General features: G+C 39.3%; 2 protein-coding genes across 2 annotated transcripts; one reads left to right on the top strand and one right to left on the bottom strand.

Annotated features, from left to right (window-relative positions):
- Positions 1 to 12,064: 12,064 nt before the first annotated feature.
- LOC139736158 (uncharacterized) lies at positions 12,065 to 152,469 on the top strand. The gene is made up of 41 exons (XM_071646889.1): positions 12,065 to 12,226; positions 57,220 to 57,247; positions 62,999 to 63,110; positions 81,070 to 81,099; positions 83,097 to 83,189; positions 83,965 to 84,028; positions 94,956 to 95,054; positions 96,177 to 96,320; positions 98,176 to 98,271; positions 98,931 to 99,049; positions 100,241 to 100,393; positions 101,135 to 101,221; positions 102,229 to 102,312; positions 104,444 to 104,608; positions 105,771 to 105,885; positions 106,526 to 106,716; positions 107,845 to 107,966; positions 108,474 to 108,543; positions 109,498 to 109,658; positions 110,473 to 110,599; positions 111,693 to 111,878; positions 112,619 to 112,767; positions 113,974 to 114,088; positions 126,125 to 126,280; positions 128,136 to 128,284; positions 128,970 to 129,114; positions 129,727 to 129,939; positions 130,178 to 130,384; positions 131,629 to 131,886; positions 132,615 to 132,782; positions 133,645 to 133,812; positions 135,045 to 135,170; positions 135,638 to 135,850; positions 136,539 to 136,700; positions 137,846 to 137,974; positions 139,038 to 139,250; positions 140,539 to 140,622; positions 141,408 to 141,532; positions 143,067 to 143,175; positions 144,379 to 144,551; positions 151,779 to 152,469. The coding sequence occupies exons 1-41, from the start codon at positions 12,217 to 12,219 to the stop codon at positions 151,900 to 151,902; spliced, it is 5,442 nt and encodes a 1,813-aa protein (XP_071502990.1). The 5' UTR covers positions 12,065 to 12,216; the 3' UTR covers positions 151,903 to 152,469.
- Positions 152,470 to 166,473: 14,004 nt separating this feature from the next.
- LOC139736159 (E3 ubiquitin-protein ligase CHIP-like) lies at positions 166,474 to 200,611 on the bottom strand. Its single transcript, XM_071646890.1, has 7 exons — positions 200,438 to 200,611; positions 184,666 to 184,864; positions 183,891 to 184,056; positions 176,821 to 176,917; positions 176,214 to 176,270; positions 169,395 to 169,511; positions 166,474 to 166,599 (listed from the first exon to the last, which is right to left on the bottom strand). Exons 1-7 carry the CDS (start codon positions 200,534 to 200,536, stop codon positions 166,474 to 166,476), a joined length of 861 nt encoding a protein of 286 aa, XP_071502991.1. The 5' UTR covers positions 200,537 to 200,611.
- Between the last annotated feature and the right edge of the window lie 48,875 nt (positions 200,612 to 249,486).

The following is a 249,486-nucleotide window of genomic DNA, read 5'->3' as shown; positions in this document are numbered from 1 at the left end:
GTATGCCGAGACAAATTCACTACGAGAATGTTATGCAGCCGCATGCTTATTGAGAGCTACGTCATGTACCCGATTAGACAGCAAAATCATGACAATTTCATGCCCCTCAAAACTGCGTATCCCTATTCAAAGTTCGAAGGAACTTCACCTGTGAAAAAAAAAATATATATATATATATATATATATATTATTATATATATATATATATATATTATTATATATATACTGTAAATTTCCACTAAATTTTACTTAGATATTTTGGCTAGCAACTTTCGTTCGGGGTTTTTCTTTTCTTCATTCTCATTTTTATTTCTTTGCTCGTAAAAGACTTCTTGATTTCTTCAACTAAGTCATCAGGGGCATTCGATCCATCGAACTTGCAATAACCTCATTCCTTTGAATTGAGTGAAACCATGTGTTTCGTACTTATTCCGAAGGTTCGTTATTCCGAAGGTTCGTTAATCCGAAACACGCAAATTCCCTATACTTAGAGGCTCGTTAATCCGAAAATGAAAAAGGGTTCGTTAATCCAAACATTTGTGGCGTTATTCCGAAGATTCGTCAATCCAAAAATGAAATTCGGAGCAACGAACCTTCGGAATAACGAATCTTCGGACTAAAGAGCCTTCGGAATAACGAACCTTCGGAATAACGAGCTGTAATCGTTTCGTACTTCGGCACATCCACGCAAAGCGTGGCGTTTAGCGATCATGCATGTGGCAGACTTTCAGATTATAGTTAGGGGAAAAGAAACTGGAATAATATACTTCGGAAATGGTGATGTTTAAAGTTAAAGCTTGAAAACAATGCATGTCTATGTTTTATAGTAAACGATAATTAAAAATACCCAACAAAGTTTTGCATTCGCTCTCACAAAAGCTCGCTTGAGAAGATCAAAGTATCCCCCTCTCCTGAAAGGCAGTTGGAGTTTCCGCACCCCCCCCCCTTCCGAAGTATTTGGAGATCAGATATTGCGTCCTTGGTATAACATCAGATATTGCGTCCTTGATATAACATAAAGCAATCAATGAACGCTGAACATAGGAATCTTTATTCTTAGGGCAAAATACGAATTTTGGAGCTGCTGAGTATGTCACTACTAATTTCTGCTTACGAGCACATAATTCTGTGAGGAATTCAAAGTTGTATTTGATGAAAATTTGTTTTGAATTACGAACCTTCGGAACAACGAACATCATCCCATTTTGACTGGAAGGGACTGGCATTTGTTTTTACCGTTTGGAATTGCAGATCGGTGTGTAAAGAAAGAGTAAAATATGGCCACCACGTAGTATTTTGCGGAATTCTATCCGGACTCTTTGTGGAGTTTTCCGACAGTTCATTATTCCACAGGGAAAGGTTCGATAAAGGGATGGTACAGTTTTGTTTGAGAATGGGACTAGATGGTTTTTTTTTTTCTTTTAGATGAGATCTCTAATGAAATAATAGAGAACACATAATTCTATGAAGAATTCAAAGTTTAGTGATGAAAATTGGTTTTTAAATGGCTGAGATATCAGGGAGGTGGAATAAAGCAGTTCAAGAAAAGTTATAGACCCACTTTGACGATCGTTTGTTTTACACTGTTTTTATATCAGCCATTTCAAAACAGATTTTGCTCAAATGAATGTTCAATTCCTCTTAGAATTGTATGTTCTTCAACATTTCATAAAGGTTGCTTGTGAGTATCTTGCTATGAAAAAAAAAAATCACCCAATATATTATACCACTCCTTTAATCGAATTAAGACAAACTTATACAGCAGTGAATAACCTGCGGCGAAGACGGGGGGGGGGGGGGGGGGGGGGGGTCATCGTTATAAAATGATGATGAGAAGGGGCTGATAAATGACAAGGGGAACACGCAGCCCATTATTTCAAAGAGGATGATCAGGATCAGCAGGCCCGTAGCGGGGGTGGTGTTAGGGTGCGTATACATTATACGCCACCCCCAAAAAATAAATACTGTAAATAAATAAATAAATATAAAATAAAAGTCTGGAAGGTCCACTTTTTCAAAAAATACCGTAAGACATATTCATAAGCCTCATCTGTATGCACTACTCCAATGTCCACTGTCTCGTTGGATGACCCCGACACCTGACCACTCGGTACCCCTCACCTTACCTTCGCACACAAGTGTGGAATAATGAAGTAACCTATATACAAGAAGCATAATTTTTTTCTTCATCATCACAGTTTCGTAAGAAGGGAGAGGAAGAGGAAAAAATGAAAATAACAATGATAAAAGCAATTCCACATATTCAGATTACGATTATATTCCAGTTCGTCTCTTGGTGTATATCGTGTATTCGTGTGTGAATTTACGCCTACCGATTGTAGTTCGTTATTCCGAAGGTCCGTTATTCCGAAGGTTCTTTAGTCCGAAGGTTCGTTATTCCGAAGGTTCGATAATCCGAAAAAGTGATAAGGTTTGTTATTCCGAAGGTTCATTAATCCGAAAATGAAGTAAGGTTCGTTAATCAGAAAAGGAAACAAAGCTCGTTATCCCAAATGTTCGCTACGGACCCAATTTCATTTTCGGATAAACGAACATTCAGAACAACGAACCCTATTTCATTTTCGGATTAACGAACCTTCGGAATAACGAACCTTCGTAATACCGCCACAAATGTTCGGATTATAACGAACCCTTTTTCATTTTCGGATTCTGTAGGTATTATAGGGAATTTGTGTGTTTCGGATTAACGAACCTTCTGTCAGCTTTAAACGGGTATGTGCGTGATTCTGTATACGTGTGTGTTTTCATTTAATTTTCATTCCTTGATATCTCCATTTTTAAAACTTTTTTTGTAATGGAGTATACGCTGATGAAAACATCAAGTCGCGACTCGACCACTCACCTATCATCTTAACCCATCTCCGCACACACGTACTCTCTAAAAAAATCGAGTGAAAATATTCACTCTTAAAGGAGTGAATACAAAAAGAGTGAATTTAGTGTGAAATTGGAGTGAATTTTGAATGCAAAGTTCATTTTCACTCATTTTGGAGTGACCTCAGGGATCACTCGAAGAATTTGGAGTGATCCCTGAGGTCACTCTAAAACGAGTGAAAATGAACATTTTCACTCAAAATTCACTCGAAATTCACTCGAAATTCACTCTTTTTTGTATTCACTCCTTTAAGGGTGAATATTTTCACTCGATTTTTTTTTAGAGAGATTCAAAGAAGCAGATATTTTTTCTTTCATCACAATAATGTCAGGAGTAGATATAAAATTCATCAATTCCACAAATAGAGATTACGATTGTATTCCAGTTTGTGAATCGTGTGTTCTTGTGTTTGTAATTATGTGTTTACATGCACCTCAACATAACACCATTTTTTCAACATATACATATGGTTACAATTCGTTATTCCGAAGGTTCGTTCTTCCGAAGGTTCATTAATCCGAAAATGAAATAAGGTTCGTTATTCCGAAGGTTCGTTAATCCGAAAATGAAATAAAAGCTCGTTATTCCGAAGGTTCGTTACGGACCCTATTTCATTTTCGGATCAACGGACCTTCTGAATAACGAACCCTATTTCATTTTTGGATTACCGAACCTTCGAAATAACGCCACAAAATGTTCGGATTAACGAATCTTCGGAATAACGAACAGTACCCTTTTATATATGAACTAACGAACCATCACAAAATCGAACCTTCATTTCGGATTGGCAAACCTTCGGAGAATTTAATAGGCCATATCATTCATCATTTTCGGATTCACGAACCTTTGGAATAAAGCACTTTCAGAGCAACACGCTCTAAAACCACCCTTTTTATTCGGGCATTGGGAGAAAGTTCAGAAAAGAATAATCTTTGAGGTATAAGAAATCAGTTTCATTCTTATTCGACACTATCGATGATTTCTAGGCGTGGTGTTCAATTTCCGACAAAAAAAAAAAAAAGAAGAAGAAGGAGGTTCGTTATGCCGATGGTTCGTTATTGCAAATCCGATACACGCAGATTCCCTCCACCGACTATATAGAAGTTTGTCAATCCGAAAATAATCAACAAGGTTCGTTTATCCCATTGCACTTGTGGCATTATTCCGAAGGTTCGTTTCTCTGGAAATGAAATAAGATTCGTTGATCAGAGAATGAATCACGTCGTACGAAACTTTTTCTGATAAACGAACTTGCAGTATACCGAATCAATTTTCGTTATCAAATGAACGAACCTTCGATCCTTTCTTCCTCTCATTTTTTTTATATATTTATTTCTTTTTTATTATCGAACCTTCTGGTTATTAGGGATAATCAAGAAAAGACAAAATCCTTGAGGCAAGATAAGTTAACATACATGGTTCGACATAGTTTACTTTTTATCGAGGAGTATTCATATGGCAGTGAGTGATATCTTACAAGGAGGTATGGAAAACGTGGAGATATAATCGTAACAAATAAGTATAATATCTTTTGGTTTAGAATGGTTGATTTTTTTCAGGCACGGTATACATTATTCCGTTGAAAGGAAATTCTGATGTTTCGTTATTTCGGGTGCATGTACGTCACGATACCGACACCCACGAGTCATATTTACATAATATACAGTCCAGGAGTCATACACCTCACGAGTCATACAGCCCTGAGTTCGACATAGATGATGTCCACTGGCGGGGAGGGAAAATACCGAATGTTCCATCCGAAGGGTTTGGAATGCTATTGAGGGAGGTTATAAGTCCCGAGACGAAGTCGAGGAACTTACAGCCTCCCGAAATAGTGTTTCAAACCCTGATGGTGGAATGTTTGGTACATGTTCCCGACAACGAAAGTCATTATCTGTTAGATTAGGCCTATATGGGTTAGTCAAATTATCACACTTTCGTACGCATTACAATTATCGGTCATCTGCTTTAATTTTCACATTGTACGGAATAGGCAAATTTATATCCTATCGATTGCGTGAAAAATATGATCGTACAATCGTTTGGTATCGTTTGTCATTTCTTACGTGAAAATGTTTTCCCATGGGAGAGCATTACAAAAATGTTCTGCCCATGGGCGAACATAACCAATGTGCCTCCATCACGTGACTGTGTTTAGCCAATCAATCAAAACCGGTATTTGAATAACCCATTTAACGTGAGCAAAAAAGGCCTAACGAGACCGACACATTAAATCCCGTGTTATATATCCATCGAACTCGTGGACTGTTTTTATTTATGTCGAACTCGTGAGCCGTTTTTACCGAGTGTCGAATTCATGAACTTCATTTGCCCAGCGTCGAACTCGTGGGCTCTATGACTCGTGACCTGTATGACTCATGGACCTGTTTTCAATGTCGAACTCGTGGGCTGTATGAGTCGTGGGTGTCGGTCTCGTAGGATGACCCCGTTATTTCGAATCTGAAACACGCAAAATCTCCAGATGTTTGTTAAAGAAAATATAAGGATTCGTTAATACGAATATTACTGTGGCATTATCCCCAGGGTTTGTAAATCTGAGAAAAAGTTTGTTAATCTTAGAACGAACTCTCATGTATAGGTCTGCGTGGTACGAAACTTATGGCCTATTAGTTTCGGGATTGCGGAATCTTCAGAATTACACATTGTGTTTCGCTTTCGAATCAACAAACCTTCAAAATTACTTAACTTTTCTTCTTCTTTTTCCATATTTTGTTAAGCGAACCTTCGGAAAACCGAAACTTTTTTTCTCTCTTTCATTTTTTTTCTTTATTAAAAAAACAAACAAAAACAAAAACAAAAAACTTCGGATTGTGAACTGTGAGAAACGAACAGTTACTGTTGTTTTTTCCCTGATCAGTGGTGATAATTGAGGTAAGATATAATTCAGTAGAAAAGAAAATAAGGCACACAAAAAAACAAGTTACTAGTGTTTGAATCCTGACATCAATTAATGTTTTTTTTTTCTTTTACCGATAAATGAAAGATCAGACAGATAAGAAATGAGAGGAAAAAGAAAAAATAGCCTGTGATAACGAATCGTATTAAATGTTTGACATCCTTGGTCTTCGCCCTCGGTCTTCGATTTGCTTTCCTTACCTGTCCATCCCGGGTCCCCCAGGCCCCAGACTGCTTATAACCTCCAGGAATGCACCAGTGCGCGCGGTTTCTTTTGTTGAATGCTCTCTATTCTACCGCCCCACCCTTCCCCCAAGTCTGGCACCTTGCCATCGTGGGATTTTTCATGTTTTCCTTCTTGGTCAAGTTGGTGTTCACAACTTTGTCTACGTGACTGCGTTCTGTTTTGTTTCTCCGAATTCGCTGCGTGCTCTACAGACACGTGGTGCACAAACAGTTACTGTATGGCTGTTTACGAGGGGGGTCACCTATACTCACCTGCAAACAGCTTACGGCGAGCAGAAAACGCCAGTTCTCTGGTGGTGGTTACTTTTACTACCAAAATATTGGGCTTTGTCACTACGGAATACTATTCACACACAAATTGCATTGGAATATTCAAGTACATTGTATAACTACTCGTACTTCCGATCATAGCGATCTCTCGAGTGTTCGTGTTTCATCGAAAAGTAAGTGTTAGAAAGTTGTTGAAACTGCGTAGCAGCGCTAGACAGTCGTTAGTTTAGGGCTTCCGTATGCTCGATTTTTATGGGTTTATTGATATTGGAGCTCAGGGAAAATGTGGGGGAAAAGGATGACTTCAAAATAATTTGCTTGCCCGATTCGGTCAAGCATTTTTTTTTCCTTGTTCCAAAACGCTTGCCCAACTTTACTACTAGCTTGTTAGTATGAGAAAGTGTGTGATAGATTGCTTCACATGTCATGATCGTACTGTACAAACTCAAAGAAAAAAAAATTACTCGCAATTTTCCTGAAAGTGAGATCGAACAAAAACTTTAAAAAGATAAAATCAGATTTAAAAAAATGTCATGATCGTGCTGGAGAGAGCCCAAAGAATTTGCTAGATTGTATATTTGTAGTCAGACAAATCACACGCAGTTTTGCTGAGCATGATTTCGAAAGAATTTGACAAAACTTTGTCATGATCGTGCTGTGACAGAGCTCAAAGAATTCGTAAAGTGCAAACAAGTCAAACGCAGTTTTGCTTATGTTGAGATCGAAAGAAAGTGTATAATGTTTATTAATACGATCGTGAGAACTCAAAAATTGAAACGCACCGTTACTAACCCCGCGTGAAACACACGAGCCGTTCAAATACACTACAACATGCATGATACATGTAACGAGTGTATCGTGCATGCATCAAACGTTTAATAGAAAGGTTGTGCCACAGAGATGATCCGATCGACGGGGAAAGGGTGTGCGTGCACCACTTCAGTATCTGCCCGTAGTTGCGTGCACACGAAGAATGAATCATGCCCGTCCTACCGCGGCAGGACGATCAGCGTCCTACCGCGTTCCTCCGTACGATTTTTTTTCCCCTGCCGCTGCGCATAGAAAAAAACGTTCAGCGCGTATACGCGTTCGGCAAATCGTCCTACCGCAAATTTGCGGGATCCCGCGGTAGAACGCTAGTGAGAATAAATATCCCTTCCCTTATCTATAAAGACCTACTCTAAGACCAGAAATTTGTGTGGCATGAAATTTTCGCAAAATGGAGCCAAAAGCCTTTTTTTGCGGCATGAAATTTTTGCGAATTGCCACTGGCATTCAATGCATAGGATAGATAATAACTTTGAGTGCATTTGAATTTCATGGTCTTGGCTCATGAAATTTTTGAAAATTCTTTCAAGCGAAAATTTCTGGTTTTACAGTATTCAGTTTTGAAACACTGTAACTTGCGTTGGCCCTAATGGGGTGGGGAAGGGGGGGGGATGGGGCTTACAAATTCAAAAGAAAAGATGATTCAATGGGTAAGCCTATATGCAATAAGTTGGGTGCAATACTAAGTCAGTGCAGAAATTAACTATTAGAATTAACTATGGCTGGCATAGACATTAACATAGTAAAGTCACTCTTGAACCGAACGTGTGTATAGCTCCCGAGAAATGTCCAACTACGCATTACTTTGTGTCATGGTATGTGACATACAAATGTGCACACGCTTGTACAAGCATTCAGTGTAGAAATGAATGTTCTACTGTCTTCCCAGTATTTAAAAGAGAGAGAAAATACACTTTGTGATGTAATAATACTTTCTCGTGTATACTTCATTTTGTATTGTAACGGTGTGGTGGAATAGCTACTACCGTTTTTTATAAAGTGTCCGTTGTAGTACAAGCAACTAACTGTATTAACTGATGTTTATTTAAACCCATTGAGGATTCGAGCTGATTTTGCTATAACATACATTTCCCATAGATAACTGCCCAAGAATTCTTAGGAATAGTCTTCCACAGGGTCAGAATTTGGAATGTTTCTGTATCAGAAAAGAGACATTTTTTGATCATTAGCCAGATTGAAATAGAACTAACTAATGTTGGTACTTCGATACAACGTAAATTTGTATGACAGCGTAATGCAAGCTGGCACATTAACTGACACACAAGAATATTAGACAGCATCATTGGTTTATGCACAATGTAAAGAGAAAGTGACAATGGACTTTAGCATTGGAATCTTATCCACAGATCATGAACTAATCAACTTTTATTGTTTTGAGGATTCTGTCCAACCCTTCCCTGTTTTCTGTCAGTGATGAGACAGAAGTGCTGATCATCATCACAAGGACTAGTTTACATTTTTACTAGTAACAACACATCAACTATTCCACAAATTTCGGCCGGTTGTTGTTGATGAAACGCGCAGGCATTCTGGCTAATCTCACGACCAGACTGCAGGAATGATGACGTTTCTGCGAGTATTGGACAAGCCAATAACCGACCTTTCCCGTGAAGTGCGTCGAGACATAGGCGATGATTCTGTATGCCTTTCCAGCAGGCAGTCAATGTTTGGTACAGTCATAAAGGTCTGGAAAGACTATCTTGGCAGTTAATTTACAGTATAAATAGTTGGTCCTTATCTACAGCTGAAGGAAGCAAAAGGGGGAGACGACAGCTGAGACCTCCTTTCTTCAAGGATTCTGTAGTCGCCGTGGAAACTTCGAAGGAGAATGGGCTAGCAGCTATCGGGAGGTTATTCGCAGCAGATCTTAATGGACCTGTAGGGTGGTGTATGTACAGTTGTCATGTCGGCGCTGCATGTCGGAAGCTCATTCTTCTTAGATGGTTTCATAATCAGTGAGGTTTGATGACGAGTCTGCCCTTTGGGCTGCGTATTGCACCCAGCTATTATGATTTCGTGAAGCCCCATCATCAGTGAGAGAGCACATCTTGCTGTGAGAATTAGGTTGATGAACAGATAGCTGGGATGATAACATACAGAATGGAATGATTGAATGACAGTGCTTTAAGTTATGCTGCAATTTAGGGATTCTTAATATTGCAGCAGATTGATAAAAAAATATTGCAGAAGATTATTGTTGTGATAGGAACACAAAAGAAAGACTTACAATCAAATGTCTTAGTGCTTATCATGCTTCAACAAACCATGTCTGTGACAGATAGGATAAATCACAATGAAAACAAAAACAAAAAACAAAAAACAACTACTCATACATTGTTGTCAGCATATTAAAGACATTAAGTGGTCAGATAGTTTAGAAAGAGAAAAGTGTGTAAAACTTTGGCCATCTTCTCCATCTAATAATAAAAGTGAGCTAAGGGTAAGAGAACTGATCGACTTGAAGAATTACATAAAGTGGACCTATGCCTTCATGTACTACTCTTAGCCTGAAAAACAAAAGGTACCCTGCCTTTGAAAGCAATACCGGTATGTGGGTGAAATATGGACAATATGAAATAGCATACAGTGTATAATTCATATCTAATGAAGATATTGATATATGCTTTGTTTCTGAAACCTGTGAAGCTTCAAGTGGACAAAATTATATATGATCATATTTCAACTCTAATGGCTTTCAATATACATGTATATGTTTAGGCCTTTAAGCTCGAAATCAATTCAACCACAGCACTAGCATAGAATATGCTATCAAATCAAAAAGAAAGTGAATTCCAATCCACAGGGCTACTATAAAGGGTTCCCCCTCTGGCGTGTTCTTTCGACTGGTATGATATTTATACAAATATATTTCAAATGTGTGTCATGTTGGTTTGCAGAGCAGTGAATCAACTCATTATAATAATCACTGTGACTCCTCAAGATGACTAAAGGGAACCATTTAATAGCTCACTGCGAGCCGAGTGGGAATGCGAGGAGCTGTGTGTGTTTTGTGCGACGGGCCAGAAGTAGGGATTCTTCCGGGGTTTTCGTTTGGCAAACTTGCAACTCCGTGACAGATTCCATACACTCCTTGATGCTTCATGGCTGTATCAGATAAATCGCCAGGCTGTTCTTAGAGTAAGGATGTATTTAATTTCTGCCAGGCAAAGTTTCGGCCGGGATCTTATTTTGAGTTCTTGGCAAATGATGAACTACATGTGTAAGTTGTATTCGTGAATGTTCACATGATAAGGTTAGTATGTTAGTATGTGAATGAGCATTTAAAAAACAAAACACTATAAAAACAAAATAGAAACCTGAAGAACAGTTGTATGTGTGTGTGTGTGTGTGTGCATTTCAGCTACAGATGGAAAGATCAAATGCCACCTCATGTTAGTATTCTTTCCTTGGAAGATCAAACTACTAAGTGGTTATGATTGATATTGTTGCAAAGTCCTAATGCTACTCATGTTCAAAGTATGACAACAAATTTCGTCGTTACTCAGCATGCAGGCTCATATGTAACAAGTACAGCTGTGCTTGGAAAGATATCCATACTCGCCAAATAACAGTTTCGGATTCTAATTACAGTAGTGATTCCCTTGCTATAAAATTATTTCTGTTACTGTATAATTTTAGTTTAAAAAAACCCAACTTACTGAGTGTTTGCTAGATTGAGTAGGAAGCTAAGAATTCATTCATAGAGCACTGTTTTTTTTTCTCAACTTCTGTGTTATAACCATGACCACCTGTTGCCCTTGAGAAGTTGATTAATACCCCCATTTCATAGAATTTAGTGTGACACATTCAATGCATGTAAAGAGTGGGTTAATGTGTTTACTTATTTTGGTTTCAAATATAAAGGATGTCTATAGACTCACTTTGTACTTGTGGCAATATTCCTTTTGTGTGTATGGGGGAGGGGGAGTGTTCAGCTTGCATCCATTTCCAACAATATCTCACATTTTTCCTGTTCCGTAAGATCTAAATGATAACAATCTAATATTCCAGTCTCAGAGCTACATAGCAGCAGAGAATGTTTGAGTCTCTCATGAATGAAAATGAAGCAATTAAGCATTACATCTTTCTGGTACTTGTGAGTATGCCGAAATGTCACTACGCCTTTCTTGAAATCCAGATAAACTCTGCAGTCAATCAGCATGCTAGCAATAATTGCAAGCTTCCTTATGTTTGGATTAAGCATCAAATCCGTAGACCACAACATGGTTAGGTCATCCATTCACCATGAAATGATGACTCTCTCACGATGATTAAAGAGCAGCTCCGACTGATATGTATTTAAGATGTACATAATATGTTGACCTTCTAGATGGATTGTTTAGAGTGTGTAGTCATTAACTGCAGTAGTTAACTGATCGTGTTACTGGAGCGACTATACATTTGCAGTTGGTACTGTAAAACATGATATATTCGTGGCATGAAATTTTCGCGAATTAGAGCTGACGGCCTCTTTTGTGGCATGAAATTTTCGCAAATTGCCACTGGCGTGCAATGCATACAGTGTAGACAAGAACTTTCGCCTGCATTTTATTTTCGCGAATCTTGGCACTTGCAAAATTCACGAAATTAAAATGCACGCGAACATTCCTCGTTTTACAGTACATTTAAGGCCTGTTCTCACACACACTTGAAAAATTAGCAGTTCTCAATTATTTTTGCATCGAGATGCATAGACCATCAATTATTTTGTATGCAGAGAAAAATACATCACTAGACTATCATGATCTTCATTGCCATGCAAAAGATTAGTCCATCTTAATTTCTAAAAACCCTTAAGTGATGATTTCAGTTTAGAGTTCAGTCTTGGATACATTCTTTAATCTCTGAGCTTAACTAGCCTCTCTTCCTCTACCCTTCCCTGTCTGACACAGACCTACTCCGGCCTGTTCTGCGTGGTCGTCAACCCGTACAAGAGACTGCCCATCTACCATGAAAAGGTCATCGAACTCTACAAGGGGAAGAAGCGCCACGAAGTGCCCCCTCACGTCTATGCCATCACCGACACTGCGTATAGGAGCATGCTTCAAGGTTTGTTCACCAGTCCTGCTTGACCCTATACCCCACGCAGAGATTTCTGACCAGACTGGGCGGGACCCATGATACATGTATTTGCCTAAATCGACTCCTCCTCAGGATCTATTTTAATAATCTCAGTACCCAGCTTTCCTTTCCTGTCCATAAGTTTGAGGCAAAAGAAATATTGGTATCCTGAGCATTTTTTAAAATTTCCTTTTTACAACATATCTGTACAATGGAATGTATGGAAGTAGCTGTACTCATAATTACATATTTTAGAATCCAGTATTATATCAAAGTTCTTTCAAAGGAGTTTCACACACACACACACAAAAAGACACAACAAACAAACTTTCACTTGTATGAGGATCAGTTAAAGTGTATTGATTAGCAGTCATGTGACCAGAAGTAGACATCTCGTCCAAGTTGATAACAGCTCTTCAATAAATTATATTGAGTTCAGTGCACTTGACATCTTTACAATCAAGTGGAGAGTGGTCCTTAAAGTTCATGTCCAGATTTAAAAGGCAGATGGAATCCATGATTCTTTGATAATAAAGAATATGATTTCGTGACCAGTTTGACATTTGTGCACAAAATTACCCACAACCACAGACAATGCTCAATCTCCTACACTGCTGGAAGGAGAGTCCTAAGTTTGACAAACAGAACTTTTAGCAGAATGTCACAAAGATGACACAGATCACAAAAGACATGAATGTTTGCTTCCAGTTTTATGAAATCGACAATATTGTATGGCATTTAACTACTGTATACGCTATATATTTCGCGGGGGTTTTATTTTCGCGAATTTCGCGAGTCGGGAGCTATTCGCGAAATTAACAACACGCGAAAATATTACCTTCCAAAATGAATCCCTTGCCTTGATGATATGAACATTTCAGTACTAGTATACCATGTCACGGCTTACCGAACAGACATACTGGTTAAGCTTGTCCACGTCTACTTACAGAGAGCCAATCCATTATCGCAAGGGGACCACTCATCAGAAATCTAGCGCGATGGACTTAACCACTTCAAAAATGTTGAATTCTAACTTACTATTTCGCAGAGTTTGGTAAGTTTTTTTCATGCAGTGTATAACTAGTATCATTCTTATTTGCTCGTAAGTTGAAAATTCACCCTTTCTTTGCCACTTCATATTTTTTCTGGTCCCCCGATCGCGAATTTAACCACCCGCGAAAATGTGTGACAGCGGCAATTCGCGAAAATTTATGTATGCGAAAATTATAGCGTATACAGTAACTCTGAGGCAAAAGGACTGAATGCGGTGAAGATTGTACCAGCCATATGCCATGTAGCACAGCATAGATACAGGACAATGTTACCATCAACATCCTTAACCCTCCTCCGCTCGAGAGATATTGGAGTTGTAGCCTTTTTGCCCTAAACCTTCCTCTCCAATTCTCGTCAGATTTCTATGTTCACTTCCACAAGGATTGCAGTGTTTGCATCATTCAGTATTCGTGATGCCTTCATTTCGATAGAAAATTTTTTGTTGAATGTTTTAGATTCTCCATTCAGTGATACGATGGAGCAAATTTCCCCTTTCACTATGTTTAGATGGTCCTCGTTGCGCACGACATTTGTTCCTATTTTGGGCTCTGAAAGGGGCGACCCACGTCAAGGGTTTGCCCTCCCCCTCTCCGCAGAGGGGTAGGATGGTTGAATATCGTGAGGTTTGATCAAGTGACTAATCCTTTGTCATCGTAATCTGCTAAACAGTTCCTCAATCCTCCGTGCCACTGACATTGCCCCGTTCCCGAGCCCAGTCACCGACTGAGGGAGGGGTAAAGTTCACGGCCACGCGCTGCTCCGAGCTTGATCCACATCCCACACAGCGCGTGCCTGCCATACCCTGAACTGCTCCCAAGTTTTTCTCGTTAGAAGGGAAGTCGGGGGAGAAGGAGGGAGAGGAACTGGGTAGTGCGTGTGTGCATTGCGCTATTTTTTATTTTCCTCTTTTTCACTTCCACCTCGATTGCGAGTTTCGATCCTTTATGAACAGGCGGCCCGGAGAGGCCTGCCTTCTCAATCGACGGTGTCAGGTGGTGAGATATATTCATGTGTACAGTAGCGTGCCATTCAGATGTTGGTGCAGACACAGTCAGTGCCTGAATAAACTTATGACCATGTTGTAGCCTACATAGCAGTATGTTTGTTGCTCCACAAACCTGCTTTCCCTCTTCTTTTTGAGGAGGTTAGCTGATACATAACTATACCTATATATCACAAACTATTTCTTTTAATATTTGTATGATATATCAATTGCCATTCTTGCCATCCTTGTCATATACATTTTTATGAATATGTTAATAGTAATATAGATAGGAATGATAATAATGATAATAATTGTGATTTTGATAATATTTTTACTACCATTATGATTTGATTATGAATCAGGCGTATGCATAACATATATGCTATATAAACCTTGATATCATATTCCTGTATTACCAAGCAAAGCATCTTTTTGATAAACTTCAAGAGAGGAACGACAAACTTGAAACCCTGATAAAAGCTTTCCATAGTAGAACGTGTTACGGTCCGGATCCTTTGAGGCATCTGGCAAGTCTCGGGAATTCTTAAAGCCAATCCAGTTAACATCAATGCGGCTGCAGCCAACTCGATTAGCCACCAAGAAACAAGCCATTTGTCTGTCAAGATTTGTAGTAGACATCCCTATTCATACCCTGGATTTATTATCATATTTTTTTTTTTCGGGGGGGGGGGGGGTGGGGATTGGGTTATTGGGCTCAGCAAGATAAGGTTTCGTCAGTCTTTTATCAATATGTGCACACAGCACTCACAGTTTTGGGCCTGTGTCCTTTATAAATCTGGCTTTTAATACCAAACTCACAACTCACAGTTTTGCCTTGAGACTTCCCAGGGTAATGCTCGGCCTTGCTTAGTGGAGGAGTGTGAATTAATAGTAGGAGGAAAAAGGAATCACTTCCAGATAGCGGTGATGATGGCTAGTCGCAGAATGTGTGTGCCAAATGTTTTCAGAAACGGATGTGCTGTGCAGATTGGACAAGTTTTCCTGCATACTGAATCTGCTGCCATTTTACATACTGTTAGAACGAGGAATGTTCGCATGCATTTTAATTTCGCAAGAGCCAAGATTCGCAAAATTTAAATACACATGAAAGTTCTTGTCTACACTATATTCATTGAATTTTAGAGGCAACTCCTGATAATTTCATGCTGCAAATTTTTTTTTTTTAAATGTCGGCTCCAATTCGCCAAAATTTCATGCCGCAAAAATATCTTGTTTTACAGTACCAGGTATTACCTCTGAAGATAATTTTTTGTGAAGATCTACTTGAACAGATTTTCCTTGAGAAATAAAGTGACACATAATTGCCTACTCTCCTTGTTTCAGCAGTAATACATGGAATCAGCAGACAATTTAAGATTCCTTTTACATCTTATAGACATATTAGACTTTCACAGAATTAGACAATAAGATGTGCAATTTGATTGCTTCATACTAGAGATAATCTTCTGCTTCAATATTGCAAAGAAGCTGGGAAAGAATGATGTAGTGTGCTACACAAGAACACTTTGCTCCTTTTTTTTTCCCCCGTGCTACCTGAATCTGATGTTTAACGAATAAGCACGATATGAACATGAAGCGTTTTGTCATATTTCGTCTGACAAAATGTTAAAAGCTACTGAAATCCTTGCATCTGATTGGCTGAGAGCAAATTTGTCTGACAAGTTGTCGGACAAAAATGCTTCATGAAATGCCCCCCAAGGAACTTGTCAGATAAAATATCTGACAAGTCTCTTCTATCCGACAAGTTTTGAGAAATTCTTTAGTCTGATTGGCTGATTTCTCTGAACTTGTCGGATATAATTGACTTGTCAGACATTTTATCTGACAAGTTCCTTCATGAAATGCCCCCCTGAATTGTGCCCATGAGAACAGAATTCTTTGGGACTTACCATCTCTGCCCTTCTTCCATTTGCTTAAAGACGGATCTTCTATCTCTTTCTTTGCGAGCTTTAGACTTGAAAGAAAGAGCACCCCTACTGCGTGAGGTCTGTATCATGCCCTCATTTTTGCCACTTGAACTTGTATCTATTGTGGAATCTTGTTATCAACAGTTCTGCGTCCTTGGACTGCACTAACTGTGGCCGCTTGTTGGGCACTGCACACAAGGATTTCATTCCATAGAATATTATTCTGATCTGCCTACGCCTCCATTTTCCCATGGACCTAGTTGCATTATGTGCTGATAATGCTATTATATATAGATGCGGTAATGAATTGAGGTTGATAGCGAATGTTGAAGCTGAGGGCTAGGTGATAGTGGCAAGGCTGTTTCTGGATGCAGCGAGCGCAGAAGGCTACACTGCCTTTAAAGGTGATCCGGTCTTGGGATATTTGTATTTCCTTGGGTACGATCACACTTAACTTGAGGCTCCTCAGATTTTTCCAGGTTAGCCATTCATGTTTGTCTGGTATACTGCAAGAGTTCTATTGAGAACTTTGTAATTGTCGTTGAATTTTATAGATCCTTATTCATTGTTTTATCCTTGTGTCAGAAATGATAATAATGATAATAATTTTTCACATTTATTAAGCACATAGTAATGATGATTTATTCTACAGCCTACATTTCTTTCATTGACATATGTGATATTTATAGATAGATGAATGAATAGATGGGAGAATGAATGATAAGGTGTATTGTGGGACCTTTTATGTGGATGTCTCAGAAGTGAATCATATGGCCATAGCCTTTATTGAAACTTTTTTAAAAGGTAGCATTCCTTTCATACAAACATATACTGTATACGCCATATATTTCGCGAGTCTGAATTTTCGCGAATCAGGAATTCCCGACAATTTCGCGAGTGGTTAAATTCACGATTGTGGAGTCCTGTACTGAACGGAGAAATGTACATGCGTACGTCACATCCACATCGGGATCAGAGTCAATATTTTCACGTGTCCTTAATTTCGCGAATAGCACCCGACTCGCGAAATTCGCGAAAATAAAAACCTCGCGAAATATTCGGCGTATACAGTATGCCTACACAAACATACACACACACACACACACACATACACACACACACACATATTGTGTGTATTGATATGCATTTCTTATCTTGCAAAGGTATTGTATGTTTATAAAGTCAAGATGAAAGAACAAAAAGGAGAGAGCTAAACAGCACAGGAGCTGAGCTGCGAGATTGGGCTAGACACATTCCCGTGTCTGTGGAAGGGAGAGCTTATTACCAATGCAGTTCTGTAACAAGAAGCGTGCAGACTTTGTGGCAAGACAGGTTGTGAAGGGAACCCACTCACCATGGGGCAAAGTCCATCGTGGATAAACAAGATGAAATATGTGTATGGCTGTGGGATAATACTGTTCAAGAGAAATGTTAGATTTTGGGCAGCCCTGCAAGCTTCGTCAAAAGTATGCACAAGTATGAGTGAGAGATTGAGCCTGTGCAGAACCATGCAGAAATTATGAAGCTTGCATAGTTTGCTCAGTTTACGTTCCATTTCCTAGAGTCTCCGGTGGTTGAGATTTAGTGCCTTCTCATGATGGTTGTAGTTTTTTCAAACCAGATAAATGGGGTGGAACAACTTTGAAACATATCATTTCTTTCATAAACTTACCACTGATACCAACAAAAGCTGTTCAGACTGCCCATTTGTTTTTTATTGTCATAATTATCTTTGTGCAAAAATACCATACTTTTTTGAATAACAAACTAAAACACAGAAATGAAAAATAGGTGAAATCAATAATGAATATTAACTCAGTAGTCCCACTATTTCAAAGTGTATGTAATTTTGATGGCTTGTGAGCTTGACTGTTGTGCAAAGTATGTTGCCTAGATTGTGGTTGAACAGTCCCACATATTCACAGTTTCTGTATGGTGAACAGTCGATGAGCATGATCGTCGGGCAAAGTGCATTGCCTAGTTTCTGGTGTAACAAAGTCTCGGGTTTTCAGCCCCTAACTGTGCATGTAGGTCGTACATAATCCTGTCAGAGCTTCATATGGTTCATCTGTAATCGCGGCGGACCTGATTGGTTTAACACTCTGCGGCTAATTCCTGACACTGACTAGGGATATTAAGCGCTGAAGGGCTTCGCCTAATTCGCTTCACTATCGGCCGAGATGGGCATCCCTCACAACTGATGAGGCTTGCATGCGGACCGGAGTGCAGCCGCCCAACAAAGGGGAAATGGCTTGTTGGGGGATGGTGGGGAAATGGCTTGTTGGGGGATGGTGGGGAAACTTGCTAGGGGAGAAAAACGCAGTCACTGTGACGAAAAGCGGCCGGAATTTACCTCAAGTGGCCATAGAACAAAGAAGAGGGTTCCCAAGTTGGCATGGCTGGTGCATGCAGAAAGGGACCAGTCAATATTTTCTTTAATTTCTAGACAAAGGGTCTTGCTGTTGTTTGGGAAATTTCTGATTTTCCCATGTGAAGCTTTGGACAAAAATTAATAAAAATATATTATGTTTTGAAGATATTTTATCACTTTTATGGGGGCGGGGTGGGGGCGGGGAGGGGGATGGGGAAGACCAAAAAGTATTGTGGAATGTTGGAAACAGAGACAATAGATTAATGTGCTTGGGGTACCAAGGGCTAAGGTGGCATGCAGGGGTTAAATGTGTTACAATCTATAGTATGTTACAAACTATAATATGTTATACTGCAAATACAAATTGTACAGCACACTCATTGATATCCAAATACACATGTGCAGACAGTACATATCCCTAGCCAATGAAGGGAAGTAGGCCCTACCTATGCTAATAATGCTAGGTAATATTTTATCTCACTAATCATGCACCACGAGAGCTATTGTAGCAAGAATGAAATTAGCCGCATTTTGTATGAGCAAAAAACAGATTTAAAGAGAAGAATGTGAACCTATTTATCACAGTCTAATGGTATGTATGATTTTGATAACTGTGCATGTTGTGATGTTGCAGGGGTCCTATGTGTACTAAAACACCTAGACTAGTAAAGGCATGCCTCTCATATCAAAGACTACTGATACTCCATTGATCAGTTGATGAACCATGCTGTCTGCAAATCACTTGTAAATTTGAGCTTATCTTCATTTTGACTCAGTATGCAAGACTAGTGCATGTGAGGGGAATGTTATATTTTCAAACGCACTTCATTTGATAAAAAGTGAAAGGACGTGCCGCAGTGTTGATATTAATAGACATGATGTAATGTCTATCTCTGTAGTCACAGAATATATAATAGCATATAGGCCCTAGAGGTACATGTAGTCAAGAGGGAGTTTCTTGTGGACTTGTGTACAACAATGTTAGTTAGTCCCTTCTGCAAGTCATGAAGAAAGTTCAGTGTGACCCCTATACTGTACAAGTCAGCACGATACCATGCAGCCATCTCCAGCTGGTGGCTGGCTGCAAGCTTGATGCTTGGCTTTCTCTGAATGCACTCTGAAAGCAAAGGATTTGAAAGAAGAGCAGTGGTCAGCCATGTAAGACAGTAGCCTATCTGTCCAGACTTTTCATCTGAATGGCAAGAGAAACATTGAAAAAAATAGTTAAAAGCTAATGCCATGCATGGGGAATCTAACTCTCAGCATACCTTAAAATCTTAGGTGATACCAGTGCCAGAAGTAAGAAAGAGAAGCCCATGACACACTTTCCACCAGTTGAGAAATCGAGACAGATATTCCAGAGGAGTGGAAGTGGCTTCTACTGACCACACCCCTCATCAGCTGGCAGACTGCCCAGACAGACCAGTGGTGCAGAGAGCTCAGACAGCCAACTCACAACCACTGGGAGGTTTTCCCTTTCTTTCTTTCACTACCCTGGCCAGACTAAAGCGCTGATTTTGGATTTTGGATTGAGGGGGGGGGGGGGGGGGGGGGGCACTATGTAGACTTCCTCTCTGAAGGTCAAGCAGTCTTGACCTCAGGTTGAGGTGACATACCAGTGGCTTGACCATACTGAAAACTGACTTTTCCCCCCTCATTGACACTTCTATCTACCGAGGAGGTACATGTACTACTACTGGGTGAGCTTGTTACCTTCTTGGATGTACTAGCAGTGATGCTACCTTATCTTGGCAGTGGTCATTGTTTTTATGGACCAGGAAATGTATAAACCCCCTCCATTCTGCTCTCCCTCTCCTCCTCCCCCCCCCCAAAACAAAACAAAACAAAACAAAACAAAACAAAACAAAAAACTCAGGAAAATCAAGCCATCCAAGCATTGTCACACTTCCATGTCTAAACTGGTCGATTTCTAAAGCCTGTGGTGTCTAGTTCTATCAATCATGACCGCAAACCACAGACCCAGCCACTACATACTTGTACCAAACCCTGTGTGGATAGGCTGTTTATCCCCCCCCCCCCCCCCCCCCCCCCCCCCTCCCTTGGTTTTCCAATGAGTGGTCATAGAGGACTAGCTGGTAAACAATGTTTTGTCCAGTTGCAGTGATTGACCGCATAATCTTTCTGCAAGTCCTCTCTACAGACTACAGTTTTCAGCTGCTGACCATTAGGAATGTCTTTGTCCGTTTTTAGTGCAACTAAATACCAGATTTGCAAAGCACTTCTGATTTTTCACTATAATGTGCAATAATTATTGGAGACAAATAAACAAGACACTGAGTATCGATATGATCATTATGTTCATACTACTTTTATAGTAGTACTGCTTGCAGTTGTGTAGATTGAAACACTGTGGTGAGCTGATAAACTGGACAGTGAACGCTCTCCCATAATCTTGAGGGACAGTTTGTTTGTCCAGTGCATGGGAAGCACATTTTGCAAAAAAGTATATATCATGATATTATAGATATATATTTTGATATTATCATAGTATGAGTACTTGCATGCAAGATAAAGAAGTCTCTGCCCAAGAAAGATTCTCTGCACCAGATTTAAACTCGTCAGCCACAAGACATCAATCACCTTTCCATTACTCTGTGACAATGTTTGCCGTGCTAATCCCAAACCATCCATTACATGCGCAGTGAATTTGATCAGCCCTTCATCACAGTGGGCGGGGTAGGTGATATCTTCATCACGGACTGCTTGGTATGAGCCAGTGTTGGTGAAAATATGACATTAGCTGGATTGTGGAAAAATGACAGAACACCACAATATATGGTCAAACATTGTTATCCTGATGGTATTGCATATAGGCCTAGATGGCAAATTTCAGTTCGCCAGAAATTGAATTGAATGTTCATGATTTTCTTTCCAGCACATATTATGCTAGATGATCGTTGCACGCCCATGAATGTATAATGTCAACTTTTCTACCAAACGCCTCCACTCAGAGTGACAGTTGGTGATACCCATATTGAACATCTATCCTGTGTTTAAGATATGAGGCAACATGGTGAAACATACCACAGAAAAAAAGTGCGAATGAGAAATTGGGTGTGAATGAGTATCTTTTTAGTCCCCTTTTCCCCTTTTTCTTTGTGTGTGTTGTGATGGAATGTTACTTTGGTAGAGTGAGAGATGATATTTTGTGATGGGATGCAAGGAATGTGACCCAGGTTGAACCAGCTTTCCCTCTTCATCTAGCCAGACCTGCTGGCTTGGTACCTAGCCACCAGCGGGACCAGCATCCCGCTGGTGGAGGGGCGTGACCCCCAAACTGCAGAAACTATTGAATGTCTTCTCTGAAGGTTTTCTTTCTATTCTGCTGTATTCGCACAAAAAAAGAGAGAAAAATCCAAAACAATACTTGTAAGACAAAACAAAAATCAATGCTGTGGAAAATAGCAGTGCATGTGAAATGCATTCGGCAGAAGCCTGTTTACAAATTTTTGCAGCTGGAACAGGATGGATGAAAATAGCCACACTTGGACATTCCTCTGTGGATGATGTTTCTAGAAATATGTGTATTAACCTCAGGATGTGACCTCCTTGATTGTGAATGTTTATATCTTTTCAGAGTCAGAAAGTATTTACATATATTTCCTTCGTTTGTGTGATTCTTTCTTACTCTCTCTGGTGACAACCTGTTAGAAGTAGTTCTGCGTATTTGTTTGTTTCATTGTGCTTGCGTGTTTATGCTTTGGGGGTAGGGGGGGGGGGGGGGATAGGGCAGTCTATTAAGTCATGATATGAAGTATTAAGGTTTGTATTAAATTTGAAAAGTCAGTTTGTTCACAGTTTTCTCAAGTGGAAATCTATGTGTAAATTGACAAATATCTGGTAAATTGGCGAGATAGAGATACATGGTGTTTTCACAATGTTAAAGTCATAATATCTTTAACACTTCAATGTCACGCCGAATGTGAAATGGACTCGCATCTTCTCTCAGCTTTGTCAGTGAGCTGTCAGTCTTCTTCCCTGTTCTGCATCTTTCCACAAGTCCTGCTAAGCCTTTACAGGTCTTGTTCACACGTGAAACTAAATCGGGTCATCACTCATTGTCACTTTCGTACAATCCAGCACATAAATCAACTCCCTGTCGCTTGGGAGCTCTGTAATGATCGGACTTCAATGGATTCAGTAAACACAAGCCAGGCATAGCCTCCTCATCGCACACGGCAGTCCCCAAGTCAGCATGCCAGGAAGCTAAAACATGCATTTGTAGCAGATGCATATCATTTACTTGACATGGAACAAAACGAATCTTGTCACTTTAGACGTATTGCCACTTGCATTTTTTAAATATACATTGTATGCATCTCTGTTTGCTGGGATTTTTTTCCTGCCTGTGGCACATAGTCTCGTAGGTAAGAATGATACATGTACTTTACAGCCTACAACTTATGATGGAGAAACGTGGAACCTGTAATATTCTAACACTCTCAGGCTATGCCTGTGCCTGGCGTACAGCTGGGACTTGCCAAGTTAATACAGTAATAGCATTCACCCCTTGTCCTCCCTACTTGACCATGATGTATAGTTAGACAACCCACATGGGCATTACAGTGCACAGTCGGAAATAAAGGCCAAGGTAATACAATGGGGATTACAGGAGTTATGTAATCCACATTCATCTGGTGGTAAGTTTCAGGAAATCTGTGCCCATCTGATGTAGAAAGCAGGCCGGTGGATGTGCCAGTGAGCAAATCAAAGCACTGTAAGAATGGAGGAAGGTGTTCTTGTCAGGAAAGAAGTAGGCGCTAGTCACTTTATGAAATCTGACCAATGTTCAAAAAAAAATGTGGAAAAAATAGTCAAAATTACCATTTTTCAAATCAAAGCGAAACTGGTTTATAAATGTATGTAGGAAAACCTCCAATATGACCCTATAGTCTTCTACGCTCTATCTGGCTTTCAAATGATTGTAGATCCGACCTCTGTACCTGTCAGGCGGTACTATACTCAGGATGTATGTGAATTTTGTCATGATGAGTGCGAAGATTGTCATCGTTGTGTTTTAAGGCCCCAAAATTATCCCGTCCTCCGCCGTGGGGTTGAAATTGCATGCGATGGTACCACGGGTCCCTGCTGGGATACTGACCCCGCCCTGCTGAGCAGTGGTGGTTGTTTTTCCGCCCATCTCACACTCTCTCTTCCCTAGAAGTCTTTTACCGTTCTTCTTGAGTACTTTTGTGTTTGACGTGAATAATTGGGCTTCCTGCTTATATTTTTAAGTAACGTGAAGCTTGGCAGCTTCAGAAGATGAAGGTTACTACATTGTATAAATGCATAATATGGTCCTCTTCGACAGCATATCTCTGTGAGTGTGTGTGGTATTATTCCAACCTGTCTACATGATAATGCACTGTACTGAAGAGAAATCAGATATTCTAATTATCTGCAAGTCAGTGTTTCAAAATGTTAACTTATTACCACTTCTTGATATGTATGACCTTAATAGCAGTTCATTTGTGTTTCAAGTATAGCTCTGTCATTGAAATTCAAAACTCATTTGATCTCCAAACCAGTTTTTTAAGTTGTTGCATTTGCAATTTATATACCACATGAATGTTCACCTACAGTACAGCATTCGTCAGCTGTATGAGAATCAGTGTTATCATGTGTTAATATTTGTCTTATTTTTGTCTACATACTACTACTTGCTGCCTTCATTTTTCCTCTGCTGACAAGATTCCTTTGATCGATTGAGTCTTGTGCACTGCCTGAATGGTATAGTGGCATTTACTGTAGCTGGTTTGTCTGGTTTGGTGGGTGTGTCCGTACTGTGGCTTTTGTATGTGCTTTTTCTGTTGTCACACAAATCTGTTCAGGTAGACAAAAAAGAAAAATCAACTACAAAAAAAATGTACTAAAAAGGAATGAATTTTATTCTGCATGTAGGATTTTGTATGACTTTCTTGAGATGCATACAGTTGTATTGTTTTGCATGTAATGTCGTGATACATTTTGGTGCTAAGCATAATATGTCATTATGTTTGAATGTGGAGTAGAATTCAATGAACCTGCTTACTCAAGACATTTGTACATGTGTCAATGAAGATCATGCTCTTTTTGAAATCAAGGAATGTAGCAGGGGGGGGGGGGGGAGGGCTTGATATCTAAGATTCTGATCAATTCTGTTAGTGAGGAGTAAACATCACAACTGTCCTATAATGGTTGTAGATGAGTGTTTAACTCTACCCTGTGGTGTCAGCCGAATACAAAAATACTTCCTGCTCACAACAGCAGCCGGCTGCCACCCTTGGCAGATCGAGTTAGTACCCGTACAATCTTTGCTTCTTCGAACGCTACGAAGATTCAGTTACATTTAATCAAAGGCCACCAGTCCAACGGAAGGGGGTGTAGATAACCCTCCTTATTGAGGACAGCCAATACCGGTCCAATACCAACTACGATTGAAGAGAAGACCGTTGGTCCTTATATATATTTTTTTTTTTCAACCAGGAACTGGGTATCGGATTATGGCATCTGTCCTTCCCAGGGTACGCTTGCAAAAAATAACAAACTGATCCACAAAGCCAAGCCCGTCACTTCCTGATTCTCCTTGTAAAAACCAAGCACTATTTGATCAACATTGACACAACAAATTGAATCCTCCTAGTCCATTGCCTTAAAAAAACAAAACACATTATTATTATTATTTTTTTGCGCTTTCTCAAAAATCACTTTACAAGCAATAGTACTTCTTCAAAATTTGAATTTTAAAGGACAAGTTCACCTTCATAAACACAAGGATTGAGAGAATGTAGCAATATTAGTAGAACACATCATTGAAAGTTTGAGGAAAATCGGACAATCCGTTCAAAAGTTATGAATTTTTGAAGTTTTTGTGCAGTAACCGCTGGATGAGAAGACTACTGCAGTGTGTAATGTCACATGCGTACAACAATATAAGGACAATATAAAGAGAATTTCACAAAATATCATCTTTTGAAAAAAGTACACATTCCCTTGACTCGTTACCGACATATGTTATGGGTAATATTATTCCCCCTGCCTTTAGAAAGCGGCAAGTCAAGTGCTCTTTTATTATGCGAAAAAAGTGAAAATATGTTGAATTTTCTTTACATTTTCTTTATACGGTTGTACGCATATGACATTACAAGCTGTAGTAGTCTCCTCACCCAGCGGCTCCAACACAAAAATTTTAAAAATTCATAACTTTTGCATCGATTGTCCAATTTTCCTCAAACTTTCACTGATGTGTTCTATTAATATTGCTGCATTCTCTCAATCCTTATGTTTATGAAGGTGAACTTGTCCTTTAATTGATAGGTAAATGATGAATCATGTTTCATTCTCCTACTTCTACCACTTCTGATGGATGCTTGTGATGCAGATCAAAAAGATGGTTTATGTGAAGGAAAAGATTATATCTTGTTTATCAAAAAGTAACAATTTTCAGAGTTTGAAAACAATTCAGAGCTTGATTGCCCTGGGCTAGCGTGGTGTTGTGAAAATTTTTAAGATTATTGAGTGATGATACTTGATAAGTGTAACACATTCAGTCCCGTGAATTTGTTTGGTGAATGCAGCTGGTTTGTACAGAAGGCAAATTACTGTTAGGGTAAAAAACCAAAACAAAACAAAATGGACTCATTTTTGCATCGCTAGGGTTGATATATATTTTTTTAAACAGTATTTTTGTATACACACAAGAATTACAAGGTTTTCTCGTCATATTGCAGAAACTGAAAAGTGATGTATTTTGTGATGACTTTGAATGGGTTGTTGAGAAAACCCCCAAAATAATTTGCAGGCAGCCATTTTGGATGCTTAGACTGTATACAAGGCATTGCAAAGCTTTGCCGAGTTCACTCTCTTGAATGCATGACAATACTATGCGTTATGCGTGCTGGCATTAGAAAGTAGTATAATGTCATTAAAATGTTTTTAAAAAAGGCAAAACCTCAAACTCCCCCAAACAACCAAAACACACATTTTTTCCTTCTGCCTCCACATCCTCTTCCCGTACTACCTGCCCACACACCATCCTGTCATTGGTGGACCTGTCAAAAGTCAGCCTAGGAAATGGTACAGACGATGCTGGATCTTCTATCTCCTAGCCTCCTCAAAGTGCATCGCGTGCACACGACAGATTATCGTGAACTTGTTCACAAACACCATGTGTGCATGCAACAAACGAATCCAGTCGTTTTCTGTATACGCTGTTATTTTTCGCGTACAGTATTTTTGCGAATGAGGAGGTCAGGGACATTTTCGTGAGATGTTGTTTTCGTGAATTGATACAGAGGTCTTCATAAGTGCACTATTACCTTAGCGCATGGTAACTTTTTCAAATTTGCGGTCCAAGTGTGATTTGCAAAATTCACGAAAATTAAACCCTCGCAAAAATACCACGTATTTCACTTTTTTTTTCAGGGGAGGGGGAGAAACATAGTGGCTTTGAAATGACCGACTCCTATCTGTGTGCTAGAGCTCTTTCCCTTGCCACATTGCAAGGAATTAAATAATCATAATATCTCATACTTTATGGTTGACGGATAAATGGAAATACTGAAAGACGAGGAATGTTGGCATGCATTTTAATTTCTCGAATTTCGCGAGCGCCAAGATTCGCGAAATTAAAATGCACATGAAAGTTCTTGTCTACACTACATGCATTGAATGCCAGTGGCAGTTCGCGAAAATTTCATGCTGCAAAAAAGGCCGTCGGCTCCAATTCGCGAAAATTTCATGCTGCGAATATATCATGTTTTACAGTATAGGTGCACCATGTTGATGTTGTCAGTGCCAACTTTGGACTGTAGGCCTATATCTCTCACACTGCAAATCTCTTATGGTATGGGGTTTATCATATATTATGATAACCTTACAGGAAGTTGTTATGTGAGGTATCTAAGTTGGTTTGTTGCTAGATAAGAGTAAATCTCTCATGACCTAGAGCCGCAAATGTCCCTTGTACAAGGCCATCATCTAAAACCGGTAACTTTTGTGTCCTGTATGATTTTCTTTTCCTTGTTTAGAGGAAGAAGAGATAGTTTTGAGGTTTATGTCTTTGCCTTTTACAAGGTTAATTATCTGTTGTGCAGCACGTCCAATAGTGTGTTCCAATCTCTGTGTGAACTATGTAATATTCATTATAGTTAGATCCATGTATGACATTGGCAGAGAACTCGTCCAAATCTGGTTCATGCTGCCATTAGTTTTGAGGTACTGCTCAGTAGCTGGACTGTGCGTCATTGTCTCAGTGCAATCGATGCTGTGTGAATTTTTTGAGATCTTCTGTCTTTATATTTAGTGACTGCGAGGTAGAAACAGAGAAATAGAAATACAGAGGAAAAGATAAGAATATAATACCCTATATGGGGCCTATATACACGTATGCTATTAATGGGGACCGTTTCATGAAACTGTTTGTCAGTGATTTACACTGACAACTGTTAAAAGCTACTGAAATCCTTGCGTCTGATTGGCTGATAGCAAATTTGTTGGTGAAAACCTCCGACGAACTCATTGATGAAACGCCCCCCTGGTACATGTATAGGCCTTTACTATAATGTATACATTGTACATACTGTACATTACACACACATACATGTACAATGTACATTTGTACTATGTGCATTACATATTGAAGAGATAAGTGCAGAGACATATAGGTACACATATATAACAGAATTAGAAAACAGGGTCATAGGATAAGAGAGAGAATTTTATCATTTGCTCATGATTTGCCCGAGTGTATCTGTATAAATGTACCTCAGTGTGTCTGCATTGGTGTTTATGTGTATGTGTTTGTGTGGGTGTGTGAGTTTGTGTGTATTAGTGTTACATTGTATGCTTGTGTGAGAGGGAATTGACAGATGAGACCTAGATTAGATGCCTCCCCGTCATGGGGTACTACATAGGCAAGCCTACACCTATCGCCTTCTGTCAGTCTTCCACCGAGGCAACCACCAACACCTCTGACTCCCAGAGTATATGATAACATCTAGAATTCCAGGTATGATGCGGCCATGTCAGCGCCATATACATGTACCTTTGATGGTTGATTACGACTCACATCGGCACTCACCTTGTCATACCTGTGCCGAGTATCGTTTCACGTGACTTGAAAGGGAATTATTTTGTGGGCCGATGTAACAGAGATACGGCCAGTTAATGGAGTTTTGATAAGATCACATGGCTTAGATGCTAATCTTTTTAATGGACAATTTGAACGCAACAGAGGGATTTAATTTTTTTTTTTGGAAAAAAAAAATGACCTCAATGTTTGAAGCATAGAAACCGATTTTGACCAAAATTTACACGAGTTTGCTAGGTTGTCGCCATCTAGAGGTCCCTCCTCCACATTTGACCCGCCTTCGCAGAGGATTTCGTCCTGGAGAAAATTTGACGAGCCGATCTCGATTGTGAATTATGAAGGTAGTTGGGACCCTAAGTCAGGCAGATGAGATAAGTGAAATCCTTGTCACAGATTATGGGATAAGCTTAATACCATCACTGATCTCACAGCTTCAAGTATTATCTGCAGATGTGATGCTTATCCCTATTGAAGGGCAGATATGAAGAATGTCTCGTTTGCTGTAGAGTATGCCATCTTAAGGGCCTGTGCATATTTAAAGAGACTAAATGTAATGATAGAATTACCTGTGTAATAGTAACCCTCATAGTAACAGCCAGTGAGCTTTCTGCATTTCTGCCTGTTGCCATGGTGATTTTTATCATTTTTCTTATTTCATGAAGATTTATTTATCTATTCATTGTAGTCATTATTTTTTTTTTTTTGTACTGTGAGGCTTCATGAGTTTTTCATAGTGTAGGGTCTCTGAATACTGTTAAACCAGAAATACACTGTATGGTGTACGTAAAACTTATGCAAATTTTGCGAGGAACCAAGATTTGCGAAAGGTTGTGTGCACACAATGTATTGAATACAAGTGGCAATTCGTGAAAATTTCATGCCGCTAAGAAGGCCATGGGCTCCAATCCGTAAAAGTTTCATGCCGCGAATGTTTCTGGTTTTAAAGTACCTGTGTACCTTTTCTCCCCTGTAACCTTTTACTGAATGCAGAGTGATGCACCCATCTCTGATTGTGGGTGGATTGTAATTTTCTGTACTTATTACAGATGATGAATCCACTGAGTTATGAATGTGAATGACATGGAGTGGCAATACCTATTACACACAGGTAATGGAAGAGCAAAGGTCATGTTAGGTCAAGGCTCCTGCATAGTCTGTCCATTCAGACTCTGCCTTTATTTTGTACCATCTGGCATGCACTGGTAATGTGCCAGTGGTTCTGCCAGTTGACTTGGATTGGATTAATTCCACACACATTGTAGAAGAGATGGGAAGATATTTAGCACAGTCAAGAAGAAGTAGCATTCAGACATTACTATCTAATTAGCTCTGATGAGAGGAAATATTGTGGGCTGGAAAACACAGGCTAAAGTGGGATGAGAGCATCGAGTTCAAGGAGTAACAGATGGGAGTGTTGGGAAAGCAAGGAGTTCTCCAGAAATAGGTCAGAACTCTCACAGGAGGGCCCCATTTTGTTTTCCCACTGTCTACGTTTATTCTGTCAGCATCACAGGATTCCATCTTGTTCAATTAGGCCTATTCCACCAACTTTTATGACTTCTTCCTCTTATCCTTTTCCTTGATGTTCTGCCATTTTGCCTAGGACCCCATTTACAGTGCGGGGCTGGGCTGAGCCGCGGCCGAGCCCGGCCTCAATTGCGGGGCCGAGCCCCGCAATTTTGGCCGTTTACACTACCGGGCTCGGCCGCGCTTTTAATTCAAACCTTTCAATATTGTTGTAGTGGCGCTCTGCTTGTAAACAAATGCAATTTGGTATAGTCTGGTTTCCAGACCCTTTGCCAACTGGATTCCGTGGCGACGCAGTCGCCGTTCGGGCAAAGGCCTTTGCCGAAGGAAAAATCCTTTGCAGGACAAAACCACCTTAAACTATACTAGTTTTCGACGTTGAGGTGCTTAATATCCTGAATAACGAAATAGTACGGGCAGAGGGTTTGGAAGCCAGACTAAAATTGGCCGCGCATTTGGCCCAGTTTACGTTTATACTGAGAAAAGGCTGGGCTCGGCCGCGGCCGAGCCGTGGCCGAGACCACCTCCAGAGTGTGGCCAAATGCGCGGCCAATTTTGGCCCCGCATTTGGCCTTTTGTGCATTTACACTGAAATGAAGGCGGGCTTGGCTGCGGCCGAGCCGCGGCCGAGCCTCGCACTGTAAACGGGGTCTAGGACAGCTATTGTCAACAATACTGCTATATTACATTTTCTTATTGTGTGTACTCCTTCATTGCTGTCTTCATTGTGATATTTCTTATCCTCGTCTTGTCTTGTTCCTTTGTCTTCTCCCGTATCCTTGCTTATTTCTGTCTTCTTTTCCTGTTCGGTCTTGATTGGAGTTACTGTCCTAAGTACGGTGGCATGAACGAGAATTGTGAGGATCGCGAGACAACTGTGTGAGGTTCCGAACACGTTTTTGTCCAGACACCTGTTAAGTGATACTCTTGTTATTAGATTGGAAATGGAAATTTTGGTTTGTGGTTACAGAGTGTGGTTATCTGGCCATTTATAGGCCCTATGCCCATTGCCCTCACCTGATATAGTGCCTACATAGTTATAAATGTGTTTCCTGCACTGCCCCTCCCTAAGCTACATGTATGTGTATTCAAGTGTTGTCCCCCTCTCAAATACAATTCCATTGATGAAATTATATCAGAACTCAATGATACAGAAGAAAATTTGCATAGTGGTTTGGTTGGACAATGAGTAGGTTGTTGGTATAAGTTCATAATGCGCAAAGAATGTAGGCCTACTAAGAAATTTGCAAGAAATGTTTGTTTTTTCCCCTTCAAGTTTTTCTGGTGCCCATTCCCATTTTCATACTTCGTAGGGCAATAAGAACTGTTAGGTCGTGAGTGTGAGCTCATGATGCTAAATAATATGCAAAGAATTTTGCAAGAAATGTTCCTTCCCCCCCCCCTCTAGTTTTTTCAGTGCCCACTCCCATTTTCATGCTTTTCAAGCTTAGTGTGTGGTGAATGCAGCATGTACATTCTTGTCTCCTGAGTCATAGCCCTATGAGAGAGAGAAGGGAAAAGAGCAGCTTGGTTATGACAGGGATCAGCCTTTAGTAAAATCCATGGAGTTTGACAGGCTCTCCATTATTATCATCATTATTATCAGCAACCAGACAGCCTCTGATCCGTGACTGCCGAGACATAGGAGCTAGTCTTCTCTCAAGGCTTTCTGTTTGCAGACAATTGGGCATGTTGTGATATTAAGAAGGGGTGTGGTACCGACTTCAGATTGTGCTTGTGCCTTTGGCAATAGGTCGGTGTTGAAGCCTGCCATTTCTGAATGGTACATGAGCTCACCCAGACGGTATTGAAACCTAATTGAAAGCCTATTATAAAGTTGTTTTTTTTATTTTGTCAAGGCAGTCCTATATGGGTCACAATTCCTTTGTTATCCCCCCCCCCCCCGAAAAAAAAAAAAAACCCACACCCCAATAGGTCTATGGTTTTAGTCTTTCATCTGCTCCATTATTTTCATGCTTAATGCCATCGTCTGTGTGCCCTTGACTGTACCTTCATTTACTTTAAACGTTATGGTGTACAATCATACTGGTGGCCGTTAATTTCAAACAGCTATTTTGCAGGTCATTGAATCTGTAGTTTATTTTGACTTCATGTATGTCTCGGGGCTGTATCTCCAAATATGTTGCGAGAAAATAGAGAAGGTAAAGAAGAAAAGGAAAGGAAACTTTGGATCTAATATTTGAATGAATATACCATATACTATAATAAATGATATCAGTAATGATGATGATGGTTTAGATAGCCATGTTAATGACAAAATGAAATCAAGGTTTGTCATTGGTTCGTTTGAATCATTGTTTGCTTCAAACCAGGAAATCCCCAGATTTACTGAGGCCCATGTGTTAGGTTAATTGCTCCCATGTGCTCTACTTAATACTTGAAAGCATTCAAGGCCCATTCACAAACAAGAGTTAATAGTATTTGGATTGCAATACAGAAATTTCTTATATGCCGAGTTGCTGTCCACACCTAGCAAAAAACAAAAATCATAAAACAAAACAAAAACACCCTCACTCGGCTGCTAGTAAAGTACTATAACTCTCCCGACTTCTTGTGCTTAGACCATTATTTTTGGATGTGTGTGAACGGGCCTTCGGATATCAAGTAGTTTGCCGAGAACAGGTTGGTCAAAGGTTGTGTGAATGTCTTATCAGGACATAGGCATTCCATTACCTGGCTTTGATGATAAAATCAAAGATAATGCTCAACATCCACTGGAGATCGACAAGACAATTGATGATAGCAAATCACCTTGTCACATTTAGTTTGCCAGTACTAGGAAGGGGAAGAAAAGTATTCAGTGTATGTGTCTGTATCTATCAAGGGTCATGTGGTTGCAGAGCACTTGTCAAAAGTACTTAATTTCTTTAATAAGTGGCTAAGTACACAAGTTTATTATGCTCGGTGAGGGATGATGTAGAGAAATGTGACTTGCATAACAAGGTTTCATATCAATGTGTGATACTGTATACGCTATAATTTCCGCGTACATAAATTTTCGCGAATTGCCGCTGTCACACATTTTCGCGAGTGGTTAAATTCGCGATTGGGGGACCAGAGAAAATATGAAGTGGCAAAGAAAGTGTGAATTTTCAACTTACTAGCAAATAAGAATGATACTAGTTATACACTGCATGAACAAAACTTACCAAACTCTGCGAACTAGTAAGTTAGAATTCAACATTTTTGAAGTGGTTAAGTCCATTGCGCTAGATTTCTGACGAGTGGTCCCCTTGCGATAATGCCAATGGATTGGCTCTCTACAGTATTCGTAAGTAGACGTGGACGTGCGTAAACAAGCTTAGCCAGTATGGTCTGTTCGGTAAGCCGTGACATGGTATACTAGTACTGAAATGTTCGTATCATCAAGGCAAGGGATTCATTTTGGAAGGTAATATTTTCGCGTGTTGTTCATTTCGCGAATAGCTCCCGACTCGCGAAATTCGCGAAAATAAAACCCCCGCGAAATATATAGCGTATACAGTAACATATTCTCATCTGACTTTGTGTGACTTCCATTCCATTCTGTTGTCGATGCGGAGTGATTACAGGTAGAGCTCGTGACATTCCTCCCTCCATTGAACTCTCCTCCCATCTTTCTACTGCAAGCATGATCTGTGTGTTCCTGGAGAAGGTCACCATGGCGACCCACTAGAACACTGCATGGATTATGCTCTCACCATGGCATTTTTTCATGCACACATGAGTTTTGATATGGCACGTTCTGGCAGGGGCTGCTTTGGTAGCAAAGGTCAAATATCCTGCTTGGGATTCTGTATGAATCCAGATTTCTTTACCACATCCGGATCAGCTTCAGGCTGAAATCTTGGTTGCTAGAACCCACCAGGCTTATGCTTGTGGAGGGATACTGGGTAGATCATTTGTTTTGTCCCCCAAATTAGTTTATGCTGTGATCACTCAAGCTGTATACCTAGGTATATGCCTATATGAGGCTTCGAGGTCAGAGCTTATTTTAGTCATGAAAGTTTGCAATGACTGAGACACCTTTCCTTTTGGGCATATTCCAATCTAAAACGTCTCGCAAAGTAACTCCCCAGGAATCGCTGGTGGACCACTGTGAAACTTGATCAAACACTTTTTTTTAAATATTGGGCACACCTGGACCTGAAAAACTCACAGAGTAACTCCTAATGAAACACTGACAAAGTACCATGAAATTTGTACAAAAATCATCTACTAAGCTCCTCATTGCTATACTGTGAATACAGCAGTGGATTGTCTCTATAAGGTTCCCCCATTGAATTACAGTTCAAACATGGATGAATATGATGCACATACTGCTGGATAGCATGTTGTATTTCCCATTCTCTTGAGGTAACCAATAGGACCTATTTCAACTTGTCTGCTGTAGGGATGGCTACATTTTCTCATTTATGACTTTCATTGGCTTTTATTGCCAGTTGCTGTGAGCAGTAGATGTAAAAATTCAATGCTGATAACAATTTGAATATTCCATATTGCCTCATCAATTTTGTTTTGTTTGTTTTTCAGTGGGAGTTCAATAGTAATTCAATATAGAAAGTCTATGTGAAAAGGGTATGAGTGTGCCTTCCTTCTCACGAATGGGATGCAATTGTTGAGCCACATGTTTGCCATTTTGAGGTTTTATAGGTGGTGTCCAGTCTCTGGTAGTGGACGGGACCACTTTTGAGTGGCATGTGACCATGTCAGGGCCTGGAGTGACAGGCCGTAGGATGCAGCAGTCTGGCCAACTACTCGTGCAGAGTAGATCATCATGCTTCCATATTGTTTTATCTTCCCTACCCCCAGTCCTCCCTGATACTATAGGGAAAGGGGAGGGTACAAAGTTTGCCAGTTCAACATTTCTCATTTTTCCCATTCTGCCTGATTTATTTGTTACCCCTGGCATCTCCCACTTTCTGTTGCCATAGTGATTGCCTTCTGAAGTGTGCAGTCCACCATGCATGCAAACATACAGATATTTCAACTTCCTGCAAGCCAAAACAGCATGGTTCAAGAGCATTCAAAATTTTGAGTGTAGCAGGTTGGTAGATGCACCTCCCCTACCAACCCCCATCCTCCTCTGCCCCCTTTTAGGAGCTAATGAGGAGGCTCTCCCTTACCCCCTGGGTGTCAGGCTGTGGGCCTCCAATCTCTGCCTGTCAGTGGCTGTTTGTGTTGTGTGACCTCAAGTGACCCCAGCTTCATCGCTGGCATACTTCACTAGTGGATTAATGATGTGGCAATGAGTGGCATGCATGTGGTTTACTGGGTTGCCCTGTGAGCCTGTATTTTCCTCCAGTCCCTCTATCCAGCTGTGTGTGAAGGTCAAAGGTCAATTAACCACTTGCTCCAGACAGTAGTGTCTGTATGATGGCATGCATAGTGAAATGAGCTAGTCTTTCTCTCAGCATGCAGGACTAAGAAATCATTTTTATTCCAAATCAGGTGTATTTTTATTTGTTCCCTTTCTGTCTGTGTGCACTTTTGATGCCCTCATGCAGGATCTTTAACTTCTTTAATTTACAATGTACTTGTGTAGGCGTAATCTGTTAGATACTGTACTTTAAAACCATTTTTTTTTTTTTTTACTTTGCCAGGAGCCAAGATTTGCGAAATTTGAATGCATGTAAATATTTTTGTCTATACTATTTGCATATATTGAATGCCAGTGGTAATTTGCTAAAATTTCATGCAGCGAATATTTCTGGTTTTACACTATGTAGGCCTAGGTCCCTAAGCAGTCACTTTCATTAAAGGACAAGTTCACCTTCATAAACATAAGGATTGAGAAAATGCAACAATATTAGTAGAACACATCAGTGAAAGTTTGAGGAAAATTGGACAATCAATGCAAAAGTTATGAATTTTTTAAATTTTTGTGTTGGAACCGCTGGATGATGAGACTACTACAGCTTGTGAGTCATATGCGTACAACAGTATAAAGAATATATAAAAGAAAATTCAACATATTTTCACTTTTTTTCGCATAATAAAAGAGCAATTGACTTGCCTCTTTCTAAAGGCAGGGGGAATAATATTACCCATAACATTTATCGGTAACGAGTCAGGGGAATGTGTACTTTTTTCAAAAGATGGAATTTTGTGAAATTCTCTTTATATTTTCCTTATATTGTTGTACGCATGTGACATCTAAGTTATTCATACACTGCAGTAGTCTTCTCATCCAGCGGGTAGGGCAAAAAAACTTCAAAAATTCATAACTTTTGAACGGATTGTCTGATTTTCCTCAAACTTTCAATGATGTGTTCTACTTATATTGCTACACTCTCTCAATCCTTATGTTTATGAAGGTGAACTTGTCCTTTAAATTATACTGCATTTTTCTTTTCCAGAGCTTTGAGATGCAGTGAGATCTACAGTAGCTTTTCATCCTGTCTACTGTCCAATTTTGCGCTGCTGTGGTTGCATCATCAAAGGTTATGGGTTTCTAAGTTTAGCTGAGGCAGATCCAACAACTCGCTTCCAAATCCGCCTGCACTATCACTGCCGGCCATTTCATTTTCCGTTTCCCTGAAATGCAATGAGTATTGACACATGCTCCCGCCCCAACATGCACGGCAATGTTATTTTCGTTTTTCAATCATGCGTGAATAGAAGGTTTTGCAAGATTCTGACTGTGACCACAGCCTACGACACTTTGTTACATTTCTGAGTTATCCAGAGGGTCGCAGTTGGGATGGAGAGGTGGGGGGGGGGGGGGGGGGGGGGCTTAGGGAGGAGGGTATTGAGTCTTTCTCTTAGGTCTTCAGAAATTGGTATTTGGGTTCATATTATAGAGTGAATGTGATCCAGAAACGTCCAAGACAGCTCTCTAAACTAATACTGGCAGTCGACCGTGCCTTGACTACTTACTTCTTCTCTGTTGCACAAGCGTAGCAGCCTCGATCTTGCCAGTAGACTGAAATAGTAGAATCAGTTTGGTGCAATCGCAACATTAGAAACAATATATATGATACAGGAGTATTCTCAATTTGAGTTTTCAATGAGATTTAGGAGGGGAGTCGGATTTAGGTAAGTGGTTGTTTGAGCATTGTAGGTTTTATTGCTGGTTTGCTTCTTGTTTGAAAGAGTAGAAGTGTCAATAGGCAATGCTTGGAATACCAGAAGTTGTGGCCAGAAATGATCGTTGTCATGGATATCAACAGTCGCAGCGGACGACTATAATTAACTCCCCCGAAACCCACGAAACGTTTTGAATTTTCAACCGTCACCGAGGCAGTGCGAATCGGGCGTTCTCAATTTCACCAAAATTTCACCTTCTCATATCTCCGCTATACATTGACCAAAATCGCTCAAACTTTCAGTATCAATGTAAAATCATGATTTCTATCTACATACGAAAAATCACGAGAAACGATCAAGGATTTTTAAAGTTATTCAATATTTCATGTTTCTCTGTCTCGGAAAACTACCGTCCGATTATTTCCAGACACATCTGGACGCACCACTTAATATTCATGAAACTTGACATACATATTCATAAGACATGTGCGGACGTAAATGTAGCCCTGTTCGCTTTGCCGAAGACCTATTTTTGAAGTTACAAGTGAAAATAAATGAGGTATCTTGTCAGAAATCTTGGAGCAGCAAACCAGAATAATGACGTCATATTCTAAGAAAAACTGATTTGCGCTTGTGCAATGAATGAACTTTCTCATGCTGCTTCGATCCAGCGAGCTGATTGGTCGATGCATTGCAGCGTACTGTTACTGTGCGATGCGAGGTGGCTACTGCGGATGCCTAGTAAACTGCACATGGCCTTTTTTACGATCAGTGGTGTAACTTTTGTACTCGGAGGGTCAAAATTTCAAACAAAATATTTTTTCATTATTCTGTTTGATTCCTGTTGGAAAGTATTCAAATTTTTGAAAAAATAACATTTCAGACCTTAAAGCTGAAGGGTTATTGGTGTAATTTAAGGAAAACCCTGGCACCTGAAGTAAATTTAAGCAAAATTTTGCTTTCATGAATTGCACCATATTGACAAAACTCTGTAGTCAAACTTCACCATGCAAAATTTATATGGTTAACAACAATATATAGTTTGAGAATCAAAACTATTTGGGGGTTGAATATAAAGTGAATTAAAAAAAAATACATGAGATTTATAAATTTTTGTTAAAAATACCAATTGACATGTAATTTTAAAGATTTTAACTATTTATTGGAGGGCAGGCCAAATCAAACTCTTACTATAACAAGTCTTTAAGAAGGGCTACCTTCCTATGTAGGTTAAATGAAATTCCAATCATTTCTTTAAAACTTGGATTTTTCACACATGGATGTTTCGGAGGTGACAGTTAACATATTAGAATGTTTCGGAGGTGACATTAATATTAACACTCACTTTTTTTGAGAATAAGTGACAATAACACAAAAACTTCTTCTTTTTATCAATGTTTCTAATAATTACAACTCGAGAACAAGAAATTAACTCCTGTTTCAAGCAGATAAACCACACAGAACAAGTGTTTTTTTACACTTCATTAATTAGCATGGGTACCGGTAGTTTGCCCTTCCATTTGGACGAAGGATGCAAGCTAAATATTGTAATCTGAAGAAACATGGCATTCCATTTTCTACCTTAACTTGAGATGAAGGTGTGAGATCATTTTAGTAATGTTTCTTTGCTCTCAGAACATTTTATTCCACAACACCAGGGAAGAATCACTTCGTTTCGGAGGTGACATTTAATGTTAACATTGTGTTAAAATATTAATTTACCGTAAGAATATGACATACATAAGCTAGATATTGTAACCTGAAGAAACATGGCATTCCATTTTCTACCTTAAATTGAAATGAGGGTGTAAGATCATTTCAGTAATGTTTCTTTACTCTCAGAATATTTTATTCCACAACACCAGGGAAGAATAACTCTGTTTCGGAGGTGACATTCAATGTTAACATTGTGTTCATGTATTCATATAGTATGTCCCCTCAAAAAAAAATTACAATTAGACTTTTGCATTGATAGCACCCAATATGATTAAATCAGCTAAATCTACTTTTGGGTCTTGAATCATAACATCTTAGCTCTATTTTGCAGAAAGCCCCATTCAATTTGGTTAAGTGATCTCAAAGAAATGTGGATTGTTATAAAGGATGTCAGGAGTCTGATTCTTCCAAGGTCAGCACTTGGATGCTCTTGGAACTGCATATTAATGTGTAAACACATTCAGAACTTGGAGGGAAGGGATTCCTCACGTGCTCTACAAAAATCCTCAATTCTCTTTGACCTCTGAAGCAAATTGAATGGGGTTTTCTGTAAGGTGTGGGCAATGAGTTATAGTTTCAATCCCTCACATTGTATTTTAGATTGATTCACTATCTTTATAAAGTTATCGTTGCGGAGGGTACCACTGTAATTTTTTGGCGGGGACATACGGTATGAATACCAAAAGCAAAAATTCTTATTTGACTTGTGTACGTTTTTGTTTGCACATAGTTTTATAAATAGATTAATTCAAGGATGTTCATGAATTCTTCATCATCCTTGATAGCCACCATACAAATGTTATAATACTGGTGAAAGGTGTTTGGTTCATCTGGGATAAATTTTCTATACACCAGATTCATTTAAACTGTTGACATTACTAAAATATATTTTACATATCATTTTGAATTGATTGAAAATTACCTGCAAATCATGCATATTTAACAGTCACTTTTGAGAGTAAAAAGTATAAGATAAGAAAAACCATTTTATTGTTTTTGAGGTGACACAACACAGAGACAACCCAACTTCTCAAGTGTTAACTATTTAGTCAACATTCATGTCTTTCCTCATGGCTTTAATTTTCAAATATAAGCTCTTTCTTTCAGTTCTTACTTGTTATTTTGTTTGGTTATTCTCTTTCATGATAATAGATACCAGCTCATATTTTGTTTGAGATTGTAATTCATACTAATCTTTAACAGGTTTTTACAGTTTGGTTAAGACAACAGTTTGTGTTTCCCAGCTGAAGAGAGCAGCATAATGCTTTTCTGTGAACTTGAGGGGAAATTTTGTTTTTGTTCAGTAATTTTCCCCATCAACTTCACAGAAGGTCCCGGACACAAACTGGTCTCAAATAAACCTGTAAGTGACCGAAACTGGAAAAGGACAAGTTCACCTCAATAGACATGAGGGTTGAGTAAATATAGCAATATTAGTAAAACACATCAGTGAGAGTTTGAGGAAAGTACGGCAATCCGTTCCACAGTTATGGATTTTTAAAGTTTCTGCTCAGTCAAAGCTGAATGAGAAGACTTCTATAGCTTGTGATGTCACATGTGTACAAGGATATGTATAGAGAAAGTATCAAGAAAATTCAACATACTGTATTTTCACTTTTCTTGCATAACAAAAGAACACATGACTTCTCTCTTTTGGAAGGCAGGGTGAATAATATTGCCCTAAAATACATCAGTAGCAAGTTGAAGAAATGTGCACTTTTTTCAAAAAGTAAAGTTTTGTGAAATTCACTTATATTTTCCTTATATCGTTGTATGCATGTGACATCATACACTGTCGTAGTCGTCTCATCCAGCAGTGATTGCGCAGATACTTAAAAAACCCATAACTTTTGAATGGATTGTCCAATTCCCCCCAAACTTTCAATGATATGTTTTACTAATGTTGCATTCACTCAATCGACATGTATATGAAAGTGGACTTGTCTTTTGAGAAACCATTTTCTTTTCCTTGAAATTCCAGTACTTAAAGACAAATTCCAAGATAAAACATAACAAAACAAGGTAAACACCTCATCAAAATTATACTGAAATAAAACTACAAATTTTGTGGGGTTTTTTTATTTCCCTTTCCAGTCCTGGGGACTTGTTCCGCTGTTCACTTTAGTTGTCACAAAACTTCAATAATCTTAAAAAATACAATGTCATAAACACTTGGTTCAACTTGGAAAATGTAATAATTATTGTCATATTTAAAAAAAGAATCACATAATTTTGTTTATGATTACCACATTGTACATGGAAAAACAACAACTAAGAATTCAAGAACAAGTTGTGCACCAGCTATAGGCATGTGGCCTTTTTGTGGAGTTTGATTATTTGATGATTTTTTTTTTTACATTTTTTTTTTTTTTTGAGATTGTGGACTAGGGCATGCATGAACTGCCACATGTATCACTTTGGTATCAAGGGAATTCTGGAGAGCTATGTATAGAAAAGTCACTTTTGTTGTGATGATTTTGTAGATATTAAATGTATTAGAAAATGTTAATAGATAGTGAAAACGAACTGAAGTCTTGCCTTTCACTATCACATAACAATATGGTGTTAACAAACAATGTCACCTCCGAAACACGAGAAAAAGCAACCTACAATGCTTTGTACATGGAAAGCTGTGATTGGTAAATCTTCAAAACTAAATTGCTTGTTGGAAATCAAGCTTCTAAGGTGAAAGCATCTACATGTTTACTTAACTAAAGCAGGAGAAATGATCTTGATTACAATATTATATATACAACAGATGGGTGTATTTTGTGCATTCTCATTGTTAAAAAAAGTGAAAAAATGAAAATTTGCCCTAAAACGTACAGTCTAGTAATAAAAAAAAGAGTGAGAGTGTGGTAGTTGATTTCTCCACTTTGAGACTTATGTTACTAAAATAAATGAAACCATTGGTGTACATGATATGGTTTCTCTTCAACAGAAATGAACAAAAAATCTTGTTAACAGTGTTTTGTCATCTCCGAAACAGTAATTTTTAGTTTTTATTGGATCTTTTATTAATCCCTAGAAAATTCTCACTTCCTGTTGCCATACTACTATTGTCATCCAAAAGAGATTCCTGTCAATTGGACAGAATCAAACAAAATTGCTTTGTCTTCGAGAAATTATCAAATATAATATACTTGTTGTTTCGGAGGTGACAATTGTTTCGGAGGTGACAAGTGTTAACGGAAAATTGTAAATTGCTCCGAAATGAAAACAACAGGCTATATTTCTACTACCTTCCTTCAGAGATAATGTGAGGGGATATGTTACATTTTTGCAAATGTAATGTATAACTGATGTCAAGAATAAAAAAATTAAATACATAAATCTGTTGTCTCGGAGGTGACAGAAATGTTAACGGAAAAGTTACATAAATTTATAAATGCTCACCAAAAAATGATAAGTTATTTGAATTAAATAATCTTTGGATCAAAGTTAAGTCAGATTGATTACTATTCTGTTTTGATGGAAATTAGCAAAGTTGAATTTTATAATTGTGAACAACAGCTAACTCAAAAGAGGGGTTAATTGTTAACGGAAAATGTCACCTCCGAAACATAAAGTTTGGACAATTTCAGTATTTAAAGAAGACAAAGCAGAACCTGGTAAACATAATAGTTCTTAATGTTGGATACCTGTCTATCACAACAGCAACAAAAATAATGAAAAGGAATAAACAATTTAATATGCTAGCTCTGACAAAAATACTATGTCAGAGTGAGTACAGCAAAAGTGTTGGATTTCAAGCATGTAAGTGCCTGCCACATCTGAAAGAAAAAGAGAGGAAAGTTCATTAAGGTACCCAAGGTAGACACTGTGGGTGGTAAGTTTATGAGAAAAAATAATGCATATCTGTCGGTGTATAAGAAAGTTATACACCAATTAGTGCCAACACTGTGTTTTACACCACTGATTGTAAAAATGGCCACATGCATGCTATGAGAGTGGGACGCGGTGTGTCGATAAGTACATTGTACAATGTACAGCAGTGTGCTGGGGACCTCGCTATACCTCAAAGACAAGCACTTACGTTATCAGAACTGTCCTATTAAAAAGAATATAGCAAAAATTTGAATATATATTCGGCTATGATACCATTTAAATGCAGTTGCAAATTCTTGACATTGGATTATTCGGACTTAACGCAGATTTTACTGCACTATAGTAAGTAACATTACAACTACGAATTCCCGGTACGAGTTACGATCAGAGTACAGCAGTGCCGTACGGCACTGAAGTACAGGTGACGTTAGAGCGACAAAGATGTGGGTACGTGGGACTGTACCCTGTCTTCCCGTGTGCGAATGACTATGAAATTTCGTGCTCGGAACGAAGGTAGAAAGTGCACCACTTTCGATTATTTCCAGACATATCCGGACGCATGACTTCTCGAATGTGATATTTTAGAATTCCGGAAAGAAATACATACTTAGTAACATATTGGAAAGTTTTTTGTTGTTCACGAAGTCAAAATGTGAAATTTTAGCAACGATTTCTGACAATTATTTTCCGTTTTGAAAGTGAAGTTATGCCCCATTTTGGATTATTTTCTCGTCGTTATTTAAAAAAAGTTAACATAATGATAGGTTAAAATGAGGTTTTTACTTTTCATAACCGTTTGAATTATCAAAAAATATGAATAAATAGTAAAGTTACGGCAGTTTTGCTGCGACACTTTCCTAGCGGTTTTCGTGCGAAACGTGTTCATTCAAGAGGAAAGCGAGGTCAGGTCAAAATGAAAACAGTGAGTTAATTGCACCCGTCCGCTGTGACTGTCAAGAATAGGAGGCATGGCTCTTTGCCCAGCCTCCCACACAGGCAAATACACCATTTGTATTGCAAGGTAGAATGTCTTTCTCCCCCCCCCCCCCCCCCCCCCCCCCCCCCCCCCTTCACAATTTGTTACCAAGCTCTGCAACCTTGTGTCTTCAGCTTGCCTTTATTTTTTTATTGGTGATATTTTCAGACTACTTTCCAGGGGAATAGCTTCTGTAAGAAATGCAATTGCCTTTAGGATGCTGTCTTTATATGCATATTATTATGTACGATACGCCCACCACTGACATACCTTGGCGCATTTGTATGCATTATGTGGAGTGCAGCAAATGAAAACATGGCCATCCACTGCTTGAATGAGCAGTGAATGGAGCATAAAGAGGGGGGGGGGGGTTGCCTAGAGGTCATTCCCATAAAGTGACCATTGTGGAGGATGGAGTCTTGATGACCAGGGCAGTGTTGACATTCCAGGGTATTAAATCCAAGAGGGTTGATCATCACACAAATTCTCAAGTAGTTGATGTGTTTGCTTTTGGATTCATCACACCCACCATTTTAGGATGATTCCTGTCTCCTCCCACTAGCCCATCCCTGATAGTAAAATTCTCTGTGTAGGCCTATTTTATATATTTTATATAATCCAACAAATGGTAGATATGCTCCAGAAGGAGTCTATTCTACCACAGTTTTGAAATCTCTTTATGATGATAATCTAACCTCTGTGGAATAGGCCTTATATGCTAGGGTGCAACAGGATGTTATGAATTCCACTGTCATTCTTACAATGCTACTAGAATGACAGAATTGAAGGTCTCTTTTAGGAAAATATCTTTATGTTGTGTATGATCTTATGCCACAATGTGTTGTAGGCTTGAATTTTATGAGATGTGAGTAGTTAATACAACCATTTGAAAAAGTTCTTACATTCTTTTTGATTTTGTCACTGGGACAAGTTTGAATGTAAAGCGCATTGATCAGTGTATTGGGAATGCACCATAAAAAGACTTTGTTATTATTATCATTATTAGTTTGTCACACAGAATAGTGGCTGCTTAGTGTCACTGTCTACTTCATGTGTCCAGTCAGTAGGCCTATACCACCAAGTAACAAAAAATATTAATGTTGTGTACTTTATAATACCAGGATGATATCGTAGGGAGTGGAGCATTAACCCCATACCACCAGGCTCTGATCCCCCCCCCCCTACAATTACCCTTCCTTCCAACACCATGCACATGGCAGGGGGTGGAACCCTGCGAAGATTTGCTGTGAGGAATCTCGGGCCGGGGCGCGAGAGATAGATGACTCATGATAATGGCAAATGATAGCTGGTGATGAATGCAAAAATCCGAGCCATATCTCAGTTGCATACGCAAGGATGAGATCATATTCAATTCCGTCTTATCCGCAGGGGCAGACTGAGTGGCTACAGTTCAGTAAGAGGATCCCCCCTCGTCACCAGTGTTTGTTTTAGAGGGATCAACCCCTGTCAGCACTATAGAGACTGCCTCGAAGAGAAAAGTATGATATTGTGTAATTATCTCGCTCCGGGCGGAAATTATCCACTAACATAGGCTGACCGTGTAGGTAGAGGCAATGTTTATTTATATCATTGGGTGAATCTGGTAACGGACATAGTATGCTTTAACCCACTGAAGACTAGTCCTGTGTGTACTCGGGCAGGTGTCTATAGTAATTGGGTGTTGTAGCAAAATCAGCCCGTCATCAACGGGTTAAATGAAAAGAACATGAAGATTTTTTTTTGTCGTTCTTATTTTTATTATCAGCGATGTCAGTGCAATGACACCTCAGTGTAAAGTTATCGTACGAGGAGACTGAAGGTCTGTGACTTGCACAGATAGATTGTGAATGGTACTTTTAGAGGGCATTCGGGTTGAATGCAATTATTGCATAGAATATCAGCATTGTTGGATATTTTGATGACGATTGAATTCTTGTGCACTTAAATGAAGCCAATTTTGCTTCGGGCCTAACATTGAAACAAGTTAATTGGCAAGTGTTTAGTCATCCATTGGCTCTTCTTCCTGCTTTCTTACGTATTCTTTGCATGGTGGAGATTGAGTCTGAGTCTGCGAGTGGATCAAACAATGCTGCCATGTTGGAATATATTCTGTTGCAGATCAAAGGCTTGCATACTTGTACTCAATGATTGTAGGCACTGGTAGGAAGCCTTCAAAGTGGGCTTTTAGAAGTAGCCTTCCGTAATGTCCTCCATCTTTTTAAAATGAATGTTACTTATGTAAGGAGAGGGGCTAATCTGGTTTGACAGTATGCTCCAGTTAAAATGCATATCTCTGTTCTGGTCTATTCTTCACAAGGGAATGTTGTGCTCCGGTCCATTTACATGCATGAGTGTCTTCGTTCTGTCCTTTCTTTCTTTTTTTTCCCCAGAGGGAGGAAGCTAGGAGAATTCAATAGTTTGATTAATGACCTTTCTTCTCTGATATATAGGGGCACCATGGACAGTTTGGAGATTGGTGTGGATTTTGTTCTATGGATCCCCCTCCCCCACTTTCCCCTACATATTTCATGGAGCTAGGTGTTTTGTGAGCTGTGACCAACATACCAGTCTACATGTGGGCTGTAAATCAAAAGATGAATGAGGCAGCATGGAATCGCTGTGTCGGTCGCATTGACATTTAGAATGTGAAAAATCAGTGGCCCTAGAAACAAAATGTGCGTTGTTTTTCATTCCAGATATGGCATTCTCAGTACACTCTGCCAAGTTTGTGCAGTTATGCATTTGATTCCAAAATTTCTGATCTGAATGTTTGCCTTTTCTAGAGTTCAGTGGATTGAGCCATTAATCACTTTAGTTGCCTTCTCAAAGTCCATTTGATGTATTTTTCCGTGAAGTTCATCAAACTTCCAAGATATGGTAGGCAAAGGAGTGAATCATGTAAGTGTGTCAACTTGTGATTTAAATTATTAGTCACAGCCTAAACTTTATCAGATGTGATTTTAAAATGTCTGGACAGTTAGACAACAATAATGGTATAAAGAATCGCATTTCAAAATCTTTTTGATAACAAGAAGGAAAGTTGGGTAAGTTACCCTGTAAGAATGTAAATCATGCAACTTGAAAAAGTCATCTTTGTTAAGGTGTCTTTGACATGACTTTTGGATAGAATAGGCAATTTTTTGATATTTCATAATAATAATGCTATCGATTCATAGAGTTTAGCTATCCTTGAGACTTATGGGAGTTGATTCCATCACAAATGATGTGTTTCAATGTGAGATAAGCAAATGAGATTTTGTATGTGCAAGTGGTATCACAGACTTGTGAACGATTAATCAATTGTATTGACGACCATGCAGTGTTCAATGTTTGATGTGTGACCAACATGTACTAAGTAAACTAAGAGTACCTTTGATTTTTGTGGGACTTTGACTTATTTGTGGCTTGGCTTTCACAGAAATCACTCCCAAAGTATTCATTCCTTTTTGTTGAGGTAAATTCTCTTGTCAATAGTGATGTTATCTGTGGAATGTTGAATGGGAGCATTTTTGTGGTGTGACTGTGCCCGTTGATTTACCCGGCCAACTGTGGCCGCATATGACAGCCGTTGCCTCATTTCTTACCTTGGTTGCCGTGGTAGTGGTGGTGGGTTCTTATTTACTCCACCCAGGAAACTTGAATGTTTTTTTCCCCAAGACCGAGGTCTGGTCCTATGAAACATGGGAGGGCATTGTGCAAAGTGAAACCGAACGACTCTGGAATGTTTGGAGTCAAGTTTGAGCACCCAGACTGTTGGATGTCTGGCGTAGTCTTGGCCCACCAGCACCCTGTCTTTAATGTTTAATAAACAGTTCTATCTAAATTTACAAATGTTTTTTAATAGTGAAAAACACATTACAAAAACTTGGCTCTGAATATGACATTGTTTGTGAGAGGAAGGAAATGTAATGATTATAACTGTCATTCTCCTACTATTGCTTGTGTAGTAACTTCAATCATGTGTCGCTTTCAAAAGGGTTTCATTACTGTACTGAAAATAAGAGTGGGGAAAAAGAGAGACTGCATTCAAATTTCACCCAAGTTTGGAGATTAGTTTAGAAGAAAAGTTTCTTAACTTGTTATAGTGTAATATTTGTGAGCATGTCATCTTGTAGGTGAGGATATTCATAGAATGTAGTGTGCATCACTCCTTTGTATATCAATGGACAAGTAGGAATAAGTTATTCAGAACTTATATCACATTGTTCACACAGGAGATGAACATACACCACATGTAGCTGTTCTCAGGCTTTTGCCAAGGTCATTATCAGAATTTTGAATTTCCATTCAAATTATCTCTCTCGAGTTCCTTCTGGAGAAATTCTGTAATGAACACAAATGACCGACATCGCCCTGAAAAAGATTCCTCGCGTGAGATGTGGATTCTTCCAAGCAGTGCCTGTCTTGGCATGACTCACCCCATACCCTCACAGTGAATAATGGGAGGACAGCCGCGTGGTCGCAGACGGATCCACGCTAGCCCCATACTGGGCCTGCACCGGTATTATAGACCTGCCTTGTAGCATTAGGAGAAACAGACCTCTCGGAACCTACAACCATTGTCTGCTTTCATGCGTGCAACCATTGTACACTCCCCAAATCACAATTACAGTAATCAATACACTGGCTGCATGCTCACCTTTTTTTCCCCCTACTTTTTTTTCCCTCTTCTCTCTTCCAGTCAAACTAAGGCAGGGTATACATGTAGCAACAAGGTCTGTCTGCTCCATACAATACTAAATTCTGCCCTTAACCCAATTTTTATGTGTGATTTTGTGCTGGTTTTATAAGTGTATTGTTATGAATATTCTTCCATAAAACTGGCCTTGAAGGTTAAATGGGCCAGCGGATATGATTTTATGTGTGTGTGTGTGTGTGTGTGTGTGTGTGTGTGTGTGTGTGTGTGTGTTTGTGTGTGTTTTGTGTTTTGATGCATGTATTTAGTGATAGTCTGATGTTGTCCTTGTGGATTCTGCACCAATCTGCTTGGACCAGTGGTATATAATAGTACGCAGTGTTGGGCTGGTACAAGGTGTTTCCCCCCAACGAAACTAAATGGGTGGGGCAGTGAGTAGCCAGACACAGGAGGGCAAGGTTTCATGGGGAGCGGTTGAAACACAGTGATGTCTTGGAGATTGGGCAAGGCTTCTACCTCCCCCCCCCCCTATAAGAATCCAAGCATATGTATGTATTTCTGAATTTATGTGTCACTGACATTATCTCCCCACTCATGTTGTGTGTATGTGGATGACATTTCTGAATATAGTAAAAGTTTTACATTGAGAGAACTATTGTAATGACAGTGTTGCTCTTCATGTTTTTACGTAATCTGAATAGATAATAACATTTTCAACCACAGATGCGAGCCTTTTCAAATATGCCTCATTTGTGCCAGATATCTTTGTTTTGCATACATGGGTATATGGAAACATAATATTAATAGGGGTGCAGGTATGATCAGATACAGCAGAATGAAATATAGTAGATGAATGAGTTATACTTTCTTTCTTCAGGAGTGATTTAATATAATAAGCATAAACATGTATATTTGCGATTGAGAATCTTGAAAACAATTGCGATCTACCTAGTCACAGTACTGAAGATAGGATTTGAGAGAAAAATGACAGATGAAAAACTCAGAGAGGTCAATTCATATGAGTGTGTACCGATGCAGGTGTTTTGGGTAGGTGTAATGTGTGCAATTTGTACACGGACAGTTACAGTACTAACTTAGCAGGCAGGCACTGTCAGTGTCAAGTGTGTGTGAGGATCTATCCAAAAGAGAGAATTGAAGGGGGGAAAAAAAACAGCAGCATCAGGAGAAGTGGTCCATGAAGGCGGAAAGACGGGGTCTCGATCCGTGAAAATCCTCTTAGGATTCAAATGAGATTACAAGCCCACCGTTTCCGTGCCCCCCTCCGGAGGCACTCATTAGGATGTGGAGAGGAGTAGGGGTCTGGCAGGGATGAACCCCTGTGGAACCAGCAGCTTGGAGTCTTTAATTTGTATCAAAATTTTTAGTGTTGGTACTCTATGCACCCAGACAGGGATGATCATGATTAAATTATCAGGTTTTCATATATATAAAAAAAGAAGAAAGCATAGAGGACAACTGTATTAGTCATTTGCATATAATAAAAAATTGTAATTGAAATTATAGAAATGATTTCTTGCACATTGTTATCAGAATATATATATTTTTCAAATAACCAACGCAGGGGAATTATTCACAGATAATGGAAGTTCCCCCTCCCCATTTTGTTCTTACCATAAGTTACTAGAGAGTTCTCAGAGAAATATATCTAATATGCATATAGGCCTATAGATATGTTTTATGACCAAGAAGTGAAAAGTGATATGTAAATGAAAGCCACAAGTTCAATACAGATGCTTTGTGCACATATTTCGAGACTTATCAAAATATTTTGATACTGATGGCTGGGAGGTAATACTCATCACTGTGTTAGATTGGATCTGACAATTATGATGTCGGTGGAAAGGGGCTACATCTTAGCTATTTTTGTCCAGGCAGGAATTCGGCTCAGGAATACGCAGTTTACATATGGGTACCTGTCAACAAACTGTCCACACACATTCCAAACTGTCCCTTTGTAGCAGGGCCATCAAAACTCTCGGCCGCGATGATAATTGTTCTCTATGATTAGAATCAGTCCGCAATACCTTGAATTTTTTTCAGATTCCAGAAGTTCAGACGACTACCATGTCTTCACGCAAACAGTCCAGGGGAGTAAGAGGCATGACAAGTGGACACGCAGTAAAATGCGGTCTGTGGGTGACCTCTCTGTGACCTTTTTTTTTTTTTTTCCATGCATGTTTCGGATCATGAATTCCTGTTGCAGTCTAAGTGACATAAACAATATTGTTTGTAAACAAATGCTGGAAACCTCATGTTTGTTTAGTTTCTTTTGGCTCCATCTGGAGATGTGCATCAGACCAGTGCAATTAAGGGAAGTCGGAATACAAGAAAATCGGAAGACTTCCAAAACAAATAACATCATAGAGGAAGAGAAGGGCAACGACCAGGAGTTGGGTTTATGCTTTGCTCTGATATCTAAAGGAAATGACATTCACATTGCAAACAAGAGTCCATTCAATGGAATGAGATCAATGGAAAGAAGATTTTTACATTTGCTCCAAGCATCATTACCAATACAGGCTGTAGTATCTGCATCTAAGTCAGTGATATCTGAGGGCGTATTTACTCCTTTGGGTGCCAATTGGCACAGGAAACCAGTAACATTGTACATACTGTCCAAAGTCCCTGGCGCAGAAAGGGTTAAGATTGCTGCAATCAACTTGACAACTCAAACTTCCTCAAACTTGAAATGGAGAGCTTTAAGAAAATCTAAAGATATAGATTTAATTCAGCACCTTACCTTGAGATAACATACTTCAAAAAGATATTTTTTGAACCCCTTGACAGGGACTAGACTAGCTTGCTGAGCTATTTAGATTAAAATCACCCCATTCAGTGAGCCTGTGCGTACTATTTGCACTGCTGGGTGGCTTACTTTAGGGAAAGATCCATTGTGTATTTCCTGGTAACTTTATGCGGTAATGGTGTTTTAGCACGCACTTGCTGTTTGGTCCTATTGCTTTAGCGTTTGCCCTCAAATGTCGGTGCCACTATTAACGTTGCCTTGCCTTTATACAACTTCACAATAGCATTGTTGAGAATGTGTTGTGATTGGGAATATTAGATCCAGAACTGGTCATACCTCATTGCTCAACTGTATGAGTATTTGATACTCGGTGCCTGGGACAATTAAAAGACAAGTCCTAAACTAACCAGAGCTAAACTCTGCAAGTTTGAGTGGTATTTTAATGCCAGAAAAGCTTTGAAAATTGCTGCAAATGCGATTATTCCAGTGTGATAAATCATACGGTCCATGTGCAGCTGTGTCATCGGTAAGCAGCCGGCAAAATAGGTACCAAAAGAGGTACTGCAATTTTCTTTTGTGTGTTTGCACGGCAGCTTATGTCTCTCGCAGATATACAATTTTGTGTGTGTGTGTGTCGATCAGCTAGCACTTTTTACTTCTTTACTCTTCAAAAGACATTAACAAGCGGAAGTTCCTCCTTTTTTTCCTCTGTAGTGTAAAAGAAGATGAGACTACTGTAGGTGTGCACCATAGTAATTGGGCTATATGTGTACCAGATGCAGTTGTAACCGCAATAAATCATTTGTTTATCAGCAAGTATTTATGAGTTGTCCGAACATCATTTAATGACAAATAGAAATCTCATTCAAAATGTCTGTGGCGTAGGAATTCTGCAATGCAGTGATCACGAAGTATGTGTGGTGAGAATGTGTGATGGCAGAGGGCCAGATACTGAAAGGCACAGATTTTATTAGCGTAAGCTCAAATAATCCGTGCGTAATGACCATTTAGTCGCATTTCGCTGAGTACCACGATTGTTCGACTCGAGACTTCACTGGTTACCAGCCAGGCGAAACATTCCTGTACTCCAAAAATATTTGAATGCTCCAAGATTTTCGTAAACAAAGGTGGATCATGGAAGGTTCTGAGATGGTGAGATGTTTCTTCTGTGTTATCATGAAATCTTCTGAAAAGGATTATTGCTGATCTGTGTATTTCTTCGTGAGACATAGAGTATGATTAATGTTTTGTTCCAACGGTTGTTGATAGTTATGTGGTTGAAGTTTTGTCATAATGATATGCAAAAAATGTGCTTTTGAATGAATTCCCGAAGAGTATAAAGCATTTTTTCATGGGCATATTATGGATGGGCAAAAGAAAGGGCAGCGAACTTTGTCTATCCACAGTCATGGAAGAGATGAGTTTCCTTTTGTTTATGATTTTATTTTGTTCCTGAAAGCAGTGAACAGGTGGAAAAGTCGAGAAGGGGCAAGAGAGAGAAAGAGAGAGAGAGAGGGGGGGGGGGGGAGAGACAGACTGTACATATCTGTATAGCAGTCTAATACCAGAAGACAGCATGACTAAGGCACTTCCTGTCTAAAGAACTCCTTACTGCAAAAGGCTGCTGCTATATAGTTGACTACCTACGTAGAAACAATCCTGGTTCCCCATGTTGTACATCTGATAAGGGCGATGGTGAGGCATTGTGCCTCCAGAGAACAATAGGAGGATCGCATTCCACGCATTCCTGGGGGCATTCTGCTATTTACTCACTGTTCTAGTCTAGCAGGCGCATCCATTGATCTGCCTTTTGTGTGAAGTCATTCAACGATATTGTTGGGGGTATTGAGAGTGATGGTGGGGGGGGGAGGTGGGGGAGGGAGAGGGGGGTCATAGTATCGAGAAAGAGATTCAGAAATAAGGTGGGTGGGGCTGCATTGTAACAAAAAAAAGTATGTTTCAATATTTCTAGCCCTTTCTACAGTCTAATATTTGCTGTGAAAGTGGAAAATAATAATTGTTGTTTGTGTTTTTTTTTCATAATGGGGGGGGGGGGGGACAGGGAAGGAGATGAGCATGATGGGTGGGTGGTTGTGATTTCTAATAGTGAATTATATATAGAACAACTTCTTTGTTGTGGAGATTAGTATGAAGGCCAGTGGCGTCTTTCTTTTAGTGGAGTCTAAAGTAGTCATGTATGAATAGGGGTGAGCGCTGGGTCACATGATCAGGTGCACTGGTCGTAATGTGTCCTCATCAATCACAAACAGCACGACCCAGGAGATATGTTCCATCATCTAGGCAAAGTGCTCCGCAGATCATAGATATACACCCACACACATACAGACAATCTTCGACTCAGTTATGGTCAGTCTAAAAACAGAGCTTCATATGATATTAGAGGATGGGGGAGGGGATGGATAGAGTATAAAAGAAAAATGTTTGCCTACCCTTGTATATAATTATACATGTTTGATGTTTTTATGATTGTTTTCTTAGGGAATGGTTGTCACATTTTTTGAAACAGTTTTTTAACCTCAGAATAGTGCTTTCATTATTTCTGTGTATATGAAAAGGATTTACGTTTAATTGCTATAATGCAGTTTGTTTGTTCAAGATAGTTTATCTTTTGTTATTTTGTTTTGGGGAGGGATTAGAGGATATAATTTTCTTTATGATATTGTAGCATGTGGAGGAATTCTAATAGGTTAGGGAGTGTTGTTTATGGGCTCTTAGGGGAGCATAATGTAAGGGAGCCGTTGAAGTAGTAAAGTTTCGTCAGTGAGCATGCCTGCCGTATCGGTGCTGCAGAAATCAACATGTTGTGGAAGAGGTACTGCTGGTATCTTCTGAGGTAGAGAGCTGCTGAATATGTGGAGGAGTCATAGGACAAAAAGTAAACAGGAGAATGCAAACAATCTCGAAGGATTCTGGGTATGATAGCTACCCTCCGATGTTTGTTGAGCCAATAAAAAATGCACACATTATGTAACTGATTGTATCAGTGACTGTAAGTGACCGCTGCAGGTAAACAAGAGGGCAGCCCTGTTGTATTTCGTCTTGCTGGTCAGAGGCGAAAACAAAGTCCAGCTAGAGATAGGAGAACGGACTCAAGTTGAAGATTGTTTGTCAACTGCGATGGCAAATATTACATGGAAGCCACCTGCAAAATACCAAACGTGTGATCTAGATTCGTACACCAAAATGGTTTCGCAATTTTTGGTTGTAGTGTAATCCGTGCTGGACCTGTAAACCTATGATTTAAGAGAATGAAACCCAAATATTATGTGAATTGACTGGATGCAGCAATATTAGTTTCCTTACACCTCGGTGAAGTTTGAGGAAAATCAGACCATTCATTGAAAAGTTACAAATTTTTTGAGTTTTGGTGCAGCCACTACTGGATGAGAAGACTACAACACTTTGTGATATCATGTATGGACAACAATGTAAAGAAAACATTTTAACCCGTTGAGGACGAGTCCCGAGTATACTCGGGCAGGTGTCTATGGGAAATGCGTGTTGTAGCAAAATCAAACCGTCCTCAACGGGTTAAAGTAAATTCAGCATATTTCCACTTTTCTAGCATAGTGAAAGAGCACTATACTTAACTGTTTTGGAAAGCAGGAAGAATAGTATTACCCATTCATATAGGATTATGTCAGTAACAAGTTGAGGAGGAGAAGGTGTATATTCATATAAACAAAGCAATTTTGTGGAATTCTCTCATGGTGTGTTCTGGTTGTGTGCATTTTACCTTTTGAATAATACAGTATGGCACAGAACTATTTCATGCTTGGAAGATTTGCGTAAACAAACAATCATATATCTACTATACACTGTTACCAGTTCACTGAAAGTTTGTTGGAAGTTATGTTGCAAGAAAGTATCTAAGGTACCCCTCCCCCCCCCAAAAAAAAAAAAATGGCCTGAATGCATAAAGGTGCAGAAATGTGCTGAACAAACATATGACCTTTATACGTCCTGTCAGTAGCATTCTAAAACAGAAATCACTTCCGTCATATCTTCCATCCCCCCCCCCCCCTCAGTTCCTGTTTTGTGATTTTGAGTTTACTGAACATTCACCATGATGGAAACATTATCAAACCACAGGAGCTTTTCTACTGCCCTAGCCTTCCTCTCTGGTTTTGCTGCAAAGGGGTTTGCGGCTTTTGATGTCATATTGAAGTACATGATGAGTATCCTTTTAAAATAATTTGGTGACTGGCAGGAAAAAACATAGACACATGAGCACAACCTGAAATGGCCCTGTTGGTACCATGTTCTAGGTCGTCATTATGTCAACCTCAGGAACTTGAGCCTATCATGTTGAAGATGTCATGTCAAAGTGCAGATAGATATTGCCAAAGCCAAATTTTTGTCATGGTAACAGTATGTGACAGCTCATCATTCAGTCCCCATGGAAACCAAAGTGTGCAGGCGATGATTAGTCGTGATGGCAACTTCAAAACAGCAGTCAAGTTCTCTTTTAAAGGCTCTTACATTTGAAACTGTGACAGTTGTAAAGAGGCTGGAAAGATTGACTAATTCTTAAACATATACATCCTTTGAAAAAAGAACTGTACAATCATGTATGTGCATTTTCATGGACTTTAGTGGGAGATTATGCGGCAATCAGAATTTTCTGTGAGTCGTGTCGCTTTTGTTATCGTTTTTTGCTGAAAAGTCATGATTTTAGCCTGGGAGAGATTAAGTGCAGATATAGGCCTACAGGTCTCTATCACAAAAGAATAAATTGTCTAGTTTGTACATGTGTGTGTGTGTGTGTGTGTGTGTGTATGTGAATATATTTGTTTGTGTTTAGTAATGCTTGTTTATGTGGATATGTTGGTATGTGTACAATTTCCCTATGATACATGTATGCATATTAGGAAAAGCTGCATTCATGCATGAAAGATTGGTCAAAATCATATCTTTATTTAATTTTTCAGTTTATGGGGTGAAAAATCTGTGAAAAAGAATTTGTGTGTATGTTAGATATTTGTACTTATATTATTTGAATCGAAAGGAAATAAATATCATGGGAAAGAAAGTGTACGTAAGTGTGTGTGTGTGCACGCATAGGAATATTATCCTGTCCAGCTTATATTACATTTGTATCATGAATGATAAATGAATAAAAGATTATTGAAATAAAAAAGAATATCACAGTCTATGGCCATGCAAAGAGAGAGAGAGAGGGATGTAGATCCTGGAGAACAGGTCACTGAGTGATAGAGGGCAGAACCATTACGTGGCTAGGAAGCCGTACGGAAGCATTCAACTCGGGCAAGGAAGTCCCCGGTATTGGGCTAGATTACACATTCGTAAACAATTTACCTCATGCTGGGCCGGTAATACGCCGGTGGGACAGAGGAGAGCTTTTCCTTTGCTCCATCTGAAGCAAGGCGCACGTCGGTAGTCGGGGCGCGACGACTTAAGGCCGAAATTATGCCGCTGCCCACTCTTTCCGATGACAAATCCATTGCATTCATGTTCTCACGGAGCCTGCTATACCCCCATGTGAATGCACAGATTCAAGCACACACATGCACATATTCAGACACAGACACAGACACAAACAGACAAACAGAGAGACATAGGCACACAACATTCATGTAACTCCTTTGATTCTAACTTTTTTTGTGTGTAATTGTTGAACAGGTCGACAGTTGTTATAAGAAAGCCAGGTATCAAGAAACTGTAACAGTGAAAGAATTTCCTCTAGCTGTGCAATAATTACAAGCCTCTTGTGTTAAGAAAATGAAATTATGCAAGAAACCATATTTCTCTTTCACTTCTACTAACTTACAGAAAGTGTCATTGTAAGATTGAGTTTACCCAACCCATGCTCTCAAGGCACTCATGGTCAATTGACCAGTACTGCAATAAATTTCTTTGAGAGACCTATACAGTGTAGCTTTCACCGTTCAGAAGATTTTTCATACCTTTCCATAAAACTTATGAAAGAGAAAGTCATAATTAATGCATTTTATGTGTGTGTGCGTGTGTGAAGACAATACTTATGATTGTGATATATTTTTCTTTCTATCTTTTCTCTTCTGTTCTACACAGATCGTGAGGACCAAGCCATCCTCTGCACGTAAGTATAGGCAGAGCCCTGGGTTCCTTCACGCCGTGTTGTAGGTCGACCAGGAAGTGATATGGGTGTGTCCGCTCCAGTTGGTGGTACAGTACAGTGGTGGAAGTCACACGCACACACAGGAGGTCCCATGGTTGTCTTGCCTGGCCTGTAGCTTATTGGACTGGGTGGACAGTGGTTGTCTTAGGGGCAGATTTCACATAGGGGACTTTGCTTCACACCTTTTAAACATTCGAGATACTGTCACCATATTTTACTCGGCCATCACTTACATCATCCCTTCTTTGAAGCTCTAATCAAAGCGACGTGAAGCAGAATATAAAGAATATAGATTTCTGTCAGATGTTTTGACCATTCATTTGAGCGATTCTCTATATATGAATGTCTTATACTGTACATCTAAATAGAAGTAAACCTCCAAATACATGATGCAAAAGAATGGTTTGTGCTGTTCATCAGATCCTTAGAGACACATGGCTGTTTATATTAGAGCATCCCTGTTTTAAGTCTGGTGGTGGGGGGAGGGGAACAGCTTGCTCTGAGCAACAACAAAAAAAAAGAAGAAAAAAGAAAAAAGTTGTTTTCTCATCGCACGATAATGATCCATATGAAACCAATATGATGAGGTCTGCAATAGCTGACACATGTTCCCCAATTTGAGATGATACGGGGGAAGGACAAGGTGGGGTCTTGTGCGTGTGGCTTGGAGGTGCAAACGCTCCGCGTGAGGTGACCCATCGGACAGCCTTTTTTCCTGCCTCAAGAAATTGAGGGATCAGTTGTCGGTCTTCTCTGACTTAGTCCCTACCCCCATCAGTGAAGACCTAAATTTGCCTTCCGAATAATCAACAGAAGTAACAGAGTAGCATGAGGAATTTCATTCCATTTCATTTTTGTTGATATTGCAATAAAAAAGATAATGTTGACGATAATGATGATGATAATATTGATGATAACAGTAATGACAGTAATAATGTTAATACTAGTAATGATAATGATGATGATGATGATAATGATAATAATGGTTATACTTACAATAATAACAACAAAATGTACAAATACATATGTTTTTTTTTTTTTTTTTGATTGGACAAATAACCTGGTACAAAGAAAGGGTTATAGATATAAAACAAAAAAACATCAGGTGTGATCACTGTAGTGTAACAAATTGGCACTATGTGCTGTCCAATTTTTTCCTGCTGTTCCGTTCTGTTGTAACATTTACCATACAAATGTATGATGGATTGTCTGAAGCTAAGTGAGCCTATATATCATTCCTTCATGAAGCTTGCAACAACGGCAGGTGGTTTGTACCTTTAAGAAGGGAGTAGGCCTCATTCACATGGAGAAAATAGAACCAGTTTCACATCTCTCTGCTGTACCATGTGGAAGTTTCATCTGACATTGACGCATTGCTCTTCCTAGGCTAAATGCATCTCAACTGCATAGAGGAAAGGTATTGATATCATGCGAAAATGATAAGTTTCTCTTTCTATTCTAGCAATTTAATTTCTTTCTTGACAAGGCCCTGATGTAACTCCCAGAGAACTCAAATCTAGACGGGCTTCAATTAAGCCAGAGATCGATACCAAGTCCTCTGATTATTTCCATCAGTGACGGCATATTATAGAGAAGCATGTCACAGCTAATTGTAAGCTTGTTAGTTGTAGCAAGACTGGTACGTAGGGTTTCCTCATTTGTCTCCTTTGTAGAGATGTTCACCCCTCCCCCCCCCCCCAACATTGCTTGGTATGTGCTTCGTACGTGCAAAGTAGAATAACTTGCAAGAAAAAGAAAAGGTTGATTGTAATAGTAGTGATGCAAGATATAGTAATGATAATAACAAACAACAATAATGTCAGTAATACAATAATGATGATGATTCTAAAAGTTATATCGATGAGTGTAATGATAATGATGACAACAATAAGAATAACAAGTGTTAGATGATCTCATTGTTAGAGAGTACTGTAAAAGTGGAAATTTTTGCGCATTTTGCGCAACCAGAAACCAGCGCGAAAATAAAAGCATGCGAATATTTTTGCTTGCCATATGTTCTTGTGCGTGATGTCTTGATTCCGTGGAATTAAAAAGACGCGAACCTCTTCTTACCCGGCCAATCGCGAAAAATTAGTTGCACGAAAATATCCACTTATACAGTACTGACAAATAGTGATAATAATACCCTGCAGATGATAATATACCTGAAGTTGGCAAACCCCAAAGTACGAAATGTTATTTTCAAAATTATATCAATGATGTCAGTGCCACACCTTCATTTTGATACTACGTGTATCTTTGGAGTAGTCTGACCTCATGCTAGATCTCGATTTGGCCGCAAAGTAAATTTCTAGCATTGTTTCCCCCGAGTACAAGCAAGTTGTTCGCATGAATGAAGTCACCAGTGCTCTGTCAGATAGTCCTTTGATAACATTCATTGTTCCACCCCCAAGTGACCAAACCTTGACATGTTCCTACCATTGTAATATTGGATATATTAACATTGCTGTGTCCTTTTTCTTTTATAAAGAATTAAAATAAAAGCAGCATCATGGAGATCATAATGACTGTGGCAGACTATAAATATACATTCCCCCCCCCCCCCCACAATTTTGTATCAAAAGTTTCAGCCAGTACTCTGATAATGGATGGGTTAAATTATGTTTTATGTTTCCAGTCAGACCTAAATTGTGAACAGAGTGATGATATTTGTCACTTCTAGCTGGAAAGAGATAAATAGGAAGAGATGATATGATAGTGGTAGAGTAACTAAAAACACATGTTTGCAAGACTTGTGTGGCCCGACGTTCCTATGAGTACTAGTGCCATGTAAGCAATGCCTGGGCCCTTGGTAAAATCTTTGTTATTGAATCACAAGTGTAAAGATATTACTAACAACACACGTCAGAGTGTGAAACTCACACTTCAAATGTTTATTATGATAAATAAGGAGTTTGCTGCCCTTAAGATGGGGTGAAAAGTAAGTGTGAAGAAAAACAAAAAAGATTACAGGCAGATAGGGAATGGAAGCTCGATTCATTGAGAGAAAAAGCATGGAGTGCAAAGATGATTTTTCCCGATTTTTATTTTCCATTGTTTTTTCTAGTTCTTGTTTTTGTTTCTATTTTTTCATGTAGTTTTACATTTTGTAAGTATGATAGTTACAGGTTGAAATGTATCCGCAGGCAAACCTAGACCCCTTACTGTGTTGAGATATACCAGACTGTCAGACATCTTGGGGTAAAGGATGTGGCAAGGATCTCAGCTGGGAAGGGAGTGGTTTTACTTTCAGGGTTTTTAGCTCACCTGAGCCAAAGGCTCAAGTGAGCTATTGCGATCGCCCTTCGTCCGGCGTCCGTCGTGCGTCGTGCGTCGTGCGTCGTGCGTCGTCCGTCGTCCGTCGTCCGTCGTGCGTCGTCCGTCGTGCGTCGTGCGTAAACTTTTTACATTTTCATCTTCTTCTTGAAAATCCCAAGACCGATTTTCATCAAACTTGGCAGGTAGCATCCCTAGGGGGTTAGGAACTCAATTTGTTAAAATGGGCACCATGCCCCACCCAGGGGGCCCCCAGGGGGGCCCAAACCCCCCAAAATTAAGGAATCTGTAAAAATCTTCTTCTCTAGAACCAGAAGTGATAGAGCTAAGTTAATAATGTGAGTTAGTACATTGATGACTGTAGTTTCAAGTTTGTTCATGGCAGAATCAGGGGTGCCCCCCTTGGGACCCAGGGGAGGGGGTGGGGAAGGATTCTAATGGGGCCTAAATTGTACATTTTCATCTTCTTCTTGAGAACTCCATGACCCATTTTCACCAAACTTGGCAGGTAGCATCCCTAGGGGGCTAGGAACTCCATTTGTTAAAATGGGCACCATGACCCACCCAGGGGGCCCCCAGGGGGCCCAAACCCCCCAAAATTAAGGAATCCGCAAAAATCTTCTTCTCTAGAACCAGAAGTGATAGAGCTAGGTTAATACTATGAGTTAGCACATTGATGACTGTAGTTTCAAGTTTGTTCATGGCAGAATCAGGGGTGCCCCCCTTTGGACCCGGGGTAGGGGGGGGGGGGGGTGGGGGTGAGGAGGGGTCCTAATGGGGCCTAAATTGTACATTTTTATCTTCTTCTTGAGAACCCCATGACCCATTTTCACCAAACTTGGCAGGTAGCATCCCTAGGGGGTTAGGATCTCAAGTTGTTAAAATGGGCACCATGCCCCGCCCAGGGGGCCCCCAGGGGGCCCAAACCCCCCAAATGAAGGAATCTTTAAAAATCTTCTCTAGAATCAGAAGTTATAGAGCTGAGATAATACTATGAGTGAGTACAGTAATGACTGTAGTTTCAAGTTTGTTCATAGGAGATCCAGGGGTGCCCCTCTTGGGGGTGGGGGGGGGGGGGGTGGTTGGAAGGGTCCAAATGGAGGCCTGAATTGTACATTTTCATCTTCTTCCTGAAAACCTCATGATGGATTTTTGTCAAACTTGGCAGGTAGCATCCCTAGGTGGTCAGGATCTCAATTTATCAAACTGGGCACCATGCCCCACCCAGAGGGCCCCAGGGGGCCCCAATTCCCCCAAATTAAGGAATCTTGAAAAAATTGGGCCCTTATTGTACATTTTCATCTTCCACTTGAGAATGCCTCGTCAAATTTTGGTAGAGCTGTGAATAATTTAGATTAGTGACTGCGTGAAAGGTGAACTTGCGATACTCAGGTGAGCGCTAGACCCGCGGGTCTCTTGTTTTTTCTTCCTTTCTTTTTCAAAGAGTGTATTTCTGTAAGAGCCATGGTTTCACTGTGCCAAGTATTCTTGTTATGTCATTTGATTTATATTTAGCACACACATTATATGCATATAAACACACATACTAATTTTGTGGGAAGTAATACGAATCTGAATTATTTTAGATGTTTCCTTTTTTATCTTGTTTGGAGACACTGATACAGATCAGTTAGGATAGGGGGATGGGGTGACAGAGAGTTGAAAGACTTAAGTTTTATATATTTATTTATTTATTTATTTATTTATTTACTTACTTACTTATTTATGTATTTATTCATGTATTTATTTGTTTGTTAACTATTATTGTTATTGTCATTATTGTTATTATTACTGGTATTATTATTATTATTATTATTATTATTATTATTATTATTATTATTACTATGATTATTATTATTATTATCATTATTATCATCATCAGAACTATTTTCTTGTGTGCTGAACTGGGTTTGTAATAATCACAAAATTAGTTGTAATTCTATACTTTGAAAGAGTAAGGTTTGCAAGCCACCAAACCTATCAAGAAAACAAAAATGAAAGTCATTTGTGAAGGGAGATCTCTTTGGACTTCTGCAACTGTCCCCAACCACAGTAAAAACTTTTTTTGGGGCAGAAGGTGAATGAAACTTGGCACTGCATTAAAATATCATTAAGATTTTTCAGATGAGTTGATTCAAACTGGCCTCTGCATGCCATATAGTGCCTGAGTAATTTGTGTCCAAAGTTATCTGTTGCACAAAACAATCCCACATGAAATGAAGAGGTAGCTTTGAAAGACCACTTTAACAATGCATTATTCTTAGCATGAGTGGGCCAAAATGAATAGTAAAAGTTCCCCAACTATGAACATTTCATATTGCCGTACATCAGCTGTCCAAGCATTACAATTCAAACATATCCTGCTCTGGAGTTTGATATTGATGATGGATAAGTCAACGAAAAATATGTTCTACTTTCCCGCATCTTGACCCTCAGCGGTGAGTCCGGGGCTGGCAAGACCGAGAACACCAAGAAAGTCATCCAGTACCTCGCTCATGTCGCCGCCAGCAAGGGGAACAAGGGTGGGGCCACCATCCACAGTATACAAGTAAGTATGGGGGGTAAAACCACACCCCCACTTTGTCCCTCTCAACTCCCGTCACTAATCCAGAATCAAAAGCTTTTGATAGAGATACAAGTGGTATTCAAGAGAATGCATATGATATTTGTATATATATCAATATCTTTTCAAATCTTAGTTTTGGATATGACTGAAGGAGTTTCAGCTCCTTATATTTATTCTCAGTTTGCTCCATTCAAATGATGCATAAATGTATGTCTATCTTCATGACAGCCAATAAATGCTATAGCTCCTCTATAAAAGAAGGGGAAAAAAAACCATGTAAAAATCATATTTGAGGGATTATGAATATTGCGCTGATTATATTTCATGCCAAAAGCTTTTCCTCCTGTACTGATTGTATTCAATTTTTGTATCTTTTTAAAACATTTTTATGCAGACTAGTTATATTTATAAACAAATGACATTTGTGTATGATTCATATTTAAATGCAGACTTAGAGGATGTTCTTTCGTCAGTAGTCATTTTCAAGCAATACCAAAAGATGAAAATATTCATTCATTCAACCTCTGTATCTCCATCGAATGCTTTTGAATTCCATGCTGCCTTATGTGAACAGGGCCTCGTAATACGGAACAGCAATTGGTCACAAGTTTTGGTCAATGCATTGTCAGCCATGACTTACAGCTGGTACCAAACTTGCAATCAAGTGTAACTCTGTATCAAAGAAGTGCCCATGTTACACTTGATAACTGGTACATAGCATACATTGTAGGTCAGCTCTATTGGGTCAATCAAAAGGCAAAAACCAAGATTAAGCACCAAGTATGAATCAGGTCTTGAGCAAACCTGCCAAGCACATGAACAATCTTTGGTACCTTTTCTAGCTTTAAATCCTCAATTTTCTTTTCTTGTTAGCTGGGAGTGAAAGTGGAGAAGGCTTCCTCTGTAAACTTTAAATCTTAATGCGTTATTGCAACACTCGTTTGTGATTTCAAGGTGATAAACAACAAACGTCAGTGCTGGAAAATGAATTCATGCCACGAGAATATGATCATGATTGAATATGGATTTGGGCACTTTTTTGAATTCATACAAGATGACCCAAAATGAGCTAACTTGTGCTGAAATAACTGTAGTCTTGATGAGATCATTGTAATTAGCACACACTACACAAGGTACAATAATATATACACATAAAAAAGTACTCTTTTGTACAAGTACCTTGGTGAGCTAAAGATCACTTGTGATTAGAATGTAGTATTAACACTGGTAGAATCTGAAATATTGTCCTTTGTGTAGTAGATTTTAGTCTGTGTAACATTATTAACATTAAAAAAAAAGTCTCATTCAGTCTCCGTGTCGGAGACGTGTATTCTTTAACCCACCCCATTTAATTTTGTAGCTTATCATTCGTGCTTAATATATATGTTGAGTCCACCCTAAAACATGAAACAAACGTGATAACTGTACTGCTACAAATGCCAGGATTTTCCGTCAGTAATAGTGAGGTGGCACGTGTAGAAGCAAACTTTCGGCAGGAATTTATCGGTGCATTACACAGCAGTGGAGAAAATGTCCCGTGATGAATTGTGCCTCTCTAACTTGGAATCCATAATCCGTTACATCTTTATCACGAAGCCATTTTGTGATGTATGAAAAATATACTGCTACTGTGCCGGTGTACATGAGAGTGCAGTTGGCTGGCAAATTTGCAAGCAGATAAGAGCCCACCGCCAACATTCTGTTTCTTGCAAGCACAGAGCTCATATATCTTCATATACGGGTCTACATGTATGTTCCATGCCATTTGTTATTGTTTCTAGTTTCAGACTTCATAAAGAATATTCGCTTGACCCATGAGGTTCAAAGGTCACAGTGGCAGCAATGTACACCTGTGCGGTGCCAGGCCATTTTATTATTTGTAATCAATTGCAATTAAAACATATTACCAGCATTCCATTACTTGTTTTACATTCAACATGGAATACTCATTTTGCAAAATTACGTGCGATAAATCATTTCTTTAAATTGTTCAATGCATTTTTGTATTTACAATGTGAAATATATTTTTAAAGTATAAGAATGTTATTCAGGAAATTATATAGATTAATTCATTGTATGCATTATTTCATTGAATACATTATATATTACAATGAATGTCATTATCTGTGCTTGAAATGCTGGAATCATTCTTGTCCTGTTCAATCATCCGATGTTATATGGCTGTGTGCATACTTAAAATGTGCTGTATGCATGCTTGGTACTTTTTTGCATCATCAAAGAAAGACTTCAGGTGTGTTGGCATGAACATGTCATCAGCACACACTTGCTCCCTGGCCCTCATTTGCATCATTCCGTTTCTGGACCCAGTCCAATACCACTTTTCCTTGGATTGTGGAGTATATCGTCAGCCTATGTTTGGCACAAAACGCAATCACAATCTTGCAACAACCGTATGCAAGAGAACAAAACGTAGAAGATATTCCATTCCTTGGCCTTTTAATGATGCCATCGGGCAATCAGAAAGACGAAAAGATCAGGACTTTCGATGGACGTGTCATAATGTAATATAATTACCCGATGGGTGCTCTTTTGATACCAAATGACGTCTTTAGAGGGCTGTGGAGACCAGACCGGTCAGTTTTTGCAGAGGAGGGCCACAGCTGTTTGGTCTTAGAATGCATGTCCTGGTGAATTGACCTCTTGGACAGTCTTCCATTGAGCATGCAACAAGTTGTTTCCTCTTCCTATGCCTGAAAGAATTTAAATTTTGTTTATAAACCTAAATAATGAAAGTAAAATGGTCATAGACTGCATGCTACAGTCTTTTTGTCATATATTTCACCCACATTTTAGAGAGTAGACTCTGTTAAGTCTGTTGGTTGCTGTCGTCGGTGCATGGAATTGTAGTCCCGTTTTCAAAATGCATGGATATTTATGGTCCCCTTTGACGAGCGTAGAAAATGGAAGACGGAATTCACCCCGCTCTCTGCTTTTCCTCTGTGAGACTCTGAGATATCTGTAATATGCAATTTTCTCTACATTATGTGAATGCTATTTTTTTTTTTTGCCCATAGATTTATATATGATGCAATGCTAGAAGATGGTATGTGAACATTTGTATATCATTTAAATCGGTCTGATGCCAACAAGGAATCAATGACGATGAAGTATGTTATAATGAAGTCAGTTTTATGTGTGAAATCAATTTGATGGGGCTATCAAATGAACGATCTCGCCTTCTGTTTATCGCAGTGTTGGGTAGACAACAAAATGCTTGTCTTAGACCCTTGAGATTGTGTTACATACGCATTCTATCTGCTGGTATGACTCGATAGTGTTTTCTCTGAAACCTTAAGCCCCTTGTTCTTTTTAGAGGGATCGGATCTCCTCATCTTAAACCAGATCACGCATTGGCTGTGGACAAATTTCTGTCTCATATCTTTTTGCCCAAAGAATGTTCGGTCAAATTTCCAAAACGTTTTGCCTCTACAATTCCTGGTTTTTTACTATTCCAGCTACTACTTCTACTTTTAGTTTTTCTTCTTCTTTTTTTTTTCTTTTCCTTTTCTTCCTTTTCCTCTTCCTCTTCCTACTCTTCATAAAACAAGACCCATATTGCTGATAGTGAACATTTCTTACTATCTACACTTTCTTGCATGATGGGTTTTCGTGAGATGTAAATTATTGCAGTACGTGATTGTGGGACATCATAGGTATAAATGGCATATCTCGTTATTTACTGCTGATGTGAAAGATGTGGATCAAACCGGAATGTCCATAATGTTATGGAATGTGACGGATCAAAATAAAAAGAAAACTGGGGGAAAAGAATAAAGTGTGCTGCAGTAAAGGTGTTGATAGCTCTGTGGATCTGTTCTAGATTGGTTTTAGGCAGAACCAATTCTCTGAGCAGTATTTTTGGCAAGATATCTCCTAGTCAAAAGTTAACGCCCAATTGCTTTTCCATATCGGTGTGGAGGTCTTGTTACCCCCAAAGTCTCTCCCTGCGACTGTCGCCCCAATTCCTGCCTGTTGGCAATCTGATAGCGATATTATGAGGGTAGTCGTACGTCCCCTGGTAGTTCACCATATCCATAAACAAGTCATAAAGTCATTCCTCGGTGGAAGTATTTCTGCCAAAACATGGAAGGAAGAAACCTTGAGCTTGTATAAGATGTCAAGTCGCTAGATTGAAATGTTCATAGATTGACGCATAAGTTGTTATCCCAGATGTCTGGATTTACTCCCAGTTGCGTCGTCTTGTATTCGCTTCAGAATAACACAGAGTCTTCCATATTCCATGACCTAGAAATCGCATCAAGTGGGGTCAGATGTTGACTGAAATTGGTTTCCCCCTCAAAAAAAAGGATACAACTTTTTCCCCAACATTGAGAGTAACGCTGGTCTTTCACACCTTGGAAATTTCAAATGCCTAGAAGGACAACATGATTAGAAGGGAAATGAAAAACACAATCCAGAAGCTGTTTAGACTACAACTGGATTGCAGTCTCCACAAATGACTCCACAAATTCAAGTCAGCCCAATCAAATGAGAGAAAAAGAACATGAATAGATTAAAAGTACCTTGAGTATGCACATAAACATGACAGCTTGCCAAAAAATCAGCTGTCAATCAAGCTGAAGAAATCGGTCGAGTGTAAAAGAAAATGGGGGGGGGGGGGGTGGGGAGGGGCATTTCTTTTAGTATTTAAAACTTAAACGAGGAGAAAGCACACTCAGGTGTTTATTTCTCCAGGTATTGAGACTTTCCAATCTGGGATGGAGAATTCCAACCTATCCAAATCCTAGCTTTGACATAGTTTCAGGCCCATATTTTTCACCTAGTGTCAGGAGATACTTTGGGTTGTTGCCATTACAGACGTCGGTCCAAATGAGTGACGGGTGCTCATTAACTGTAAAATGAAGCATAGAAACCAGGGAGAAAATATTTGGTATTCTCGAGGCGCACTTTGGCACTTGTGAACTTGTATCTGAAGGGGGGGGGGGGGCTGGGGGGGGGGAGTGGGGGAATGTTGCAACCCTACAAGAATTGTATATGTCGGAGACATGTTGAAGGACACTATTTTTCATGTCTGCAGAGCTTTAGACCAAATGGGATTTTACATCACTGTCCCATTTGAATCAAATTGAGTATTATTTTTGTTCAGTTATTCAGTCATTGATAATTGGCAGTACATGCTGTATAGCGGTCAGTCCTGAGCAGAATTCAAGGGACATTCCTGGGTGGCTGCTCTGGAACATTATTTGAAGCCCACAATTTGCCACAATGCTCAGCATCTTCGTGTGTGAAATCATTGCTGTCGACAGTGTGTCAGAATTTGCATACCCATTTCTAATACGCCCCCAAGGAAAACCTATGATGTGTTGCGATCCCTTTCAAATGGGGGTAGCATACACTTTACTGGGAATATTCAGTCTAGTGGCAGATTATTTCTGCATTGTATTTAGTGATACTCTAATTGTTACCGTTTGATTGGTTTTCACATATATTCAATAATTCTGCATGAATCTGCACCTGCATGTGCTCTGCTGGTTCTTATACTCTTCTTTGTCCAGATTGAATGATGGTGTTATTGAGTTTTGATATTCAATACTCTCAGAAGAATGTCTTTTTGTATACTGTGTGCTTGCAGAAACCCTACAGTCCTGGCAGAGTTTTATGAAGTAATCCAAAAATGAAAGAAGAAAGAAAAAAATGTCCATCATTGTTGCTTGATGATTTGTCAGTATCTAAACAAAGTGGACACATGTCAACTATAAAGTAGATGTCGTATGCATGGTGATTTGTTGTGATTTTAAGTGTGGAATATGATGATAGCATCAACACAATTTTTTTTTTTCTTCTTCGTGCATGAATTGCAGTTGTTCTTATATGATCATTTGTTGGCGGTTGCCGTAAGTTTCGCTTTCTTGCCGTGTGCCCTTTTGTTGCAAGGCTCTCATCCTGGCTGGCATGCCTTGGAGCTTGGAGTAGGATCCAGGGGTAAGGAGCCAGGGGTGTGTGTGTTTTGGGCTCCTCCTCCTCCTCCTCCTCCTCTCCTCTTGTGGGGTGTAGATTGATGCGAAATTCCAGGTATTTTGGGCATCCTGAAATCACAGAGTGAAGATGGGGACTGCGTATTCTCAAACCAAGCAACGAAATCAGGTTCTCTGGTCACGTGTCTGGAGAGATTTTGGGCAGTTGTACTGCAGGATGGAATCTGTGTCCAGAATAGGATGTGTCTGTAGGAGAATTTTTGATTTGTAATGATTATAATTTTTGTGATTTTGTTTCAATTTTATGGATGACTGGATGGTTTAATGAATGAATGAATGTATGAATGAATGAATGAATGAAGGAATGAATGAATGAATGAATGAATGAATGAATGAATGAATGAATGAATGAATGAATGAAAGAATGCCTGAATGAAAGAATGAATGAATGAGTGAATGAATGAGTGAATGAATGAATGAATGAATGAATGAATGAATGAATGAATGAATGAAAGACTGAATGAATGAATGAATGAGTAAATAATTATACTTGGCAATTCTGTCTTCATCCTCTCATATGTATATGAGTATCATCAGTCAGTGAAAATATCAATTAAGTTTGGGACAAGGTGAAAGACCTTTTAAAGAAACACAAACTTTCTGATGTCCTTGATGATCCTAGGTCACTTGTGGGCAGCTGTACTGGAGTGATGGAAGGTCTTTTCAAAGAAATCATTTGATTATAGCCAATCTTCCCCACCTAATCAAAAGGGCAGACGTCGTCATGTCTCCTGTACCCAGCAACTTCTTCTTTGGTAAACCTGTTGAACTATGAGGGCATTTGGTAATTTGAAGAAGGTGATGGAATGATGATTGCTCTTGTGAAGATTTAGAAGTGCAGTTTAGGTACAGACTTTATAAGATAAAGGAAGGGGTTATCTGAATTTGATGTGTTATTCTTAAATTCATTCAATAGTAGGCCCTGCAAAATTTAGACGGTTTGTTTCTATATATCTGCACCCTGCAAATCAACATCTTTGTCGTTATCATCTTCAACAACAGCAAACAGCAACAGATAACAATAACGAGACATGAAAACTCGTCACATTGAGGACGAGTTAGGTGATACGCTTGTGGTCATGAGATGACAGTCATCTGTGATCGACAAAGAAAAGAATGTGATATAGGCACCTTGAAGTTATATTGAGCGTGCATGCGAAACCGTATCTGTAACCACTCGACCACGGGTCATCCACGGAAATGGTAAGACAAAAAAACAACAACAATGTATAGATATAACGGGGGGAAAGTCAATGCCCACTCAACTAACGTGGCCGTGTGAACATCTATTGCATTGCTAGACGGAAAAGCGGCCTTGTAACGACTGAGGTCGCTATGCCATTTCTGGCAACTTGGGAAAAATACGTCCCGCAGACATAAAACCTATAATCGGCTGGTTTTGATACCTTGCCTTTAATCACAATTTTCAGTGTAATGACGTCATCAAATTACAAAACAATGACATGGTCTTGAAAGAAAATTGTTCAAAGTACAACACCTCAGTCGTCGTCATTACATACTATGATCGGTTTGACAAAGTCAACCTGCAAAATGTTGCTGCAGTCGAAGCAATGTGGTCTCCAACACACAAAAAAGAGGGATATGGCGTGTGTGTGTGTCTGTGTGTGTGTATAGGTGCGTTTATATACGAACGTGATTTCTACATGGACGAATATGTAATACAAAATTGAAGAAAAAAAAACAGTAAAGTAGCTAATTATTTTGTTTCGTGATCTTGTGGGGTTCGAACCCGCAACCTCACGTCTCTGAGACGTCGCCTTTAACCACTCGGCGACACGTCTCGACGGGAAAATATGGGGAACGTTATGGACTTGAAAGACAGTTGTTCAATATATAACACATTCATCGTACGTTGTCAGTTTGCTATTGACATGACGATCTATCATTTGAATATGAGGCAGGCATTAGTACCTGTATGAAATTATTATAGGCATGGTTATCAAATTGCCCTAAAATATCCTTATAATTGCCTTATTTTTACACACAGTTACGCTATCCCTTTAAACTCGTCACAGTTTAATCAGAATCATTAACATCATACATTAGTACCATATTCAGTTCCATAGCTGATCACGTTTGCTAATCAATTAAGAGTAATTGTCTAGCATGTGTCATATGGCCAACCTGTATACACACGTATATACACACACACAATGCTAAATGTATGTATCAAACATCTGTAACACAGCTTTGAACTAACTATAGGAATTATCGCTGCACTTATCATCCATACTTTTTATCACTATCTGAAACTCCACAAAAACCACTAATTGACAAATAATCATCAATACAGAAGACTGAATACCTTTTTTACAATGTATAGCTTGTTACATGTATAAATCAGCACAAAGTAACCACGACTACATTGTGTTACTGAATTAATATGAACAAATTTCATGTTGTGACAGTATACTATATCAGTTTGAAAAGCCCAACCTGCAAAACTATAATTTTGCAGCAGTCGAAGTAATGCAGTCTCCAACGCAAAACAAAGGTATACTGTGTGAGTGTGTGCGTATAGGTGTGTTTACATGCAAACGTGATTTCTACATGGACGAAGGTGTAGTACTCTATTGAAGAAAAAAAGTAAAAAAAATATATTATTTTCTTTCGTGCTCTTGTGAGGATCGAACCCGTACGTGTGCAACCTCACGTTTCTAAGACGACGCCTCTAACCACTCGACCATACGTCTCGACGAGAAAATTAGAGGAACGTAAGCTTATGTACGTGAAAGATGAATCAGGAATCGTTTGGTCCGCATTCCATTCTCATTTTCAGTTTTAAATTGCAAAATTGTCAACCTCATGAGGAGATTTCAAAGAATAAAATGCATGATTACTGCAGCTTATTGTCACAGCTACAACATAAATAAGTTTCAGAGGAAATGAAGCAAAATCAGCTGAGATAAAGGTGCTTAAACGTTGTCAAGTCAATGCATGGTTTCTAAAAAAATCACCTCCCATAGACATAACACGTAAACTTGTCCGATTTTGCGTCTTTACCTTTAAACACAATTTAAAGCATGATGACGTCATCGAATTTCAAAACCATGACATGGACTTGAAAGGCAAATGTTCAAAGTACAACATATCTGAATTTGGGATAATATTGAGCTTAAACAACAGAGATACGAGCAAATGAATGTCAGAAACAGTACCTCAAAAAAATTAATTCCACTTTTTTGATTTCAGATGACGATATGATGACGTCATAATGTAATTATGGAAATAATGATACTTGAAACGTCATGTCCAATTTATATGCTTTTGTAATATGCAATAAAAACATAGGGTCACCTGACGTTTTAAAGAGCTATGGCGAAATAAACAAAGACATGTTTTTTCACTATATTTGCACATAGACGCGCACGCGAAATTTGAACTTTGACGCAAGTGCATTGCTTTGTTATTTGTAGGAATCGATTAGAAATCAATGGATATTGTTGCTCAAAGTATCAGGAATCCAAATCTGTCAAAAAAAGTGTATTTTCATGTTGCTGACGCGCTGTGCGCGCGAAAATGCGCGGACGGACGCGCACGCGCAAAATTGTTTGAAACGCATAAAATTGTCTGAAACTTCGAGATTTCCCATTGGAAAGTTGTTTTGAGCCTTTTAAAATTTTGACGCGCGCTTACGCGCACTTAATGATGTCCTAGGTAATTAGCATCAAAAGAAGTAAGATAGAACGTGACCTGAACTTTATGTCCACAAAAAATGATACAGAAATGACCTTTAGTTATGAAGTTATGATCGATCATGTAACATGGTCCAAAAATCACAAAATGGCGCCTAGACGACGTCATAGATATGTTACTGTCATGAAAACCTTATTGTGGCTAGATATTGTCATGAGACATGTTCCCTGAAAATGTCATGTTATTCCGTAATGTCATTCTTGAGATATTGATGACACAAAATTGTCCAGAAAGAAAGAAGAATAAAAAGAAATAAAGAGAGATTTTGACAATCACAATAGGTGATACGCTGATAGCGTATCACCTAATTAGAAGATATCTAATGGTGTGAAATGCACCAATATGGCAAAAGTTCTGCTTTGTGAAAGATTATCCTTAAAAATCTCTTTCACATTATTCACCTTTCTGGAATGCATGGAGGCATACACACCAGGGTACGGATGTCGTGATGATTATCTGTGCATATCTTTTATTAGCCCGTCCCGTGTTTACATGGCTTGTTACTTCATGGTTGCTGCTCGACGTGGTTGCAGACCGGCTCTGCCAACATTAATGAGCCTGCTATGGGGAGGCCCCCTACGCAGTGAATGATGATTGATTCAACGACCTGGTCTGACTTACACAACCTCGACACAATTATGACAGATATTTCAAAGCGTCAAATCTTGGTCAGAAAGTGTTTGACAGCTCTGGTTGACGAATCATTTTGATTTAATGAGATTAGGTTTGTGCACATGCTGAGGGATGCAAAAAATATAGAAGCATGGTCTTCGATCTCACATGCATTAAGTACATGGATACACAGACGCAAATATGCGCTTATAAACATACACAGACAGACAAAAATACAGACATACATAAGCACAGACGAATATATCAGACACACATGACGATTGATTGACTGATTAAGAAATCTCAGAGTTTGATATCAGATATACTAATGTCATTACTCCATTTTTAAATTGAGTTCTGTCCTGGCATATTGAAATTCTCTGGAGAACTGACATTTTACATACAAAGATTCCAGTATGTGGGACCACATACCATGTCAAAGTCCCCCCTCTGATAAAAATGGGACAGGGAACAAGGAGAAGTTAAATCTTGTAATCAGTCTTTGGCTTAAGAGACCTTTTAATTTTGTCCCCTGGGTCAGGTATCCTCTTTTCATGCATGGTTTCAGGGTTCAAGGTGCTGAAATGCATCTGTGTGGGATGGTTGAGGGGGGGGGGGGGTGGGGATATACAGAAGACGAAAATTGAAATCAAGGATTGTGTAATTGGATGATGTAGAAGAGGTAGACAGAAGGGTCAGTGTGTGTCCCAGATGTTTGCTAGCTGTTTAACAAGATGAAATTGATTTATCGCAGTCGAGGATTGTTGATGAGACTGCGCTGTCGACTGAAATAAAGATTAGAATGTTTGTGGCTGGGGTTATGGTGATTGCATTTAGAGGTGAGAGGGAGTGTGTGATATAAATGCTTAAATAGAGAAAAAGAAAGTCTTACTCTGATTCTGCTGTTTTAAGCTTTAGTTTGTTTTATGACAGAGAAGAGTGATCTGAATAGATAAAAGGAAATTTTAGTACTGGACTACCCCTGCTGTATTTCTAGAAATTGTGTAATTATGTTATTTGTTCAGCGAGTGTAATTTTTCGCGCATCGAGACTTTCCGACAATTTCGTGAGTGGTAAAATCTGCGATTGTGGAATACAGTCCTAAACTGAGAAGAATATGCATTCACGTCTCATTCATATGTTGAGATTAGAGTCAATATTTTCTCATGTTTTTAAATTCACAAATAGCATCTGACTCGCGTAATTCGCAAAAATAAAAACTTCAGAAAATATTTGGCGTGTTCAGTATTCATCCCTAATGACTAAAGGTCTGTTGTTTCGATGTGGTGTAGCACTTGGAATCTGTGCTCAATCTGTTTGCAAATGACATACAGAAATGTTTGCCTTTCATGATAACAGGATATAAGGTTCTGATAAGAAGAATATTACGATAATGTTTGCAAGCATTTTGTGTGTGTGGTACACCCATGTGTATGTTTGCCTCTGTGTGTGTGTGTGTGTGTGTGTGTGTGTGTGTTTGTGTGTGTGTTTGTGTGTGTGTTTGTGTTTGTGTGTGTGTGTGTGTGTGTGTGTTTGTGTGTGTGTGTGTATACAGGTGTATGTATATATTTGAAGTTTTCAGATTGCCATTTTTCATTTCATTCCATGTATGATTGCCTGGATTGTGAGTTTTGGTAATTGATGAACAGTATTGCTCTTTAGGTCGATATAATGACCACAGAGTGTGTGTTGTTACTTTTTATTTTCCTGTCTAGTGATATTGATTTCATTCATTACCGAGTTTTTTTGGCACAACTGATTCCCATTGCATTTTTTTTCCTGTTTTATTTACGGTCGTTCTCGTTTTTAATCCCACCGAATCCGGCCTTCCGTCTTGCCGTGGGCTTCATATCGTTCCCTCAAGAGTGCAGTTTGATGCGACGAAGCATGATGCGAGTGGTTGCTTTCATTTACGTTGTTGTTTTTGTTTGCTGTTGTCCCTTCTGTGTTCGGTCCTCTCTCTCTCATTGATATCCGTACGACACCAGTGATGCTGTGGCCACGCCCCACAACCGTGTCCTCTCGTTTCTGTCGAGCGAGATATAAACCAATATATGAATATAATGTAACCTTTGCAATCTTCTCCTCTTTTCTCTCCTCTCAATTTTTTTCTCCTCTTTCTCTTCTTTCTTACGGAGTATAGCAGGTAAGCCAAACACAAAAGAAGGAAAGGCAATCACACCGTCCTACTTTTGATCTTCTTTTCTTACTATCATTATCATTATTTCTACATTTAGTATTAGCATTTTATCCGACACACATCTCTTTTATTTTCAGTTGGAGATACGCCATTTCTATGATTTTTGGTACAGGGTCTGTAATGCCCAGCTCATAGTATTACAGAACAAGTTGTTACTATTTATTTCATCTTTGTAACACAGTATACAGATTATACAGTTCTTTGTAGTGGTGAAAGGGGTTAGACGGAAAAGGTTCCACAGGTTTCCAAGAAACATGGTTTGAAGACTGTCTGCAGTCCTCTATCCAGTTGGAACACTAGATGATCATGCATTACAATCGGGTGGCTTCCTTTAATAACCTACATCTGAGCTAACCACATGCCCTCTCATTAGCCAGTTATCATTTACTGACTCCGATTATCACAGCCTACCGAACATTTTACTCTCTCCATGAAACCGTTAATGTCAGAAAATAACAACTTATAAATCCGAAATGTAAGAAAAAAAAACACTCGTGAAGTAAAGGGACAATAGCAGTGTGTGCTTTACAACTATTGTAAATTGAAAACATTGTCAGCTTGTAGTACAGCAAGTCATAGAGAGATTTATAAGATGATAAAATAAATCTGTAGCAGTCTTAAAACATAGTTGCTATGCAGTTTGCTTTTTTTTGGGGGGGGGGGGGCATGCTGTGGCAGTTGAACCCTGTGATAGATGAATTATTGCAGACCCAAATATACTTATCAGCTGCTTTCAAATAAAAAAAAAAATTGCACAATTATGTTAGTTGTTTATTTTCAGTTTTAATGAAAAAGTTAAGAATGCATCTAAAGATGGCACAGATGAAGCAAAATTTGATACCAGAAGAATATATTCCTGTATCAAATTTAAAGAGATGGTATAGTTTTGCTTTTGGTTGAGATGGGGCTTCAAATTTTCAGAGTTTTGTTTTCATTTTTGGTGAGACAATGAGAAACTACTAATGAAATTTGAAAAAGCATACAATTCTTCAAAAAAAAATCAAAGTTTATTAGATGTAAATCGGTTTTGAAATGACTGAGATATGCAAAGACAAAGTGGTCCTAATAAAAGCTGGGACCCACCACCTATTAGAACAACTTCAGAGACTCCAACCCCAAGTACCTTCTGATCTGGAGATTCCCCCGCCCGAAACCCCTAGCAAACGGGAGACTCCAAGTTGGTGTGTGCGAAGCGCGAAGTTCCTAGGGTTCTAGATGTTCTCTGGTGCTATCTAAGGCTTATTTTTTTCAACATACGATAACAATAAGTACGAAATCCTTTCCACCGGGAGACACAGAGCCAGGGCGGGAGAAATCAAATCTCAAACGGGAGAAAGGGAGATTTTTGCAAAAATGGGCTTTCGGCGGGAGATCTCCCGTCGAAAACGGGAGAGTTGGAGTCTCTGCAACTTTGTTTTTGGATCTGATCTCGGCCATTTCAAAACCAATTTTCATCACATAATCTTAGAATCGTATGCTCCTATCATATTTCATAAGTGATATCTCATTATCTTACAAAAGAGTAAAAAAATCCCAAAACTTAAAGCCCAATCTCAACCAAAACTATACCACCCCTTAAGCTCTTATTTTCCAACATTCCAAGTTGGACGCCTCACAGTTCCTCAGACATGACATCCGTGTAAGATAGGCCTGTATGAGGCTGATGCATAGAAGTATGCACTGTCCACTTTAGACTGGACCGTTGTGATCAGGAATGCACAAAAGCAGCCATGCACTCTCAGTTATTGTTTTGTTTCGTTTTTATGGTTTTATTTTCAAATTAAAAGAAAAAAGAAAATCTGCACCGCAACTACAGACCATGCTCCCTTGAACAAACAGTTTTTAATGACCCACTGATCACGTCCGTATACCATCCATGTACATGTACAGTAGCCAGGTTTTCTGGTATACTCAATGTCTTCTTGATCGCATCGATTTTACTACTCCTCTTTCCTAGACTGAAGTATGATATTTGAAAGAGGAAATTCTGTACCTCATTGGACTTCTCGACACATCAGTGCAAAGTCATGCTTTTAACATAATATATGCAGCAGTACTAGAATCCCCAGACTAACACATAATATGCACTTTATATCTTCACGTTTCATTTGCAGATAGTATTCGTTGCCATCAGCTGAAGTTCTGAACATTAGTTATCTAGATAGTTTTTACAGTGTTCGGCAATTATAGTATGATTATCGTTATTAAGTTTAGGGATGTACTACGTATGTTCGGTGGTTATGTAATGTTGCAGTAGTATTTGTATTGTCATTTTTCCCCAGGTTGTTGAGGTGCCGATTAATACACGTGTACTTCAAAAGTACTGCAGTATTTTGCTATACAGCATATACTATTGCTGAAGCAAACCCATAAATTTACCTTCCTCACAAAAAGATACCATGACCTTTACTGCCATAATTTTGAAGGAAAGAGAAAGCTGCATCTAAATGAGATAATTTGACATGGTATTACTTAATTCAAACAAAAATTTTCCAGTCATTATTATGAACTGTTTTACCTTTATAGTGCAGTGGGGACAAAAATAACAACAACAACCAACAGTTGTAAAACTGCAGGATACTATCCACTCCTACATGTATGATTACAAGGCAAGGGCATGGGGGGGGGGGGGGGGGGGGGAGGAAGTGTATAGGGTATCCATGTTGTGTTACATAGTCTAAAGTACTGTCGCCATTCATTGTAATGACATGCCTGTATAAAGTAGTCAATGTAAACAAACATTGTTTGAATGTTCAATTGTATGTCAGTAACTATAGGTTTCAGTATATATTAAAAGATATTTGTCTCATCATTTCGTATTTTTTTTTCTCGTTTATATACAGTGGTGTATGTATCATATTGTAGGACGCAAGTGATAGTAATCAAGGGGTAGAACTCATTCTGTCTATTTCAGATTATTGTCTATCTTGCCATAACTTTCGGCATGACAGTCAAAATCTACATATGTTCAGACATCATACAAATTGTATTTATTCATCGTTTCTCATAACCAAATGTATCGTATATATGGAACTCTTCTGTCGTACTCCTGTTTGTTCTTGAGTACAGGTTCTGTGATTTCCCCAAATCTGAGCAAATCAATGCAATTTTTTGCGTCTCCCACCCTCAAAATCACCCTTCCTCCCCATCCTAATGTCAATACCTCTACCTTTCTCCGTTCTGTTGGCGCCTGTATAATGTGTCCTCGTGGTGTATACCCCCTCTCTCTGCCAATCCCGACCCCCTTCCCCCTCCCGGTCCCACCCATTCCTTGCCCGTCAGATGATGTAATTGGTTCGTATACCATGTTTTTTGTTTTTTGTCCATGTTCAACTCTTTCAGGACATAGCAGCTGATAGGATTAAGAAAAAAAGAGTAACATATCAATTACCAAATGCGGTATGTCGAAACTTCTTACTCTTGATTTTTTTTGTATTCTTCTGGATTTGTATCTATTGCCTCGTGTTCCAAAGCTGCTACAGTGTGATTTGAACCACTTTGTACACACGAGTTTTTGAGTATTCACTAATATCTGGATATTATCAAGTTTGTTTTCACAAGCCAATCCTTATGTAAACAGATACTGGAACTCATCCAAAACTAAATGCCCAGTTTGCTTGCTTCACAGACTTGGAAAGTTTGTTTTTTGGAGTGTTCTGTTATGTGGCGTTTTGTTCTGTTTTTTTAAACCCCCCTCCCATTTTATTACACACACATTTTTTTTTTTTTTTTAATCCTTGTGAAATTTGCCTCCCCTTTGCTATTTCCCTGCACTTTGATGGTTTTTTTTAATTGTTTATTATTGTGACTGTTTTGTGTCACGACACTTAATAACATGATTTTTTTTTAATGATATATTTCACAGGTTTTTTTTATTAGTATTGTGTGATTTGTGCAGCTTATTTTAGTCACCAAAAATGTGCTGACAAATTTTTGGTTGTCAGAGCTATCAAGGATGATGCTGTTATCAAAAGGACAAAAATGCCAAGAGACCCTGAGAAGAAATGGTGGATTAGATAAAATGATTTTGGATAAATGCTGTACATTTTGACGATTTGTATCTTTCTTGTACCTATGAATAGCAACTCTCAGAATACCCTTTGAAGAGCTTCTTTTTTTTTTAATAGAAAAAAGTTGCATGTCATATCACTGTTTACAAATATTTATCCATTTTCCTGTCATATTTTTGTAGGAGATGACAGTTCTGCACATATCGCCCACTAGGAATAAGCCATAAATTAAATTTTTAAGTAACATGTCAGTGTAGAAACCATGAAGAATTGAATCGCTTCCCTAAATCATGGATGTACATGTTGGTATGCATGCGTGTGTTGTGTATCAATGTGATCATTAAATTAAAATGGGGGAATGTCTGGGAAATGATTGTGTGGTAGCAAATATTATTTAGTGTTCATCCCACCTTGAAGAAATCCCCTTGCTATGGGATGTGCGCAGAAATTTAACAGCAGAAGGAACATCACATTTTGTGTATTGTAGAATAAGAGGTACAGTGTTGTATACTCATGGTTATTATATGGTTATCATGGATTATAAGTCTAGAATTGAAATTCTGTATATTAGCCCGCAACAAAATGTGAAGGAGTTGTCCACAAATCTTCGAGCCAAGGCATTTGCTTTCTTTTTCTTTTGTGTGTGTGTGGGACAATCTTTGAAAAGGAATCAGCTATTGTACTGAATATTGCTCACAAAAGTAATCATATTTGTATTCTGTATTACATAGAGATGTTGGCACGCATAACGGCTAAAATTTGTAACTTGAGGTACACCAGCATACAAGTGTACAAGCTTTATGCACAGTACAAGCGTACACTCTTTAATGTACATGCAACGTAATGACACCGGTCACTATTAAGTGTCACATAGCCATTTTGATATGTTCATTGTGTATAAGGTTTGTTTAGTTGGCATTTATTTTGTCTTGCATGTGCATGCTTTGTGTTGAATGTCTTATATTATATAATTTCACCCTCTCACCTTATTGCTTCTGCCACCTTGGTGCATCGTCCTCCTGTGTTCCCCTTAACCCTTACGCTACTGAATTTTCACCTGTGTCCCTGGCATCCTAGTCTTCTCCTCCTCCTCCTCCTCCTCCTCTTCCTCCGTACTGGACTGTAGTGGTCGGAGATTGTTCTGTTTCTGGTTAATGGTTTGATTATCATTCTTGTTTTTGTATCTCCCCCCATCTCCCCCTCCCATTCTTGTTATCGCCTCCCGTCTTTTCCCCCGACTCCCCCCTCAACCTCCCCACACCGGGTCATCTTCTAAAACACACACACGATCCAACTTTCACCCGTCCAACATTTTGAACCTCCTCCACACCCCCCTGCCCACGGGGGGCCCGCAAAATTATGCTGGCTGCTCCGAAATTCGGTAGAGTATGGGTAGCCTGTCGAGGAACATCGTAGTAAGTATTCATGACTCATTTTTCATCTTTTAACCCCTCACACAATCTCCCAAACATCGTTATTCGAACTTTTCTTGCTCTCTTACTCTCCTTCCTCTTAATATGCTGAGACCACACCATTTTAGTTGTGGAAAAGTTTGGACACTAATGAAATATTTGTGCAGCCATGATGCTTTTATCAGTCACGGCACCAGTGTATCATAATATACTCACATATATTTCTGTCATCACGTGCCACAGATAACTAATGCAAAAACCCGCTCCATAATGAAATACCTTAAAGCTTTTCTTATCATAACTTCCACAATTAATCTCTTATATATGTGGATTAATATCCGCAGTGCTGGAGCATATATTAATCCTACTCATGCTATAAAACAATATTATCTGTTCATTTATGTCTTCAGTCTTTTGTAGTGAATTATTGTCAATTTATGAACAAATATGTTTAAAAATACTTTCCTTGTCTACAAATTCGGTAAGTGCTTGATATTGAAACAGGTAATTCTGTAATCACAGCATGTCACCTTATCGATATTTCAAATGCATTCCAAATTCTGTTTTGTTGAGTTTTTGAGAGAAATTTCTAAGTTTATCAAATATGATTTTCAAAAAGCAAGCCAATAATGCTTCATTCTTCAACATAAATTTGACTTTCATTTGATGCCATTAAATGTGACTTGGAAATTGAGTGGGCGCAACCACTCCATCACGCAATTTATGCATGGTCACGCAGTTTTGTCAAGAATTATCTGTGGCAACCATTTATGCAAATTGAGAATTATTTAAGCATTTTGCATATATACCACTCTCGTATTATGAGCCAAATTTTGTGAGTTTGAAGCACAGTATATGTACCCACACTGCCCTTCTCTACCATCGTTCACTGTCCCCTTTTGTATCAAGCATTCTCCAGATTCTCGTTTGCCAGTGTTCTATCCCAATCTCTGTGAGCATTGTTTGTTAATTCGTGTTTTATTGGATCGAGGCATTTCTCGTTAATCGTTTGCCGTGTTTGTTCATAAAAAACTTCACCATCAAAACAACAAAGCGGATTAATGTACAAGCAAGCATGAGTGTCTGATATCGGGTTGATTCTTTAACCGTTGAGAGTTTAAAAGTTTTCTGTTGCTGTGATTTCTGATCAGGAACATGCTTAAAACAATTGTGCTATTGCAAAGAAGTACAGTAGATTGTTTTTGTAGATCATTTTCATGAATGATGATGATTAGTTTGGAGTTAGTCACTGTAGTACAAAAGAAAACAACTTTAAGAAACATGAGAAGTCAACATCGTGATTATTAGGTAATTTGAAGTTGTCAGTCAAAGTCTATAGAATAAAACTTGTTGAAAAGTCGTTGAGGTAAAGCAGTATTTTGAAATCTCAAGACACAAAATGGACCTTGATTGCAGGTCATTCTCACTTTGCTTATAAAATACAAGATCATGTAACAAAAGGGTGGGAAAGAGACAGAGCAGTTGTATTGAAATGTATCACTTAATCACAGATGTCACAAAATCAGTCAAATATAGTGCTGTCGTGTCGAACAGCAGAAAAAAAAAAGTATGGTCGGGAAGAAAAATCATCTGTGACACATGCTAATGTACCTGCAGACATCTTGAATGATTTTATCGCCAAAATTGTACTCTTTTCGTGTACTTTTCTAAAAGAAATGTTTATTTCATGGGGAGTATGATTCCTTCCATCTCGATTTCACCTCTGCCAAACTTTTAACTCCACCGAAAATATTGATGTCGGGGGAGGGGGGGAGGGGAAGCAGAAGGAAAAACTGAAGAAAAAGCAAAAGAACAACCTCCAGGGAGGACAGACATAGATGTTTGAGACACAAGTTGAAATTGGTGGGGGCTTCTTTGGATGGGTGTGACATCTGTGCAAGTGACAAATGTTGGAATATTCATATGTGGCTGGCATCTCAACATCGCCGGGGTAACACTGACACTCTCATCCTCCTCCTGCTCCTCCCCCATCCATGTAGGGAGAGCTGGAAGCTCAGCTTCTCCAGGCCAACCCCATCCTGGAGTCCTTCGGCAACGCCAAGACCGTCAAGAATGACAACTCCTCGCGTTTCGTAAGTACTACCACCTTTTCCCCCCACCGCCTCTCCGCGTCACCGCCTGCCACGTGTCACGTGATGGTGACGGAAAAGAGAACGGTGGAGCGCTACCGGTGTAGGAGAGACGAGTATCAAAAGTTTTATAGTCTTTTCCTCCTTAGTTTGGTTTTGGTTTCTGTAAGCAAATCTCTAACTTCAGTTGACAGCGTCATCTGTCTTTCTTGCAGAATGTCCAGCTGGAGCAAGGAAAAGATTGAATGAAACTGAAATTCAACATTTCATATTCAGAATGTCTGCTGTTTGCAGTAAACTTCTCAACAGTTTAAAGTCACATATCTGATATCAGATCCTTTACTTTGTCTCTTTTATTATATATCCTGGATAGATATAGAATGCAGTGTCTCTATGAAATATAGCAAATGGGGGTGCTAATTGATGAAGGGTTGAAAAAACTTGTAACTGCTGAGAGTCAATGGATTTCCATTTCAGTTTGCAGAGAAAATGTCTTAGTGCAAATGGTATCTTTGAAGAATATTAGGAATTGGGCCTCATGTAGATTTACCTTTGCTTTGTCTGCTGCCTGAACTGGAAATGTAGAAAAGGTAGAAGTTTGCCATGTCTGTAAATTACCATGTAATACACCAAAACTTTTATTTAGTTAATTTGAATCAAGCAGCCAGTGCTATTATTGTGATGGAATAATGTTACTGTGTTTATGGAATGAGAGTTTCCCCTGATGTTTCCTTTGCTGACTATAGAAATATATATATCTTTCTGCTCATCACTACAGGGAAAGTTCATCCGCATCAACTTTGACACATCTGGCTACATCTCCGGAGCCAGCATTGAGACTTGTATCCTTTCTCAAGTTTTCAACCCTGCTTAGTAAAGGAAGGAGGATAGATGGCCTTGTTCTTGTTAAAGCATCATCACCATCTTTCCACTGATCCTCATTAGAACCCCCCTTAACCCTTTCAGACTCATCTCTTCAAGTGCTACTTGGCCTCCTTACAAACAGGTGGCGTGATGGTAGTTGAAGGATTCCCAAATGAAAGCACATTGGGGGGGGGGGGGAAATGTTTTTGTCCATCAATCCAGCATGTATGAGATGGACATGACTATCAGAAGGCAGTAAAAGAAAGAAAAAGAGAAAACAAAACAAAACAGACGAACAACAAAGCTGAGAAGATTTCACTGAGGTCGCCTTGCACCAGTCGTGTGAGGAATGTATCGCAGGCTTGTGTTCAGTCCTGCGTGCTCAGTCATAACCATCTTGCCCATTGATGTGGGTTTGCTGCTGGAGCGTTCCACTCCCTACAGTCTCGGGGAGGTAGACTTCATTCTTCACATCGACACAGTAGCACAATCCTCGTGTTGACTCTGCTTTACATTGGGTGGGAGAGCAAACATGGCCCTTTGCTGGCGTTATTGACATATTTTCTTCTTCTTCAACTCATGAATGTTGGGGTATACTTTGAAACATTTTCTTGTCACGTCCCTGGTAGAATTGAGAACCTTTTGAAGAAAAGGAATGGAGAGTCTATTGTGTTATTAGAGAAAAATGGATTAAATCCATAATGTTGCTGCATTGTGAGGTCACAAAGGACGTAGTCCCACCTGTGCGTATCTGTGTGTGTACCTTTGTTACTGAAAGTGGGATGGGGTGGTGTAGAAGAGAACAAGATATTACATGGAGTGATTGGGGTGGGGGGGACTGGTATAGTGGTCCATGCTTCTTCATACACTAAGTGCCACACCCCTTCTGATTGAAGTCTCTCCCCCCTCAGCCAGTAGACTGAAGTCTGTCTTACACAACAGGCATGGAGGTCATTAAGCAGCTGAGCCCTTCTGTAAACTCTCACCCATCCTCTCACTCCCTTGCGAGAAATGGCCTCAATTTTCAGACTCCATTTCATGAGTGCCGCTCTACACAATACCCCAATTAGCCAAAGGTGTTTTCAAATGCTAGAAAAAACAAAAATATGATAACGGACACAACTAGTGGCATATGAAATGTTATTTGAATGAAGCGTCTATTGAAGAGCAGTTCATGTTCATTTCTTCATTATATTTTTGGGCAAGCTGTGGTCACAAATACCACTTGTCATTACTCTCCTGTTTTTGTTTTTGCTTTTTATTTCCATCTTGTTCTAATTGAAGAAGGAAGAAACTTTCTATTTTGCTTTCTTTAATGAAAAGTGATTTCAGTGGAAGTGACATTTAAAAGACTGTCTTTATTAAGTCTTTAAACCCTGCCAGTTTAAAGGGAAACAAAATAAGATGCATTGTACAATGGTTTTCGTGCAGACCCAGTGCCAATAACATGTAGTGCTGGGGAGGATTGCAGAAGTTGTGATGATGATGGTAATAGTGATTGATTAATATCAAATATAATCATTATACTCATGTAATCATTGTTTATAATATCCTTTTCATTTCTCGCCCCTGTCATATGATGCTTTGGAGAAATTTGTAGTGATTTGTATTGATGGCGTAATGATGTGTTGGGGGTGTAAGATAAAGTGTTAGTGAACTATGTACATTTTACAAGCTCAGAATTAATTACATACTGCAGTAGGTAAAGTTTGATACTGGGGAGATGTTTTGTTTCTCTTACAAATTGATCTTTCCCTACGAGGGGGAAAAAGCAGTTTGAATTAAAAGCATTATGTTTGTTTGTTTTTGTGAAGAAATTCACTAGAAATAGGTACAAAGATAGAAAGAAAGCAGTGGTATTTTCACGATATGCCACTTTTTGTGTATCTGGCTTGCGCTTGGCATAATTAGGGAGTAAAAGGTTTTGTGGTTAATGAATAAAAATCTGGGGTTAATAAATAAAGAGTGTCGGAATAACCAGGAGACGATTCTCAGCCGTAGCTGATGGTATCTGTTCGATTTATGAGCCAATGTGGGCTGAAATGTCTGTAGATCTTCCTGACAAACATCTCTCTCTCTCTTCCCCTTGCCTCATTTCCCACCAGGAGGAAGAAGGAAAAATATCCTTCGATCTGGCCAGCACCTCTAGCATAAATCAACAGCAGAAAAAAAAGTAAAATATTATGTTGACAGTGTCAATACCCCAGTGTTGGACTTGTTCCCAATTGGAGGATTACGAGGTTTAGCTGTAAAAATACAAACCAGGTAGCTAATTGCTACCTCCTAGCTAATTGCTGCATAGATTTATTATTAGCATCGTGCGAAACTTAGCCAAACTGGTCTCGGTTTTCCTCCATGGCATTATGTTTAGACCATGCATGGGCGTTTTTCTTTCCGAGATTGGTTTCATACCAGTTAGTATCCAGCGTTAGTCAGAGTTGGCATACCTGTAATCACCACCTGCAGTAGACCATTTTTTGAGGCTGCAGCTCAATTTATGGTTGGTGTACCGTACACCTCAACCCTTACAGAATCACTTTAACAGAATGCCATTGATATTGCATGCAAATTGGTTGTTTGCGGTATTGAAAGAGTTTCACGGACATTGAGTCAGTGAAGAAAGTGATGCACTCACTAATGTGTGAGGAGAGGGCCATGATGTGGATCCTATGCCAGGATCTATAGAGTGGGACCTACTCTGATGCAGATGTTTAATTATCTAATGATATTAGGATGACCCTAATTAATACAATTACTGATGAGCAGTGCATCTTTTGTCTTGTTTCTTTAGACAAGACACTTGAGTAGTCACTATAGCAATTTCCTTATTTGTGGATTGTCACTTGTATGGTTGTCCTGCATAATGAGAAGTGAAGTGTGCCACATCTCGTGTTCAGTTCATTTTGACATTGAGAGTGTGTCGTTATTTCCTCACAGTGAAATGAGCAACAGTCAATGGAAAGCCCCTCCCACTTTCCTCGCGAAGCAAGACGTACAGCTGTACAGTGAATGAGGAGTTGGTATGGATGTCTGTCTGTTACAGGAGACGGTGTCAGATGTAATGTAACTGGCAGGAGGAAATTTTCCTGTTTCAACCATGCTTTAATGGTTGGTGAAAATGTACAGTTCTTGTGTGATCATATCTTTCACAGTTTTATTTCGATATGTTTCTACTGCACATAGCAACACTGGTAGTGTAAAGACTGAGTGTGCTCTTTAGGAACCATTATTGTGAGAATCACATAGTCTAAAATTGCTGACATTAATGGAATCAGTTTCTCTCTCACTTTCTCTTTAACCCCACCCATGGCTTCCCTCGAGTGGTGCCTGGAACAACGATGAACTCTGGTAATAACTCCAAACACAGACAGATGAACAGACAACACACACTCACACATACACAACTCGTACAAACACACTGACCACACATACACTAATACATTAAAGTCTGTCATGGACAATAAAGAATGTTGCAGTAAAAAATTAAAAGTCCATGCAGAGTAGGTGAGTGAGTTTAAATGTGATAAAATGAATTTTAAAGTATTGGCATATTTTGAGCCTCCTGGAATCCTCCCTCCTGACTGTACCAGCTGGTGTGACACTTTTAGCCACCAGTCAAAACTCAGAGCCTAGTGAGCTGACGTCGACAAGAAGACCTTCAGTGGTCTGTCCCGGCCCTGAGGGGAAGGAAGGAACTCTAGGAAGCCCAGAGGATGCAGGATGATTACATAATGCAGTAATGGATTCCTTCTTACCGCCAGAACCTCTCATCTCCAGCAATTAGCGCTCTTTTGACAAGACGGCAAAGTCCACACAACGGAGGCCATTGCAGCCACTAGATCATAGATTGCTTCGGATGTCATTTTTAGAGAGGCCAGAATAATGAGAAACTTGCGTTTTATTTCGTGGGAAAGTTTGGATGATTAGCGTCAACAGTTGGCACATATATTGTACCTCACCTATCAGATCAATGACACCTGAATCATATGCTACCAAGAGTGGTCACAGTTTTAGGGAAAGAAAGGGTTTAGTTGTCACAGAAATAGCTTCACTCAGTGTGGGCAGACTTGTGACATATCCCAGTGTCTTCTTGGTCCAAAGGTGTCAAAAAGAATTGACACATATTGTTTTTGTGAAAAATTGAAAAATTTAGAATTTATTCAAAATATGTGTCAAGCTACTGATTTCATTTGTTTTTTTGGAATTTTTGTACAAATCTGATAAATGTTGTTAATGTAACTGCTCAGTGGACAGTATTTCTAATGTGGGAAACAAATGCAAAATAGACTTACTCTGTGTAGCAGTAATGAGGCACAGATGACTTTACAGTAAATTCACATTTCTTGCTTGTGATAGGTAGCCTTGGTCTGACACTTAACCCTCAAATAGGAAAACATTTCAAAATATATGCATAAATGAGAATAATACATAGTTTTGATTTAAGGACAAAGAAGGTATGCAATTTATTGACATGTGTCATTGGGGAATATCTTGGTATTTAGGGTGATGGTGTAGATGTTAGAGTTGAAGTAAGCAGGTGTAGCAGTTAGAATTCAAGAGAAAAAAAAGAAGAGAAAAAAAAAAGGATCAAAGAGGAAACATCTCATTAAGGTATTACAGGAGGCTTACGTAACCTTTCACCATAATGTTTTCCAGGCTTCTCTTTTGCAAATGGATACTCGTCCACATAGAGTAAAACATGATCCTACAAATTGACAGTGTTTGGGCTTTCTTCCCCGGTGGTGGGTTTCCTCGGCGTCCGCTTCTTGTTCCTGCCCTCTCAAATTTTGTAACCGAATCTGTTGCTGTTTTGCACCAAAAAGACTTTAAATAGTTGATAACTGTGTCAGAAGCATGCCTAGGTTTCATTCCTGTCTATAATCTGTTTACATTTGGAGCGTATAGCTCTATGTGTGTCCAGGCAAGGTTTTGAAATTGATGCCCCTAAACAGTAGATGGAGAATGTGCAACATAATCCATTTCTGTTTTGGCGAAAGAAAAACATGAAGAAAAAGATAATTATAGATTTACCAGAAATATGTCTAGGTTTCATTCATGTTTATGATATGTCTATGTACCAACTAAATTTGTTGGACATAACTTTAAGTGCACCCAGATAAGTATTTCACAATTAGGTGATAGACACCATAGAAAAAGGGTATATTTTTCCCAGATGTTGTATGAACAGTAGTTTCCGCAAGCAGACATTTCCTCAATTTGGGGTTTCCTTTCACCCCCCATGTTACCATTGGCTCACCTGGTTGCTGTTGTATAAATTTGCCCCATGTTCTCCCAATGGACTGCAACTTGACAAGCAAATAACTTGCGGGTCTGATGATTTAATTCTCTGCATGCCAAGTTCATCCCCTGTCCATAGGTTTATGTGTGGAATTTGTGCACATGAAACTCACTGGCATGGAAGGGGTTAAGAGCCACCAACCCGTCAAGTCCTAGAGATTTTTGTTGCAGGTATTATCGTCTTGTCCTCAAATTGGCAACTCTGACTGTCACTGCATATGTTATAGTGACTAATTATCTATTAGATGGAAGTGGTTCAATTGAGTAAATCTGCACAAAACTCTGAAGGGATTACAACCATTTGCTAATCTGAGAGAGAAAAAGTAATTCTCATCTTCCAAAATGTATTGCCAATTTGAAGATCATTTATAGAATTAGCTCAGAAGAGGCTTTTGAAATTGCTGGAACTGAAACAATTAATGTATATACAATAAAGAGCTCATATGAAAGCAAAATTTGTTCCCCTTTTGAAACGACCACGATGAATAAGAAGGAATTTTGTTTTAAAAAATATACAGAATCAAACCACAGCAGGTTTGGTTTTCTCGAAGGGTGAATTATTACAGCAGGTGTATTCCCACTTCTGATGCTTTAGTAGCACTCCTCATCCGCTGTCAACTGAGGTCAGGATGTCTGTGCAGCCAGTAGGGGTGGCTAGTTGCATGCAGTGATGTGTGAGAATCACTCACTCTGTTGGCCAGGCTACCTCATCCCTGAGGAAATCTGCACACCCTATACAGCAGCTGTTGGCTTGACTGTAAAAGACACCTGTAATTATTCACTTCATGGTATCTAGCCTTCAAATACCCCCCCTCCCCCTCATTCTAGGCCAGCAGTATCAATAGAAGGCACATCAAGGGGCATCTTACTTGCAAAAGACTTCCTACGCGATCGCTTTTTCTGACACGAGTTTCTCGCAACATGGGAAGAGTTTTATAGCGTTCGGAAACAGAGATGAGTTGCCTTGCCAACCGCTGACAGCAGACGACATTACATGCACCACCTGTTTCACAAACTCGGTGTCTTGTCAATTGAAACATGCAACCCTGAAAGTTCTGTCTCGCCAGAGTGTTCATGCAACTCTTGAAGTTCTTTCTTCCCGGAGTGTGCGTGCATATGATATGCAGCCACCATGGTGGTAGTGAATGCAGCATCAAAACAGGGACCATCCTCTCAATCTCGTTTTGAAGATCAGACTATTAAAATTGTTACATATGAGCACCAAAAATGTAGCAAAGCCCACCTGGGAAAGCATCTGATCATTTGAGTGACCGTGACCAAATGCGATCAGGGAAACATGTCTTTCAGAAATGTGATTCAAGTTCGCTCTCAGACTTGCTTAAAGGTTATGACATTACAGTAAAATGTGTTTAGAAAACATTGTCCCCAAATGAGTGCTTTTTGTGAGTATGAAAACTGCCTTACGTCATAACCAGACGTACATGTACATGTGGCAAATTATGACTCAAACTGTCACAGATTGAGCCCTACAATGTATGTGATGAAGGTGTTCCTTGAAATTTGTCCCAGTGGTTCCAAATGCGTAAACTGTTTCCTCCTGAAGTAGCCAGTAGAATTGTTACATTCTCAAATGCATAGTCACATCCTGACCACATTTGGAATGTCACATTTTTGCATCATGAGTCACCAATTCATGCCATAAGCCAAACTTTTTGGGGGTGAGCCCCCCCCCCCCCCCCCAACCCCAGCCATTATTTGTGTCTGTGTGTGTAAGTGTGTGTGTGTGACTTTTTTAGGGAGGGGGTAGATGGAAATTGTGCTATAGTTCTGACAGTAAGTACATAATATGTAGACTTGGGCAACCTGGCAGATAGAATGGATATTAATTAAACAGTGAGTAGATTTTGGAGGACCCCCAGGACGTCCTCTAGCATGCTGGGAAGACCAGAGCAAGAGACTTTGGCATCCCCCTATTAAAAAGAGGCCGAACATCAAGCCCAGGGAAGACCAAACTTGAGAAGGATCACTCATAGGAGAGCAAAGGGACACACTGTACGTCCTATGCAGTTAAGACAAGTCAAGATTCTCAAGCTGTACTTTTTATCTGCATGTCAAACACTTGCTCTCAACGTTTTGGGTATGATTTTTCACCATTGAATGGTGAATCACTCATAATACAATATTTTTCTAAGAAAGGATGATTTACGAAAGTGATCTTTTTCCTTTTCATTCCAAACTATTCCATTACTTCAAGCGAAGCATGACAAAGCACAAAAACGTGCTCGCTGAAACAAAGCGGGGCATACGCACATACACCGCACGTCACACCCACAGAATGTCCAATTGAGCAATATAGGTTTGTCATTGACATGCACCTTTTATAGGCAGTTCCATTTTTTTATCCCCTCAACAGACAGCAGCTCTTTCTTTCACTCCGATGTTTGCCGAACAACCACATTCCTGTGTGCAGCAATAGCAGCAATAGCAAAAAAGCAAAGGCCAAATACCAAAGTGTTGAAATTGTGTTGGTGTGGCCATGTATTTCTCTGTGGATTAAAAAAAAAAAAAAAGAGAGAGAGAGAGAGGAAAAAGTCATTGTATAATCTGCTTCTGTTTGGCGTGGCTGTGTACATGTATTGTTCTGTGCATTTAAAGAGGGAGAGAGAAAGAGGAATAAAAAAAAAAAACGTCACTCAATAGTCTGCTTTTATTTGTGGCCTGAAAGTAAATATTGGTTCATTGCTGTCTATTGGTTATTCTTGATTTTTCTTCCCCTATTCAATGAGCTAGATGGAGTAAGTAATATTGCAGACAGAAAGGAAACATTCCAGGCACCAAAATTAGTCTCTGAATGACTGCAATATACATTTACCTATTTTTTTTTTTTCATCTCGCTCTCTTTTTGTGAAAAGAATCAGTTGCACAGGAAACACACCACATGTGATAGGATCTCCCTTTTTCGTTAAGCGATAATTTTGATCGGAGATGCCCTATCCAGGCATTCAATCGTAAGTGATGTACGAGTGAGTAGAATGCGCAAGGATATCTCATGTCTTTTTTGGTCATATGATTACAGAAAACTGTTACAGCAGCTTCGGTGACCACTTACATGAGGGCTACGCAAATGTGTGTACAGCTGTAGTTATTCCGTGGCTCTGTAGTACATTGTACGTCTGCAGGATTTTCTTTTGCATGTACCGACATAGTTGACAATGTACATCTGTTGCATCATGCCCCCATCAAGGTGCTACATAACTTTTTTTTTTTTTTAAACCACTTGCCTGGTCGGGCAAGCAGATTTTTCAGAATTTTTTCAGAAACCTCAATCGGGCAAAAACTTATGAAGCACCTTGCCCACTGTTTTCTTGCATCCTTTATGTTCTACAATGTAGCTCTAGCGCTATTTCTTTTTATGGACCCTTGCAGAATTAATATGGGACGGGCCGTACTTGATGTGATGCTGATTCCAAATAATTCGGTCGGAATTGAGTAGAGGTGGTCTATAGGTTAAGGTAACTATTTTATGCCAGTGATGTGACTGTTCATGTGAATACTGCGTCGGCAGGGTACACATGTATCTAGGCTCCAAGTCCCAAAGTTGTTCATGCGCACACAAGAGTGAGACGAGTGATATGAACATATCACGCACTACGCCCTGCCCATTACCCGGCTGGTAGCAAGCAAACGCACCTTGCACCAGCGGCTTCATTTTGTTAAGGATTCTGGGATTTTTCTGGAATTGAGGCAGGAAGTAAGCAGGTGATAAATGGATAGGGCAAACTTTGTGAGTCAGCCAGTTGAAGAGGAGAGTGAAAAAGAAGTGATTATATTTGGGTGCCAAAGGTCCTATAATACTCCAAGGGTGAAAGTCCAGCTCTAGTCTGTGCCTCTTGAACTTTGTAGCCTGTGAGATGTATTGCTTCGCATTGTACCCATGTGCTCAAAACTTGCTGTTTTGGGGTTCTGTGAGGTTTCCCAAGCATTTCAGGGTAGTATTCTGAATTACAGAAGGATGGATCACTTACTTACCATATTATTTCTGGTAGGGTTGTGATAACTGGGTGATTTAACCTTTCACAGTTAAGTATGCACATGTAATTGGGAAAAAAAAAATATTTCTGTTCATATATCACATGGCATTAGCCCATTGAGGACGAGTCCCGAGTATACTCGGGCAAGCATCTATGGGAAGTGCGTGATGAAGCAAAATCAAACCGTCCTCAACGGGTTAAGATTAAACGATTTGAAAGTGATATTGAACTTTTCTGTGGTCAACTTTTTGTAGTCTTCTTGTTTAATACCCTGGGTTCAGTACCTCACACTGTGGTACCCTGATAAAGAAATCAGTCATTAAATTCAATCAAATTGATAAGATTAAGTTCAATAAATTAATAAGTTAAACATGACTTCCTGCCTTCCTCAATGTTGTTGGCAAACAGAAAGATATGACATGGATGAATGTGATCTTGAAGCAAAGTCACACAGTGCCTTCAAATTGTCTACATGTAGCTGTTCCATAGATCTGTCAAAGTCCATGTTGTTTACTCTTACGATAGATTTCACTAACAATTGAGCAAATATTTCATAGGGATTCTTCCCTCCAATGTTTTTTCCACTGCTACTTCCCATAATGTGTGTTCCCTTTGATTATCACATGTAGTGTGTGCAAAGGAACATAGTGTGTGTGTGTGTGTGTGTGTGTGTGTGTGTGTGTGTGTGTGTGTGTGTGTGTGTGTGTGTGTGTGTGTGTGTGTGTGTGTATGTGTGTGTATGTGTGTGTGTGTGTGAAGGGGTGTGGCGGTGTGGGAGGAAGTGGTGTATAATGTACCCCTGGCACAGATATTGGTTACGTCTGCATTTTGGTTATGTTCAAACTCATTTTTTGCCAAAGCCCCTTGTCAAACTGAGCATCTGAATTGTTTGAATCAAACAGTTTAAGAATATGAATTTGTAATCCATCAAAATTGAATTCTGTTTGTAGTGTACTGTATGTGTCTGTGCGTGTTTGTATGTCTGTTCCTATATATATATTCATAGGTGTAATAGTATCCTCAGCTGTGGTATAGAGAGCTGTCTTCTTGGCCCACTGTTGTGCCAAGATCCTAGAACCCCAGTGTGAAGCCCAGCGCTGATCTCAACACACAGCAGGCCAGACTGTGTGTGTCGACCAGTTGCTTGTCACACAACATTTTCCTCCTGTTGATTTCACTTCCACATTCCCGCATGACCTTGGCAGATGAATTTAGATATTTGGCATTAACTCTTTGCATCCATTCAGTGACCTATTTGTGCACCAAGTTAGTGGCAGTATTTGAGTTTGGGGCCTGCAAGGGTTAAATACGCACAGCCTAGATCTTTGTACAAGTTCATAATCCAGGGCTGCACACGAATTACATTGTACAATTAGTTCTTTGTACTGGTCCGACAGAGAGGTTGGACCAGTAGGTACCCAGTTTTTTATTTATAATCGGTCCGTACCTTAAGAAGTTACTGGTCCAACACTGATTTTTAGTGGTCCTAGACCATTGGACCAGTGCTAGTGTGCAGCGTTGCATAATCTATAATGATTCATTAGTATTAGTAATGAGTTTGTGTTTGTGTATACATGTGTGTGTTTGTGAGATTCCTTAACCCCCCAAACCTCAGACCTGCTGGAGAAGGCGCGTGTCATCCGCCAAGCTGACACCGAGAGGACCTTCCACATCTTCTACCAACTCCTCCTGGGAGCTAGCGAGAAGATGAAGAGTGAGAAGACCTTCTTTTCCTCCTACTTCCCCCGTTCCCATCCCTCCTTGCTTTATTCTACCCCCGCCTTCCCATCCCTCCTTGCTTTATTCTACCCCCACCTTCCCATCCCTCCTTGCTTTATTCTACCCCCACCTTCCCATCCCTCCTTGCTTTATTCTACCCCCACCTTCCCATCCCTCCTTGCTTTATTCTACCCCCACCTTCCCATCCCTCCTTGGTTTTGACTTCACTCATTAGCCCTTGTATTTGTGGATTGAGAAGTGCATGATAATGATAAATGAATTAGTTAAAAAAACATTATATGGAATTCCTTTAAATCGGGTGTTTCATTTTTGTTGTAGTTAGGTTGAAGTGAATCTTATCCCAGAATCTTTTTAAGGGTCTTAAATGGGATTGAACGAACATCTTAGTGTAGGAATGATTATGTGTGTTGAATTTGACCCAATATATGTAAAGATAAGCTGGATATGCTTTGATGTTTTATTCCGGCGATTCTGTTTTATTCTTGGTTTTTGAAATGCAAATTCAACTCACAAAATTACTCTACAAGACTAAATAGATTATGCTACAAAAGTTTGGATACAGGTTTGATTGGATTACAAATGTCCCCATCCACTCCCTTTTTAAAGGGATCATATAGTTTTGGTTGAGAGCTAACTTCAGGTTTCTAACATTTTTGGTTGAGATAATGGGAAACCTCATATGAAATATGAAAGAGGAAGTATTTCTAAGAGGGATTCAACATTTGCATTTTATTTGATGAAAATCATTTTTTGAAATAGCTGAGATATCCAAAGCAGAGCAATCCAAATAAAAGGTGGAGCTCACCTTTTATACTGATTGCTTTGTTTTACTTTGTTTTTGGATGTTTCAGACATTCCAAAACCAATTTTCATCAGATAAAGGGTGAATTCCTCCTAGAATGGCATGCCGTATATTATTTCAGAAGTGGTTTCTCAGTATCTGGCAAAAAGTGAAAAGTTCAATCTTCATTTCCCCCAGTACTATACCATCCCTGTATTTAAAGTTACATGTCCATAATGAAGAGATATGATACAATGTATTTGTATTTCTCTTCCCCCTCCCCCCTTTCAATATTCTTCACCCTGGATTTGACAGAGGATTTCCTTCTGGAACGGACTGACTTCTACACCTACCTTAGCAACGGCAACGTGCCGGTGCAGGGCGTGGATGACGCCAAGGAGTTTGAGGCCACCATGGAGGCTATGCAGATCATGAACATGAACGAGGATGACGTCAACTGTAAGCAGACATTTCATTTCATTTCATTTCATTTCATTTATTTCCACATCCTGATAAAAAGCATTTATAGAGAATACAAGAACTATACGTAGAACATTGGAACAATACAGGAAAAATTTACAACTTGTATAACAATTTGACAAGAGACAAAACACAACAAGAAAACAGTTATTTCAGTTTGTGGGGGATTAACATAGACCATTGGTCTCTCTGTGGCAGATCCCAAGAATTACAGCTAAAATAGTTACATTAATTCAATACAAAACACTAGAAAACTGTACTACAGAAAGAACAAAACACATATTAGAAGGCAAGAGTCATCAAAGTGAGGTGCTTATACACTGAATAAAACTGAAAATTTGTAGCATATCTTTATGAACAAGAAAGAATTCATAAATTCTTTTAAATATTGAAAGTCTATTAGACAACTTTATAATATTTGGCAAATCATTCCAAAATGCAGGTCCTGTATATTTGGAAGTGTATCTTGAAATTCACTATATTGGTGATATGCAATTCATTCATCTCTCTAGTATTATAATTGTTCTTACTTTGGATGAAAGAAATATCAAGATACACATGTAAGATATCATTTGGGAGGTTCCCAGGGCAACAGGCCAGGGGGAGGGTTGATCACCAAAGTAGAACTCACCCGGGAGGTGTGGGGCTATTTGAATGAGTGAGGCAACTTGTAATAGTGGAAAGTCCCTGTCATTTGTAGAAATTGAAACTAAACATTTTTTGGACTCCACACAGAGAGGCCTCCAAGAAACACTGAATGATGTGTTGAAATGGCTATGCAGGGCTAGGCAAGATGGCGCTGAATGGTGATGGTGTTTGTCCGTGCACTCCTATACATCAAAATTTGATGTGCTCAGGAGGGTGTTATAAAGGAGTCAAAGGTCATGTTAGAGGTCAAGTGTCACAATGTGTACAAAACAAAAAGGAGGCATTGTGACATCATCAAGCAGTGAGTGCTGCAACTGAAGAGATGATGCTGGTGGATATGTTGTTTGATGAATGAGAGTGACGATTGTCAAGCAGAATGGCGCAAGGTTTAGCAAAGTGTTTGTCTGTATGTGTGTGAGGGTGTGTGTGCGTGTGTCCATGTGTGTTAGTTGGAGGCATACATGTAGGGTGTGGAATGACTGGCAGAATGAGGAATTTAGAATTAGAGTGATCAAGTGCATTTTCATAATCGGGGAAAATGATGGCCTCTCTATAGGGGACCGACATAGAGTGTATAGTCACTAGCTGGGCAGCCTATCAGTAAGATGTACATACGTCAGGATGCAATCCAAGTTTCATACCAGAATACAGCCTGTGCAAACATATAATTCATAAGCCTGTGATAATGTCATATCTAGATTTAGCCGATAGCCTGCATGGATCAATGCAGGAAAGATGAATGTGAATTATTCCTCTATTGACTTTCTTTTCATTGATCTGGAGGAGCATGTACATAACTTCGTACAGTAGCAAAGTTGCTGAATATGTGCTTGAGAGAAAATCCTCAGTGTGGTTTTATATAAAACGTTTACTGTATATAGCCAAATATTTCTTGAGGTTTTTATTTTCGAAAAATTGGCGAGTCAGGTGCTACTCGTGAATTTAAAGACGTGCCAAAATATTGACTCTGATCGTGATGTGAATGTGACGTGTACATGTACATTTCTCTGTTCAGTACTGTACTCCACAATCGCAAATTTAACCACTCCAGAAATCGTCAGGAAGTCCGGATTCGCGAAAATTTAGACTCGCTGTAAAATATATAGTGTATACGGTATGTCCTAGTCTCATTTTAGACCAGTGTCTCTAATGCCATATACTCTTTTCCTCTCGCTCTGTGCTGCAGCTGTCTTCAAAGTTGTCTCGGCCGTGCTGATGTTTGGCAACCTGGACTTCAAGCAGGAGAGAAACTCAGACCAAGCCACTCTACCCGACTCCACAGGTAGGTGGTGGTGTCTGACTAGCTGGAGGAAACCTGCCATCCAGTTTTGGGTATCACACATCAAAGATAGAAACAAAAAGAGCTAAGCTTTGGTGTCACTATATTCACATGATCAAAGAAGTAACAACAACAAAGTAAAAAGGGTTGATAATACTTTGCCACGCTTTTCCTGTCTAATTTCTTATGTTTTTTGTTGTTGTTGTTGTTTTTTTGAAATAGAATTGTGAAACAAATTTGTCTGTATTTCAAATGATACCAACCATTTTTTTCTTTCGGGATTTGTAACAAGGTTGACAAGATAGCCTATTTTGGATGTTCAATGTATGCAATATATGCAGGAGGTACATATGCATGACAGTGCCTTCAGACAGGAATACTCTTGAAACAGTATGACAAAATGGATAGTTGAATGGAAGCTGCTATGAAAAATATTTTTTGAATTGAGAAGAAGAAAAATGATTTTTCATATGGGTTAAGAATGCTTGGTGGATATGGCTGCCTTACAGCTGTATAATGAGATTCCCATTCTTTTTATTCCAAAAAGAAAGAAAGAAAAGATATAATGTTACTGTTAAGAAAAGGCAGGGAGCCAAAAAGAAAGGATTATTTAACCGCGGGTTGACAGTAGCCATCCCCCGTGCTGTTGTTTTCTCCATCAGTTGCCCAGAAGATCTGCCATCTGCTGGGAGTCAACGTGACAGAGTTCACCAAGGCCCTCCTCAAGCCTCGCCTCAAGGTCGGCAGGGACTTCGTCAACAAGGCCCAGAACAAGGAGCAGGTAATGGACCGATCTCATCGTCGGCGCAAGATGAGGAATAGATGGGAACCTGGGAAATTGTTTTCATCGGTTCTTGAATAATTATCTTCAGAGACTAGCGTACGGTTTGGGAAAGTCGATTTAGAATTAGAGACAATTGTCAATTTGATTTTGTTTTTGTTTTAATCAGTCTGCTGAAAGAATTTGGTTGCTGAGCAAATCTCTTGCTGATGCAAGGAATTGACTATTGATGTACATCGTTGACCCTGAGGTCTTCACCTCAGCCATTGCTGCACACATATCTTGTAGTCCTTCAGACCTCCAACACCTGGAGCTTTTTTTCTTTCATTGTCAAGGTCTGGTCGCTGATGGAAGCCAGTAGTTTGCACACCATGAATTTGAAGTTAGGCTGAAGAGTAGGATGATGTAAAAGTTTGACTAATGATGCAAAGCAATGCATCCGTATCTTCTAACACACCTACTGCACACCTCATGTACTTAAAGATCACACATGTGTAAAGGTGGGCACAGGAGGTGGGGGGATGGGATGGTACACAATTCAGATACTATTTAATTCATTTAATTGACATCAGCTCAAACAGGAGCATGCAGAGACTCCAACCCCAAGCACCTTCTGATCTGGAGATTCTCCCGCCCGAAACCCATAGCAAACGGGAGACTCCAAGTTGATGTGTGCGAAGCGCAAAGTTCCTAGGGTTCTAGATGTTCTCTGGTGCTATCTAAGGCTTAATTTTCAACATACGATAGCAATAAGTAAGAAATCCTTTCCACTGGGAGACACAGAGCCAGGGCGGGAGAAATCAAATCTCAAGCGGGAGAACGGGAGATTGTGCAAAAATGGGCTTTCGGCGGGAGATCTCCCGTCGAAAACGGGAGAGTTGAAGTCTCTGAGCGAGCATGATTATCACTGGCATACATTGAATTACCAGAGCTGCCAACTCATATGCTTTTGTGATACATTGTATTTAGATTGCATTTTCCTCACAAAAAAATAAGATTTTTTTTTTTGATCCTTAAAATGGAAAACCCTGAAAAAAAACATTTAGTAAAACAAGATATTATCTTAGTTTTAGAATATTTTTTTTTTACATTTTCTACTCTGCATTATTATGTGTTTTGGTGTGCAGAGGTTTAACAGCCTGTGCTGAAACTATTTCTCTTTCCCCCCATTCCAACTCTCCTCACCCAAAGGTGGAGTTTGCCTGCGAGGCCCTCTCCAAGGCCATCTATGAGAAGCTCTTCAAGTGGGTGGTGGCCAGGATCAACAAGTCTCTGGACAGGAGCAAGCGCACCGGAGCCTCCTTCATCGGTATCCTTGACATTGCTGGCTTCGAGATCTTCAAGGTATTAAAGTCATGGCCAATATATATAGCCCCTTACGATGCCATTTCTCTTTCAGTTTTTTTTAATTTTTTTATGTGTGTTTGAAATCTCGATTTGTACCCATGAGATCATTATAACAAATCAACAACGATGTTTTCAAAATGTATACGAGTTCATGGAGAGTTCATAAAGGAGTAAGTGTTATTATGTTTATATACAAAAACGTACATTATATCTTTCTGTACATGTCATATCTAGAGCTAGGTTGGTAGCCAGTGTCGTTTGTTCTTCTTATAATCTACATTGTATCCAAAGTCTAAGGCTCATTAAAGGTGGTACTTTCTTCTCTGAGAGTCTTGAAAAGGTTCCCCATCTTTCCTGAGAGGGGGATGGCCTTACATAGGTTTTTATCTATCACTTGCTCCATTTGGACTGACTAAAAAAGAAGTTCTAGTTTGTTCAACTTAGCCAGCATCTTAGAACTGAACTCCTGACTTCTCATCTTTTTCTATGTACATCTGTATGTCACGATGTGCCTGGTTGTGCTACGCTTCCTATGTCACCACAAAGTACTGATGGTAATAGCGAAAATGTACAACATGCTAGCTTGTGCTAATTTAAATGCTCCAGTTAGAGATAGAATTGCTAGAGACAAGTGATCTAGCCATATGGCTTTAGAACGATTAGCATCAAACTGGGCCTTTGAGTTGTCTGGATTATAGAGATGTGGATCTGACACTTTCATTTTTGTTGCTCCTACAGATGAACTCCTTTGAGCAGCTGTGTATCAACTACACCAATGAGAAGCTGCAGCAGCTCTTCAACCACACCATGTTCATCCTGGAACAGGTGAGCAGCCCCGCCCTGCCCCGCCCCTCCCGCTCCAAGTCCCCCTCTAGTAACTGCCCATTCCTGATGGTTCATGCCCTTGTGCCCTGTCTACGTCTTTTGTCTCCTCGATCGTTGTGTGTGTGTGTGTGTGTTTCTGTGTGCTTCCATTATCATACCTTTTTCCTGTGTGCCTTACAGTTAATTTGAGTGGCCCACATTTCTATAAGTGCATCTTTTTTGTGGGCTCTCTTTTCACTTTCGCAATGATTTTATTCAAACAGTTTAATATAGGTTGTGCACTCGTTTCTTTTTGTACAATGTTTTCACTTTAAATGTATGTTCATACACACCTATATTTTGTATTACATTGACTTCTTGTACTTATTGTATTTGAAAGAATTTATCTAATGTTGGAGGCAAAATCTGAATTGACTCTGGATCTGAATCTATTGTTGCTGTCATGAAAATAGATGTCTGAAACTTGAGACCTCAGCAAAAATGAAAAGATTCCTGCAGCATGCTTGCTTGTAGGACTGTCTAGAGAGGACTCTTTCTTGTTGTGTTTGTTGCAGGGTATTGATAATGATCTTTGATAGCGATCTTTTGCAATTTGACAGATATACATTCTGTGGTGTATTGCGGTTTCATTGTGTGAAATACAGTAGAGCGTTGAACTTGGGAAGGCGTGCACTGCGATGTAAAAAAAAGCCAAACAATCAGTAGTGACGCTGAGCCTTGAAAGTAGCCACTCCATTGGTGGAGATGGATACATGAGGAGCAGTTAATTTATGGTGTGTTAACCACTACTGCGCTGTATCTTGTCTTTTATGTGTCCTGCGGGAGGAAGCAGGAGGCATGGTTCACATTTATGAAATATAAATATAACTCGATCCAAGGGATGTGGCGGGTAAAATGTGATCATGCGGTCTTGTAACTCATTGAATTTTGCCCAACTTCCCTTTCCACATTGTGGCAGCTATTTTTATGTGTTTTCTCGTCTTTTCTGGCACTCGTTGTGATAACAGGAAGAGTACCGCATGGAGGGCATCGACTGGAAGTTCATCGACTTCGGGCTCGACCTGCAGCCTTGCATTGACCTCATTGAGAAGGTAAGATTCTCACCTTGAAAGAGACAGAATTTCAAGTAAGAACAGTGTGAGGGTTATTTCTTGTAGTAATGACAGAGTAATAAAGATTGTTAGTACATTGCAGTAGCGGTAGTAGTTGTAGTAGTGGTAGCAGTAGTAGCAACCATAAAAGTATTAAGTAGTAATAGTAGTAGCAGCAGCAACAAAAGTACCAGTAAGTGGTATCAAGTAGTTGTAGGGGAATTAGTTGTAGGATCAGGAGAAGTAGTAGTAGTGGCAGCAGCAAGTGGTAGTAGTAAGAAGTATCAGTTATTTGTAGTAGTAAGTAGTAGTACGGGTAGTGAGAGGTAGTATAGTTCATAGAAGTTATGTAGATCATTTAAGCTCAACTATGAAAATCCTGCCCAATTCATGCATCCTCGCAAACGATGTCTGACCACACGGTGTCCGTTCCTCTCGATTCAGGATTGTACCATGTGATGAATGGTAGTAGATAGCCGACACTAAATAAGGGTAGTATTCATTACAGGGACCTCTAGCAGGAGTACAGTGCTTACACCACAGAGGCTACACTGGGTGGATAAAGCCCCCGTTCCACTATGCCGTTCTCGCTACGATTTGACAATTTTCTCAGGTCGGGAAGGATCGGGTAAAACCTGAGCCGATCTGGACACAGTACGATGTTAGAACGCTCTAAGTACGCTGCAGTTACGACTAACACGTGCTTGCTACGCTCTTACTTCGATGATCGGGAATGAGGCATTACGATCTTTGCCGCTGCAGCTACGCTTTAGAACGATGTAGCTACGCTGTCAGTGCGATGTTGCCGATGTTATCCGATCGATGCATGCTGTATCTACGCTCTAAACGATCTATACGATCTTATCACGCTGTCACCCCGTTCAGAGAGCTGAAAAGTGCCCGATGTGCCCCGACGTACCCCGATTCGACTGTCGATCTGCAGTCCGTCAACTTATTAGCATGCAGAACCAAAGAAATATACTGTGTACCTCGAAGAGTCTCCTCAACTCCCGGTTCTTTTGCAGCAATACATCGTTATAAACAAAGACGCGCTGATTTTTCCAAGGCTTTTTCTTGATGTCCTTGCTTTTATAGTCCGTCTTCCTCCAGTTGTAGATGATTTCACATTCTTCAAAATTCTGCTATGTCCTCTTCCTCTTCTTTAAGCATCACGTGCAGTCTCTCTTTCTTCGCCTTTTGGGTAGCTGCTTTGCTGCTTTCTTCTCTTCTTTTTCTTCATCTCTTCTCCTTCTTCGAAAATTTGAGTTCCTTCTTCTTCATGTTCTGCCCTGACAGGTGCAGCGACAATGCCCTCCTCCTCCTCAACAGTTCTGCCTCTCGATCTCCTTGATCTTCTTCTGGCAGACATTTTTGTGTATAGTTTTCTTCCCGTTTTTGTGCCGATGTTACTACGCTCAGAAAGACCTTGTTACGCTCATCCCGCTGCATTTACGCTGTCACTACGCTCTCCCCGCTGCGTTTACGCTGTCACTACGCTCTCCCCGCTTGCCATACGATTGAATTTAGGTCAATTTTGATCGGGGAGATCGGGAAGAAATTTTGAACAGGTTCAAAATTTCTTCCCGATCTGAAAAAATGCCAGCTCCAACCCCGACCTCCACACGCTGCTGCTACGATGCTTCCGATCCCCGTACGCTTTTGCCGCTCTCTCCCGATCTGCTAGATCGGGAGGGATCGGGGTCCAGATCGTGATAGTGGAACGGGGGCTTAAAGATGTACGCTAAGTGATCGCTACTCTGGGTGGATAAAGATTGTTCGCTAAGTGATTGCTACTCTGGATGTATAAAGATTGTCCGCTATTAAGTGATCGCTACTCTGGGTGGATAAAGATTGTTCGCGAAGTGATCGCTACTCTGGGTGGATGAAGATTGTACGCTAAGTGACCGCTACTCTGGGTGGATAAAGATTGTACGCTAAGTGACCGCCAAGCGGGATGGATAAAGATTGTACGCTAAGTGACCGCTACTCTGGGTGGGTAAAGATTGTTCGCTAAGTGAATGCTACCCTTGGGGGATAGAGATTGTTCGCTAAGTGATTGCTACCCTGGGTGGATAAAGATTTTCCACCAAATACTGAAAATGTTTTTGCATGATGTGTCCCTTCAATGCAGCCAATGGGTATCTTGGCCCTGCTGGACGAGGAGTGCTGGTTCCCCAAGGCCACAGACAAGTCCTTCGTGGAGAAGCTGCACAAGGAGATGAGCAAGAACGACAAGTACCGCAAGCCGGACTTCCGCGATAACTCAGACTTCTCCGTCGTCCACTACGCCGGCAAGGTGAGCGACACGTGCAGTGATTCTGGAAATTAACATCATGCTTATGCATAGTAAACATTCCTTCTTTTTTTTTTACTTTAAGGTGGTTATTGATCCCACAAATAGAAAACTGCAGCCCCCTGTCCCACCTCATTTCAACATGTCTATTAAAAAAAAATAATAATAATTGAGATTAATGAATACAGGGACACGTATGGCTATATTTTGTTTTGCACATTTGTCTCATTCACATCAGGAGAAAAAACTTTTCCCAAATGTAAATCTGCGCTGTGAGCTGTTATGTTAGGATTACATGTCTGTTTAGATCTCACATCAAAGTTGTTGTTGTTGTTAGGGGTTTTTTGTCCCTTTTCATCTGGCCTATTATTTGAAGAAGTGCTGTAAAAGTGGAAATTTTCGCGGTGTTGAAATTTTCGCGCATTTCGCGCACTCAGAAACTAGCGCGAAAGTAAAAGCACGCGAATATTTCTGCTTGCCATATGTTCCTGTGCGTGATGTCTTGATTCCGCGGAATTAAAAACGCGCGAAAAAATAGTCGCGCGAAAATATCCACTTTTACAGTATATATTTTTGTAGCTACAAGAGCTACAGGATGTATGTCCCTTTAACACAGTGACACAGTATACAGTATAAAATGAGACCATCTTATTCTTTTCTGGGGTTCTCCCTAGCTGCCCCTCCCTCAATGACATTCCCTCCCATCCTCACTCCTTTTAATGCTCTCTGTGCCACATTATTCTCTGCTGACAACGCATGAGTATGTTTGAAAAATATTCTGATTTTAAAAGCCATAACATTTTTTATGAGAGTGTGTAATACCAGAACTGTTCAGTGTAGTTGTATAAAAATTACCAGTTTTTTGCTGTGGTGTTAATTTTTTGACACAGCTATTGCTATGACGCTTTGAACGTACTTGTACTTGTTGCATATTGCAATTCATCAATTGGTTTGAGCACTATTGTGCATTATTGAGCAAAATTTATGAAGTTGGCGTGCCATCAACTGAGTTAGGTTTGCAAACGTGCCACACGAAGAGTTTAAAAAAAAAACCTGTTATCAGGGATAAATCATGTTTGAATCACTAAAGAATATATACTGGAGGGCGAGAAATGTTTGAAATATTCCTGTCATCTGAGATCATCTTGATTTCGTAATAATCCAGGTGGACTACTCCGCCAAGCAATGGCTGACCAAGAACATGGACCCGCTGAACGACAACGTCATCTCCATCCTCAGGGCTTCGTCTGAGCCTTTCATCTGCCAGCTTTGGAAGGATGGTATGTCGTGGCACTGGGCGACTCATCCCTTTACCTACTCTTAATAGTATTCAATGCACTTTAACCCTTGTGTGTCCCAGGCATTTAAGCTCATAATTGGCCATGGTGCTTTCATTAGCATTCAGTAAGTCCCCAAATACTTGACCTTAATGGTGGAGGTTGGACAGGCCATGGTGACTGAAAGGCAAGGGGATATGGAGATCTCTCTTTTTTGATGGTTAGTTTCCAGACGTCGGTGCCAATTGACATTCCAGCTAATCAGCAAATACAGCATAGTAATGGTTAAGCATATACTGCCAGATTGATCATAGGAAGCACACCCTGGATGAAAGGTGGGGGACATCTTCTAGATGCTGCCTTAAGTTTATTTTTGCAACAGTTTATGCAGGATTAAAATTCAAGGTATATTGCTGGAAATAGTGATTCGATTTCAGTAATGATAACATGACTGGCCTCATTAAGTTAAAAAAAAAAATGAAAAAATGAAACAATATCCACAGGAGAGCATTCCTGAAGTATGGGTGGCAACGAGGTATTATTTTATGTAAGCACTCAAATCTGATGTTGCCATCTCAAAGGGTTGTTTCTATCATCGTGTAACCTACATGTAAACCAATGTCTCGACTCTTTCTACTTGCAGTGGCCAACATCGTGGGCATGAGCACCCTGAACCAGGACAGCGGCAGCCGCTTCGGTGCCTCCCAGACCCGGCGCGGGATGTTCCGCACCGTGGGCCAGCTGTACAAGGAGCAGCTGGGCAGGCTGATGACCACCCTCAACTGTACCAACCCCAACTTTGTCCGCTGCATCATCCCCAACCACGAGAAGAAGGTCAGGGAGGAGACAGAGCATACTGTATACGCCAAATATTTCGCGAGGTTTTTATTTTCGCGAATTTCACAAGTCAGATGCTATTTGTGCAATTAAAAGAAATTAAAAGAAATTTATTGACTCTGATCCTGATGTGAATATTATGTACACATGTACATTTCTCCGTTCAGTACAGGACTTCACAATCGCGAATTTAACCACGTGCGAAGTCGTCCAGAATTCGCGAAAATTTAGACTCGTGTAATATATGGCGTATACAGTAGTTGGTGTCTATGGTAGCAATGATGACGATCGTGGTTTTGTAGATGAAAATTGTAGTGGTGGTGGTGGTGGCAGTGGTAGTTAAAGCTGACGATGCAAACGCTTCGGATGATGATGATGGTAGGGACGGTGGTGGTGACGATGTTTGTGATTTTACAAGTGAGATTAAGAAGTGATGGTGTAAAGGAACTTGTAGAGCCAGTGGTCTTGATTGTGGCAGTTGTGATTATATACTTGAAGATGGTGGTGATGATGATGATGAGCAGGATTGAGAAATGATGATAATGATGTGGATAAAGATGATGGCGTTGATGATGATGATGATGATGATGATCAGGCTTTAGTAATGGTGATAATGACAGGGATATAGATGATGATGGTGGTCATGATAAGATGATGATAATCAGGATTTATTAATGGTGATAATGATTTGGATAATGATGATGGTGTTGGTGGTGATTGTAAACGATAATGATGGTGTTGGTGATTGTAAACGATAATGATGGTGTTGGTTGTTACAGTATAATGATTTGAAGGAAGTGATGACAGTAATAATGGTATTGTAAACAGTAGGTTGTAACAATAATAAAACAATAACAATGACAAGGACAAAGTTTCTGCTAGTGTGGGTGACGCAATGGGATGACAATGAATTGTGATCAGCTTGAATTATTATTTCTCTGTAGTTAATGGGAGGTCTGTCAGAGTCTACATTGGGTACATAATGGGACTGTAAAATGCAAAATATTATATTACTAATTTGTATACAATTAAAAAAAAAAAGGAATGTCACAGTATAATTTTAACTTTGAATTTGTGATGTGTTCGTCTATTTATCTCTATTTTTGCAACTCGCTCCATCTACAGGCGGGTAAGATTGACTCACCTCTGGTGCTGGAACAGCTTCGGTGTAACGGCGTGCTGGAGGGTATCCGTATCTGTCGTCAGGGCTTCCCCAATCGCATCATCTTCCAAGAGTTCAGGCAGAGGTAAAGAGACGTTCCACGCCTCGGAATTGAGGAATCAATTTTTTTTTTTTCAGATAGTAATCGCAACAGTGGGCCTTGGTTTTCTGCGGCCATTGCTTCGTAATTGTTATACATACAAGAAGTTCGCTGCGAAGGTATTCCAGTGTAGGATGCAGCTTTGGGGGATGTGCCCTGACAGGAATTCAGAGATGCAATTAGGATGATGTAAATTGTGTCAGTGATGCATAACTGTATCCACAGCATGGATGCATAATGCTACGAGACAGAAATTATATTTGCCAGCTGTTGTAATTTTTCATTCCTTTAAAGTACATATTTTAGTTCTCTTTTTATTATGATACATGCATATATATACTTTAATGGAAGCTGCCCATGTTTTAAAAAGGGAGAGGAGGAACTACGAACTGTATGAAAGAAGTGGAATTCTGTCATATTTTGTCCCAATTCGTTGTTTGGAGGTCAGATAGTGTTTTTATAACACTGAATGGAAATTTGTTTCACACCCAGATATGAGCTGCTGACTCCCAATGTCATCCCAAAGGGATTCATGGATGGAAAGAAGGCTGTGATGGAGATGGTGAGCATCCAGACTATCTCATAGAGAGATTGTTGTATAAGATCAGAATATCATGTTAGTGGTAGTGATGAGGAAGATGATGATGGTGATAGTAATGATGGTGAGATAGCCGGAAGAAGATCCATCATGATTTCAGTAAGGTGATGATGGTTAGATAGCCCGAAGAAGATCTATCATGATTTCATTAAGATGGTGATGGTGATGGTGATGATGATGATGGGTAGATAGCCTGAAGAATATTTATCATGATTTCATTAAGACGATGATGGTGATGGTGATGATGGTTAGAAAGCCTGAAGAAGATCTGTCATTATTTAATTGAGATGATGATGGTGATGATGACTAGATAGGAGGAAGAAGATCTATCATGATTTCATTAAGATGATGATGATGATGATGATGATGATGATGATGGGTAGATAGCCCGAAGAGAATCTATCATGGTTTCAGTAAGTGTTCAGCAGATTTATAACTGACAGAATAGTTCCTTGGTAGAGCTGCGGTGAAGTTCAGTTCTTGGTGTATAACATGGTAAATCAGTTAGGATGGTGACAATGATGATGGTGATAATGCTGCTGCTGCTGCTGATGATGATTGTGATGGTGATGAAGACAGTGAATTCAGTACCTTGAGCAGATTTATGCTGAAGCTGCTCACCATTTTCTGTACATATGGTTTTACTAGAAGTCTCTGCAAGCAGTCTAAGGTGAAGGTCATTCTTCATCCTACACAATGAGGGATGACTGTGACGATGATGATGATGATGATGATGATGATGATGATGATGATTATGATGATGATGATGAGGGCAGCATCAATAAATATCAGGAGAACAAGGATCACAGTGATAGATGATAATAATAAAGTATAATAAGGAGGATAAGCATGTGTGCATAGTCACACTCTCTGCCATCAGGCATGTTGCTGAGGAACCAAACAATTTTCTTCTCACAGATCAAAGCCCTGGACCTGGATCCGAGCCTCTTCCGCCTTGGGCAGAGCAAGATATTTTTCCGTGCCGGAGTCCTGGCCCATCTGGAGGAGGAGAGGGACCTGAAGCTCACTGACATCATCATCCGCTTCCAGGCCCACTGCCGTGGAGTTATTGCCAGGAGGTTCGTCTGTCTTTCTGTCAGGCTGTTCTCTAAAATCTTTAATGCCTTATTGTACTACCATTATATACATTGTGTCATGTGTGTATATGTGTGTGTATGTGTGTTTATATTGTCTGCTTTTATTTTCCCTTGTATATTTACATTATAGAGTTTTATCTTGGCATATCACTAGGCATATTACAAGTATAAAATTCTGGAAATGGAAGTCTTGCTGCTTGTTTGGAAATATAGCTCCAAGACAGTGATGTCAAGCCCTCTTCATAGCACATGCATTAATAAAGTATACTGAAGTATGACTAATCCATATGGTCTCCATACACATGGAACTTGACTGATATCCCAGTGAAGTTTGCCAGTCTAAATGCAAGTAAACTCTCATGTTCGGTTGACTAAAATTCACAGTGCTATGATCGAGTGAATCACTGTAGTTTTGTGTAGAATTCTTTCACCCCCTTCTCTGCCAGTAAGTCAAATGTGCACCATTTCCACACATATAACTATTGACAAGAAATTAATGTGGCAAGCAGAGAGTTAGAGGGCATATAGTTTGCGAGTGGTTGAATGGGTGATCTTGAACCACAGGCAAAATGTATAAAATAGATTTCTCACTGTGGAAGCAAACAGCAAATTTGTACTAAGAGAGACAATATTTTCACGAATTATTAATATTGCAAGTATCAGCTGGCCTACAGAATTCACCAAAAAACAAAACAAAACAGTAATACAATGAAATATATCCCTTATACTGCTTACTAGAGAGGTGTGGATATAAGAACAAGATGACATATATCACAATTCTCCATCCCTGAAACAGGAACTACCAGAAGCGCATCCAGCAGCTCAGCGCCATCCGCATCATCCAGCGCAACTGCCTGGCGTACCTCAAGCTACGCAACTGGCAGTGGTGGCGTCTCTTCACCAAGGTCAAGCCCCTTCTCAATGTAAGTATCATGTCTTGAAACCGATCTCTTGTTGCCATGGTGCCGATCTCTTGTTGCCGTAGCGCCATGAATCCTTTGATGGGATCGTTGCTCATCTATGGGCACGAGTTGGTGCAATTTTTGTAACTTTCTATTCTCTTTGCAACATTCTTCATGAAGAAAAAAAGAAAAGAAAATGAATTTCGTCAGAGTAAGCACACTGCAGAAGCAATTCATTCGTGGGTTTATATAGGTAGAAGATGACAATGTCTGCCTGTGGTAGCATAGATCGATTTGGGAAAAGCTTTCACAAAATTCCTTGTAAAATTAATTACTGTATACGCTATAATTTTTGCGTACATAAATTTTCGCGCATTGCCGCTGTCACACATTTTTGCGAGTGGTTAAATTCGCGATTGGGGGACCAGAGGAAATATGAAGTGGCAAAGAAAGTGTGAATTTTCAACTTACTAGCAAATAAGAATGATACTAGTTATACACTGCATGAAAAGAAAAACTTACCAAACTATGCGAACTAGGAAGTTAGAATTCAACATTTTTGAAGTGGTTAAGTCCATCGCGCTAGATTTCTGACGAGTGTTCCCCTTGCAATAATGGATTGGCTCTCTACAGTATTCGTAAGTAGACGTGGACGTGCGTAAACGAGCTTAGCCAGTATGGTCTGTTCGGTAAGCCGTGACATGGTATACTAGTACTGAAAATGTTCGTATCATCAAGGCAAGGGATTCATTTTGGAAGGTAATATTTTCGCGTGTTGTTAATTTCGCGAATAGCTCCCGACTCGCGAAAATAAAACCCCCGCGAAATATATAGCTTATACAGTACCTGTAGGGTGAATGGGTTTCGGTAACGCTCATGCAGACATTTCCTGTGTCAGACCGATGCTCTTATGAGCTACGACTTGAACACGACAAATTCTCTAGAAGCATTCTATTTTAAACTGTGCATCTTTTCCTCCTCTTTTTTACTTGTCATCCACCAAAATCGTTGAATAGGTTTGATAGTTTCCTCTCCTCTTTGGATGCACGCTGAGATGACCTTTGACCTCTTCACCTTTCCTTCTTTTTTTCCCCCTCTCGCTGCCCCTCCAAAGGTTACTCGCCAAGACGAGGAGATGCAGCAGCGCGAGGATGAGCTGCGCAAGATCCGTGACAAGCTGGAGACGACGGAGAAAGACTACACCGAGATGGAGCGCAAGTACCAGCAGGTCATCGAGGAGAAGAGCATCCTGGCGGAGCAGCTTCAGGCGGAGGCGGAGCTCAGTCAGGAAGCAGAGGAGGTGAGGGGTCATTGCCATGGTGATGGAAACGGAATGGGACAGGAGGATATAGAGATTTGAAAGGGCTAGAACATCCCCCTGATACTGGGGGAAAACAGAAGGAAGATAATGATCAGTTTTGTTTTTTGTTTTTTTCCTGGAGCATTGAAAAGTGTAATCATTGAAGAAACACTGTTGTATTTGATTAGCATGCTGACATTGTGAACTTAATGGGTCAAATGCTAAGTTTGCGGAGCTTTATGGCAAAAAGTTGATTATTCTGTGAAAATTCATAACACTTTAGTGTTGATGAGTATGTTTAGTATTACAGTATATATGGTGCATCCAGCTGAGATGAAACAAGTTCAGGTGTTCATGATTTCACCATTTTACATGATCTGGGAAAATGTCCCCAAACTTGATTTTGCAAATTTTTTAGACTGCTGTAGAGGTTACCTGATCCATCTCACACCTGTAAGTCTGCCGAAAATAGATGCTGGGCTGTAAACCGTGAAAAGTGAGCTATTTGATGAAAAGTGAGATGAATCAAATCAAGTGTGTTCAGCCTTCCCAAATGCCTTGTGTGGTAGTAGTGATGTACAATTGTATGTACCAGTGCATCGAATGAATGGCACCTTGGAGGTGTTTAGAATCAAGATTCTGGTCCATTGCCTCATCACACAGTATGTGCAGTAGAAAAACTCACTGTCTATTTCTGTCTCCTCCTTCTTGACGTCTTCCACTCTGCCTGCCCCGCCCAGATGCGAGTGAAGCTGGCGGCCAAGAAGCAGGAGCTGGAGGAGATCCTCCACGACCTGGAGGCCCGCATCGAGGAGGAGGAGGACAAGAACATGAACCTGGGCACCGAGCAGAAGAGGCTCCAGCAGAATATCACGGACCTAGAAGAGCAGTGAGTATCGCAGGAGTGTGGGGTGGGGGTGTAGGAGCTGTGGATTGCGGGAGGAAGAGAGGAGGAGGAGAAGGGTGGATGCAGGAGCTCTGGAGTGGAAACCCGTCTCCATGGTGACAGGAAGCTCATCTAAGAAATATGATTTGGAGGTGGAAGGGGGAAGGGGGGAGGGGGAACAGAAAAAAAAACTCAACAAAATACACTGCTTGAGGAAATGCGCAAGCATCTAAGAAGTGTATGGATGGATCATAGCCAACAGTTTAATATGCATATTGTTGTGGATATCATTAAGAAATAACTTTTCTGATTCATGTGTTAGCTAGAGTGTTATTATTATCCTGGAAGTTGATCTTTAACTTGAACGAGATTTAACAAACTGTTAAGATTCCCAGTGGAATATTGCAGACGTGGATGTGTTGAGGGCGTATGTCGAGGCATTGTCGTGAGCGAGTTGTGTGGCTCTTGTGGATGTCATGTAGAAATCCTTATCTGCCTGTGGTAAACGGCGAAATCCCCCTCACTTACCGAATGTGAGAGAGAATGGTGCCAATGTGTGAAAGGTCTTCATCAGAGGTATCTTTAAAATGAACAAATGATTCATGAAATGTATCTTGTATAAGTGCTTTCTTTCAAAAGAACATTAGGGGACTCTTTTTTTTTGAAAACTTGCCATTCCAAAGTTTCGTCTTGTGGATAAATCCACACTTTGCATAGTTTTGAATATAGTAGTGCAGCTCAGTCGTCATATGTAACATGCAGTGGTTTTAGTGTTACACACATGTCGTACACTTACTAGAGAGATGTAGCAAGTTATGTGTGTGTGTGTGTGTGTGTGTGCATGCTTGCAGATAACATTCTTGATATTAGGCATTGTAAAAAGCATAAAATGCTCACAATGCTATTACCAAACATCTGGTACAACTCGCAGCCAATATTACAAAGGCTACCGTTAAATTGATTTAAAGCCGCAGACAGATATGCACAAGAATATCACAAAATTAAAAAAAAAGAAATTATAAATATGACAAATTTATACTGCCTGAACATTTCTCACGCTGTCTTATCAAGAACTGAGTAAGTTGTCTTCAGTCATACAGTTGTGCATTTTGTTGAAACGCTCTAAAGGCTTTCCTCGTCATATAATGTATGATTTATGCATCCATTCGATCATTCCCCACGCAATAATCTGTCGGTCGCCCTCTACAGGTTGGAAGAGGAGGAAGCGTCCCGACAGAAGATCCAGCTGGAGAAGGTGCAGTCTGATGCGAGGATCAAGAAGCTGGAGGAGGACTTGGCTATGATCGAAGACTCTCATGGCAAGGTGAGGCTCTGACCCCATGTCAAAGGTCAAAGTTCAAAGTTTATGTCTGATCCAAATGCATGCTGTTCCTTTGTGTTTAAGTGAAAACATAGTTCTTGTGTATGCCTGCAGAACTGGAGTTTTTGCTCTGAAACGTACCCCGTGCATTAGAAGTAGTGCTGTGATAACACGATTTTTGTTGGGCAACGACAGACAACAGTCTTGGGGCATTCGCGATTGAGTTTTCTACGTAATTTTTCATAATTGATTATCAATAATCAGCAAATTTTGCAACAATGCCGCACTCACCAATCTTCCGCACTAGAGTGAATTGCACAGAGCTCGTTGGAAAACAAGATTGCTAGGGCACGATTGATCGAACGTGGAATGTTCCTCTAGAATGAAAGTTGTATGCGTACGATCAAAATTATCGTACACCTTTGATCTCGAATTACTCTGAAACAACTTATATTCCTGCGAAAGGCACATCAACCAGGTATGTGAAAGTTTCTTGATAGACCCTTTCAATATATTGCAAGCGAATTCCAAATGGTGGAAGATGAATTTTTATCCCTTTGGAGAACTATGTTTTGGCTTTAATTCCTCGTGAACATCTCTTTTTTTTTCCTTTTTTCATTCTGTCCTTGTACTTTATTCTTGTATATTCATTTTTTTTTAGCTGTTTTAATTTATTGGCCTCCAGTATTACTGCTCACTGTCCACATTGTATTCAGTTGTTATCATGTGCCCTTTTAGATTTCGTTATCGGGTATGTTACTGCCTTTCATGTTGATTGTTGTTTGTTGTTTTGTTTTCTGTTACTGTTGTTTTTACTCTCTATGACTGAGGGGCAAAGTCCTTGTGACAGTTTTTCCGTCGTTTTTTCTGTCTAAGATGTCAACTTTATGTCATAGATTTAGAGCACATGTAGTGTTTGTACGCATGAGTCATTTGATCTATTGAGAAAAAAAAGGACACAAGTGTTTTATAAGCGGATGGTATGACCTCAGCTGAAGTAACAGTTGCAGAAATGTCAAAGTGCTTCATCATATGATTTTATGTGTGGTATCATACTTGTAATGAACCCTTATGAACCAAATTTATATTAATTTTTTTTTTTTTTTTTTGGGGGGGGGGGGGGAGGTGGGGGTAAACCTCTCCTTCATTTCTTGGATCAAAATATTGCATGGTTGGTCAACATAGCACTTTGGACAGCTGCAACAAACAATAACTTGTTTTATCATCTATTTTTAAATAGATCTGAGTAGTTGTTGTTGTGTGGTAGCATGCTTAACAAAATGTACATGATCATATATTTCAAAATATGGATATTTTGGATAAAATAAATGATTGACTTTGTCAACTAGCTGCAAAGAGTGTTTCTGTTCACAACCGAAGTGTAAAGGTTGTCCTGCTATTTCTAATCTGGTATTTATTCTCCACTTGGAGAACGATTAGGACGTAATGTTAGCAGAAGAAGGAAACAGCCATACAAATAGGTGGGACTGCAGTGGGTGCTTTCCAAGCCATTATGCCTCTTTGTCATAAACTTGTGTGTGTGTAGACATATTCATGCAAATGCAGCATTGTTAATCACACAGGTACTCCGATGACAAGTTTTGGTGTTGATAATGCAAACTTTCTAAATGAAATGGAAATCATCTGCTTTGTATACTGATGATGAAGCTACTGAAATGTTTTTGTGATATACAGTAATTTTTTTTTTTCATGCATACAAGACGTGCAAAGGGTTCAAAGTGTTAACAGAAGGCCAGAATTGTAAAATACACTGTATGTCACATCAGTTTATCACCAGTTTCTCGCACATGAGAGCATCAATGTGAACTTGGCGTGGTTTCAATCTAGTAAAGATTAATTTGCATCACATTTGAATGAAATGGGTATCCTAAAGCATGGGAAGTGTGCTGGCAAGTGATATATGTGTGAGCCATGTATGAAACTACTGGAAACACTTCTCATTTCCCTTGAAAAAACAAACAAACAAGCAAACACACCAAAAAGGCCAACCTAAATTTGTTGTATTACTGGCAAAATTGAGCACAGTACATTTGTTTTCTTAGTAGAAATGCATGATGAATGGTGGCTTAGAGGGCATCCAACAGAATTATGTGTAGCAGCAATCATGCAGAAATGTATTGGTGAATTGCAAGTTTGCAAATCTGCCTGATGCTAAGTTGGATAAAGAGACATCAGTGGACCCACGTGTGTTTGAATAGACTTGATATAGTCCGCTTTTTTTGCAGATTATAGCTGATTCCTTTTTTTTTTTTTTTATACAGAATTTGATGCATCATTGACTTCAGTGTTTGTGAAATCTTGCTGTTTAACTGTGTTCAATTAATGATGTACACAAAAGTAATGAGATAATGAAAAGACATGACATTAACACGATGCTTACTGATTTACTGTTCTTTGTAAGAAAAGAAGTTTGTGGAATCAATCACTTTCTTGTAAAAGAAAAGAGAAGAAATTGCGCTATAAAGGTCCTGTGTGTGCCCCCAAAAATGACTAATTGAGGAAATTTGTTCATTTTGTGTCACGGACAATATCAGAGACATGATTCGTATCTCAAAGATGACTATGAACTTGGTGACATCGAATGACAGTTACAATGAATGGCAAAATTGTGTGAAAAATCTGTGGTCTGTAGCACCCACAAACTCAAATCCATGAACTGAATATCACTGAGAATTCGCCTTCCTCGTTTTATGTTGAGACCTACTCATTTAATATTTCTCCTATAATAAATCAGTTTTGAGTTATGTCATGTTTTAGTGGATAATATAGTAAACAGTATGTAAATATATTTGTGTATTGTACCTTCTAGATGTATACAAATATGTTGACAAAACCTTTGCAAATAGGCACATCAAATGATTAACCATCTTTTTAAGATGAAAAGTATGATGAATGAATGAGTGAGTACATGGAAAAATTTAGTCATGAAAACCGATATTTACTCGTAATTTGATTCAGGCTGTAAAGCAAGACCTTTGCAGACGAAATATGATGTGTGAGCATGCCAGTTTTCTTTGGTTGTGTAATACTGTATAAGCTGTTACTTTCGCGAGGGTTTAATTTTCGCGAATTTCGCAAATCACATTTGGATCGCGAATTTAACAACTCGCGAAAATGTCTACATGTGCTTTGTTAATAGAGCACTAACATAAATGTCAGCGTCGATTCGCAAAAACAACATCTCGTGAAAATGTCTATGACCTTGTCATTCGCGAAAATATCTGTATGCAAAAATAACAGCGTATACAGTAGATGAATCATCATCACAGTAGTTATAATTTTATCTTATGGTGGTTAAATGTACAGCTTAGAATGACACAAAGATTCTCAAAATGAAGTCTTCATTAGAAGGTGTTTTGAGAGTGCTCATGTTTGACTTCATTCAATATTTCAGTGAAATTCAGTGAAATGGAAGGAAATGAAAGCTGCATGCCAAACCTATTAATGCAGTTGTAGTTGGTAAATAAGTAGTGTACGGTAGTCGTATAGTGAGATGTATTTGGTAGCTCCAAGGAATGACAAGAGCTGTCTTATTTGAAGGAGTCTTCCATCCCAGGCGAAGCTGAGAATCGGGTCATAATGAAACTGGGATCGGGATTGGCTGATGGAATTCAGTGATTCACGACTTGTATACATGTATATTTCCTCTGTACAAACTGCTTGTAAATTTGAGAATATGGCGAGAGAGAGAGAGTCTCACCACCCTGAAAATTGTTTAGAAAAAAAGGGGGTGGATTGCAGATTGAGAAAAGGCTTCAAGTACAACAGTGGAGAAGAAATAGTGATGCAGATTTAGATGTCTGAATGAGCAGTTGGATTCATGATCAACTTTTGGGAGAGTGATCTGTGTGTTATCAGATATCAGCCTTGATAAACTTTGATTTGATAAGAATAACCCAGCATTTTTATTGGAAATGAATTGTGCCTGTTTACTGTTTACTCTGCATCAGCCAACAGTATAATACATTGATTTCTTTTGGTATTCTCCTATAGCAATATCGCAGTCGTTTCAGTATGGACAGAGGAAGACATTTGCAACTTATGAACATCATACTTTAAAGGTTATTGGGAGTTCAAGCTTTGTCGATTGAAATTTTCCTGTGTTTTTTTTTTCTTTATGTACGTGAGCATGGGGGAGTGGAAGAGAATAGCGTGGTCAAATTCAGGTATAATATGCTTCTGGGATCGTAGTCTGCTCCCGTTCTGGTTTATCTAGAGGCAAGGGAAGAGAGAGCGTGGGCATCTCGTAAACCTCTGCACAGGTCTGGGTGCTTATGAGAAAACAGTGACAATATTGAAGAGCACAGCTGTGAAAGCCAGCGTGATGCAAACTGCAGACGACAAATGAAGAAACAGAAGGGATCTGATTGCCTGATTGATAGCAAATCGGTTCCCGTGGAGATTGCCGCCTGGATGTGGGGGGGGGGGGGGATGGGGTGGAGGAGGGGGATCATTCCACCGGCAGCAAAGGTGATGCAGATCTGGCGAGTGAAATTGAGGAGAAAAGCATGAGTAGGACATCTCATATCCTGAAGGGGGAGGACTAGAAAGAGAAAGAGAGGGAGAGAGACAGTGAGAGACACAGAGCCGTGGTTATTGAAATTTGTTATTGCTGGCGCAATTTTTACTCCCGGGGAATGAAGCTGTTATTCCTGCCCGGCAGATGTCTGCCCGTCGGGGATGTACGAGCAAGTGTCAGTAGCCACGTGCAGGCATTCTCAAGGGGGCTTGAAGTGAGACTACACTAGACTATGCCGTGACATCTGTCGCTTGGAAGTGGACGTGCATAAAGATTAGATGTGTGGGTATGTTTATTGATGTGAGCCTTGAATGGAAACTGTTATTATTATTTCATCAGGCCTTGCGATTTGATGGTACTCTCTTAAAAGTGCTCGTCGAATGCTTCGAAGAAGTCGTTGTAAAATTGGGCATCGTGTATGATACCAGAGTCGAGTTTTGGTATGGATGTATTCTGGAAATCGCTGAAGATGTACGCCGATTGTACATTTCAAAGAGATTTAATACCATGACGGACTGAAGCACCCTTCTTCAGATCTCATAGGCGCTTGGAGCACACTGCATGTATCACTACCCTTTCTGGAGCAAAGAATGTGAAGTGGACGGTCAAATAGGGAGAATGACTACCTGTGCTCAGAAACAATGTTATCCACAACTACCTCGCCATGTTTTCTTCGCAAGTCGCCAGCAAATGGAACCTGCTGCGCTTGAGATCTATTACCAGAGCAACGTGAGTGCCAGGTAAATGGACGAGGGATTATCTCTCCGGCCCGGACTGAAGCGAAAAGGAACAAAAAGAGCAGCAACTGGAGCCCCCCTCAATGTCCTTCTCAGAACGGATTGTATGGGATGCCCTCTTAGCTGCCGTTTCTGTGGCATTTCTGCTGAGGAGACGAGTTGAGTATGAGCAGGCAAATCTGGAGACTTGTCAGAAATGCGAGTGTTATCATTCACATTCCAGTATATTTCGTTAATTGGAACTTTATAGTCTGTTTCCATAGTCAAACAGCAAGAGGGTAAAGAACTCCAGTATGCTATAGTATGTAATATGTTGAGCGTTCATTTGTGAAAGTTCAGAGCAAGTTTCTGTTTAAACTCTGCATATTATATTCCTGTCAAGCTACCAAGACATAGTGCACATTGGAAGGTACAAAGATGAGGTGGAACATATGAAGTTTAATCATTGTAATATTCATTGCAGATACACTGTATACAGGGCATAAAGAGGGTTGTCTTACGTGTGCAAATGGAAGAAACTATTAGACAACACACTAGTTTGAAAGTCAGAGAAGAAACTTGTGTTTAATAGAGATGAATGTGCTAGGCTAGGTATGCATGATGATGTAATACAAATGTACTTGCATTAAGAAGCATTGTTGCATTCCATTTTTACAAATTACTCTGTACAAGTTTCTCTTCATATTTGAGTTGTGACCAGGTGAGATAAATATTACCCCTCCTCAATGCCCTACTCTTTTTTGCCCTGGCTCCAGAAGTGTAATAACAAATTCAAGGTCGCAGCACATCCACGCAGTCATAATTGAATTTGCGCATTATCTGTATTTGAATGCCACGCATTCAGAGGCATGTCTCCACGCTGGAAAGCAATTTGCTGTAATATTTGGCCATTACGTTCCTATTTGCCCGGAGGATGGCCATCAGAATTGGACGCTGTAATGTTATTGGAGGCCATGTCAATGACATATTGATTATGATGCTAGATCTGTGCTGGAATCAAATTGTGCATTTTTGGTTTGCTTTTTTTTTTTTTTTTTTAAATGGGGGGGGGGGTAATGGCTTGGGGGTTGCAGCAACTCTAGCACCTAATACAATGCAGATATTTACTGTATTTTTTAATTATTTGACATGTGTACATTGCTTTGCAGTCACTTTTAGAGCTTATGTGTATGGGTCAATCCACGTCAAATCAACCAATGGTGTTAACCCGACCCCCTTCAATTTTCTTTAAACTCGCACCAAATGTGCCCCCAAGTGTCTGACGGAAGATTCTAAAATATTTTGCCCCAAGGTCAAACGGTTGCTAAGATATGGCCTCCCATAGCAACCAATGCGTGGCCAAACAACCGAGTTTAAATAAAATTTGCTATTTTTGATTGACTGCTGCAGTCAAGTTATATAAGATACATTGCTCATTTTCTGTAAACTTGAAGAACTTTATGATGCTAACATGCACAATATGTTACGGCACGGATCTGACATTCGGTTATTGCGCAAGAGGTCACCGAAAATGGTGTTAAGCGTCAACGTTAATGTTTTTGGGTGCATGTTTGGAAGCTGATAACTTCAAAATTCAATTATCTTAGAACCCAATATTATGCATATATAGAGACTCTCACTTGCTCTACACACCTACCAAAAATCGGCCAAAAAGTATGCTCCGTTTTCTTGAAGAGCGCCCTCAAAGTTGGCTTTTTTCAAAAAGTTGCCAAGTTCAAGGTCACAAATCACCACTCGTCCCATCGAGGAGTGACACCAATTTTTGTGTATTGATAGACAGTTACCTATATTTTCATGGGTTATCAAAAAACTTTTGTAACCGGAATGTTTAATAGCTTTTTTATGCATTCGAAAATAGTCGTAAACACCCAAAAATCGATGTAAATTGACATATAGGGTTTTCAGCATATTTCAAATGGTGATAAATCAGAGATGAAGTGCCAAGACACAATGGTATCTTCTGTGATGATAGTCTGTAACTAGTACCAAAAGGACATACATCACAAATTGTTTTGTCTTATTGGCAATGACCTTGAGAATGCAGCTGAAAATCACAAAAAACAGTAAATTGCTCAATTTTCCGTGACCATAATGGTTCTAAAGTGTGTTTACATCAATTTTTAGTTGTGTGCCATTTCAGTACTCATGGTGACTTTAAGCTGAAAACTGCTAATCATGTTTCATTTCTATTCTATTTCAAGCTACAAATAATATTTGAAGTCATCTCCAGATATTTTGACCTTGACATTGTTCTGAACACAGCTGTAAATTCCTTAATATTAGCATTATTCCCAACACATAGTGATTTACAACTTTGCACACCATTTCAAACTTGAATTTCTCTCAGACAGACTGCCTGATCATATTTATATTTACAGTACTGGTAGTCTGTAATGAGAATTTAGAGGATGTAGTATCAACTGGTTTGTCTCAAATGACATTGACCTTGAAAATACAGCTGAAAATCATAAAAATCAATAATCGTTCAAAATATTTTGCAATACACATTATTAGAGCCTGGTGTTTACAGTGACTCTGAATTGTGTATGATTTTTATATTGATGATGAGTTACAGCTGATAATTGCAAATTATTTCTTCCTTTTGTTCCATTTTGAGCCAAAAATAATATCAAAAATCATATGACCTTGACATTATTCTAAAAACTGTCATAAATGCCTTTGAGCATAAGAATATATTCACAACACCATAAGATACTGCTCTACAACATTATTTCGAAATTGATTTTCTCATCGACAGAATGCCTAGTGTATGAAATTCAGAACCAGAAATTCGAAGTCAGTGACATTATTAGGATGGAAGTAGTCTTGAAATTTGTTCTTTTGATCATTCTATTTTTATGGCTAAAATGTTAATGGTGATTATGCATCCATTTTCTATAGGCATACAACTTGGATAAATTGGACACTACTGTAAGTGTGTGCACTGAGCATTATAAATCCTCAAAGTACCCATTACAGACTACCTTTATGCAAATATCAACATGACTAGGCATTCTGTCTATGAGAAAATCAATTTTGAAATGTGCTGTAGTGCTCAATGTGTGGTGAATATGCTCATTTTGAGGCATTATGGCTATTCTAAAATAAGGTCAAGGTCAAATGATATGTACATATGACTTCTGATATTATTTGCAGCTCAAGTGGAACAAAAGGGAAAATAATTAGCAATTATAGGCTGTAACACGGTCATCATTGATATATAACAATTACACACAATTCAAAGTCGCTGTAAACACCATTTTTAATTAAAGTGTGTATTGCAAATTTGAACGAATATTGATTTTATGATTTTAAGCTGTATTTTCAAGGTCAATGTCTTTGAGACAAATAAGTTGATACTACATCCTCTAAATTCTCATTACAGACTACCAGTACTGTAAATATAAATATGATCAGGCATTCTGTCTGAGAGAAATTCAAGTTTGAAATGGTGTACAAAGTTGTAAATCACTTGTGTGTTGGGAATAATGCTAATATTAAGGAATTTACATCTGTGTTCAGAACAATGTCAAGGTCAAAATATCTGGAGACGACTTCAAATATTATTTGTAGCTTGAAATAGAATAGAAATGGAACATGATTAGCAGTTTTCAGCTTAAAGTCACCATGAGTACTGAAATGGCACACAACTAAAAATTGATGTAAACACACTTTAGCACCATTATGGTCACGGAAAATTGAGCAATTTACTGTTTTTTGTGATTTTCAGCTGCATTTTCAAGGTCATTGCCAATAAGACAAAACAATTTGTTATGTATGTCCTTTTGGTACTAGTTACAGACTATCATCACAGAAGATACCATTGTGTCTTGGCACTTCATCTCTGATTTATCACCATTTGAAATATGCTGAAAACCCTATATGTCAATTTACGTCGATTATTGGGTGTTTACGACCATTTTCAAATGCATAAAAACGCTGTTAAACATTCCGGTTACAAAAGTTTTTTGGTAACCCATGAAAATATAGGTAAATGTCTATCAATACACAAAAATTGGTGTCACTCCTCGATGGGACGAGTGGTGATTTGTGACCTTGAACTTTGCAACTTTTTGAAAAAAGCCAACTTTGAGGGCGCTCTTCAAGAAAACGGAGCATACTTTTTGGCCGAATTTTGGTAGGTGTGTAGAGCAAGTGAGAGTCTCTATATATGCATAATATTGGGTTCTAAGCTAATTGAATTTTGAAGTTATCAGCTTCCAAACATGCACCCAAAAACATTAACGTTGACGCTTAACGCCATTTTCGGTGACCTCTTGCGCAATAACCGAATGTCAGATTCGTGCCGTAACATATTGTGCATGTTAGTATCATAATGTTCTTCAAGTTTACAGAAAATGAGCAATGTATCTCATCTAACTTGGCTGCAGCAGTCAATCAAAAATAGCAAATTTTATTTAAACTCGGTTATTTGGCCACGCATTGGTTGCTATGGGAGGCCGTATCTTAGCAACCGTTTGACCTTGGGGCAAAATATTGTAGAATCTTCCGTCAGACACTTGGGGGCACATTTGGTGCGAGTTTAAAGAAAATTGAAGGGGGTCGGGTTACAAATTGTCTGAAAATTGGTTGATTTGACGTGGATTGACCCGTATAAATTTGTTCTTCAAGACCAGAGTTAGTGTGATATTGATTATGTAGGTACATTGATCCAGGATGATGTGTTTGTTTCACTTTACTGTGCTACTCTTTAGACACCATGTTATCTATGACTTGAGCTTTTTGCATCTGTGTACATATTATACCCTTGCATATTAGAGCCATTATCATTTGTTATTTTGATTTATGAATAGACAAGCAGGCATCTTCTAAAGTCTATGATAACATAGAGAACTAGATTACATGTGTGCCTAGCCTAGTCTGGCAATATTGCGTCATATCGCGTGTGTGCCAGAATAATTTACGGCACTTCTGACATGAAAATCATGCGCTGATGAGCGCAATGTAAGTGCCAATAAAAGTAATGATAGGGATAATGCATTGTGAATCTAGTCGGTGACGTAATATCATGCGCAAGTTTATCGCTGCAGTGTTATTTGGAAGGTGGTTTTTATCCCTTCATTAAGGGATATAAGATGTGGAATAAATTGGTCTTATCGATGATCTTCAGTTCCTTCAAAGTTGATAAAGATGTAAAAGTAAACAGGTTTGTAAATTCAGCTTCAGAGAACCAAACTAGATAGATGAGCCCTGCAGGTGTACGCAGGGGGTAAAAATTTATCAATCCTGGTCGGGTAAATGGGTATCATGTACTTTTTCCCCCAATAATTGCGGTGCCTTCTGTATCCAAATTAGGCTCCAATTTGGGCACTCTCTCTCCACTCTCTCGCACTCTCTCGCACTCTCCCTCTCCTCATACCCTGCACTCTTTCCTCTTCTTTCCATCTCTTTCTATCTCTGTCTATCTCTTTTTATCTCTTTCCCTCTCTTTCTTCTATCTCTTTCCCTGTCTTTTAATCTCTTTCTATATCTATCTCTGTCTATCTCTTTTTATCTCTTTCCCTCTCTTTCTTCTATCTCTTTCCCTGTCTTTTAATCTCTTTCTATATCTGTCTCTTTCTATCTCTTTCTCTTTCTATCTCTTTCTATCTCTTTCCCTGTCTTTCAATCTCTTTCTATATCTGTCTCTTTCTATCTCTTTCTCTTTCTATCTCTTTCTATCTCTTTCCCTGTCTTTTAATCTCTTTCTGTATCTGTCTCTTTCTATCTCTTTCTCTTTCTATTTCTTTCTATTTTTCCTATCCCGATCTGTCTCTATCTCTATCTATCTCTATCTCTTTCTCCTTCCATCTCTTTCTATCTCTTTCTGTCTCTTTTCATATCCCTTCATCTCATTCTATATCTTTCCTTCTCCTTTCCATCTGTCCTCTGTATTTTCTTTCTCTGTCTATCTCTTCATCTGTATACTCGTTCGTTCTTTCTGTCTCCCCTCTGCTGCATGTACTCCTTTCTACTTTCTCAATTTGTCTCTACCTTCATTTCTGGCTCTCTCCAACTCTCTCCTTTCCATTATCTCGTCCTCTCTCCATCTTTCTCTATCCATATGTCTCCATTTCTGGCTATCTGTGTCCCCCCCCCCCCTTCTCTCTCTTCCCCACTCACCCTCTCTAGGTCACCACAGAGTGAAATTTGCTGCAGCCAGGTTTAGAGTCTGATTTGTTGGAAATGAAAAGCAGTGGGTAGTGGATCGCACATCTGAGGAAAACAAAACCGGGTGAGGGGGGAAAAAAAAAACCAATACGGGGGCAGCGTAGTTGTGTGAGCTGCATACAGGGAGATATGATGGTGGCGCATACATGGGCCTCTGTGTTTCCACGGCGCGCGATAAGAAGGAGGAGAAGTTGCGACCCGGGAGAGGCAAGATGAAGGATTTAGCAGTGCCGGAGGATGGAGGAGAGGTGAAGGATTGGTGGTTAATGCCAACAATTTTTGCTATACATCAGTAGTTTCTTTTCATCCTTCCCCCAATCTGTGTCAAATCCAGGATGTTTGTGTTTACCATTTTGTTTTGCTACGTGATGCTTGAGAAGTACAATGTATGCAGATACATTATGTTGTGTCACCGTGTCTCCTAATTGTTGTTGTGTTCTACCTTCAGCCCTGTGGAGCTGTCTTATCTTTGTATCCATGGTTATTAAGGAGTGTTTCTATCACAACAGTTAACCTTGTTTGTTAGCCAACAACCTGTTTGAATAAATGCACGTATGGCTTTGCTCCTTCCCCTTTCCCCCGGCCCCGTAGCTGAGCAAAGACAAGAAGTCCATTGATGAGAAGATGGCGGAGGTGGTGGCCACCCTGACGGAGGAGGAGGAGAAGAGCAAGGGGCTGATGAAGCTGAAGGCCCGGCACGAGTCCCACATCGGCGACCTGGAGGACAAGATTCGCAAGGAGGAGAAGGTAATGTCACGAGAACGATGATGATGATGATGATGTCGTGGATATAGTTGGTAGTGAAAGAGAGTGATTGGGGTGATGACCATGATAAAAGTGAGAATGATACTGATGCAGTGACCATGGGGAAGAAGTGATGATGATGATGATGGTGATGATGATATGATGGTGGTGATGATGATGATGATAACGGTGTTGTAGATAGTGGTGATGATAATGATGACGACAATGAAAGATGATGATGATGATGATGATGAGGATGGTGTTGGTGGTGATCATGAGTGATGATGAGGATAGTGTTAGTGGTGATCACGATGATTGATGATGATGATGATGATGATGATGATAATTGTGGTTCTGGTGATGATGCTGATGCATATGTATAATGATGATGGGGATGAAGAAAATGCAGTATGAATGTTTAGCCCAGACTGACTACTGCCTCAACATGGCATTGACATGTATGATGAGATCGATAGTGGTGATGACAGAGTCAAACCAATGCTGTACAATGTGATTGTAACTTTAGCAGCCAGAGACATTATGTCATCATAAGAAGACTAATTGAATTTGACCTACTCATTTCTGTTTTTAACTGATAATGAGTTATTAGAAAAGAGTGATGAACTCACTGATTATAGAATTTTGATGAGAGCAATTAGAAAATGTCAGATAAGCTGTGCAGTATCAATAAAGTATTGTGTTTTCAGATACTGCAAGTACAGCTTGGTACATCATGTAGAAGAATTTATAAAAAAGATGAGGGTAACTGACAATGGACAATTGATTTGTTGGTAGATTTTGACCGATAAGAAGTGACTAAAGATAATGGATTGGTGTCTACTGAGGTGAGATGAGGATTTCAGCAGATTTGTATGTGTTTGTATGTATGTGTGTGTGTATGAGATGGATGGAGTAATACAGTCAAGGCAAGCAGCATGAGTACATAGAGTTGAAGGTGATGCAAATGCCATTAAGTGATGATAATTGCAATGACTCTCGGTGGTTGAGAACGGCTCATTATAATGTTGTGTGGCAGGTGATAGGAGATTCCCATTACACACTGATATTTGTGAACATATCAGTAACGTCCCTTGCGTGGTGAGGTGTAATCAACATCGTATTGTGTAAGCAAGCAGTTCAGTATGTGGTGTAGCAGGTGTAATGTCAGTAGATACACATTTGTAGATTGAAAGTTCTTTCGTACCATCAGTCCATCCAGTTAACAAGATCTATCTGAGGACAATCCTAAGACTAGATTTATTGAATTGTCGCATGAAGCAAATCTTCATGAAGATTTGATCATTGTTGGGAAAGCATGTGGAGAGGTAAAGGGAAAGAGCATACGTATCTCATCAGGCACCTACAAGAAGAGCGATATATTCATTTCTGTGATGGTCAATAACTGGAATCTGCCCATCGATAGAATATGGCATTATCAACATAGTGTGTCAGTAAGCTGGATGCTTTAGGTGTCCATACGATGTGTGATGTAATTGTCTTACGATAATATCCTCGCCGAAGTTCAGCTACAAGTATAGGACTGTACATGTACATGTATGTTCAGGGTGGGATATGCAATATATATCAGATGTTATTTACTTTCAAATTAAGATGATAATTGTAGTGCCGGAGGTGGTGGTTGTGATGGTGATAGTCTTGGTAGTGATGCTGATAATGATAATAACAATAATATCTTAATGATCATGATGATTATTACAATTATGATAATGAAATAATAGGAAGTGCCCGACCCATCACCTTAAGAGTATAAGTCATACATGAGCTTGCTGTCACCATCATCCAGATCTGAAATAGTTTGTGAAGCACACCGTTTCCCTTACCCCTCCTTCTCCCTCAGATGCGTTCGGACCTGGAGCGCCACAAGCGCAAGCTGGACACAGAGGCCACCGACCTGAGGGAGCAGCTGAACGAACTGCGCCAAGAGATTGTGGAGCTGAGGGCCCTCCTCGCCAAGAAAGAGGAGGAGCTGAATGCTGCCCTCGCTCGGTCAGTATCTACAACATATACTTCTTATGATACTTAATTAGTTGTGGTGCAATTGTCCTTATTCCTTTGGCTCTCTTGGGTGCCAAGAGCACCACCAGTCATGTTTAGAAGTTGTTTATCCATCTAACAGTCTACACGCGTGAAAGTTTTTTAACACACTTAAAAAAAAAAATTCTCAAGATGGAAATATTTATACTTGGTACAGGTGCACTTCTTGAGATACTGATGTGCAGAATGATTTTGTGGCAAGTACCCGTGGACTCTGAACTTAATCATAGACATCATTTTCCATCTTCAGCTTCGTGTGTCAAGTGTTGTTTTCAGACAGGGAGGATAGAAATGAGTGAACGAGTTATTCATATGACATGATGGGATCAAAAGTCAAACCCTTGAGGTCATAGGTCATTGGACATGACTCATGAGGTTAAAACGCTAGGCTCTGGTCATGATTTTAGCTCAAAAATTTCAGTGGAAGTTGTATCAGGTAAGGAAAGTGATATTAGATGTGGAAGTACTTCCTTTGCTTTTGGGGGAAGGGGGTGAAACTGATCTTTTAAAGTCAAAGAACATCAGGAATGTTATGAGCGTGTTAAAAGGCAAAGGGATCCCAGTTAACAGCATGCATTTGTGTGTTTCTCACATCCCGATGTCATCGTGTCTCTCCCCTAATTCGCTGCTCCCACAGCATCGACGAGGAGATGACCCAGAAGAACCAGCTGCAGAAGCTGGAGCGGGAGCTGCGAAACCAGCTGAGCGAGCTGCAGGAAGACCTAGAGGCCGAGAGGGAGGCCCGCTCCAGAGCCGAGAAGAACAAGCGAGACCTGAATGAGGTCAGTGACCATCCAGTGTCTCAGCACTTCTGATTTCTGGGGCTCGTTAGGACTGTCATTTTCCCCTAGTCTTGTCTTCTTTCTTTTTTCTAATACTTATAAAATTCCAGAGGGATATTGATACTTATCTTGTATTCATTTAGAGGGAGGGGGGGGGGGGGGGGGGAAACAAACAAATACTGAGACCCAAGTGATGTGCTGCATCACTGTAGCATTGAATACAGTGTATGTCTTCTCTTGGATGATAGCGAAAACATGATGTCAACAAGTATAATATGTCATGATATTGGGCATCTAAAGTAGGTATTAATCAAGGCAAGCATGCACAGGGGAAGTTTGGTACATTACCAAACAAAATTACAATGTATAAAAATTTCTGACGGAATCTCCTTGGGAGATTGAGATGTATCCCACCTCCACGACAACACCCACTCACTAGTCAGAAATACAGAGCTCTCATTCCGCCAAGGGGTTTGTCTTTCCTGACGAGTCAGCCTGTATTAAACACACAAACAATTTCTGATTGGAATGTCTTGCCCCCCTCCTCTTCCTCTTCCTCTTCCCCTGCCACTACTCCCCCCCCCCCCCCCCCCCACCCTTACCTCTTTGCAGGAGTTGGAGGCAATCAAGTCGGAGCTGATGGACTCCATCGACTCGACAGCCGCCGCCCAGGATCTGCGGAACCGGCGGGAGAACGAGCTGCAGGAGATCAAGAAGCAGCTGGAGGAGGGCACCAAGTCTCACGAGGTCACCATCCAGGAGCTACGCCACAAGCACAACACGGCCGTGGAGCAACTCAACGAGCAGCTCGACACCGCCAAGAAGGTACGGTTGCCATGGTAACCTTGTGAAAATTTTACAACTGAAACAAAAAGAAAATTATATATTTTTTTTCTAAAGGTTCTAAAACACAGTCAGTTTTTATCTTTACTCTAACCTTAGGAAAACTAGCGATGAATAGTTAAACTTATCTGACTTGATTACAAAGTGATATAATTATATAGCCTAATGAGTTTGATTTTTTTTTTTTTGTTTTTGTGTATACGTGTGTGTGACTGCGCAGACCAAAGCTTCTCTAGAGAAGAATAAAACCAACTTGGAGAGCGCCAACAGCGAGCTCACCAACGACCTCAAGCAGGCTTCCCAGGCAAAGCAGGAGTCTGAGCGCAAGCGCAAAAACCTGGAGGCCCAGCTGGCGGAGATCAACATTCGCCTGACGGAGATAGATCGCGCCAAGGCTGACTTCCAGGAGAAAGCCAGCAAGTCCCAGGTCAGTCTTATTGAATCATCAAATCCCAGGTCAGTCTTGTTAAATCATATCCCAGGTCAGTCATGCAAAATGGTCAAATCCAAGGTCAGTCTTGTTAAGTCATCATATCCCAGATTAGACTTGTAAAATGATCAAATCCCAGGTCAGTCTTGTAAATGATCAAATCCCAGGTCAATCTTGGGTAAAGTCCCATGTCAGTCTTGTTTAAGCAGCAAATACCAGGTCAGTTAGTCCTGCTTTGTATAATCAAATCGCGGGTCATTCCGTCTTGTTTTATGATCAAAACCCAGGTTTGTCAGTCCTATTTTATTATCAAATCATTGGTCGATCTCGTAAAATCATTAAATCCCAGGTCAGTCTCGTAAGATCAAATCCAGTTGTATCTTCAGCTAGGCGTATGGATGTCGAACTGATATTGATATTTTTGTCATGGTTTGAACAGGATGTCGTAGTTATGTCGTAGAAAACAAATTTGTAGCAAGTAAGCAATGTATCTGCCAAGTTGCCCTCAATCCTGGGTTAAAGGGATGGTACAGTATTGGTGGAGATGAGAATTGGGCTTTTAACTTTTTTTCAAAATATCAAGAAAACACTTATAATATAGTACAGAGCATACAATTTTAAGAGGAATTCAAAGTTTATTTGATGAAAATCGAGTTTGGAATGACTGAAACATCCAAAAACAAAGTAAATCAGAGCGATCGTAATAAAGTGTGGGTCCCACACTTTATTAGAATCGCTCTTTTTTGGATATCTCAGTCATTTCAAAACCAATTTTCATCAAATAAACGTTGAATTCTTCATAGAATTGTACATGCCCTTTCATATTTCATGATAGATTTCTCAATATTTCACCAAAAAGTGTTAGAAACCCAAAATTAGATCTCAACCAAAACTGTATGATCCCTTTGAACCTTTGAAGTGCTACATCATCTCAGCAGTGTTTATACCATTCTATCCATGTCAGTTCATTTCACCATGACATGCGATATCACGTCTTCAGTAACTCGATGACTGAAGGATATTTCTCATAATCAGAAAAATGACAGTTAAGATTAGAGTTTGGAGGATGAACATTTGCAAAAATTGTGAACAAGCGAGTTAGTCAGTAAACAGAGCAGTTTGACAATGTAAGTGACGTATTGGCATGTCTTCAGGCTCTTCAACGCCACGGCCAGTTGATAATATCCGTAGAAGCGCAATGACCTTTTCCGCCATCTTGTCTTCCCGTCACACCCATGCAGGCCGAGGTGGAGAGTCTGACGGCTCTCCTTGAGGAAGCCGACAGCAAGGCCTCCAAGGCCACCTCCTCCTCCAACTCGCTGATGGGCCAGCTGTCCGAGGTGCAGGAGAACCTGAACGAGGAGACCCGCCAGAAGCTGGACCTCAACTCCAAGCTGCGGGCCTCGGAGTCGGAGCGGGAGCAGCTGCAGGAGCAGCTGGACGAGGAGGAGCAGGCCAAGAGCAACGCCCAGCGCCAAGTCAGCACCCTGCAGATGCAGGTGAGGAAGCTTGGGAGCCAGAAACAAGACTCGTATCCCAGTTTCACTGCAGCTAAACTTGCAGGTTCCCCAAACCATTTCGAAAACCCTTTCTAAAAAGCAGGGTCTTGTCTGTTTTTACTGCTCGTGCCACCTGCCAAAAGCCAGGTCCTGACTGGCTCGATTTTCATGGTGACTCGAGTTTCCCTCTGATAAGCGGCACAGGCTTTTGAGCGTCTTACATGACTCCAACATGATTGAGAGCGAAAATGTGCAAGTTGTGCAGTGTCTGTCAGCAGCGGTGCTCTGTCATGACAGCTGGCTTGATTACCTTAACTAGAGATGACCTTCAGTGATTAACTTTTGGGTCGGCAAAAAAGAGATCCAGTTCTCAAAACCTGTAGCATATGTACTGCAGCCAAGGCTCTTCGAGCTTGGTATAGGAGGCTCTGAAACCACCCTCTGTAGGTGGTTTAAAAACTTGGTCAAGTTGGATCTCCTTTTGTCAATTTATATTAAGCTAAAAGGCTGCTTGAGAAGGTGTCAGAGCCCACTTGGACATCTCGTTAAATAGATGAAGAAAAGCAACATAATTATAACTATGAGAAACTTGAGTCATTTGAATAAGGAGGTAGCAAATGAGTTTCAGGAAACACTAGAATCTGTGGACCATACCAGTGTATTTCACTTGACCATGTCTGTGTATTTTTGCCCCTTCTTTTGTCCCCATCTTTGTTGATCCTGCTCAGCTCGCCGATGCGAAGAAGAAGGCGGACGAAGACTCACAGGCCTTGGACCAGGCCGATGAGACCCGCAAGAAGCTGGTCAAGGAGCTGGAGGCATCCAACAACACTAATGAGGAGATGAAGCTCTCCATGGACAAGTTGGAGAAGACCAAGAAGCGACTTCAGGCTGAGGTACGGCAGAGGAGAGGGGTGTGGTGTATGGGGGTAGTGGGTGGGGCGGGGCTGGGCGGGAGATGGGGGCCATGGGAGGGAGACGGGGGCCATGGAATATGAAAGAAAAGAAAAAAAATTGTAGGGTTGAGGAGCTTTCCATGGACAAGCTAAAGAAGACCAAGAAGCGACTCCAAGCTGAGGTATGGCTTGTCTAGAAGGGTGTGGTATATTTGAGGGGGGGGGGGGGGAGGGAGGGGAGGGGGATGAGTGGGTAGGATGGGGTTGTGAGAGGATGGTGGTTGGCGGAGGCTGGGCTGGACCGCTGATATGAAGAAAATTGTGGGGTTTAGAAGATTGGGGTAGAGAAGAAGTATGTAATAAATTATATGCCATTTATTGTTCATGATGAGTGTCACAGATGCAGCACGCAAGATTGAAATGTGCATCTGTTTCTTCACCCTTCTCCCCATTCCCAACCCCCCACCCCTTGTGAAAATTTTTTGCCAAAGAGACTGACACACTATGATGGGTAGATAGACCCTTGGAAGGCAAGTGTTAACTTGAGGAAAAATAAACAAGAAGAATATCTTGTAGGGAGCAATTTAATCGGTGGCCCTACAAGTTTTTAGTAAACAATTCGAGCAAGCAAAATAAAGCAGAAATACCGCATTTGTTGTTCTTCTTTCTCTTTACGAAGTCACATACACAAATTTGCATTTGTGTGATTGTGTATGTTGATGTTAAGCAATGATTGTAAATGTAAATTGCATTATAATGATATGAAAGGGGAGACACTGATCAACTTTCAAGTGCATCATAGATGATTAAATGCGTATGTTTCTTCTTCACTCTGGGGGGCTTTCCCTGTGCATCCTCACAGCTGGAGGACGTGACGCTGACTCTGGAGAAGGAGCGCGCCAGCGTGACCGGCCTGGAGAAGAAGCAGCGCAAGTTTGACAGCATGTTGGCCGAGGAGAAGGCGGAGAAGGAGCGCATCATGGCCGAGCTGGACGAGAGATCCAAGGAGTCCAGGGACAAGGAGACCAAGGTGAGACCGGAAGTCCTGAAAGGGAGAAAAATGAAACATGAACCCGTTGAGGACGAGTCCCGAGTATGCTCGGGCAATGGTCTGTGGGAAATGCGTGTTGTAGCAAAATCAAACCGTCCTTAATTGGTTAAATACAGTAGAATAGCACTGGGGGAGTACAGACCTCTGCCAAGCAGCGCATTTTCATCCACACACACATGCTGAAAATTGCCTTATTTCCAATGATAAAAAAAAAGCCTTTTCAGATGTCTCAGAGTCTATGTTACCTCAGCACCTTGCTGTGCCCTGATCGCAACAAAAACAAATCACCTCCTCGGCGGAGGTAATGAAAGAAAGCAAGCAACAATTAAACAAAACAACTCCAGACAAAACAAGAATGGTGATAATTAAGTAATCAAAAGTCCTTCATTTTATAGATCTATTTTCAAAATGCGAAACTGGGAAGCAGTCAATATTTTTGTGGAATAGGAACATTCTCACAAACACACTTTCCTGAAGATTGATAGTTCTTTTATGGTGGACAGTTTTAGACACTGCTCTGACAAGAGAGATAGAAACACTCCATTTGTGCAACTTGGCTAGAGTGAGTTTTATCACATACAACATACACTGTAGCTTCATCACCTACATGTAGCCTTATACATTTAAGAGTCACTAGGAGTGAAAGGCCCAACTCCACTTCCCTGCCAGGAAGAAAGGACACAAGCACATTTCTTGATATTGGAGATGCTCATAAATGAATATGTTGTTGAGAGGATCTAAAAATTGACCCACTGTTAGGCAGGGTAGATCTCTCCCCAGATGGAGAGTGTCATGGAAGTGATGGCAATGAGCTTAAAGGTACTGTTTTACCATTGGAAGTAGTGATTTAAAAATTGTTCGAGATTCACATTTGATGCATATGCATAGTTCAGTTGTATCACAAAACATCCTACCATATAGAAATTTCACAATAAAGCCTAAGATATCAGGAGATATCACTATTTTTCTCAGTAGGCCATAACTGTAGATGGTTTAGTCTAGAAACATTTATATATTGTACACACTTTGTATATTTAATGATACCTAACATTGATTATACTGATTCAAATTTTTTTACATTGGTTGTTTGTATCCCTAACTCACATTCTAGAACTTTTTTTGAAGCACTAAAGCTGGGTTTTTGTTTCATCTGCAAATAGTAAATAATACCTTTAACGTGTTTTCCCCCCCGTTTCATCCCCGTCTCTCAGCTGATGAACCTTAACCGTGAGCTTGAGGAGCTCCAGGAATCCCTGCAGGAGAGCGAACGCACCCGCAAGGCCCAGAGCGCCGAGCTCGACGAACTCGTCTCGTCAAAGGACGACGTCGGCAAGAGTGTGAGTCCATCGCTCGATGTGAAGTTCCGATCATTTTCGTCGACATCACTTACGTGTATGAGATATTGTCATGTTAGGTCTACCAGCAGAAGACAGTTTGCTGTATTGAGACAATCACATGTAGCATTTTGCACTTTTTTACATCGACCCATACTTGGGCTAATTGTAATTTTAGGTATGACAGTGGTGGAAAGTCTTTTGAAGGTAGCATTTCATTATACATGGAGCAGAATGGTAGAATTTTATTCACTATAGAATCCAGTTCTCATTCGTGGCTGTTTCTCGGAAAATTTCATGGCAAACACAGTAAGAATCCCCATTGGCCTATGATGAATATTGTGATGATAATAATAATAATAGTTGATATTTTTAGAGCGCCTTTTCCTTTTCCACAAAACACTATAAGATGTCATCCCTGGTCACCATAGGATTCTCTGAATGTAACTCAAATGCAATTTTCTCCGTAGGTCCACGAGCTGGAGAAGGCGAAGAAAGCGCTGGAGACCCAGATCGAGGAAATGCGCACCCAGATGGAAGAGCTCGAAGACGAACTCCAGGCGACGGAGGACGCCAAGCTCCGACTGGAGGTCAACCTCCAGGCCGCCAAGACCAACTTCGAGAGGGACTCCACGTCCAAGGAGGAGCAAGCGGAGGAGAGGAGGCGCGGGCTCGTCAGACAGGTGCGAAGGGCAGCCACGCCTTCCTGGTCCCCTGATGATGGGATGAGGGTGTTACTTGTGGTGTCATGGTGACAGTGATGTGGAAGTAGGAAAGAGATGATGATGGCAGGAGTGACGATGATGATCAAGATGATGATGATGATGATGATGATGGTGATGATAGTTTTTCTCACTATGAAATATTAGATTATGTTGATGGTGATGATAGTGTTTATCACTTTGGAGGATGAGATTATGGTGATGGTGATAGTGATATGGCTGATGATGCAGCTAGTAATTCATTTGTTTTTTAGCATATTTTTAAGCACAGTTTTAGCTGAATATATTTTGCACATTCACAGTGTGCTCTCAAGGCTTTTGTTATGAGCGTTCCCAGTAATTTATCATGGGTCTGAAAGAGCAGATCAAATTAAGAAAAAAAAATATATCGCCTTTGCATATTTTTCATTATGACATTATGATAATGACGAAGATAAATATAGTGATGGTGAAAATGATGTTATGGTAATGATGCAAAATATAGATGTTATGATGATTATTATGGTGATGATAAGTATGATGATGATGATGATGATGATGATGATGATGATGCTTTAAGTTACTGAGGACCCTTGATAGTGCTGCTGATGGTGATGATATAGATGAGCAGTTTCTGAATTCAAAAAATTTCGCTGGTTCCTCCCACCAGCTGCGCGAGATGGAGGCCGAGCTTGAGGAGGAGAGGAAGCAGCGAGGCCAGGCGGTCAACCAGAAGAAGAAGCTGGAGATGGACATCAAGGACCTGGAGAGCCAGGTGGAGGCTGCTAACAAGACCAAAGAAGACAGCGTCCGACAGCTTCGCAAGCTGCAGGTATTTGCTCACAAGACTTGGTATTAAGGACCCGGTAGCTTGGGATTCACGTGTGGTGACACGACATTTGCTCCTGCAATAGTTGCTCCAGTCTTTCTTATTTTCTCTAGGGAACTTAGGGTCAGGGTTAGGGTTGTAATAGGGTTTAAGGCTTAGTTTGATGTTAGGATTAGGGTTTGGGTTAGGGTTATGTGTGTGGGTAGGTTTGACTTAGCCTGCCAAGATTTCATGGGAGCAATGGTCACAGGAGCAAATGTCACGGAACCTCGTGGATGGCCCAGTTCATTTGTTGCCAATAGAGGTACACTGTACATTTAAAAACCATGCATAGAACCGGTCAGCCAAAGTGTGCATTGAAGCAAATGCTATATAGCATATTCATGAATTTTGCGTATAATGCTTGTCTAGAGTTGTCCCCATAATAGGAAATATTCACAGTGCGAGGGTGAAAGTCTGAGAAAGTTATCACCCCCATTAACTATTTTTTTTTTTTTTTTTTTGGGGGGGGGGGGGGGTTTCCCAAATAAGAAAAAGGGAAAGTGAGAAAATAAATTATGATTTACTGTCGGTTGCAGTGAAACCACGGATAATGCTGCTTAAGTACTAGATTGTACACTAACAAAATATGCTTTCCTTTTTGTTTATCTGCATTGCTTGTATTGGAAATAATTTATGGGATACAAGTTCTGTCTGCCTAACATTGCACATCTATTATGTCTGATGATGTGACTAACAATCTCAAGTTATTGAAAGTTGAGGGGGTCCCATAGGGGACATATATGAGGGTTCACAAGAAAACAAGCGATGAGGACTCTAGTTCTCCATACTACCATAAAAGTGAAAGTTTACTTTTGCGTGACCTGAAACTAGTAATAAATTAAAAACACATGATTTTTGCTTGTATTTGTTATACTATGTCATATTTTGATTCCGTGGAAAAAACAAAAAACAAGCATGATTCGAGTTGCTAGGCTAAGCATGAAAAATTCAATTTTTATATGATACCCAGATGAATTTCTTTTCAATGACTTGCAAGTTCCTTAAGAAATGGTAGGAGGAGTTGATGTTGTTTCCTCTCCACGTGACTTCTAATACTCTCATCATGCCTTCCATCCAACTCGCCTCCCCTCCCCTCCCCTCCCCAGGCCCAGCTGAAAGAATCGCAGGCGGACAGCGAGGACGCCCGCCACGCCAGGGATGAGATGTTCCAGTCGGCCAAGGACAACGAGCGCAAGCTGAAGGCCATGGAGACAGAACTCATGACCTTGCAGGAGGTGAGGATGGGTGTTGCAGAACACCCCAAGAACAATCCTCATGGTGGACCCTTTATGGTTATCTGTTTGGGGTTAAATGGATTAAAGGAGACCTCCGGATGATTTTCAGATTTTTACGTTTGAACAACTATAAATTAGATATACTCAGGACAGAGTTTCAGAATTTGTGATAATTGGGATGAAGAATAAGAATATTTTCAAAATTTAGAACAAATTGCAATGAACAAGGATGATGACATGGCAGAGTCACCATAAGAATGCAGGAGTTGGGGCTCAAAGAAGCAGAACAAAAGAAGAAGGCATGCATAGATTAGACACAGGTGAACTCGCAAGCAAGCAGTATTGTAATGGAATTACACTGCTACATTTCTGAAATATGTGAACCTCCTATGTCATCATCCTTGTTCAGTGTAATTTGTTTAAGGTTTTTCACAGTATTGTTTCTCTGCACAAGAACCACAATAAATTTCACAAATCTATACATGGAGTTGTTGATTTATGTACTACATGATGTGAAATGGTGAAAATCGTCTGGAATGTCCCTTTAACTTTCTGTCTTTCATTTTGCCATGTTGTAAGAGGTGCTTGGCGTGAGTAACAGTAAAGCTGATATTCTGTGTTGTTATATTTTTGTCAGTGAAATGAGTATCAAACTTGTAGACGTAAAGTGATGTGCTAACAGTTGCAAGACAATATGAAATCCTCAACTTTTCTCTCTCACGTAAGCATGAACAAACCATACACACAAGGTGGATTCCCAAGAGCCCTGTTAAACAAGTATTAGTTCTAGTTATCAAACTCAAAAATAAACAATTCTAAGTTTATGTACAGGGAAGTGCTGACTGGTAGTTTGATCTTAGAGTTTATGTGTGCAGTAGTAAAGGGAAGACATAAAAATTGTGTAGTAGACAGTAGTTGATATGAGAATGAAAGGACATTTTAAGTTGGGGAATTAATTCTTTAGTTTTTACATGTTACCCAAGAGAGGAGTAATTGATTGTGGGTATGGAAAAAAAAACAAAGCCTGGGGTATTTAACCCGTGTTTTCACAACTGTACTCTAGGAACTGGCCATGGCAGAACGCGCCCGCAAGCACGCAGAGTCCGAACGCGACGAGCTGGCAGAGGAGATGAACAGCAACTCATCAAAGGGCTCCGCCATGGTGGACGAGAAGAGGAGACTGGAGCTTAAGCTCTCCCAGCTGGAGGAGGAGCTGGAGGACGAGCAGACTATGGTGGAGACCCTCATGGAGAAGGAGAGGAAACTCACCGCCCAGGTCAGGAGGATGACGATTTGTCGTGGTGATGATGAGGGTGATGAGGGTGATTTGTTGCGGTGATGATGAGGAGGAAGAGGATGGCGTGGATGGTGACTTGTAGTGGGGGTGATGTTCAATGATGAGGATGCCGATTTTTGGTGGTGGTGGTGGTGGTGATGATGAGGAGGAAGAGAATGTTGATTTGCAGTGGTGATGATGAGGAGGAATTGGAAGAGGGGGATGTCTGATGATTTGAGATGGTGATGATGAGGAGGAAGAGACTGAGGAGGTTGTCGGATGATAATTTGTAGTGGTGGTGATGATGATGATGATTACGATGTCAATGATGTGTGGAGGTGGTGATGAGGAGAAAGAGGAGGAGTATGTCAGTTTGTGGTTGTGATGATGAGGAGAAGGAGGATATCAAGGATGATTTGTTGTGGTGATAATGAAGAGGAAGAGGCAGATGTCGGATGATAATTTGTAGTGGAGGTGATGATGGGGAGGAGGATGTCAATGATATGTGGTGGTGTACTTGGCACTTTGTAGAATAATCCTCCAAAATACTTCTTGTCGGGGTTTTTACTGGAGGTTTGGTGACGTTGATGTGTTGTGGTAACAATGAGAAAGAGGAGAATAAGGGTGTTGATGATGATGATTTGTGGCGTCAATGATGAGGAGGAAAAGGAGGATACTGATGAGAGTTGTGGTGATGATGATGAGGAAGAGGAGGAAGAGGTCGAATGATGATATCTGGTGAAGATGAGTAAGAGAAGGAGAATGTCGTTCATGAAGATGATAGTGATGATGAGCTTGATGATGATAGTAATGATATTGGTGATAATTAATGGAGCACTTGATGGAAAAGGAGAGAGTCACAAGGATGTTAGTGGTGGTAGTAATGATGATGCTGATTATGAAGATAGTAGTAGTAAGGTCTTATTTATTGCTGATTATGAAGATGGAAGTAAAAGTGAAGATGACGTGTTGCACAAGAATCTGATGAAAACGAAGAGGAAGCTTGCTGTCCAGGCCAGGAGGATTGTGGTGGTTGGAATGATGGTGGGAATGACGATGGTGGTATTGGTGGTTATGGTGTTGATGAAGAAAATGACAAGCAGAAGAATGAAAGGAAAGAGAAGTAACAAATTATGATTATAAATAAATGAAAAGATGATGGTTAGAATGATGATTAGCATGATGATTATGACATTGATGATGCTAATGATGGAAATATCAAAGGTTCACATCATCTACAAGAACTTATCATTTGTTATTATCGTGTGCCTTAATCTTGACTTCACAGATGGAGCAGATGCAGGCTGAGCTGGCATCAGAAAGGTCTTCCAACCAACGCAACGAGAATGCCAAGAGCATTCTGGAGAGACAGGTAAGCCAACTGTTTTGGATGACATATCCTGGATAGAGGGCAGAGCAAATGAGACACATGAAATCTGTGAGATATGATATAAAATGGTAAAATGTAACCCCAGGCTGTACCTGAGGTAACCATCAGGAAATATATGTCAAATTTGAACTGTCATTTCATTCAGATGTCAGAAAAGTCATGAGACAGAAATTTTGGCAACGGTATGCGGGCTTGGATTTTTGTTAGGAGTGCAAAATGATGTGTGATCACTAATTATGATAACCCATATCAGGGTCAGTAGTTTGTAGTGACTATGGTCTCCATGGCAACAATCTGAGACAAACTGCATCATCTGCAGTTGCATGGAGTCCAGACATGGCTGCTGTCGTATGCGATTTTAGCCAGTGTGTGCATCCGGATTCATCGTCGCGAAATACATCAGTGTAATAGGTTATTTGGTGTTAAATCAGCTGTCTAATGGTGACAGATTTTGATATTCCGTCTGCGCGCCATACGCAGACCAAAGACCTGTGAAGATGCCATAATCCTTATACGCAGTTGCAAGTCCAGCTGATGTCGTGTACAGATTTTCAAGACTGTTGTCAGTCTGGGCAGTGTTTCACGAAACCTGTCAGTCGCTGGCAACTATTTTAAGCTTCCGAAATCCGTGCGTCTGATTGGCTGAGACCAACTTTGTTAGCGAAAATGACTGACAAAACACTTGATGATATGCAACCCCCTTCCATCTCCTCTCTGGTGGAGGTGACAGATATTACTTTTGACTCGCTGTGTCCCTTCCTCCACAGATCAAGGACCTCAAGGCCAAGATGCAGGAGCTGGAGTCGGCCAGCCGCAACAAGAGCAAAGCTACCATCCAGCAGCTTGAGAGCAAGATAGCCCAGCTGGAGGACTCCTTGGAGATAGAGCTCAAGTGAGCATCCCTCCCTCTTCCCCCACTTGTCAACCTTCTCCTCTCAAGATCTCTCCACTCCACTGCCTTTTCCTCCACTCTTTTTCACTGTCCCTCTTTCTTTCTCATCTCCTGGCATGTCACCCCACTCATCCCTTCCTCTATTCCTTTTTGCTACCTTCATCTGTCCCTTCCCTCCCTCACTCTTCCTTCCTTCCTTCCTTCCTCACCTTTTCCTCTTCCCTTCCTGTCCACTCCTGTCTGCTCCACTGCCTTTTCCCCCTGTTTTACACGATCCCTCATTCTTTCCCATCTCCTTTCATCTCACCCCCTTTCATCCCTTTTTCCTTTCTTTTCTCTACCTTCATATGTCCCTCCCTTCCCTTCCTTCCCATACTTTCCCTCCCTCTCCCTTCCTGTCTGCTCCTGTCCACTCCCCCTCCCCCTCCCCCTCCCCCTCCCTTGCCCCTTCCTCCCCCCATTTTTACTATCCCTCATGCTCTCTTATCATCTCTCATCTCAGCCCTCTTTCATCCCTCTGCTGTTCCCTTCTTCTCTTTTATCTGTCCCTTCTCTCCCTCCTCTCCACTCCAATGCCTTTTCCTCCACTCCTTTCTCTATCCTCCATTCTCTCCCATCTCCCCCTCATCTTTTCTCCTCTCATCCCTTCTGCTTTCCTCTCCTCTTTATCTGTCCACCCCTTCCTCTCCCTCCCTTCCTTCCCTTCCCCTCCCTTCGTTCCCCTTCCTTCCCCTCCCTTTCACCTTTGCCTTCTTTAATTCTCTCCTCCCATCTCCTCTCTTCTCCTTAACTTCCCTCTTTGCTTTTCCCCTCATCTCTCCCCATCCCTGCACCATTTTCTGATTTCTCTTTTATGCTTCTCTCCTCTTCTTCTTTTCTCTGCTTTCCTTCCTTCCTTCCTTACCCCTTCCTTCTGCCTCCGCCCTTTTCACCTTTCTTATTTCGTTCTTCCTTCTCCCTCCTGCTCCACCATTTACAAAATCCCTTCCTTTAAATTCCCTCCTATGCACACTCCTTGTTACACACTTTGACCTTTAGATTTACTGTCAAAGATTAAAAGATCAGAAGTCAATTTTCCAGTGCAATGTTTCCCATTCTCGGCAACAGTCCATATACTTTTGCAAATATAATTTCATATATTGTTGATCCAATGTTGCTTTTGTAATGCATGTGCCTCTTGTAGTGCATTTCTATTGAACAGACTGGTTTGCTAATATATTCAAATTTTTGCATGCCTTTCTGACAATGGTTCTTCTTGACAACCCGAAAGCTTGCCCTGAAGTTTACCCACGTAGCAACGACTGATGTTTGCAAACTGGATTCCAAGCATTCAAAAGTGTTTTTGAGGTACAGGTTAATAATGGAATAGCTCGTTACTACGTCAGAATGAAACAAACATCCATAAATGTGCATATGTCAGTAAACCAGTCTGTTCAATAGAAATGCACTGTAAGAGACTGCCCCCCCACCCATTGAAATAAATGCATCACCATTCACCCCCTCATCCCTCCCCCTACCCTTTGTCTTCATCCAGGGAGCGTAATGCTGCAGCCAAGATGGCCAAGAGGGCTGACCGTAAGAACCGTGAGATGGCCAACGCTATTGAGGACGAGCGCCGTCATGCTGAGCAGTACAAGGAACAGGTGGGTGGTCATCCTTGACCATTCAAACGGGTCTCTGACCAATGGTCCTCTCCTTTGCTGGTTTAAACAATTGACCAGGGGTCTGTTTCATAAAGCTGTTCGTAAAGTTACGAACGACGTAAGAATGACTGGCGATCAGTTCTAATGTGCTATACTTATCAGAATTTCCGTAATTCAGCACAAGAACTGATCACCAGTCGTTCGTAAGTCATTCGTAACTTTACGAACAGCTTTATGAAACACCCCCTAGGGCCCTGTTTTATGAAGAGTTATAATTTATTATATAGTTGATTTCTATCATAAGTCTATGGCAGCCTGTGTGGTAAGGAAATACTTAATCGATTATATCTTTTGATAAAACAGGGCCCAGAGGCGACTGCATCCAACCAGATAGAAGAGAGGGGCAAGGCTTGTCCCGCCTTTTGGTGTAGTGTCATCTGTGAAATCTCTCTCAGCAAACTCAAGCCAGTCTTTATTCAAGTTTTAGTTTATCTACCTGACAAAAACACAACAGCTTGTATGTTTGTGATGTCTGATGGAGGCTGAGATCTGTATTAAAAGTCGATTTGCAGAGCATAACTTGATATTTTTATATGCAAATGTCAAAATGGAAAGAAAAAGCCAATATTCTCAGAGAATAATATGAAATTGCTTGACAATAATTGCCCTCATATCAAATAAGCTGTAATGGAATATACATGTGCAAAAATGAAAAGCTGGTTAACGTGTGTGAATATATATCTGTCCAATACAGTCGCGCAAGCCAAAAACGTATTGCTCACAATTTCCAATGTCTAGACAGAAGTATGAACCGATGGGGAAAGTGAATAGCAAGTTTTAATGAAGGAAACTGGGCATACTACAGTGTATGTTCATGTCCTTGATGCCCTTTGCTGATGTTATTTGACAATTAGGTACAATATGCCTCCTTGGCCGGAGTTCACAAAAGTAGTTTGAATGTAGCCCATGGATTATTCAAATTTCGTCTATGTAAATGTGTGTGACAAATAATGTATGCCAACAGACATCTAATAATGAACACAGGCTGATACACGCATGTAAAAGGAATGCCTATTTTGTACTCGTTTTTAGTCCATGGACAAAATTTCAACCATGGATTTGATCTAAACTACTTTCCTTTGTTAGTTTGGGACCGTATATGAGTTTGGGTTTATTTGTTCGTTGTGTGAATGTACGTGCCAGGTCGACAAAGCCAACTCCCGCGTGAAGACCCTGAAGCGGCAGCTGGACGAGAGCGAGGAGGAGTGCTCGCGGGCCAACGCCGCCAAGCGCCGCATCCAGCGCGAGCTGGACGAGCAGACGGAGGCAAACGAGGCCCTACAGAGGGAGCTGAACCAGCTCCGCAGCAAGCTCCGGTAAGCTTCTTACCTCTCCTTCACCTCCCATTACCCTTTTTGTGTGTAGACTCAGCAAAATATATTGATAATAGCATTGCTTTGTGATTGTTGTTGTGTTTGTTGTCTTTCTCTTTTTCTTTCAAATTGTTTTTATTGATACTTTATCTATCTACAATGTGTATGCATTTATGCCAGGAAGGGTTAGCTTTCTGCAAAGAAGCGCAAAACATGCTACATGCCACAGGAGTTAGTCGATGCAGGAATTTAGCCATGCATTATGGCGAAGGCATACCATATGGCGACATTTCTAGTTAGTTTTGTTTTGTCTTTGATTTTTTTTTAAATTGGAAAGAATTGTACAGAGTTCAGAATAAGTTGTCCAATTCAGCATACCAAATTCATGCATTTGGGTTTGCTAACAGTCAGCTTGTTGGATAGATCAGATTTTATTAAGTTTATTGCTTTCAAAAGAAAAATATATTTGTTTGCTTGATATTTGCTTTCTGTGAGATAAGCTACTAGTGTTAAACTGCATTTTCTGCTTATTTAGGCCCAATCAATTAAGTAATGTTGTTTTATTTGTTCTGCAATTTTTAATAGCTTCATTCATGCCGATCATAATGCATGTAAAAAAAAAGAAGAACTTTTGCAATTGAAATTCTTTTGTACAGTGAAAAAGAAAAAGAAAAAACAACTGCAAGGGAAAACATCATTCTGTACATGGAGATATGGGCTAAAAGGTGCTTAGTATGGGAATATTGAGAGGCGTTTCACATTTTGCGAGGAGTTGCTAGTAGTTTTGAGAGAATTTCATTGAATTAGGGGTGACACAGATTTCAGGCAGTGCAGAGGAAGGGTTTTAGTAATATGTGGAATGTACAAACACAGGGTTACAATGTCAATTGCATGTCTTAGTTTGGATTGCTGTGTTACTCACGGGTATGTCTGTAGATTAGAGGTTAACTCAACAACATAATAACGTGCGTATCCGCGTCACCTTTCCATTGTATGCGGTTGAGCCCCGGGAAGAAGTTTTCAATAACCATTTACTGAGGTGTTTTGCAACATTTGCCATTTGATTTGCAGTCCCCCTACCTTTCCCTGTAGTGTAGGAAGATTCTGTTTTTGTTTTTTTCTCCCTGCACCAGTAATATACTGCACATCTACATTTCATTCATTTCTTCCCTGTTGTGTGGTTTTTATCTCCCCTTTTTTATCCATTCTCCACGAAGGCCGTTGATCGGATGTCTGTAATGCTCTCTTCATGTATTGAAATTAACAATGTCTTAACAGTTTTTACGATTTTTGTTATACCCCCATTCCACAGAGATTTTTTCTCTTTTTCTTTTTTTGCTTCCGGCCACCAACCAAAGTGTATCGGATTACAGTCTGATGAATCCGATTTGTGTTGTAATAGACTATCTGGTCAGTGTTGGATGTGTTGGGCATGATCTGACGAGGCAAGATCATCCAATGAGGATCACATGCAACATGTCTGGCATTGACCTGATTGTTGACTAACACAAGTCAGATTCATCAGACTGCGATCCGCTACACTTTGATTGGTGGCTGGAAGCAGAAAACTTTGCTTCCAGTGAGTTACCAATGAGAAAAAATCTCTGTGAATGGGTGTGTTAGTGTCGCGTCTTCGAGCAGTAACAACAAAATTTCCTGATTAAGAAAAAGGAGGTATCTCCGGTAGGAGATACAGAGCAGATATGAAGTGAATCAGTGTCGCAAACTTTGAAATATTAAACATTGGCTAGTCCCTATCATGGATTTGTGTGTTGTATTAGCAATAGCACAAGAATACTTCGTAAAGATGAACGAGGTTACGATGAACTTGAGTTGATGCAAGTTGCACAGGAAGGTTTTATCAGGATGCCGTTTGATAAAATGTAAACCGAAATGTGTGGGGAAAAGAAAAAGAATGAATTGATGAAACTGAGAGAAGACAAAAGTTGATATCAATTTTTTTGTTTTGTTTCATGAGGATCAACAACTCCAGATTTGTTCTAGATACAAAGTTCTTCTGTATCAAAAGTCTCTCCCCCCCCCCCCCCCCCCCCCCCCCCAGAAAAGAAAGAAAGTGATCTCTACTGATCTTCTGTTTTTCATTTGTGAGACTATAAAATAAGGCTTTTTATGCCAGGTATGATGCTGGTTGAGTTTAAAAAAAAGAGGAGTAGATAATTGAAATAAAATGGCAAGACAAAACATGATACCACCCCCTCCCCCCCAAAAAAAGAAAATAATAAATAAATAAATAAACCAATAACAACCAGTAATTTGAATAGTAATATATCTGGTAAATCTTGCAGCCAAGAGTAGATGTTAGACCCTAGATATTTCTCTAGACCCCAACTTTTTTTTTTTTAATAAGGAGAGTGAACTGAGTACAGCACTGTCGCTATATTTCTAGGCATGTCAACGTAATAATTGGATGAGTGCAGAACTCTCCTCCAGTAAAATGTGAAAAGTTTCGTTAATGATGTTTGCCAAAAATAAGTTTTTGTTCCCATTCGTATCATAATGAAAATGAATAAGTGAAATGAAATTAAGTGAGATGTCATGTATTCGAATTCACATGAGCAGACATCAGGCCGTGAAAACATAATACGAAACGAAATCAAACAAACCACAGAAAACAAAAAGAGAGAGATATGTATATATGTGTATGGTCTTTGCGGATATTAAACCGGATTCCTTGAAAATTTTCCAGGCATAGATGAGTAGAAGAGCCGAAGCAGCTCTGTAATGAATTGGCCTTCCTTACGTGAGTGCCCAATCCTCATTCATATATATTTTTTATTCATTAGTCTCTTTTTCACTCTTTGCTACTTCTCTCTCTCACTTTTCTCTTTCCTCACTCTCTTGTGATCTGAAATCGTGCTCTCTCGTGAATCTCCTTCTCACTTTTCTCACCATGCGAGTGTACTATTTTTGTCCCCCCATTTCTGTGTCCTATTCGTGTTGCACACCAAAGACCATAAAGACATAAACTCGCTGAGCTGTGTCACAGTGCGTGTTGGTAAGCACACCGCAGTACAATTTTTTTCTACCTACTCTCAAACGATCAACTCCTAATACCGAAAAGAAAAGAAAAAAAAAAACAGAGGAGAAGAATTCAACCGCTATCTACTCAAATCCCGCTCACACTGGGCTGCACTCACCTGCCTTGTTTAACCCTTATTTTGATTTTGATTTTGATTTTGATTTGTTTATTTTGTGTTTCTTTGGCTGCCTTTGCCAGCTGCCATTTATAATTTCAGTTTGACTTTCAGTTGGGCATGCAGTGTTTGGAATGCTGATATGAATTCATTTAATCGTAATCTATTTGTTTTTTTAGAAGCTGTACAGAGTCCATGTAGAATGTACTTATTGTTTCTATATATTTTCCATGAGCATATTGATTCAATGTTGTTGTTTTTTTCACACTGTGCCAGTTCACTGCATCATCCCACTGTAACGCTGTGGCTGCTTGAATGACAAAAGAAAAAGCGCCAACCTTCAAACAAGCAAAAAAATTGGCTTAAAATGTCTTGCACAAGTGCTGCTTTGCATCTGCTACTGTGAAGCCGAGAATTTGAATGGAGTGAAAGTGATAGAAATGCCGAAGGACAGAAATGATAGATGCATTGTGCAGAGAAAGAGTTATGTAGAGTAGAATGAAAGTTCTGTGAAAAGAGCAAAACGTCCAACAAATACGGATGTGATGACTCAAGTCTCCTCTCTGTTTCTAGTTTTAAGTAACTTTTTGCATCTGTCTGAATATTTTATGATTATATATGATGTATATATACTGTTATTTATATGAAAAAATGCATAGCTGTGTCTCTACAACCCAATACGTTTGGATTTAGCCTTTCGTGTTTAACAAGTGTTGTCTTTTAGCATACCAAAGTTCAGTGGTCATTTAGTGGTTAGCCAATATTTAGTCATTCCAGATGTTGTCACCATGGTAACAGACACAACACTCTTCATGTTTTGCTTTTTGGAAATTTCCCCCCAAAATCAGATATTCTCGCAATTGTTTGGAATGTAAATTTATCACCCATAGAGACTAGACCTAAATTCATATTATATATCAGTACCGATGTACAATTTGTTCAAACGCATTATGATCCTTTGACATAATTAACTTTATCTATCCATCTGTTTTGTTTGCTTTATTTTTTACCATTTCAAGATCTTCATTCTACATACATATAGCGATACTCAATAGATTAAAACACTACATAGCAGTCACCATAAACATTATTCGATTGCATTCACCACCAGTCTCACATTCTTCTGTTTCATTGTGCCAAATGTGCTATTCTTTGCTTCAGTCACAAAGAACAATTTCCATTCTGTTTTTTATCCGCTCACATGAAGTGTTCACAATGCGAGCCAGAATCTTGTCCAATATTCACATGCCAGTAGGAATGCATGAAAGACTTGACTCGTTTAAAGTGTGGCAGTGGTTAGATGCAAGTCTCTGTGATACATGTAAACATCGTTAATAGCAGTAAGGCATTGTGTTTCTATGACAATAATATACATTATATGTGTTTGCCCCTCCCCCTCTTTCATTTTACATACAGAGTACATAGGAACCTCATTATAACGAGGTGCTCAAAATCACTGAAATTGTCTACTTGTATTGGGTATCTCATTATATCAGGGGTGAAAATAAAGAATTTCAAAGGAATAGGACCTGCAAAATCCCCTCGTTATTTCAGGTATCTTGCTGTAGCCGACCTCGTTATAATGAGGTTCCATTTTATAGGTATGCAATGTGCATTAGAGTTGATGTCAACTATGGTTGTATCAGACAAATGGGAGAAAATTTCAGTATACTGTGTTTGCCTTGAAAAACAGAAAAAAAAAAACAACAATTTTCTTCCTGTCAATCCCATTGAGCATTCCTTGTAGATTGAATATAATGAACTTGTAGTGACTTTACAGAATCAACTTTGGCTGTCTTGTTTCAGGGTTGTTGTTTTTTTAAATATCATACAAGATGTTTATCTGATAGGACACTTAAAGGGAAGCACTAATGTAATGCATTTTGCCGAGGCAATCTAGCATAAGTTTTCATTCGCAACAACGGAGCAGGAGTCGGTGGGCTGCATTGCATTTGATTCTCTTAAGATTACTAGGAGATTCTTGTATTTTCTGCATCTGTATTTCAATGCTCTCTCAAGCACCTGAGAAAAAAAAGAGAGAAAAATGCAGCATAACTGAGGTGGAAATGTTGACTAATGGGCGGTATCTCTGTCACAGCAAATAGCTTTCCCTTGAACTTCAACAATTCTTCTGTAGTACTGAATCAATCGCGTTGTTATGAGATTGGAGTAGTCGCCTCATTGATTAACACTGTTGTTTATGAGACCACTGGCTGGTCAGTGTGAATGACATGCAGCAATTAATGTCAGACTAACTCCATTAAGAACGAGGGTTTGAAATTATGATACACATATGATAGACATTGAAGATGAACAGAGTAATATATCTGCAGTTTTGGGCTTCCTTTTTTTTTAGTGTATGTAATGATTTGAACTGTGACTAAAAACAGTTGGGAAAAAAAAAGATAAAACCAAGTTTGGACACAAGCTTGATGTAATGACTTTTGCCAGTGATCATTAGAAACTCACAATATAAACATTTTCAAAACTTGGATGTCTTGCACTCTCTCTATGCCCTGACACTGATTGATATGAAATGCTTCCATGCAGCATTTGTATGGAGATATTCCTTTATTACGTGGAAGTCACCGTGACCTGAAATTGAAAAGAAGAAAATTGCAATATTGATGAAAATTAGACGTGTGCAGTCTTGCTCTATTCCTCATGGCATTTTGAACTCAAAATATTTAATTTCATCAATATTTCTCTTATTGAAACACCACATTCTCCGCAAAAACACCTGCAAGTCAATTATGTAATGGAGGACATTATATTGTTTCTCTGTACACATCTCAGGTTTGCACCCATTAGTCATACAGCCCTCGAGTCATACAGCCCATGAGCCTGACACTAGGCCAAAAGGCCCATGAGTCAGACACTCGGCAAACAAGGCCCACGAGTTTGACACTAATAAAGGAAAAAGGCCCGCGAGACCGACACATTAAGTCCTGTGATATAATGTCCGCCTTGTGGGCCTTTTTTGCATAGTGTGGAACTTGTGGGCCTTGTTTGCCTACTGTCGGACTTATGGACCTTGTTTGCTTAGGGTCGAGCTCATGGGCTGTGTGGTTCCTTGACTCTTTTTAATGTCAAACTCGTGGGCCGTGTAACTCTTGGGTGTCAGTCCTGTGGGATGACCCTGCAATAAAGGGAATGGCGGCAGGAGGAGTTCATATCACCATGTGCAAAGCACCAAATTTTTCTGAATGCAACTGTTACGAATGCCAGGGCCCTGTTTTGTAAAGATGGAAACTATTTCGAGCCAAACAATGAACCCAAAGCTAGGACAGATTCAGATCATATCTAGTTTTAACATGTACATAGACATTCAAGATCTTTTGTAGAATGTGGCAAGGAGGGTACAAGATGAAATATAGCTTAGTGAAACTGCTCCTAACTTCTCTGAGGACTGATTGATTCCAAAATTGTCCCTAAGACCAGTTGAATTGAACTTGGGATTGATTTTAGAGTTTAATGAAATGACCCCTCCCCCCTCTGAGGAGCTCTCTCGAGTCAGGAGGAGAAGTTAAAGGGAAAGATCCCCCTCCCACCTCTCCACGTAGAGATGCTCTTTAAAATGTGCTGCTGCCATATCAGGCATCAGCTGTCAAAAGGGAAACACTTTCTAGGGAGAGTGCAGACAGAATGAGGCGCTTGTCACTGCAATCTTTTAATTTCACGAGCTGCATGTCTTGATCTAATACTAATAGCAGACTTTTCTGCATACAGTATTTCTTTGGGAGAGACCATTGCGCTGCCCAACTCTACGTAAAATTGTTGTTACAGGGAAATGGTCTGGAGAAAGAAGACCTGTTTCAATGCATAGATGTATTCCACAAAACTAGCAAGTGGCATTTTGAATTCATCCAATGCTCATGATATACCGTATGTATGTGAACACATTATATTTGCATATGCACGTACACGTTGTACATACACGTACATGTTGTTAGCACTATATTAATTTCATTTATTTATCCCCGTATTTGTAAAATTCTTAGTTTTTGATGGTAAGTCTGTACTTGTTGGTATCTCCCGCTCACTGCCCTCCATCCGTTCCTCCCCCTCATCCCAGGTCTGGCGGTGGATCGTCCCGTCTCCTGGGCTCCCGGTCGGCACGCTCCAGGCAATCACAGCTAGACAGCAGCTCGGCCAACGACAACATCGACGGCACGGGATCCGACGAAGTCCCAGAGTAGCTTCCATCGTCTCTTCTTCTCTCTCCCTCTTTCTCTCTCTCTCTCTCTCCCTCTCTTTCTCTCACTCTCCAGTCTTTTTTTGTATTTCCAAAGCTAACCTTTACATTAACTGTAATTATATATATTTCTTTCTAACAGTTAGTTAGCAACTTGTAATCATATGAAATGGAATTTACTACACTGTGGTTCTTTGTATAAAATGTTGTTGGAAAAAAACTGAAAAAAAAGAAGGAAAAGACTTATACCAAGGGAATAACAAATTTTCCCTTTCTCAGATATTTTTTTTGTAACATTCTTTCCATTGATTCCTCGTCTGACAGGTATATGAGTATATATGAATTGTAATTTGGTTGATGTGTCTACACTAACGTAAGAGCTTATATTAATGGTATCCAATCAAAAACTGCTGGTAAATTGAATAGATGAGAGTTGTAAGTTATGTAATGGCAGTCATTTGAGGACTAGAGGTAATTATGATTACAATTTTAGACCATCTAATGATTTTATGATCTTTCTTTTTTCTGGAAAAGGAAACGTGAGTACAATTGTTCCTTGTATATGTGGTTTTTCATGGTTGAAAGATGCAGATTTTTTTTTTTTTTTTTTTCGTGGAAATGAAATAAATTTTGAAAATGTACACCCAAGGGGAACCATATGTTGTTGAAGAAGTTTACCCATTATGTGTCCGTTGGTAAGTGTTTGTGCTAGCTCTGACCGTATCAATACCAACCTTCCCTTTCCGAGGCATGCTGTGCGTTGTGTCTCATTGCATGAAGAGGTAAACCTCATGGCGGAAAAACATCCCTTTTCAGAGTGCAGAAAGGGAATAATAAGACAATTAATCGCTCTCTGAAAATGAAAAATAACAGAGGTAAAAAGTTGGGTTTGTTTTTTGTTTTCCTTTTCCTAATGGATTGCTGTCAGAGCTGTCAATATGGCTACTTTGCAAATAAGATTGGAAAGGGTACAACTGGTCACCAAATAGGGTAGAACAGCTGGGAATATGTAATGCAAACTTCCCCACCCTCTGACCCTTCCCACACCTAACCAGAATTTCATGAAAGCAAAGAACTGAGGGATCAAAATCCTTGCGTGAGAAGATGTCTTACAGACGTCAAAAGCAGCTACAAACGTTTTTCTGTTTTTCTGTTCCGAATTTGACGAGGTAGACGGCTGCCTCCTTCTCCTTAAAGAGATCAGTGAGCTCCCAAAGAGGGGGTCGTAATCAGGGAGAATCTACGAAAGATGTACTGCCAGCAAGTGACATGTTTTTGAACTCACTTTGATAAACCAAGGAATTCAGTGATATGCCTTATATTGTCTATAGTTCAGTTTAGCAGCGTGTCTTACCATGTGCATATTGATAGGATTTTTCTGTTGTTCCTTTGGTTTTTTTTTGGAATAAGAATTATTTTGTTGGTACATGTAGTATTGCTACACATGTATGTGTATAGAAGCATGAAGAGCGTATACATGTAGGAATTATGTGAGTTGTACTCCTATTTGTGTAAGCAAAGCTACTGCGGTTGCAACGTTTTCTGCTGAAAATCACCGTGTGAATGTGAGCCTATATATTTCGTGAGCAGGGCAGCAAAAGATAGATGCAGCGTTTGCTGTGGCATATTCATACAATTTTTGTTTCACCAAAGTAGTATCATGAGGATCTATGGAGTCACACAAATATTCAGAAAACCAAATATAATAAATGAAACTATGAAAGGGGAAAACAAATGGCAATTTTTGAATACCGAGTTGATACGGATGTTATCTCATGTAATCACTAACGTATAGTTGTGCTGTTGTGTATGAAATACAAAGAACTGTGGTTATACGCAGTCATGTAAGTGTTTGACTATTAGACCCACTTCCCCCTGCGGATGAGAAACATGAAATGTGTGATAGTGAGAATGACGTCGCTGTCACAGTATTGTAGTATCATAATCTCGGCTTGTACAAATTCCAGGCAGAGTAGTTTATCATGTTTTAGTGGATATATATATCACATTAGTGAGATAGATAACGTCTCCTTTTATTTTAAGCTACAAAGCTAATGCTCGTATGTATTAATGTTTGCTTGCTTTTCTTTTTTATCTTTTTTTTCTCAAAGCAATTAATCTGTTGTTGGAGTACTACTGATTTCTGATGGTTAAATGGCAAGGGAAATTATTATCATTTATGTATTTTCTTTTTTTGTGTGTGTGGTGGGAGGTTGGTAGGTGTGAACTGAATTGCAAATCCAGTGTAAATAATCGCCAGGAGGTTTCTGAGTGTGTCTAGCCCTGGATAGGAAGTACACAATGGTATCCATTGGAAGTACGAACACAGCAGCAAGTGTGAACACGCCAGCAATACAGCCATTCCTTCTGTGTGTGTGTGTGTGTTGCTGGGCCCCTCTGTGCTTTAGCTCTGGTTGGCGAGATTTCGTCCTCGGTCCGCGCCCGCCCTGAGATGGGATTCGTGGCAGTGTGACGCCTCGTGTTTGTGTTTTCTTCTTTACCTGTGTTCGCTTCATTCCACGTGAATACGAGACGAACGTGCACCTGTGCGTGTCACGGTCATGACGGATGAAAAAGAACGAAAGAAAGGAAAAAAAAAAAAGAAAAACCAAAAAGAAATTTGTAAAAGAGACATGACTTCACAAGCATTCCTGATGGAAAGGGGGGAGGGGAAATCAGTGTGGATGTTGAAGTGAAGTTTCAGGATCATGTTTTGTAGATGAGGGGGAAAAATAAAAACAAGTGGAATTCTGCATTTGTAAGTTTTGTCATCAAATGTCACATCCAGAGGCAGAAAAGTTGGATGTCGCAGGGCTGCTTCCACGAAACAAAATGATACGCTATGAAATAAGAAATATGACAGAGTATATGTCGTTTTCTCGAGATAATTTTGACAAGTAACTCAGAACAATTATCAAGTTGCCGTTTCTGTTTTATTGCTCATGTCATAATGGACGTACATGGTAAAAAGGAATTAGTAGAGAAGAAATTGTAAATCTTTAATGGGATTTTCTTTTTTTCCCCAGTTGTTCGTAATGCTTCAATTAATAGCTTCCTTGTGTGAATTCCACCATGCTTGGAGAGTATCATAGAGTGAAATGTAGGAACTAGAATGCTTTTATGTTTTAATTATCCGTACAATGAATGATCTTGGAAAGAAATGTTCAAGGTGAAGGTGGATGGTAGATGGATTTGCTTCAAAATTAACATGTCATTCTGTATACCTGGCCGTTTCAATTATGGGGTTTTGCCCCCGTGTAGGAGTGTACACTTTGTAGATTAAATTGTAAAGAAAAAAAAAATCAGAAAAAAAAAAATGGTGGTACATGGTTAACAATTGTATACTCTCAATTCCACTCCACCTTGATAGCCATTGGGTTATTTACCAGCAAAGCAACCATAGATTTTAAAGACAAAACAAGGAGAAGTTTAAAACAGAGAAGAAAATGTCATATTTTTGTTGGGATTGAAATGTAAAATTTGAATAATTTTATTACTCTAGCAGTGTTTACAGTGTTGTTGACATGTTATCCGTGTATTTCTTTTCTGTTTTATCTCTGTATATGTATAAGCTTTGAATAACTCTAGGAGAGTATGCAAACTGTGTGATTCCATATAAAGCCGGCATAGAAATGCTTTACAGCAGACAGGAAAAAAAAAAAAAAATGATCAAAGACTTGAATATGTATTGGTGACATTATAGTGGCATTTTCTTTGCCGAAAAAGTCTGTTCAACAAGAGACGAGTTCAACTCCAAAAGCGCTTGCATCAAATAATCTGAATTGCAACATTTTCGACAAGACTTGGTGTAGTTGACTTACTGACGTAGCAACACTTTATTTGGTCTCTTCTTTTTTTTCCTCCTCTTTTTTTTTCCTTCCTTCATTTTTAAAAAATGAAAATTGGTTCTTGGCATCATGACATTTTTGTCATACCGGGATGAGGTATAATAAAAAACAGAGAGATGTATAATCATATGCTTTCCGTCTTAATATTGTGCCTTATTTACTGTGAATCTAAGAAATAAAATTGTTCAATGAAATATACATATAATAAAATTTTTTTACAATATATTATTATTTGAATAAAAAAAATAAAAAAAATAAATATATATAAATAAATAAATATATATATATATATATATATATATATATATATATATATATATTGGGAGCCGGACGCTTGCCTGAACTCGCCGATAAATCAAAGGACGCCACCCTGTTTCAGGTTGACTTTGATGTTTGAGAGCAAAATCCAACAAAACCAAGTGGTGTATGTCTCAAAGTTTGACAAATTTTTGAAAGTACACAGGAAATTTTGAAATTTCACACATAATGGTGAATTTGTAATGCTGGTCATGGTCTTCTAACTTCTTTTGATTTGTACTGTTGTCAAAAGCCTTTAAAAAAATAGGGATGGCATAGTTTTGGTTGAGACAGGGTGAGATAATGAGAAATGTCTTATGAAATATGAAAGGGCATATGATCCTCATAGGAATTAAAAGGTTATTTGATGAAAATTGGTTATGGCTGAGATATCCACACAAATTGATCGTAATAAAAGGTGACCTTCACCTTTTATTAGGATCACTTAGTTTCACTTTGTTTTTGAATGTCTCGGCCATTTCAAAACCGATTTTCCTCAAATAAACATTGAATTTACTATTAGCATGGTATGCTCTTTTAACTTTTCATACAGTGGTTTTTAAGTAACTTGCAAAAAGTTAATAGCTGCATGATCATCTCAACCAATATTATGCAATCCCTTTGACATAGCAACTTCAGCAGTCTTTCACAAGTTCATCCTCATCTGGCAACTAGAAAAATCTGCATCGAAGGATACGTTTGTTTCCCATTCTTCGATCCATTCCTGAAAATTTTTGCTGCGGATATCATCGTACCATACTTGCCCTCAAGTTGGTAAGCAATATTGTTTTGTGAAAAACCTGCAAAACTTGAGAATATTTTAATCTTGCATATGATTTTGCTGACAATTTCACAATTTTGTAGAGGGAAATGATACCCAAATATATACATACTGTATAAAGCATGTTAGTTTTGTGAAGCTTTAATTTTCATAAATTTTGTGAATCACTGTTGGGACTGCGACTTTAACAACATGCAAAAATGCTGCCATGCAGCAGGTTAATAGTGCAGTTACGACAGCCTCGGTGTCAATTCGCGAAAACAACATCTCATAAAAATGTCTGTGACCACCTCATATGCAAAAATACAATGTATCTGTACGTGAAAAAAAATCAGCTCATACAATTATGTCTGTTGATTGAGTGAATGCAGCAATATCAGTAGGGTTTGTAGGAGATGTAGGTGAAGTTTAACCCTAACTAGGCCGGGGGGGGGGGGGGGGGGGGGGGGCCTCCGAGGGCCCCCCCTCGATGTTCCGCGCGTTGTATCGCAATTGCAAAAAGCTATCGCCGCGACGTTTCATGACTTTTTTCTTTGGAGTCTCCCGCATCTTTTGACACCAAATTTGCGACACCCGGGCGCATGGTTTCGAAGTTACGCATAATTATGTACATGCATGTCAGACCAAAAATTGCTCAAAAACGTGAATTCGTGTACAATTTCAATGCAAACTGTGCTTACAGGCAAATTTCATAAAAGCATGATTATTTTGGTGTTTTATTGATTAAAATCAATGAATAACATATTTTCTAGTTCGGAGCGATGTCGCGGACAAATTTCATTAAAAAAAACAATGAAAAACATAAAGTCAAAAAAAACAAAGAAATACGTAAGAAATTTAAAAAAAACAATAAAATACTGAAGAATTTTCTCTGATGTCACAATTTTTTTTTATTACATTTGCTAAGGACACTAAAAAGAATATTTACACAAAAAATGTGCCTGTTTTGAGCTTTATTTTGTGATTTATACCGAATAGTCTGATTTCATGCATTATTATGCATAAATTAGCATAATTTAGCATAAATGATAATTTTTTGAAAAATTAACTTCAAGGTATTTTAGATTACATCATAGGCAATGTGTGTGCCAATTTTCGTCGCGATCGCGCGGTTTTGAAGTTTGAAAGTTTCAGTGCCACCGTCGCTGGATGAGAAGACTACAACAGTTTTTGTCATCACTGCAGGGCAAGGGTATAAAGAAAATGAAAAGAGAATTCAACATATTTTCACTTTTGTAGCATAAGGAAAGAGCTCATGACTATAATACCTCTTCCAGAAAGGAGGAAGATATGATATTACCCTTATCATAGAATGTCAATATCAAGTCGGTGAAATGTGTAGGCCTACTTTTCATAGAAATTATATTTTGTGGAATTCTCATATTTTCTTTTTATTGCACTGCATTCACTCAATTCAAATATATTTGAGGTATCATTCCCTTTTAACATTATTGGAGTGGCTTTGAAAAGGGAGTAAAATGTGTCTTCAAAATAATTTATACCAGTAAGTAATGTGTAACATACTCAGTCAGCAGCATCCACTACCAAAAGCACAATTCTATCTAACGTACTTCTGCAATAAGAACATTTCAAAACCATGTTTCTTGGAGACAAAATATACCAACTCATAAACAGTCATGAAGTTTTATTACATTTATGAATATCTCATGTTTCATAGCAATTCAATGACATGTTCTTATTGCAAACATCTTCAGTCTAAAGAAATCCTTCAGTCATACACATGAATATTCATTACCAGTACTAATTGTGACTTTTCCACATTGGATATTGGTTTTACATCTCTGTCTAAAGCCAATTACCTAAATCAATCACTGAGCATTTATTTAGGTTGTAATATTCACATGACTTGCTCAATACGTATTTCAAAATATATATGCACTGTAAATCATATAAATATTCACATCACATTGTAAGGTCTGTATTCTTTATACACCCAGGTTGGGAATGTACACTTACAAAAACTAAATGCTTAACAAATATTTTGAACACTGGTAAATTCTGTCCAAGGGAACAACACCCAAGAGTTGTGCTAATTCATGTACAAAGATGGCCCACGGTGCGACAATTTGTACAACTGGCCTACTTTCCGTTCAAGGGGTAAGCACAATGTGAACTCAAATGACCGTGTCACTGTAACACTCTACATTCTACGACTCGGTCTCCTCTGTCGATTAGTCTGCCAACTTAATACCCCTTCTTTTCATCTGTGGGTAATTTGAGGCCGACAATGTCCTTTTGTTACCATATACTCAAATCAAATTGTAATTTCACAAGTAAAACCTATGAAGTCACCTGCTTGGGTATCATTTACCATTCGAGTTAGTTCTGATTGTGCATTGGTCATCAAAAAGTACCAAATATTTGTAAGTTAACTAGGTCTATACATAGGATAACTTTTTCTTTGTCCTTGTGCTTTGTGTCAAATGAGATAACATGAACAAATTGGCTCTTAAACAAACTTCCAAATAGAGTACACTTGTACCTGCTCTTTGTGATGATTCCTGATGCAATCAGTGTACTTCCACAAGATTAGCCAGATATTTTCAACCCATTTGGGTTGCTGGCCCATGACCATACATTAATATTGTGGCCAAACCATAATATCATGGCTTACATTTCACCATTTTTTTTTTCTCTTTCTGATTTGGTCGTTGCAAGTTGCAAAGTTCGTGACCTGGGTAACCTCTGAGAAAATACATATTATTATTGCATGACTGCAGTTGAACAAATTTTTCTGGACAGTACGTCGTGTTGCCATGTAATCCCTTCCTGTGCTGTTGAATGTTGCAGATTCATAAAGCAATTTTTGCTGGCAAGATATTTTTTTTTAAGGGAAAACAAATAAATAAACAAACTCTAACAAACAAAATAAGAATTAAACTCAAAGAAGGGCACATGGATATTACAACCTTTAGAAATCGTGCTGGCGGCATATTTAAGTACCAGCTGGGATTTGACTTCAAAAGCAAGCTCATGTTGCGATGCTAATCCTCTGGTGAAATCATTCGGACACTCATAACACCCCCCTTGGTCATCACCATCGGATCATTTTCAAAGCTCGTAGGACGCCATAGTTTGACACGCGACACCAAAATCAATGATAGTTTTTTTTGTTTTCAGTCTGAAACCTGAGCATACGCCCCTTCTGCCAGGCCACGAACAATATGGAAAACAAAGACAAACAACATGTACTCATTTTTCTTATTTTGTTCTCTTTTCTGAGAGCCGCCAGCTCTTGCAAGAACTAGAAAAATGGAGCAATTTCATCACCCTAAAGTGGCCAGTGAGTCACAACGCAAGCTTAACTTACATTGTACAAAATGAGCCCGAACAAAACAAATAAAAAACAAAACAAAAACAAAACAAAATTGTGTTTCATTTGAAATGAATGTTCAGGAAGGAGAAAGAATAAGCTTCATAAAAGATATTGTCTTCAAAATAATATTTATTGAGGAGATTAACTCCCCGCAATTTTGGGAACAGAAGTGGCTAAAAAAGGTTTTGGCACTCACCTTTGGTTCAGCAATTTGAATATACCACAACTACAAATTGTACATGTACTTACAAATTGTAACTCATCTCACCCAATCAGTCAACCTCAGCATGAAAAATCACATGATAACATTAAGTCTCCTTTGCTTTGAATTCTGAATGTGACATGTAATCTAACAGATTCATTCATCATGAAAGGGCAATATCTGTGATACTCACACAATCTGGCCCTGAATGTCATGGCTTACTTGTAGCAAGCTCTGATTTTTTTTCCCCGCAACAATTTGAAATATTGAGTACAGTCATTTCATGCATTCCTGCGTGGAATCTACCGAACACTTTGTGTACAAAAAACAACAGCATATACACCTCTCGGGTTTGCAACAAACAGCAAATACAGATATACTATGACTTAAATATCATAATGCACAAAATATTTATAATAATATGTGGAAGGAATCAATAGAATTTTTTCTCCTACAGTGAAACCTGTTCACAAATAGAGGGGGATACTGAAAAAGCAACCTTTGTATGCAGGTGATTTTTAAAGGGAAGTTTCTGCAAATAAACTTTAGTTTTAATGCAGCAATATACAAATTGTAATATGCAGAACACATCCATTTTTCAAAGCAATCAAAAAAAAAACAAAAAAAAAAATTGGTGCAACCATCACTGGATGAGAAGACCACAACAGCTTTTGACATGGCAGAACAATGATAGAAAGAAAACACAAAGAAAATGTAAAGAAAATTCCCCAAAATTCAATTTTTTATGAAAAAACACACATTCCTTCGACTTGTTACTGACATAGTTTTATATTAATTCAAAATCATTCCTTCCATCATAGGAGGTTACAGTTTTGTCATTGTTGGTTTGTTGGTTTGTTGGTTTGTGGGTTTGTGGGTTTGTTTGTTTGCCTGTCTGTTTGCAAAACTCTACAAGTTATAAAGAGATATGAATGAAAGTTTCAGGAAAAGTTGTTGATGCGGGGTTCACACATACACAAATTAGCGAGATACAAATCTTGAGATTTGCATTGCAATTGCATTCTCAAGACTTTTGCATGAGTGGAAACAAAAAACCCTACAAATTAGCGCGATCAGCACTGCGATGCTAATCCTGAGAAATCTTGCGCTATTTCTGAATTAGCACGCTAATCTGTCCTGCGGTGACGTTGTGAACACTGGACTAAATAATCTTGCGATTTTATACCCCGTCACTCAAAGTGCATATCATGACAGTGTTTAAACCACACCACTATGGCCCGAACTCACGAAGGTGGTATATACAAATGAAATCATGTTTTAAACCATTGACAAAAACCATGGAGCGCCAAGTGTCGCACGGAATATTTCGTTACGAAATCAGTCTTTTCGTCGAGGAAATTATTATTTTATAACTAAATGAACATTTCGTCCACGAAATGATAATTTCGTTAACGAAACAGTCATTTTGTCGACGAAATGACCAATTTCATAACAAAATATTCCGTGTGACACTTGGCGCTACATGGTTTTTGTCCATGGTTTAAACCATAGCTTCATTTGTACCACCTTCATGAATTCGGGCCTACATTGTACATGGCACATAAACAATAGATTTATCAATCAGCAATGAGCGGCCTACTTCTGTCTGAGTGAACGCTTGCAAAAAAATCCTGAGATTTGGAGCGCAATCGTCATCCTGCTATTTTGTACACGTGAATGCAGCTTTGACACAGAGAAGAGATAATTTACTTTTGGTAGTGACCCAGATCACCATCTGGATGCAGGACTATATAATATGGTGGAAATCACAATACACGTGGTAGTGAGCTGCTTGGCAGAGGTCTACACACTCCCAGTGCCCTCTGCTACAGTGTATTTCTTTAAGAGTTTTGTAATTGCTCTTTCATTATGCTAGAAAAATGAAGGTTTGTTGAATTATACTAATGAATTCTTCATAGCACTGTTCTACTGTGACGTCACCAAGTGTACAATAGTAGTAGTCTTCTCATCAAGCAATGGCTGCCCCGAAACTTTAACAATTTGTAACATATGAACAGATTGTCCTCAAGGATTTTCCCCAAAGTTCACAGATGTGTTCTAATAATATTGCTGCATTGACTCAATTCATATGTATATTTGGGGAAACTTTCTCTTCGAAGACAGGATCGTTTACATGTGAAATGCTCTGAAAAGAAACAATAGAGTGGCCTCTATAGACAGGTAGTCTTTATACAAAGGTAGATCAAGAGGGCCTCTAGAATTCTTGAAATCAAGAAATATGCAGTGCACTGTTTGGTATTGCTGCAAATTATCATAACTCATGTCATATCTGAAATCCAACTGAATGAAATGTGTTCATTTCTCTGCAATGATGCTAAACAAAACTTTACACAGAGTCTAGCCTTCTTCCATAATACAAACTGCACTTTCTACAAAGTTAACCATTGCATTCATAGAGTAACAGTATGTGTAGAACACAAAATGTACATAAAGCAGTATATGGATCACACAAATATTCTGAAACCAAGACAATGCAACTATCCAACAAGTTGACACTGTCTGTGTCAAAAACTTGCTCAGTAAAAGTTGATATTGAGATAAAATGTACAGGTATTGTAAATATCTTTTCATGAAAATTGAACACCTCGAAACAACATCAAATCCTGTAGGTGGGTGTATGTTACAGATCAGGATTTCCAATAATCTAATAAGTAAGACATCTGTAATGGAAGTCTGTATCTCTGAGTACCACTGCATTCCCAGAATTCCATGAGAATTACAGTGGACGAGGGCAATAGCTTCTCCTCCATCTATAACACCTCATGCTCTTTTCTTACTACTCACTTTGTGCTTATTTTGAAAATAACAGAACAGCTACAGGTTTAATGTGAGGCTTACACATTGTACACAGCACTCACAATATGGGAAAGACATTGTGAACAATTCCAAGGAATAACTGAAAGAAAAGAGATGGAAAATTGAAGTTTACGACATATGTATTACGTTCAGTTTCTCTATGTCATCGTGTCATGGACATTTTATGTGATAAGTTCATCCATTATTTTAAGATGATCACACAGTAACAACACAACTTTGCTGATACAGTCTGGAGCATCACTGGTTAAAGTTTTGTCTCACTGGTCTTTGCGGCGACAGTAAATAGCAGTACACATTTATTATCAAACTTTTCACATGGTTCTGATTTAACATGACAGGACAATATCTCTCTCATATTTTGTCCCAGCAAAGAGGATAAATGGGTGGACTTGCTCTGATCATCTGGTGGGTTTTGTGTTGGCATTTTCCATGCATACAATAGTGTCGAGAGTGACTAAATGAGATGCTTGAGACATGAAACACTACACATTACATAAATCTCCACACTGTTTCTCCACCACACAGGTGAGTAACAAACACTGTGTTAAAGGGATCGTATAGTTTTGGTCGAGACTTAACTTCAGGTTTTTATCATTTTTTGGGTGAGATGGTGAGGAACCTCTTATGAAATATGAAAGAGCATGTAATTCCATGAGGATTTCAACCTTTATTTGATGAAAATTGATTTTGCAATGGCTGAGATATCCAAAACAGAGTCATCCTAATAAAGTGTGGGACCCACATTTTATTACAATCATTTTGTTTTACTTTGTTTTTCAATGTTTCAGCTATTCCAAACCCGATTTTCATCAAATAAACTTTGAAATCCTCTTAAAATGGTATTCTCTGTACTATTTCCTAAGTGTTTTCTTGGTATCTCCCAAAAAAGTTAAAGCCCAATTTTCATCTCCACCAATACAGTACTATCCCTTTAACACTAACCTTTTTTTTTCAGCACTTTGGATTAGTCTGCCTTTGGATTATTGGATGATTTTTTTTTTTATTTTTTTTTTTTAGTCAATACTGATTGGCTCCCACTGCAAGACCATGATGTGGACAGAAAATCTATGGCTGTTTGTCATTAAGCATAAATTCCCCCATCCCTGAATAAAATGTTGACACTTCCAATGTGATTGTAAGTATCAGTTGTGCTCTTAAGTTGTTGATGTTGTCAGTATGACACCCGAGTATATAATGTAGTACTGCTTCTGTGGTTGGGTTGACGTGTTTAACAACAATTCATTGTGACTGATGTGATAAAGAGCTTCTTGAATGAGCACATTATACAGCATGGCATCATTATTGGACCTTATGGCTGTACCTCGTGGAATTTATGGCTAAAATATAAGAACTTAATTTCAGTGACCTCTGACCTTGACCTCTGACATTCCATCCTCGTCTCCTCCGGCAACTAATATTTCATTCATTTCTAATCTTATCAAATGATACTACAGATTATAGTCATCCCCAAGCACAGACAGTGCTCACTGACAGTTTCTATAAAGTACAGTGACCTTTGACCTTGATCAATCCTACTTCTACTGTTATGTTCATGCAAACAATTCTCGGTATCGCATATACCTAGGTGCCGTGTGGCGAGCAGCGTTTTAGATGCTTTATAGGATAGCTCGGGGGACAACGTTGCATCCGGTTTTGTCTGCAAATGCATTCAGGTCATATTCCCTCTTTATCCAGGGGTATTTTTCTTGTTGAAGATTTCTTTGCTTTCCATCATGTCACCATCACATTGAAGCCTCTCAGAAGTGAACCATGACTCTAGTTACCACAAATCACTAAAATTTACAAATTTTAAACTCTTTTTTTTTAGCTCAAAAAAGCAGCACCAAAAGAAAAGCAGACAAAAGTCAATGAATCGCATGGGAACTGAGACACCTGCAAACCAACTGGAAGGGACAATGCTCCCGAGGAATCCCACAGTGCATCTGTGACAGGGCTCTGTAGTGGCGCAGAAGTTTTTTTTTTTGCGCATCGGCGATACCGAGAATTGTTGATATATATTTATACCCTGTCCACAAATTCACGTCACTGCTGGACGTTCCTACATGATGTAATAGCTGGAAATTTCCTCTTTTTTTTGGCAAAATAATGGTGACCTTTCAACTTGACCTTTGATCTTTACCACTTTTTGAATTCATTCCATAGAAGTATTCACTTCATAGAAATATTTAATGGAAATGTACTGTTTATCTATTTCTACCATATCAAAGTACTCCTGGGTACTCATTGAAGAAGTTACAGCTAAAGCCAAATTTCTGGGATCTTTGACTTTCGACCATGAGGGATTTTGCCCAAAATCTACTCAGCACATCCACACCTCATGTAGGATACCTGGGCTAGATACGGTGTACTCCCCTTATGTCAAACACAGTTATAGTGAAATTTCATTGCAACAAAGTAAAAATTCAGGTCCTAAAATTTTCATTTGTTTTTTTTTTTTCCGTTATACCGAAATTTGGATAAAACAAAAGAAATATATCAGTCCAGAGGACTTCGTTAGAACTGGAGTACCTTGTACTAAGGATTGAAAAAAAAAAAAAAAACCTTCATCCAGCATTTCTCCTGGAATCCCACTACAAAGATCTGTGTGGAATGGATGGATGATGAGACAGACGAATGAACAACCTGAAAACATTAATGCCACCAGCACCCTTCTGCACAGTGGCATATCAGAACAAGTTATTTGCAGCAAAACAACCGAATGACAATAAATGTGCCACCTTGTTCAATGTACGGAGGCACATGTCAACTTTGACAAGAACAGTATTTAAAGTCACAAAGGAAGAATACACTTAAGCACTGCATTGGTTGATTGGAAATTAAATAACGATAAATACGCAAGTCCTCAATCATCTCACAGACTTCGGTGCAGCATACGTTACAATCGATCGTAATATTGACAGCACATGCAAATCCAACACGTAGCTACACATTGAACAAACTTGGATCCGTCTGCGTCTCTCTTTCTACGTAGTATTGGACCGTGGTGTAGCGCAGACATTTCCAGTTGGTTCCTTCTCTGCCAACGTTCCACCTAATCGGCAGCTAGGTTAGCAGATCCACACTACTGAGCACTTCTTCCCTTTAAACCCAGCCGATTCGGCGCACATAGAATGCACCATGTGGTGTGCATGTGCATTCAGCTCCTACACCGACTTCTGTAGGGACAGCCTGCCTTGAAATGGGAGTCCGGTGAGAGATATAATCGCGGCCGACGGCGAGTCTCACAAATCTTTCGCTCGTCCGCCACTCTCCTAGAATTCCTCCACCCATTCATTCTCCATCAAGAATGCATCGATGACTTCCTTCATGGTCAGGTTTGGGATCAGCTGGTCCTGGGTCAACTTGATCCGGGTCACGGGGTCAAAGTGACCGACCCTCTGGATCAATCCCACGTTGATGGACGAGAGAAAGAAGAAAGAAGAAAAAAAAGTACAAAGAGGTAAATATGAATTTCCACTAATATAAATATAAGTTCCCAAATAGACTGCTTCTGTGATGTGTTCATCAATTTCTATGCTGGCTTTATTCAGAAAAGATTGCCTCAAAAACCACAAACTTGCTGGGTAACTGATACTGGGTTAGGAGACTCCTGAGGACGGACAGTCAAACTGTCCGGAATGTCAAGCCCTCTCTCTTCGCTCTCCTTACTCTCGCCTCTGGTTCACAGTCCTTTTCAGGACTCTCACATTCTCAAGAAAGAATACTTCTACCCTCACTCACTCTCTTTCTCGCTTCTTCCTCATTAATCATCTTCTATCTCCACTCCTTCCAACAGTCCTTTTCTGGACTAACACATGGTGAACTGCAAAGCCAGTATCTGTTATCTACACCACCATGTAAACTTCTTCCTTCAAAGATCAAAACCTGCTGGGAGCTTGCTGTACCTAGCAAATCTATGAATTTTACAGTAAGTTAATACCTACATGTACACGTACCATACAAACTTAATATTTGAGAGAGCATGTGAATGACACTGTTCGGGATTTAATTGATGTGTACGATCGCCACCAAAGCAAATTCTTGTTGCATAAAACACCAAAAATTACCTTCATCCATTTTATTGTAACCCAATGTTTAGAGCTGGGGAAAAAAACCACAACCTAATATTTCAACAAAATGGCAGGTTCTTCATGGGTTCCCCAGGGTATCAAACATAGCCTCATATTGTATCTGGGCAATTACTCCCCCCCCCCCCCGGCTAAATACTGGTTAGTGGTATCAGGTTAGAGTAAAGATTAGGGTTAGGTTTAGGGTTAGGAGTTTGGGTTAGGGTTAGGATTAGGTTCAGGATTAGGATTAGGATTAGGGCCTGGGGAAGGGTCTGGGTTAATTGCCCAGGGGGTTATTGCCCAAGACCCCCTCATATACATACATGTACACTGTAGGAGATGGAAACACACTTGCATGTTTTATTTTATGCACTTTTTGACTCGTGGACCAGGATCTACAGTTGTACAAGTATATTAACAAAGCCATGAATGGTTGGAAACAGATAGCCACTGTAACCAAAAGTCCTTGAAATGTCAAGAAAATGGAACTGGAGCCCTCTGGAAGAAATGTGACATGCCTCATTCACAGTCAAGTCTCTAATGTCAAATCTAAATGAACTCAGACAAGGCAGATTTTAAATCTATTAAATTATATCATTATAGATGGGTGAATACAAACCATTATCTTTCATCTTTCATATCAACCTTTACCCACTGACAGAAATTTTTTCTGACAATTTCACCTAGGTTTACGCCAGTTGATCATGCATCTAATGGCGATGTAATTGTAGAGAACAGTAATACAGGGATCATATGAAATAGGAAAAGACACACACACACACACACACACGTTTTCAGACATGGCATCCTCCCCCCTCCCACACACACACGCCCACACACCCATGGGTGGCCACAGGCATTGCACTGGCTGAACAGTCAAAGAAGGCAATTATTTTTTGTTGTAGTTGTTGTTGTTCTTTCGTGTCTATCGGAAGCTTTAAAGGTGCTGGTCACTCAGTGTACTGCGTAAGCTGTTATTTTTGTGAGGGTTTTATTTTCGCGAATTTCGAGAGTCACTGTTGGACCGCGGATTTAACAACCCGCAAATATGACACCCATGCACTGGTGTAACAGTGCACTTATGACAGTTTTGTGTCAATTCGCAAAAACAACATCTCGTGAAAATTCAACCTATGAGTATGAGTCGCCTGCACCTAATTAATACTTTAAATCTGTGGTTTGAATTTATTTTGAAGATTGTCATGACTCCCACTTTCTGGCACTAAATTGTACTTTGTACTTTTTATTTTTTGGGGCTTGAAGCCCGCAGGTATACTCATACGTTTTTGATTCCAGGATTATATCTGTATCATATTTCTCCGTTGTTTGCTGCAAATATTTTTCTGTATCAACGGCTTAGAGCTCCTTGATATAAACACTGCAAATATTTTTCTGTATATGCAAATATTTTTCTGTATCAACGCCTTAGAGCTCCTTGATATAAACACTGTATATATATATATATTTTCTTCTCTCTTTCGAAACAATGATACAGTTATAGTAATTTTATCTATTTCGTAAAAAACATATCATTGTGTGTGTGCTCTATTTAAATACTGTACATTATTTTGGGTTGAACCATGATATGGGTGTGTCTGTGCGCGGTTGGAGGTGTGTGTATGTGGTTGAGTGTGTGCACGTGGATGAGTTAGTGTGCGGTACACGCGCGCGTGTATTGTGTAGTTATTTGAGTTTGTCTGAAGAATATGAGGTATTCATCAATATCATATGAGCTCCCTCGTGGAGACGTAATGAGCTCCTTTATGGAGACAATATGAGCTCCCTCGTGGAGACTTTATGAGCTCCTTTGTGGAGACAACATGAGCTCCCTCGTGGAGACGATATGAGCTCCCTCGAGGAGACTTGGTATGCATTTAATATTCTTGTTTATATCTCTTTAAGATCTATAATGTTTGTTTTATGTTATAAGTGCTGTCTGGGGCAAATTATTTGTATAGGGCCCCATTTCTCTCTCTCTCTCTCTTCTTTCGATCTTTAAAATAACAACAACAACAACAAATTTCCATGACCTCCTCATTCACGAAAATATCTGTATGCGAAAATAACAGCGTATACAGTATTTGTACCATCTCTGAATGTCTGCTGCGAGTGATAACACTGACCTGTAAGTGCTCTTCGATGTCTTTGCGGTCGTACGTGATTCCGCTGGGGGTGATAACAGGTTCCCTCATGAGTTCAAAGCTGATCTTACCGCAGAGATAATCTGGAACATCTCTCTTCTACAGACACAGAAAATAAGAAGCAAGATCACAGAAAACTATTTAAAACAACTGAGTAACATAGGTGGTGTGAGAGAGAGAGAAAAAAAAAAATCTGAATTGTATCTTATCAATCATATCTTGGGATTTAAATCTTGGTAAATCATTTCATTTATCCATGGAAAACACCATGCTATGGATTAAAATCTGCAAAACACTGCATGATTTTTTTTTTCTTTTTGGCTTAACATCCACATAAGGCATGGGATGAAAGATTACACAGATAAATAAGCAGACTGATACACACACATAGAAGACTGGAAATTTGATATAAAAATATCTATCTTTTCTTTTTTTCTGTCAAGTGGATAGTGAATCATTAATTCATGACTATATCCACCAACTTTGATTTCTCGTATGTCTAATTGCAATACTGCAGGTGAAAAGATACCAAATACTGCATTAGATTTATATTTCATCATCAACATGGGGCAGGGAATTTGAGTTTATCCAGACACCCAAGCAGACCCAACATGCACCGAAGGACAACTGAGAAATCATGCTATAATGTATTCATTTTCTTTTTCTCTGTCAGTTTAACGGTCAGGGATAGTGAATAATTAATTCACGACTCTCCACTCCTCCCGAGTTCTCTGAGCCAATTTGATGCAGTGATAGCTCTTCATTAAAGGCTTGGCAGGCAGATGCAAAAATTGGCACCGCTCGATGAATACCACCATCGGATGAATAATACCAGGCGATGTCCGCCTTGCAGCCACCCATAAAATACACCCGGAAGGACTGGATTTTCTCAAGCTCATTAAAAGATATATGGTGCTACTCTATCCTCAACCATACAACAAAGAAAAATAGCTGGGGCTTTTGTTGCTGTTGTTATTGCCGCTGTTCTTTCTTTTCTTTTCTTTTTTTAATTCAGAGGGCTTAAATTCCCCATGAGGGCATCCTAGAAGTCCGATCTAATAAAGATCATATTCTTGATTCCCTGGCAGCTGCTTTCATTTAATTAGGTTAGAATGATAATTTCAGACATATGGGGGCAATGGTAACAGAATTAATAATTCATAGGGGGGACAATGCAACGTGAAATCTATTCTGAACTCGATAGAGGCTAAAAACTGCAATACGATACTCGTTGACTACTTGGGTTCTGAATATCAAAGACACAATGACTTCTTGGAATCAATCTAACAGGATTTCCTTGAAAATTGCTCAGAAGTAAGTATGGTGCCCTCTCCAGTTGCGTGGATCCTCTCCCAGCCCATACCTCCCTTACCCCCGTATCCTCTTCTTTCCACGTCGAGTCGTGATGACAACGGCAAACAGCGCCATAAACTCATCCCCTTTGCAGATTACAAACCATCCCATATTGGGCAGTTTTATGACCCCTCCTCACCTAAGGCCAATTATTCTCCAGGTCTGAGATTAGGCACGATCGAGTTGGGAGAGATAACAAAAAAAGTAGAGTGCAATCTCTCGTAATTAAAGGTAAGATGTGATATTTTATCAGCCATGCATGCTCCCCATACATGTATCTTTCAGAGACTTTCCGGTCCAAATGAATAGGTTACCACTGGGCATCAGGAGTGGTCCCCCAGAAGATCTAATATCGTTTGTAGGAGTCCAACAGAGGTGTGGAAACAAGTCTACATTTCATATTTAACCGTTCTTTGCTTGTTTGGCCTATGGTTGTACACTGCAGGTATTTTGTATTTACACGTAGAGCATGTACATTCATAAATTGCAAAACGTCAAGCTTAAAGATGATATAAAGTTTTGGTACCTCAAAAATTTCCCTGAGTTTCCTTGTCTTAGTTTGTGTTTCAGGTTAAAGTACCTTTCATATAACTAAAACTGTGAGACTTACTCGCCCCAAAGTGCTCTCATGTCTTAGTAATCATGCAATAATGGTTTCGTACCAGAGCAGAGCGGGCTCTGAAAAATTCGAATGAGCCGTTAGTTTGATTCGACGCGGTACCGCGACAATCAATACACACGTATTATACGAAACCATTATTGCATGATTACTATTAGACATGAGAGCACTTTGGGGCGAGTAAGTCTCACAGTGTTAGTTATATGAAAGGTACTTTGACATGAAACACAAACTAAGACAAGGAAACTCAGGGAAACTTTTGAGGTACCAAAACTTTATATTATCTTTAATCTGTTATGAGAATCCAGCTACCGCAGACAGCTGATGCTCACCTACAATTCGACATGTACAACAATTCTCATTGTAATTCTTAGGTTCCAATTCTACATAGTAACTTTAACACTCTCACATGTCCTTCATCAACATTTTACAATCACCTGGTCACAAACCTTTACGGAGGATATTAGACGGCCACACATTCCTATAATTTTATTGTATTAGATACAAACTTGTACATGGTAAATATCAACATAATTCTTAATCCTTCACTGAACTTCCTCTGTTGATTTGCTTGATTTCTTGCTTTCGATCTTTTTTGTTCCTTTAACTGCTATGAGCACATTCTGGTAATGTTGTTGTAGTTGAGAAGGGAATTTTTCTTTGCCACTGCGCCACAGGTCATTGAACTGCATTACTCCACATAATCATGCTTACCATACCACAAATGTAGCTGGTTTGTTTTCATTCTTTAATGGGCAATCAAAACTCCTCTATATACCTATTCGGTTTTAAACACTGTAACTTAAATGTCCTGTTTACCTTTGGAATGGTGATTTAAAAATTTTTTTTAAATGTGACATCTAATGCATATGTGTAGGTCCGTTGTACCACAAAACATCCTATCATATAAGATTTTCGCGATAAAGGCTAATATATAAGGAGATATCCATATTTTTTCTCAATAAAATGTAACTGTAGATGGTTTAGTCTGGAAACATTTTTATTATAACTGTTGTTCACATCTTTTTAACAATACTTGACATCAATTATATGGATTCAAATTTCTACAGTGGTTGTTTTTATCCCTAACTCACATTTTAGAACTATTTTAAAGCACTTATGATGGGTTTTTGTTTCATATGCAAATGGTAGATTATGCTTTTAATGGGGGGGGGGGGGGGCTTCCAAATTAAGAAGAAAAGCTGATTCAATGGGTTATGTGATGAGTCAGGTGCATTGCTACAGATATGTCAGTGCATAAATTAACTAACATTAGGCATACTGAAGCCCTTCAGTTATCGCTGAAATTGACATTAAAATAAAAAAACAGTGCCTAAACCAAACAAGTCTATACATGTACCTCACAGGCACACCTTGGATGAATAACAATTTACCATCAATGCTACTAGCATGTGTGCATCAGCTCTTTAAATGTCATCCTTTGACTGCGTGATGTACAAGTTGGAATGCTGTCCCTCACTGAAATTGTCAGATTTTACACACCTTGATGTGGCAGTTTGATTTCAGCGATATATCTCACAATTAGGATCACAGTAAAACCCAGAGTGAAGCTCATAAATTTCACAGCAACTAATACAGAAAAAGGTAAACAGATGCCAAAGGGTGACACGGCCATGGTTATGCCATCAAATTTTACTGTTTGTTTCTTTCTTCCGTCTTTCTGGTTTTGTTTTTTCTTTTCATTTTCAACTGGGCTTCCCCTAATTAACTATTGGACGCTACCTGCACACATTCCCAATTAGATGGGGTAATTTTAGAAGAGTTGGAAAATCAACCATGTACACCGTAAACAAAAAAGAATATAAACTGAAAATGCTCTTGTATTGTTTTGTTTAGTTATCTACATGTACATTTTTTTTGACATTCAAGTTGGATTTCCTTAATTAACCTGAGAATACCATCTGCACATAGTTAAACACACACAAGACTTTTGCCACTGCAATGGATATTCAACCAAATAAACAAAAGATTTAAAACCAAAACTTTTAATGTTTTGTACGTGTTTGTACAACCGTACACGCCATATAATCATCCAAGGATTGTAAAGGAGACACGTTGATGAAAATTCTCCTTAGCATAGCAAAATGGGCGACAAATTTTGACGAAAAAACAACAACAAAAAAGTAAAAAACAAAGAAATACATAAGAAATTCAATAAACAATAAAATACATAAGAAATGATTATGAAGCTGAATTTTTGCTTCAATATTATTGTTGAGGATATTGAAAAGAATATGTTAAAAAAAAAAGTAGAAGTCTTGGAGTTTTGTTTTTTGATTTAGAGGCAAAAAAAATATTTGTGCATAAATTAGCATAAATTAATTAATATAAACTACATAAATTAAAATTTGAAAAATCTAGCTGATGTCAAAAAAAAAAATCAGAATCCTAGTAATTTCATAATCCATAATTGGAATCATTTGTATGATGAGTCTGCCCTCAGCGATATATAGTGTATCTCTTCTAGGGTTAAGGCTTCATTTTGTGATATTTTTATATCCTGAAAACTTCCTAACTGAATAAAAAATTATGAATTTCAAAATGTCTATGTCTCCCTCCCTCTCTCTCTCTCTATTTTTTTTGGGGGGGGTGGGGGTGGGGGGTGGGGGGAGGTGGCTCCTTAGCTCCACATTACGTTTGTTTGATCTCTTGTGATTGTAGGACGTTTTATCTGGATATCTGATAGCTACGAAAAATTCACTGGTCCGCAACAAAGAATGAGTTTGAACTTCCTTTTTCCAGAGCAGACAAGTGAACAAACATTTTGAATTATGCACTACAGCTGTAGATGTCTAATTAATCAAAGCACACTGCAAACTTGGAATTCATGCCACCTCAAAGCAAAGCCACTGCAAAATTGTACAAATAAAGGTTCACATTAACAAACAAAAATTTAACAAAGATTTCTAAACCAATCTACAACAAATGATGACGACATCATGACATTTTCAACTAAATTGCAGCTGGTTGGCGTCATTTGACTAAAACATGAATAGAGCTGCTTGTAAACTTAATGCTGCTCTTCACACAGAATTTCTATACCATCCTTCAGAAAGATGACTAAATTATCATCACACAAAAAAATCACTTATACATTCAAAAAGAACTATATCCTGCACTGTATACACACCAAAATTTACACCATTAACTTGAGAAAACAGACACATTCACCCATTATGGCAATTCATAAAATGGGTTTCAAGAATGTAGCTTATCGGAAGGACTGAAATGAGTCACATGTGGTTTCTTTACTTTATCGCTGATTATGCAAGGGACTGCAAAAAGCGCACAGGAAAAAAAACAACAACAAATAGAAATGTCACTATGGCGACTGTATGCCTCCGCCATAATGCATCGTTCTCCTAACAGGTCTATAGTATAATGTCTTGACACTGTGTGATGACAGTTTCAAATAATTGGCAAAATATTAAAAGAATAATGTTTGTCACAAATGTGTTGAATGTTCACTTTACTTGAACTACTGTAGGTTTAATTGGATGAATGGCTATATTATCTAAGAGTGCAGGTATTTGGGGATTTGAGGATTTTTACTTGACATTTGACCCTTTTATAAGTTTATGCATTGAGTAATTTTCACGGAATGAATTAGAATTAATATAATTTCAGTATTTACTAGTTAAATATTAGCATTTTAACCTCGCCTTTTACCCTTGACCTTTGACCCTATGATCCAAAAATTCTCAAGAGAATAACTGTCAGGAAGAACATGCAGAAATATGGACTAAGTTTCATGATGATACCTTGAGTCACTTTTAAAATATGGAGGAAGAAGTGAAATTTAGCACTTTCACCTTTGACCTTTTGAACTTTGACTGTTTGGCAAGAAACTTCCTAGAGAATCTCTATTGTGTAACACATGTAACATGCTATTAAGTTTCAAAGAAAAAATCCTACAGGCATTGCATAAATATAAGGTAAATAGTGAAATTTTTAGCATTTGACCTTGACCTTTTGACCTTTCACCTTGAGCATGTGCATCAAAAAGTTGATAGGCACAACTTCGCTCACTCATACACATACATGCCAAATTTCATTAGGATACCTTAAATCGTTTTTTAGTAACACTGTCCACAGCATTGATTACGGACGGAAGGACGGATGGACGGACAACCTGAAAACATAATGCCTCTGGCGGCACTTCATGGCGGAGGCATAAATAAAGAATAGCTTCACCATACATTATCCTGTAGCAGATTACCGATTGCTCAGTGCAGCGGTGCATGCCGCACAAAACTCAAACAACTCTGATTCACAAGGTTGCATGCAAGGCCAATCGAAGAGTGGCTCCACTATATTGCAAAATACAGTTTTACCAGGTCTGATATCACACTTCGTAGATCAATTTTATAAAACAAATAATGCACAGCTTCAGTTTATAAAACAAATAATGCACAGCTCCAGTTTATAAAACAAATAATGCACAAGTTCCTCGCGTCAGTGGAGATGCAGCACACTCCCTAGTATTCACAATGTCTCGAGCACGTTGCACCAATGTGAATTTATACCCTCGAATGCTCTGCATCCTCATAATTAACACACTCTCATCTGTGTATCATTGTGTACTGACATAATACCCATCTGCCTGCCCTCCCCCCCCCCCCCCCCCCCCCCACACACACACACTCACAGAAATATATCAATGCACACAGATCTCATGGTTACAATGTCAGAAATAGTTGTTTAACATAAATTAAAAAAAACATAAATAAAAAAAAAGAAATAGTTGTTTACAAACATAATCATATATTTCATCGTAAAAGCCACCAGAAATTCAGAGGCTGACCCACCTTTCTTCTGTCATCCACCGTTGCAAATAACCTGTTCAACTCTTTGTGATGTCTCTCCTGCACAGACACAAGGAAAAAAATATTAATCAACTACTTATTTTCACTTATTTTTTTCAAGTATTTGGACATATATCTTCAAACAGAACTTATATGCTGAGGAGGACTCACAAAAATTTAATAATTATTATAATATTATCCCACAAAGGGGCCTGAAGAAACATTTATTCTGGAGAAAAATGGTGAAATTATTGGTGAATTTTTGTGTACTGACGGAATGGAGAGCTGCTCAACATGTAGATCACACTGAGCTTCAAATTTGTCTTACTCTTTAAACTTTATATGATTCAAAACTTTAAGAATGTGTCTGAATTTTTCCCAACATTTTCAAGCATCTACTTCTCTGATTTTCCTGTTTTCATACAAAGCAACATGATATCAAAACAGAGTTGGGCTTTCATTGCTCAAGGGAAGTGGAAATTAAAACACTGGAAGCTTAATTATGTCATTGTCACAGACAACGTACACTTCACAAGATATCCATGGTACTTTTAGGGAGAGGTGAGAGTAAGGCTACGGGAAACTGAGGGAAGATTTGGCATCTACTTACAAAGTCCTCTTCAGTTTTTTTGATGGCTTCTTCTTTGGTATCCTTCTCATCATCCCCCTTGTCTTCATCAATAGTGTTCTCCAAGGCATCTAATTTCCTGAAAAAGATAATCAGAAAATAAAGATAAAATAGGATTTAATGAATGCAGAAATTATTTCCGAATATATCCAGCCATGCACAGAAAAGGTCTGTTGAGGAAACGCTCAAACCAAACCAGGCGATTTTGTAGGCTGTTTTTCCCTGTCAAAAAAAAAAATAAAAATAAAAACAAAACAAAACAAAAAATATAAAATTATATGATGTTACAATTTGTACCTCAGATGGTAAGGGACAGAAGAGTTTATGCCTTCATGGATAATAACGAGCAAAGTTTTCAATGTGCCAGGATATTTGCAAGCTTCATCATGTTTGAAACTTTGACAGCTTCAGGGGAAAGGTGCTCAAGCGTAACTGAAGATTATAAATGTATGGATGACAAAGGAAACCAAAGTCCAAATAAATGTGGATTGAATGAAAGCAGCAAAATATCAGTGAAAGTTTGAGGAAAATTGAACAAGCACCACAATGATAAATTTATTCATGATCTTTTTTAAAGTTTTGGTGCTGTCATTGCTGGACAAGAAGACTATACTGCAGTTCATTATGTCATTTTAGACAACAACATACGTATACTGTATATAGGAATTCATAAAGAGAATTCCACAAAATTTCATTTTTCAAGAAAAGTACACAATCCAGACTGTTTACTGATATATTTTATGTTAAGAGTAAAATTATTCCCCCTGCATTCTGCCAGAGGAAAGTCAAGTGCTCTTACATTACACTAGAAAAGTGACAATATGTTGAATTGTCGTGGCATTGTGTATTTGTGTCTGGTAGAGTTTGAAAGGAATTTCAGCGTATTTACTTTATGTTTCTATAACGACAAATATACATCTGAATCTGAATCAGAATAGGAGAATGTTTGACACATTACTCTCTGATTTTTTTTTCTGAACTTTTACAAAATTTGTTTGGGAAAATATCAAATTCCACAGTCTTATTGTGTCTTCTTAGTTTGAATTTCATTCGTGTGTTTGTGTTTTCGTAAGGGGGGGGGGGTCTTATCGATGAGCATTGTACAATGATTACAACTTCCATGCTGTGCTTATCAAGAATTTATATTTTTCTATTTCTAAGATCATGAAGTCAAAACATGGCCTCGAATGTTCACTTACCCAGCACATCATGGCTTTTCATATCAAAATAAAAGAAAAAAATCCAACAAAAAGGGATTTATCAAAGACAGCACAAGGGTTTGTGGCTCTGTTTCTATCTTTTCTTCTATTTTTTTTTCCTTTGTAAAGTTCCATTCTCAACCTGTATGGCTAACTCTTCCCTCACTGCTAGAAGTGATTCATGTCTGCAGGTAGGAATCTGTGACTAATGAATGAGTCGGGTATCCACGTCTCTATCAAAATTTGATCAAGTAAATGCTTCTCGACAGATTTATTCAGGAGCAAGTGTGTCCTCCGGGGGGTTCTACCAAGACACGGGGGATGACATTATCATTTCAAGACAGAGCCATCCATGAATCTATAACCATATTACACCTTCCTTGAGAATATCAGTCTCTCTCTCTTCAAGAGTGGTGTGTGTTACTGCATACAAGTCTGAAAGTAACCTTCCACAGTCTCAAGGTCTGCTATGGCGTGCTTTGCTTCAAGTGCTTTAACAAAAAGTGTCCGAGAGGGAGTATGGTTTGTTTGTTTTTTTACCTTTTCTGTTCATCAAAAACGTCTCTCATTGAATCCCTATTCAATTTGTATATTTTTTTTCAAATGCATGAATGGGTTTTATTAATAATGACACAAGTGATCAGGAATGTCAATGATTGATTATGAAAAAATTAAATGACAACTCTGACAGGACATTCCAAAAATATATGAATGACCTGATGTAATAAATCTCATTCCAAGTTGATTTTGCACGTGGCTTTTAGACTGATCCTAATAATGGCAAAGTATGGCAGAAGTCACTCTTGTTAAAGTTCCTTAAACACTGTTTGTGGTAAGCTAAAGCACAGTATACAAGGCTGCCATTATACCCACATCAAAATGAGGGTGTGGTTCTAAAGGACACTAAAGAAGATTATTGCATGTAACATACAACTCACTGGGAAAGAACTAATTCCCAAATGGAGGGATACTTTGCAAAACCCAGTATCATCCATTTGATCAACTTGAGATATTTGAGACTGAAGTTGCTGAAAAACAAAGAAAATAATTCTAAAAGATGTTACATGATAGTAAAATTTCAATAATATCTTCAAAATATTTCTTCTTTTGAAAGGGAAATGTAAGGAGTGCAGTTTCATTAAAAAGATTCAATTCTTGTCTCAACTCTTTGATGAGGACCTAAGTTTCAAAAACTTTGAAAATCGCTTTTATCTGGATTTGCATTCAAATTCTTCATATGGCATTATATGTGTACATGCCTTTAATAGTGGTCACCCGTCCACAGCGGCAATGTGCTCTATATTTAGCCACTAAAAAAAAAAAGAAGTCCCTCTGAGAGAAAAGCCACATTAAAGACCCTGTCTATAGTGGCCACCTTTTTCGTCTGCTTTGGGTGGCCGCTATAGACAGGTTTGACTGAATACTGTATGAAGAGGTAACTAAGTTTTCAGGGAGCCCCTTGCACAATTAGGGATACTTGGCAGCTACACGGTGTACAATGGGTGTATCCAATGGACATACACGGTGTATCGGTCAGCATTACAAGGGTGAGTATCATGGCACCTTCTTTCAACACTCGACACTGTACCTTGCCACAAGTCAATAGAATACTGGTACTCTTTGTATCTGTTTAGCCATGGAATACAGGGGTGTGGGGGGGGGGGGGTGAGATTTGTTGGTCCTGGCACTTTAAAAGAAAAGCAAAGGTCATTAAAGCACTCTCAACTGGCTCTATCCCACCCACCCATACACAATTGATACAATGACCTGAGCTCTTGCACCAATCACCACGAATAATCCTGCATTCCACTTGTTCACCACACAGTTTGACTCCAGCTTGATACTGCAGGCCTATGCCATATATACTGTATACGCCATATATTTCGCGAGTCTAAATTTTCGCGAATCGGGAACTCCCGACGATTTCACGAGTTGTAATATTCGCGAACGTGAAGTCCTGTACTAAACGGACAATGTACATGCGTACGTCACATTCACATCGGGAACAGAGTTAATATTTTAGCGTGTCTTTAATTTTGCGAATAGCACCCGACTCGCGAAATTCGCGAAAATAAAAACCTCGCGAAATATTTAGCGTATACAATATTTTGCTAGTTTAATTTTTCACGAATCGGGACTTCCCTTCATGATTTTCCGACTGGTTAAATTCGCGATCGTGGAGTTACGGTATTGAATGGGGAAAAGTGTATACCGTGCACGTCACATTCATGTTGGGGATCAGAGTCAATATTTTCGTGTGATTTTACATTTGCAAATAACACCTGCCTTGCACAATTCGCGAAAATAAAAACCTCATGAAATATTTGGTGTATACTGTAATTCAGCTGTCCAAGATGTCACAGCAGATACCATCAAAAGGAAATAATGAATGGCTAAAGTTTGGCCTTTTTCTGCCGAGTCATGTAAACAGAGATACTGCGATTCATGTCAAGTCAGTGAGTAATGTTTAAGCATGAAAATATTGCTTCACGATCATAGTTTGCCCATAAAAAAGTACCAATGCTCATACGAGTGAAACTGAGAATGATTCAAGACCATAAATACCAGTACATGTACATTATATGTTGTTTCTTCACAGACATGCACTTTACATGGTCTCGGGTTAAAATCTCAACTTTTGTGTACATGTAGTTCCTCTTCACTTTTAATACTAGCTACACTTTCCATGTAGTCATGGATATTAAATGTGAGTACTGTGTGTGTGTTCAATCACTGCAAACCACTATTTCTATTTCATTTTTTCTTTATGAAATTACAGATAACCAAACCTCTATTACTGCTTAGAAAGACAATAAAACACATAACATATATTTTCATTCCGCACCTACCAGTGAAATCTTGAAAAACAAAACAAGTTGATCAGTATCTCACTCATGAGACCTTTTATCACAGGAAAACAAAAATGTCTCTATGACAACTTGTATGCTTCTGCCACTTCACTTTGGTCTCCCCTAGTACTGTTGTACATCTTGTCAGAGTGAGACAACAGCTTCCCATTACATCAAAACATAACAGTAACAGTACATCACTTATGTCCCGTTTGGTGTCAACTGCAAATTGCTGTCACAAAAATGTTTTCCATGTGAAAACATTCCTGAATGCTATCATGCTTTTTCCACACACTGTATACAGCTGACTGGTACTTTTATTTATTATATAAAAGAGACTATAAACTGGTTTCTAAACCTCATAGAGAGATGTAGTACCTGCAATCATGCACAGGAAAATGAATGAGGACCACAGAAACCTTACAAACAAAACCATGTCTACCATTTTTCAGTATGTTATAAATGCTAAAATGAAATGGTACATGTACAATCCGTTGTTTCCAAACATTTCAATGTCCTTGCAAAATGACATCATAAAAACTTCAGCAGTCCTGTACATGAAAGGGCCCTGTCTTGATAGTGATAGAAAACACACACACACACACACACACAAAAATCCTTGTTGGCAAACATTCTAAGTAATCCATGAACAAGAACACAACTGAGTACTCAGCTGCAAATACATGGCTTGTAAGAAGAATCATGGCTTAAAAAAAAAGGATAAATAAAAGCACATCAGCCTTGTCAAAATCTTAGAGACTCGTACAAAGGGATATTGAGGTCGGGCTGGTTTATTTCAGACACATCTAGGGCCATTCATGCAAAATGGCAAGCTAATATGCTTTTGGTTGAATGCGTCTCAATCAAAACCTCTAGCCAAAGGACTCTCTGTTTGATTCTAGACAAAGAAAGTGGACTGAAGCTTTGAAAATGAGTCTCTAGTTGCAACACCCACACAGACAAAAAAAAAAGTAGTGGTGATTTAGAAATGTGCACTCAAATAGTGCAGTGCTAACCTGATCATCAGGAAATACTTTATGTAGGAACACCGCTGAAGTATTGAGAAATTCCATGTACACAATTTTCTCTGCTTTTTTTTAAATCACAACCACACTCTCTTTGATATTCTGACTGAAATGCTTCCACTGTCCCTCATTAAAGTCTATAAACATGATACAGTACTCTCCGCGTAATCGGGTATTGCTTAAATGGGTACTCCATTTAATTGGGTAGAAATGTCAAAGTCAGTTCCAATACACACTAAAATTACCTGATAATCGGGTTGCCTCTCCGGATAAATGGGTATATAATCCTCCTCTAATCTACTTTCTACCCACATTTTATCACAGATATAACACTTCAAGAAATCATGAATGTCAAATTTTCCACATTAGCGAGGAGTCAATAGTCGAACCACAAAGTTTTATGAAGACATATTTGTCCATAAAAAGAGTATAAATTATTGCTCCTGACTGAGCAAGTGTAATGTATGTATAATGTTCCTTGCAAGCATGCGTGTTAAGCATACAGTGTAGGTGTTCGGTGCAGTATACAATGCATGTACATACACATTGTGTGTGTCAAATGTGAATGAGACATGTTTTTCTGTTAATCGGGTACTCCGCTTAATTGGGTAAGAAACGCTTTGCACGAGCCTACCCGATTATGCGGAGAGTACTGTACCTAGTGGAATAATCACAAAGGATTTCACTTCTTTCGGGAAGAATGTTTTTCCAACCAATCCCACAAAGACTGAGCTAACCAGAACTGACCAAAACATTTGCCATTTGGCAGCAGGACATACAATATGTATTTTGTGGGACTGCACATCTATAGGTTGGCATTATCCTGGCAGCGATATTTATAGATGATCAGAAGCTTCTATTACACATGTCTGCTCTTCATTTTTTATCGTCATTTGTCTTTGGGTATCATAGCCAATCTGTATCTGTTGCCATAGTAAATGGCTATCACTGATGTGTTTTACCAGTATCCCTGCATTCACTCAGCCCAGACATAAATTTGGGTTCTGTTCCCCTTTAAATATGGAGAAGATAACTTGGATGTCTTCTGCTTTTTTCTCTTGGTCATTGGTTTTGCACGTCACACTTTATATTGTTCTCCACTGGCTGAAATGGCATCAAAACATGACATAATTTCCACACACAGTTCACAGTGAATCTGACACAGGTAATGCTTCTACTATGTAATAAGATTCTACTGTAAAACAGCAATTTGTTGGTCTGGGGAGATACATGTACAATGTAGAAATAGAGAACTTTCACCAAGTATCCATGGATGCAAGATGTGAAGTGGGTGCACGGTGCCAACTCAGAAGCGGTGCGGAAAAAAACTTTTTGCTTCTCAAAGACAAGTTCAAAATCATTAACCCTCCCCGATTTGCTAGAGACTTTTCATTAATGAGAAAATCCATTGTTAGGGCCATGTCAATAGCTTTCTGCCGTTTTCCTCCTGAAAGCATCATGGCATGTGTTGTATAGAAAAACACAGTACATTGTATATCTACAAGGGTGAAACAACATTTGCTCCTACGACAATTGCTTTGATCTTATTTTCTCCATGGACTTAGGGCTAGGGTTAGGGTTGTTTCATGGGAGCAATTGCCCTAGTTCTAAAGGCCTGGTCCCACTGGCATTTTGGAAGATTTGCGAATGAACTGCGCACAAAATCGGTATATATTCGCTAAACATCCGCAATATTCATGAAACATGCCTGCACCAGTTGGCCGACATCCGCACACGTCTGCAATTATCCGCAGCGGCACGTTTTTACGTTGCCAGGATTTTTGAGCTGCACAAAATTTTAGTTGCGGGTGTTTAGCCAATATAAACCAATTTTGTGCGCAATTCAATACAAAATCTTCCTAAACGCCAGTGGGACTGGGCCCTTTAATAGCAAATGTCATGGAACCTTCAAACTACGAGTCAGTACTGAAAAATTGTGCTCGCTCGGGACACCGGACCGGTCACTCCTACTAACTGACCTCTGTTTGTCCTCCACCATCAATCTGTTGAGGTACTCCTGCAGCTCAATCTCCTGCTGTATCCGCTTCTCTTCCATGATGTTCCACCGCTTCTTCTTGGCGGCACGCAGCGCGCTGGCGATGTCGTCCCCAAAGTTCACCTTCTGCTCCCGTGCCAGGTCGTGTGCTGCGTAGAAGAGTGACAGGAAGGGGCCACTTGTACATAATATTCAAACATTCACATATGAACTTCAATACCTTAAATAAACATCAACATATAAGGATACAGCAATTTACAAATAAATTAACATCAACCTATAAATATACAGCAATTTACAAATAAATTAACATCAACCTATAAAGATACAGTAATTTACAAATTTTGATGTACAGCTGTACATGTATTATCTAACGATGAAGAAGAACTTTCACCATGCATCTGTCATACCATATTCTCTGTGGGAAGCAAACACAATACCATGGCATAGTGGCGAGGGTTCTCAAGTCATGTTATTCAAATAATGACTGGCCATTAAAAATATGTTTACCCCCACTTGCCCAAATGAGCAAGGGTCCCACACAGATAGCAGGTAAGTGCCAATTTCAATTAATTTGGCTCACAGAGACTTTTAGTTGCCAGCTCACCAGCTTACCAAAAGTCAAATACAACCTATTCCAACCTGTGAATAGACATCATGACATTTTTCATCTCAAACGGTCCAAATCCCTATCCCCCTTTCCCCCTCCCCAGCGATGAAAAGATAGCCTAAAGTGCACTAGAAAAATCCACTCCTACCTCTCCTGAAGCTGTTGATGGCCTCATCATACCGGTCCTCCTCCACTTGGGTGTGGCCAAGGAAGAAATGGGCCTTGATGCTGGTTGGGTCCAGCTCCAAGGCGTGGCGGCAGTCATCGGCCCCGTCATCCCACCGCCGGAGCTTCAGGTGGCACAGGGCCCGATTTGTGTAGAACTTTGGGTCCGAAGGGTTTTTCATCTGTAAATGTATATTAGAATACACAATATCAAATGTCAAATACAGTGTATACCATTACCAGAAAGCTTCCGGATAGAAACGCAACTTGATAAAATCTATACATCATCAACACAACACACAATGATGAATGTTTATTAGTGCAGTGGACAGAATATTTCATGAGGTGAAAGATGAAATGATACATTCAATGAGGTGCAGCTGATTTGAATGGATCAATAATTTCATCTTGATATAAGTTTTGTAAGCTTGCTTCTTGATAGCCTGGGGACATCTCCTCAGGTCGCATCGAAGGAAACCAAGGGTGCTGTTCTTCCTCTTGCAGATGTTGTTAACTCTTTATGTGCCACATTCGCACGCCCGACTCAGTCGACAGCGTGCCAAGTCTGCATATTCTGCTCAAACGCAGAACCCCGCCCAAACCTATCGATAAATCACCAAATGCCACATTACAATGAAAGCGTTTCTTGCGATTCCGTTCCTCTCATTTTTAGCTTGCATTTCATGTGGTGATTGACTAGCAATCGGTGTTCCCTACTGGATCTGGGTGTAAATTCTAAGTTTCTGCCACTGTTTTGTGTGCAAAAGTCATGCTTTTACAGTAATGTAGTGTTACGACCAAAATCACTCTGAGAATGATCGCACAAAAGAAACAATCAACTGATGTTCAGGCGGTTTATTAACAGTGATATTGTGGGTACAGACTGGTAATCGGCGTCACATCAATACAACAATGATCAATAGAAACAGTTATAAATCGATAGTGGAATCACTTACACGTATTAAATAATCCTTTGAAAGTGTCCAAATACGATGTTCGATGCACAGACGAATGATCCTTGACGCACCGATGAATGATTCCTGCGACGTAACTCCAGAGGCGCAGGTTACGATAGTCCACGGTAAAGATCCGGGGTAAAATCCACGATATATGTCCACGGCGAAACGTGCAGAGTCCAAATGTTGTGACGACCACGTCCAGTTGATGCGTTGAATGATGATTCACTTTGATTGTCCAGCTAGGAATCCAGCCCGTCACAGCTTTTCCGTAGCAATGTCCATTGACATAAAAATATGGAGTCTATCTTCAATGTAGGCAAATTAATTATCTGCAGGCAAAATGTCTCCCAGGCCTTATCTCCACAAACATAACCGGTCAGCAGGTAACACAGGACTGACTATAACAAGTCGCTTCAGAGCCAGAAGTGACGTAACTCTCAGAGCAGAGGTGTTGGGTACTCTGCCTACTGCAGAATTTCTCTGGCTTATATACTATCCATTCACCCCCTTCTAGCACATTCTATAACTCTCTCCAACCTACTAGCCAGTCTAAGTTCCAGGAAACTTGGATGACTCACTGCCTAACTATGTACAAAACATCATTGCCAAGAATAACTACCAATCACATTGGGCTACAGGGACAGTGCCTCACTCAGCCAAATATGTTAGCACTTCCCAGAAAATTCTGGAAAGGGTGAAATCATTCTAGATTGAGTGAGTTATAATGTATTTCCTCTTACATGCATGTACTGTGTAGTTACATTGTATACCACCTAGAAAATTCTCCACTGATCTGGTCAGCCTGTATGTACTATATCTATACCACATAGAATGTTCTCCATTAATCTGGTCAACCTGTGTACATACACATTAAAACAACCATGCATACAGTACATCATACATGTACATAACTACTAGTGTGTACATTTGTGACACCATCCCCCATGGGAAAAAGAAAGCCTTGCCGTAGCAAGGGTTTCTTTTACCTTCACAATTTCTCATTATTATTTACAATGAATGTGAGGTAAAATCCAAGTCAAGCTACAATAATCACATACTATCACATGCCTTTTGGATAGCTGTATTAATTCCATGTTCTCTTTTCATGGATACCATGTACAATAATATTACTTGGATTCTCGGAGCTTATACAATCATGTCAAACTGTTTTGCACACATTAATGAATATGCTTAACACATACACTGGAAATGATATGCGGTGAAAACTTTTCACCTTTGATACTCTCTTATGTTACACTCTTGACAGAGCGTCGGCAATTACATTGTTTTTGCCTGCCACATGTTTGATTTTGAGTGCATATGGCTGCGTCATCATGCTCCATCTGAACAACCTGTTGTTCTTCATTTTGAACCGGTCTAAAAAGACCAAGGGGTTGTGGTCAGTATAGACCGTGATCTCCCCTTTGCTATTTGTCAAGTACACTTCGTATTGCTGGAGGGCAAGGATGAGACTGAGAGCCTCCTTCTCAATTGTGGAGTACTTCTTCTGGTATGTGTTCAATTTTTTGGAGAAGTAGCTAACTGGTCGTTCAGTGCCTTCTTCATCTTCTTGGAGCAAAACCGCTCCCACTCCCACATCGCTAGCATCTATTGCCACCTTGAATGGCTTTGCGAAGTCAGGAGCTGCCAAAACAGGCTCATTAGCAAGGACTGCCTTTAGTTTCTCGAAGGCTCTTTGACACTCATCAGTCCAGGTGTACTTTGCCTTGCCCTTCAGCAGGTTTGTTAGGGGGGTGACTACAGTGTTGAAATTTGGTACAAATTTCCTGTAGAAACCAGCCATGCCCAGAAATCTGAGCAACTCCTTCTTGGATTGGGGGATGGGAAAGCCTAGTATAGCCTCTACCTTGGCTTCTCTTGGCAATACTTGTCCCTGACCGACTACATGCCCGAGATACACCACTTTGGCCTTTGCAAATTCACTCTTTGCCAGATTAATCACCAATCCGGCCTCCCTGAGTCGATCAAAAAGTTGCCGCAAGTGTGTAATGTGCTCCTCCCACGTGTCACTATACACTAGGATGTCATCAATGTATACTACACAGTTGTCAAGTCCGGCAATGATTTGGTTTGTCAGCCGTTGGAAGGTGGCTGGAGCATTTTTCATGCCGAATGGCATTACTTTGCATTGGAACAAGCCATCTGGTGTAGCAAAGGCAGAAATCTCTCTGGCTTTGTCGGTCAAGGGCACCTGCCAGTATCCCTTTAGAAGGTCTATTTTACTGACATATGCAGAATTTCCGACCCTGTCAATGCAGTCTTCTAGTCTGGGAATGGGGAAAGAATCTGTTTTCGTCACGGCGTTTACCTTGCGGTAATCAATACAGAATCTTTGAGACCCATCCGGTTTGGGCACCATGACGATTGGGGAGCTCCAACTGCTTTTACTAGGTTCTATTATGTCATTGTCTAGCATGTATTGAACCTCTTCCCTTACTTTTTGCAGTTTGCTTGGGTTTAGTCTGTAAGGGTTTTGCTTGATAGGGTCAGCATCTCCTACATCAACATCATGTACAGCCAGAGGGGTGCAGCCTGGTTTGTCTTTACACAGTTCTTTGTACTCGTGTAACAGACTAGTCACATCTTTCCTCTGATTTTCAGGTAGGTAGTTCAGTGCCTCATCTACTTTCCCTAACATCTCTGAGTTAGACAACCTGGCACTAGAGGGCTCACTTCCATTCTCATCTTGAGCTTCTCCCTCTTCATCTACTTCTTCTACTACCACCTGAGCTACGCCTACCGGCTGACTAGCCTTTCTCTCGTAGTACTCTTTCAGCATGTTTATGTGACACACCCTCTGATCTTTTCGTCTATCTGGCGTACTGATCACATAGTTCACATCATTGAATTTCTTTTTGACATAGTATGGGCCACTGAACTTGGCTTTCAGTGGTTCACCTTGTATGGGCAGCAGTACAAGAACTTTGTCACCTGGGTTGAAAGTTCGGGCTTTGGCATTTTTGTCTGCCTTTCTCTTCATAGAGTCTTGTGACACTTTCAAGTGTTCCCTAGCTACCTCACAAGCCTTTGAAAGCCTTTCACGAAACTTTGACACATAGTCAAGTAGGTGGACCTCATCATCCTCCGTCATGAATTTCTCTTTGATGAGCTTCAGTGGGCCCCTGACTTCATGACCGTACACCAACTCAAATGGGCTGAAACCCGTCGACTCGTTTGGGGAGTCCCTCGTTGCAAACAGCAGGAAAGGGATGCCCTTATCCCAATCCTCGGGATACTCCTCACAAAATGCCCTAATCATTGTCTTTAGGGTCTGGTGGTAGCGCTCCAACGCACCTTGGGATTGGGGATGATAAGCTGACGACTTCAGCTGCTTCACACCCAAACGATACATCACCTCTTGAAATATGCCTGACATGAAATTTGACCCTTGGTCAGACTGCACTTCCTTGGGCAACCCATACCTAGTGAAAAACTGCACTAGAGCATCTACCACAGTCTTAGCAGTGATATTTCGCAATGGGATAGCCTCTTGAAACCGTGTGGACATATCCATGATTGTCAAGAGGTACTTATGACCCGACCTAGTCCTAGGCAAAGGTCCAACACAGTCGACTAGAACCCGACTGAATGGTTCTTCAAACGCAGGAATCGGAATCAATGGCGCCGGTTTCACTGAATGCTGTGGTTTACCAGCCACCTGACATGTGTGACAAGTCTTACAAAACTCAGCCACATCCACATTCAACCCTGGCCAATAGAAATGCCTCATGATCCGATCCTTTGTCTTTCTGACGCCTAAATGGCCGCCAACAGGTAACTCGTGAGCAATCCTCAAGATCTCACCGCGGTAACTAGGAGGGACAACAACTTGACGGACCACCGTCCAATCCTCATCAGCTGGCCTATGGGGAGGTCTCCACTTCCTCATCAAAATGCCATCTTTGACATAATAGCACTCAGGGACCTTTTCAGCCTCAGCCTCAGAACACGCCGTCTGAGACAAGCCTTTCAACTCAGAGTCTGCCTGCTGTGCTTCAACCAAGGAAGACTTGCTAAACAGCCCATCACTGTTAGCCTCGGAGCCTAATACAGCAACCCCATCATTCAAATCCTTGAAAAAGGTTTCTGCCAACCAAACACCGGAATTCTCCTCCACATCAACAGAATCCGCATCATCTTGAACAGCTCTACGAGCCTGAGACCTAGTCACAACACAATCTGGGAAAATCCCAGGAAACTCCTCCTGCAACTGCTCAGTTTCAGCAACCACCACTGGTTTATCCGAAACAACTGGAGACGCAACCACCTTGTCCCCAGCCAAGTCATTCCCCAACAAGAAGTCAATGCCTGCCATGGGCAACTCAGGAACAACTCCAACAGTGACAGGACCAGAAACTAGGTCACACTTCAAATCCACTCTATACAGTGGCACTGACATATAACTGCCATCAACAGTCTGAATCAAGACTTTTGCATTCACTGCACTATCTGGTGGAAAAATCATACCACCACCCACCATCAACGACTGAGAGGCCCCCGTATCCCGCAGGATGACCACTGGCTTACCTGCCTCACCAGAAGTACATGGGGTCACCTCACCATCAAACAAAAAGCTACGATAGCTCTCATCCACCTGCTTCATCCTATCTTTGAATTTGGGAGATTGACTTTCAATGGCCTGTGTTTCACTGAACGGGACACTGTTTTCGGGTAGGACACTTTTTGACATGACAAATCCTACCTCCTTCGTTGCACCATTTTGCAACTTCCAACATTGCGACTTTATGTGCCCTTTCTTGTGACAATGAAAACATCTGGTGACATTTGCACTTGTACTGGACCCTTTGATAGATTGATGCTGTGGTGCAGACAACATTCCTGAACCAGCATTTTGTTGGTTGCTCGACAGATTTTTCTTATTTCCAGCGAAATTTCCGAAAGGTGGTCTGTTTTCATGTCTGTGGGTCAGCTCATACTCATCAGCCATGAAGGCTGCTTTATGCAAACTTGTCACTTTGTGATCTTCCAGGTGCAACCTCACACTGAAAGCAACACTCTTTTTGAATTCTTCCAAAAGAACAACCTCACGTAGGTTATCAAAATCCTGATCCACTTTCAGGGATCTATACCACCTATCAAACGTCATTTCTTTTTCACGAGCAAACTCAACATGTGTCTGGCCTGGTTTGCGGTACGAATTTCTGAACTTGTGTCTGTACGCCTCTGGCACCAACTCATAAGCATTCAACACTGCCTTCTTGACTGTAGCATAGTCACGTGATTGCTCTTTTGAGAGAGATGAGTACACATCGGCTGCTTTGCCGACAAACACACTTTGAAGGAGCATGGGCCAAAATTCCTGTGGCCAGTTCAAACTGTCAGCCACCTTCTCAAATGACACAAAATATGCATCGACTCTGTTTTCTTCAAACTTTGGCACCAATCGAATGTTCTTGGCCAAATCAAATTCAGAGGGAGCCCTTTCATGATTTCCAACAGTCTGTGCATGAGTCAATTCCATCTCACGCAATTTCAGTTGTTGCTCCATTTCCTTTTCAATTCTCTTCATTTCTATTCTTTCCTTCATTTCTAATCTCATCTTCTCTTTCTCCATTTCCAATCTAGCAAGTTCAAGCCGTGTTTGATCAGAAATTTGAGCTTGATCTGGAGTGTCAATTTCTTCTTTGAGCTCCATGTGACCAGCTACTAAGTCAAGAATCTCTGCCTTTCTTGCACCTTGTGGAACATCTACATTCAAATGCTGTGCAATAGCAGTCAAATCACATTTGCGTAACCTTTGCAAGTCTTTGAGGGACAAATCTGTCCTCTGAACAAATGCCTGAACATCCATTGTACTGATTGACATTGTCACAATGTATTATGCACAATATACACTTATACAACCAACTCAACCGGTATTTTGTCTGTACCAATATTCTAAATTCCGGAACGTTCCAAATTCTAAGTTTTGGCTTTAAATTCACTTCCCGGACACAAGCCCCCAATTTTGTTACGACCAAAATCACTCTGAGAATGATCGCACAAAAGAAACAATCAACTGATGTTCAGGCGGTTTATTAACAGTGATATTGTGGGTACAGACTGGTAATCGGCGTCACATCAATACAACAATGATCAATAGAAACAGTTATAAATCGATAGTGGAATCACTTACACGTATTAAATAATCCTTTGAAAGTGTCCAAATACGATGTTCGATGCACAGACGAATGATCCTTGACGCACCGATGAATGATTCCTGCGACGTAACTCCAGAGGCGCAGGTTACGATAGTCCACGGTAAAGATCCGGGGTAAAATCCACGATATATGTCCACGGCGAAACGTGCAGAGTCCAAATGTTGTGACGACCACGTCCAGTTGATGCGTTGAATGATGATTCACTTAATATTGTCCAGCTAGGAATCCAGCCCGTCACAGCTTTTCCGTAGCAATGTCCATTGACATAAAAATATGGAGTCTATCTTCAATGTAGGCAAATTAATTATCTGCAGGCAAAATGTCTCCCAGGCCTTATCTCCACAAACATAACCGGTCAGCAGGTAACACAGGACTGACTATAACAAGTCGTTTCAGAGCCAGAAGTGACGTAACTCTCAGAGCAGAGGTGTTGGGTACTCTGCCTACTGCAGAATTTCTCTGGCTTATATACTATCCATTCACCCCCTTCTAGCACATTCTATAACTCTCTCCAACCTACTAGCCAGTCTAAGTTCCAGGAAACTTGGATGACTCACTGCCTAACTATGTACAAAACATCATTGCCAAGAATAACTACCAATCACATTGGGCTACAGGGACAGTGCCTCACTCAGCCAAATATGTTAGCACTTCCCAGAAAATTCTGGAAAGGGTGAAATCATTCTAGATTGAGTGAGTTATAATGTATTTCCTCTTACATGCATGTACTGTGTAGTTACATTGTATACCACCTAGAAAATTCTCCACTGATCTGGTCAGCCTGTATGTACTATATCTATACCACATAGAATGTTCTCCATTAATCTGGTCAACCTGTGTACATACACATTAAAACAACCATGCATACAGTACATCATACATGTACATAACTACTAGTGTGTACATTTGTGACAGTAGCTACTGGTCATTTGAAAGAAAAACAACGAGAGTTTGACATACAATTTACATCAAAGCAAAGCCTGCCATTTTCTCTTCAACTATGTGCACTATATATGTCCAGGTCAACAGAAATCTATAAAAGTTACATAGATTTAAAAAAGGGAATGTTTTCTCAAAGCATGACTATGTTGATGTCTCAGAATAATGTGGCACACAGGGGGTTTCCACCATGGCACATAAAGAGTTAATGTTGGATTTCCAGCTGAGATTTCGATGGATCGTGATGCCCAGGTACTTTGCTTCATCCATGACTTGAAATGCTGTTCCATGGATGGTATGAGGGTTTGTGCACAATGATGTTCATGTGCTTCACTGCTTGTTTGAAATTTGTAGTGCTTCTTCTTCTTCTTCTTCTTCTTCTTCTTCTTCTTCTTCTTCTTCTTCCGATAAAGTGCTGCCCTCAAATGGTCGAGGATGAACACACTGCGAGAACATGCGCATACGCCGCACCGGGGCAACAGAAATTTGAAATCAGGTGCAAAATATTTACAGGTGGGAGTAAAAATCTCTGGATGAAGAGTTACATCCTACAGTCTACAGAGTTCCCTCAACGCAGTTTTGAAGGCGATGAGGGATGGGTATGTGGCAGGATCAACAGGTCCACACTGCTTCACACTGGTCAGGATCGAATGACATTTAAGCAACAGCCTCTTTGCTCCTATTCCTGAACCTTGGCAAAGTCTTGGATGTAGAGCTTTGGCTTCATGCTCCATTCTCAATTTTTTACTTCTGGCAACAGAAACCTATGCCATCCCTATAGCCTCACAGGGTCTACTTATTAAGGTCGACTACAAATCTTGGGTTCTGCTTTTTCAGGTAAACAACCCTGTTTGGGACAGGCCTTGTACAGGGCGTCTATTTGTGGCAGGGGCCGTTTCTTTTTGAGATGTAAAGGCCCAATCAGGTGTCACCTCCCACAACACTTGCGAGTAAAACTCCTGCTTGTGTTCTAAAGTGGGACTAAGCACACATGATGTTCATTCTGTTTTACAATTGATGAATGAAACTGCCCCTGCACACAAATAGGCACCCTGCAGCGAACAGGAGTATTTACTCTTGATAAATTTACACTAAGTCTGGTATTAGTACAGGTATGTAATTTATGTACGGCAGGTCTGCCAACACTGGAAACTAGTTGAGAGTGAGACTCCAGGCCAATGCTATAATTTAGGAGTCAAAATGAGTGAGATCAATGGAAATGCATGCAAATTGAATAAAGTTTTAGAGTGAGAAAGGACCAAAATGAGTGAGTCTCACGCTCAATGCGTGAGAGTTGGCAGCCCTGATGTACGGTATGTATGGTAAATTTATGTATGGTAAATTTACCAGTAGTCACATGGTAGTGGGGGTAGACTCTCATCTCCAACTTGTAAAAAACTACACACTGACCATTGCTGACATGATTGATATGTCTCAACGGGTTCGGGCTAACTCGGCCCACGGGACATCTCGTCCCACCCGTCGAGGGTGGGCCGAGTTGTCCCACCCGTTGGTATCGATAGTGATCGTGAGCGCTTGTCTGTGTTTGAGGTTATTTTGTCTTTGGGACGTCTTTTTTAACCGTAACTTTTATGGAATTGTGCTCAGTGGTTTCTGTAAAGAATATTTGCCGACTTTTGGGGGATACAACGACGTAAAAATGAAATTTCAGACGTGTTTATCGCGGTTCGCGATCCCCATAGGTTCACGTTCATTTCGCGCGGTGGGCTAACTCGGCCCAGCTAAGTTTTAGCTGTTGTTTTGTCAGTAAATCTCCGTAAAACTATCAATTTTATCATGTATGAAGGTGTATTCAGGGTTCCTTTAACTAATTTCATCTTCGAGGGAATTTAATTTTGCACATGTTTGGTGAAATGTTGGATATTTGTTCGCATGATTTCATCTTTGCCGTGTCCGCACCGCACTGGTCTCGCCACTGCAGCTCGCTCACACACACAGTGGCAGAGCTGAGCTGGCAGCGCCATGCCCACTCGGGGAGGCGCGGCGGCGGGGCGCGGCGCGTGGGGCGCGAGCGGCAGAGGGAGCAGCCGGCCACTCCGTACCCGTATCCAGTAGAGAAGAAATCAAATTATGTAGCAGATCATTCAATGTGAACTACATGAAGGTCATTATATGCATTTGATTTTAACTGTTAAATGTTTTGTTGTTGCTGCTGTTGTTGTTGCTGATTTTATGTATAGATCTGCGTTCTACTCAACAGTTATTTCTGTCCAATAAATGTTACCTTTTTTCTTAATAAAAACAAACAAGCAAAAGTCAAAGGGGTGAGTCTGTTTATGGGCATTGCCGTGGAAATTAATAAATTGTTTGATATCCAGTGGTCAGTTATTTGACCTGTAGATATGGATGGTTTGGTTGAATGGTTGATATCATGAAACCGCTAATGAAATGTAGTGCTAGCTAGATTGGTCTTGTTTATGATTGTAGGGCCTACCTTTTGTGTGTACTTTCAAAAATAAAAAGGAATTGTTTTTGTTTTGATGACATTGCCATTTTTTTTGCCATGGGAATCCTTACCCTAATTCAAGAGAAAAATCCTCTGCCACCTGTACCTGCACGATAATGGCCAACCGTCAAGTTCTTTTTCTTTTTCTTTTTCTTTTTTGTAATTTTCTTTTTATATATATATGTACTGTATATACAGAGTATATCTCTCTCTCCCTCTAGCTATGTTATGTATACTGTGATGATCTATTGAACCAAACTTGGACTTCATATCTTAATCTTTTCCATGCCTTAGCCCTATTATATGTGTTAATCTTTTACATTTTTATTTATTTGTACATAACAAGGCTGATTATAAAATTCTCAAATCCTTGCTTGTCCTGCACTCATACTGTTGAATTCATGCACATTTTTTTTTTTTTTTTTTTTTTTTTTTTAAAACAAGCAGCAAAGATGAATAGCTTCTCAAATGGTCTTCCTTCTCAAGCACGGTACTCAAAGTGTTACACAATTTGCAGTCACGCAGGGTCACAAAAGAAACATTACAACATGTACTGGTAGGCATTGGTAAGGTCATGCATATAAGCTCTCATCTTCCTTCACAAAAGAATGTGTTGTTTTGTGGCCATTGCATCCTTTCGACTGTTGCCCTGCCTGCCCGTGATTACAATGTACCGGTACTGCTCTTTCCAAGACTGCAAGATCACAGCAAATGTTGAATAATATTAATGTGAGCATGTAAAGTATGTTTTGTTTTGTTTTGTTTTGTCATTTTAACATCCATTACTTTATTATTTCCTCTCTATTTTTTTTTCTTGAATAACAGAACATTCTCATTTGACTTGAAATAATACTTTCATTTTCAATTATCACATTACCAAGTATCATCTGTGTACAAAGCTTTCTTTCCACAACTGCATTGTAAAGTTCTGTATTTTTTTATGATTCTTCGTCTGGCTCTATAGATCGCCTACTGCCAATATTTCCGCTTCCTTTCCCCATCTCTCTTTCACTCTTCCATCAACCCATTCTTTTCTTATGTGTGATCAATGTGTTTCTCAAGTGCAAATGAGATTTGATTTGAAACACTGCATACTTCATGTGAATTGCACACCAGTATTTTTTTTTCCGAATTCATATTTACATAGAACTAGTGTGTGCATATCTACACTGATGTTCAATGTAGACAAATTTGATATCTTTAATTAAAAAAAAAAGGTCTCAAGTAGCGCTGTACTATGGATTAAAAAACGTATGTGACAAAAACATAATTTTTTTTTTAGAGTCATCACACTTCATCATCAGTGAATAGTGTGCATTCATAAAATGTGAATTTAATTCCACCACATTTTATAGTGTGTTACAACGGTAATACAACATTTGTTCCTGTGACCTTGTAACAATTGCTCTGGTGTATTATTTTCTCCAAGGACTTAAGATCAAGGTTAGGATTGTGATAGGAGTAGGGTTAGAGTAATGCTCCTTTGTAGAATTTATGTTTGGTTTAGCATGCAGAATTTCAAGTGAACAATTGTTGCAGGAGCAAATGTCATGGAACCATTACGACACTGACTTCAGTCCTACTTCAGTTAATAGGCCTACTTCAGTCGATAGTTTGCTTTCTTCTAGATTTTCACCTCTTGACCTACCTGTAAAACATACATGTAGTTTACCAGATAGTTGCCAATTGATGAACTCTGCCCCAGGTGAGGTGCATCGCAGGAAATGAGATTATTGTACATATGTCAATCCAGATACACTTCATGAAATGTTGCATTATTGTAACACTCATTTCGGTGTCCAACATTATGCTCAGTCACTCCGCAAAACCAGACAATGTCCTCTCAAAACTGAATATTCACTGTAGCTGTAGGGGCTGAAGAAAGCAGATCTGTTCTCGGTCAGTTCCTGTGGTAGACTCTTTCTTAATTCTACCCACTTACTTTTTCCAGGGTAGTTAATTTACATATTAAAATCATAAGATAGACAAATCAACCAAAACGAAAGGAGGAAAGTAGTTTCACCCGAGGACCGAAGGAACCGATGGAAAATAAAGGTAGGGCCTACAGGTGATCACAAGGTGAAGTTGAACATGAATGGACACAGATCAAAAGAGTTTGAGGACGTAGGTGTGGAGGTGAGTGGAGAGAATTAGGTTGTGTGGAAAACTAAATGTGGATAATTCATTAGGGGTATGTCTGAAAAGTAAACTACAAATATGGAAAGCTACACAAAACAACAACAACAAACCAAAGCTACACAAAAAATTAGTTTCTGGTCACATTAATGCTCTGACATTATTGTTAGGTGTTTTGTTGATCTTTTTTGTATTTATTGGTTTTCCACTGATTGCAATACAGTATAAGACAAATAACCATAAATCAAAATGATTACAAATAGTCAAAATAAGAATTACAGTAAAGATTTAAAAAAAGAGCAGCTTACAAGATTGAGGCATGGCCATGGAGACTTTGCAAAACATATAAGGGACTGAAAGGATATCCAAAGCACACCAGAGACAGCCCCACAAACCAACAGGAACTTACTCCATAGCTACACAGTGTAGAAGCCAGATCCCATTTATTATGAAGTTGGAGGTACCGGGTACACATCAGTGTTTTGTTGATTTTTGCTCTATGAATTTGCACATGGATAGCTATGCAAACATTAGTCCTGCATGCTTCAAGTCATACTTAACATATCTAAATTAACTAATAGGACCAATATCCAACATGTCAGAAGGATGCATATCACCTTCCACGTACCCGAAACAATTTACGCAAAAAACAATAAAACAAAACAAAAAAAATACATCGTGTATTATGTTCACCATGGGCCTAATTATTGGAATGAACTTCGCAATATGCTGCACCGCACCACCTTCTTTCAAACATACTCTTACAGTCTTAGGCTGCGTTCCCCTTGCCTTTAGAAAGAGGCAAGTCAATTGCTCTTTTATTATGCGAAAAAAGTGAAAATATGTTGAATTTTCTTTTATATTTTCTTTATACTGTTGTACGCATATGACTCACAAGCTGTAGTAGTCTCCTCATCCAGCGGTTCCAACACAAAAATTTAAAAAATGTATAACTTTTGCATCGATTGTCCAATTTTCCTCAAACTTTCACTGATGTGTTTTACTAATATTGTTGCATTTTCTCAATCCTTATGTTTATGAAGGTGAACTTGTCCTTTAATTCAGTATCAATCATTAATAATATAAATAATAACGTTGATGCTGGGGGATAGACAGAAAAACAGCAAAATGACAACTGCAAACTGCATGAGGTTGGAATACATATTATTAAGTCATCCTGGAAAAAAAAAATATCAGAAAAAAATAAAAGACAAAAAAAAAAAATCAGAAAAAAAAAAGAGTCAAGCAACCCCCTATATGCCCAGCCTTCCCGGGCCTTTAGCAGAAACCCTTGCCCTTTCACCTTGGCATTGGCTGGCGGTAGCACACCAGCTCAGCCCAATTCACGCGATGTTGCAGCAAAACACAGTTGAGTTGAAACATGTTGCTCCCTCTCTAGCTCTCAGCTGAAAGTTCAAGACAATGGATAGGAAAATGCCAACTGACTACTGCATAGAATTTAGTACTCACGCGAGAAAATTGGGAAGTGCAGCAAATGACGCCTTTTCCTCCAATTTCAACCACCGCCCGTATCCGTAGCTACGTTTACGGAGTGGCTGGCTGCTCCCTCTGTGCCATTCACGCGGGTGCCCCGCGCCGCCCCGTGCCTCGCCGAGAGTGGGCACGGGCATGGCGCTGCTCAGCTCTGCCACAGAGATGTGTGAGCGAGCTGATGGTGGCGAGACCGGTGCGGTGCGGATACGGCAAAGATGAAACCATGCGAACAAATATCCAACATTTCCCCAAACAAGCGCAAAATTAAATTCCCTCGAAGATGAAATTAGTTGAAGGTACCCTGAATACACCTTTATACATGATAAAATTGAGTTTTACGGAGATTTACTGACAAAACAACAGCTAAAACTTAGCTGGGCCGAGTTAGCCCACCGCGCGAAATGAACGTGAACCTATGGGGATTGCGAACCGCGATAAACACGTCTGAAATTTCATTTTTACGTCGTTGTATCCCCCAAAAGTTGGCAAATATTCTTTACAGAAACCACTGAGCACAATTCCATAAAAGTTACGGTTAAAAAAGACGTCACAAAGACAAAATAACCTCAAACACAGACAAGCGCTCACGATCACTATCGATACCAACGGGTGGGACAACTCGGCCCACCCTCGACGGGTGGGACGAGTTGTCCCGTGGGCCGAGTTAGCCCGGATCCGTCTCAACACACGTACATTGACTCAATGTAATTGATGTCGTTTATTAAAACTCTACATCATGTACATTGCACTACTTAAGTGCAGCCTACAAATGTAAACAATAAACTAGGGTCTACATTAACTGCGACCAGCCTAAGGAGCGCCCCGGGGTTAGGTCTACATACTAGAAATGCGTACAATGTAAATCTATCTAGACTAGGCCTAGTGCTCTGCTACAGTTGACAGGTCAAAGACAAGTGTAAACAGGGAGTGACATAGCCCCGGAGACCGCGCCGCCAGGCGCGGTCCTGGCGGCTTCCCCGCAGTTTCGCTTATGTTAGTTCATAAGTATTCTGTGCGCTTGTGCAAGTGATTGTGAATTCTGTGAACATCGGTGAGCTGCTTATAAGACATCATTTTGTGCATCACAAGCAATGAAATGCATCAAACAGTCGCCGATGATAGTCATTTAGGTTTCATCGACCCATGTAAGTATTCCTAGTAGTTTCTGTTGAAAAATTAAGGAAATATAGCGCCGCAAAGGCACCCGTTTGTTCAACATGAAGATCTTTTATGGGAGCACGGCGCAGCGTGTGGCGGCTGTCGCAGTTTTAGAGTGACAGTGTCCGAAATTAAGATCTATAAGTCAAGTTTGACAATGACATGTTTCAGTGGGCGGTATGCAATTTAACCTTATAACATACGAATGCTCACATTGTAAAAGCACATCACCATATGATGTGGCACGCAAATTCGGCCTTATATTCACGTTTTCGTCCTAATAAATAATGTTTTCATACAGTTATAAGAACAGGCCACCTTAACATACACGGATTTGAACGGTTGGGACTACACATGCAAGCTCGTAACGCTCTGTGCACTCGATGTCACTTATTTTCTCATACCAATCGTCATACTCACAATTGCTTTACTATAACAGCTGATAGCCTCTTCATATTTTCGGGACCCAAAGAAGCGATTGCCTTGCTCTTTCAGTTCTGTTGCACTCATTTTACTCATTTCAATAGGTCTTACAGACTTTCCACAAATTCTTGGACAATCTTTCCACTAGAGCTTTGACGCAAGAGCTAGAGATGTGTCTTTTATTTGTGTACAATTTATTTACGCCAGCAGTCAGTTGGAAAATAGAACACGAATTGCGAAATCTACGCTGCGTTGGACCCTTGGCCCCCTGAACCGATTGCACAGACTTGAAGAGGCCACCAGGGTTATTCTTACCCCCCCCCCCCCCCCCATCCCGCCTAAAAAACAAACAAAAACAAACAAACAAAACAAACAAACAAAAAACAACAACAACAACAACAAAACACTGGTTACTTGTTTGTAGTGAAGGTTAGAGTCAAGATTAGGTTTAGGGTTAAATTTAGGGTTAGTGTTTGGGTTAGGGTTAATAGGATTAGGATTAGGATTAGGTTCAGGATTAGGATTAAAGTTAGGTCGGGGAAGGGTCCGGGGTAGGACCCTAGTTGCCCAGGGGGTAACTGCCCTAGACCCACAACTAACATTTAAGGATTATTGACGTATCATTTGTGTACAATTATCCGGCTTATAACTTGCGGTACCGGTATTCATTAATATCCTTTCCAGAAATATTTAAAAGAAATAGTTTATAAGTTTATAGAGCAATCAAAATAACTGCTCTATCGAGTGATATACTTGTAGGCTAATCTGACCCCCCTCCCCCCATGTAGCCCTACATCTTTTCTTAGTTTTGATGAATGAAACCCGGGACACCCCCCCCCCCCCCTCCACAAAAAAAACCAACCTTATTAAACAATAGGCAGGCTGTGTGTGAGGACAGAATAAGATTCATTACATCTGTTCATATCCAAGCACAAAGCGTTTGCGGGCTAGGCTGTCGTGAATAAAATGGTGTAGGCCTAGGCCTACATCGGAATCAAAATTTTCTATTGTCTATTATCACTTCTCTCATTTTGTTCCCATTTAGAATTAAAACAATGTGAGACCCACCACTTGACTATAATCAATCAATTTATGAAACATGATGGCAACTGGTTTATTGTAGCATGCCCTGTATAAATACCACTGCGTCATTCGTATTGTGTATAATCAAACACTCGCCTCTTCCAGCTGTAAATTCTCCGATGCGAATATAAAGCGGGTATAGGCCTAACGAAACACATGCCTGGTGCATGCTAAGCATCACAGCGCATCAATGGATGTTCGACCAATATTGACTCGACATCTCTCGATCTGGCCTGAGTCAGAAAATAAAAAAGAGAGAAAGGAAATGATGATATTATCAAATGATAGCATAGTTAGATAAATAAATAAATAGATAAATAAATAAATAAATAAATAAATGAATAAATAAATAAATAATCAAATAAATAAATAAATAAATAAATAAATAAATAAATAAATAAAATCATATAAATCAACAATGTGATGCGAGGATAAACATCATTAACCAGTTTCAGAATTAACAAATACAAAAGTATATTGTACGCACTATAGTCAGGTAGATAGGTGTACCTTTCCCACTCCGCCCACGCATAGTCCTCTTTAATAATGGATTGAGTCCATGTGCATGAAGTCAGCAAACAAAATGCTGAAATTGATGAACAAATTACGAAGAATGAACTTTAAGATAATACTATAGTATTCTGTCCTACTTTTGCAAAAGGAAGCAAGTGACATTTTTATGGATATTGACTTTTTTATTGATTTGGCATATATTTGAGGCACGCTCTATTTAACTGCAAAATCCAAAAGTTACAATTTTGGCCCATTTCTGAGATATTCGGGTGGCAAAAGGAAGCAAGTGCACAAAATTGCATGAAAAAAACTAGATATATCGCTACGGCGACTGATATGCCTCCGCCATAATGCATGGTTCTCCTAATAGGTCTATAGTACAATGTCTTGACAATGTGTGATGACAGTTTCACACAATTGGCAAAATATTAAAATGACAGGTTTGACACAAATGTGCTGAATGTTCACTTTCCTAGAACTAGGTTCAATTGGATGAATGATTAAAATGTCAGAGTGCAGGTATTTGGGGAACTGATGATTTTTATTTGACTTTTGACCCTTTTATAAGTTTATGCATTGAGTAATTTTTCAAGGTATTGAGAAAAAGTATAATTTCAGAATCAAATGGGAAAGTAGCATTATCTAAACCTGGCCTTTGACCTTTGACCTCACAGTTCCAAAGAGAATCACTGTTAGGTTGAACATGCATAAATATGTACGTTTCATGACGATACCTTGAGTTACTTTTGAGATATGGAGGAAAAAGTGCAATTCAGCACTTTCACTTGACCTTTGACCTTTTGGCAAGAAACTTCCCACAGAATACATATTGGGTAATACATGTATACATTAAGTTAAAAAAACAACCTTCATTCATTGCATAAATATAAGGAAAGAAGTGATATTTTGAGGAGTTGACATTGACCTTTGACCCCTTGACCCATGACCCCCAACTTCCCTAGATAATCACTGCCCATCGGTACAAGCATATATACTAAGTTCCATGAAGATACCTTGAACCATTTGCGAGATATCAGAGAAAAACATGAAATTTCAATTTTTTTCCACAAAATAACCTGTGACCTTTGACCTTTGACCCTGTGACCCTAAAATCCACACAAAGTATTATCCCCCAAGGATATACCCTCATACCAACTTTGATGTAAAACCACCACACCGTTCTTGAGATATCGACAAAAACAAAACGGGACGGACGGACGGACGCACGGACGTACGGACGTACGGACGGACGGACGGACGGACGGACGGACGGACGGACGGACGGACGGACGGACGGACGGACGGACGACCCGAAAACATAATGCCTCCGACCACTTCGTTGCGGAGGCATAATAATGGGCAAAAGGAAGCAAGTTACAACCTCATGATATGATTATCACTTGCTTCCTTTTGCCAAATTATTTATATTTGCACACAATCTAAAATACTCGGCAAAAGGAAGCAAGTGACATCCTTATGAAATGATTGTCAATTGCTTCCTTTTGCCACTTTTTTATGTTTGCTACAAAATCTATAATACTTTGGCAAAAGAAAGAAAGCAACATGCTCATGATATGATTGTCGCATGCTTCCTTTTGCCAGACTTTTTCGTGTTTGCTACAAATCTATAATACTTTGACAAAGGAAACAAGTTTCATAATAGTCAGTTTCTGAGGGAATATCAAAATTCTTCGAATTGTCATGAACGCATCACTACTGAGTATATGACTGGCACGAATACCGACATTATTTCTATTCACAAATTTTCATGTTGAAGGGCTTACCACAAAACATATTTTCTTCATTTGTAGCATTTGTACTCGATGTCACTTGCTTCCTTGTGCCAAAGTAGGGCAGTATTGTTCAGTTAAGCTATTCATTTCGATGCAATTACAGTGGAAACTCTCATGCATCATCAAGTTTATTACGAGCTAGGCAAAATAAAATTATTGCTCTCAGCAATGTGTGCATGTATCATACGACTGTCGCTAACGCCACGGAAAGGCCTACTCACTAGGACACAACGTACAGCCCTTGATCCGGATCATGATTCGGGCCCCGTTTTATCAAAAGATAATTATATTCCCTTGCAATACAGGCTGCAATAGACTTATGATAGACATCAACTATATAACCAATGATAATTCATCATAGGATACTTAAAGAAAAAAAAACTAATCTTATATTCCTTTTACTACTGTGGAGTTGTTGGTTTTTTTTTCTCAAAAATTCCAATCATTTTTTTTTTCCGAACAATATATTACTGCTGACAGAGAGGGAGAGAGAGAGAGTCATGAGACAGATACAAAAAACAGCCAAGTGACTTGGAACATAACTAATACACCCGAGCCAGCCAACGGCGATAACTTGCTTGGTAAGCGTGGCCAAGTCAGAGGTACCAAAGAGAGCAAAATGCTGCTGTATAATTAACTGGAATGCCAATCTAATGACACATTTTGTATACTAGTAACTCAGAATTCCACCTCCCTGCTCAGAAGAAGCACTGGTGGCTGGAACACAGTCATCGGGAATGGCTGTTACGCCACCTACGACGGTTCCCTGCGTATTCAAAATCACAATCAATTTTTGTTGTTGTTGAACTGCTTCGATGGAATCAATAAATCACTAACGCCATAGAAGTGTATACGCGTTGAATACTCTCAAAATTCCCGAGTCCAGAATGTGACCCAGATATCAACCACCAAGTATAATCATCTTATTCAAATTAATGGAATTCTTGAGACGAATTGTTTTTATAACAACTGATTGAAAATTGTCATACATCGACGTAAATAAGCCCCGAATTAATCTGTGTGAAGTGGTAGCCCTAATTTTTTTTTAAAAGATGGACATACGGTCGGAAGCTCGGTGGTCTAGTTGAGAAGACGTGTGTCTGGTAATCAGAGGGTCATAGGTTCGAATCCTGCCTGAGCATGGGTATGCCCATGATTTTTCATAATCGAGATTATGCATGGCTATTAGTAAAGACTGATAAATTCTGTGCTTATTTACGTCGACGTATAAAATGTGTCAACCAGCTGCACCAATAATATCTTATTAACTATTCCTTTTACCATTACAATAGAGATTTCATCACAATGTCATCCAATTCCGATCATAACATTTCGTGCAGGCTTATTCCACACTGACACACCAACGAATGCCGGTCAAATAATATAACCTTCTGAGCGGAGGTAGTGTACAGAAAGATCGAAGCTTTAACATAACGTCACATTATTAGGGCAGTTCAGATTCGTCAATAAGGGCGAGGTGTGTATAGGGCTGGACTTGGGGGGGGGGGCGAGCAACAACACATCGTTTTTATAAGGATATTCATCCCTGCTGCATGTTTATAGCTGAACGTGTGAGTTCGATTCCTGCACTGTTCGTCATCATCTATTCTTCTGATCGATGATCTACCCGCGAGGAGTGTATAAACAGACTGTGAGCCAAGCTTTAAAGGTCAATAAGGCAGTGAAAAGGATGAAAGTTGAGAGAGATGGACATATTGACAGACTGAGAGAAAGAGAGGGAGGAGGGGGGGGGGGGGGGGGGGTGGGGAGGAGGGGGAAAGAGAGACAGGAGAAATATAGGAAATAGAGCGAAGAGAAAAATACATCGATAGGTAAGGAGATTTGAATCTTTCAATCGTCATAACTACGCCAAATATCGCTGTTCGATTAATATACCTGTATTTTTCTTTTTCAGTAATCATCGTTACTTTATGAAAAGCTTTTGGATAAATGGCACCATCTTTATGTGACAATCTCTCCCTAAGCATTAGCTGTTTTATAAATTTTAATATGCTCAATTCTGTGTAAATACTCATCCTTTGATTTTTGTTTATTCATACATGCATACAGACTACTTTATGGTATTGTGTTTCTAAGTACTGAATCCTATATATTCTTATTATTATCATTATTATTGTTGTTGTTATCATTATCATTATTATTATTATTATTATCATTATTATTGCTGCTATTACGATGAAGATGATGATGATGATGATTATTGTTATTATCATTATGATCATTATCATCATTGTTGTTGTTAGTATTATCACTATCATTATCATTATCTATCTGCCTATGTGACTTCATGTTCGAGAGGAAAAAACAGTCTCATGACAACATACCAAATCAATTAACCACACCTGTCCAAGAAGGATGGACTTGAACATGCATTCGGTATTGAGTGTGCGTCACGAGTGAGTGATTCAAGCAGAATTGAACTGAAAGAAAGTACACATAGACAGGAATGTAATGAAACAAAACAGAAAGAAAAAAAACCGATGACGTATTTCAGTATGATAGTCTTGATCAACTTCTGTTAAGAGAGAAAGGGGAGGGAAAGAGGGAAACGGAGAGAGAAAAAAAATCATGAAACACTACCGTCCAGATTACTGCATTCACTTGGCTGCCAAGTAGGTCATTGCAAATATGCTCCCATTCTTGGCTGCCATGATTAGTGAAATGGCGGGCATAATTATTTCGTCAAATTGGACGACTCACAGTGTCGTCCAATCATATTCGGGTCAGTGGAAACGAAACTGCTCGGAAACAATAAACAAAAAACAAAAACAAAAACGTCTGATTGGCCCAAGAAGTGTGGAAAACAAAGTGATCTTCGCTATTGAGGATTTCTCGCTCACGGCGTTGATGAATTGGCCCCGTAGGGATTTATTTTTAGAGGGAAGTTATCATTGACACGAAAGCAGATCAAAATGTAGCCCGGAGGTAGTGAAACGTCAAGCAATATTGGTATTCACTCCAGAGAGGCGCACCATGCATAAAAATCTTCAGATCTTCGTGTATAGTTTTTGTATTATACACACTAAACGCACACCCACACCACAGCGTATGCGGCAAAAGAACAATTACCTGAGTAACATTACACAAACAAGAAATAAAATGATGCCAAAAAAAAAAAGTTGAAGCAAAATATGAACTTTTTTTTTTTCTCTCTCAACATGCCTGGGAGAGAAGTTTCACCCAAAGACACCGCCATTTTCACAAAATCGGTAAAAAATCAACATAATAGACAGCTGATAGATCAATGAAATTTTGAGAAAATGAGACGATTATGAAGAATGCAACGATCGTTCGAATGTTAGTTTGCGACCTCACACGTGCAGTGTGCCGTAGAGCATGATCTCTCAATGGTAGAACCGAAGGAATATAAGTTTCAAATATAGTTATATTTCACTTCTTGGATTGATTTTTTTTTTCTTCTCTACTACAAAGAATCAAAAAAATATGTAACCGCTTTTGCTGTGTTTCGGGAATTGAAATTAAAGTTCCTGAAGAAGGACTAGGCCCTAAGTCATACTATATGATTTTATATTGAACTTGCATGAGGGAGGGCAGGTATTTTAAAGCGGGATTTCAGAAGAGCAGCAAAGGTGGGGAAAGATGATAGGGAGGAGGTAATTGGGAGAGGGGGGGGGGGAGGCTGAGGAAGCAGAGGAGTGGGTTGACGTAGGAATCGCCGGAAAGGAAGAACCCTCATTATTTTGTAAAGAATATGAGCAGTTTTATGCTAGAATTAGCTTATCAAAACATCTCAGCAGTCGTAATGGAACGTCTCACTGTAATCAGTCGTAGCCATAACATACAATATTATATCACAAACTAGATGTATAATACATCCTTTGATTCAATTCCTACGATGTCTAACAGATGACTCGAATATAAGCAAAAATATAAAAGAATACATCGATAAAGTGATCTGCTATGACATTCCTGCCAATCAATTACTTCCGGAGCTGCAGGTAACGTGTGACACATGCAGAGGGTTTAAAAGTTGTTGGAACGCTTTTACATGAGTCTCCAACTGCAAACCTGCTGTATCTCGAGCCCAAATAACATTGATAAAACCTGATGGAGACCTGGAAGATGTCATTTGGTCGTGACATTTTACGGCATCACAATGGCCTCACCTTTAAGTTTCACCCCCATTAGATTGAGCGAGCAAGATGGGGAGACAAAGAGGGGATAGAGGGAGGGGGGAGGAGAGGGGGAGGAATGGAGAGGGAGAATCAGAGTGAGGGAGACAGACAGACAGACAAACAGACAGACAGACAGACAGGCAGACAGACAGACAGACAGGGAGAGAAGACGGAAGGGATCTAACATTGTCGTTTACGGACTGTATCAATCCCAACTTTACTATCAAAAATTCTTAATGAGATTGTTTGTTTTTTCTTCAAGTTTATCTTAATGAGATTGTTAGTATGATCTATTCTATCAAAGACCAGGGGCTCGAGCAAGCCCGATTCGGATACATTCGAGAATTCCCGTAACGAAGTGTGTACAGCTTGATCACTGATCTCTATGTAAGTACATACACAGTCGTAGAATCTCGACAGGAGTTGAACGCTGCCGTTGAGCACACGCTTCGATGCACACATTCGCTAATACAGGGACAATCTATTCGGGGTCATCCCACGAGACCGACACCCACGAGTCATACAGCCCACGAGTTCGACAATGAAAACAGATCCATGAGTTATACACCCGGGGTCACACCGCCCGCGAGTCATACAGCCCACGAGTTCGACACTGGGCAAATAAAGTCCATGAACATGAATGTGACACTATGTATAAAAATAGCCCACCATGAGTTCGACAGATACAACACGGGGCTTAATGTGTCTGTTTCGTGGCCATTGTTTGCTATTAAGGTGTCGAACTCAAGTGCTGTATGATTCGTGGACTGTATGACTCGTTGGTGTCGGTCTCGTGACGTGCACCCTTCTATTCTAGCAAGCTGCTTTCGAATGCACCCCGGTGGACGCCCTTCTTTCCCCTGTACCAGATCTTTAACAATACCATGATTGCCAGTCCTGTGTGTGTTAAACTGTCTTTTTTATCAGCTAGCAACAATTCAATCTCATGTGGAGGTAACTCTCACATTTTCTTTCCCTGTTTCAGCACAGAAGATGACGATGATAATGATTATTATCATACTGTTATATCATCATCACCATCATTATCATTGTCATCATTATCATTGTTATCATTTTTATTATTATTATTATTATTATTGTTATTATTATTATTATTATTATTATTATTATTATTGATTAATATTATTATTATAATTATTATTGCTGCTGTTGCTGTTGTTGTTGTTGCTGCTGCTGCTGTTTGTTTCAAAATATCTTCTTAATTTCTAAACAACTAAGCCTTAACACTTAATATAGTATATATGTACTTATATATACTTATCTTATATTCGATGTGGCTATTCAACCCATCTACAGAAGGTCAAGGAAAACATTCATAAACGGCATTTCTGGAAAAATACCGCTGCATTTCAGCATAAAAACATTACTAATAGGAATCCGAATTGACTTTGTGTTAAATTATTGAAGACTATAAGAACACTACTGTTTTCGCACTCGCACATAACGGCCTTCCACATCAAATGCGAGCAAATAGTGTTCGACTAAGGTTTTTTTTTTTCTGTATAACATAATAAGCCACTTTAAATGTGGGGCAGAATTGCACTCTAATGACTTTACAATCGTTCCAACTTTGTCAACAGCGCTTGCTTGATTACAGACTATTTTTTCTGTTTTCTGCAAGACCGATGTGTTTGGTGATCAAGACGATGACTCAAGGATTCTTACTGCGTTGATGTAACATTTTACTTGGCATATAATGGATGGGAAAGTCCGTGGGCACTGCATAATCTCGGACAGATATATCTTCCAATTTCGTCGAAGCCCGGACGTTTCCTCTGATCTCATCGATTTTGTTCAAAGCAACTTAATCTCTGAGTCAGATTCTCCACTAGGCGGACGTCCACTTGGGCGCGGACAAGCCCCGGAAGGGTTGCGGAAGCAAATTTTGTCATTTCGGCATCCTGTCCGCGACAGACGCGGAATAACTTTGTGAATCGGCTTGTCCTGGGACATTCCTAGGACTGTCCGCGGACTGTCCGCGGACTGTCCGCGGACTGACTGCGGACATTCCTAGGAATCACTCCGGAAGAGCGCGAAATACCTCGGAATATGCTAATCGTAGCCGGGCAGCGCGGAAACATCTAGGATTACACCAGGAATGAACGCGGACAATCAGGATGCCTTCCGGACAACACAAGTTAGGCATGCGGACAAACTGCGGACAATACCAGGAAAATGGAAAGGTATACATTTGGCACAGACTTTGACTTTTCCTCATTTAACTGTAGCCGTCATTGATGCTCCTTGTTGTGATTCCGCAGTAGCTGCTGATATTATATATGATTGGTCAATATTATTTCATAAATGTGACCACCAAAAGTCGAAGAATAGGATTGTCTGCATGTCGGCTGACGACTCATTTTTTGTTATAGTTTTTCTCATCTGGGAAGACAATCTTTTTTCTACCTACAGTCACATGGATGATATATTCGCAAACTTTTTGAACCATATATATATATATATATATATATATATATATATATATATATATATAATATACATAAAAATGTAAATGTATATACATTATATATATATATACATATATATATATGTTGATAAGGTAGTCCACGTATTGGCAAGATAAAAAGATAAGTAACAAAACTGCAACAAAGTTAATGCTGTATTCACCAACGGTTTATTTCTTCACAAGAAATAAACCGTTGGTGAATACAGCATGAACTTTGTTGCAGTTCTGTTACTTATATATTATACTAGTATACATATTCTTTATTCCCTTTTTCTAGACCTGTGCTTTATCCATCTTGAAGTATATACATGTTTTGTCTGATACTTCTGCAGAGCATGTCAAAATGATCCTAATCATTCAATTTGCTTTTCTTTCTCTCATTTTCACCCTTGTGCATCTCTAAATCTCTCTTATTTTGATCACTTTTGAACATTTTGCAATGATTCAAGTCCGAGAATTTTTTTTTTCATGCTTAGAGCTTACTAGCCTATTGTCAATGAAGTGTAAAAATGGGGAAATATTTTTAGCCTACTTTAATTTACTTTTTTTTGGGGGGGGGGGTTCAGCTGGGCTGTCAAATTGGACAGTCGAGTTTATTTGCAACAAAAACAAAAAGAGAAGATAAAATCATTAGGTAATGACAACTACGAAAATCATTCAAGTAAAGAATATTTCTGGAACGATTTGTGATGCTTAATGTGTACTTAAATATAATTATACACTCAGCAAAAAAAGAAAGAAAGACAGAAATACTTTTTCGAGTTCATAATTTATTGCTTTTTCTCTCATTTCACTTGAATTTTGAATTGACAGAAAATTCTTCATTTTCCTCCATCATCTTTAGCTTTCATTGTTATTTTGGGCTTCAAAGATATTACATTGTAATGAGACCACAGGTATATCTTTGCAATTGAATTCATGCCTTTTAGTGTGATGAATTTGTCTTTTGTTCTAATATGTTGTATCATTAGAAAGCATTTACGTATGAATAACAGCTTGTTCATGTTTATATAATACATTAACATTTAGCTAAAATTCTATACTTTGTTCTTCTGAGTGTACTTCCACCTACTTTTGTGATTTTTCAGCTGGGCTGTCACATGGGACAACCTATAGTTTGTTTGCAAATAAAATACGAAAACAACATAAAGGAAAATGTACCATAGTAAGAAATAGGAACCAGGGAAGTCACTCAGATAAAAAATAATTTCTGAAAAGATAAAAACAACATAAACTTACTAGGAGGTTAGTGCGCTGATTACACTTCTTTCTGGTTGCTTTTGGCACAGTCTCTTATACTACCTTCTTCTTTGCCTTCTGGGACCGGAAATTCCTTAGATTTACCTGTTCTTCATCACTAGACGAAAGGTGTGCCTGTGATGGGGATATTTGCATGGGGGCCTCACCTCCCTTCTTGCTCATTTTGCGTTTCATTGGCATGACGCTCGCGGAAAGTGTCGACATTTTCGTGTCTGGATCGCAAAATTTCCGCATCGGTTCCGGACACTTGCATATATAGATCCGCATCGGCTCCGCGCTGTCCTAAAACATTCCTGGTGTCTTCCGCTTTCATTCGGGAAGCTTCCCCACACCGCGGGATTCTTTCCGGAGCGTGTGCGGAAGGAGCGGAAGGGTTCCGGACAAGCGGGACATCCTCAGGACATCGTCAGGACAAGTCGCCGAATGTGTCAGGAAGTTCATTTCCGCATCCAAATTTTGGTCTCGATCAAAATTTGGACGCGGAAATTTTTCTCTCTCCGGAAGGTGCGGAAACGCCCGGACATGTTTAGGACAGTGAGCGGACACGTTCAGGAACGTGCGGACAGGTTGCCGAAGGAGTGCGGAATACCGAATTTGCATTCCGGGTCTTGTCCGCGTCTTGTCCGCGCCCTAGTGGACGCCTGGTCTAAAGCGGAATTCCCCATCATGCTTCGATTATTTCTGATAATACATAATGACAAAGTCAAGCACAGAGCATTAATTGTTTCCATCAAAATCAGTCCTAAAACAAGAAAGTTATGGAAATGGAAAAAAGGTTGAACATCCGTTCGTTGACGGTGATTGTAGTTGGCAACTACATAAAATGCAAACCACATGGTTTGATGACGTCATGGCATACACAGAAATCTCCACTCGGTTTTTTTTTTATGACGTGAAAGAAAATGTGAAACAAAACCTGATAATCTTCTCTCAATTACTTTTTTTTTGTGTGCAGTAACCCAGCAATGATGACTTTAAAGAGGAAGGAATTGCAGTTTGCATGTGCAAAAAGCCGATATAGGAGAGCTTTGAGTTGAGAATAGCGGTTGGAATTTTCTCTTTTTTTTTAGAGGTGGGGAGGGGTCTGAATAAATTCATTGGAAATCTATAGTATCGTTTCTTCTCCATCAAAAAAGTTTCCAGTCATATCATTCTGTGAAAAGGTTTGAATTACTTTCCCCTACAATATACCAGTTTATCGACAGGAATCTTATTCTCAGGGTTGCAAAAGGAACACTCATGAACTTTAAGTTTCTCTTGAAAATGAGTGAGTAGAGACAGTGACTCACGACCAACCCACCACGACCCCACCCCTCCCTTTAAGCCTCGGTTACACCGGAGCCGAATCAGCTGCGAATCCACCCGAATACACGTATTCGGGTGGATTCGGGAGCATTCTGTTCTCCTTCCCCGAATGTGCAAACATTCGGGAGGGATTCTGGAACATTCGTGGAGGGATTCGGCTCGTTTTGAAATGTTCACAACCAGCCGAATACCCTCAAAACTACTCCCGAATGTGGCCTCGACAAATTTTACTCGGGCACATTCGGGATGTATTCGGATGGAATTCGGTTGGATTCGGGGAGGCATTCGGGGCATTCTTCGGGCTTATTTGTATCATTAGGGAAGTAACGGCCCGAATCATCTAGCCAAATAGACCCGAATATCACGAATAGAGCCGAATCTGCCAAGAATGCCCCGAATACCTGCCCGAATCCATCCGAATCGTTACCCGAATACAGAGCAGAATACAGGCAAGTGAGCCGAATATGCCAGAATACGGCCGAATAGCAGCCGAATAGATCGAGTGAGCGGCCAGAATGACCCGAGGAGCCTCGCGAATATAACCAGATTAGCTATTCTGCTCTGATTCGGGACCCATTCGGAACCTATTCGTCTCTGATTCGGGTAGCTCCTCGATTCAGAGACGAATAGGTTCCGAATCCACCGAATTCATCCGATTCAGGCCATTTTCGGACAGAATCGGTCCAAATTTATTCGGGAGAATTCGGCTTTGGTGTAAACCTGGCTTTACGCACACACACACACACACACACACACACACACACACACATATTCATTCATCGTACTCTGCCATCCTTTTTCATGTTTTTGTTGTATAGGCAAATGATAGGTATGGGTCTTCTCCGAAGAGAAAACCTCTCATGCTTCACGTGTAACTGTATTTTGTCTTTTAGAGATTTACATAGGTCTATCATCTTCACCATTCGAAATGTACTACTATCTAGGAATAATTCACACTAATCCTAACATTTCTTGGTAATTAACAAACAACTGAGGGGATGTACAAAATATATGATAGCTACAGTGTATACAAAGGTGATGAAATATAAAGCGGCGAACGGCGCTTCTACGCCATTGAAGGGCATCGCTACTTTACAGAAGGGTGTAGATGTTATTATGAGGGCTAAATTCCCAAAATAAAGGCAATTTTTGGGTTTGATAAAATGTAGTAGTCGGTATAAATATGGAGCTAAAGTGTTTCAGCGCATCCTCTCTCCCTTGAAAATTTCAAGACTGAAGTGAAAGGCAGTTGGTTTACAAAGTAAGAAACACGTTGAGCTTTGTTTTTCTCTTTTTTTGTCAAGCGGGGCATGTGAACGCGATTCAGTGTTAAGGCTGACATTAATTCAGTCATAACTTTCCGAGCTTTGTCCAATTTACCTCTGATTTTCGCGAATCTTCTTAGGTCTTTTGTTCTCTTTGTTCACAGCAACACGTTCCGCAGAGTCCATTCTTGTGACCTAATTTAGGCCTTTGATAATCTTCCATCATGAATAGGAATAGTCATTATGGAGTGAAGCCGTATAAGAGCCACGACAAACAACGAAAATAGCCCTACTGGCGTCATAAGATTTTGCGACGGCGATGCCGGGCCTGGCGTTATATCATTGGCAGATCGAAGCACGTGACACGGCCAAAGCGATTTAAAATCCCGCTAATGCAGTGTACATGACTGTGATCCGTTTCACTTTTCCGAATTAGCACCGTTCTGAGAGGCATTTTTGTGACATCTGTTACCTCTTTTTTTAAACCGGGCGCTTTTATAACGATTGTATTTTATCCTGTTTTTACTCCCTCTACTCTGTCAAATTACGGGTCCTTCATTGCTCCCAGGTATGTGCGGTGAGCTACTTTCTCTTTCCACTAATATCTTGCCCTCAATTCTTAAAACCCAAACGAAATCATTTCACGCAGAACAGTACGTTCGAATTTAGTATAATTTCGTATAATCTAATTGCGCTCCTCTGTGACATATTGGGCGAATAGATTACAACTATACTGAAGACCTCTTCCGCCGTTAATTTTCGCGGGTATATTCTTTGGATCCTAGTTTTGAAAAGTTGTTCAAAGCAAAGAAGTGAAAATAGTTTTCGGGCGTTATGATGTAAGTGGTGCATGTGACGTGCATGTGACGTGCATGTGAGTTTACATACACTTGCCTTGTGCATGTTGTGTCTGTGCTTCTAACTGTGCGCCGTAAGACCCCCTGAAATTCTTACAATGCTCTCCATATGTTATCGAATTCCACTTAAAATTGTCGGTTTATCATACTGTTTTCTGTAAACGCACGTTCAGTGAACTTTCCCCTTATTCACCCCTCATCTACCCTTACGTAAGACCCAAACCACAATTTGCAATGCATATTCTTTTGAGTTCATTGCAAGCAAGTCATTATGCATGGTATGTATGGAGATGCCTCTTTCTCCTACACTAGATAGGTATTTCCGACCTAGATACACCGACCTGACTGAATTTTAAACGTGCTCAAAATTTCTATCCTTTCATGCTGTCAGGTCTAGTTAGCAACACTTTGATAGTGTTGATATGGCAATGAATACATCGTACTAAATTTTGTTTCGCTTTTTTGAATCTCAGAAAAATAGTATGTCCAAACCTACTTGGTATGTCCAGCTGATTAATCAGAAGCTATGAGCTACAGAACAAAGATCCTGGAATTAGGAAATATACAACTATGCCTAATTGCTTCTTTATACGACGAAATGAGGGCCTGAATATTTTTGATGGTTATTTATCTCCAGCAACATTAGCAAAGTATTTTATTCCCCATCTTAATCTATAGACTTGGTTGTAAATACCTTAACATCACGCAAAGGAAAAGGCAGAATGCCTACCCTCTCAATGTTCATTGTTTTTGTTCTTGAACTGTTCACACATGCATACTTGATTTGTTTTGCTCTCCATTTGTAACAGTGACGTGTAAACCAAATGATGTTCGAGGTCACAGCACTGGCTGTTGACCCATGTGTATATGAAGAAAATCTCTCTTGTTATATCTTTATTAATCCTGTATGTACCATTAATGCCGGAGCTCTTGTTATTGCAGTTCTGGTACATTTCGATACCAGCATCATCAAGTTGGCGCACTGTCACGGACTATACCATGCTCGAATCAAAGTAATGTGTTGTCACCCCATAGTGACTATATATACATTCCCATTTTTTCCCCTCATTAAATATCCATGTTCTGCCTCCTGGCAGCTACAGCAGTCCGAGATGAGACTGTTTTATTTGTTTATGCTGAAATCACATGGTGGCGCCAGTGTCGGTTATAATATAATAAGTAAAGCATTCTCCCCTCTCTTAAGCCTAGCCCGTATACATTTTTATCATTATTATTATTATGCATTTTCCAAAAGACGTCTAACTCAGAAAGTTTCATTTCTTCTGGTATAAACTTTCATGTGTTGGCGTGATATCTGACCCCTGACAAGGGCACTGCTCCTTTCTCTTCAATCAAGAGGTGGAAGAACTGTCTTTAATGTCACGTAATTTTGGGTCGAATTTTGGAAAGTAAATTGCCCGATTGATATGAATTTTGTCCTTTTGACATTTTGCTCACCTTTTGTAAACTAAAATTACGTCTGCATTTTTAGTCAGACACCTGATGTATTTGTGATATGCGTATACAACCTTGTACTTAGAAATGCGTATGAAGATTTTTTTTTTTCGTTGAAATTTATAGAATTGCGTTTTATCTTAAGTAACACAAATGATTATTTTCGTAACATCTGCACGAGAATCAGATCAGGTCTGTCATGCTCGAAGGACCGCTCTATTATTTCTTTAACTCGAAATTATCTTATCGCATTATCGGTGCTGTTTCTTGGAGAATGGCGAAAACAAGTAATGATCTTTCGCCTCTTTTCTTTCTTTTTTTCTCAACCAATCTTGGATTAGGCTGCTCCAAGCGATCATTCAATACGTATATGTTTCAAAAGGATACAATAATTTTTCGCTGATTTGTACATGTACTTTGAAATAATATACTAAATTTTTTATTTGTTTTATGGACCAGGCCTTACCTTGAAAGGACCTGTATACGGGTTGAAGTGGAAAAAAAAGTGTATACTAGTATATATTTTGTATATTCATAATGATATCTGCTTTTGTATTCAAAGTAATGTTCAATATCCGAGTGTGTTCTTCGCTTTTGACTGCCACCAATCATGTTTACCTGACACCTTACTCATGCTAGACGCAATCACACAATTATGTTTTGCACCTGAGACAAACGTTGGTCACGGTTGCTTAGAAAACTGCTAACAGAGAACGTAAAATATTTACAGTACGTTGGTGAACTGTGCACATGTCCATGTCACATAAATTCCCATTTTTGTTTCACTTTTGTGCAAGTGCTACAGCTGTATGCTATAAAACAGTTAATTTCTAATATTTGAAGTTTTTTACTTTAAATATTTTGACTACACTAAATCTCCACCATTTGCTGTCTGCATGATCAGACCTCGCTCTCCTATTAATGTATACATGTATTTTTGTTAATATATGGACTGAAAACGGTTTTTCGCATAACTGAAGTTACTATCGTATGCCTACAAGAATATTTTATGAATGAATATGCGAACGCATGGAAACGTTTTAATTTTCGATGTTTTTTTTATATGAATGCTTGAATAATGGGTATATATTTGATAAAAGTGTGGTTTAACTTATTCCATGTTCGGTTAGATTCCTAAACAAATTTTGGTCAACTTATTGCCGTTCTCACTTTCTTAATTTCCATTCCATTTCCTTATCTCCTCCTTGAAAAGTATTTCCTTCTGTAAAACCCCTTTAAGAAAGGGAGCTCACCATCGTCAGATGCTGAATAAGCATTTGCTTGGTAATAACATGAAGCTATTCTCTGGTCGACGTGCTTCACTCCTTTTGTTCTTGTGCATTCTATCGGGGAGAAGGCCTACTGAGACATTAGCCACGTTCTACATGTTGTATATTCATTGTTTCTTATATCTTTTCATTTTTGACACTCTCTGCACCTCACTTCTCGTTAACAGCCAACCAGCCTTGTTCAACAATTCGTATGTATACAAAGAACGCGTACCTTTCACAGTCACGCATGGTCGCTACCCACTATCCTCTACATTCGCTTTTATCCCGCAGTATCGCGTTAAGTTCCTGTCGTGTCAGTTTCTCTGTTGTGCCAACGTTAGCCATGGTTGCCCTCTAGCAGCAATGGCTCGGATACACCTAGTCAGAATTACCCCTATTCAGAATGAATGACAGGATAGAAGATGTACCTTTTCACTCTATGTTAGATGATGATTTTTTTGATTTATTTAGACCTGTTACGCCGGAATTTGATTTTCTAGATAAAGAAGAAGCTTTTAATACACGCTCATATCTTTTTGATGAACTAGTTGCGGACAATCTTAATTCTGCAGCGGAAGAAATGCAGTATGATTTTAACGATCTGACTCAAGCTCCATTGTGTAATTATGTCACCTTGAATCAATTCAATGACATTAGAAAGGGTTTTGTGAAAGATACATTTTCATTGGTACATTTAAATATAAGAAGTATGAATAAGCATTTTGAAGAATTGCAGTTATTGTTGGATAACCCAGATAAATTTTTATTTTCAGTGATAGGACTCACTGAAACGTGGTTGTCTTCATGTCCAAAACAATCTTTTACACTTGAAGGGTATAATATTTTTGCGAATAATAGATCTGATCGCTCTGGTGGTGGAGTCGCTTTATATGTTCTACGCTGCTTTGAATGCACTGTCCTTGATGAGCTTAGCACAATGAATGACATTGTTGAGTCCCTGTTCATTGAGATTACTGTTCCCGGTAATAAAAACATTGTAATAGGTATTATTTACAGACCTCCAAATTCCAACAACAGAGACTTTTTATCATATCTCACCGAGGTGCTTACAAACCCTTTATTTATAAACTCAAACTCTTTTATATTCGGTGATTTCAATATTGACTTGTTAAAGCATACAACGGACAACATCTCGGGAGAATTTCTTGAGACATTCCTGTCCTTTTCTTTCTTACCTCTTATTTCGAAACCGACACGCGTTTCACGTCAGTCAGCCACTTTAATTGACAATATTTTTAGTAATGTTTTAACCCTTTCAAATTCGACGATAATTTTATCAGATATTACTGATCATTTTCCAATAATGACGCACTTTAAATTTAGCCATATTAGTAATACTTCACCCCAGCGATATTTGAGGCGTAAAGTAACCCAAGAAAATTTGTCTTCTTTTTGCGCTTCCTTGGATAATGTTAATTGGGATTGTGTGTTTGATACTGACGACATTAATTTGGCTTTGAATAATTTTTTGGAAATTTTTGATAATCATATGGATATTCACATTCCTAAAAGAAAGGATAAGCGGGGAAATTATAAAACAACTCCAAAGCTTCCATGGATTTCCAAGTCTATTTTACGTTCCATAAATAGGAAAAATAAACTGTTTTATGTATTTAAAATGAAAAAAACTGAACAAGCACGAATTAAATATACTTTGTATAAGAATACTCTCACCAAGATAATACGTATTGAAAAGAAAAAATATTATTATAAACAATTAGAGAGATATAGGTGTGATATGAAAAGTACATGGAATGTATTGAAACAAGCAATGAATATTTCAAATGAAAAGTTAAGTATTTCGGAAATAAGATTTAATGATGAAATTATTGATAATCCTGTTGATATAGCAAATGTTTTTAACACACATTTAACAACAATCGGAGAAAACCTTGCTCAAGAAATTCCCGATACTAATAAACATTTCTCTCATTTTTTAAATCGATATAATATGAATTCAATATTTTTTACCCCTACCACGAGGTACGAGATTACTGATATTGTATCTGGTTTGAAAAACAAAAAAAGCTCCGGTTATGATGACATAAGCAATCTGATTTTGAAAAGTGTTATATCTTCTGTTGCGGATCCTTTGGCACATATTTTTAATTTGTCAATGTTAACGGGTGTGTTTCCGGACCAAATGAAAATAGCTAAAGTTATTCCCGTATATAAGAATGGAGATAAGTTAGATGTTAGTAATTACAGGCCTATTTCTTTACTATCTTGTTTGTCCAAGATTTTAGAGAAAATTATATATAAAAGAACGATGAATTTTTTAAAGATGTGTAATGTTTTTACAAATTCGCAGTTTGGATTCCGAGAAAAGCATAGCACCTGTCATGCTTTGCTTAATTTTGTTGACAAAGTAGCACATGCTTTAGACAATCGGTCACATTTGATTGGTATCTTCCTGGACTTCTCCAAGGCCTTCGACACTATAAACCATGATATCTTACTCTACAAGTTGTCTCATTATGGTATACGTGGGAAGGCCTTGGAGTGGTTCAGGAGTTATCTAACTGATCGCAAACAATATGTATTTTTGAACAATCATAATTCTGATATGAGAGAACTGAAGTGTGGCGTGCCACAAGGTAGTTTATTGGGCCCACTATTGTTTATTGTTTACATTAATGATTTTTGTGCTTCGTCAGATGTGTTATCGTTCATACTTTTTGCCGACGATTCAAATGTTTTTTACTCACATGAAGACCCAAATATTCTTGTGCAGACAGTTAATTCCGAACTACAACATTTATGTGAGTGGATACGAGCAAATAAGTTGTCTTTGAATATCCAAAAAAACAAAATATATGCTTTTTAGTAACACTTTAGATAATTTAGATATGGACATTTGTTTTGGTGACGCTGTCTTAGAAAGTGTTCCCCATATAAAGTTTCTCGGTGTTACAGTTGATAACAAACTTTCTTGGAAATTTCATATCGATAATGTTTGCAAGAAAATTTCACGTAACATAGGTGTTATTAATAGATTAAAACTGTCTATTCCTCAGCATTCGCTGTTAACATTGTATTCATCTTTGATATTGCCTTATTTAAATTATGGAATTTTGGTATGGGGAAACACGCATCAATTATCATTGGATAGGATTTTACTGTTACAAAAGAAGGCTCTTCGCATTATTTGCAATACTGTCCCATATTCTCATACAGATCCTTTGTTTTTTGATAACAAGATTCTGAAAATTAAGGATTTGTTTTTATTACAATTAGGGCAGTTTATGTATACTTATAATAATAATTGCCTCCCGTTTGTATTTAACTCCATGTTTATGCGCAACCGGACATACCATAGATACCCAACTAGACAATCAAATGAATTTCATTTACCTCTGTTAAGAACCTTGTTAGCTCAACAGACTTTTATTTATGTAGGTCCAAGATTCTGGAACTCCCTTCCTATGGATATAAAAAGTGCCCCTTCATTGAATTCTTTTAAAACGAGATTGAAAATGCTTCTTTTGAAGTCTTATAATGTAACTGAATGTTTTTAATTTTGTAATATATTTTGTGAGCACGATATCATCTTCTCTTCTTTGACTGAAAGGCTGCGTTCTCTTGAGGTATCACTTATTTTTACTACCTGGTAGTATTCTATACGTGCTCTCGTTCATTCGTCCTCACAGTTGAATCTCTTCCGCTGGAAAGCTGCTCGACAATTTGTCACTTTAGAAAACACCTGGCTAATTGTCTCTGTGGGCTTTCGCCCTTGGTGTATGCATCAACAATTTTTTGGTTTCTCTCTCTCTTCTCTCTCTCTTCCACTTTTCCCTGTTTGTTGTTTCTTTTTTTTCACACTTTTGCTTTCTTTTTTTCTCTATTCCCCGCTTCCCCAGTTTCCCGCACTCTTTGTAGTTGTAAGTTTTCACCCCATTTTCCCCCTTTCCCTCAGAGGTATCCACATGTTACAAGCTTAGTCTTTTGAGTGGGTACCTCCACTTTTTTTCTCCTCAGTGTGTATATATAGAGCGTATGTATCTTTATTTTAGTGATCATGTAGACAAGAATATGTTGTTAATCCTGTCTGGTTATATATATTTACAACGAGTCGCATGTCAAGTTCATGATATTGTTTCTTATACATTCTGTTGAAGAAAGAAAGTGAAAATAAAGTTTGAATTTGAATTTGAATTTGAACTAAAAAAAAAAAAAAGCTGAAAAATTGATGTTTCGAATGATTTTTCTATAGAATGAATAAAACCGAGCAATTTTTGCCACAATATTTCACCGAGGTTGCCGTCAGTCATATTTGTTATAAGACTATTATGTTGTAAGACTCTTTCGAAGCGTTTTTGAATCTTTGTCTTGATTTTCGAAGCGTATTAATCATTATGTAAGTGACCATTGTATTGTCAGTCATACATAATAATACCGTAACAAAATGAATCTTAATCATAATGGTTACTGATACATAAAACAATCCTAATGACCCTAACAAAGAAATGTGAGAAACAAGATAACATATACTCACACGCGCACACACACACGCACACACACACACAGACAAACAAACAACAATACAGACCTCCAGACAAACCTGCAGTTCGACCAAAATTCCGGTCTATGAATTAACAATGACAGCTATTAAACAAATGGTGTAACTTTCTTTTGAGTCCCTTCAATCATTTACTCAATATTGGCAACTGGAAACGCAGGGCTGTAGTCCAAGGAAAAACAAAATATGTAAATATCATGCTAAAATAAGAAATCGGGAAGTTGGTCACAAGCGACTGAAATGAAACTTAGTAACTGTGTACGATTGTAACACGAGAGCACACCCTTATGGCGGTTTATTTTCCCGCCATGTTTTCGTTCGTCCTTTGCTATCTGATTCGGTACATCAGACTGTCAGAGGGCCAATCAGAGAAATACAAGACGAACAATCGATACCAACCCCTCACACGTTCACGATCGGCTTCCACACCTTGAGAAAGAGAGGGAGAGAGAGTGAATGACGTATGGATCGCCGTGGTGGCTCTGAAAAGTTTACTTCTTCCGTTCTCCTTTTATTTTTCGCACAGCGACATACTTATTTTGACGCCCTATCCCTTCTTTTGATCGTTTTTTTTTTTTAAATTCATATTTCATTTTCAGACTATGCTCTCACATTAGTTCGTCCCCTTTGAAGTTTAAAATCGAAGGCGGCTTCAGAGTCGTAACAATGAAGAACATCGTCATTACGGGTAAATTTTCAGCCTCGGGCCTCGGTACCGTGTTAAATGAGGGCGCATTCCCGATGTAAGCCGAATTACGATGCGTCCAAATTTGATTATGATTTTGTTGTCCCATTTTCTCGCATCGCAGCGAAAATATCACAAAGCGTATTACCGGAATCATGGAGAAAAATGTACCGAAAAAAAAAATACGGGGGAAAAAAGGTACGACGATACGTTCATCTTCTACGAGACCGAGAATTGCTGGAATTTGCCCTGAGGTAAGCATGTATAAATTCAATTAACTGCTTGTTATCAGGACAAAAGCGTATGACTTTTCCCTTTTTTTTCTTTCTCTTTATTGGAAATGCAAGTGCATTTCGAACTCTGAGTTACACGCGTCCTTTTAGAAATTAATGTTCTCCTTTTGATCTTTATTTTTCGTATCAGTGAATAAGACCTTAAAAAGAAGCAGAACTCATTCTACACCAACATAAAAAAAAATGCAATCAACAACATGTTGTGTGTTCTTCGTCTCTCTCTCTCTCTCTCTCTCTCTCTCTCTTTCTCTCTCTCTTATCTCTTCCTCTTCCTATCTCCTGTCCATCTCTTTGTTATCCTATATTCATATTTTAGATGTAGACAAGTCAAAAACACACAATTTCCTGTTTTTTTTTGTCGGTTAATACCCTACGGAACCATTACAATATCATTGACACGAGTGTTGTCATCCGGCGCAATCACTCGACTCCAAACCTGGGACCTTCAGAGACCTTTACAGTACCGCTAGCTCGTCGTTACCAGAACATCATCCGATCCCGTCATTAAAGACATAAGAGGTGATCATGCTTGATGAATGTTTTAAACATGCAACTTCAGCTATCTAATATATCCTGCACTGCAGAGTTAGATACCTTCAGAGCGTTTATCGAGAAACTTTGAAAAATAAACATCAGAACAAAAAAAAAAAAGAGGGGGAGACGAGAATAAACCAAGGGCGACTGGGAAGTTTGCTGCTGATGGCGGAAAAGTCTTTGACAATATTCGCTCATCAAAGAGATAAGTATTTGCTTCCTTTTATCAGTCAATGTCTCGGATTTAAGTTATATTATGGCACCGCTTGATGCACTTTTCCATTCAAGATTTCAGTCACGGTATAAACACCCCACTATAAACAACAAGGTATTTTAGTCATAAATGCATTTTTGAAATGCACGGAAATGTCCTAACTGTCGGAAGAAATTTCACTTTATCATCACAGTCTATTGGTCTAAGAAATAAGTTTCCTTATCTAATGATTGTACGAAACCTATTTACAACATGATCTGTGAAGATAACAAAGTAACTTGAAGTCTCTTTCGCTTTTCTCTACCATCTATTTCTTTTCATTTTTCATATAGGGATATATTTCTCAACGTTCTGGGAAGACTTTAAAAGATGTAACACTACTCGGTCTTTCGGTCTCTAAAGATCTCGCTATCATTTAGCTATAAAATGTACAGCTCACGACAACCTTTTAATATGAACCAAGAATTTTTCTCCTAGATATAACCGATTTCTACCAGCATACTTCCACCATACATCTGTTGGGTGGAAGCGATCACATTCCTCGGGAGGTACCAGCTTTAATATGTAAACTCTTTATTTTCATTTTATAACTTTCACTACATGTGAAGAAATACAAGTGTTTTCATTTTCTTCCTATTTACGCAGGAACTTGCTAATTGTACAAGGTTTGCTTTTTCTTTTTGCAAGTTCCCTCCATATTTCTTACAATTTAGTGTTACTTCAATTTGCATTGATTTCATGAAGATCAAAATATCTGTATATTATTTGTATGATCACATTTACATGTATATTTGCAGGTGTGTACACGTACCTTTATACATACGATTTTTATATTCATTCAATGTAGTATTTGTATTTACTTAATTTTACTATCCCAATATGCCATTCACCTGCTTGTAGAAATAAGTGTTACTTTGTAAATTGCATATATATATGTATATATATATATATATATATGTATATATATATACATGAATGTATATATATGTATGTATATATATTATATATGTATATATAAATATACATATATATGCATACAGAATATATATACATATATATATACATTTATATATTAATATATCATACATTTCATATAATTGTAGATGAAAGTGTGTGAGTGTGTTTGGTATTTATAATGTAGACAGAAGTGGGCAACGTTTTAATAGAAAGCAAGAGAGAGAGAGAGGAAGAGAAAGGTAAATAAAGAGAGAGTGAAGGAGAGATCGTTCAATGAGTATCATAAAGAAGATAACTCTCTTACGCTCTTCGCTGTTCAGGATGGCATCAACGACCACATTTTGATAGAAGTGCGAACGATCAGACGATGCAGAATGGAACTTTAAAATAATATACTACACATAGCTTATAACTGTCAACGATCTTTTCCGTCCCCTTCCTTTGCTTTGCCTCTTCACGCACTTTGTGATTATCTCTCCGTCTGCCAGTCTCTCTGTTTGATCATCGATAGATCTATCTGTCGTCTCATCTCATTCTTCATTAATCATTCTACATTCACGGAGCTATTTATCTTTCCTCATCCATTCATTATTCAAAGTGTTGCATATGCCGCTGAATTTCGAAGATTTCCCGCTCGCCCTATCAACTCTGTCAGCTGTCTGTTCGTTCAAATGGCTCTCTATCCAAGGTATCACAGTACTAGTACTATCTCTCTCTCCCTCCCCCTCTCTCTCCATAGAGGAATATATATATATATATATATATATATAGATATAGATAGATATATATGTGACCCTGCACCTCAAAACAAACAAAAAGTCGCCAGACATGAATTTTTAGTTAAGACCATATTCTGAAAGAGCAGACTTTAAGCTTTAAAATGATGTATAACTCAAATCAAATGGACTTTCCTAACCTATCTAAATATTGGAAAGAAAGCACAAACTCAGGAAAAGTGTGAACTGAGAAAAGAGGCTCTGAAGTACAGTGTCTATTCAAGCGCTTAATCTTTACCAAACCGTGCTGGCTGTGCGATGAATGGGACAAAAAACAGGAAGTAAACCACCAGAGTAACAACAATGAAGGGATTATTAGATTAAACTGAAATTAAGCATGCCTCATTAACACATTCTGTCCATAATTAATGCCAACTTTCAAAGCAGTAGCACTATCCTTTCAAAAGTTATTAGAGTTGAAAGTGAAGAGTGTGGACAAGGTTTTTCAGAAATGAAAAAGGGATTCTAAAGACACACCTAATCACACTATTCTACCAAAACTGTTCGAGATAAACTGCTAAAAACCACACTTTCCTGCCCGTTTTATGATACCAAATTTTAGCATAATGTAAATGAAGACCCGCTCTTTCAGAAAATATGAAAAAGTCAAGTTCGGCTAGGTTGACCCATTTCACTTATTTTCAGTCCTCACGCAAAATCAGTGTGTGCGACTTTATGTTCGTTTTGAGGTGCACGGTCACATATATAGATGTAATAATATGTATATATATATATATATATGTATGTATGTATATATATATATATATATATATATATATATATATATAGATATAATATATATATAAAGGCTCTTTTATATCATATTGAAGCTCAAGAGAAAAAGGAATAATGCATTTTGGGCAATGCAAGTTATTTTCAGAAGTTAATTTTTGGAAAAATTCATTTCTCTTGGCTTTCTGTCTAATGCCAATACGTGGATAAATCAGCACACGCGTGTACACACGCACCCACACACAAAAACACATACACATTTTTTTTTTCAATTCAATTCAATAGTATATATATGTATATATATGTGTATATTTATATATATATGTGTATATTTTTATATATGTATATATGTACATTATATATACATATATATATATATATATATGTATATATATATATATAGTAAGCATATGAAAAGAAAGAGAGAGAGAGAGTGAAAGACAGAAATTGATATTTACATATGAATATGATCGTAAATATAAATCGTGCATGACAGATCAAGTATGATACGTATGTTACAGTTGACTGAGTGCACTTGGATAATCAAACACCCAGTATCACTATCAATTTTTATCATGGGAATATTTCTCAATTGGCATCTCCCTCAAAAGATATGACAAGGCACATGGGAGCTAAAAAAAAAATGAGTTATTTTTGGCATCCACATATTACAGGAAGCATACATCCCTTAAGTTGACTGTACGATGTGGCGCCGTATGTGATATTCGTGCATAAACCAGATAACGCTATACTCCGAGGTCCGAGAGACGCCACGGGGGGGGGGGGGGGGGGGGGGTGTCTTCATTGACCATTCCTCTGCTCACCTCTTAAGGGCCCTCAGCGGGCCCTCAACCATCTACAGTTTGATAACTAATGCCATGCCATTCACAGGTATAAGTGATGCATGAGTGAAGGGCGAAGGGGGCGCAACCATTCAAAGATCGCGGAGGTGCTGAACCAGTGTTGAGAGAGAGAGAGAGAGAGAGAGAGAGAGAGAGAGAGAGAGAGAGAGAGAGCGGCCGAGGTCGACAGGGCAATGTCATTGGCGACGCTATACTGTTTGGGTCTCATGTGATATGGATGATATTCTTGGTCTCATATCTTCAGAAAAAAAATGAACAATCCACAGCCATATCATAATATAACTGCTCCAAAGATACTGAAAAAAAAATCTCGATGAAAAATTATGAAAAAAGAGCAATAGCGGATTAAAAATAAAAAAGATTGTCAACGAAAGATTGCAACAAAATTTGATAATGCTCTCTGCAATGTAAAAAACCACGTACAGTGCTGTAAAATTTTCATTATGTTTTTACGAACCACGTTCAGACGTTCAAATAATAATGATCACAGTTTCCATTCGAATTACAAATGTTCACTAAATGTATCCGTACTGACTTCATTACATGTACTAGTATTGTGTTGTGCTGCTTATAATGGAAGACATGGTCTATAATGCTTCTTTAATCATTTATTAATTGTCACACTCAGACAATCATTAAATCAACCTATAACATCCTGGTTGTTGTTGTTTGTTTTCTCACTACGGTAACATGAACCAGGGAGGTGAGTTTTAGATTCGAACGAACATCTTATCGACTTTCGGTAAAGATTCCCCCCCCCCCCCCGCGCACACACACACGAAGACATCATTGCCGTCGATCTAGCATCGTAATCTATACCTACACCATACCTCTGCCCCTCCCTCTCTTGCCCGCTCAACGGGTTTTCAAAGTTTCCACAATGTTTCTTGCGTGTGTATGTCGAGTTAGAAACAGAGAGAGAGAGAGAGAGAGAGAGAGAGAGAGAGAGAGAGAGAGAGAGGGAGAGAATAAGAGGAGAGAGGGAGAGGGCTACGTGCGTGCATGCTTGCGCCTGTTCACGTGCATTTGGCGTTTATGGGTCACCCCAGAAATATGACTAGCTAGAGTTTGAAACGCGTTGTCTATGGAGATCCGTCAGTGCCTAATAAATTTCTATCAATCCAGGCCCGCACGTGCGCATCACCTCTAGGCGCCATTATTTCTCATTTTAATGGGTCAATATTCCGTGAGAGTACATGGACGTTAATTCAAAGGAGTTATCAGATATCTTTATATGCGTGCGCGGAGAGGGTAGGTTTACCGTTTTTCTCGGTTACCATAACTCGCGGCTGTTCATGGCGAAACTTCCATGGCCCCTCTGTGCGGGTTGGACACGCGTAACGTCCTGCATATTTCGGTCACACCGTTCCAGGGAGATCTATATACGAGAATATCATCAGCGGAACCTTATTAAAAACCCATGAGACTCAGATGGTCGTGCTTGTCTACTTACGGAGTCACACACCAACTCTGAAGACGGCATCTAGAAAGATAACTCAAGTTCGTCAAGGCAGTAGAAGAGAGTGGCGGATAGTTCCTCTAAGTTAATCTATTTCGGGTTTTTTTTCTCAAAGTAAAATAGTATTTAAACGTAAATCTCACTTTCTTCAGTGACAGGAATAATGCATGTTAATTTATACAGAGAAAACAACATTACTAGTAGTTGAAAACTTACAGTAGCGATACATAGTAATAGTTGCTGAGGTAACAAAAGTGAGATAATTGTCAATGTGCACTGTGTGAAAAAAAAATGTTCGAAAGTAAGAACGGGGAGACAGAGCAAATAATGCAAGAAATCATAAGAATCCACACCATGGACGAAGAAAAGCTCGGATAAAATCTTTGCGCTCTCGGTTTCTACGCTTCAATTCTTCTGTCCATACTCTGGACCTTTCCGCCATTTTGTTTCCTCTCTCTTTTCTTGCAAGCATCCAGGTCATCTCTACTTCTATAACAGTCTTCTCTCTACCCCCTCTGCCCCTTCCATCTTTCTCACTCTTTTTCTCTTTATTTTTGTCCTTTCTAACTTCAATGTAGACCTATCCTCCATTTAATTCCCTGTCTCTTTTCGTACACGTCACATTTATATTCCATTCTTCTTGTCTTCTCTGATCCTCCCTCCCTCTCCCTCTTCCATCCTCTTTCAATCTCTTTCCATCTCTCTCCCTCCCTCACCCCCACCCCCCCCCCCTCCACACACACACACTATCTCTCTCCTGGTCCCATTTTCGTCTAATCTCACGCTCCGCTTATTGCTTCGGGCTCTCCCTATATACACGTGATTATGAGTTGTAATATTGCCACATTGTTTGTCCTGTTGCCGAGTGTCCAGCTACACTGATCAAGTATTTCCAACTAAATGTACTTTTCGCTTTCCTCCCTCCGGCTGATCTTTCAGCATGCCTTATAGTTCATCAAACCTGCTCAAAGATTAAAGTTTTCCCAGAGTTTGCCGCGCCGAATAATCAGTCCGTGAGGTGAGACGAGCGCCAAACGCAAATAACGACGTCCGGACAACGCGCTATCATGATTCTCATTGTGCCGAGCTTCAGTTCAAGATAGCGTGCTGCATCAATAATTTGAAACGTGATGAAGAAAAACCCGAATACAAATGACTTCTCAAGTTTTGACCTCTCAGAAAGATTAGACACTATCAACGGAAATGGGCGAAGTCATGAGAGTGCAATTTTACTTTCACCAGCAGGCTGATCTATGATCACCCGATATGAAATTTGACGATGTTAACATTATGTTTAATGACAAGTGAGGAAATATGATATACGACAGAAATTTCGGAATCACAGCCTTAGGCCTATATATATATATATATATATATATATATATATATATATATATATAAATATATATATATATATATTTGCATATATATATATAAATATATATATATATTTGCATATATATATATAAATATATATATATATTTGCATATATATATAAATATATATATATATTTGCATATATATATATAAATATATATATATATATATATATTTGCATATATATATATATATATATATATACATGTAATATCTTCCTGCAACAAGTATGACTGATTTACTTTATATCACAAAAATAAACATTACCTATAACTGACAAGGTATGCTCTTGATTTATTTGTAAAAATGTTAACATTGTATAACATGCATAATGTTTAACTTGTGGAGATGTCTCATTCCGCATTTAGGCCCCTTCATGCATGTAAATGTACAATGTCCTTTAGTGATGAGGTTCTCTGTATAGTCACGTCAATCTTGGGATTTGCGGAGGTCTTGAGTATGCATAACTATGAACTTTAAGTCCTGGCAGATCAGTTGTGCAAACTTCTATAAAGTTTTTAAGTGAACAATCCTAAGAGTTTTAGATGAAATTCACTGGAGAACCGGTATCTGATGCAGATTTCTCAAGATGATATTTTATGCGTAGTATTATGATATGCCATTCCTCTATTGGAGCAATACGCCAATCTTGGACAGGTGCTTCAGACCCTCTGGCTGTAGCTGTCCAGTCGCAGATGCTGAAGTACTCTACAAACAATCCATTAAAATAATCATATTTGTTGAGGATGCACCGATGACCAAAGAAAAAAAACCCCACGCAGAATATTTTCTTCTCCTGTAAGGTCTTAGATTATCAATCTATCTATCTCTCTCTCTCTTCGTCTCTCACGCTTTGTCTGTCTGTCTGTCTCTCTCCCTCTCTCTCCATATTTTATATGCATATATGATATGTTTATAGATATATTTACAAATATATATGTATATATATATATATATGTGATTATGCATATGTATATATACATATATATAATTATGCATATATATATATATAAACATATATGTATGTATTATGTATTTATGGTGTGTGCGTGAGTGTGTGTGTGTGCTGTGCGTGTGTCTGAGAGTGTATGAGTGCAAGGGTTGTATAGCTGGACGAGTTATGTGATTTGGCCCCAACCGTCCATACCATAAGGGATTAAGGGGGGTGGGGGAGAAACTGCTATCAAACAACTTAGGTTTAAGGAGAGGATGGGAAAGAAGACGAAGAAGAAGAAGAAGAAGAAGAAGAAGAAGAAGAAGAAGAAGAAAAAGGCCAATTTCTGTAAGGACACGATGTGTCAAAGAGAGACAGGCAGGCCTTGGGGCAGCGTGGATTCATTGGGTCGAAAGCGCAGACATCAGCCTTTCCGCTGCTAGCCATCATGGCAATAAGATCTTGAGGGGACGAAAGATTGGATAATGGGGTAATTTATTGAGGGACCCTTAAAAAGAATGACATGAATGTTAACGAAGCATCGTCGAGGTAATGACTGTCGAAAACGGAAGATGTCAATAGCACTTCCACCTCAGGCACACGAAAAAGAAGCACAACAAAGCAAACAATAGAAAAAGACAAAACAACGACGCACGTACAAAACAACAAAGTCCGAAGCGTTATGGTATAAGGATCTGCTCTTTGTGCTCGGATAAGATCTTGTCGCTGACAAAGTTTTGAGGAGAAAACTTTTATGTTTCGATCGGGCATCAATCGCTACAAAGAAACCATGACGGACCATTCACGTTGGTTATCTCTTTCTCCAAACAGAACAAGTAAGAATACTTACCGGAATTTACAAATCATAGATGACAGTTTTGAGAAGCACATTAAAAGAACTTATAAAGAGGGGATTAATTCGCACACGCACTCTCAGAGAGAATCGTGAAGCTCTTTGTAGAGGCTCTCCTCATTAGCTATCGTGAGTCAAAAGAAGAATGCAGATCAAAATTGCACACAATGATATAATTACATATGTATATAAAGGCATGTATAATTATGAACACATAAAATTTGATCACAAAAGGGGCTAAGAAACATGTTCAAACATTAAGTCAATCAACCGACTGCTAGAGCAAAATGAAATCTTTCCAATGATACCTCAATTGAAAGCAAGATATTATTCAGAGGGGTGAACGTTCAGGTGTGAGTTTCTTCAATTTGTTTCCCTCTCCCTCATACCTGATACCTCACTTGTTCTATAACATAAAGAATGTTCTTGAAGTCATTGCTAAAACTATCTCATATTTTCTTATCATTTTTAGCAGATCTATTCCTAAACACCTAAAAATAATCAAAATAGAGTTAATTCGTTTTACGATTAAGCTCTTCGTAAATTCTACGCAGAGAAAAAATAATGTATACAGTCAAAAGCAATCATATTGAGTCTTTTCCCCATCAATGTCCAGTTCAACCTGGCAGGATTTCCTTACAGTCAACCCCGCTTTGATGAGATGCCCATAAACTTGACTCAAGGCAGCGGAAGCGTCACAACACAATTTGCCGTCAAAATACAGAGCGAATAAAAACATTCTCTTCTCAGTCCTTTTGTTCTTCCCTTCGCCCGCAAAGCCTGCACAGCCGGGAATACAGTCTATTTCAAAATATCGATAATAGACGAGCTCATAACTGGTCATGAATGCAGTCTCTCATGTGTAAGAACCAGGGAGGTGTCTCACCTCCCTGGTAAGAACGGAGCCTCACCAATCGCCTCGTATATATATTGTCCGCTCCAAAGATATTCGTTGTGGCGTTCTAGAAATAGCATAATTTTTTATTTGAGAGATTGTCTAGGTTACCTTGCCATGGGATTTAAGATCGAAAAAAAAATAAATACAAAACAATGGTACTCTTCCGTCCCTAGCTGATATGCCGTAACACATGCTGTTATTTTTCTGATGAATTATTACAGTATTATTGCAATGATGCTAACTAACACAGGCGTCCACCCAACCCCCTCCCCTTCACTACTTTCATTTATCTAGATGAATAAATAGATCAGTGAAGCAATTCGTTTTCAGCTGTGACATAATCTTGTTAATGAATTGTGATATTTTCCTTTCAAGTGTCTTACCGAGCATTCACACGTACCGAGATTGGTTAATTTGAAGCAGAAAGGTCCAACGTTGTATCGAAATGTGATTTTTCGAATTCGCTTGAGAAATTTTAGACAGTTGTTTCTTTCATTTCATTTGCAATTTTGTAGACAGGTGCTAAGCCAATATCTTTAGATATATTTTCTTTACCCTAAACAACAGATTCCGCATATTGTAATACTCGTTACAAAAGTATAGATCTATATGAAACATGTCATGAGCTTTTTTTTATGGAGTAAAAGATAGTGTAATTTGATTTGAGATTCCATATTTTGTAATTCGTCATTTCTATGGATTTGGTTGTATACATTCAGTCTTGATTTCAAGCAATAATGTATTGGTGTTTTATGCCCAGGTTCCAACATTCGAGCGCTGTAAGAAAATAATTTGTTAATTGCTTTCTATCCTTATATTTCTTTTTAAATGTTCCATGAATTATGAATTTGGTGTTGCATGCTAATGTTGATCAGTTCAGGATCCTAATGACATTGGAGATGGTGTTCCTGCATTGCAGTAAAGTACTCGTGTGCATTACATTTTGGTCATGGAGTATGATTATTACCGCGACACGACATTTTCTTACTGTGTGGTATTCTGGTGTTATTTTCTCCAAGGACTTAGGGTGAGGGTTGGGGTTGTGATAGGGTTTTAAGTTTAGTTTTATGTGAGGATTAGGATAGGGTTAGGGTTAGGTTTGTGGGTAGAATTTATGTTTGTAGATATTTCATGGGAGCAATTGGGAGCAAATGTCGTGGAACCGATCAGTACAGGATCAACATGACAGGTAGTGTGAGCAGGCGCGCCGGAAGCAGTTTTGGATTGGGGGGGCAAACATTGGAGGGGGCTCAAGATTAGACCATGCATATGTTACACAATATACACATACACACACACACACACACACACACACACACACACGCACACACATCTATTATATATATATATGTAAAGTGGCGTACGGTGGGTCGAAACATGGGGGGAACCATAAAGTAATTTTGACGGTCTGTATGCTTGTGCGCGTGTGCGTGTGCAATAATGGGACTACAATACATTACGGAATTTGTTTTAATTGTATAGCTACATATTTCGCTTTGAAATAAATGGGGGCGCATCGGGTGCAACTGTTGGCAATTATTGGCAGCAGCAACATTAGGAGAATGGCATAACGATTCAATGCGAGCGAGCGAAGCGAGCAAGCTTGAAAATTTTGACATTCTACAGTCCCCAAACTGGGGTTTGTAGCTTTATCTTTCACTTTGGAAATTAATGGGGCGGCACATCGGGCGCAACTGCTGGCAATTACTGGCAGCAACATTAGGAGAATGGCACAACAATTCAATGCGAGCGAGGAAAGCGAACGAGCTTGAGAATTTTGACAGTTTACAGTCCAAAAACTCCCGTTTGTAGCCATATCTTTCGCTTTGGAAATTAAGGGGGGCATCAGACGCAACTGCTGGCAATTACTGGCAGCAACATTAGGAGAGTGGCATAACGATTCAATGCGAGCCAGCGAAGCCAGCGAGCTTGAATATTTTGACATTTTACAGTCCCAAAACTCCCGTTTGTAGCTATATTTATCTTTCGCTTTGGAAATTAAGGGGGAGGCGCACCGGGCTCAACTACTGGCAATTACTGTCAGCAACATTAGGAGAATGGCATAACGATTCAATGCGAGCGAGCGAAGCGAGCGAGCTTGAAAATTTTGACATTCTAGAGTCCAACAACTGCCGTCGTAGCTGTTTTTCGCTTTAGAAATTAAGGGGGAGGCGCACCGGGCTCAACTGCTGGATGCGAGCGAGCGAAGCGAGCGAGCTTGAAAATTTTGACATTTTACAGTCCAAAAGCTGCCGTTTGTAGCCATATTTTTTCCCTTTTATATATATATATATATATATATATATATATATATATTTTTATTTTCTTTGTTTATTCATTTATTTTTATTATCATTATTTTTTTTTTTTTTTTTGGGGGGGGGGGGGCTTTTTGGGGGGGCAAAAATGCGTTTTGCCCCCCCCCCCCACTCTTTGGATTGGGGGGCGGCCGCCCCCCCCCCCCCCCCACTTCCGGCGCCTATGAGTGTGAGTGAATAGTAGAAATGTTTGATTAGAGTGAACACTGTTTAACGTGTGTAGAACATTCTGAAGACGCTGAGAAAAAGGATTTCTAGACGTGAAACTGGATTAGAATTAACAGAATCCATTTCAACCGTGAAGCAGTTGGATAGGCTTTAAACAAGCAAACAAAGAATAAACAAAATAAAGACCTAAATCTGTTCTTTGAAACAAAAGCTTGATTCCACGGTATATGATACTGGATGAGTTAATATACTTTTAATTCAATCTTGATAGTGTATACTTATTTGCGGTCAGTAGCTCATGATCATTGTAGAAATGCTCGTAAAATTGCAACTGTCCTGGAATCAAATGTAGATAATTCAAAGGTGGAATGACACGAGTCAGACAGTCTTCATTTTGAGTCTCCCCTTGACACTTATCTTAGAATACTTCTATGACTATAACTGTAAGTCAACACATTAGGAACTTCAAGACTGATCCTCCTGCCGAAATTCAACAGGAATTTAAGTGGATGGTTAAGTTGTGACACAGGCGCTACTTTGAATTACTGGTTACAGCCACGTTCGGATGCTACATTCATCTCAATGCTAATGGTACCTGCACAAAACGTTACATCTAGCGTCCCCATGAGAGAAAGTAAATCAAGCTTTTACGTTGATGTTGATGTTGACGACAATTGACATTGATGATCTCGGTAACCTTCTCGTTATCTTAAAGGGATGGTGCAGTTTCAGCTGCGATGGGTCTTCAGGTTTCAAACGTTTTCTGATGATTATATTTTTTTTTTAGATGATGAGAAACCTCTCGCGAAAAAAAAAAGAGTGTATGATTTTGATAGGAATGCAAAGCTGTGTATTTGGTGAATATTGGTTTTGAACTGGCTGACACACACACAAAAAAAACACAATCTGAATAAGAGGTTAGACCCACCTTTTATTAGGATTGCTTTGTTTTACTTTGTTTTAGGAGATCGCAGCCATTTCAAAACCGATTTTCTTCAAATAAACTTTGCATGTCTCTCTGTATGTCCTTTAACAATTCATAAAGTGGTTTCTAAGTATCTGGCAAAAAAGTTGAATCCTCACCTCAACCAATACTATACATCCCTTTAAGATGACGAGGAGATTACCGCGATCATCGATGATTTAGGGTGTTATCTATCGTCATCTATAGTCATCATCAAATTAATACAACAGGAATGACGATTAGAAATGTAAAAGCAATGTGATGGTAAATATATTACGCATGCGTAAATGGCTCTTCATGGTCGCACCCAGTTGACGTAGCATCATCGGCAAATACTATTTTTCAATTCAATTCAAATCAAATGAAATTTCATCTCCAATTACACATGTCTGTTATCGATACAGATAAAAACAAACAAACAAAAAGTACAATGTATTCCGACATATATGCATAAATGGAACTAATTGTTCAAAATAATTGCGTTAAAGAGGGACACACGTAAAAAACAAGCTTGTTGTAGTGTAGGCCACTCAATACATCAAACTTTCAATAGAATAAATATAAACGTACGGAAACACACACACACACACACACACACACACACACACACACACACACACACACACACGGTTTTGTATTGATGGTATTGTAACAATAGCATCATTTGCATAACCACCATTAACTCCTTAATCAATGATAATGATCTGATATTTCTATAACGGTAAACTGTGAATACTACAATGATATACAATGATTTTATTTCCTGTCTTAAACCTGATAATGTTCATCTTTGTGGGTACAAACGTATACAGAAAGGAGTTTCCGGTGAAAAGTTCTGATGACTTTGAGATCTGTGTTACTTCTCATCTTGTAATGGAAACTTCACGATAAGTTTCTACAGAGCTGCTACAGTCAATGAACTCTTCGATAAGCCACCTCCCCTGCGCTGGAGAATCCTAAGCGTCGTTTATGCGCCGCGACTTTATCAACACGTTACCGCCGGCAAATAAGCGTCTCGATCACAAGAGCAGACGGCGTTATGTCGAGGCATGATTTGAAATAATAACCCTAAAACAATCGAACGCGGCTTTGCGAAAGTCAGCTTAATTCGACACAAGACTCGAATGTCAGTGTTCTCTTTCTCCCTCGTGGGATCCATCTTGTTCCCCCGACGAATTATTGGAAGTAAGGTGAACCAAGAACCATCGCATCTGGTGTTCAAATTACATTCACGCAGTCTTCAGGAAAGGGCTACTGCCATTCGTGATCTTGAAAAGCAAAGAATTGAATTCATGTCAACATTGGAGGGCTCAAAACGACATAGCATTGAAAATGATTGCAGACTCAATCCGACAAAATGATGAAAGTGATAGCTATGTAATATACTTTTATATTAGATTCATGTACTTGCTTACATATTTTTGGGATATCGTGCAAGCGTCATAATACTCAATACACTGTGCATGTAGTACACTTGGTAGTGTGATTGTTTCTATATCTTGGTGCTAGAAACTACTAGAGGATTTTTTCTTAAATATTTGAATATGTCCCACTCTCTATTTCGATGATGTAATCAGATGAATTGTAATCAAGATTCTGTCATCATGCAATAACTTGTGGTCATTTTTTGTGGTCGATTTGCTCGTGTCATCATGCAATGTGTGGCTTTGTGGTAAAGCGCTGTAGAACGATTACTGCATATTGCACTCTGCCGTGCTGACAAAAGGTTATTGTTTTGTGTACAGTGATGTATTTTCAAACAGCCTTTTTTCTTTCAATCTACAAGTACTGTAATAGAAAGATTGGATTTTTTAAGTGATCCCCCTGTTGCGTTATAGAAAATATATTTCCTCCATAACATGGATAGACGCATATGAAAGATTTTCAGTTTCTTTTCTCTTCACTTTTCCTTTGAGAGATTCGAAATATGAATGATACAGCGTAACGCCGTTGAAGGATGTTGCGGAAGTGAGAGACAAATTGTCCCAATCTCAACAAATGTTAAACAGTGACAAATACGCAATTACATGAACGTTTGACAAGGACAGAAAACAATGGCGTAAAAGACTATCGTTACCTATAAGGACGGAAAGAAAGTAAACTAGATTTTAGCTTAACTTGCCAATGGCAGACAACATGGTTACAATCGGTCTCGAATGCAGCGCTTTAAACTTTAATTTCGGGGCCTCGCAAGCTATTAATCACGCTCTCGGTAGAACGTGTACAGCTGACGTCATGGATTTTTTACGTCACTTTGAAATAAGTATGAATGTAGCTTTGATGGTGATGAAACTGCTAATGACGACGCAAGCAACAAGAATAACGACAGAATTACAAATCGACGGGCATTATTCGATGATAGGTTGACAGTTGTGACCGAAATTAATAATAATGATAATGAACTGAATGGCCGTAATCAACGATGGGATGTTTGACGAAGAAGCGACACACTAGCGATAGTGATTGGAATTCTCAACACCTCCTTCTTATTATTATCATTATTCTTTTTCTGCTTCTGCCTCAAACAAACCAAAAACCCTTCTCTCCTTAGGTCTCATTCGTAATTGTAAGTCATGGAAAAAAAAGTTTTGTGATTTTCCTCAGTCTTTCGTATCAAGTTCTAAACTCGGCACCTTTTTGTCTCAGTCCTGATGTGATTTCCAAACTTTGTGGCATAAGTGATCCGCATTCTAGAGATTAAGGCTGAGACCCCGGGTTATCTCCCCAGTGGCTGCAGACGCGTCTCTCCTAAATGCTTCCTGCGTGCCGCTCTTTAAAATTTTTTAACTTCGCGTCTGTCCTAGGACCCACGAAACACGATGCCAGCGTTACGGTCTTGATTGATCTCCGCTCCATTTTGGCTCCTTCCAATATTTCTCCCATTTGCATGTTTGAAAACTCAGGCTTAACTCGACACGTTGGAGTTACACTTGCATGCATTAACCCCCATTGGTAATTTTTCCAGCCGGAGTTGATGCCCCTCGGGGGATAAGTGACATGCTTGCAACATAGCAAAGACGTCGGCTCGCCACCGATCCTTCAGCAGCGGGCTTCGTTGAGTTTTTTAGGAGTCTGGTACGCCAGGATTGGTGCTCGGCATACAAATTGGCATAGCGCCCGAGGTCTTCCGGCGTAACTTTTTTCCCTATTGGCCCCCACCCGCTCGTCAATCCATTACGCGCCACCAAGAGGTTCTCAAGCAGGAACGAAGTTTTCACTTGTCAATTCTTGTACGATTTTTGATGGAACTCAACTTATGGCCGATTTGATTTGGTTTATTTGCGCGCTCCCCGATCGACTGACCTTTTTAAGATGATATTAGTGGTAGTCAGTAGCTGTCCTGCCTTGACAAAATCTTCTGCCCTTTTCTTCCTGTTATCACGGCAATAGCAGTCAGGTATCAAGCCATGACAGAAGAGAGACGCGTTAGCTGATCAATTCTCCTGGATGGAGGAGCAAACATTGTGTGGGACGCCACCATGTCACTGAACGCTTCCCACCTGACTACCAACAAGTCGCATTACTAGACGGAAAGAACCCTTGTTTGTTTGTTTATTTGTTTGTGTGTGTGTGTGTTTGTTTGTTTGTTGAAGGCAGGTTGTCAAATATCACGTGTGGAGATGGGTGAAGGCCTGAGGAGTGCTTGGATTTTTGAACACCTCTATTGCTGCGATAAAGAATGCAATCATAAATTCCCTAGAAAATACATTGGTTTATCTTATGAGTATCGAATTCAACAGCATACGCTGGCAATTTCTCTAGAAATCTCATCCTTATGCGGTATCGGTTGAGTGTTTTATTTTGTTAAAATCTATGGGATATGTATCGTACATTGCGCATTATACATTTTCATCAAATTGACTCTGAATTCCTCTTAGAATTATTTGCTTTTTAATGTTTCATATAAATAATTTCTAATTGTCTAACAAAAATTAAAACCCGAATCTCCATCTCACCAAAACTATACCATCCCTTTAAGCTTGTAGTCCTATATAATATGTTTGAGAAGACAAACCATTGATAATGATTTTTTTTAACATTCTTTGTATGATTGTGTTTCAGCAATATGTTTTATCTATTTCAAGTCCAAGTTTGTTTGTTTGTTTGTTTGTTTGCTTTTTCTCAATCTCAACATAATCAACAACATAGACGCACAATGTGAATGAAAGTAAAGAACTATCAACATTAGTAATCAATACAAAATGGGGCGAATTATACTTTTGATTGGGAATGAAGAAATAAGCACATGTTGGTGGTGGATGAAATGGAGGATAGAGATGGGGGACCAACTGAAATGCGAAGCTTATAGATTGTGGGCCCCAACAGTTACATAATAGAATGTACATACAAAAAAAAATTAAAGGGTATGTACAGTTCTGGTCGAGGTGAGGATTTAGCTTTTAACGTTTTGCAAGATATTCAGAAACCACTCTATGAGATGTCAAAGAGCATGCAATTCTAAGGGGTATCAAAAATTCATTTGATGAAAATCGGTTGTGAAATAGCTGAGATATCCAAAAACAAGGTGAAACAAAGAGATCCTAATAAAGTTGTCGCCTGTCGCCTTTTATTATTATCACTTTTTTTGGGATATCTCAGCTATTTGAAAACCAATTTTCATCAAGTAAACGTTGAATCCTTCTTAAAATTACATGCTCTTTCATATTTCATAAGAGATTTCTCACTTAAGAATGTTCAAAACATGAATCCCCACCACAACCAGTTCTGTACAGTCCCTTTAAATGCATGGTCACCAAATTTGGTATATAATTTTCTTTTTTAATTATTGTGCAAAAGCAAACAATAGCTAATTCAGATGACCCTGCCTAAGAGAGTTCCTAATTAGTCTAATCAAATGGTTCGCTGCTGCTCAGAAAAAAAAAAGCATCATAATTGATCAAATTACCTTTCATTTTGGGTGAGAATGAGAAGGGCTTTAAAGGGACTGTACAGAACTGGTTGAGGTGGGGATTCATGTTTTGAACATTCTTAAGTGAGATAATGAGAAATCTCTAATGAAATATGAAAGAGCATGTAATTTTAAGAAGGATTCAACGTTTATTTGATGAAAATTTGTTTTCAAATGGCTGAGATATCCCAAAAAAGAAGGCGACAGGCCACAACTTTATTAGGATCTCTTTGTTTCACCTTGTTTTTGGATATCTCAGTTATTTCAAAACCGATTTTCATCAAATGAACTTTTGATACCCCTTAAAATTGCATGCTCTTTGACATCTCATAGAGTGGTTTCTGAATATCTTGCAAAACGTAAAAAGCTAAATCCTCACCTCGACCAGAACTGTACATACCCTTTAAGTTGTCACTAAAGCCACAGTGTTCAAAACAACTTAACGCACTTCTCATTCTCACCCGATTGTTTTAGGGGGTTGATTATACTAGATCGAAAGTATAAATCCAGTAAAGACGATACTAACAAACCCGATGCAATTAAGATATGTAGTTGATATCTTTCTTTCTTTATTTCCTTTCTCTCTCTTATCTCTATACCTTCCCCATACTATACATATACATATACATTTGATTTGATTTGATTCATTTCTGCTTAATTCTGTTACATCAGATATGATTGTGTACAAGTCATTTATGACAAACACCTTATATCGACACATAGTTTTTAGTACAAAACAAAGCAAATACAAACAGCTTAGGGAACTTAAACAGAAGGGTCTCCAAAATATGCCGAGGCTTGACGGTATATGGAGACTCAATAACTTAGCTACTCTGGATAGAATAAGGGATAGACGGAGGGGGAAGGGTGGGGGGAAAAGGGAAAATTACAGAGTGTATGTCTACCACTCAAATTACTTTACAATAATAGTAATGATAATAAATGAGTCTGCTATTAACAGGGGCGGATCCAGGAATTCTGTAAAGAGGGGGCGGGTTTACAAAATTAAAGGGGGGCGCACGCACCCCTCCCCCATTTTTTTCTTTTTATCTCTTTTGTTTCAACAAAAAATAAAGGGGGCGTGCGCCGGTTGCGGTCCTCCCTGGATCCTCCCCTGATTAAAGTTAACACGTTAAGTCGCCTTTGCCGTAGTAATGACCGAATATGCACTACGAAAATAGTAATGAATGAATACATAGCATTTTACATGAGGTTATCTGACATGAAAGAACAAAATATATCGTGGTTTAATGTGCACAGTAATGGTAAGGCACATGGTATACATACATACATATCGATATGTGTATGAGCACCCATCATGCATCATGTATCACGTACATGTTTATATACATTTGATTATAATACATAACAATAAAGAAATCAAAATGTTATCCTGGGGAATATTGCTTAAGGAGGTGGAGTTTTACAGCCTTCTTAAATGAATACATAGTGGTCGTGTTTTTAATTTCGCTGGGAAGGGAATTCCAAGTGGCAGGGCCGGAGTGTCTGATAGTGGATTGTCTGGTAGGATAACAGTGAATCTCTGAATTTGACCGAAATATTCTGTTAGATATTTGAGGCAAGAGGTTTGACTTGAGGCAAAATATAGATACAGCTTTTTGATGAAAGTTTATGTCATTTATGTTAAAGTTACATACTGAGTGTACTTACATACATATGAAAAGTTCAGATGCAAAAACCTATAAATCCATTTCTAACGTGTTTATCAATTGGAGATATTTGACAGTGAGCCTGCTGAAGAAAACAAAGAAAATAATGAAAATGTATGTGATATTTTGATGATATTTTCAATGCAGTATTATTGCAGAGATGTCATTTTTCTTTATTTGATGATGACCTTGCTTGAAAAAATGGCATTTTATCTGTTTTACACTCAAACTCTTTATATACATTATATAAAGAACATAAAGGATAAAAACAAACTATGTTGTCGAACAGGGGACAATCTTTTCACTTGCAATCGACTTCCCCGTTCATCTTCACCCTGTTCCTTGTTATCCTCCACTTCTTTCGAATTCTTCTTCTTATTCTCGTTTACTTCTTTTTCTTACTTTTCTTTGATATCTTCTTCTCCCTTCGCCGAACTTCGACGCCAACTTTTTCTTTTTTATTTCCCTTTCCCTGTCGTCTGTACCTATCTAATCTACCAACACTATATTTAGAGCCACAATGCTTCTTTAACTGGTTTGATTATATTTGCCTCTTAGTGAAATTTACCGACAAATTTGATATGGAGATATAGATTTGATAGATGAAATACTCCCAGCTCCATAATTCGCTCGGTAATTTAAATAGGTTTGAGAATTTTGTCGACGTAAACGTTTATCTCTACAAACCAAAATGTCTAGGTGCGGATGTGGTGCAGCTGAATACATAAAGGAAGCCGTTGATAAACACATACTAAGAAGAACATGATGGCTTAAGATTTGCTTGATATCATCATTCAAATTTATCGTGATAAATGTTTATTTTCCCGAAGCGACACTGGCGGGCGTAGACGAACTGTTGGAAAAACTAACTTCAGCTCTGGGAGCTGTTTATTCAAAACCATATATCATTTCAAGTTCCAAGGGAAGATGTGGGGGGGGGGTGTTCTGGATTACGATACCAGGGAATACAGCGCGCGTAAGACGGACTGATTTATGCGTTACATGCGCCGTAATCCACAGTAGTGAGAGAAATGCGTTGATTTATGAAGTTTACACGACTCTTTCGTCACGCGTGTAGACGAAATAGCGCCATCTGTTTGCGAGCTACGTACCGTATCGGAGCGGCTCATTCCCCACGATCATAACATTCCGGCTAGACTCCGGGTTTATAGACTAATGAAACGATGCATCACTACACCAAAGAAAGTGGAAGAGAAGAATGTCGTATTATTACCAATGTCATCATATTTAGAAGTGGAAGTAATTACCAGCGTCAAGTGTACACTCTATGATGACTAAGATTGTTGTCATGGGGTATGATTTTGATAAGAGCAAGATATAATCTGAGAGGGGTGCGACGCTCTAAAATTGTTATCATCGTTAGATGACGACCTACACCGACAATTATTTGTTGTTATTAGTATTATTGTTATTATTATCATTATTATAATTTTATTGTTGTTGTTATCATCATTATGCATTTGGCTCCCAATCACAAGTATCAACATTACATAAAACAAAATCAGAACATACTATGAAAAGTTGTGGGTGGTTGAATAAAGATAAAACATGGGCAATGATGTGAACACTCTATAACATAAGAAGGAAAACAAGAAGCGTGAAGAAACGTGAGAGAAAGATATATATATATATATATATATATATATATATATATATATATATATATACGCTCTCCTCATTACTCGTCGGGGAACGGAAGATAAAAGAAGTATGAAAGAATCATTTCAGAATCGGGCGTCCTTTTCCCCTATTATATATCTATAATATATGTGTGTGTGTGTGTGTGTGTGTGTGTGTGGAATGGAGAGAGAGAGAGAGAGAGAGAGAGAGAGAGAGAGAGAGAGGAGACTGGACGGGAGAGAATCCAAGACAGACAGATGGATGAAGCGAATGTGTAAGGCAGAATCACGCCACGAATGTGTCTTAGAAAGCAAAGCATTTTCACCTATTTTACCCCTCTTTTTCCTTCACAAGGTTCGTAGCTGATTACCTTTCAGCCCCGGATAGCGTTGAACCTCGGGAATGGAGATCAGCGGGGGCCCGCCATCCGGACGCACCGGTATCACTGGGTCCTCCATTCTACCAATTTGCTCAATTTACTGCCTCCATTGACATTCATTGACGAGATGGTATACACCCTGGCGTCAGGTCGCGTGTCCTGGTGCCCCATTCGAAACCACAAAGCATGCAGGAGCTTTTTTTTTTCTGACATCGTTATCAACATACACACGCGAGAAGCCCATGTTCGTATTATGCCGAAAGAAGCCACAACTTCTCCAGCTAGCACACTTACGTATTGCATCCCCAGAACCGTAATATTCAACGCAGACTCATTTCGTTTGCGTCAGAATATGTACGCCAACGTCTGCATAACAGCATCAGTTCTCACGACTTGCCTATTTTGTTAAGATCGTTCACAATTATGATAAACAACAGTGGCGCCAGGGAAATATTCAAATTGAAAATGCTATAGAATGTGTTTCCAACATAACTTTTTCCCCTAATTTTGCAAATGCAATTTCAGCAAATCCAGCAAAATATATAAACACAATGCAAAGACAGAATTATATTCAAGATGATGTCAAATTTTTAGCATAGTTCCAAAAATCCTTGTGATTTTGAATTTAATGAAAGACCGGTATGAATGAACACATATATTCCAGAAAGTGTTACGCCTTTTATTCGAGGAGTGCGGTTAAGATGTAGGCTACTTTGGTACTTTAGATTATGCATAAAATGGAGGTAATGCCGGTGGAGAAGTGTAGTGCATCGATAGCGGATCCAGACTCAACGTCTGTCTCTCATAGTGAAACACATTGTTTGTAACTTTGAAGATATTAATAATTGTAATGTAATCAAATTGTAACCCTCATTACATTCACAGAGATTCCCAGTCCTGTTCCTCAGTCTCAGATATGTTAGATCATGTTGATAATCATAAAAGGAAAGAAGAACCATTCAGGCTGGAAAGGAGAGGCATGTTTTAGACGGATAGACTTGTATTATTTCAGAAACATATATCAAGTTGATACACACGAGACAACTTTCAAGTTCAACTTTCATGCTGCCAGAACATGAAATGACAAAGACATGATACAGTACTTTTGTTTTGTCATCAGGCAAGGTGTAGAAATTCAGATTAAAACATAAAGCTTAATTTTCAGGCAGATGTCTCTTTTTTTCAAAGGGAAATTAGACTCGTCACAGAAATACTATATCCCCGAATCATTAGTTTTTAATCTATCAATATGGGAAGCACCATTTTCTCTCTCAAAACCTGGATTTGCCTGGATTTAGTGAATGCAGCAAATCAAGAAAAGTGCAAAGATAATCGGACGATCCGTTTAAAAGTTGTGCATTTTCAGAGTTTTTGTGCCACCATGACTGTGTGAGAAGATTGCTACAGTTGGTGATGTCACATACGAAGAACGATATAAACAAAATCAAAAATATAAATAATCATATATTTCTTTTCTACCGTAATAACAGAAGACTTGACTTGCCTCATTTAGAAGGCACGCGGAAGGCTGGGGAAACAGTAATTCCATTTCAGGTGAGTAGCAAGTCGAGGGAATGTGAAGGCCCTACCTTTCATAAACCAATGAAATTTTGTGTAATCCGCGTTATGTTTTCTTTATATCGTTCTACTATTATAATGCAACATCACAAACTGTAGTAATCTTCTCATTCAACGGTGGCGCATCGAAACTTTAAGAATTCATGACTTTTAATCGGATTGTCCGATTTTCCTCAGACTTTAACTGACGTGTTCTACTTGCTGCATTCACTTAAATCTATACACGTATGTTTGGGTAAACTTGTCCTTTAACACTCACTTAATTGTTTTCATTACATACGGTTGTACAGTCTCACTATTTCACACAAGGGCGAAGGAGGGACTGAAAAGGCCGTCGTGGTCTTTGCAATCAAAGGCATCTTTTTTTTTCAAGTTTAGCATTATGAAAGCTATCACGCTCAGTCTCAGGACACTTTGCAATACGACTCTGCCTAACCCTGTGCGTGCTACATTAATCTCCTGTCCATAGGTTTCTGTATGAAGTTTGTGCACATTTGACTGAATGACACAATCAGCGTTAAAGGACTATTCAATTCAATTCAATTCAGTTCAAATGAAATTTTACTTCCAATAACATATGTTTGTTATCGATACAGATTCCCCACACCCCATGCATCTTCTTTCTCCTGCCATGATTCAGCCGTTTATGTATGTATTATATGTATGTATATGTAGGCCTTATGTATATATATATATATATATATATATATATATATACATATATATATATATATATATATATATTATATATATATCATGTATTCCGTGTGTGTGTGTGTGTTTGTGTATGTGTGTCAATAAAAAAAACCACGAAAATACTTCAGGCTGCCGTGGATTGGCTGGTAGTCATAATGCCATGCTTTTCACTCTTAGAAAAAGAAATATCAGACGCTGTCAGAGATACCCCCCCCCCCCCCCCCATATAAAGAAGAAGAAGAAGAAGAAAAAAAAAAGCAAGGTCTCTTTTCTGTAGCTGTCGCCCCTGGGCCAGCTACCGTGTCGTTGTCAAAGAAACTCGTTGTCGTCGAAGATCACCGCTGCAAGCGTTTATCTCCAGCGTCCTTTGATCATCGATTAACATTGTATTTCCTCAGCCTTTCCTTTAGGGATCACGTTCCTTCGGTCTTCGTCCCGAGATTAAATACCCATCATACGGCCAATCCAGGGCTCTTCATAAACATAAAGCAACTTGTCTTGAATACCCGTAGGCTTTCCACCTAATCGGCAAGCACAAATTGTGCTCTAGACAGAAGAGGAAATCTGTATTTTACCTTCTACTCACAGCTCGAATGGTAATACCACTAAAAGGTGTCAGGTATCTGCGTTCTATATTTCTACATACTTGCGAAGTATGAGTTTATTGAAATTGTCGGCGAAATTATCTGTTTCTTCCTGTCCATTGGTCTTTGCGTCTGTCTGTCTGCTTTGTGTGTTTGTGTGTGTTTGTGTGTGTGTGTGTGTGTGTGTGTGTGTGTGTGTGTGTGTGTGTGTGTGTGTGTAGAAGCCACTTTGGGGCTACTGTCTGGGGCCCCGTACAGGATAAAATAACTGGCTTTAGTGCTTTGGATATCTCTGATGAGTACTACTTCCGATTGCAAAAGAAAGTAGCTGTGACCCTTTTCAGCTGAATAAAATCAATGTGTGTGGGGGGGGGGGGGAGGGGGAGGGGGTAAGGGGGCAATTTGGGGCAACTGTCTGGGGCTACTGTCTGGGGCTACTGTCTGGGGCCCCATGCAGGATTGGGTGCAGGATTTGGTATTTTGGATTTCTCTGATGGGTACTAATTCCATTGCAAAAGAAATTAGCCGTGACCCTTTTCAGCTGAATGAACTATTGTGTGAGTATGTGTGTTGGGGGGGGGGGGGGGCACTTTGGGGCCACTTTCTGGGGCCCCGTACAGGACAAAATAACTGGCTTTGGTGTTTTGTATGTTTCTGATGGGTACTTCCATTGCAAATGAAATTAGCCGTTAATCTTATCAGCTGAATAAAGTCAATGTGTGTGTGTGTGTGTGTGTGTGTGTGTGTGTGTGTGTGTTTGTACGTAGGGCTTATAGGGGGGTGGGGCACTTTGGGGCTACTGTCTGGGGCCCCGTGCAGGATAAAATAGCTGGCTTTGGTGTTTTGGATATCTCTGATTGGCACTTCCTTACATTGCAAAAGAAATTAGCCGTGACTCTTTTCAACTGAATAAAATCAATGTTTTTGTGTGTTTGTACGTAGGCCTATGGGGGGGGTGGGGCCCTTTGGGGCTACTGTCTGGGGCCCCCGTACAGGATAAAATAGCTGGCTTTGGTGTTTTGGATATCTCTGATGGGAACTACTTCCATTGCAAAAGAAATTAGCCGTGACCCTTTTCAGCTGAATAACACCATATTTGTGGGGCCCTTTGGGGCTACTGTCTGGGGCCCCGTACAGGATAAAATAGCTGGCATTGCTGTTTTCATGATAAGTACACACCCAAAGGAACAATATCCACCAACTTTTGTCCGTGACCCCCCTTCGGCTGAATAAATCCATTTTTCGGGGTCCCTTTTTGTGGCCCCTAGGCTTACGGTACAGGATGTGACTTGCCAGCAATTCATTTTATTGACCCTCGGCCACATCCTTACATGATGAGACCATCAAAAAGTGTGACCCTTTTTCAGCTGAATAAATGCTCTGGGCCCCCCCGGTCTAATTCGCATAAACGAGTAGTCGGCTTGCGCCACGGATACAAGCTCCAAAGTCGTCACGGTGGATGCCACACTGAGCCCGGTGAGTTGAGATGCTTGTAGCATAGATTGTAGTATGTGTTCATTTTCTCTGTTTGTTTGTATGTAAGAGTGTAAAGCTCTACATATCCAAGGAGCTGGGTT

The sequence above is a fragment of the Diadema antillarum genome, unplaced genomic scaffold (assembly GCF_040938485.1).
Source record: "Diadema antillarum isolate AM-2024a unplaced genomic scaffold, OU_Dant_1.0 seq00000627_RagTag, whole genome shotgun sequence".
Taxonomy (NCBI): Eukaryota; Metazoa; Echinodermata; class Echinoidea; order Diadematoida; family Diadematidae; genus Diadema; species Diadema antillarum.
This window is presented reverse-complemented; position numbering and strand designations above follow the sequence as displayed.

Coding starts and splice junctions, on each gene's coding strand:
- LOC139736158 (XM_071646889.1), top strand. Junction 105,886..106,525: donor CTGCCAGCTTTGGAAGGATG/GTATGTCGTGGC, acceptor TTCTACTTGCAG/TGGCCAACATCGTGGGCATG. Junction 114,089..126,124: donor TCGAAGACTCTCATGGCAAG/GTGAGGCTCTGA, acceptor CCGGCCCCGTAG/CTGAGCAAAGACAAGAAGTC.
- LOC139736159 (XM_071646890.1), bottom strand. CDS start 200,536: ATGAGTAAAATGAGTGCAACAGAACTGAAAGAGCAAGGCAATCGCTTC. Junction 184,057..184,665: donor CATCAACAGCTTCAGGAGAG/GTAGGAGTGGAT, acceptor TCTTCTACGCAG/CACACGACCTGGCACGGGAG. Junction 176,271..176,820: donor AAAAAACTGAAGAGGACTTT/GTAAGTAGATGC, acceptor GTGTCTGTGCAG/GAGAGACATCACAAAGAGTT.